This window comes from Micromys minutus (assembly GCF_963924665.1).
Source record: "Micromys minutus genome assembly, chromosome: 9".
Taxonomy (NCBI): Eukaryota; Metazoa; Chordata; class Mammalia; order Rodentia; family Muridae; genus Micromys; species Micromys minutus.
This window is the reverse complement of record NC_137978.1, coordinates 4,857,218-5,126,618: the sequence shown is the minus strand read 5'-3', so window position 1 is coordinate 5,126,618 and position 269,401 is coordinate 4,857,218. Positions and strand designations below refer to the sequence as shown.

Here is a 269,401-nt window from a genome sequence, read left to right as displayed (position 1 = left end):
GATCCAATAGGAAAACTGGACTAAAAGGTCTCTGCGGAGAGAAACACAAACCGCTGCTGGTCACACGTGTGATTTACTGACGTGTACATGCAGATTTACTGACGTGTACATGCAGATGAGGCAGGGCTGCTCTTCCAAGGACGGGGCTCATGCCTGAGCCCTTGTACTCACCAGGCGGACGCAAGGTTGGGAGTTCAAGAGCAGCCTGAGGTAGAATGTCACTGCCTCAAAAGAGTATTTTTTTTTCCTCCAAAAAAGTAAGCACAGTTTCAAAGTGTAGCATCAGTGGGAGTCTTGTAATTTGTGTGGTTACCTTGGCAACTCAGTGGCTCCTTAAATGTATGCATTGACTCAGAAATTCCACTTCTCCACACCTCCAGCAGCACACGCACAAGGAGACTTGACCAATACTTGTTGTGCGGCACATGTTGAAGAACACGATTAGAAACAGTCCAGCAGTGGCTGTACTTGGGGAGCCATGCGGTGTGAAAGCAAGTGTAGACCGCAGTGTGTAAGCATGGGACCTGCAGGAAACATAGCTGAGAAAAAGAAGCAGATTCCAGATGCACTGCTGAACAATCACAGTAAGTCAAATGGCAGTCCTTACCCACAACCCACAGCTTCTGCCTCTGTACGTTCAGCCAATGACGAAGCAATAATATCCAAAGATAAGAGAGTCTGCACCGAGCGTGTGCGGATTGCTTGCCTCTCTTTTTCTCTAAGCACTGGAGGCTTACAATTATTGCAAGAGCATTTTCATCACCGTGGGCATTACTTAGAAAGTAATCTAGAAGCGATTTAATGTATGTGTGATAAAGCTGGGGTGCATCTCCGTGGTAAAATGCTTCCATAGCATGTTTCAGGCTATTCGGTTCAGCTCCCCCCTGTATAGCAACAACAATGATACATGAGAAAATATCCAGGGGATATAAGTAAAAGTAAGTATTGTGTCATCTTAAGCAAGTATTGTGTCATATTATGCAAATGACTTGAGAAACCTTGGGTTTTAGATGCAATCCTCCATAGATATAGAGAAAATTTTCCATGTTTGTTTTTAACTTAAAAAAAATATATGCGTGTATGAGTATTTTACTTGTTTGTCTGTTTACCATGTGCATGAATTGCCCACAGAGCAAGAAGAAAGAAAGCGTCAGGTTCCCTGGACGACTGTCATGTACAGGTTCCCTGGATGGCTGTTGTATACAGGTTCCCTGGACGGCTGTCATGTACAGGTTCCCTGGACGGCTGTCATGACAGGCCATTTTAAGCTGCCATGTGAGTCTTGGGATTGAATACAGGTCCTCTGCAAGGGCAGCTGGTGCTTTTAACCACTGAGCCATCTCTTCAGCCCTGATTCCAATGTTTTCTAATAGAGCACATATGTGTGCATGCATAGAAAAAAAAATGTAAAACTTTATAGCAGCTGACTCACTACTGTTTCCAGAGGAGGGCAAAAAAAAAAAAAAAAAAAAAAAAGAATAGTCTTGAAGAGATACCAGATATGTTTCAAGTCTTTGCCAGACAATATGTAATCATATGTCTGAATTATGCAGGCCACGGTGGGAAAGGCCTTTAATCCTAGCCCTCACGAGACAGAAACAACCTCTGTGAGGTTGAGGCCAGCCTGGTCTACCTGGGGAGCTCTACGCCAACCAAGGCTACATACAGAAACCAAGTCTCCAAAACCAAAGTGAAATTAGAATTTAAAGTTAAATTCACTAGACAAATAAAACTAAAGGCATTTTAAGGCATATTTTGTATGTTGAGAATACTAGTGAACAGCATTTGCTACAATGTTGATTTCAGTTATTAGAATTTCAGTTATTATAGTTAGAGTTCAACACCAGGGTATTTTAGGTGAACATAGTTATCACTTACTTAAAAAGCTTATAACTTTCTGTTTGCATGCAGATTATTTTGACAAATGTAAAACTGGAAGTCTGAGATATAGTATGTTCATGTTTATATCTTAACTTCCCCTTTTCCTTTAGTTTATATGTTTGGTTTTCTTTACTACTACTACTTTCTATAAATGTATCATAATTTGTATCACATTAAATAATTTATCATTTTGGTTTTGTCTGCATTTACCCATAGCAAGAAAAGCAGGGACTGAGTTAAAACAAATGCGGCCCAGCCAGTAGTGGTGTGCATGCCTTTGGTCCCAGCACTAGAACAGAAGAGGCAAGGGGATCTCTGAGTTCAAGGTCAGCTGGTTTACAGAGTCAGTTCTAAAATAGCCAAGCTACAGAGAAACCCTGTTTCATAAAAAGGAGAAATGAAGAGCACTGTTCTATTTACGCACATACACATATAAATTTAATCCTGTGCTGCTTGTGAATAGTCACAAGTATACTATTTCCCACAAATGCTAATGTTCAGATCCCCAGCCTTCTGATCTTAGCTTCTATATATGTTTATGAAACTGAATGGTGTGTTTCTTCTCTAGCTTGCTGTATGTATTTCATCTTGTGATAGGATACTCTCTGGAACATCCTCGTTAATCTACTAGCCTAATGACTAGATTTCTTTTTGTATACACTTATGTACTTGTATACATGTAGCTTTCTGTTTCCAGTTTGACATCTTTATCCCAGACATTTAAAAAGAGAACATTTTATATTGAGGATGAAAAAACATGCTTAACATTACACAATGCTGTGAACAGCATGATTTCACTCATATGTGGGCTGAACCAATGGCTCTCAGTAGAGGCTGGACTGGAATAGTGCGTCCCAGAGGCAGGAGAAAGTAGTGTGGAGGGAGGCATGGAGACAGTTGATTGATGGGTACTGATGTGTAATCAGCTAGAAATAAGAAGTTCTGGAGCCAGCAAGATGCCTCAGCGGATAAAGGTGTTTGCCATATAAGGTACACGCACCTATATAGAGCACATGTGCACTCAAGAGAGTACACACCCACCCACACACACACACACACACGCACACACACACACACATATACACACACACACACACACATGCACACGCACACACACACTCACACACACACACACACACATGCACACACACACACACACATATACACACACACACGGGGGGGGGGGGGTGGCTCAGAGGTTTAGAGCACTTACTGCTCTTCCAGAAGTCCTGAGTTCAATTTTCAGTAACCACAAGGTGACTCACAACCATTGACTCAGTCTGAAGACAGCAACAGTGTACCCGTATGCACAAAATAAATAAATCTGAAAATAAATAGAAGCCGTATGGTGGCATACATCTTTAATTCCAGTACTCAGGAGGCAGAGACAGGTGGATGAGTCCAAGACTAGCCTGGTCTGCAGACCAAGTGCCAGGGCTACACAGGGAAATCCTGTCTTGCAGGGGTGGGTGGACAGAGCTAGAAAAATGTAGGCTATTCTAATCAGAAAGAAACAATAAACATTTGAGAAGACAAAAGATTGGTTTAACCTGATTTCAGCATTACACAGTGCATATTTGTAAGAAACATCAGACAGAACCCAATTAATATGCATATTTATATAATTAGTACAGCTAAATTAAACAATACACTAGTGATCTTACACACTAAGGGTATTGATGCAATTTTAGTCACTACTAATATATGTTCACGTTTATGTACCAGTTTCAAAATGAACGTGCAAAATGAATCTGAAGGACAAAGATTTCTTCGCATCATTTTCTCTTTCGTGAGCCACGTTCAGGTGTACATTTAGGGCAGCCTGGCTCCCTCCTGTGGAGATGTAGATGAAATGGAAATTACAGGATGAGCTGTTTCATGAAAAACAGATTAACTTGGAGGGAACCTGTTTTTAAAGCATTTAATCATGACGAAACACTAGGCATATAACTGTCTCTCCAGTCTGTGTAGGAGGGGATAACTGCTGAAGGCTTCGAAGGTGATGTGGGTCATAGGGGGAGGCCGTTTGCTAAAACTGTCTACTCCTGGAGCCTGAGGTTCATCCCAGAGTTAAAGTGTTTGCCTTACATGCAAGAGACTTCAAGTTCACCCCACAGTACAGCAAGGACGAAATGTCTGCTTGGGATCTCTCCATTTCAGTGGCACTCACTGAAAACCCGAGTCTATCCCAGAAAATAAAATGAGTGCACACACACACACACACACACACACACATTAATTAAACCAAGCCTGGTAACAGGCGGATCTCTGAGAACTCAAGCTCAAGGCTAGTGTGTACTACAAAGACAGTCCTGGGCCAGCTAAGTCTGTGTAGTAAGACCCTGTCTTTAAAAAATAATAATAAAATAAAGTACTTACTTCCATTTCGTGATTGAATGTTTTCAAAATCAATTTGGCCCAAAATTAACCTAGCAGTTCATCTGTAATTATCTCTGAATCTAGTTCTTTACAAAACTCCGTGGGAGGGTATCCAGGTACCCCACAGCTGAACATGCTTCTGAGAAAGAAAACTATACTCCCGGTTAGAGTTTTGTTTGTGGGAGAAGGAGCTGGGATACCATGAGCTGACCCTACCCACGGGACAGAGCTGCCTAATGTGAGTCACTTACTTGCTAACCAGTGGGCATATGTTCAGCCATCGGGAATCAGTTTACAGAGACGGGAAGCAGAGCAGATGAACAGGAAAAGGACACCAGATCAGCCCTTTAATTATGGAAGAGATGGAAAGGGCATAGAAACAAAGCACATGGCCACACAGGCTGGGAAGAGAATAGTTTTGCCATGCAGGCAGACATTACGGCCTCTGCACGGTCTCCACGGCCTAGGAAAGGCAATGGCGGTTTAGAGTAAGTCTTTTCTTCTGATCCTATAAGAACTGGGATGCAGATGTAAGCTAGAAGCAAGACAGGAGGTGGGGAGAGGAGCAGCATAGCAACCCTCATTCCAGGCTGACGACTGGAATTCCAAACAAGAGTTAAGAACTTTCAGCCAAGTGAAGTGTAAGGTTGAAATTGTAAACACTTGGAAGTGTTATGAGGACTTCATGAATTCATGCATTAACATTGCCTGGCATGAAACAGCCCAAAGTGAGCCACACCAGTAGCAGCAGCGGAGGATGACACAGGAAAGGGACCAAGCTGAGCGGCAGAACAAGGGCTTTGCAAATCTTTCTTAGTGCATTCTTAGTGAATTTTGTAGAGGCCATTCTTCCGCTGCCAAAAAGAATTAAAAAAATAAGTTTTTTTTACAATGTATCATTGTACGTAACATTGTTGTTGTGTGTAAATAGGAATTGTCATGTAACATTTCCTCTTTGGAGTGAGAGATGGCTGGTAGGATCAAGCTGGGGACTCAGCCCACCCCTGCTATACCAGCAGCTGGAGCAGACAGGTATCCTGCAGAAAGGCGCCTGTATCCCAGCCATTCTCAACTTGCAGTTACTCTAACCTCGGCCGTCCTCTCCAGTCCTTTCCTTTCTTTAAGCCTCATATACTTGTGGATGACTCTGATGTCAGGACAGGGTTCAAACCTCTGTGGATACTTGAATTTAAAAAAAAAAAAGCATTGTTATTATCTGTAAATAGGCATGTTTGCCATACAGATGACCACAATCCCATTTAATTATATATCCCAGTGATGCTATAGTTATAATCCACACAATGTCAGAAATCATCAAAGGACATCTTCCTTAGAATGTATTCTCATTGCTAAGCAGCCCATAGCTGTCACATGCAACTTTCGACTTAAACTCTGAGTATGCAGTTAGCCAGCAGTGCCAAGAGGATCTGTGATGTTGCACATTCACCACCATTTATGTCTAAAACTTTCTCTCCATCCAAGTTTGCAGATACTTTTCACCTCCTTGACTTGCAAAATAAATTCCATAATTAAGTGTTAGAGCTAGAACCAATTTGCAGAGTTCATCCCAATTTGTATAAATAAAGAAACCAGATGACATTCAGAAAGGTTTTTCTCAAGGCCACCTAGCTAAATGACAGCATAGCTGGAACTTAAATCCAGGATCCCTGATTCTTATGGAGAACCCGGAAGCAGGAGAGATGCTTCTACTGTGTTCTCTCCTCATGCTGCCTCTACTCTTTCCAGACACCTCGATTAGTAAAATGCACAACCGTAATGCCAGTGTGTACCCAGGCCAAATGGCTCAGGCAGACATCGGTTGATATCCAAACGTGGTATAAACAAGAACAGCCAAAACACTGCTGCCATATCTTCACAAGTTACAGAGTTAGAATGGTAAGTGAAATGTTACAGTGTTAACTACAGGCAGGTGGAGCATGCTTGGGGGCTACAGTGGTCAATTTTATGTGTCAGCTTAACTGGGCTTTAAGGGTGCCCAGATATTGACTAAATGTTATATTCTTGGGTGTATCTGTGAGGACAGTTTTGGTTGAAAACTTGCATAGATCAACTCTTGAAGATGATTTCTTCCCTCATGACCACATTCAGATAAGATAGTTTTGTTTTGTTTCTGGCTTTAGACTTGAACCAAAACATTGGCTCTTCCTGGGTTTTGAGCTTTCTGGCTCTCCTTGAACACAGGTCTTCAGGCTTGTACTAGGACTGAATCTTTTGTTCTCCTTAGCTCTGGTTTGCTGACTGACTTGTAGATGTAATGACATGACCCAATCCTTCTAATAACTCTCTCTGAACATGTGTATGTGGAAGTCACTGAAGAATACTAAATTCTTGGCTTCAATCATGGCACTTAGTATGTAATAGATAACAGATAGAGGTTTATTATATAAACAGTTGAACACATCATTAATTACCTGTATTATATGAAGGTTGAAACACTGACACCATTGAAGAAAAGCCTTCAGAAAGAGTACGTGATAAATGACGGAAAGTTGGGCAATGGGCCACGAAATCATTTATCTGCTTACCCACTCAACAATTTGTCAACTCAATGGTATGTTAATTGTGTACTAGTCTACCAAACACATTAACATGAATATAGGGAACATGTATACAACAGTATGGTAACTGCTCCCAGAAAGATGGTACCCCATGCAGACAGGATAGAATTGTACAGTGGGAACATGTATTCCCCAAGAAAAGGTAGAAGGCAGGGGGAAAGCAAGCCACATCTTATCACACACAAGATGAAGAAGATGAGGTGGTTGGAGGCTGAGTACTGCCCTGCATTCTTCATTCCCCTTGGATATCTTAACCTTGAATGTGACTGGGACCTTTTACACTGCTCAATAGACTCATTGGAGCCCACAAAACATTTCATATTGAGGAAAAAGAACTTGGGGGGGGGGTGAAAAACGGTTAAGCACTTGTTACTCTTTTGGAGGACCGGAGCTTGGCTTCCATCACCCATGCTGTCTTTGGGTTTCTATTGCTATGTCAAAACACCATGGCAAAAAGCAACTTGGGAAGAAAGGGATTATTTCATCTTATAATCCAAGATTATAACTCCATCAGTGAGGGAAGTCAGGCAGGAACTCAAGGTAGAAACCTGGAGGCAGGGACTAAAGCAGAGACGATGGAAGAGTGCTGCCTACCGGCTTGCTCCCCATGCCTTACCCAGCCTAGTTCTTATGCAACTAAGGACCATCTGTCCAAGGGTGTTACCACTCAGAGTGGACTAGGCCCTCCCACATCAATCATTAATAGAGAAAATTCCCTACAGGCTTGCCTACAGGGAGATTGTTTTCTCAATTATGAATCCCTCTTTTCAGATATGTCTAGATTTGTGTCAAATGGATAAAAAAGCCTACCAACACACACACACATGTAACTTCAGTTCTGAGAAATCCAAAATCCTCTTCTGGCCTCTAAGGGTACCAAGCACATATATATCCATGTACACAAACCATTTATACACATAAAAGATATATAGATTGTGTATCTTTCTCAATTCTCTACCCTATATTTTTTGAGACAGGGTCTCTCAATGAACCTGTCACTCACTGTTTTGCCTGGCTGTGGTTTTGTTTGGGGATCTTATTGCAAATGACATATGAATGCTATCAGGGCTGCTTTCTACTGTGTATTATTTCCTTGTTCAAGGACTCAAGGGCAGCCATAACATTCAAGGTGCTACCAGGCTAGGTTTTTTTTTTTTTTAACCTCAAATGTTTCCTATCATTAGAGGAAAGTGTAGAGTCACTTCCCCCAAGGCCATGGCACAAAGTATGTATGGTATATAAATAGAATCACTTAGAAAAGTTCTGGCTGTTTCTAGAGTAATGAAATCAGGTCAGTGGCTAGAGTTTTCAACAACTCCATGATCAGACTGTGGAAACAGGAACATATGTTTTGAAGTTGTGAAGCCACTTGTCTTAACAGCATCCTCCAATGCTATATCAGTGTGAAGTCTTCTTGAGAAACTGTCTGACCTACAAAATCTAATCAGGTATTTTAAAGCCTCTTGGGAAACTGTGTCATGGACTGCCTTCAGGTTGGAATGTCAAGCTTCTAACTGGTAGGTTAGGCTGCTGATTTAAAGTGCCCCTCCAGTGCCCCTGTCTTGAGATCTCAGTGCGGCTTCCATGACAAGAAGACAGAGACCATGAAATCTAGCTACTGCCTGTTTAAAATGCAGTTTTAACACTCAGGGACACAGACTTCTAACTCATACTCAAACTGAACTTGATAAGGTGTGAGCTAATCTTCATGCCTTATTTTTCTCTAGAACCATCCAAGTATTTCCAGAACCTTGGCTGTGTCCCTGCTGCTATGCTGACCACTGGTAAGGGGACAGCATCTGCCCACACAGCTCCTCCTGCTTCTATTCTCTGGGGCGGATAATGTTTTAAGTCTCTTGCCATTGTACAGCATGCGCCTGTGAATAGGCCTTTGTAAGATAGTCCAGCAGATCTGGACTCGTATCCTTTACCACTTCATTCACCAAGTCTCTGCAATCTGGACCACCACCCTCCTGCTCTAGGTCACCCAGGGTGACAGGACAGGGGTGGGGGGGGCGTCAGTCCTATATTAAAGAGTCTGCCAATTTGTTTAAAATAACCTATGGTGGTTTGAATAAGTTTGGTCTCTATAGACTCATGTGTTTGAATGCTTGGTCCCTGAAGAGTGGCACCATTAGGAGGTAGAGCCTTGTTGGAGAAAGTGTGTCACTGTGGGGGTGGCCCTTGAGGGCTCCTAGTGCTAGAGATTTGCCCAGTGCAGAAGAAACCTTCCTACTGACTGTCTTCAGAGGTAAACTATCAACTCCTCCAGTATGATATCTGCAGGTGTGCTGCCTTGTATCCCACCATGATAAGGGACTGAGACTCTGAAACTGTAAGCCATCCTAATTAAGTGTCCTTTATAAGAGTTGCCTTGATCGTGGTGTTTCTTCACAGCAATGAAACCCTAAGACAGAACCAGACCTGAATCTCCTTGTCGAATTTTGCTTTTCTTTTTCCACTGTATCCACACCAAAGCCCCTGCCCATGCTTCGCCTTAACTTCTACACCAGCCCCTTTCGGGGTTTCCTCACCTAGTGAGATATAGCCTCTCCCTTAGCAGCTGAGCAGAGCAAGCTTTTTTTCCAGGAACCTGAATTTCCTCAGCAGTTGAGATCTCAGTTGACACGTCTCTTCTGTAAAAATTCTGTCAGTTTTATTTCCAAATAGAAATCTCTAGTCAGTCTATGTTATAGTACATAATGGTGCAAAGTTTTCAAACTTCCTCCTCCTCATTTTTCTTCTCCTTCTAAATAAGACACCTTAAAGCAGACCTAGTTCAACCTATTATCAAAACAGAAAACATTATCAGGATAAACAGTGATGAGAAATGTTTGCAGATACACCGTTATTTTCATACAGACTCTTGCACACTCCATAGAGAATGTGACGCTTGGTCATTGATTGGACAATCTGTGTCTCAAGTGCTGTGTTTCGTGCTAGAATATAATGCTGAACAAAACATGGGTCTCAGCCTTGCGAAGCTTCTGCCAGAGAAGAAAGGGACCTAGGAAGTGTATAGGACGGAGGAGTGGTGAGTGGTGACAGAGTCATATTAGCCTCACTGGGCAGAGGGCTTTGGACAAAGCCACCTGGGAACCTTAGGGACAGGCCTTCTAGACTGAAGGTGCAGCTAACAGCAGGCCCTAAGATGGATTCTGAGTGGCTGCTGAAGAAATAGAGCACTAATACAAATAACATTACGTGGCTTCCTTATCATTTATTGTCATATTTATCAAAGGAATAAAAGGCATGTTTCCAGGACACTGTATCAACATGGAACCTGCCCAAACTGCACTCCTATAATGAGCTTCTCAATTAATTTTTAAAGATTTATTTGTTTATTATATATAAGTACAGTGTAGCTGTCTTCAGACACACCAGAAGAAGGCAACAGATCTCGTTATAGATGGTTGTGAGCCACCATGTGGTTGCTGGGATTTGAACTCAGTACCTCTGGAAGAGCAGTCAGTGCTCTAACCACTGAGCCATCTCTCCAGCCAGAGCTTCTCAATTATACCTACTAGTCAACACTATTTAAAAACATTTAACCTTATTATCAACCTTATTAACATCATGTAGCTAGTGTTTTCATTCATCACTGATGCTTATGCTGTTTTTAGAAGGAAAGTAAAACATTGCATGTGGTGGCTCAGCATAAGAATCACATACAGAGTTTTTAAAAGATGTAATCCATGAGTCAGAGAGAGAGCTTTGTAGTTTAGAGTACTTGCTGTTCTTCCATTGGATCTGGGTTCTCAGCACCTACATAATGGTTTCCAATCATCTACAATTCCAGTTCTGGGGGATCCCCTGCCCTCTTCCAGCCCCTCAAGCACACAGCACAGTGCTCAGCCAGTGACCAGGTGTCACTCTCTCTGTTAAGTGAGGAATCAATATCAGAGCTTTGGAAGAGTCTATATGGAAAATATTCTAATGATATGTTTGTAAACATTTCTCATCAGTATTCATCCTGATGATATTTGTCTATTTCAATTAATCTATAATAACAGGTTGAGCTAGGTCTACTTTAAGATATGTCTCACTTTTAAAAGAAGAAGAGAAAGAAGGAGGAGAAGGAGGAGGAGGAGAAGGGGAAGAGATTTTACAATTAAGATCCACAAACCAAACTACAGCATTTTGTTTCCTCCCTTAATTTGTTAGAGCATTGCACATACGTGATACACATGCTTACATATGGAACACTCTTACACATAAAATAAAAATGAAATCTTTTTTTAAAATACAGTCCTGAGGCTTCCCTGAGCTGGGGTGGGATGTGTGTGGCGTGTGTAGGAGCTAGTGTTCACCGACACTGCAGCCTCCTCCTCCCTAGCCAATTCGGACAATTAACAATGGCGAGCAATCCGAGGAGTGCCGTTTCAGATAGCGTACCCCCTTTTCACTGCCCAGCACAGAAAAGATGGGGAGTTTATCTTTGAATTGCTCAGCCCTGGAGCAGTGAGAAATTTTCATTCTGCCTGTGAATGAGCTTGGCTCCCAGCACAAAGTGGTCTGCTAGATAAGCGGGGTGGTTATCCCAAGCCAGATCGCCCCGTGGGGAATTTGGACTGGGAGCCAGATGGAGACAGACATTGTCTCCTTTACACAAGGGTGCCGCGACTCTTGCCTGCTGCTTCTGCGCTGGTTGGGGGAGGGGTCATCAATTTAAGATAACTGCAGAGAACCAGCGAGGAAACGCAAAGCTCTAGCCACACAGAAACTGTAAAAATGCTAACTGTAAAAATGGTCTGCATTTTCATTGTCTTCCACAGAGCGCTGAAAACCGAGGCTGTATGGTAAGAATATGAGAAGCCAGATTAGGAACCAAAGATATCCTATCCCAAACCCAGCCAGCCTCTGAATTACCACAAGAATGAAGCTGATATGAAACCCTGATTCATTGTCATGGGTGACTCCATGTTGGTCCTTAGTTTTAGGAATTACTACAAGTAAGTGGCAGAGAGCAGGCCATCAGAACACTGTCACACATCTGGTGGCTGGAAGCCCTGAGAATGACCCTCTCAGCTCTGGAGTTCTGGGCAACCTCTCTCTGAAGGCTCCAGGACAACCCTCATTGCCTTTCCCAAACTCTGGAGGCAGAACTACTGTGCCTGTCTCTACCTCAATATGGCTGCCCCCAACCTCAGTGTACCCTGCTCTCAAGTACCAGTCCTTGGATATAAATTCCACTCTAAATCCAGGATGATCTCATCTCAAGAGTCTTAGCTAATTACATATGCAAAGACACTGTTTCCAGATTAGATCAAATTCCAAAGTTTGAGGTAGAAACAAATGTGGACCTAGGGAAGGACACAGTATTCAACTAACTACTCCACCTAACTATACTTTATATTGCTAAATATCCCCCAAATATGTTCTGTAACACCATCTATAATTGAATTAGATCGGGGCAATAAATAGCATGATCATGTGACCTCCGGAAAGCTGCCAATAGCTCAGGCTCTTGCTGACTTCAGTGTGTGCCTTTCCACTGTAGTCCAGAATGGCTGCTTAGGTCAAACCATCACATATAAATTCCAGAGAACATACGGTGACATGGTGTGTTTTCTGCTGACTTGCAAGGCTTGCTTTCTGAAGGCTCCAGGTGGGGTTTTATTTCAGTGGCAGGTCACAAAGCCAGGGCAGAGTATTGCGATCCTCTAAGGGTGCAGAACAGAGATCGCTCACTAGACACAGATTTGGAAACTAGGAGTTTTCTGGACATTGAGGGGACTAAAGGAGACAGGTCCATGCTGAGCTTCCCCAATAACCCTTTACCCATTGACCTTTTACATCATTAGAGTATCTTCTTTATGCAGAGTAGTGGGGGGTTCATTATGATGTTTCCATACCAGCACACTTTGGTCAGATTGTCACCTCCCTTCACCCTCTCCTGGCCCCTCCCACTCATCCTCCAGTAGATCTCCTTTTACTTTCATGTTTTTCTTTCCTTTGTGTGTCTGTAAATGGCATATGTGCCTGTACACATGTTTGTGTGGGTACATGCATACATGTGCATGTGAAGGTCAGAGGTCAATGTTAAGGGACCTTCCTCAATCACTATCCACCTTATTTTTGAGACAGGGTCTCTCAGTGTTTGAACCGCACAGACTGACCAGCAAGCCCCTGGGGTCCTCGGGTTCAGCCTCCTCAGTAATGGGATTCTAAGCATAGCCTGTGTGTATGAGCTGAAGAGTTTGTGCTTACATAGCTTTACCAGCTGAGCCATCTCTCCAATACCTTGTGTATTTTTAAACAGGTATATTTCGCCCAAGAGAGAAAACATACAGTTTGAGAGTTTGTATTATTTTGTTTAATATAATGGCCTGACTTTCTACTCTTTTTTTCTACAAATACTCACCTTTTTCTTCTTTGTGGGTGTATAATAAATACCCCATTGTTTCTACAGAACACATTGCATTTATCCCATGGACAGGATCTTGGTTGATTTCATAGCCTGTCTAGTGCTTCAGTAGACACGGATATACAGGCACATCGTATGCTGCGACAGTCCAGAGCAGCATATACCCAGGAGTGGTATAGCCCAACCATATGGAAGTCCTACTTTCAGAGTTTTTAAAAACCCTCCACACCGATTTTCATTGTGGTTATACCAGCTTACACTGCCACCAACAAAAGTCTAAGAATTCCTATCCCTTACCATTCTCAGCCTCATCAACATTCAGTTGTTGGCTTTGGTTAGCCATGCTGCCTGGGTTGTCCTTCGGAGCAGGCCCACAGACCTGCCTCCTGAAGATTGCTGCTGCCCCAGCTGACAGCTGATTCTTAGACCACACACCTCAGCTTTGCTTTTTGGAAAATGCTTACTTTCTCAGGCATTTAGAACCCACTGGGTTCTTAAGCAAATACCCCCAGGGTTAAGAACAGGTGCCGGAACCAGTGCTACAGGAAAAAGAAAAATCAATACCTGCCAGAAGGAGCGGGCAGACACAGGCTTCCCAACTCACAGAGGTCATGCCAGTCTAAGTGAGGCTGCGCATGGCAAAGGAGTAATGGAGAAGCCTGTGGAGAAGCCTGTGTTGGGGAGTTTCGAGCCTCGATTGCTACGTAAGACATAACCTGGGGTGGGGGAGGGGTGAGATTGGAACTGAAAAGGGCATTTTTACTACCACACATATTCTCTTCCATCCATCTATTCACCTGCTCTTTCTCCTGGCACCGAGTGAACTCTCGCCACATCTAGCCGATTGTAAAGACAGACGGCTGTCAGGAAGAGACAGAAATGGTGACCTGCTTTAAATTATGATGGGCTCCTGTGTTTCTGGATCAGAGTTAGTAAGAGCCACGTGTCTAAATTGGGAAGCAAGTTTGCAGTGGAGGTGTGGAAACACATCTCTTTTACACATACCACAGGAAGTGGGTTTTCTAAAATCATCCAAATATAAAATAATTTAAAATGTGTAGGGATGAGAAAGTTTGCATATGCAGAAGGGAGACAGGTCCCCCTGCAGCAGGCCCTCAAGTGGATGTGGAGGATACATGGTACCTAGCAACTAGTTCCTCCTGTCGAAGTGCATCATGGCTTTTGTTGTGATGAGCAAGGGAGTCAGCCACATTTGCCTCAATGAGCTATGTAAATAGTACCAGAGGAAAACTTATAAGCCTTTTATTCCCCACCAAGAACATAGGATTATTCATTCGAGGGCACAAAGATGTTTATAATATTTCAAAGCCCAGTGACCACGCCCATTTTGTCAAATGAAGAATCCACAGCTGTCTTAAGTACCCACATGACTCACATTGCCAGTGTTCTGACCCCTTTCATCTCCTCCTCTGTCCGAACCCCCTTACCCACCCCCTCGCCAGAACTAGCTCTCATTGCCAGCCAGCATCTCTGCTGAAAATTTTAACATCAGTTGTGTAGGTGTGTTTTCCTACTGAGATGTAAAAAAAAAAAAAAAAAAAAAAAAAAAAAAAAAAAAAAAAAAAAAAAAAAACCCTCTTCCAATTAATCTCTCATTCTTTCCTTAAAAAAAAAAAAAAAAAAAAAAAAAAAAAAAAAAACTATATTAGCAGTTCAGCATGATTAATCCTTTCATTTAAAAAGAAAAACACGCAAAACAGCCTTCCTCCTACCCTTGTGACCCCTGACACCTCCTTAAGCTATCCTTCCCCTCCTAGCCACTGCTCCAAATGTGTTCCTGTTGCCTTTGTCCGGGCCTCTCTGCCACTCTTCAGCTACCATTTGGTAATTCTCCCAGATCTTTCCTGATACTGAAGCCCTCCTTGGCAAGGCCATCACCTTTCCCAAAAGTCAATGGACACTCTGTCCTTATTTTTATTGCCTTCACCAGATTGTGAAAACATACCCCTTGGCTCTGAGACCATGCATTCAGACCAAGCTTTTTTCTTCCTCTTTGGCAACTGGTCCAGACCATTTAAAGATGCAATAAAATGCTAAATGGAACTTTGCCTGGTGTCTCAAAATGAAGCTGGAACCTAAAGATGGAAGTAAGGTAGAAGTACCCTCATACTCAGGAAAACTGTGACTTGCTAGGGAAGGACCAATCTCCTGTACCCCTTGTCATATGGGTCACATGACAAACTGCTGCTGGCCAGACAGGAAGGGCTATGACTTTCCTCCTTATAGAGGAGGTCAGAGTCTTGTCCCATTCCCCAGGAGATAGCAATAAGCCAGAAACCAGGGACACGAAGGGCTAACACTGACCGCTTTCCACAAAGCACTGGCCACTGACCCAATTGAATGCTCCAGCAACACATTTGGCCAGAGACAAACACATGACTTAAGAATGCCTGGCATGTTGTTCTAGGATCTGAAAAGTCTATGATGCTAAAAACAGAAGCTGCCTGGAAGAGGAGAAATAGTTGAACAACCTAGACCCCAAAGTCTAGAATATTCCCTCAGAGCATCTGCAGTCTCTCAATTGAGCTGTCGAAAAAGGTCAAGCTTTTCTCCACTTAATGTGCGGATTGTATACTTTCACCTTTTATAGTAAATTGAGTATGTAACCAACTCTTAGTCTATAGAGTCTAAACAAAAAGGGAGGTCAAGAGATTGAAGTAGGGCAAGATTCCTTATTCCCCACATATAGAGGACATCACAGAAGCTAAGTAAGAGGCTGATTCTCAGTCAGCCCAGAGTTCTGAAAGACCATGCTAGGCCTTGATGTCCACTAACTACACAGGCAAGGAACACAAGTGAGGAAAGACGACTGACATTTAGCTGTCCTGGTATGACCTCATCCAACCTGACTAATATTGGAAGGCAGCATGGTCTTACAAGGATCCTATCCAAGAAGTCGGATATGTTGGGAGTTGAGGGTAATTCTGAGAGTTAAATAATAATCTTCTGAGTCACAACTATAGTTTGTACTGGTGTCTCCAGAGAGCTACCCAAGTCCCCTATAAAAGGTAGACCTTGTCATGTTACCTGTCATTCAGGGAGCATTTGAAAGCCAATTACCAAATACAAGTGATTTTACTTAGGGTTTTTATTGCTGTGATGAAACAACATGACCAAAAACCAAGCTGGAGAGGAAAGGGTTCATTTGGCTTGCACTTCCTCAGCACAATGTTCATCACTAAAGGAAGTCAGGACAGGAACTCAAACAGGGCAGGAACCTGAAGGCAGGAGCTGATGAAGAGATCATGAAGGGCTGCTGTTTACCAGCTTGCTTCTCCTGGACTGCTCAGCCTGCTTTCTTATAGAACCCAGCCCAGGGATGGCACCACCCACAGTGGGCCTCACACTATCAATCATTAACTTAAAAAATGCCTTACAGCTGGGCCTTATGGAGGCATTTTCTCGATTGAGGTTTCCTCCTTTCAGATAACTATAGCTTGTGTGTTGAGTTAATGTAAGAGTAGCCATCACACATGCTTTGTCTGTGCTGTGTTACTCTTAAATTCATATAGTCACCTGAGTGAATGGGGAACCAGAGAGGAAACAGATGGAAATATGAAGAGAAAAGAAAAGGTTGACAAATAACCATCTTCCCTCTACTTGATGCTCTAGGGCCTACTGGGCTCAAGGTTCCAGACTTTGGAAGAAGTACCAGACTCTATGTGACATGGACATTGTCTTAGTCAGGGTTTCTATTCCTGCACAAGCATCATGACCAAGAAGCAATCTGGGGAAGAAAAGGTTTATTCATCTTATAATTCCTCATTGCTGTTCATCACCAAAGAAAGTCAGGACTGGAACTCAAGCAGGTCAGGAAGCAGGAGATGATGCAGAGGCCATGGAGGGATGTTGCTTACTGGCTTGCTTCCTCTGGCTTTCTTATAGAACCCAGGTCTACAAGCCCAGGGATGGCACCACCCACAATGGGCTGGGCCCTCCCCTCTTGATCACTAGTTGAGAAAATGCCTTACAGCTGAATCTCATGGAGGCATTTCCCCAGCTGAGGTTCCTTTCTCTGTGATAACTCCAGCTTCTGTCAAGTTGACACAAAACCAACCAGTACAGACATATTAATTTCCATTGGTCTGAATGTTGTTTATGTGTGAAAATAGAAGATCTAAATATCTGTGTTGTCCCAGGAGATGTGGTTTGAATGAGATGATGAGAGAGTAAAACTGTCTTGTAAGTGTTCAACCCTTGTAATAATCAAGCTCCAACTTCTAAGGAGAGAAGGAAAAGAAAACCAGGGAGGGAGGGAGGGACAAAGGGAAGGAGAGCTTATGGGCCTTCTCCAAGGTTCCCATGTGCAGGCTGCAGACTGCAGGTGGCTTCCTACTTTCATCTTCTTACATGCTGACTGCAGGTTTCAGTGTGGTGTTCCTTTCCAAACCTGTTTGTCAGGCATGGCCATTGTCCCCTGCTCTTAGTCGTGGAAGTAACAATTGGCCCTGATACTTGAGTAGCTCCTAGGATTCCATCATGGGTTCACCTGTTTTCTCCTGTCTTTGTGTTCTTATAAACCTGTCCCTCTTTGGGGCTTGCCTGTTTCTTTCATTATCCAAGGAGGAAAGTTTAACTTTGGTCATCTAACTCCAAACATTTAAACACCAAGTTCTATTGACCTTGCTTTTAATTATTTTGTTTGTTGTTTTGTTTCTATTTGGGATTACTTATTTGATTGTTTTTGTCCTTTTTTTTTTTTTTTTTTTTTTTTTTTTTTTTTTTTTTTTTTTTTTTTTTTGAGACAGGGTCTCACTACTTAGCTTTGGATGTCCTGAAACTCACTATATAGACCAGAGATCTGCCAGCTTTTGCCTCCGGAGTGTGGGATTGAAGGTGTGTGGCACCACTACTGGTCCTCTGATTATATTTTAAAACTACATCTGCTTACTGTGTGTGTGTGTGCATGTGTGGAAATCAGAGGACAACTTGCAGAAAACAGCTCTCTTCCTCTACCATATGAAACCTGAGAATTTATCAATATAAATCTCTACATTTATCAGGTTTGACAGCAAGCACCTTAATTGGCCACGCCCCCTCAGAGACCCCTGGCTTGCTTTCTAAGTGCATCTCACATCAGTTCATCTTTCTCCATCCTTAGTGCTCATTGACCAAGGCACCCTGCCTTCTCATTAGAAAAATCACAATGGTCTCCACCTGTGCTCTTCTGATAACATTTGTTGATTATTTTTGTTGTTTAGATAATTTATTGGTTCTTTTTGTTGAGATACTTATATAACAAAAGTTATAAAACAAAATGCGTGTCAGAGCTTAACACTAAACTCTGGGGATAGAATCCAATGACAAAACAAAATCTTAGGCTAGGGGTATAGGGATGTAGCTCAGTGGTAGAGTGCTTACCTAGCACTCCAAGGCTCAGGGAGCATTGCCTATCATCACTGAAAGAAAGAAAGGAAAATGAAAGGCAAGACAAGAAAAGAAACTTACAGAACAAGGGTCTTCCTCATGGAATTTACATTCAGTGAGCAGATAACAGATACCAAGTCAAGAATAGATTCTATGATGGGACTGAAAAGATTCTAAAGCAAAAAGTATTTTGTAAAGACCTATAGAACTTTTTCTGCACACTCAAGGTCTGTCTGTGTTGCATTAGTAGAAATACAGTGTATTCATTCGGTGGGATTAGGGGAATGTGCTTTGGTCATTTAAAAAAAAAGACAGATGGGCTGAAGTCATAGCTCAGTGGTGGAATGCCTGCTTAGAAGGCTGAGCTTGATCCCACACAAAGAACTACAAAGATAAATAGACTGTCATCTGCTTCTGTTTCTGCAGCACACAGCTGAAATGAAATAAAATCCCATCTCCCTCCACATTGACGGTGCCCTGAGGAGAAAGGCATGAGCAAACAGAATGAACCGTGGTAATGGATAGAATAACCTCCAGGTATCTCTGTGACTGAGGATCATGTACATATCCCTGTATCTCCCACAGGCTTGTAACTAGTGTCAATGGAGCAGCTCGGTTTCGTGGTGCTGGAAATCAAACTGAGGGCCTCATGCATAGCATCCCCTGCCAAGGTGTTTTTTAATCTACTTTCTTCCCCCACAGCAGATCGATTCTTGAATTATATCACATGAAATCTGGTGGCTTTTTAAAATCAGCGTACACAGCAATATCTTGATGCCTGGCTGTTCTTCTGCCCTTAGCAAACAATGATCAAGTTTGGCCTTGGTGGATAAGGGAGAAAGGAGGCCGCATTCATTGTACAAATGCTGGATTTGCTATTGCAGTCAGCAATGTCCTCTTCTGGACTACTACCTACTTTTATGCCCAGTGGTTGCCGGTAAGTTGCTAGGTTTTGTGCTTCATAGAGTCATTCAGAGACCCACGTGGCAGAGCTGGCATCTTCGGAAATGTTCATCAGAGGAAGAGAGTGGAAATGAAGTCTACAGCGACATGTCACTTGTGCCCCATTTGCTAGCTAGCTGCATGGCCTCCATCACTTAGGGAATAATCGTGGGCGGGAAATGATGCCTACCACACAAATCGTTAAGCTCTTTGTTCAGAATGCCTGCCCCACCAACACCCCTCAATCCCACGTCTAGGAAAGTTTCTCTGAGACACGCTTCCTTAGCATGCCCATCTCTTTCGAATCATATTGCACACATTATTATACCCAACCAATCATTGTCTAACCCCGATGATGCCTACAATTCCGGTTGCCCTCTATTTCCCTTATAGAGCTCAAACTACTTTCAGTACTCACAAGGAAACACCGCTATTGAAAGGGTCTGAGACTCACCGAAGGAAGACCTCAGCCTCAGATAGTATGCAAAGACAAAGAGCACATTCTGCAGAAACAACCAGAATGTGGGGGTCAGCCATTCTTCCAAATGGTGACCCCAGACAAAGGCATGCAAGCCTTCTTATAGGGAGCTGAGGAACTCTCTAGAAGGATTAGGTAATCTAGCATTTCATTGGTGGGTGCTAGGGAATCACAGGTGGTCAGTGGTCTGCATTCCTATGTCATGGATGTTTAACCACAGGACGAGATAGGGCTGCCCAGCATAAATGGCCCATCCTGAGATAAGATATCTCCCCATTTTTGTGTTTATCTCCAGGCTGTTCTTTGGGAGAGGGTTTTATGATCTTGTTTCTGGGTTTTATGGTCTGTTCCTGGAGCTGGTGCCTTAGGGCCTTCTTTTTGAAATCAGGCCTGGTTCTTGAATGGAGACAAATGGAGTTTAGGTCATCTTGTCACAATGAATTCTAAATACCCTAGTTTTTTCTTCTGTATGGAGCACTAGGGCTCCATAGGAACTGTGAAGCCAGACAGATGTTAAGAAGGGTAATTTCCGTGGTCTGAATGAGACCCCACCCCTGGGCCCTTATATTAAAATATCTAGTGGAACTGTTTGGGAAGGAGTAGGAAGTATGGTCTTATTGGAAAATATGTGTCACTGGAGATGGGCTTTGACATCAAAGTCCATGCCATTTCCAGTTAGGGCTCTTTCTGCCTCTGCCTGAAGCTAAACCGAAGATTTTGGAATTAATTTCATTAGTAGTGAAGTCCAAGACAGCCTAATATTATTTGGTTATTACTAAACACTCTTATGCAGATCTATAACAAAAAAGAATAAGCAGAGCAAGAAGAAATACAAAATGTACAGTTTGGGGAGAAAAAGTACACCAGGAAATGTAATATTGGAACTGTGGTTTGTGCTGAGAGCATCAGGAGAAATGGACTAAATGTACTGTAACTGTAAAGGGAAGTCCCCAGTGCATCCACAAGCCAAAGCTTATGCAGATGCAATTCAAAGAGGGGCCAGGTTCCAACCCAGCAGGCAGTAGAATTTGGCCATGGAGTTCAGGAGTAAAGGGGGTTGTGGAATCCTCCTTTGCATTTGAGGAAAGCTGCTTAGGCCAGGCATGTATCAGGGGAGTTCCAGAATGGAGGCCCACAAAGGCCATTGCATAAAGCTGTGAAAGTGAAGCTGGCTCATGTCAGAAACCCAAAAATATCAGGGATGCCTGGGCAATTGGATACCATCCAAGGAAGCTGCAGACAGGGGAAGTGCAGAGCCATCCGATCTCTTCAACGTTTGGACACGGAGCTACAGGATTTGGAGTCTGGCCTGATAGGTTTTGTTGTTGCTTTTGCCCAGTATTTTCTCACGATGTCTCTATTCCTCTCTTTTGAAATATATATTCTATATACTGAAAGATTATAGCTTGTTTTTTGGCTTTACAGAGATTGTTACAACTAAGAGATCGCTCTAAGTCTTAGAAGAGATTTTGGACTTTTAAACTGTGTTGAAACTGCTCCTGTGGGGGCTTTTGAAGTTGTGCTAAATGCATTTAACATTATGATGTGCTCACAAGCTTATGTGGGCCAGGAAGTGGATTTGTGGTGGTCTACATGAGAAAGGCTCCCATAGGCTCATGTGTTGAATACTTGGTCCCCAGTTGGTAGAACTGTTGGGGAAGAAGTAGAAGGTGTGGCCTTGTTGAGGAAAGTTTGTTACTGGGGGTGGACTTTGCGGTTTCAAAAGCCCATGCTATTCCAAGTTAATGTTCTCCCCCTCTCTTTCTCTCTCTGTCTCTGTGTCTCTGTGTCTCTGTCTCTGTGTCTCTGTCTGTCTGTCTCTGTGTCTCTGTGTCTCTGTCCCTCTGTCTGTCTGTCTGTCTGTCTATCTCTCTCTCTCTCTCTCTCTCTCTCTCTGTGTGTGTGTGTGTGTGTGTGTGTGTGTGTGTGTGTGTCTGTCTGTCTCCCTGTCCTTTTCTGTCTTGACCATGCTACATGCTGTGATGGTCATAAACTGTAACCTTCTAGAACTGAGAACCCCCCAGATTGAAGCTTTATTTTATAAGTTGTCTTAATCATGGCACTTTTTCATAGCAATAGAAAGTAATTAAGACAGCAATGCAAGAAGACCCTGCTATATCTTGTTATTTACAAGAAAACTAAAGGTTTTAGAACATAAACGTTAACAGTAAGAACCCAGTCCAGAGACAAAAGAAACTCTAAGTTGGAACTGGAGAGATACCCCATTTTGCAGAGCACTGGAGTTCAGTTCCCATTATTCATATGAAAGCCAACAGCTTCCTGCAACTCCAGTTTAAGGTCACGTGATACCCTCATCCAGCCTCAGCAGCTTCCAAATACATGTGATGAACATAAACTCACTTAGGTGCAAACTGACCAAAGTAATCAGAAGATATTCACCCTGTCAAGAGTCTGTGGTGACTTTCAAGTGATAGATGATACAGAATTGCTAAGCGCTGCTCTGAAATTGATAAATGTTGAATAAATGAGTTCTATCCCAACAAAAATAGAAAATGATCATTTGCATGAAATGTTATAAGAAATAAATAGTTGGAACATACATCTTCACTTGCTGTAGAAAATATATATACTTGACATTTTAACTTCTATATTATACTTACTCTAAAATGCATTTGAACTACTACAACAGGGAGATGGCTATATTTAAAGAGGAAATGCCTGACTACCCATTGTTAAAGTCTAGGCTGAGCTTATCAACTTATCATCCACTCTGCATCATTATGCACATCCTGCTGAAGGTGGAGCTGGCTGACTCTGGGTCAGGCATCCAGTGCTTTAAGGTGCTCTTTGGGGAGTGATCATAACATGCTGGTGTTGGGCTTTGTGAGTGAATACAGATGGAATAGTTACACTCTATCGTGTGTGCCTCTGCCTGAGAGAAGCAGGTTCCGTGGCACCTGTGAGTCTCAACAGTATGTATGGAATTCACATTACCCTAACTCACTGAAGCCTTCTTTGTCATACTCAGCCTTGAAGTGTTTTTCTGTATGAGAAACGAGTTCAGCAGCTTGAAACTGTATCAAAAGGAAGACTTGTGCTCATGTGAAAACTATGCTAGAAATATCTAACTTCAAAGTTAGTTGGGGTTCTGTTACCAGGTGAATAAAATCAAACTGCTGCCCATAAAACAGTCAGCTGAGCACAAAAGCAGAAATAATGAAATTTCAAAACCAAAGGAGAAGTAGGAAAAGCTGGCAAGAACACGCACATGGAAGAATGAAGAAATGCAAAATTAGCTAAAAACAGAGGCAGTCTGGAGGAGCATGCCTTCTGAGGGAGCGGCTCAGATGGTAATGAGTCCACAAGGCTTAGTGAGTCCTAGGATGATAGATCCAGCAATGTATTTGGGAAGGGACGGGAAAATTATGTTGAAAACTTATCTCCAAGGTAGTTCAGAGGGGACAGAAGTGTAGAATCTGTGAAAGGTATTTGTTGGCTAATTTTCATGACTTATTTTATTTTTAAACATTATTTGTCTCTCTGTGTGTATGGCCACTTATATGCAGGTATTCATAGAAACCAGAAGAAAGCATTTGAGCTTATAGCTAACCCTGAAGGCAGTTGTCAGCTGCTCAACATGGGTGCTAGGAACCAAACGTGAGTTCACAGCAAGTGCTCTTACCACTGAGCCATCTCTTCAGTCCCATGTGTTGGTAAAATGGGATTTTCCTCTAAGCCAGACTACTGTCATCTAGGAGTTTGGCTGGACCAGCTTGCCAAAGATCATCACAGCTGGGATTCCTTGGAAGGGGGGAAACCTAACCAGCCAACCTTTTCAACCAGCTGTACGAAATTCTTCCCTAAGTGCACAGAGCCTAGGCTTCTCTGGGAAGGGCTAGAAGATATAAGTAGAAAAAGACAAAAAGAGAAGACAACATCCACACAGCCACTGAGGGCTCATCACACATTCTGGGTGCAGTCCTTCCAGTGTGGTTGCTTTGAAGTCACTCACAACCAATCACTGTCCTATAATAAGCTTAATAAACTCACTGGTTTCTCAGCATGAAGTTTGGTGGAGTACACCTTTGTTTGTCACTTGGGACTGTAGGAGGGAGCAGATGTCACTTACATCTCCCCACGAGAAGGAATTTAGCAATGTTTGGTTAGTTTTGATAATTAATCTTATTGAGTTGAGAAGTGCCTAGTAGAGTTAGTATAGTATAGTATCTCTGTCTCTCTCCATGTGTCTGTGAGAGAATGTGTGTATGAGAGAAAGAGAGAGAGAGACAGAGAGAGAGAGAGAGAGAGACAGAGAGAGAGAGAGAGATGGAGAGAGAGAGAGAGAGAGAGAGAGAGAGAGAGAGAGAGAAGAAGAAGAAGAAGAAGAAGAAGAAGAAGAAGAAGAAGAAGAAGAAGAAGAAGAAGAAGAAGAAGAAGAAGAAGAAGAAGAAGAAGAAGGGGGAGGGGGAGAACACACGTGGAAGTCCTTCTACCAAGAGCGTCCTCAGGGTGGAACTCAGGTCATCAGACTTGGTAGCAAGCACATTTCCCCACTGAGCCATCTAACAGGATCTCAGACAGACTTTTAAAGTGTGGAAGTTGATGGCAGTAGATGTGACTTTGCCAGAAGAGTGCTCATTTAGTACATGTGATGCCCTGGGTTCAGTCCCCAGCACTTTGTAAACTGGATTGGGATATTGTGGTCTATACCTTTAGCCCTAGCACTCAGGACTGGAAGGCAAGAGGATCAGAATTTCAAGTTCATTCTCAGCTGCATAAGGAGTTCCGGGTCAGCCTGGGCCACACAAGAGACCTTGTCAAAAAAAAAAAAAAAAAAAAAAAAAAAAAAAAAGAGAATGTTAAAGAGACAAAGGCCATTAAAAAGAAGTTAAGAAATTTTTATCAGAATAAGATACCCCAGGGACTGGCTAGACCTCACCCATCACAGGTTCAAATGTGTGAAAAACTGAACTCATTTGAAAGTCCATATGTAAAGAGGAAAACAAGCAACACTAACCACTGTGTGCATACATCTGCCCAGGAAGTTGGTTTCTTTGCTATTCTCTGCTGCCCAAACATGTAGAAGCCAGTGTGGTCGTGACTAGGGTGTGGGGGACTGCAGCCACTGAAGCTAGTGACAGTTCTTGGGATTGTGCAAAACCAGGGACATAGAGGCTTTGAAGGAAGTGTGTGGCTGTCCCTGAGCGTGATAGATGAAGCTGTGAGAGCACAGCCTTAACTTCAGCATAGAGCCAAGGAAGCTGGAGATGCCAAGGCCGTGGGAGAGCTTAAGAAGAAAGCTGCAAGCAAAACCAGCCCAACAGAAACGTGCGGTGGGATGCAATCAGCAAGGTCACCCAAGCACTGTGACGGCATATCACACCATGTGGCTTCAGTGATGGACACAGAACTGGAGGAGGTAATGTTTGCTGTGATGTGTTTGGGGCTTGCTTTTGTTTAAACCTTTCTTTCTACCACCCTACTGATTCCTCCCTTTCAAATAAGAATGTTTACCCTCTTCTACTGCTTTGGGGAGCATTTGGCTTTTTGCTTTACAGGAGCTCATAGCTAATAGTTTGTCTCAGAGGAGACTTTGAGCCAGGACTTTTGAGCAATGCCGGAACTATTAAGGCTTTGGGGACTCTTAGACTAAACACATCTTCCATGGTAAGATGGGCATGAGCCTTCTGAGGGCCAACGTCAAATGTTATGGCTTGGGTGAGAAGTGTTCCCAAAGACTCAAGAGGGATTGGTCCACAGTTTCTGGGGCTACTGTGGGAGATCTGACAACTTTAGGAGGTAAGGCCTGCCAGGAAGACACTGGGGATATGTCCTTAGTGGCAAATATCTTGTCCAGGGTCCTCTCAGTCACCTCTGCTTTCTACGAACCATGAGTTAGGTAGTCTCTGCCACATGGTCTTGCTGTCATGATATTATGCCTCACAGTGGGCTGAGAGCTATGAGTCAGGTAAATAACTCTCCCCTTTAGGTTGATTCTGTTATGTATTTAGTCATGACAATGAGAAAGTCTAACACTAGAAGCTTACTTAATATGTTTCTTTAATTGCCTATTGGTTTAGATAATTTATGCATTGATATAGGTGTCTCTTGCTAGCTTGGCTTCAACTGCTACAATTGCCCAATCTAATGATGAGATGCCGCTGGGACTCAGCTAACAGTTCTAAAATGTGTCCTTGGGTGCCTTACTTCAGTACAGATTCACATAGTCAGGAAATGTGCAGAGTCTCAGTGCTGATGGGCATCGTCCGAGGTGACAGAACAAATGAAGAATGAGTGTGGATCAACAATTGCCAAAACATCAGTCTAAGTTTTAAAGATGGTTTCCCTCAGGTCAGTCCTTCAGGAAGAAAGATACCAACTAAAGACTGAGGGGCAAGAATTCATGGAAAGAAAGCCTGCAACAACAAGGGAGAGATAGAAGGCGACACAAAGTATAGTCCTGACCCGAGGGAAGGAGAGAAGAAGAGAGACCTTGTACACAGACAAGCCACAGCACAGCAAGGCCAATGACTTCCAAGTGTGGAAGAGAAGCCAGGCACCAGGAAGATGAACTTGCTGTAGGATCCTCACTGCCTGTCATTGGCTAGTCACAATGTGGCTCTGCACGCTTCGATAACGGGTCAGAATAAGAAGTAGCAAGGCATGCTAAGCCAGCAGGGTCTTTGAATGGGATATCTGAGTGGCGCATTCAAAGACCTATGACATCTTCTCTTGTGTTCCACAGATGCATTTTCCAGCAACTGCTAGGGAACAACTCCTCCATGGCTCTTGTAAGCCTCTCTTCTTGAAAGGACACTTTGAAGGACGTCATAGGACAAAGCGTGTCCCTGGATGCTATAGCTGACCTCAGAGCTATAGTTAGAAATTAATGTTTGCTTTCTCCACTGCCCATTCTCCATTCCCCTCACTGTCCACTGTCACCTCAGCCATCCCCAGCAGCCTACACACTGCTATGACCTCATTCTTCCTTTTTGAAAAAATCTGGTTCCTTAGCAACTATACCTCCACAAGGCAACATATCTCCTCATGGACATAACTAGACCACCATGTACTGAGGTACCCAGGTTATCATAGTGCATAAATACAACCCTGCTTTTTCCTGCCATTATAAATAGATATATTGCTGTGGTGTAGACAACAACTTTCCCATGTGTCGATGAATACAAAGAACCCAAAACACTCAGCCCATATCCATGACTCATAATTAAGTGTATTTGTTATCATACTCATCCATGCTACTTTGGGAATAAGGACCTCAGTCCCCTGAGCTCAGAGTTTGGGTAAAAGAAGCCAAACAACCCCTGGTGGGTTCTTGGGGTTATCATCAGTGAAGGGCAGCTGCACTGCTCTTGGTCTCTGTCCAGTCTTCTTTCTCTGACCTCATGCGTTTGCAATACCCCTAACGTGGTGTCACCCCATCCTTTGGAGGGTTGCATCTGAGCTGGCATTTCAGTTGCCCTTAACAACTCTACTGGATGGCAAGGGATCAGCGAGAGCCAAAGTCAAGAGCCCTTCACTGTAAATGGGAGCTGGCTCCAAGGCCATGAGTGTGTGTGCCGTATTCACGAGCCAAGCATTCTATAAACCCTGGAGGAAGGACACGTAGAAAAAAAGTCACTCCAAGAATAAATGTATAAGCCTGAAAGATGAGCCACCAACCTTTCCAGGACAGAAAGTTAATAACAACAAATTACTTTGTGTGCCTTTGAGGAATTTCTTCTTTCAGGTCTCTATATCAGTTTATAGCACTGACTGGCAGAGATGAACCTGAGGTAGGTATTCATGTATTCGGAGCCCACTGTCTCAGCAGGTATGGGCACTTGCTGCCAAGACTGACAACCTGAGTTCAATCCCTAGAACCTACATGGTGGAAGAGGAGAGCCAACTCCTGCAAGTTGTTGCTCCAATCACAATTGTGACAGAAATGACAGTGATGGAAAATATATCTTCACCCTGAAATATTACATAGGAATTGATTTGGGAATTGCCTTATCTTTTATAGGGTATCACACAGAATGGAGAACAAAACTCACAGCTCTGAACTTTAGGCTTCACTATTCTTTAAAAGTGCTGAATTTTCCAATATTTATTTATTTATTGTTCTAGTGTGCATGTATGGAAGTCAGGTTTGACAGATTGGTGACTTCGACAGACAGGACAGGAACTGCCATCCAGACAACCTTAAGATCTTTAATGGTGGTTGTTTTAGTTAGGGTTTCTCAGAAAAACAGAGTATGGGGGAGGGGTAGAAGGGAGAGATGTAGAGGGGGCGGTTAAAGATTTGGCTTTAACTCATAAGACTATGGAAATTTGGTAAGTAGATGAGGAGAGAGGGAGGCTGGAGACAAATTCAGGTACAAAGACGTCTGCTGGTGCACCAGGAAGAGCAGACATTGCAGATGATGTTAGGAATCTACGGGCAGCATTCTTCTGGCTAGAGAAATGGGCTTTCTGTTCTGTTCAAACTTTCAGATCATTAGATGGGGCTACCCCAATATGTAGGGCACTCTGCCCTACTCAAAGGTCCCTGCTTAAATATGTCACATTAAAGTGCCTTCATAGAAATACCAGAGCAACATTCATTATGAGTGTCCGAGTGTTGCAGCCCAACAAAGCTAATCGTGAGTTAACCACCACACTGTCGGACATTATTTGTGGGACCGCACACTGTTTGTTTAGTCACTGTCTCTGTTCAGGAAGTCATAGCTGCAGATTCTTCTTACTGTCCACAGAGTCAACCTTTTTCTCAATAAGGATGGGTGTAATGGTGGCCAGCTGGGCTCCTGGACATCGAAGCCTCTGTAAATTGGACTTTCGCCACTCCGTACATCTTATAGGTCCAAATCCCAACCGTAACAGAGGACCAGGAGGACATCGTGGGTCTTCAGGTATTAACACCGGCTCAGACAGTTGTCCACAGGCTCTCACTCATCACTCACTGTGAGTGGTTCTTCCTGCACACTCTGTACACTCTTTTGGTACAAGGACGAGGCTTTTGACTAGTAATACTTGCCATGAAATTGCAGGAGTCTTCATTTTGTGAACACGGTCACCGATTAGTCACTGCCTCCTGGGTCAGTGTCCTCAGATGCAGAAACTGAACAATGAGTCCTTGACTTTTATTGAGGAGCCACGTCTTTCCTGCTTTCCTGCTTGTTTCTGGTTATAGGTGTTAAACGATGTGCTCACTCAGTACCCGTGCTTCTGTTTCCCCCAGGAAACCAGACTTACTAACCACCTCTATGTATTTCAGTCACGCCCCGCTTTCCAGTGCTAAGCATCGCTTCCAGGCTCTATCATTTGGGGATCTTGTCCTCCCTCTGGTTCTGTGACAATGTCATTCCTGGCCCACAAGGAGAGCTGCCACTATGACGGTGGTGCTCCTCTCACCAGTGCTCATTCAATGGCCTTGGAGAATGGCCTGTCCCCTGCAAGGACATAAGCCTATAGTGGACTTTCTGACATTGCCTGTGGATTCTATTAGATATTTATTCTTTGCCACCTACCATAACAGCTCTAGAAATTTCCTTCACCCATCATAGGCCATCACTCTCCTGGGCACACAGGAGACACAATACAGTTAATGTCTACCCCATCCTGAGGGAAAATGCAGCAGTGTCCTTACAACAATGGTAAATCCTATAATCCCCAAAGATGCTCCAGAATGACTAAGCTCCCTGTCTCTCATACCTTGCTTTTTGTTCCTTCGTCAGCCCTATTCTTCATCTCTCTGTAGGGACTTGTTTTTCAGAGCTTTGACATAAAACTGAGTCTGTGACTCAGAGGCAGAGCACATGTCTAACATGAGTTTGGTCCCCAGCACTAAAATAAGGGGGGGGGGTGTAGAGAGATAATTTAGCTGCTAAGAACATGTGCTGCTCTTACAGAGGACCTGGGTCTGGTCCACATGGCAGCTCACACATAAATCAAATTCAGTTTCAAGAAATCCAATGCTCCGTTATGGCCTTCATGAAGATCAGTATGTGGGATACTTATTCACAGTATATACGGCAATCTTTAAACAATAAAAGTAGGGGCTGGGGAGGTGGTTCAGTAGGCTAAGCATTGGTTCTGTAGGCATGGGGTCCTCAATGCTGATCATCACACCCCGTAAAAAGCTGGCAGTGGTAGCAGGTAGCCCTAATTCCAGCTTTGGAGTGGTAGACACATTCCTGGTCTTGTCAGATCAGTGAGCTCCAGAAACAGTGAGACTCTGTCTCAGAACAGGAAAGCATGTGAAGAAGCTACCCAACACCAACAGCTGGGCTCCCACACACATGTGTCAAACATGTGCTCATATACACGCATGCAGTTGTACACTGCACATGCACACACACACCATTTAAAAGTCTACACAAGTATTCTTTTAAAAATATTTTACTTCACCTTTTTATTTATGAGTAATACGTCTCTGTGAATGTAGGCCATGTGTGTGGGTTCACACAGAATCTAGACGAGGTGTATAGCAATTCACAGGAAATGGAGTTACAGGTGATTGTGACCCACGTGATGTGAGTGCTAGGAACTAAACTCGGGTCTTCTGGAAGAGCAACAAGAGCACTTAACCTCCCCCAAAGGAGTATTTATCTACTTTTCTCTTTTTATGTGTATAGGTACATGCTTGTGTGTGTGTGCAGGAGCCTATAGAGGCCAGAAGAGGACATCAGAAGTCCTAGAACTAGAGCTACAGATAGTTGTGAGCCACCATGTAGGTGTTAGGATCCAAACCTCAATCCTCTGCATCAGCAGTTACACTTTCCAAATACCTTCCAGGTTGTTACAAGTGCCCAGCAACCTGCAGTAGTGTGTCAGCCTCATGCCAGGGATCTGTTCCCTGCTGTGGAATCTGATGAGCAGGTTTCACATGTGTTTGTTGTTTTTCCCTTAACGGTGTCAGTTTGTAGCCTCTGAGTAGTGGACATCAAACCCAAGTCAGATGTGTAAAAGATGAAATGAGGAAAGCATGGGTAAAGGCAAAGATGAAGACACTGGGCAGAGGAGGAAGGTGTGCCATAAACCAGACCAAAAGCTGTAAGAGGGGAAGGGAGAGGAGGGATAGGAGGGAGAAGGAGAGGAGAGGGGAGGAGAGAGGAGAGGGGAGGAAGAGCCTAGGCTGCGGGGCATCTGAGAAAGCCTTGGCTGCACAATTGGCAAAGACTGCCCATTAGAGGGACATTGTTTCTGGCAGAAATGCCCTGTGCACTGCATTCAGATGTTGCTGGGAACAGAGTGGGTGGGGTGGGGGGGGGAATGCTCTGAGTATGAATGTGCAGATCTGGAGAATTGCTGCTGGTCAGAGGTTGCTAGCCAACAACACTTCATAGAGTATGCTCTCTTGGACAGAGATCTGAGTAACACTTCCACAAGCAAATAGAAGTACGGAAGCAGAAAGAAAAGAAGCCAAGGTTGTAAGGCCAGATGCGCAGTGGAATGGGAGGCTGCCAGTATGCATTATGGGTAATAAGCAAGGACACTCAATTGAATAGAGTGTATAGATTTCAGTGTTCTGATACACAGTAGAGTGCTTAATGATATCTTACATTCCTCAAAACAGTGTTCTCACCACAAAGAATTGGTATGATTAGATTGTTATATAATATTTACAGGTATCTGTCATTACACTGTACCTCATAAATATATATATAGTTGCTGCATGTCAGTAAAAAAATATAAGGCTTGTGTACATTTCATCTCTATTATCGTGTGTATGGGTTTAGTTAACTGGTTTAATATTGCAGTTGGCATTAGTGAGTCTGAAGGAAGAGATATAACTATTTAAAAGAATGGTCAGAGCCACGCATGGTAGCACATACCATAGGACAAAGTAGTCCCAGTCCTTGGGAGGCTGGGTAAAGAACTGAAAGTTTAAAGCCAGCTCACATTCTCTCCACTCCCCTCCACACACACATTGGAGTCTTTCTCAAGAAAGACTGTGGCCAAAATGTAGAGATAATTTGCTTCATTGGCCTTTCTGAAGCCACCTTTTCATAGTTTGGGTCGGGTCTTTTTTTTTCTGAGTATTTACATTTATTACCCTATTTATTTTCATAGTTGGTATGACATGGGATGCAGGAGAGAAGCAAGTCCCAATCTTTCAGTGAGGTTTCCCGGGGAGACAATTCGCCTCCGAAAGATGCTAGAGGCACACAGTACTGTTGCAGTAAATAGTAAAAAATAATACTGGTTTATCTCTTTACCAGCCCTGAGGTCTCACCCGTCAGGCCCGATTTTAGTTCGGAGCTGCGCGCTCCTCTGGCACCAGCCTTGTGGGTCTCTGGTAGGCCATCAGAGCTGCTCTGTGATCAGGAGGCCAGAGCTCCTCTACATGAGTGCTTGTTCATTTGGTGATCCAAGATAGCTATCAATTCGGTAAGAACTCCTGGAAAGGCAAGCAGAACACTGGCTCAATGCACTATGAAGTCCAGTTATATTTTGCCTGGTGTCTTTCTGTTTTCACCTGCTCCGTCTCAGAAGATGGGCTCACAGGGTACAAGCCAAGCCTGAACAAAGAGTGCAATATTCGGGGTTTCTATCCCTTCTGGACCTTGGGTTATTCAACAAAGCTCTGCCTCCTCTTGAACTTCTTTCTTAAATGCATACATGCAGGCTTACTGATCTTCTAATATAGTTGTTTTAGCCCATACCTTCTAGACTGTCTTCTGCAACTGCGTATCCTGTGTCTAGAGTTAGCTGAAACTCAGATGCCTACCTAGGTTGAGCTTGGAGTCTTCGCTACCTGAGCCGATTCTTCTCTTCCCTTCCCATCTCACATTAGATTAGTAATGACATTCTCTGCTGACAACTGAGTATATCACGATGAGTTTAAAAAATCAGAGACAGTCTTTAGCATCTTTATGTGGCCCTTGAGTCCAGCCCTCTGCTAAGTGAATTTGTGCAGATTTCCTCAGCAAATCTTCAAAGGCCTTCAGTAACAGATTTCTGTGTGTTTTAGAGACAAAGTGACTGAGATTTAAATATCCTCTCGAAGTCTATGATTATGTAGTGGGTAAAGGCACCTGGTGCCAAGCTTGGCCACCTGAGTTCAGTTCCTGAGTCCCACACAGTAGAAGGAGAGAACCAGCTGCCACAAGTTGTCCTCTAACCTCTACTTGTATTCTGTGGCATCTAAACAAACACATACACAATGAAATGAATAAATTTAGTTAAAAAAAAAAAAAACTCTCAGCAGCCCAAATGCTGGGGTGACAGATGTACCACATCTGGCTTTTTCTTTTGCTTTAAGTAGCTCTTTCAGTTCCAAAAAATTGCACTGAGGTCACTGGACTTGGGCCCTGCCTCCCTTGCAGCTATAGGGCTTGGCTCTATTGTGCCCATCTCAGGAAACCTGAACACATTCAACCCTTTCTATGGCTGCAGCTTCACATTATTTTATGAGTCCCAAAAGTAGATGATTTTGCACTGGAGCCTGGTAGCTCACCAGCTGTGTCCTTGAAACTGCATCTGGACTTCCTGTCTGGCATTCTTCACTGGCAAAAAGGTGCATTTTAGTTCTATGACAGTCAGTTACAGGGTTCAAACATTGTAACATTAAAGGGAAAATGAAGGCTCGGATAACCTACATAAAGTGTCTGGATCCATGGTTCTCCCGCATTATGCTTCTCAGTAGGACTCCCAGTGAAATCTTTACTCTGTCTCACAAGATTTCTAGCCCACAATGCACTAATTTCCTCCGTTGCTTTCAGAGTTGTTTTTCAAACAAGCTAAACTTCCTGGGCCATTTCTCTGCCGGAGAGCCGTCACATTTCTGTTCCCTCTGGAGTCACTGAGCTGTTCACTTAACACAGAATCAGCCCTTTACTGTTGGAACTTTAAATGCCACACCTTCCTGCTTCTGACACCTTTAGAGCTCTGTGTGTCCTATCCCTGGACTGTCTTCAACTCACACACAAAACCTCTTGTGTGAGAACTGACTTTTCAGGACATCTGCCCAAGTCAAAATCAAGCCATAGCCTGAGCCACTGAGCACTTTATTAAAAGCATTAACCAAGCAAAGCTGGAAGTTCCTGAAAAGGAATAACTTACTCTAGGGAGAGATCAGCTTTTGAATAAAAATGTAATCCAGTGCCCCGCCAGTGCTATGTCTGCTACATTGTAGACTTCTGGTAAGTAGTGTGGGATAGTCTAATGTAATGCTGTTATAATTAACACACTTAACTTTCCCCCTCTCTCTTTTTATCTTTCCCACCATCACCCCGCAGTCAAAAGTGTTCCCACAATGGCCTTAAACTCACAATGCAGTCAGGGATAACCTTCAACTTTCATTCCCCTCCGGAGTGATGTGGTTCTAGCCGCACACCTCACTCAACACCTGCTTTCTACAGTACTGGTGATTGGACCCAGGGCTTTCTACATGCTAAATAAGCCCTCCACTGACATAGCTACTTACCCAGTCCTACTTAACTGATTTTAATCTATATTATCATGATATGTAATTAGAGTGTTTGGAAACAAGAGGTTGTTTTTATTAGAAGTAGTAAGGTTTATTACACCTCTTTGAGATTTTCCCCAGTTGCAAAGCTTTAAAATCAAGCAACCCAACCACTCATTTAAAAAAAAAGAAGAAAAAGGCAAAAGGGAACACATAGCTCCTATTTTAAGCCCAACGTAATTATGTAGATCGTGATAATGACCCATGGATATTTGTAATCCGCTGCAGCTTGATAATTATACTCCATGAAGAGGTCAGATTAGCATGCTCCTTATTTTTCTGTAGAAGCTACAATTTAGAGTCAGCTTTAAACCCTGTAGTGAAAGGACCTCTTTGGACTCATAAAGACTAGAATTTCTAAGTCTCTGGAGCTTCTGTTGCCCTGCACCCCTCATGTGGCACAGACAACAAATTCTGTTTTAAAATGTGTAATCAGTGGATGGTTGCTTCTCCCCTCCCAATACTCTAAAAACACTTGAACAAAAGTAACAAGAAAGGATTGTTGATCTGAACCCGGAATAACTGTTGTCACACCAGGGAGGGAGGAAGGGAAGGAGAGAAAGTGTGTGTGTGTGTGTGTGTGTGTGTGTGTGTGTGTGTGTGAGAGAGAGAGAGAGAGAGAGAGAGAGAGAGAGAGAGAGAGAGAGAGAGAGAGAGAAAGAGAGAGAATTTATTCACCAGACTTCAAACAAGATTTTGAAGTCAATAGCAAACCAATCTCTGGGAAAAGACTTCTAGCAAATGCAGCATCACTGACTAATGCAGCCTCAGTCCCTCAGACCACTGCCTCCCAGGGCTGCCCTGGAGTCCTGTTTGCAAACTCATTAGTGGCACTTAATTATAATCATTATATGATTTTCTCCCAGTAAGGCCTGGTCCTTATCAGTCAGGACACTTACTGTATTATCTCTGTGCTCTCAATGTCTTTATATATCTATTGTTTAGAACTTAGCAGACGTTTAATAGATGTTTGTCAAGGAAATGGTACTCATCTGGATAAATATATGTTCTGCACCTTAATGAGTGAGTCTGGGTATAGCACTTGTTGAGGATATTCTGGTTCTTGCCCCTTTGAAGACTATTCCTTTCAGAGTCCTCCAGCTCTATAAAACCATGCATCATTTAGGTTTAAGATGCAAGAAATTATAAATCAATAGAATGAAGTTTAAAATAAAAATGAGATGGTTTTGATGTCAGAATATTATGGATGTAAGCCATAAAAGAAACATTTTCTTTCAGTGATCTCGATGGGAGAAACTCAGGAAGGCACTTCAGAGTTACATTTCCAAATCTTTAGCATACATTTATTTGTAGGGCAGAAATCAATCCTAGCCTTTGTTCTCTAGGAAAGCAAAGGTCTTCAAGTATAGGCTCAAGTATGTTAAACCCAGAGCAGACTGGAGTAGCTTAAAAAGTATGTTCTATCAAAATTAGGAAGTATATATAGTAATTCTTATTATAGTATAATACACATCCCCAAATGATAATTTTAAAACACTGGCAAAGAAAGGCTTTCTTATGATAGACTGTGGTTGTGTTAATTGTCAGCTTGGCAGGATCTAAAATAACCTTAAAGGCAAGCTTGCAGGCACACCTTCAAGGGATTATTTAAGTTAGGTCAGCCTATAGGCATATGTCATAGTTAGGGTTTAATTGTTTTGAAGAGACACCATGACCACAGCAACTCTTATAAAGGGAAAACATCTAAGTGGGCTGGAGTGGTAGCTGAGAGTTCTACATCCCAATCAGCAGGCAGCAGGAAGAGCCACTAGGCCTGGCTTGAGCATCTGATACCTCACACTTTCTCTAACAAGGCCACACCTCATTTTTATTTTTATTTTTTTAGATTTATTTATTTTATTTATATGAGTACACTGTTGCTGTCTTCGGACACATCAGAAGAGGGCATCGGATCCCATTACAGATGGTTGTGAGTCACTATGTGGTTGCTGGAAATTGAAATCAGGACCTCTGGAAGAGCAGTCAGTGCTCTTAACTGCTGAGCCATCTCTCTAGCCCTTGGCCACATCTCTTAATAGTGCCACTCCCTATGAACCTAGGGAGGGCATTTTCTTTCAAAACACCACAGAATACCTGTGGGGTTTATCCTGATTCTAATAATAAACGTGGGAAGAGCCATGTGTTAGTTTGCTTTCTATTGCTGTGATAAATATCTTGAGTAGAGCACCACGGAGAAGAAAGGGCTTATTTCATTTTATTGTTTACACTCTCTGGTTATGGTGGTTTGGATATGCTTGGTCCAGAGAGTGGTGCTATTAGGAGATTTGGTCTTGTTGGAGTAGGTGTGGCCTTGTGGGAGGAAGTGTGTCACTGTGGGGACTGTGCTTTTAGATCCTCCACATAGCCACATGGAAGCCAGTCTTCGGTTGGCCTTCAGATAAAGATGTAAAACTCTCAGCTCCTCCTGCACCATGCCTGCCTGGATGCTGCCATGCTTCTGCCTTGATGATGATGGACTGAACCTGAGAACCTGTAAGCCAGCCCCAGTTAACTGTTGTCCTTATAAGAGTTGCCTTGATCATGGTGTCTGTTCACAGCAGTAAAACCCTAACTAAGACAATGGTGATAGGAAATCAGAGTAGGAACCTGGAGACAGGAACTAAAGCAGAACCACAAAGAAATACTACTTATTGGCTTGCTCCTCATAGCTTGCTCAACCCACCTGCCCAGGGGCAGTATTACCAATAGAATGCTGGGCCTTCTCACATCAATCATTCATCCAAAAAGAAAAAAAAAGTCCCCACAGACTTGCCTATGGGTTAATCTGATGGAGCAATTCCACAATCAAGGTTCACTCTTTCCAGACCCTAGTTTGTGTCGAGTCAACAGAAATACTAACCAGGCATCCTGCCCTGTGGTGGCCTCACTCGGGCTGGGATCCTGAAGTGGAGAGAGAGCAGAGAACGTGCACTCTCTGTTGTCTGTTCCTGCTTGTGGATGTCTCCTGAACAGCTGCTTCAAGTTACTGTCACATTGACCTCTCTGCTAGGTTGGCCCTGTCCTTGAACAGTGGGCTGAAATAAGCTTCTTCTCCTTTAACTTGCTTTGGTTGTTGTTGTTGTTTTGTTTTTAAATCACAACAACAGGAAAAGAAACAAGCTGACATGTTTGTAAGGTGTACTTTCCAGTAGTAACCAGTTAAAAAATGAACCGAGGTAATACTGGGTGCATTTATAGCATTTTCCAACTGCCAGCTCTCTCTAGACCCAGCACATTTCTATTACTTCATGGGGCTATGTGAGCAGCAGGGCCACTGCTCTCCGTGACCTGCTCCCTCTCAGCCCCTGCCTGGCTCTCGGGTTTCCTCTGCGCATTTACCTGATGGGAAAAAGTAGATAGTGTGTGGCCATTGTCTTTATCTTCTTTCATCTAATGATCTGGCCTTTACCTGCCTTTTGGCAGCCATTGCCTTCCCTTTATGGAGGAACAATATTCCACTGTGTGTACAGACTGTAATGGGCCCATTGGATCTTCACTCTGTGTCTATGGGAATAGGACTGTAAACACTGGCTACTGCCCTGACTCATTTTAATGATATAAGTATTCTGGAACAGTCTGAGGACTATTAACCATAATTTTGGGGGCAGAGTGATTACAGATGACTTATTTTATAATATTTAGAACATTGGGCCTAATCAGACCAGATTCCATTTCTTCATGTGTAATGTGGAGAAAATAAGCTTTGCCTAATTGGATTTTTAAGGGAAATGTTGAAACATACTTGGAAATATGTGGATGGCACCTGCTTGGTACTGAATTCATTATTTTGGTTATTTAATGTGTGTGAGTGTGTGTGTTTTTCCTTGGAAGCCAGAAAAGTACTGGGGGTGGAGGTACAGGTGGTTGTGGGCCATGTGACTTGGGTACTGGGTACAGCACTGTGGTCCTCTGCAAGAGCAGCAAGTGCCCCAAAGGGATACACTATCTCTCCAGCCCCTTCATGATTTTTAAAACTCCTTTATTTATATACTTCTGTTATGTTTAAAGCATTTTCCTTTAACAGATCACTGCTGGTGTTAAAAAGGCTTCTTCTTCTTCTTCTTCTTCTTCTTCCTCTTCCTCTTCTTCTTCTTCTTCTTCTTCTTCTTCGAGTACATTTTCATGGAGCACACTTAAGGTTCATATTTCTATTTGCTAAAGGTCATTACAGCTGGTGCTGGCCAAAGGACATTATATTTTGTAGACCTCACTTTAATTACGTATATTTCCAAGTTTCAATTCAAATAACCAAGTGACTTATTTTCCTGCCTCTGCCTTTTATTTTAGCTTCCATTTGTGTTGCAAATACATCTAGCCAGGTTGTCCATCTTAGGCGGCATAGGAACTGATGAAAGATGCTAATTTCTTATACACAGCCAGGAAAATTTGGTATGCTTAGAATCTTTTCTTTTTAGATAAACCTCACATGTTATTTTTCACCGAAAATTTAAAACTTTGCCAAATGCGCACTTCTTGATGTATCAGAATTGAGGCCAGGAGCTCTCCAGGATGAGCAGGGTGCGCCTGGGGCCCCCCCGAGTTTGAGAGGCGAGGCCCAGCACGGTGAGCTGAGGGCAGTGTAGGTAGGGGCTCCAGTCCCACCACCTCACCTAGTCCTAGATTCCTCAGGTGTCCAGCGGAGAGGGGGAGGAGCACCGGGGGCGTGGCTGTACAGGGCGTGTCTCCGGGCTCCGCCCCTCCCGCGTTGGCGGCTGCGGCTCCTCCCCCGCCGCGCGCGCCCTTGCTCCGCGTCCGGCCCGCCTCGCCCCCGCGCGGCCTCTCCGCTTTCTCTCCCGCTTCTCTCCGGCCTCTCCGAGTCTGCAGCGGGGCGCCAGGAAGATGGCGGCACGGGGAGGCGGCGCGGGGGGCGCGGGCTCGGGATCGGGACCCTCTGCTGGGACGGCGGGGGAGGCCGCGGAACCCGCGCTGAGCCCGGGGGAGGTGGCTGCGCTGCATCCCCAGGAGGTGGCTGCACGGCTGCAGCGGATGCAAAGGGAGCTGAGCAACCGGAGGAAAATCCTGGTGAAAAACCTGCCCCAGGACAGCAGCTCCCAGGTATGGGCACCGGGCCGGGGTGACCGGGCGGGACTTGGGGACACTGCAACCCGGAGGAGTCTGTGGTGGTCCCCGCGCCTAGGAGAGGAGGAAGATGTGCGCGCCGAGCCCAGATCCCTTTGCCTAGACGAAGCCCTTCTGCAGCCAGCGAGAGCAGCGTGTTGGGAAACTGAGGCTGAGCAAGGCGGTGCGGCTCGTGCAAGATCTGGGGGTTCTGGGGCAGCTGTGCCACGTCTGGTCGGTACTTTGTGTTCCCTCAGCCCAAGGCGGTGCTGTAGGTCAAGGCGCGTGGAGAGGAGCTGAGGAGCTCAGATTTAGGGGACTGGTTTCCGGAGTCCCTCGAGAAGAGAAGGGGTCCCGCGTAGGGTGTTGGGGACTTGTATTGCCACGGGGGCGGGGCCACGCGAAAGCTGGGAGAGTTCTGCTGCAGGAGCACTTGACCAAGTTTGTATGAAACAACTTTGCTGCGCTTGCTAAGGCAGCAGAGAGCAGAGGCTGATACTGCGCCGGCAGGCAGTCTTGCAGTCTTCTGCCAAACCAAGTATGGCAGGATTTGTTTCTCAGTGCTTGAGGGAGTTTAAAGTTAAGCAGCTCGCAGTCTTTAATCCAGATTAACTCTTGCTCTTGGATTAGAAAGCCTGAGTTGATTTAACACCCCCCTTCACCCCGCAACCCCCGATTGAGAAAGTTAAAATCTTATTGTAGGAGGGCTAGAGAATTTGGAGGATTTTCCTGGGATTCATATTCATTCATTCTCATTCGTAGGCCTCCTTCCCATTTTTTTTTTCTCCTTCTCTCATTTTTTTTTTTTTTTTTTTTTTTTTTTTTTTCTATCTTTGAGACAGCATGTCAAGTATTCCCAGGCAGGCCTTGAATTCCTGATCCTCCTTTCTCCACCTATCAATGTGCTGGGATTTCAGGTGTGTACCACAGTCTAGGCAAAACAATCCTCTGTGTGTGTGTGTGTGTGTGTGTGTGTTAGTGTGTTACTCCCAAGACTTCATGAATGCATGCAAACACTATACCAACTGAACTATAGCCCCCCCATGCTGAATCTCTCCCTTTTCTTGTGCACAAATATGCACATGAATTTGTTTCTGTTTTTAGCAAAAACATGAAACAATGTATCATTCTTTAGGTTTCCTAGGTGTGCAGATACTTGTACATTTCACATAAAGGTATTTGAATGTGTAAACTAAATGCAGTGATCTGCCCTGATAGATAGGACCCTATTAGTCAGATTTATGAAATTCCTTTTGTGGTTCATACAGAGGTGCAAAAGGACTGGCTAGTGACAGTTGCCTGTTCTCGAAGACTCATAGAATATGACAATGCCTACCTCATTACTGTTGGCAGACTTTATGCAGATACAATAAACATGAGGCTACAACCTCATAAAGTATTTAGGTGGTAGCATCTCATCATTCAACTTAAGATGTGCCACAATGTCTACTTCCCTCTGTCAGGTGGCGTTTTTTGTGTTGCTACCTGAAGGTCTTACACTTTGGAAAAGCAGCCTTCCCGCTCAGGAATGGTGAAGGTCTCCATGGAGCTCAGGGAGAGGGGAGTGTGGAAGAAGCAGATGGCATTGCTACAAAACAAATGAAAGAAGTATCAACTCAGTGATAGACAATCTAGCAGAAGATGGAGAAGTGTCTGGATTTCCTCTGCTGAATGTCAGCTATTTCTGTTGTAACATTTCCCTGCTTGAAGTCTAAAAACACTTAATGCAAATTCAAGGCAGTTCTGTATGTTCTTGCTTTGCTGTTATCTTTTGCTTTTCTGTTCCCAAAAGAGTCGGAAAAGAAACCCAAGGGTCTTAGGAACTATTTCAATCCTACCTAATCTATATGCTGACAGAGGCTTTAAGACAAACATCTGTGATTGTTTGAGGCAGGGACATATTTTTCTCTGTTTTAAATTTGCAGTTACTCTAAACCTTAGGCTTTTTCTGTAAAAGTAGCTAGTGTGTTTGCATAAACTAGCAAATAAAATTGGTTTAAGCTAAGATTCCTCAGTGAAGTCATTTACATTTTGCACCAAGCTCAATTCCTATTGACCCCTTCCCCCTTTTAAAAAAAACTGGAGAGATTTACCCAAAAGTCAAAACCGAGCTGCCAGTCTGTGGTCAAGCAAAGGCCTCCTGACTGACCGCGCCATTGATCTTTTCTCAAGTAATGGGTAGACTACATTGTTTTGGTAGTTCTGATATACAGTTTTGAAATCTAAACAGATCAGTCTTATATTCCACGTGAAGTGTGTTGGAACATGTTCTTTGTCCCTCCCACAAGCCCCCCTCATCTTTAGTACTTGTGTTAGCTTTGCCAGTTTTCTGTTTGTGTTCATAACTAAAAATGGTGGTGTAAGTTAGGTGTTAAGTATGAAAACTTCCAAAAGATAACAAAAAGAAAATCCAATAGATTATTTTTGTGTAATAATGGATGTTTCTACTTGTCTAGTAAAATTCATTTTCTATATTGTATTTTCATGAACATGTTCAATATGACCTCTTTTTACTTTTGGGTTGTATCTTTAACTTCCCTTCACAATTTCTGGCTTTTCCTTAGTGACTATATTTTGTTTATTTTGTTTTCAGCCTACTAAGCAAAGTTTACCTTTATTTCATATATTTTTGTCAGGAAGGTTATATTATATTGCCTGAACTGAAACTGCATACTTAACTGTTATAAAAATATTGTGTTTAATTATTAATCAGATATTTGAAATGCTCTCTTTCTAGGTGAATTTATTTTGAAAGATCTCATTAAGGGCTGTCCTAGTTGGCTTTCTGTTATTGTGATAAAAACTACAACCAAAACAAACAAACAAACTAGGGTTTATTTCAGTTTACAGTTTATTGTCCATCATCAAGGGAAACCAGGGCAGGAATGTAAGGCAGGAACCTAGAGGGAGGAACTGCAGCAGAGGCCACGGGAACACAACTTACTGACTTGCTCCCTATGGCTTGCTCAGCCAGGAGTGGCACCACCCACAGTGTTCTGAGCTTTCCTGTATCAGCCAATCAAGACTTCCCCACAGGCCAGTGGAAGCAGTTGCTCAGTTGATGTTCTCTCCTCCTAGTTGAGCCTAGCTTGTGTCAAGTTGACAAAAAAAGGGAAAAAAAAAAAAACCTAATAAGCGTAAGGAAAATTGTCAAGTATAGAGAAGCTATTGTTTGGTATTTGGTTAATAGTAATCTGATAATTTGTTCTTAACATTTCAAAAACATGGATATTTTACTTTTTAAAAGTGTGTATATGTATGTATGTTCATGTATGTATGTGTGTGTGCTTGCACTTACAGGTGAATGTGAACATGTTTACATATGTATGTGGAAGCCAGAGGCCAGTTTCAGATAGCTTCAGGAATACATGTGATTGTACATGTATGCGCTTGCTAGTGTGTGCGCATACATACAGACACACAGGCAAACACACAGTAAAAAACTTAAGTATTAAAAAAATTTATAGTTCTCTAAGTTATATATCCATTGTTATCTGAAAATTCTGTTACATTTCTAATGTAATTATACAGAGTTAATTTTTCAGCTCTATCTGCTTGGAGTTCATTCATTACTCCATTCTTAGTGTAACGAGGCCACTGAAAACTGTTAAAGAGACATACATCTGGATTTCTGGAACACACAGCCTCCTCAAGTTTTCAGTGTTGGCAAAAAGTGTTTCAGAAAAGCATTCTGTGCTGTTGAAGCTGAATTCTAGAAGAGTATTTGGGGCCTGTATCACAGTGCTCTGTTAAGAGCATGTACCAGAAGCTCCACATAATCAAGAAAGCATGCTCCAGGTGCTCTAGAGAGCATGCTCCAGGTGATCTAGAGAGCATGCTCCAGGTGATCTAGAGAGCATGTCCCAGGTACTCTAGAGAGCATGGTCCAGGTGATCTAGAGAGCATGCTCCAGGTACTCTAGAGAGCATGCTCCAGGTGATCTAGAAGGAATATGTTGGGAGATGTTTAGTTTTGCAGGTCCGAGTTTTAACATCTGTTTAAATTTGTTTGCTTTTGGTCTTGGTGAGTAGGATTATACTAGTCACACAATACCATGTAGGCAACTTCGCGTGGCAGCTGGCTTTGAGCTGCCAATCACATGTGCCTGTGTCTGAGGGGCAGATCTCTAGGGTAACAAATTACATGGAGTTGTCTCTAAAACAGGATTTAGAAAGTAGGGGAAGCTAAATAAAGTCAACTTTGGTTGGGGTGGTATACAAAGGGGGTCCTGCTGCTAACCCACCAGGACCCCCTTCTTTGTGGCCATGTTTAGATCTCTTTAGCCTGGTGGAAAGAGGCAAGCTAAAGATTACCAAGCTTTTAGGAAGGAAGGACGGACGGATGGATGAAAGAAAATACACTGGATACCTTTGGTTGCTTTTGTTGCCTACACACGTTGGAAGGGGTAGTGTGCACCAGGAGGGAGGTAGGACTTCCTAGAACAGTACTCTGTTTCCTTTAGGTGCTGATTCATGGTTACCTGCATGATTGCCCTGAGGTTAGGCACTGGTTCCTCAGATCTGCTCTCCACCTTCCTTACAGCTCTCGGGGGTTGGCCTGTGCTCAGGATGCTGATTGAATTCACCGGCTTCTCTGGAATCAGCAGGAGAAATGCTCGCCTGGCTGTACAAAGGGGCTGACTGTTGTCTGTTTCCTACCCAATATACTAACATACCTGGGACATCAGACCATTGTCTCTGTCACCTTAGGCTCAGGTGTAACCTGAAGTCCCATGGCTAGCCATAGGATTTCTTTAGTCCTTTGTAGGTTTTCTCTTTAAAAGACTAATCTCTGCAGTTCTTTACTTTTTGTTTTTATCAGTGTGTGTGTGTGTGTGTGTGTATGTATATGTATGCACACACACACACACACACACACACACACACACATTCATCGAACCAAATAGTTGAACCAAATAATTGCTCATTCTCCTTCCCAGTTTTTCTGCCAATTGGCCACTTCCTCTTCCCAATAGACCCCCAAAAGCCCAAAGACCTGATTCCCCTCTATCCGAGGAACTGGTTAAAAACAGGCAGTAACTGGATCTCAAGCCATCTTTGTTGAGTAGTGCCCTCCCCAGAGTGATCCGTTCAGTAAGGTACAATACAGAAGCCAATTGGCCGAGGAGGCTCAGCGGGCAAAGCTGTTTGTTCCTAAGTGGAAGGAAAGAACTGTAAGTTGTGCATGTATGCACACATGTGTGTACACACATACATACACAGAGGGGGGGGGAGAGAATATAAACAAACAAATGTAATAGTTTAAAAACTGAAGAAGCCATGGGAATTGTTTGTTAGGGAAAATAATCTTTTTTCTCCCCCACTCCCCCAACCTCCCAGGCACAAGTAGCAGAAACGTCCTGCAGAGGACAGACAGGACACTGAGAAGCTAAGCTGGAGTTCTTTAAGGACCCTGCAGCTGATCTCCCTCTGGGTATCATCTGAGTCTGGTTTCTGTTGCTGTTTCACTCCTTGGTTCTTAAAAAGGGGTGTGTGTGTGTGTGTATGTATGTATGTACAGACACACATGGGCATGAATATGTGTTTGCGTGGGCGTAGGAGAACAACTTCAAAGTATACTTCCTACTCTGTTTACCTCTTGAGACAGTTTCTCATTGGCTTACCAACGGGGCTGCACTGGCTGGCTGGCCAGTGAACCGCAGGGACTCGCCCTGTGTCCACTTCCCTAGTGCTGGGATTACGAACACAGGCCGCCACACCTGTTACGTGCATTCTAAGGATTATGTTTAGGTCTTTGTGCTTGCAAGGCAAGTGCTTTACTGACTGAGTCCCTGCCAGGACCTCCTTGAATTGGTTCTTGCTTCAAGTAGTAACCTACCAAAGACGTTTAATAAAATGTAAAGTCTCAGTCATCCTTTGCTGTTAGAGACGGTATCTCTCATTTACACGGGGCTCTAGCACACCTTTTAGAAGTTTATTTTTCATTATGTGAGGGGTGTGTGTCTGTACCCATGTTTGTGTGACTGCAGGTGCTGGAGGACAAAGGCCTCCGATCCCCTGGAGCTAGAGTTACATACAGAATGTTGTAAGTTGTTTCATGTGGGTCCTGGGAACTGAACTCTGGTCCTCTGGAAGGGCAGAAAGTGTTTTTCATTGTGGCACCATCCCATTAGTGATAATAAAAAAGATTGACTATTATTGTATCTATGTACATGGAGATCAGAGGACAGCTTTTGTAGGGTCTCTCCTACTATTTTTAACAGCACTGGGCAGCTAAGTACCTCTCCCCACTGAGCCGTCTTGTCCTGATTCTAGTATATTTTCAACACCTTTTGCTTCACAGGAACCACGATGAGGAATCCTACACCACCCCAGTTTCCTTTATTATAAATGTCTTAGTTATGATAAAATTTATTTCCTTTGTAGTGACCATGGATCCCTTTTTGGCTAATAACTTACCATACTCCCGATCACTGGTCTTTAGGACATGATTTCTGATTCCTTGATCATCTTAGTTATTTTCTCTGAATGTATATACATAAAAATGTATATCCCTTTTTCATGGCATCTTTTAAAATATGGCTCCCCAGCCTGAGTCGAGTAGAAGGATTGAAAGTCCCTTAGAGATCTCGTTCCTCTGGGTATCTATGATAGCAGTTGGTTAAATTTTTTTTTTTTTTTTTTTTTTTGTGCTCACCATCCCCTGGATCATATAGATTACATAGTTTATAAGGCCATGCAGTCAAGATTTTTACTCCCATTTTATTGATAGGAAAACAAATCGAAAAGTAACCTTAGTGAGCTGTCAGAGACCACTGAGCTAGCTAGGTGGAGAGTGGAGAGCTAACGTCACGCTTGGTTCCAAAGCTCAAGTTCTTATTTCAGCTGGTGCTACGCCCTTACACCCTCTCCCACACACTCTACTGTAGGTATCTCAAAGGACCGGGATCATGCCACATTTACCTCTCTGTCAACACTGTTTAACCCAGAAGCCAAGGAGAGCTGGCGGGCAGTAGGACATACCTACTTGCTTCATTCTGAAGTGCTACATGTTGCTCGTGTGCTTGACAAGCTCTCCCAGAGCCGGATGAGGATGTGCTGAGGTGGGCTCTGTATTAGCTCTGGCAGGACAATTATCCCGTTCACTTGAAGTTATTCAATTATGGGTCTGTTGAAAGCTGCGTCTTCTCTCCAGAAAGCGCTATTATTCATAGCCACAGGAATCCACATATAATTTCAAAGGGCTACGGGTTTCTTGTGGCTTATTCCTGATCTCACTAGAGGACTGTAGACCACGTTGAAACATGCTGTCGTTGGGTCAGTGCTATTCTGATGGCTTGTCACATCACATGCATCTAGACTGAGTTCTGGCTTGGTTGTAAGATACCTCCCATGGTTTTGAACACTCGGTCCTCTGAACTTGTGCGGGTTTGGAATCCTTTAGGAGATGGGGGTCACTCTAGAGAAGTGGGCCACTAGTAGTGGACCTTATAGTTTACAGTTTATAGATACTAGACTCCATTTTGCTTAGTGTCTGCCACTGCTTTTCCTTCTCCAGGATGATCTGTACCCCCAAGGCATGAACCACGGTAAGCACTGTTTCCCTTACGTTGTGGCTTGTTCACAGCAGTGGGGAAAGTGACTGTGATGACCCAAAGCCACTGTGCGTCCTTTCTCCTCTCTTTTGTTGGTTTTTGGTTTTGTTTGTTTTTGTTGTTGTTGTTGTTTTGTTTTGATATTTTCAAGGTAGGATTTTTTCTATGTGGCCCTGGCTGTCCTGGAACTCATTCTGTAAGCCGGGCTGGCCTCTAACTCAGAAATCCCCCTGCCTCTACTTCCCAGGTGCTGAGATTAAAGGGGTGTGCCACTACTGCCTGACTCTTTTACTTTATAAGCAAAAATGGCTTCACTGAGTAGCTCAGGCTAGCCCCAGATGCCCAGCCTTCCGGAGTGCTGGCACGCTGGGCTCAGCTATGCAGGTCCTGGGGAAGAACTTTCATTATGGACCTCTGTGAACCACACCTGTGTGTTGTGGAGATGGTGCTTCATCTGGGCAGTGATGTAACTTGGACTCTTTAATATTCGTTTTGAGACTGTCGGTTAAGAAGCACTTCATGCCTGCTGTTACAGCTTACCACTCTCGGGGGCTGCAGCTGGCACTGAGTAGACGTTTGCCAGCTTTTTCTTTAAGAGAATTTTTTGGGCTGGGGGTAATGGCACACACCTAAGGAAGAGGAGGCCGGCTACACACATGAGAATGCAACAGAAGAGCAGAAGTGAGGTTAGGGAGACCAGACATGGCTCACGTGGTGCACTTCTCGCTGTGTAACCGTGAGGACCCACGGTGTGGACAGTACCCACATAGAAAGCTGGGTGTGGTGAGCACCTGGTGTCCTAGTGCTGGGGAGACGGAGACTGGAGGATCTTGGGAGACACTACTAAAATAAAATAAGATAAAATGGAGAGCAACTGAGGAAGACACCTGTGGTATAACCTCTGACCTCCACATGCATGTGTATGCACAACAAATGCACACCTGCCCACACACATGCATGTATACATATATTCATTCATACATATGTTCACACCTGCACACATATGTACTACACACAGTCACATATGCATACACACATACACACATTCATACCTGCCCACACACATAGTACTTTCATACCTTCATACACACACATTCACACCTATACACACATTCACACCTATACACACATTTACACCTATACACACATTTACACATACACAGATTGACTAAAGTTAGTTTCTTTCAGTGTGTCAAGAACCATATCTTGGTATTTCTTGATTTAAAAAATGGTCTTTCTTTCTCTATGGATTTGGGGGCTGCAACTCTCTTGAGCCCCTGAACATGTCTTTTCTAGGCGCTGCTCTGTCCTGTGCATGCCTATTGTAGATTGTGAACTGTTCCCTCTCCGACTTTGTCATCTTCTTTGTTAAACATTTGTTAACACCAAAATATTCTATGAGCCCTGTAAGAATTGCCTGGGGCCTTTTCTCTCTTTCCCCTCCCCTGTTTCCCACCCCACCCTCACCTCACCCCTGCACTGGGCCTTCAGCCTTTCTGTCTTTCTCCAGCCGCCTACTACGATTATCTGCTCTTAGTTCTTAACTTGCTTTATTTCCTGGGCCTTGGATCTTCTATTATCCTGTCTGCTTAACAACAACAGCAAAAGAAAAATCCAAACTAGTCTCTGCTCCCAGCTTCGAGAGTTTTTGCAGCTTGAGCTAGAGGGAAAGTGGTGGATCTTACAAGAGCGTGTGACGCTTGAGTGCTTTAGATTTTCAAATAAACTTTCAGATGTGCAGAGAAGTTGTAAGTACGGTGCAGAGAGTTTTCCTCCCCGAGCTGCTGGAATGCACACGGCCCAGTGCACACCCGCACCAGCTACGGTCATTTATCGATTAATGAGGGGCGTGCATTGAGTTCTGCTTTAGCAGTATTATGGAAGTTTTGTAGTATGCCCTCACGCAGACCTGCAGGATGGAGGTCAGTCACTGCAGATGCCCCCACACCCCCACAGTGGGCAGTCAACACATGAGACCACTGCCGGCCTGGGATGACATGTTGCTTTGTAGTAAACTGTTTTATAAGCGGAGTGATCAGTATACTGCTTAAAAGACCTCCATAGTGAATGCAAAGACCAGTAAAGTTGCTGTTGACTGTTAGCTGCAAGTGTCATTTACTATGTTGCCTATACGTATACAGTCTGTACTTTAATATGACTGGCAGTGTTGTAGGTGTGTTTACACCAGCGTCACCATGGATGTGTGAGTGTTGCTGTGGGATTCCACCTTACCTCCGCCATCAGGCTGGCATGTAATAGGAACTCTTACCCCTCCTTGCAGTCAGTCTTAAGGGACTATGGTCATTACATGCTATATTTGCCTCCACAGATACATGATACATGACTGTGCTTTATCATGTATTTCCTATAAGCTGGTGTCTCACTGACATGCCCATACCACCATCAAGATCCAGGTGGCCCTGCTGCCTCCTAACCTCAGGTTGTCTAGGTCTGGCCAGCTGCCCATCATGCCCTTTGCAGTGAAAGTTCCTTCAGTTCAGTCACTTCCTGTGCTCAATCACTCCGTCTCCTTCAGTCTGAAACGACAGCTCCAGGCTGTCCATGGACCCTTTTGAAGAGTACAGGCCAGTTACTTTGCAGAATGTTCTTCAGTTTGGGTATATGTGATGTTCCCTCTTAATTAGAGCTCTGTGTCTTTGGCACCTGTGCATCCTTGGTAGTAAGGTAATAAGGTGGTGGTTCGGATTTTAAAATCTGCTTCCCTGTTGATAACAATGAGTTTGTGATTCAAGGAGAATCTGCTAGGCCACAAAATGATAAAGATATTCAGGGAGATATTTTCAAAGCTAACTATTCCTTTGGAAACATTCAAATGTGTTTGGTTACTAATTCACATTAGACAGACTCTTGGTTTCCTGTTCTGTTCAGAGACTTCTCTTCCATTATTATAGTTACTTTGATGTCTCTGTTGACTTAGATTTGGGTAGTAGGAGTTTCGAATGGCTCCTCTTTTGTTTTGGAAAAGTTGTAGATTTATAGTGAAAAATTCCAGGAGTAAGGAGAAGGCTTGCTGGGTGAGTGTGCTATTCTGCAAGCATGAGGTACTGAGTTCAAAACTCCAGCACCATGTGGAAAGCAGGCCATGGCTGTAACATTCACATTGTGGCGTGGGGACAGGTGAGTCTCCAGTGCTCCCTGCCCAGCTAGCCTTGCTGAAATAGCAAGCTTCTGGTTCAGTGAGGGACCCTGTCTGCAGCCAGTAAGGCAGAGAGTGGGAGAGGAGCGTAGAGTTGAAATGGATAATAACAAAATGCCAGGTGGAGACCTTTTTAGTAGGCATGGCTGATGAGGAGTTTACCAGCCAAATTAAGCTGTGGGTGTTTATTTTAAGGGAGTGACATGACCAGGCATTTAGCTGCCAGAACCAAGTGACTTTGTTTTAGTTTTGCTTCCAAGGAATTTGCATGGTGGACATCCTGACCCTGTTCCTACCCTGGTCTCTGTCATAAGGCTAGCTGCTCAGTGATGCAGCAGCTCTGGGAATGTGACAGGCCGAGTGTTCCCTCACTTTATGTGTTCGTCAGAGTCCAGCTTTGAGCAAGTCATTTACATCTAGGCCTGACTTAGAGATAGGTCCCCATCTTTAAAACCTAGATTTGAAAATCCAGCTGCTGTGAGGATTAATCAAAACACTGTCCATACAGGGTATGGGCTAAAGTAAACAAACAGCTGTTCCCATTAGCTTACTGCTAAGGCAAATGCTGAAACTTTATGAGTTTCTTTAGACAAAAACAGAAAGCTTGTTTTACTCCAAACCTGGACTCCAGGGATTAGGAGATAACTCAGTTGCTCTGAAGGTGTGAAATCCCGAGCTCAGTCCCTAGCACTCATGTTTTATAAAAATTATATCTATATTTATTTGTCTATATCTGTGCGTGCGCGCGCGCGCACACACACACACACACACACATACACACGCTCACACACTTGTGCCAGTGGAACCCATCACTGAACCCCAGGTTCCAGAGAGAGACTTTGCCTCACATTGGAACAAGCTGGATGCCAATGAGATGGTTTCGTGGGATATAGAGGAACTTGCTGCAAAGCCTTATGACCCGAATTCTAGCTCCAACATCCACATGACTAGAGAGAACTAACTCCCACAGGTTGTCCCCTGACCTCCCCACCCATACTGTGGCACCCCACACACATACGAATAAATAAATAAATAACGGAATAGAATATGTCTAAAAACCAAAGCAAACAGAAAACCAAGGTGGCCAGCTCTCGAGTAACGCACACACCTATCTTTAAAATTTTGTTCAGCCCAACTGAAAGACTTATTATCTTCCAGCATCTAAGTGTCAGACTAGTAGATCTGGGGATTGCATTGTATTAGATTGTTTAATTTTCAGAATTGCTGATTGAGGGCTGTGGAGATGGTTAAGTCGGTAAAGAGCTTGTTGCAGAAGCATTCGGACCTGAGTTTGGACCCTCAGCACTCAAGTATAAAGCTAGAAGTAGTGACATGTGGCTGTAATCCATGGGGGGTGGGGGTTGGAGAGGAAGGAGGTTGCTGAGATAGGATCTCTGTAACGTGCTGATCCACTAGTCTAGCCAGTGAGTGAGCACCTGTTTGATAGTAGTGATGATGATGATGCTGATGCTGTGGTTTTTCATTAAGATGGCCCTTAAAGTAAAGGAACCCCCTGCTTCTCCCAAAGCCAATGCAAAGGCATTGAAATCCAAGAAGGCAGTTTTGAGAGCTGTCCACAGCCACTGAATGAAGATCTGCATGTTACCTACCTTCTGGCAACCCATGACCCTGCTGCTCCAGAGGCAGCACCAGTGTCTTGTAAGAGCTGCCCAGGATCACGAGCTGACTGCTACATCATCAGTTTTCCTCTGACCACTGACTCAGCCACAGAGAAGACAGAAGAAACAACACACAGGCACCAATCAAACAGGTCGTGAAGAAACTATGTGGTTGATGTGGCCAAAGTCAATACCCTGATAAGGCCTGATGGAGAGACGAAGGCATATGTTTGGCTGCTTCCTGATTATAATGCTCTGGACATTGCCAACAAAGTTGGGATCACCTAAACAGAGTCTAGCTGGTGGTTCTGAATATACATTTTGTGGTTGTTAGATTAAGTATGGCCCCTATAGACTCATGTGTTTGAATGCTTGGCTGTAGGGAGTGACACTGTTAGAAGGTGTGGCCTTATTAGAGGAGGTATGACCTTTTTAGAGGAGGTGTGGCCTTGTGGGTCACTATGGAGGTAGGACTTTGAGGTTTCATGTATTCTCAGGTTCATTCCAGTGCAAGAACACAGTGTCCTGGCTACCTTCTGATCAAGACTGAGAACTTTCAGTCCTTCTCCAGCACCATGTCTGCCTGAATACTGCAATGGTTCCCACCATGATGATAGTAGATTAAACCTCTGACACTGTAAGCCAGCCCCAATTAAATGGCTTTCTTTTTAAGAGTTGCCTGGGTCATGGTGTCTCTTCATACCAGTACAACCCTAACTATGACAATCATTTAAAAAAAAAAAAAAAACAAAGGTGGAGGCAGATAGAAAGATTGCTCAGCAATTAGGACTGTTTTGTACTCTTGCAGAGGACCTGGGTTCTAGTCTCAGCATCTGCAAAACAGCTCACACCTGTCTGCTCCAATTCTACGGGGTCTGACATCTCCTCTGGTCACCTGAGGCTCCTGCAACTTGACACACATAGACTCATGCAGGCACACTTGTGGACATAAAAAAGTGGTTGAAGAAGATGCTTGACATCATCCTCTGGCCTCTATACATGTACCTCCATGTATATCCACATGCCTGTGCACACACACAAACTCTATACATGTCCCTCCATGTATATCCACATGCCTGTGCACATACAAACTCTATACATGCACCTCCATGCATATCCACATGCCTGTGCACACACACAAACTCTATACATGCACCTCCATGTATATCCACATGCCTGTGCACACACACAAACTCTATACATGTCCCTCCATGTATATCCACATGCCTGTGCACACACACAAACTCTATACATGCACCTCCATGTATATCCACATGCCTGTGCACACACACAAACTCTATACATGTACCTCCATGTATATCCACATGCCTGTGCACACACACAAACTCTATACATGTCCCTCCATGTATATCCACATGCCTGTACACACACACAAACTCTATACATGCACCTCCATGTATATCCACATGCCTGTGCACACACACAAACTCTATACATGTACCTCCATGTATATCCACATGCCTGTGCACACACACAAACTCTATACATGTCCCTCCATGCATATCCACATGCCTGTGCACACACACACACAAAGAATTGCTGATTGATTTGCTGCCGAGTTCCATTAAAAAAACTTTGCCATGAATTGTGGTTTGGAATCAGAACAGAATTTCTAACAGTTTCTAAGATGGCCCTAACCCTGCCATGTTGTGCTGTGTCCCTATGCAAAGAAAGCAGCATTTTCAATGCCGACAGTAAGGTCAAGAGCATCGATGAGCTCTGAAGAAAGTTAACGATCATGTCCTGCAGTATGGGATATTCAGCCAAGACTTAACTCTGTGTGTGAAAATGGGCACACATTCCCATCACATTAGTGTGCAGCTTCTCTTTTGTCTTTAATAAATAGTATACAAATAAAATTATATGGTGACAAATGCAGGCCTCCATTATTTGTTATTAGAAACAGATAACTTTAAGCCTGATTGAGACAGGAGTTCCTCCCAGAGTGCCCAGGGTGGGACTGGACCTGCACTAGCCCGTCTTTCCGTTGCCGTGGCAAGACACAAGCTGAGCAAAACAGGCCTCGGTTTCAAGGTTTCCGCCTGGTTTTGACCGTTCCGTTGTTTCTGGGTCCCTCACCTTAGGGCAACTAAGAATCAGGGACAGAAAGGGAGCAGGGACAAAATACACATTGCAAAGGCTTGTCCCCAGCAACCTCTCCCAGAGGAGGCTCCATCTCCGAGCCTCACCAGCAGCACCAGCTGGGGACCAAGCCTCCAACACCCACAGGAGCCTTTGAAACAAGCAAACTTAAAACCCTTGCAGGTCTTGTTCTTGGACATAGATGTTCTGACCCGAAATTTGTACAGAAACACAGAGAGCTTAGACTATCTGAGGAAATTGTGAAGAAAATGTTCATATACCACTAATACTATTTAAAGACTTACTATAAATCTGAAGTAATTTAATAGTGTAATATTGATTTTAAAAAAGAACAAGATAAATGGATAAGAGAGCACAGGTGGTCCAGGAGCCCCGTGAGGCCAAGAATCCGTTTCCTAGACAGGGTCCTAAGGGAAGTTAGAAATTCTTCTGCCCAAAGTTGGCTCCTGCCTGATGCCACACAGGTGACAATGCTTTAGGTGAATCATAATCTGAGTTGAATGTTAGGATATAGTGATGTCTCTGTGACCTGAGGTAGGTAGAGACTTCTCACACAGGACACAAAGTGTTCTCCAGAGAAGAAAACATGGTAGACTGAACTTGGTGAAAATTGACTTCTCATCAGAAAGACATAATAAAAACCAGGTATATCAGAGACTAGAAGAAAATCCTTCATATTGGACAAAGAATTCATATTCAGAATTCATGAAGAAATTCTAAGTTGGGTATGGGAGCTCATCCCTGTAATCCTAGAATTTGAGAAGTTGAGACAGAAGGAAGTGTGGGTTTGAGACCACCCTTAGTTACATCGTAAGATAATCTGGGCTACACATTGAGATGTTGTCTTCCTTCCCCCTTCCTTTCTTCCTTCCTTCCTTCCTTCCTTCCTTCCTTCCTCTGACATTATTGTTTTTAAGAAAGGGTCTCTATTTTGTAACTTCGGCTGTCCTGGAACGCACTCTGCAGACAGGCTATCTGTCCTCTAACTCACAGAGATTCCCTGCCTCTTCCTCCCAGAACACTCAGATTAAAAGACACATGCTATCATGCCTTTCTTAGAGACTCTCTTAAAAGAAAGGTGTGTGTGTGTGTGTGTGTGTGTGTGTGTGTGTGTGTGTGTGTGTAAGAGAGAGGTGCAGACAGACAAAGAAACCAAGGCTGTTTTACAAGTTAGGAAGATTCAAGGCTGACAAGATGGCTGTCTGGATAAAGGCACGGTTGCCAAGCCTGAACCTGGATTCAGTTCCCAGCATCCGCATGGGAGAAGAGAACAGACTCTCAGTCATCCTCCGACTTCCACGTGTGTGCCATGGCATGGCTCCTCTCCTCCCACAAAATATATACGTGTTAAAAAATGAGAAAAATCTAAACTATCCAGTTGAAAAATCAGCTAGAACAGTTACTTCTCTTTGGGAAATGTTCATGGCCATTGAACAGATAAACAGCAGGGTCTGTCTGTGGTTCCATTACCCATGGTAGAGAGCCAGATGAAGCCAGTTGACTACCTGTGTGCCTCCCAGAATGGGTGAAAATAAAATGGCAAGTGACTCCCCTGGCTTGGGTGTGGAATACTTGACAGTCATGGTCTACTAGTGAATGTGTCAAGGGCTTCAAAGGTCTCAGAAGCTGGCACATTCTGAGGACAAACATAAGCTATACATAGCTCCTTTTTAAAGAAAGGCCGAGTCTGGCCACACTGTGAAGTTACATGGTTAACAGTTCTGGTCTGAGGTCAAGGGTGTGTGCTCTGGCTGTGTTGGCAGTGGCTCACAGCACCACACAAGATCGAGTCGGGGGACAGCAGACATTCATGCACAGCCTCTGCATCTTGGTTGCCGCCTTACAAATCCACCAGTGTTCAATGGCTGGGGCTCTATCTCGGTGACCTTACATAACCCTTACCAACCTCTAAACATAATCGGTGACCTTACATAACCCTTACCAACCTCTAAACACAATCGGTGACCTTACATAACCCTTACCAACCTCTAAACACAATCAGATTAAGTTTCTGCCCTCTTAATACCTCAGCGGAGATTAGACTCCAGCAAGAGCTTTGAGGGAACAAAACCTTCAACTTATAGGATGGCCATGCATATAATTCCACAGTTTTAGTCTCACATATAGTTACTCAGAATTTTTATTCCCAGTTTTATTCTTAAGAGCCCCAATCTAGAAACAGTAGTAAGAAGGGAAATCTTTTTTCCTACTAGTTTACAGACTTATCAAGTTACATGTTTAATAGAGTACACAGTTATCAAAGGCTGGACAAAATGCCCAAAGGGACAGAAATGTAGGATAACACACCAGTTTCTGTGTATCTGGAGGCTTGTTGTCAGAGACAGTGTCAAGGTTTGCAAAGGTCACTACAGATTTATGTTTTGAATACCTGGTCCCCAGTTTGTGACGGAGTTTTGAGAGGTTCTGGACACTGGAAGTTGAGAAATAGTGTCTCTAGCAGAAATAGATCATGAAGGGCTGGCCTAAAAGTTTATATGTCCAGCCCTGTTTCCCGTGCATGCAGTTTCTTGTCTTCCCATGATGGGAACGCCCTCCACCACAAATTGCCATTACTGTAGACTGAGCTGTCTCAGCAAGCCTCCTTTACCATGACTGAGGGAACCCTCTGAAACTGTGAGCCAAAGGAAAGAATCCTTCTCTTGGGTTTTCCCTGTAGAGTGTTGTCATAGTGGTATGAGCTCTAACTAGTAACCATTGCTCAGTGGCAGCAAGACAGTGGCTTATCCAGCTGGGAAGAAAAGGAAATTAATTTCCCAAGTAAGGATAAGCCAATTTCCTACTTCCTACTGTGTGAAAATTGCAAGGCTTTCCATTTAGGAAACTGAGGCAGGAGATCAGGAGTTCACGACCAGCCTCAGCTGTGAGACCTCCCCTCTCAAATACCAACCAAACAAAATAATAATTAGACAAAACCCAAACAAAAGAAAAGGAAAGACCAAGAACAGCACCCCATCACCAAAAACCCTCACTCTGAAGTGACTAGAAACCAAAATGTAAAAAGAAGGAAGCCAGTGGAAAACACAATACTTCATGTATTTGGTTGGGATGGATTCTCCTGTCTTCTCTTCCCTCCCTTCCTTCCCCTCCTCCTCTTGTTTTTGTTGTCTAAACACAGCATTATATGTAGCCCAGGCTGGTTCTGAATGAACTCACCATGTAGCCAAGGATGACCTAGAACTCCCAATCCCTCTGTTTTAACTTCCTGAGTGCTGGCATTGCAGGTTTGCACCCCCCACCCAAGCAGAAAAGGCCTTTGAAAGGCACAGACTGTACAAGAGGGAGGAGTCATAGATTTGAGTTTGTCCAAAGGAAAAGCCTCTCTCCACTGAAAATCTGAACTAAACAGAACAGCAGACCATGTACTAAATTAAGACACTTGTAATGTCACTAATGACAAAGGGTTAATACTCAGTGTTTTAAAAGCCACCTATAGGAGAAACACTCCTTGAGTGGTGGTGACCAAGAGACTAGGTAGGCCAAGGACCTAGGGGGATCCAAATGTTACTGTTCTGCTAAAGGAATACAGCAGTAAAATGCCTCCCAATGACATTCTGCTATACTAACAGAGCCTTGCTCTGCATAGGCACCATCAGAAGAGCTTCCTCCTGCGGCAGATGGGAGCAAATGCAGAGACCCGCAGATAATACGCAGAGCAAGAGTCCTCGGAACACTCAGCCCTAAAAAGGATGTCTGTCATATCCCCCACTCCCTCCAGGGCTCAGGGAACTCTGAGGAAGAGGAGGCAGAAAGGATGTAAGAGCCAGAGGGGGTAGGGCACAGCAAGGAAACAAGGTCCTCTAGATTCAACAGGGCTGGCACACATGAACCCACAGAGACAGGTCATGGCACAGGGATGGCACACATGAACCCACAGAGACAGGTCATGGCACAGGGCTGGCACACATGAACCCACAGAGACAGGTCATGGCACAGGGCTGGCACACATGAACCCACAGAGACAGGTCATGGCACAGGGATGGCACACATGAACCCACAGAGACAGGTCATGGCACAGGGCTGGCACACATGAACCCACAGAGACAGGTCATGGCACAGGGATGGCACACATGAACCCACAGAGACAGGTCATGGCACAGGGATGGCACACATGAACCCACAGAGACAGGTCATGGCACAGGGATGGCACACATGAACCCACAGAGACAGGTCATGGCATAGGGATGGCACAGATCTGCACTAGAGGAGGACGTTGAGCTGAAAGAAAAATGAAAGAGACAAAGAGATGGACAAACTGGGTATCCCTGACCCAGATAGATAGCCTCTTGCAAATGAAAGTTAGTTTTCTCCAAGGGAGTCTCTGGGAAAACAGACCTCTTAACGGTGGGTCCCAGCAGTTGATGGCCAGCACAAAACAGACTCGATGGCAGCTGTGGGAGTTCTTTGTCTTATAATGCTGAGTCAGAGATTTTTGTTTGTTTTCTTTTTTTTTTTTTTAGCATAAAACTGTATGAATATATTTTAGTCAGTACTTGATTTTTTTAAAGGTTTCATAGTGTGCATTGAAATCTTACTAGTTACAGTGATCATAAAGTACATGTAAAACAAAACGTAACATGGAAATAGTCAAAGTTTTCTTTGTGTGTAAAGATTAAACATAATGATTTTTAACTACCAAAAATTTCCACAAGGCTATCTTCTTAGCTCTTGAGTTATTAATGATTTAAGGTCTAGGTGTACCCAAAATTATAATCATTACTATTATTTATTATTTTTATTATTTTATGTATATGAATACACTGTAGCTGTCAGACACACCAGAAGAGGGCATCAGATCCCATTACAGATGGTTGTGAGCCACTATGTGGTTGCTGGGAATTGAACTTAGAACCTCAGGAAGAACAGCCAGTGCTCCTAACCACTGAGTCATCTCTCCAGCCCGTTTGTTTGTTTTCTAACCTAACAGGTCCTTTGTCTATATATTATAACTTCCAACTCTATGTTTTTGTGGGATCCTGTGTAAATGTGTCTCTGCATCTTTTTGTGTTTCTTGTGCTTTTTCTTTGGGTCTTTCTTGTTTGGTAGTTTTATTCTATTCTAATTGGCATATTTTCTGTTTTATTATCATTCTTTAGATGCCTATGTGTTTTATTATAAGAGACAGAAAGGGTGTGGGTGCTAATGGGAGGGGAGGTGGGGGAGGACAGGGAGGAGTAGAGGGAATGGAAAACCATAATCATAATACATTGTATGAAAAAAAATCAATTTTCAAGAAAAGAAAAAATGATTAACAAAAATAGATTTGACTAATTGACTCCATGGTTGCCTGCTGCCATGTCACACCTGCAGGCTAAGAACCTGGGCAAGGCTGGATGCCCCAGTGCTGAGTGTGGTGTCATCATCAGGAAGCCCTAGGTTTGGCTGTTAAAGCCTTCACTACTGGATGAGGTTCACTCACTGCATAGATCTCTTTTTCTGAAGTAGCTGGAGATCGCTATCTCAGATACACGAATATATATATATAATAAATATACATAAAATATTTCTCAGCAACACTAGGTTCATATTTGCTTAAATCACTGCATGTTGTGGTTAAACTGACACCTGAAGTCAGCGGTCACAATGCCACACTTACCAACAGGATTCAAATTAAGACCACAGAGAGGCACAGATTGACGACACCTGAGTCTCGGCTAACACTGGAAAGAATGTGGTTCAGCAGGGCCTACATAAGCTGTGGGTGAGGCTGTAACTCATCCACACACGCTTTCAGTTTCTTGTGAATGTAGTCCCTTGCAGCTGACCGTGGAGGGGTAAGCCTGGAGTCCCAGCACCTCGGAGGTAGAGTTGCCTCCTGTCTGGACCTGTCCAGCTCCCCTGAGAGACACCTGAAGAAAGGAGGACCATCTACATCCACTTTGTAGGTCATGTTGCTATTTTCCTGTTGCTTACAGTTTAAAGCAACACATTTGTTCTTTAAGTTTCTTTTTATATCTGTCTGTGTCTGAACCTGCAGGTCACAAGATAACTGGAGAGAGTCTGTTCTCTCTTTCCATCGTCCGAGTCCTAGGGATTGAATTCAGGCTTGGCAGCAAGTTCTCTTGCCCACTGAGCCACGTTCTCCTTTTAATCCAAATTAGTGAGATTTAAAAATAGTGTACCTTATTAGAGCACCCTTTGATCTGTGAAAGCCTTTTTAAAAATAAATTACGGCATTTGTGTGCATGCACACGAACGTGTGTGTGTGGGGGGGGGGTAATGCATGTGGAGGTGAGTGACTCCACACTTACTAGTTCCATACACTAATCTCAGGCCTCAGATTTGGGGGTGGACATCTTTACTCATTCAGCCATCTTTTTTGGCCCCAAAGCTTTTCTTAACACAATTTGAAGCAAACAAACAAAATCACAGCCGAGAGCATAGGAGACCCGTGCTTTAGGTGCGTATCTTTCCTATGGGAAAGGGTGCAGAACAGAGGTGCTTAGGTGGCTGAGCTCCGCCACAGCTGGAATCAAAGCTGTTTCCTCTCTGCTAGAAACCTTTCAGGAAGCTTCAGAGGATGTTAGAGAGTCTGGCCAGGACACGCTGATGTCAGCCAGAAATGTCAGCTTGACACACTCCTGTGCCATAAGGAATTTATAAATGATGTTGCTGCACAGAGTGCTTTCAGAGTGTATGTGAGGGAAAATCACACAGCAGTCTCAGCTCCCGGGAGCTTAAGTTTAGTTCTCCCAGAAATCTGGGCAAATGCTTTCTAGGACCCGATCAGCTCTGAAAGTTCTACCCTAGGTCTCCTTGTGCAGATGGAGGGGTGATCTTCAGGGCAGAGAGAAAGACCATTGGCTGCTTCTCTCTTGGAAGCTGTGTACAGCTTCCCCATTAGCAGACAGCACCCTACACACCCAGTGAACAGGAGAGCAGTAATTATAAGTACAGATGTTGTGAAAATAAGACTTTTGCAAAGTGCATCTCTGGTCCTGAAGATTTCCCTTAGGCAAGTCCCTCAGCTGAAGGACCGCACAGCAGGCCATTTCTTGGCAGATATTTGATAACATGCTGGGTGGTATCAGCTTTCTTTATCTAGAACTTGACAGCTGCTCAACAGCCAGATGAAAGATTAGAGTCTGTGCCACCAGAAGAACACACTTGATCCTCCTCTAAAGTCTTCTCTGTAGAGTGCTAACTTAGGTGGCTGGCAAGCTGTGTGTTATGTAAGGAGAAGTTATGTTTTTTTCTTGGGACCACAGTTGACGTTTTCCTAAGTCTGAGAAAACATTTCACGTTCAAGATAAATGACGCAAATGTCTAAATTGCAGCATTCCGCAAACCATTTCAAAAAATGATGTGTATTTTTGGGAATTTCTAATAAAGCTTATTAAGAAGCCCTGTAGACACTCAACTTCTGTCTGTCCTGTGTGACAGGTGATTGTCATATTCTTACTGGTTTATGTTTTTACAGTTTACTCATTATGGCTACAATTTTCTTTTTCTTCTGCACTGATATTAAGGGTGAACGGAAACTAGATGTCTACGGGTGTTTTGCCTGTCTGTATACGTGTCTGCCTATGTACCTTGTACGTGTCTGGTGCCCACAGAGGCCAGAAGAGGGTGTCGGAATCCCTGTGGAGTTACCGATGGTTATGAGCCACCATGTAGGTGATGGAAATTGGACCTGGGACCTGTGGAAGAGCGGAGTCACCTCCACAGCCCCAGGGAAAGTTTCTAATGTGTAGCCATCCTGTTCTTTATCTTCCTTTCTAGGTAACTCTTCATTACAAAGCTATCATGTAATCATTTTTTAACTGTTAATGGTTACATGGTGATATACTCTTTTAAAAGTTTATACTAGATGGAATGAGGGTGTGTTTCCTGGAACCTTCCAGAATCCACACTCAGAAGTGGCCAATGTTACTCATTGTTCTTGAGTTTCTTCTACTCAAGTTTCCTGATGTTTTAAAAAGAGTGTGTGTGTGTGTGTGTGTGTGTGTGTGTGTGTGTGTGTGTGTGTGTGTGTGTGTGTGTGTGTGAATACATGTGTGGTGGACAAAGCTGGTATCGGTTGTCTTCCTGATTCCTTCATAGTCTGTCAAGATAGGGTCTTTTGTGTCTCACTGAATCCAGAGTTTGCCCCAAGGATTCTGTCTCTGCCTCCCGAGTGTTATAGTTACAGGTGGCTGCCATCTGTATCTTCTGTGTGGGTTCTGGGGCGGGGGTCCAAACTCTGGTCCTCACAGTTTTCCAACAAGTGCTGTATCCAAGGAGTCATTTGCTTAGTCTTCTGTTTTCTGATTTTTCGTATTAGTCCAGTTCCTTCTCCGAACTGAAAACTGGAAGAGAACTACTCATGGTAATTGCAGTGGTAAGAGCTCAGGATTAAACACTTGAGTACTGATGCCAGCCTTTCCTCACTTCAGTTGTTTCCTAGGATGGGCTGTTTTCACTCTGTGTGGGGTCAAAACGCCCACCTATGTGATAAACTTAAGTTCTTTGTGTCTCTTAAGAATTGTGCCATTTGTACCCAGCCAGGAAACACCAGCCCCTGGTCAGTTATATAGTGAGACCCCGTGTCAAAGAAAACATGCAGAAAAATTTCAGCACAAGCTAGTTTCAGACACATCCTATTCACTTTGATGTGTATTCTTAATGCCCAACCTCATATAAAGTGATGCAGGCAAAACCTAAGTGTGTAAAGTTTGTACATTATATTCAGGGAAAAGCCAAGAGCAGATGACTTCAACCTGTTTCTTTTACTTTAATTGTTTTTATAAAAACATTTCATTTAAGTTGAATTTAGAGATTAAAATTTACAGTTTAATTATCACAGAATATAAAATCTACATCTGTTTGTTCTCCATGTTCATCACATGCATTTGCAGGTGTATTTCTTACCCAAACCACAGCATGTGGAGTGATTTAATATATATTTATTTTCACTAGGGGCATAAATCAGGACATGATGGTGATTGGCATATGAGGGCACATTCTGTGGGAAGTTGTCAGGAAAAGCTTCCCAAAAGAGCATTCGAGGTGGGATTTTGGAGTGACCTCAGGAGGCCTGGGCAGCTTCTGTGACTAGTTCACCCCGTGCTAGAAGTGCTAGCTAAGTACAGAACAAGGTGCAGGTTCACGTGGGTAGTGAGTGCTCTGTTTGAGTGGAATATGGGGGCATATCTGGAGGGTGGGCATATGTGTCAGGAGGTAGCAGAGTGTGTGTGTGTGTGTGTGTGTATGTGTGTGTGTATATGTGTGTGAGTGTGTGTGCATGTGTGTGTGTTTGTACATGTGTGTGTATGTGTGTGCATCTGTGTGTATGTGTGTGTGTATGTGTGTGTGAGTGTGTATGTGTGTGTGTGTGTATGTGTGAGTGTGTATGTGTGCATGTGTATGTGTGTGTGAGTGTGTGTGTGTTAGTGTGTGTGTCTCTGTGTGCATGCATGTGTGTGTGTGTGATGGGGAAGGGCAGCAGTCAAACTGGGTCATCCACTAACCAAATCGATATACTTATTGTGTTTTCACGGCTTTGTGTCTTTCAGGAGGTGCATGAGTTATTACAGGATTATGAGCTAAAGTATTGCTATGTGGACAGGAATAAACGAACAGGTGAGAGTTCCCTTCCAAGCCCTTGATCTTTCATTTTGCATGTATCATAGAGCAGGAAAGCTTTTCATGTTGAACTGTCTTCTGGTGCTGGGGATTGAACTCAGAGCCTTTGCAGGTGCTGGCAATCATTTTGACACCGAGTTCTATTCTTCAGCTATGGAGTTCCTAAGTGTAAAATCCCATCAGTGTGACTCACTGGTTACTTTGTAAATGTGCCAAACTTTAACCAGTAAATGAATTTAGTGTAGCTGGAGTCTGATTTTTAGCCATCGAATGTTGAATGTTACATGTTAACAAGTGTTCTTCAGAAGTGTAGTATGCTTCCATCTAATGGTACTGGCTTTTACGGACCCACTGTGTGTGTAGCTTGACCTTTAGTTGGACAAAGTAGGAAACTTGCTTAGTTTTTCTGAGTATTAGTTTCATATCTGTGAGATCAGAACTCAGTTCTTTTGTGGGCGTATGATATATAAATGTTTATGAGCAGTTTTTGAGATGGTAAAACACAGCATGGATGATGTTAAGGCCACTGTATACATGTGTACTCCAGTGCAAATGGTGCCTGGGTGCTGGGACTAGAGCTCCGTGTGGAGCACTTGCCTGCCTTGCAAGGAGATGGGTGTGATCCAAGCATTGCTGTACCATCTCCCCCCACCCCCAGGAGTGTAGCTGGAGTCCCAGTGTTTATTACTGAGTTAAGAGCAGCCGAACCTGCAGTGGGCATACCTGTGAGTATCTGTTAGTTTACCTGAGGTAGCACCTTGCTTGGCCTGGGGTCATAGACTTTATAACACAGAGATAGCAAGTTGAGTACCAGCTTTGGTTACTCTCTGCTTCCTGATTGTGGACTGTGTTGTGGACCAGCTGCCTCAAGTTCCTGCCACCAGAGCTTCTGCACTGTGACAACACCCAAACTGTGAGCCAAAATAAGACTTCCTTTCTTTAGGTTGCATACTAGTTTTATGTGAACTTGACATAAGCTAGAGTCATCTGAGAGGAGAGAACCTCAGTTAAAAAAATTCCTCCATAAGATTGTGCTGTAGGCAATAACAACAGAAATCCTTAAGACAGAAATTGGTACCAGGATAGTGGGGTATTTCTGTGACAGACATGATAATGTTGTTTTTGGGTCAGATTGTGGAAGGACTTTGGAATTTGGACTAGAGAAGCCACTAAGCATTCAGAGCTTGGTGAGCAGTTTTGGGGAACCTTAGAATGTTGAGAGCAGTGCAGATGATGGTGGTCTGGCTTAGGAAGTTCCAGAGGGAAGTTTGAAAATTACTTAAAGATTATATGGGATGTTGCATTTTTGGTATTTTGAACTAATATTCTGTGGTTCTGGAAGCTGAGACTGAAGAATCGGCAGTGATTAACAAGAGACCAGAGCCATTGAAGTAAACTTCTGATGAAGAAGACAGTTGATGCTAGGCAGCTGGGGCTGAGAAGTTAGCAGTGATTAAGAAGAGACCATCATTACTGGGATGAAGAGCAGCTGAGGCTGGCACTGTGAGAGACCTGGAGAGGCCACTGGTGTAGGTGCAGCCTTGGTAGCAGTTGAAGGCCCAGGATTAAGGGGGGGTCAGAGAAAAGTTGAAGCTGGGCACCATGAATAGACCACAGGAGAGGCTGTTGGTGAAAATGTAACTCAATCTCAGTGAGACCCACAGCATTTGGAGATGCCATTGCCATGGTATGGCCACCAAGAGTAGCAGTAGTGGTGGAGTGGAGCCTGCCCAGCCTTAGACGTCAAGCTCTGTGTGCTGCAGAGGGCAGAGGGCAGAAATGACCCAAGCCTCTTGGCGGAGCCTAGAAGATCTCGAGTGAGTCCCAGATGCTGACTACTGAGTTATTTACACAATTGGAGTTTGGTTTTGCCTTGTTCCGATTGCGACTGTGCCTTGCTTCTTCCCTCTTGAAGTAAGAAATCAATTTAATTTATTTTTGATTTTACAGAAGCCACTAGTTGACTTTAAACTTTTAAAAGAGATTTTAAAGTTTTACAGAGACTTTGGGTTTCAAAAGTCTTTCAAATACTTTTGGATACTTTTAAAGAGACAACTTTTAAAGTGTTTGAATTTGTAAGGCTTTGGGACTTTTGACATTCTTAAAATGCTTTATATTGTGAAGTCCTTTTGTCTGTTTTTGTTTTTAATACAAAGTTTCTCTCTGTAGCACTTCCCGACCTGGAACTTGCTCTGTAGACTAGGTGGCCTCGAACTCAGAGATCCATTTGCCTCTGCCTAGTGAGTGTTGGGATTAAAGAACTCTATTTCACCATATCTGATGTTGATAATGAACAACAACAAAACTGTGGCTTAACAGCTATGTGTTTGTGTGTCAAGTTGAGAAGGAGTCAGTTGTGCTGGGTTGTGTTGGGTCAACTTTACACAAGCTAAAGTTATCTGAGAGAAGGGGACCTCAATTGAGAAGAAGCCTCCATAAGATCAGGCTGTAGAGAGGCCTGTAGAGCATTTTCTTAATTAGAGATGAGCGGGGACTGGCCAGCCCATTGTGGTGGGCTATAAGAAAGCAGGCTAAGCAAGCCAGTAAGCAGCACTTCCCCATGGCATCTGTCAGCTCCTGCCTTCAGGTTTCTGCCCTGTTTGAGTTCCTGTCTTGACTTACTTCAGTGGTCATGTGTAACCCTAGCTAAGACAGGTGAATTTGTCAGGTTATTTTTGTCACAACAACAGCAACAAAATAACTAGTAAAATCCAAACCAAACCAACCTTAAAAACAAGCGGTATTGGACGTGAAAGTTAATAGGGCTGTTCTTACTCCCTGGTTGGAAGACTTAGATGTGGAGTTGTCCTTGGCATGTAGAGAAGTTGCCCAATGAAAACCGAGTTGCTCTAAATGTTAGCAGCACTCAGAGGTAGGATGCTCGCACTCTGAGAGCTACATGGTCGCCAAGCGGGATTCTCCCTTTCTCGGCCCTTGTGTATCTGCTCTGTTTGAACATGTGTGAATTAAGTGCTTACAAGCTGTCCCACTGTGCTCCCTAAGGAGATGAGGCACTTTTAGAGAGAAGTTCCCTTGTGATTTGTGGATTGCTTTGTGGTATTTTAATTGGAGGCTTTTAGGATTTCTTACAAAAGTTCTTAAAATATTTATGTTCATTAGTGAAAACAGATTAAGTTGATATTACTAAAATTTAATTCTAACAAATATGAATTATTATATTTCATTGATTTTCAACTTACACATGTCATGTTTGGTTTTTTTGAGGCTCAGTGTCCCTGTCTGAACTGTGTAGCCCAGCATAACCCTGAATGTATGGTCCTCCTGTCTTCCATCCGAGCTCAGAATTGTGTTCTCTCTTCAGTTGACATGTGGCAGTTGTCCACAGTTGTCCCTTCTAGCATCCAGATCCTGGGATGAACTCACTCACCAGGGTTGGCATTGCAGAGCCATGTCACCGTCCTAATTGATCTTGATGATGTGATACAGATGTGGGAAAACTGGTTTCCTTCAGGCATTTGGGCATCTTTTACTGCACTTTCAGTTTTCCCGGTCTATGAAAGACTTTTGAGACCTTTTTGGGGGGAAAGGTCCTGTAACCTCATTTTAACTTCATTGAAGATTTTTATAAAGGCTTCACAAAAACTTTACATTGTTTTTGAGGGGGTTCAAATTTGTGTTAGAATATTCTACCACAAACAAAATCTCTCAGAATAGGTTGGATCTTATAGGGGAATACCTGATATAATTACCAAACTTTTTATTTGAGCAACTAGCCATGAAATTGGTTTAGTGCAGCATCAGCATAAAAAAAAAAGTAAATTAAAGTTGAAAACTCAGGGTAGAGGGATAGCTCAATAGTAACACATTGTTAAGAATGTGTTCTGAACAATCACAAGGACCTGAGTTTGAATCCCAGCACCCACAATACCAAGCGAGGCATGTCTGTAAGCTCCTGTAAGGGCATCTCTAAATAGGACTAACCAGGAGCAAAGGGATACGGTCGTCATGCTGGCTCTAGCTTCGCTGAGAAAGCAAGAGCTCTGGGTTGGGAGGACAGAGTCCCACCTCAAAGGGATTAGATAGGGAGTGGTAGAGGAGTTGCCTTCCTCTGGTCACCATGCACACTCATGTGGCTGCCTGCCTACGTACAATCTGCACTTGTGTGTGCAACACACACACACACACACACACACACACACACACACACACACACACGTGCAGAGAAAGAGTCCGGGGCGGGGGGGGGGTGGGGGGAAGCAGTTTTTAAACCATAACAGAATCAGGAGTGCATTGCAGGTCAGGCTTGGAGGCAGAGACACTGGATCTCTGAGTTTGAAGTCAGCTTGGTCTGTATAGTGAGTCCCAGACCAATAGGAGCTAGACAGTGAGACGCTATGTCAAAAAGTGGGAATGGGGATGGGAGGGCAAATTACACATAATAGGGTATATTTTCTGATGATTTCAGAAGAAGGTATGTGTGTTTGTATAGACTCTTAGGCATAAGGTGTATTCTTGCAGAAGACGATGGCCTTGACTCTTGCCCACCCCTTTGCTGTCTTACAGCATTCGTTACCTTGTTGAATGGGGAGCAAGCACAGAGTGCAATTCAGAGGTTTCATCAGTTTTCCTTCCGAGGCAGAGAGCTGACGGTCCAGCTGCAGCCCACAGACGCTCTCTTGTGTATCACCAACCTGCCCGTCTCCTTCACGTTAGAAGAGTTTGAAGAACTCGTTCGTGCCTATGGCAACATCGAGAGGTGTTTTTTGGTCTACAGTGAAGTTACTGGCCACTCCAAAGGCTATGGGTTTGTGGAGTACATGAAAAAGGACTTTGCTGCCAAGGCCAGACTGGAGCTACTGGGCAGGCAGATGGGCGCCTCGGCACTCTTTGCACAGTGGATGGATGTTAATCTCTTGGCCTCGGAGCTCATCCATTCTAAGTGCCTTTGTATAGATAAACTTCCCAGTGACTACAGCGATTCAGAAGAGCTCTTGCAACTTTTTTCCGGTATCCATAAACCTGTGTTTTGCCAGGTATGTATTTTTTAAGAGCTGATTTGACTTAAAAATAGCTGCATTTGTATCTGATCGCTGCCTATATCTGTATCCTGTTAATCTTTCACATCCATTGGAACCTCACAGTGGCAATTCTGATTTCTTTCCAGTCTGTAATGAGGACGCCAGGGAGATTTTAAGTCGTTCCCTTCTGTCAGTGGACCAGACTCTGTTGCTTTGGTTCACTGTGTCATAGCAAATCCATTCCATCCAGCTGTGCAGCCGTAGCCATTAAGCCATTCCTTTCTCTAAGTCATGTCACTACTGTCTCTGGGCTGGGCCAGTGCGAGGCTCTATCAGGAAGATAGAGCCTTATATCTCAGTGCTTCACTGCCGGGGACCAGCCTCAGCTTGGGTGGGGGTGTTTGGGAGCAGTGAAAGAGTGACTCAAAATCAGCCATGGGGACAAGCTTGTATTCTGCCTGAGACAGTTCTCCAGTGGTCTCTGGACACCTCCGTTCTTGCAAAGCCATGCATGCACCTGAGAGCCCACGAGTCAGCCGGAACCTTGTACATCACCTTATCTAGCGGTACAGAGATAAATTCTGTTTCTGCTGCTCCAATGAGTGACCCTTAGCTCCTGCTAAAATGCTTCAAAAGAATGGAAATTTGTGTAGTTCTGGTATTGAGCTGAGTGTCCACTCCAACCCTGCTGAGGTAGTTTTTAGATTTGTTAGGAAGCTTTCAGGTGGAATCCTTTAGGTAAGAGTGAATGTCATTCTCTGAAACAACTTCAGAAGTGGTTTTAAAGCTTCAGACATACATTAATGTGGCATCTCCATACCCCCTTACCCATGGGTCTGTCATGTTCAGGCTCTTGTCCCCAGGAAGCTGTCAGAGGGTGCACTGGAGACACACTCTCTTGCAGTCAAGGGACCAGAGGGACAGCTGGCTTCAGCAGCTCTGATCTGAAGGTCTGGTTTCAATTATAGGAGGAATTGAGTTCTTAGAGGAATACTTGGAAGAGGTAGGTATTTTTCCTTTGCCCTGCACATTTAGAGAAAGCTTTTTGGAGAAAAATACAATTTAGGAGAGTTTAAAGGAGTAAAAATGTTGAAGGGGAGAAAAATGGAAACTTGGCCCAAGTATAACAGTGAAGTAAAAGTTACGCTCTCTGTGTGCTTGTTTGAGATAGGGTTTCTCTGTGTAGCCCTGGGTGTCCTGGAGCTCAGAGACTGGCATCTGCCTCTGCCTCCTGAGTACTGGGATTAAAGGAATACGCCACCACCACCCAGCTAAAGTTAAGCTTTTAAAATAAAGGAACAGAAACATTATGAAGGACTCAGAAAGTATTTATTTGTAATGTTAACATAGGATAGAAAACCCGCACAATAGGGTTGTGTGTTTGTGACTTCACAAAGATGCAAGCTTGAGTTTATCACCTCTGTGGATATATACATACTGTGGAGTGTATATTAAGATCAGTCACATGTGGTTGAATCTCAGAACTGTGTGGTAGTGATGTATCCCTTCTTCCCTCTGCTCTCCATGCAAGTCTGTAGAGCCAGGACTTTACTGTCAGTCTGTACCCTCCTGCAGATGGTGACAGAAATAGACCCAGGTCCATGTGTGGCAGCTTGTTAGCCTGCATTTGGAAGGGAAGACTGTGCTGCTGCTGATAGAGTATCAAACCTAGACATGAGTTTCATTAATGAGATTTTTCAGTTTGACCAGATTCCTGGAACTTGCTAAATATGTTTGAAATAGAAGCTGACTGTGGCTCCTCCCCCGTCTTCATTTGATAACACCATTTTTCATTGGTATATAAATAATCAGCGTTTCATTACCCATGAATCAGGTGTTATGTTTTGAAGAAAGCTTTAATATAGTTACTTAATTATATTTTCTATTAATTGCTAATTGTGTGTATATTTCATAATAAGTAGAAGACTATTGACTGTTAAATTAGTAGGTTAAAAAAATTGTATTGAAATCCTTATCTTCGAGAACAACCGTGTCTAAGCTAGTTGGAGAAGCAATTTAATATTGTCACCAGTACAGGCTGAAGGCCTAGCTGTTGAAGTTGGACATGGTTACTGTAAACAAATGGTCATAAATAAATTTTAGAATCTCTTTTTTTAATGTGCTGTGTGGTATCAGCTTGCCCAGGATGAAGGAAGTCATGGTGGTGGCTTTGCAGTGGTTGAATATAGCACTGCAGAGCATGCAGAAGAGGTTCAGCAGGTGGCAGATGGCATCACCATCAAGGGGAGCCAAGTTCAACTGTCCTTCTGCGCCCCAGGAGCACCAGGGCGAAGCACTCTAGCAGCCCTCATAGCGGCTCAGCGCGCGGTGAGTGGCTTGCTGCTTAGACAATCTAGACTCTCCGAGCCTTCCAAGTCTAGCTGCAGTTAGTCTTTCCCTGGGCTATTAGAGTTCCCATACTCTGAAGACATTCATGTTTTTAAACAATAAGTGTATTGTTTAAAGAGCTGGCCAAGTGGTATACATCCAACCAAGCCAGAAGTTAATAGAACGAGAGAAGATTTATGAAAATGTAGTCATCTTGAGTAATTTGTGTGTGGGGGTTTGTGTGCAGATGTATAAGTAATGTATGTATTTATGTGTGGACGCCTAAGGCTGTGTTGGAGGGAGGGTACCTTAGACTACAGTTTCACAGTTTTCACCTTAGCACAGTACGTATTTGGTGGTTCAGTGAAGGAAAGGATAGATCCTCTTTTGTGAGGATTGGGACAAACGTCATGATGAAAATGGCATTTGAGTGTGACATTAAGCAATGGGTGAGTTACTGACATGTGTTGATGGGGGTGGAGGATAGGATTGCCAAGGGAATACAGATTTTATGTGAGGCAGAGTCCTATTAAAATCATTCATTGTTTATCTGAACTCTGGGTTTCATGGAACATCTAGTGTTCTTCATTAAATCTGGTGACTCTAAGGAGGCTGAGCCGGGTTAAATGTTTGGAGAGAGAGCTAAGCAGTCAGGTTGAACCACGTGTGTGGAGAGATATGACCAGGCAGTAGGTTGATGCTAAAGTTAAGGGTATGGCATAGTCAGAGGATTTAGATTGAATTTGGCAGAGGGAACGCATAAGAAACGTAAATCAGAGAGTTACAAGTAATGGGCAGGCCATGGAAAAGTCAGCCCTAAGTAGTCTGGAGATGTGCAGAAAAGCAGAGAAGGTGGGTTGGGCATGGGGGGCTGTTGTCCTTCACCCCTTTTATTACTCTGAGTTCACCTCTGACCCTGGATCCTTTGTCTCTGTTTTCAGAGTTAGCATCCTTGGCTTCTTACTCTCAGAGGTCACTACTTTAACCGTTCCTTCATTCCGCTCACCCTGTAGTGTTTCCCAGCTGGAATTGCTGAGTCTAGTCCCTGACTGGTTGAGAATTGTCAGGGCACTGTGTCCTCTTAGATGTGGCTTGGTGCCCCTGCAAGCGAAGCATAGGGCTTCACTGACCCCCACAGGTCTTAGCGTGTCTGTTGTTTCCTGCTCTCAGCTCTGTGAGATGATTGTGGTGCCTGTGAAGATCAGGTATTACAGACAGGCACCCATCTTTCTTCCCCTCACTGCTTCTTTCCTTCCTTTTCAGCATGCACAAGCACTCAGTGCCCAGGATGTACATGCTCAGAGATGTAAAAAATGTCCCTTTCCTGCTCACAGGGAGAGCCATGCCTCCTCTTGGCCTTGTTGGGCTCCTGGCAGTATACCCAGCTGGGGGCTCCTGACCCTCTGTTTTCTTCCTGGTTTTGCCTGTTGAACTAGCCCCTTCCCATCTGCCATTAATATCTTGTGTTTTTAAGGGTGAACCTTAGTTATTTAACAGGCCCCATTGGCACCAGTTCCTAATCTTCCATCTGCTCTCTGCCTCATTCAGGTAGCATCCACCTCCTCCTTCAAGTAAGTTGCTCTCATGAAGGGATTTATATGTGTGTGTATGTGTTCATATGTGCCCACATGTGTGCGTGCACGTGGAGGCCAAAGGTCAACATTAGATGTCTTCCTTAATTTTCAGTCACTCTACCTTATTTGTTGAGACAGGATCTCTCACTGAATCTGGACCTGGCCTATGGAGCTAGACTGCGGGGCTAGCAGGTCCCCGTGGATGACCTGGCCGCCTCCTTCCCAGCACCAGGATTAGGTGTACATCATTTTCCCCAGTCTTTTCTGGTCCTCCTGCTTACATGACAGATACTTTACTGCCCAGCCCAGCTTCCCAGCCCCAGGGACTTCTTCCTGTGCAGATCTGTTAAGTACTCTGCAGTGTTGGATTTTGAGATCTCTGTAATATTTAAAACGCCTTCAGATGTGAATCCTGCCAGGCCATTTTGTTTTCTCTCTGTCCTTGCCCAAGCTGATTGTGCCCTTAAAGGCTGACATCAGTGGATTCTGAATTCAGTCCTCTCTCCCTTCCCCTCATGGACTTCCTTTGCCATGTTACTACTTACTAATGGCAAATCTTTAGCATTTCTAAAGAAAGTTGCTTCTCTTCTAATGCTGGCTCTTCAGTCCTGGAATAACTAGATATGGTTCGCCACTGGCTTTGCCTCCCTTTCCCCAGTGTGATCAAGGTGTCTCCCTCCACAGGCCCCACGCCGTCCACCATTCTTCTAATCCATGGGGCACACATGTGATCTCTTTTCCTCAGGTTGCATTATATAGCTCTCCCTTCTTCTCTTTTAGTGGTGCTCACTGAATGTGTATCACAGTGGTGTATGAGACCTTCACAAGCAGGTAGCAAAAACAGCGAGGAAGTGTTGGTTTGTTGTTGTTGTTTAATGTTAAACGTAAGTTGTTAGGAATAGTGCGCTTTATGGACTCTTGGTATGTGTTTTGTTTTTTGAAATCAAGTTTCTGAAATCTGAAATTTGAAAAAAAAAAAACAAGCAGGCAAAGTTTTTCTGCAACAATTCAGATAAATCCTCTAGTTTATTTTGCTGAAACTATGTCTTATTCTGCTTTCTGTTGCTGTGATAAACTCCATGACCAAAATCGACCTTGAAGAAGAAAGGGCTTCTTTGGTATACTACTTGCAGTCGTTCACTGAGGGAAGTCAGGGCAGGAACTCAGGGCAGGAACCTGGAGGCAGGCACTGACGTAGAGGCCATGCATAATGCTGTTTGCTGGCTTGCTCTCTGGTTTGCTCTGTCTGCTTTTTTATCTACACAGGACCACCAAATCAGAGGTGCTTATTGTCCTGATAACCTGGTAAGTGGGCAGAATCATCCCTTATAAATCATTAATCAAGAAAATGCCCTACAGACTTGCCCACAGCTCTATGAGATGGAGGAGTTTGTTTTTTTGTTTTTTTTTTTTTTTTTTTTTTTTTTTTTTAATTGAGGCTCCTCTTCTCAGAAGACTCCAGATTGTATCAAGCTGATGGAAAATTAACGCACAGGTGGCAGTGTGTTTCATGGAAGGCATCCTTTTAGTTAAAAAAATGTTAGTGTAAAAAATAATTGGTTTTGTTGTGACGTTTTCACATACATGTCAGTGTGCCTTGCTCACTTCAGCACCTGTCCATGTCCCCACAAAGTCCCTCTGCCTTCCTCTCATTCAAACATGTATGTTTAAATCTAGAATCTCTATATTTGGAGTATTCCAAATAATCCAACAGGCAATGAATGCTCTTTCTCTGTCCCCTTCCCCTCTCCTCCTTCCCTCACTTTCTCTGCTCACTCATTTTCTCTATAACCCTCATTGGGCACCCTAGCCCAGGCATTGCTCAATTTGATTTAATAGTATTTTTATAGGACATAGCTTTGGAGATGTGCTCAGAAGAGGCAGGCACTTAATTTTGAAACCATGATCACTACTTAATTTTGGAATTAAGACAACACTAATGTCACTATCATTAGATGGCTTCCGCATCTTCTCTGTCTCCTTCTCTCTAGTTCAGGATCAACCTGTATAAGTAAGGCTTTTGAGAAGCTGAGTGTGCTCTGTGAAGCCCCACTCCTTGGGGATCTCCAGAGGGACTCATTGATGACTACTGAGCTCGCTCTGTCTGCGGTGATTTTTGTTTCATTATTTTTCCTGTGGTGCCTGTGACTGCCTCGCGATCATCCCTCCGTGTACGTTTACCATTTGGTATATTCCGACTACAATGTCTTGGCATTTTAATTTATGTATGTGAAGGTTCGTTCTCTTGTATGTGTGTGCCCCGTGTACACTGCCTGGTGTCTGAGTCGGCCAGAAGAGAGAGTCAGATCTCCAGGAACCAGAGTTCCAGGCACTTGTGAGCCACCATCTGGGTAGGAATCAAACCCCCACCTTAACCACTAAGCCATACCTCCAGCCCCCTACTTTGAGTTTTTGGTTAGTATAAGAGGAACTATTTGTGACTTTTAAAATGTACACACCATCATACTTTGTTCTTATTTGCCCGTGTGAGCCCTATTCTTTTCTGACAGGCTCTGCTTCCTCCCCCAAACCGTCACTCTTCTGAGTACATTACTGCGGCGTGTGTGTGATTTTTGTAGTTCTTTATAGAGTGAGGATATAACATGTTTAATATGTCGTAAAAAACATTTCCCTGTTCTGTGGAACATCCGTCATGCTCCTGACTATTTCTTTAGTCTTGTAGGAGCTTTTGAGCTCAATGCAATCTCACGTGTCCATTCTGGGAGCTCTATTAATTCCTTTCCTATGAATACAGAAACTTCTTTCCTGTGTCTGTATTGTATCTTCTCTCTTTTCCCCTAACAGTGTCTGAGTTTCAGGTCTTACGTAAAGCTTTTCATCCATTTAGAGTTGATTTCTGTGCTTACAGAGAAATAAGGACCTAGCTTCATTCTTTTGCATGTGGATACCCAGTTTTCCCAACACCATTTGTAAGGAGATTTCTTTTTCTCAGTGTATGTTTTCAGTAGCTTTCTCGGAGATAAGGGGCTGTAACTCCCTGGGCTGGTTTCTGGATTGTCTACTTTGATCTCTTGGTGTATGGCCTGTCTAATGCCAGTAGCTTTGGTTACTGAGATGAGCCACTGTGGTGAATGAAGCCTCCAGCACTGAGGTTTCTGCGTCCGCTCACTTTGTCATTTCACATCTTTTCTACTTCCTTATGAATTTTATGGTTACGAATGCCAGCAGAATTTCGATGGGGATAGGCCTGAATGTGTAGGTTGCTCCTAGTAACATGCTTACTTTGACATAAGCAATTCCACCAGTCTCTGAGCAACGGGGGCTCTGTATCCTAGTGTCTTTGGTTTCTTTCTCTGTTGTCTTAGCCTTTCAACTTGAGGTTTATTACTGGGTGTTTCAAAGAGGTATTTTAATAACGTTTATTTTCTGATTTCTTTCTTGGCAAGTTTGTTACTGATATGTTAAAGTTACAGATTTCTATATGTTGTATATCCTGCTATTTTGCTAAAGGCACTTAACACATATAGTTCTCTGGTAAGTATTTGGAGGCTCCTAAGGAACAGAAACTGTACATGCAAATCAGAATACCTTAGCTCTTTCCTTTCATATTTGAATCACTTATTTCTTGTTGTTTTAGCTAAGACTTTGGGCATTCTGCTTAAGAGTGAATGGACATCCCAGTCTCCTGGTTTCAGAGGAAATGGTTTTGGATGGATTTCCATGGCTAGTGTCTCGGCTGCGGGTTTCTCATAGAGCCCCTAATGATGTCGTCGCACATCCTTCCTGTTTCCATAGTGACTTCAGGGCTTTGATCCCTGGGATGCAGACCTAGGACTGAGGCCTTTCCTGTATCAAGTGAACAGTAATGTGATTTCTGTCCTAAGGCATACTTATGCATGCTGTATTGTATTTCTGGATTTGCATATGTTGAACCATCCTTGCATCCTTGGAGTGAAGCCAACCCTGTCATGGTCTTTGATATTCTTAATGTGTTCTTGAATTTGGATTGCAGGTTTTTTTTTTTTTTTTAAGTGTTTTTATGCCTTTTTTTTTTTTTAGGAAGTGAGTCGGGACTTTGTTGTTTTTCCTCCTTGGTTTTGGTATCAGGTTAATGCTGACTTAGGTGGTGGTCTTACTCACTCTGTTTCATGGGTCACTGAGAAGCTTGGTGTCAGTTGGTTTGGTGAACTTTAGCAGTCAGTCTAGTGGTAGGTTCTTCTTTGTGAGGAGACTTTTTGTTATCTTTCTCTGTTATTCATATCTTACTGATTATTGATCATAGGTGTCTAGGAATTTATACATTCTGACCTCTGTGTCTCACTGTGCTTGTTTACAATGAATCTGTAAACTTTTACTTTCAGGCGGACTAATCGGACTTTTCCCTCTCATTAGTTCAGGTCCTTTCAGGTAATACTTGTTCAAAGAGCCTGCTCTTTGGTATCTGCTATTCCTTCAGCTCCTGATTCATGAAATTCACTCATTAAATTCATGTAATGACTGCTTTCGGGTTTGCCTTGTTCTGTTTTTTCTAAGACATTGAGGCATATATCTTATTATTTGATTAACACAAAATCCTATCCTCTCATTGAAACAAAATCTTGTCTGGTTATTTTTCAATGTAAAGACTTGTAACTATATATTTTCTAGCTATATCCCCCAAAAGCTCTGGTAAGTTATGTTACTGTTATTGTTACTACTACTATTATTATTATTATTATTATATTAGACACTTAAAATTTCCTTCCTAATTTTTGTTATTGACCAGGCTTATTTATTCAAGATGTCCAGTCTCCAGCTGTTGGTGTAGCATCTGTGATGCCTCTTACTACCGATTTCTAGCTTTATTCTATGATATAAGATACAAGAGGTTATTCCAGTTCATTTGTATTTGTTTACAGTGGCTCTATGACCCAGAATGTGATCAGTTTTAGAGGACACTTTGTGGACTGCTGAGAAAATAGCAGCTTTGGCTGTTCCGTAGATTTGTTAAGTCCATTTGGTCTGAGGTGTAGTTTAACTTTGAGATTTCTTTGTTGACTTTTCAGTTTGAATGACCTATCTAAAGAGCACGGTACTAAAATAACACAGTTATTGTATCAGGCCCTATCTGACCTTTAATGAAATTGGGAGCCCCAGTGTATGATGACTATTTGCAATTGTCTCCATGAATTATTGCTTTTATTAGTACATAATGGCCTTCTTTATCTGTTTGGTTTTCAATGTACTTATCCGACAACCCAATAACTGCTGGCTTATTTGCCACTTGTTTTGCTTCACTTTGACTCCTAGTCTGTTGCATCTTTGCTAGGGAGGTGTATTTTTTGGTGATGTCAGCTAGTTGAATCTTGTTTTTCTTCCAGTCAGCTCATTGGCATGTCTTTAAGTTGAGTTGAGGCCATTTACGTACACTCAGGTTATTGTTGAGAACGTAGTGTGTTGGTTGACTTGTTCTTTCTCCCTATGAGTACTACAGTTTGCTCAGTTTACTTGTGTTGGGCACGAGACATACGTTCCTAACTCTGTGTATCTTCTTTTATGAAATTTATCTTTTCCTGAGCTCTCAGAATTGAGGGTTTCTTCCTCTTCAGGGTTACAGGATTCCTTTAAATACCCTCTGCAGGGCTAGCTGGATGATGTCCCTGGATCTTGACACTCTCCCATTGTTTTTCTCTTTGGAGTACATCTTGTCTTTCTTATCTTGACATTTCTTCTTCACATGGTCAGCTTCTAGCCTACTGTATTGCGTTGGCTTGGATTGTCCTTATTTGTCAGTTTTAAAAGATGACAGTTCTGTGTGTTCAGGCCATGAAATAGCTGATTCCATGCTTTCCTGTCAGCCTGTGCTCTCCTCAGCTGTCTTCCAGGGCCAGAGGGGCTCAGGCTCCCTTATTTACACTCTTCCCAGGCCCCCAGGGTTGCTCAGTTTTAAGCAGTAGATTAGCTCTCTACATAACACTTGGGGAACTTCTCTCTGCTCTTGAACAGACTCATTGCAAAGTCACGGTATCAGCATGATAGGCAGCCAGAATTTCAGGCTTTGATAGCATCGTGGCCTGTCCTGTAGGTAGGACTGCTGTTGGGATTCTGTAAACCCCACCCCTCAGTTACCTGGCAATAGCCAGGTATGCTCTGCCCCAGTGACCTGACACTATAAAAGGGGCTGCTGGACCCCTCCTCTCTCTCTTGTTTCTTGCTCTTGGCCTCTTGCAGCCTTGCTCTCCCCCCCTTACCCGTCCTCTTCCCCTTCCCTTCTCCACCTCCCTCCACGTGCTCATGGCCAGCTTCTTTTCTACACCCCCCCTCCCGCCTCTACTACCCTCTTAATTCCCCTATGACTTGAATAAACTCTATTCTGTACTATACCATTGTATGGCTGGTCCCTCAGGGGAAAGGAATAATCAACATGGACCCCCAGAGGCATTTCCCTTGCCCCCAGGCCTTGCCGCACCTCCATGGGCCATATTCCTTCCCCAACTCTCTCCATCCCTTTTCTAACGTTGGTGCCAAAACCTGGGACATCCTCTTTTAACAACTGCCGCTTTCTTTGCTGCTGGACCTTTCTTCCTTTTTTACCCTTTCCTGTGTCTCTGCACTCTTCAGCTGCCATGTCCTCCTGAGACTCATTGTTTTTTAACTTTGGACTTGAGCCTGTCTTTTTCTTACCTTGGCATTTCTTCTTCTTGTGGTCAGCTTCGAGCCTATCACATTGCCATAGATTTTCAAGAGTGCTTTCTCTGTTGGTGATTTCTGATTGTTCATTACTGGAAAACGTAATCTGTGCTGTTGATCTGGAGGTAGGTAACGTGAGCTTTGTGTCTTGTTCTGTGGCCAGTTTCTATTGAGCATGGCATTCATGCTTGGAAACGGCTCATGCACTGTGCTTGAGGGTTATAAAGTCGTGTGCACACGTGTGTAGGAATACACTTCTCCATCTTTTCTCTTGTCCTTATTTCTTTATCATTGTCATTTGTTAGTGTCCTAGAACCTTTCTCTCTAATGGTCAGTTTTTCTACGTATTATGTAGTTGTTCCAGATTTTATGGCACGTTTTTGATAGGCATCTGTTGGTAGTACACTGGTTGTTTTATATGTCAAAGACATATGTCTTTGAAAGGATCCCTTTCTGATGTTACTCTGCCGTCTTCAGCTTTCTTTGGTTTTTATTTGCTATCTGTGTATGTTTTTTATGCGTGTGTCTGATAGCTAACGTTTAAAGAAATCATATATGAAAGCCCATATCTTTTTATGGGTGCATTTGGAACATCTTTTAATGTGTGATCTGATTTTTGTTCAGTTTGTGTTTTAGGTATTGTATTTCCTTATGCTTTTTTTTTTTTGACTAAATGTTTTGCCTTTCCCTCCATATTTCTAACTATTGGAACTGTCTTCTGCGGCCAGCTGTGCATTTTATCTTTTAATTTTTCTTTGTTGTGTTTATTTCAAGATGATCTCACTACGCATCCTTCGTTGTCCAGGAACTCACTATTTAGACCAGGCTGACCAAAAACTTAGAGATCCACTTGGTTCTGACTCCTCAGTGCCGGGATTGAAGGCATATGCTACAACACCTGACAATTTCATTTTCATTTTTAAAAACTGTGTGTACCATAGGTGTTTTACCTGATGCATGCAGTGCTCATGGGGGCCAGAAGAGGGCGTCAGGTCCTGTTGTGAGCTGCCATGTAGGTGCTAGGGATTGAGTCCAGGTCTTCTGGAAGAGCAGCAGCCAATGGTAATTGCTAGTGATCTTCCCCGAGTTGGGGAAACAAGCACACGCTTGTGCCACAGTGCACAGTGGAGGTCATAGGTCAACTTTTCCTAGTCATTTCTCCTTCCACCTTCTTTACTGAGCTGTGTGTTCCAGGCTGGGTGGCCTTACATTCTGCCTGATTCTTCTGTCTCTACCTCCCACCTATGCTGGGTTTGTTGTACAGATATCTACATGCCTCTGCATTTGCCTTTTTATGTAGGATTTTAAACTCAGATCTTCAGGGGTTTGTGTCAAGTGCGTGTACTGGAACTGGGTCAGCCATCCGGCCAGGCTGTGTGTTACCTCATTCCTAATGATAATTGTTTCTAACTAAGAAGTGTCCTTCCCTTTCTTAGCACCCTTGTCTTTCCACTTAGCTCATCCCCCGCCTTTCTGTTTCCTCCTTCCTACCACTTACATGGAAGTTATTCCCAGTCCCTTATTTCAGAAGTACCCTGAATAGTGTCTGTTTCAATGGCCTGGCTATTACAGAGTTATGATAGAGTACTGTCACTTCTCTATGTCACAGGACACTGTCTTGAGTTGGCCTCTTTTCTGACTGAACATTTCTTCCCAGGGAGATGTTGAATAAAGCCATTTCTGTGGAAGAACCTTTTCAGTGTGGGCAGTTTGGAACAGTTTTTGTCTTTCTCATACTTTAGCACTAGCCCCTGAGTATATGGAGCTAACGTGGTTACTGTTGGCTTGTTGTCTCCCTAGTCCAGTGTTTCTAGGGAGAAACTGTGATGTGTTCTCACTGGAAGCTTTTCATAGCATTTTCTTTTTAATCTTTTTGTTCATTTTTTGCTTTGGTGTCTATAAATTTTGTGACCACTGAGTAGGCACATGTGTTCTTTAGCCACATCCTTGGGACCCCAGTGGTTGATGGTTGTTTCTGCGCTCCTTAGGCCCCTTTAATAAGGTGCATTTCTCAGGTATTTTACAAAGATGCCCCTCACCTTTTCTCCTCCAGAAAACCTGGTTGAGCAAACCCTGTCCCCTGGCTCCTGCCCCTGGTCTCTGGTTATTTATCTTGAGAAAAGAGGAGAAAGTATACAAGAGTCAGTCTCACACAGTGTGCTATGTTTGATTGCCTACCACCAGCCCTGTCTTGTGACTCGGTGATGGGGATGATGGACACCAGGGATGTGCTGACTGATCACAGACACACAGTGCACCACAGTAAACTTGAGGACAAATGATGCCGGGTCAGCCTGTTTCAAAAGCAAGTCAACACGTGACAAAAAGCAAGGAAACCAATGAACTCTCTATGGGGAAGGCTTGGGAGTGAACCCACAAGCATTTCCCTATCCCACAACACCCACAACACTCACTACCCCATCAGACCACAGCAATACACAAAATGGAATGGTCCTTCAGTATTTTTCTGCAGGGATATCCAGGTTCCCAGTGTCTTATTTCGGATTTTCTTTTCATATTTAAGTCCTGAATTCTTAAAGAGTGTAGGGGCTTAGGATCTTGAATTTTTCAGGATCTGGTTCTTCCCAATGGTAGTTTGCTGAACTCATATTTCTGCATCTCTGGCTTCTGCTCCAAAGACACATCACCCTTTGCCCCACTGCTGGCGCTGTGGTCTTCTTTTCGGGGTACATTTTGTTCTTTGCTTCATTCTGAAGGCCCCTTGGCTCTGGTCTTTTCTATCCTCTGCTGCTGCTTCTCCAGCTTTGACAGCTGCTTTGGAGCAGAGCTGGATCCTGGAGCAGGGGACTCCAGTTCTATAGTCACAGGCCCATCGTTCTGAATGTGCACTGCCTGTGGGCGCCAGACTTGCCATCTCTGATAAGCTCTGGTCTGCAGCTCTTGCGGAGACGCTCCAGAAGCTGCTGTAGAAGCAGTCAGCCTGCTCTGTGGGCATGGCCAGGGGGAAGTCGGCCTTCTTTCCCTTGAGGACGCACTGGAGGGTGAACTGGCTGACACACGGCACCTCGTACTCCTGTCCATCACGCTCTTGGACCAGTGCTTCTCACCCTCGTCCTCAAACACACCGGGATTTAAAATCTTTCGAACCCTTGCTTCAGTTCCCTCTGTGAGTCCTCCATGGGAGGATGCCCCGTCCAACGGCGCTTGTCTGCTCAACTCCAGCTGCGACAATGGCCGGGATGACGCGCTGCACCAGAGCTTTCATGGCGGCAGCTGTGGTCAGACCTTGGGACTCCACCGGTGGCTCCTCGGCTGGTGCCCTTTCTAGTAATTTTGCTCTTAGTTTTGCTTCCATTTTTGTTTCTTTACCCTGCTCAGTCAGATCACTGTTTGCTTTCCTATCATGTTAAATGTCACTATTTAACATACCTGATAAAAGCACAGAACACAGGCTCAGTGGGACGCTCTTTGAGTTTCTGAAGCCTTTATCTTCAGAATAGGGACACCTATGCTGATTTATGGGCTTGCTTTTGAGGGTTCAGGATCTTCTAGTCCATGTGACACATTTGGAGTGGTACTATTTATAGTAAGCAAAGCAGTGTGGTCTTTATGTGTTCATTTTTCATACCAGTGCTTCCCACTGGGCCTTTATAACTGAGTGTTCCTGTTACTAGTTAAAAAAGTCCTCCACCCTTTTTAAGGCTACTTATCTATTTTGGGGACATCTGTCCTGTTTGGTGGGCAATATTAGTTTCCTGTCCTTTACCTCTGCTCTCTGTCACAAGCAGTCCTTTCTGTTGCCTTTGTTTGAGTGGCTCTAGGTCCCAGATATCAAGTTATTTTTTTCTTTGAATACATATTTTTTGGGGGGAGGGTGCAGTCAGCTTCCTGTATGCCAGTATTTATAAGTCAGTGAAAGGGCTGATGTATATCTCAGTGCTAGAGTGGGTGCTGTTCAGAAGCCTCTGTACACACACACACACATACATCTACCATAAGAATATGGTAGAGAAAGGGATGATGGGAAGACCAGCAGGGAAGCCTGGGTTTGCTAGGATTTAGGGATGACTGGCAGGGCGAGCTCTGGCCCGCTGTCCTCTTTCCCCACCATACTGGTGACTGCCTCGCAGCACATCTGTACCTCGTGCCCAGCCCCATGACTTCTAGGCTCCACTCTCCTCAGTGTGATTCATCACTGTGGCTCTGGGTTCGAGGAGCTGAGGATGCTGCTAGACCAAAAGGAGATGGTCTGTGACCAGCGTCAGCCCACACCAATGCTGTCTGGTTTTTGTCCTCTACAATGTGCTTACGAACCAGCCGCTGCTAAGTCTTTGTTTCTGGGACATCAATGGGCACACACTGCTCTTTTTCTGTATAGTCGTTGCTGCTGGGAGAGCCCAGCTCCGCTGAAGGAATGGTAGAGAAAGTTGTGTGGTGCCACCTGCCAAAGCCGTCCCTGAGCTCTCTGTGGACCGAGGCTTTCTTGCTTTCTGTACATGTCTGCCTGCACACTCTATCCACATAGGGCTTCTTGCTAGTGCCATGTCTGTTTCTTGAGTCTATTTCTTCCTCTCAGTTTTGTAGATGCTAGGTTAGGAAAGAGACCTAACTATCCTTGTCAGTTCCCGCTTTTCTTGTGGCTTGATGTGTCTGTATATGTACATATATGTTTCTGTGTGTGTATATGTGTCTCTGTGTATACATATGTATATATGTCTCTGTATAAAGATATGCACATGCCACCGTGCATATTACAGAGGTGAGAGGACAGTTTTGATGAGCTGTCCTGTCCTACCATGTGGGTCCTGGGAACCAAACTCAGGTTGTCAGGCTTGGCTGCAAGTTCTACTCCCTGCGAAGCCATCTCTCTGCCCTACCCAGCATTTTTTCGGCAGGTTCTGGGGGTTCTGAACCCCAGTCCTCACTTCTGTGATGAGTGCTTTATCCAGTGAGCCATCTCCAGCTCTCAGAATGCTTTTAAAGGCTCGAAGGTGACTCACAGCTTTAGGTAGGTGTGTAGCTTAGTTCGTCTCCATTTCACCAGAGGATTAAGTGAAGGAACATTTTGTTTGAAAGTCAAGGTACCTTCTCCCACATTGGATCCACCAACAGTTAGGAGGTTCCTATAGTGTGGGTTCAGTGTCCTGTCAGTGACTTAACACTTTGCTAGGAAATCCATTTCTCCTTAGCACTGTCTTGTTTGTGTTTAAATGAGACTCATGGTATTAAACTGTTAAGTTTATCAAAGCTGGTTGGCGTTGAACAGGGGTCAGATGAGGACCGCCGGTCATGGGTAGCATAGGACATGTGCCATTGTAGTTGAGGTCTGTAGTAGAAAGCATTCAGTAAGTGCATGATATAAAACAAGCCATGTTTGTCGGAAAATAGGTCTTAGGTGAGTGGCTCGTAGGAGGCACCGGGACTTGTTCTGTTTTGCATCTAATGCTTCTGATGTTTGTTTCTGTCCTCACCGAAGATGCACAGTAATCAAAAGGGATTACTGCCAGAACCCAATCCTGTACAGATTCTGAAGAGTTTAAACAACCCTGCTATGTTGCAAGTTCTTCTGCAGCCCCAGCTATGCGGACGAGCCGTGAAGCCAGGTAAGCACAGACTGTCACGGGATGCTTGTGCTGCATTGTACGTGAGATGTAAAAAAGAATGCATTGTGTGTTAAAATGAAATTTAAGGCTGTTTATCTCCTTCCTAGAACTATTAATGATCATTAACCGGTTATATGAGATGGTACGTCCTGGCTATTTGGTGGATACAGCCTAGTTTTGTGTTTCTGTTTTCAGTACCATTAGTAAGTGTTAAATATTAAAACTTCAGTTTAGCTCTTTGTTGCTGAGAACTTTTAAACCCAGCAATAATAGCACATACTACTCTACTGTCTCCTGGGTAAACCAAGAGCGCGGAGCCTTTCTCTGTAATTGTTCTGGTAGGAATCTTGTGGAATATGCAAATTTTATCTCCATCTTTATCTCCTAAAGAACAAAGAACCTTGGTAGCAGCTGACTGAAGCCAGGCTCTTCTGGTTACTTTGTTATCACTGACTACCAAGCTATTACTGTGCTTTTTCCCCAGACTTCCTTCTGAAACAAACAGCTTTGTATACACAAAATTTCCCTGTTAGTGTTATGAGATGATGCTGTATTCAGTGCTAAAGTTTAGAATAAATATATTTAGCATAAACATACTTAGTGAGTTTATTCCAGGTCAGGCCCAACTGGCCTGATGTCACTCCCATGCTAAGCAACACATACCCACAGATTAAGAGTGCAGTCCTCTGGGTGGCTGGCTACTTTAGACTCTGGCTACAAGTTAAGGGTTCTCTGGGCTATCTGAACTTCTGACCAACCAGCTACACAAATTTGGGACTTGCCAGGACTCTTCAGTTTGGTAATCTTCTGGAATGTCTCATAGAATCCAGGAAAACATCATAGTTGTGATTATAATTTTACCAGAAAGGATGTAACAGGCATAGGCAAATGAAAGAAAGGTGAGGATTCTCATGCAATTAGGCCATAACATGCCAGCAAGTCATTGGTGTGGGAATTTTTTTAAAATGTTACAATTTCACACATGTACATAAAGTTTCTTGGTTACTCTTTGCTTCCTTTAATATCCTTCCCACCTCCATCCCCACCAGTCCCTTTTCCAAGCTCATGACTTCTTGTTTTATTTTATGACCCATTTAACCATGCCACCTGTGAGACTATTGGATTGAGACTATCCATTTGAGGGGCAACCATTAAGTCTATAGCTGAGGACAGTAAATCTCCATCTTGAATTGATCAATAGCCAACAGTCCAGCGATGAGGGTGGCTTAGTTATAGGGTTTTACTGCTGTGAACAGACACCATGACCAAAGCAACTCTTATAATAACATGCTGGCTTATAGGTTCAGAGGTTTAGTCCATTATCGTCAAGGCGGGAACATGGCAGAGTCCAGGCAGATGTGGGGCTGGAGTTGTTGAGAGTTCTATATCTTTATCCAAAGGTAGACAGACTGTCTTCAGACAGCTAGGAGAATGTTCTCAAAGCCCACCTCCACACTGACACATTCCTCCAACAAGGCCAGACCTCCTCCAACAAGGTCACCTCCCAATAGTGCCTCTCTCTGGGCCAAGAATATTCAGACCACCACAGAGGGCTGGGGAGGCCTCCTGAGCCGGTCTTCCGTCTCTGCCTGACTGTTGGTGGGCCCATTCTTGTGCCAGCCCAGTGCGGGCATCTACAGCTGCCGTGAGATTGTGATTGTCGTGGCTGTGTCTTACCCAGGGGACAACATCTCACAGCTCTTTTTCTGCCTTCCTGCTCGTCCCACAATGTCCCCTGAGCCTTAGAGGGGATGGTATAAAGATTATTTTTAGGGCCGAGCACTCATTAGCCGTACACTCTAAACTTTGTGGGGCCACATGTCTCTGTATCGCATTCATCTCTGTTCACATAAAAGAGGGGCCTCTCAAGTGACAGCTGAGAGCAGCACGTTTCTGTCAGCACAGACGTAAATGTTTAGAGAATAGCTTGACACATTTGCTCAAAAGCAATCGTCAGCTTCCATTCTAGGGCTCATCACCCAGGTTTTGACCAGGTTTATAGTATCAGGCATGGGTTCCCTCCTGTGCATCAAGTCTCAGATTCTGTGTTACCCCCATAACAGGAATGCAGCTGTTGCTCAAGAGGACTTACCTCACAGGACTATGAAAGCTTAGCAGCAGGGACGCAGCTTTAGCTCAGATTTAGCTTGGTTTTCGTTTCATATAGTGCATCCAGACTGTGTAGTGTGTATAGTGGACTTTCTAATGTTAGGCTAAACACAGTGACCAAAAGCAACTCAGGGAGAAAAGGGCTATGGGTCCCACTCACAGGTGGTCATGGAGGGAAGACAGGGCAGGGACTCAAGCAGGAGCTGAGGTGTGGACGACAGAGGGGAGCACTTCCTGGTTTGCTCCTCACAACCTTCTCAGCTTGTTTGTTCATAAAACCCAGGGCCACCTGCCTTGATGCCCACATCAACACCGATTAGGAAAATGCCCCATAGGCATGCCCATAAGATAGTCCATGGAAGCATTTTCTCAGTTGAGATTCTGTCTTCTCAGATGACGGTAGTATGTGTCTAGATGACAAGACAAACAACAACAGAATTCCAAAATGCCTACCTAGCTAAAGGGACACCTTAGCCTTGGCATTGAGGGTTTTGATAGTACCTCGCAGCTTCTGGGGACCCTAGCCATGCAGGGTCTTTTTAGATGTTCAAACTCTTTACTTATTTTTATTGGTTATTTTATTTATTTACATTTCAAATGTTGTTCCCTTTAGGTTTGGAACTTTAATGAGAGTTTTTCTGTGTGGAAAATAATCTTCCCTAAACGGATTACATTTAGACTTTCTGGACTGTCCTTAAACATGGTGTTCTTAGACATGGCACCCTCTTGGCTGGTTTCATTGGCACAGTATGGTTGTCCTTTCTTCCTGTGATGAACACATTTCTCCTGATGCAGTCCAAGATCCATACTGTGCTCTTGGGTCTGGAAGGGAAATGTCCTCCACACCTTTGGGTTGTGGGCATCTTTAGTAATTCTGCCCCACTATTATTTCTACCTTTTCATCCAACAGGATATATTTCCTCTCCAGTTTCATGTTTCCACTGGTTTGTGATCATTAGGAATAGTTCGGGGTTTTTATTTTAGGTTTTTTTTTTTTATTTTAAAATTATTTGCATAAGGGATGGGTATGTATATACATGAATGCAGATCCCTAGAATGGAGTCATAGGCAGCCATGAGCTATAGCTAGGTGCTAGGAACCAAACGCTGGGCCTCCAAAAAAGCAGTATGTGTTCTTCATCATTGAGCTATTTTTCCGGTCCCAGGAGATGTTTTAATATCTTCACGGTAGGAGAAATTACTTCCTGGCTTTGTTTGGGTTGGTAAAGAAAGAAGAATACATCTGTACCTCAGTGAGCACGTGCCATGCTAGAGAGCACAAGCAAACTCCACTTTTGCATTTTCTTGGACAGTTTGTGTTTGCTGGGGAATTACATCTTTTCCCGGTTGAGGTGAAATTAAATGAAGCTTTGTCTTTATTTACATCTATACCTTTATTAAGGGTTGTAGACTTGAGTCACGAAGTTGACGTACATTTAGGTTGTAGACTCCAGCTGGTTCACACACTGGCTCACATGCTGTGCATAGTACTTTTGAACCTTTCTGTAGAGGGAGCCGGTATGTGCTAATTTGGTGGTCTTTGTTTTTGAGATGGGGACTCACTACCTAACTGGGAACACAGACCTGCCTTTGTGTTTGCTCTGTTCCATGGTACATTGTGAAAAGGTATAACAACCTTTCAGTTGTTTGCTTTTTTAAAAGGTGTATTTATTTTATGTATACGAGTGCTCTATATGGATGCATACGTGCACACCAGAAGAGAGCATCAGACCTCATCACAGATGGTTGTGAGCCACCATGTGGGTGCTGGGAATTGAACTTGGGACCTCTGTAAGAGCAGCTGGTGCTTTTAGCCACTGAGTCATCTCTCCATCCCTACTGTGACCTTTTCTAAATGCTACTCTGTGATATATTACAACAGTGGACATCATTTTTTACAACAATAATTAAGTGAAATGTGTTTTCTATTTCATGGTTCTTTATTCTCTGTAGAGTCTCCTGAAATGGTCGTGGTACTTGGACACAGACTTAGGAGTGTAGTTACCTTTCATTCCTCTTACCTCTATGTACAGTCTGTTTCTTTGGAGACAAGGTCTCTTTATTCCTGGCTGGCCTGGAACTTGCTGAGTAGACAAGGTTAGCCTCAAATTCACATATATCTGCCTGGCTCTGTCTCCCAAGTGCTAGAATTAAGGACACTTGCCACTACGCCCTGTCGTGTGTAGTCATGTTGCATCTTTTGAGTTTTATGATGTAAGAATTTCTGTGCAAGCCTGTGTTTGCTGTTTGACGCTCAAAGACAGAAAGTGCTGGAATTTTAAAGCGAATTCCAGGATTGAATCACAAGGAAAGAAGCCTGTGGCTCTCAGCCAGGAGATGATGAAATGTCCTGTGCAGGTTAAAGGTGTAAAAGAAATGTTTTTGGAGCATGCTGTAGTTTGAATTTCTTAAGTCACACGGTCATGGTTTTATGTTGACTAACTCTGATCTTCTCTACAGTTCTCGGAGTCACACCCAGTTTCTCTCACCTGCTGGGTCCGTGCCTTTCCTCCGCGCTCTTACACTGCAGCAAAGCCCAGCAGGTGTGTGCATAGCGCCTGGGACTGAAGAACTGGCCATTTGGAGTGGATGCTTCCATCTCTCCCAAGCCCTCAAGACAATTTTATGGAGCTCAGGATGACCTTGAATTTCTAACTCTCCTACATCCACTTCCCAAGGACTGGAATTTACCAGTGTGCCAGACCTCATCAAGAAGTTAACTAAACATTTTGCTTTTTAAAAATATCCTGCCTGCCCTCCACCCTTTGTGGGCTAGGGACTGTTCTAGAATTTATCAATACTAGCAGGTGCTCCACTACATCTCCAGCTTTCTTTTAACTTGATTTTGGTAGAGAGTTCTGCCGTAGTTGCCAATGCTGGTCTTGAACTCATATTGTAGGCGGGAGACCATTGAGGCATGCTTCTGTCTCAGCCTTCTGAGTAGCTGGAATTGTAGGGCTGTGCAGCTAGCGTTTGCAGAGAACATCATTATAATAGCTGCATAAAGTCAAAAGAGGAGTGTGTGTGATCCGCTAATGACACCAGCACAGATAGACAAACCTACCAACTCCCGCTTGTAGAGGACTAAGAACAGAATACTTATTTGAGATATATTTTTGCTAGATAATGAATAGGTCTTTCTTTTTGTGTTTGGTGGGGGACGGTGGACACAGGAAGAGTATGTGCCGTGGGTGTATATGTGGAGGTCAGAGGGCAACCTTGGGTGTCAGTTCCTGCCTTCTACATGCTTTGCTGCCGCATGTGCAAGGCTGCGGGCTCCTGTGTCTGGAGACGCTCTCTTCTTCACCCCTCATTCCCTAGGGCTCTTTTTCAAAGAGTACGATGACTTAAGTCACATAGGTTGGCTTGTTCCTGTAATCTCAGCACTGGGGAGGCCAAGGTTGGAGGATTACTACATTTTAGACTAGCCAGGGCTTCATAGAAAATTCCAGACCAGCCTGGGCTCCAGAGTGAGATTTTGTCTCGAAACAACAGTAAAAACCCAACAACAAAGCAGCACAAAAAACAAACATTATTTATAATCAGATATAAGCAGTCTTAGGAAGAGATTCAGGTCGTTGATTATACCCTGTTAGGACAGTAGTTTTCAGCCTGGAGGCTGCAACCCCTTTGAGGAACACATGACCCTGTCACAGGAGTTGCCTGTCAAATGTCCTCCGTTTCAGATAGGTACATTATGATTCATAACAATCAGATATGTATATCGTGATTCAGTATGGTCAGATTGTATACATTATGATTCATATAGTAAAATTACAGTTAGGAAGTAGCAGTGAAATAATTTTATGGTCTGAGGTCACCACAACATGAGGAACTGTATTGAAGGGTCACAGCATTAGGAAGGTTGAGAACCACTGTGTTAGGAGAATGACCAGGAATGTAATGATAACCTTTAAGATCTGCAAGTCCCTCTGTCTGAAGTTCATTGCATTTCACTGTCCTACTGACCTGCTCCCTCCTTGACTAGGACTGTCCTATCACCACACTGACCCGGACTTCCCTAAACAGCCCTCAGACCTCAGAACACGTGCTAGGTCCTCAAGACAGCCTCCCTTGACTAATGAGGACCTAGCACGTGTTCTAGGTCTAAGTCTAAATGAGGCTGCCCAGTGTGTGGTCATGTATCTGTGTGTAGCTTCCCACATAGAGCCATCATTGGAATCTTGTTTATTTTTATTTAAAGTCTCCTTTCAGGAACATGATACACAGGGGCAAATGGTACTACATTTTCACACTACCTATTTGTAAAAAGAGTGCAACAAATCTTGTCAAGTGATTAAATCAATAAATAAATTTATATTTATTGACAAAGGATGTGGAATGGGTTGCTATGGATACTGTCTGAGGGGAAGTAGACTAATACAAATTAAGAAGGTTTTTCCCCCCAGGACAGAGTTTCTCTGCAGTCCTGGCTGTCCTGGACCCACTCAGTGGATCAAGCTGGACTTGAACTCAGGGGTCCACCTGCCTCTGCCTCCCAAGAGCTGGGACTTAGGCATGTGCTGACCACCTAGCTAAGAAGTACTTTCTTCATTTTCAGACTAACTTGAGAATTGAACTTTAAGATGAGTTGATTATAGAACAAATAACTCTGCTGAATATAACTTGATGTCTCACTGATTCCACAGGGTTCAGCTGGGGGTAACACATCGTCCTTACTCCTTCAGACTCTTTCCCCCTTACCCTTGATACAGCAACAGTTGATGAAGTTTGACAGTACTCACACTAATAATGTAAGTATTTTATTCTTTCATAGATTCACCCCTTTGATTAGATGGTGACATTTCACACATGGAACCATCTTTACTAGGATCTGTTTTTTCTTTTCCCACCGTGGGAAACTGTCTTCCTCTTTTTCCTTTTGTAGAAGCCTGGCTTGCTGGGAGAGCCCCCCGCATTGGTGCTGCAGCCTGCTCTGGCAATAGGGCCACCCCTTCCACTGAAGACGGACCTCGGGCACCATGGAGAGGCACACAAAGGTAAACAACGCACTTACCAAGAAGTCCTTATGCAATCGTCTTTGAGGTTTGAAAATAGTTCACCTATATCTCTCTTACTTATAGGATAATTAAATTAGAATCTTGGTCATATAAAATTTAAAGAGCCCCATTGTCTCATCTGGTTTTGATATCGATATGTTGTTAATGGGTTTGCCTCCCTGCTGGATGGGCTTTAATATTTTATGCAGGTTCACAGCAGCGCCAGGAGAAGACGCAGCTCCATCTGACGCTGACAGGCCGCCCTTTGGGCTCACAGCACATTACTCTTGTTGGCATTTCAATTTCACTGAAGGGGCCCCCAGCTCTTATAAAAGAAGAGCTAGCATTTGTACCTTTAAATCCTGTTGACTTGAATCATTTTCAAATTTATTTTAAATTGGTACTTGGAAGAAAACTGATATATGCTCTGAGCGTGTGATAGGGCAGAACATTTTACTTTAGAAAATAGAAACACACCAGGTTTTATTTATTCTGATTTAGAGAAGCACACTCAGTTTGAAGCTTATTGAAGGCTTGATGTAAAAAAACTTTACTGATTTCAGTTTTGTATCTAAAACTGGCTAATTCAGTGACCAAATAACTCAGTCAGTTCTTGGTTAGATGAAAATGTTTATACCTCATATGAATGATAGATTATATGCAGTTTGCTATCTCGTGTGCTATTTTAAGAACACTGACAATATGCTGTCTTATATATATCCTAAAAGGTAGAGGAATCAAAGAGAGTACTCAACCAGCTAATAAACCTGCTTAGTGAATTTGTAAGATGAAAATTTTACATCAAAATTAACTGTTTTAATTGCTTTTTGGCCTCTTATTTTATAAACTTGTTTTAATTTTTGTTTGTTTTTCGAGATAGGGTCTTATGTTGCCCAGGCTGATCTTGAACTAATGAGTTCAAGTGATCTTCTTGCCTGGGCGCCAGCATAGTTCAGAGTGCACATGCCCACAGCTCAGAGTGCACATGCCCACAGTTCAGAGTACACATGCCCACAGTTCAGAGTGCACATGCCCACAGTTCAGAGTGCACATGCCCACAGTTCAGAGTGCACATGCCCACAGTTCAGAGTGCACATCACCATACTTGGTTGCATTTTTTAATTTTAAAATTAAATTGATCGATTGCCTGATGGATTGAGAGAGGGCAGGACACACTTGTGCTATATGGTATACAACTTGTGCGAGTTCGTTCTCTCCTATCCTGTGGGTCTCAGCATTTAAACCCAGGCTCAGGCCAACCACCTTTCTGTACTAAGCCATCTCAGTCCTGACTCAAAGATTTTTAAAATAAAAATCATACCTAATTTTTCCATGAAAATTTTTAATCATTTCAGGATTTTTTCCTATAAATAAAATCACATAACTTGGTTGTTTTTGTATTTATTCCTGAGTATTGACTTTAAGTGCAATGGTAGTGTTTAAATACCAGATTTTCCCACTTAGAATTAGTATTGACTTATATTATTTGTAGATTCCTTTGCTTAAATCCTCAAACCACTGTCAAGTGCAAGTTACCAGTGTGGAGACAGTGCACTCAGGTTTAGAGGAGCTAGTGTGGCCAGCACCCACCAGCTGATGGAGACCTGCTATCCAGGCTGCTGCTGAATCCAAATTAACATCAGGAAATGCTGAAGGACTCTTTAAACAGGAGACCCAGTTACTCTCCAAATATGGAAGCATCCAAATTGCAATAATTGGACATTTTTAAGTACTGGCATAATTGAGATGTCAAAAAGAGATATAAGCTCCTAAAATAATAAAATGTATCATTAAGATATAATATCTAGGGTATCATAGAAATTATTAAAAATTAAAAAAATATTATTACTGTCAATTTTTGCTTTCTCGTGGATTCATAACCTCTGACCTTACCTGTTGGATTTCATAGACTTCTAATAGGTTCAGAAAGGACTACTGTGTGTTGTGTAACCAGGGTTCTTTTGCCTCTATGTGTGGTTCACTACAGCGTCTAATCTGATTCCAACTCAAACGACACTGGCAGCTGGGCTGGGCATGTGGTCATTCTTCCCACACCAGCTCACTGCCGGACAAGCTGGGCCGGGCCGTGGGACCACTCAGGAGCAGCAGTCAGCCTTGGTGAGCAGCAGTGAAGCTGGTTTCTCAGGGTCGCAGCATTATCTGCAGACTTTCCCAGGCCTTCCTGGTGGAGGCCCACTCACAGGCAACCAGAAGACACTGCAAAACCAGCCAAAAGGCAAAGAGGTAGGTTGAAAGGCTAGGGACACATACAGAGAGATGGCCGCAGGGCTGCCTTTCCGCTCCCTGAATTGTGACATTGTCCTGTCTTATCCAGTCACTTGTGTTTGGTGACTGTATCCAATGGTTTCAGCCCCTTCAAAGCTGTGGTTCCAGTTGAAACTTATTCTCTTAAGGGTTGAATTTCTTACTCAGCTGAATGTCCCTGGAACATAGCCAGCAGTCAGCACACATAAACCAAGGCACATTGCCATGTGAGAGACATATCACAAGCCAAGCTGGATTTCTTGGGGGCCTACGAAGATGTCTGAGACAGGTTCTGGTGTCTAAACACAACAGTATTGGCCAGGAAAGCATCAGGAACCGAAGGGGCTGTGTGGCTCTCAAATATAGAAATGAACACTTCCTTCACTGAGCTTTTTTTTTTTTTTTTAAATCAGATTGAAAGGAAACTAAGCTACTTAGCTTTATTTTACCTATAATAACCAGGACTGTGGTTTAAAAGTCTTCGATCAGAGAGTAAAGAGAAGTCTTTCACAAGGCTCAGATCCCCATCCCATCTTTTTCTGTTTAAATGTATTAGAGGCTGCTTCAAGGTAGATGAAGAAAACCATAGGGCCTGTGTTTCCTGTCTGACATCATCCAAGAGTGAGGCACGAGCTCTCTCTTTCCTTGGCATTACTTTCAGGACTAGAGATGAAGAGTAAACTTCACTTGTGTCATTTGGGTTTGACCACATGACAGGAAATTTAAATTTTATAGTAATTGATTAATTGATTAAACTGTATTTCTAGAGCTAAGATGTAGAATTAGGTTTTTTTTTTTTTTTCTTTCCTGTCTGTCTTCCCTGCCTTGGAAAGATAAATTCTCTTAAGACCAAGTGAGATGATTCAAGATGCTCTGGGTTCCCCCTTACTTGTAAGATTCTGTGACTAGAGGACACTATTTTTTTATTGGGTTGTTGAGACAGGCTTTCTCTATCTGGCCTTGCTTGTCCTGCCTCTGTCTCCTGAGAGCTGGGATTAAAGGTGTGTGCCACCAAACCCAGCAGAGTCCACAGATGAACACACCATATAAGATACATTGGAAAAATACATCTTTGTGCATTTATAATCATAGTAAATAGGTAAACATGTATTGATTGTGAAAACATGAAAAGGTTCCTCCGTGATGTACCCTGACCTACTCATTCCTTTCTCTTACTTGCTCTTTTGTTTTTGGTGAATAGGCTGCCTCTAAGAATCAGACTTCACTCTTGGGAGAACCACCAAAAGAAATCCGGCTCAGTAAAAATCCGTATTTGAATTTGGCAAGTGTGTTACCCAGTGTTTGCCTAAGTAAGTGAAGACTGCACACCAGCCAAGAGATCCCCTGAAGACACTCTGTAATGACTTTTACTTTCATCCTAACTTAGTTGAAGGTCATGAGATGCCAAGTGACAACACTAAGCCCTAAATTATGGTCTTTATTATTCTTTAGTCATAAGTCCATTATTTGAAAAAAAAAAAAGAAAATTAAAAGTCTTTAAAAACTTTAATAATATTTTTGAGGGTAAAATAATTTTTTTAGTTATTAAGTCATAATTGAAAATAAGACAGTGAATTGTTTGAAGCACTATAGTCAGTTACAGTGTTGGTAGAATCATTCTAGAGATTAAAGCCTCTCAGTGAGCTAGGCAGTGCGTCCTAGATATCTGGATACCAGTCAGCAGAAACAGAATCTACTAGGTCTTCAGTTAGCTCACTCAAAAACAAATGAAAAACTGAAGAACACTTTAACAGTGTTCAGTAGGGGAAAAATTGGATACTCAGGATGAAACCCTGGGGGTTGGGGGGAGAGAGAAAGAAAAAGAACTACATTTATGAAGTAGACTCTAAAGCTGAGTTTTAAATGGAAAAAGTAAAAATGAGTGTCATGTAACAGCAGTTATTAAAACTCTGATCTTACACATTTGTATAAATGTGCAATGTTAAACCCAGGGAAGTTGTAAATGCATAAAGATGAATAATTTTTAATATACACTTTTTGGCATTTTACAAAGTATCGCTGTGATGGTTTGCATATGCTTGGCCCAGGGAGTGGCACTATTAGAAGGTGTGGCCTTGTTGGAGAAAGTGTGTCACTCTGGGGGTGGGCTTAGAGACACTCCTGCTAGCTGCCTGAGGATGCTCAGTCTGTCCCTGGCTTCCTTTGGTTGAAGATGTAGAACTCTCAACTCCTCCTGCACCATGCCTGCCTGGATGCTGCCATGCTTTTGTCTTGATGATAATGGACTGAACCTCTGAACCTGTAAGCCAGCCCCAATTAAATGTTGTTATTTATAAGACTTGCCTTGGTCATGGTGTCTGTTCACAGCAATAAAACCCTAACTAAGACAGAAGTTGGTACCAGGACTGGGGTATTGCTGTGATAGGCCTGACCATGCTTCTGTTTGGAAAAATGTGGATTTTGGGACTTTGGGTTTGGAAGGCTGTGGAAGGCTTTAAATAGGGCTTAATGGGCTATCCTAGTAAGAATATGGAAGACTTTGTTACTGAGAGTGATTTGAAATGTGCTGACTTGGATCAAGCGGCTTCAGTGGAGAATTTCAGTATGTGGCCTGGAGACTGTTTTTGTAGTATTTTGGTGAAGAACATGGCTGCTTTTTGCCCTTGTCCAAAGAGTCTGCCTGAGTTTAAGATGAAGAGATTTAGATTAACTGCTTTGAAAAAGGAAGTCTCAAAACAGCCTGGTGTAAATTCTGTTGTGTGGTTACTAACACTCACCCTTATGAAGAGCATTTTAATAAAAAGGAGCAAGTTGAGAAAGGAACGATACAAGATATATGGTTCTAGTATTAAACGGACACCAGGAAATGAAATGGAGCTAAATTCTGTGTTCAAGAATTTTAAATTGAATTAAAAAAGTAAGGACCTTGGGGCAAGACCTCACCGAGCTAAATTAGCTCCAGGCAACTTAGCACAAACCTTTAATCCCAGGAGTCAAAGCCAAGCAGATCTCAAAATTCAAGGCCAGCCTAGAACAGAGCAAGTTCTAGGTGAAGAAAAGTTTAAATCCAGGTGTGGTGGTACACACCTTTAATCCCAGGAGACAGGCATACAAATCTCTAAATTCAAGGTTAATCTACAGAGCAAGATCCTGGAAAGCCAAGCTTAGGCTGTGAAGGAATAAGTGATAATGTAATAGAACACAGTGGCCATGTTCCAGCTCTTGTAAACAGCAGAACTTGGCAGCTTCGGCCATGTGGCTCTGGCTTTATATTTAAGAGGAGAAGGAGACCACTGGGACAGTTGATGCTGGCTAGCTGGAGCTAAGAAATTAGTGGTGATTAAGAACAGACCAGCATCACTGAGGTCTTCTGGGAAGTGTTTTCTGAGAGGATAAAAAACTATTCCAGGGATAGCCAAGGTTGTACCTCATGCTGCAGCTGTACTTGGTAATGTGTAAGAATCACCCGGGTGGTACTGGTTTTGATGGCATGAAGGTGTCATGAAGAACAGCTGAGGCTTGGGACTGTGAGAGGCCATAGACGGCCATTGGTGAAAGTGCAGCCTCAGTTGTAGTTGACAATCCAGGATTGAAGGGGTCATGCAAAGGATTTGATGCTTGGCACCATGAAGGGAGCCTATGAGAGGCTATTGGTGAAGCAGACCCAATACTGTAACAGAAGATCCCAGTGTATTAGAGATGCCAGGACCATGGGATGATGACCAAGAGCAGCATCAAAAGTGCAGTGGATCAACCTGAGCTTGAACTGCTACAGAGGGCAGAGCTGGAGAAGTGAAGTCAGCCCTTGGAGGAGCCCAGAAGGTCATGTGTAGATCCCAGACATTGAAACGAGAAGCTGTAACATTGAAATTGCCTTGGAGACCCAAAGATGTTAAAGATGCCAGAGCGGCAGGATACCTACCAAGGAAAGCTGCTAACAGGGAGTGGAACCAACCCAGGAGGAAGAAGTTTGTTCCTGTCAACAAAGATGAAAAAGGATTTGAAAATCTGAAGGCCGCTTTGACATCAGGCATGGAGATGGCAGAATTTGGAGTTTGCACAGCTGGTTGTCTGATTTAATTCAAGAATTACAGTTAAGTAATTGGATGGATCTCAGAAGAGCCTTTGGACTTTTAACCTTGTTGATACTGCTACAGACTATGGGGACTTTGGAAGTTAGACTAAATGTACTTTTTATTATGCTATGTTTAGGTATGGCCCCCATAGACTCATGTGTTTGACAAGCCCATGGGGACCAAGGAGTGGAATGTGATGGCTTGCATATGCTTGGCCCAGGGAGTGGCACTATTAGAAGGTTTGGCCTTGCTGAAGGAAGTGTGTCACTCTGAGGGTGGGCTTGGAGACACTCCTCCTAGCTGCCTGAGGATGCTATCTGTTCCTATCTTCCTTTGGGTGAAGATGTAGAGCTCTCAGCTCCTCCTGCACCATGCCTGCCTGGATGCTGCCATGCTCTTGCCTTGATGATAATGAACTGCACCTCTGAACCTGTAAGCCAGCCTCAATTAAATGTTATTTATGAGACTTGCCTTGGTCATGGTGTCTGTTCACAGCAATAAAACCCTAACTAAGATAATCCCCTTGAGTATTAATTTATAATTTTTCAAAAGCTAAGAAAAAGTTAAGTGTTCTGGTATATCTAGAGCATACTGATCTCACCTAAAAAATGACATTGACAACTATTGCCTTAATAAGGGTATTTAATTTGTATTTTATGTGCCTTCGTGTAGAACAGTGGTTCTCAGCCTGTGGGTTGTGACTATTTGGGGGTTGCATATCACATATCTTGCATAGCAGATATTTATACTATACTTCATAGCAGCAGCAATGAAATAATTTTATGGTTGGGGGTCTCCACAACATGTATTGAAGGGCCGCAGCATTAGGAAGGTTGAGACCCACTGCTATAGGGAATCTGTCTATGGGGTTGGGTATATAGTTTAGTGCTGGAATTCCTAGCTAGCATTCTCAAGCCTCTGGTTTTAGTTCTTAGTACAGAAAAAGAATAGAATATCTATATAATTATATTCTTTCATTTATAAGAAATATACATATGAATTTTAGAGGTTTCTATCATAATTATTTTACCTATATAACAGGTTTCAATTTTCAGTTGCTGAAATGAATGAAATGATATATAATTCCTCCCACAGAAAATAAATTCAAATGCATGTTGGCAACGTATTTGAAACAGGCTGAGTTAATGTGTTTTGTCCTGTTTGTAATTTAACACATCACCGAGTGGTCTTGCTTTCACCTTTAGCCACTGCAGGCAAAGGCACTCCACCAAAGACTGGAATTGCGAGCAACATTCTGGATGCGGTCTCTCAGGGAAGTGAGTCCCAGCATGCACTGGAGAAGTGCATTTCCTATTCTCCATCTTTCGAGGATTATGCCCAGGTAAATGATGCATGAAGGACAGTGTGGGTCCTGCATTGAAAGCAGACTGAGAAACTGCTCCAGCTGGACACTGAGACCCGCCGGTCATGTTAGAGCGCGGTAGCTTTAGTTGTGAGAACACTCAGAATAATATCTCTCATCATTTGAAATTTGGGAGTGGGTTTAAGAAATTGTTTTAATATTTTTTTCACCAAATATTTACTTCTCAAGGTTTTACTAGTGGTCCTCAATGACATCCATTCTACCATCTTTTTGGTTGCACATAGCCACATTTATTCATCTATATATTTCCCATAATGCTGTCATATCCAATGCAACAGACCTATAAGGCTTACAGGGCTAAATATTTACTACCTGACTCTTGCCTGAGAATTCTGCTGCCCTTTCTCTTACATGAGAGCAAACCTTAGAAAAGCAAGGGACAACCCTCCATTCCTGATCACTGCTTAAGAGCTGTACAAATGCTCACATTTTACAAGCAAGCATTCCTATACTAATTTTAGAGGGATGTTTGATTTGGGAGGACAGAGTCTCACTAGATAAACCAGGCTAGCCTTACAGTGAGTGCCTCAGCCTCCCGAGTACTGGGCTTGTGTGTGTGTGTGTGTGTGTGTGTGTGTGTGTGTGTGTGTGTGTATGTGTGTGTGTGTGTGTGCCGCTACAGCCAGCTGTGTACCATGAAAGAGGAGCCAGCCCTCAGGATCTCTAGGAGGTTTGTTTTAGGGTTCCATGGAGGCTCAGATCTCACCTGTATGGTGTCATGTGTGAAGGCTTCCTGGGGAAATCTTCATTCTCTGAACCTGTTTAGATTACTTATAATGGCCACTATGATGAAAGTGCTCTGTAAGAGCACTGTGCTGTTTAGGGAATAATAACCGAAAGGCTCCGTGTTTGGTACGAATGTGGAGTCTTCAAATATTTCCAGCATGCAGTTGGTTTAACGTATACTTACAGAAGCCATGAATGTGAAGTATTATTCTAAATTATGTTCAAAAGATACATTGATGTGGTTAGAGATCGGGGGTCAGAGCTGATGTCACAATGAAGCTGTTTTTCTTCTTAAGGTTCCAGCTTTGTTAATGTATTCAGTAATGGCGTAGATAAGTACACTGTTCATTGATTGGATGTAAGGAACAAAAGTTAAGAAAAACAATCCTTTATGAATAATACATAGTTGTGAGGATTAGAAACATCAAAGATGCTCAACTAAGGCAGTGCAGTCAAATCGTGTCATCTTCACCAGTGAATACAACCTGGGTGTTTGACGTGATATAGAATAATCTCTAAAGCCATATAATCTTTCTAATCCATTGTGAAAATAATGTTCACAAGGTTTAGTCCTATACAGTCCCATTTTTCTGTCTTCATGGAGAACAAAGTTTACTTATAAAAGCAGAAGAAGCATTTATTTTTAAGAGTTTAGTGAAATGTGTATTTTAAGGCTCCTTATTTGTTCCAAATTTTTTATCTTATTTGTCCCAATGACTTTTGAGGTTGGGTTCCTTTGGTGCTGCAGATCGTGGTGAGTACGCTGACATTTGCAGGGCCTGTGCAGAGGCGGCTGCTTGGGTTTTCTTTTTTCCTTTTTTCTTTTGGTTGGTTAGTTTTGTTCAAGACAGGATTCTCTGTGGCTTCGAACTCACATCTGTCTGCCTGGCTCTACCTCTTGAGTGTTGGGAGTAAAGACGTGAATTACCACCACCTAGCAGTTGTTTTGTGATATTAAAGATTACATTCGATGGGCACAGCACAGGACTGAAAAAAAAAAAAAAAAGCCCGGAAGAAAAGGCTCAGTAGTAGGTACTAGTAAAGCGGCAGGCAGTGAGCCGGATCTTCTGAGCCCCAGGCACAGTCCAAGCAGCACTATCAGTGCAGGAGATAAAGTTAACAGTATAAAATACTTGAAAAACTAATGATTAAAATTCTCTTTAAAAACACAGATCTTATGAGCAGATCTTGTAAGTCATGGAACTCATGATTGTGTGCAAGAGTCACATTTATAGAGATGATCTAGAGAGTATCTGGGTAACAACGATGTCACAAGAGACTTTAGCCTTGGCACCACTGGTGTCTGGGCTGAATAATTGTTGGGCCCACCCTGTACAGCGAATGTTGTTCAGCAGCCTCTTTATCTTGTATGTATTTGATTCTCCAGCAGTGAGAGCCACCGTTAGGACTGGTAAAATGTGTAGAAGAAAAACCTGCTGTCCCCTTTGAGTTAACAGGAAACCAGTACAGCAGCACTGTTGACTTTTTAAAGCACGCAGACACATTATTTTATAGTCCTGATGCCAGGGTCAGCATGGAGCAAGTGAAATGTGATTAGAAGGTTTCTGCATTCCACATGAATGTGCCTCACAGTCCATAGGGTGGCCACTAACAAATAGCAGCAGTTCAAAGAGCATGAGAACTGACTTTTCACAAGTTAAAAAAAACTACTGAACAATAGTGAGAAGGGTTTGCAGATTCATTTCCAGTCACCACATCATTTTATTTAAATGATCTCCAGTTTTCAAACACACACACACACACACACACACACACACACACACACACACACCAGGAAATGTAGCCCTTTGCGGTGATTTGGATAGGAAATACCCCCGTAGGCTCATAGATTTGACTGCTTTGCCATTAGGGAGTAGAAGAACTTGACAGTGAGTAGTAGAAGGTGTGGCCTTTTGGAGTAGGTGTGGCTTTGTTGGAGGAAGTGGTGTGGCTTTGGGTTTTCAATTGTTGAAGACTGGTCCAGACCCGTCCTGCACCTCTCTTCCTCCTGCCCGCCAAACCATTGTAGCTCTCCTGGCTACCCTTAAGCACCATCTCTGCCATGCTTCCTATCACGGTAAGGAACTAAACCTCTGAACCATGCTGAGGGAAGTAAGCTGAAGAGGCCACGTGTATGATTCTGTTTATGTGCAATGTTCAGAAAAAGTAAATGTGTAGGGAAAGTCAGATCAGTGTTCCGGGAGTGCAGAGGAAGAATCAGAGTGTCTGTCTGTCCCTGGCACAGTGAGGAATACTCTAGAATCAGATGGAGCGTTACAGCTCTGTGCATAGAAGCAAACGCCAGACTCTTGCTGTGTTAAGTGCTTAACTTTTAATTATATGCATGTATGTTTGCATCAGGGCACATGCCCGCAGAGGCCAGAAGGGTGTGTCAGACCTGGAGCTAGAGCTTACCAGTGTGGGTGCCAAGAACGGAACTTGTAGTTTCTGTAAGAGCAATATAAACACGTTAACTGTTGAGCCATCCTGCCAGTCCCTGGACTGTAATATTTTAGAAACAAACTAGAGGAAGAATATTTAGTCAGTGTTTCTGAAGTTTCAATGTGTGTACCAGTGACCAAGTTAAACCAGTGTTTCCCAATCTAGAGCTACTTAGAAGCCAGTTTTAAGTAGGTTCCCGCCCCATTTTCCTGGTTATAATTACTGTGCTCACCGCTGAGATGCAGCTGATTTTCCCCAAAACTACATCTCCTAAATATTTCAAATGGACTATGAAAAATGAAGCCAAAACCAAATGGAGTTATTTTAAAGTCTCATCGCATTGTTAGTTGAAATATACAGTGTGAGATTTTAGATTTTGAAGTAAAGATGAGCATGTCTGTCTGCATCAGATGACTGTTAGGAGCCTCTGTTACAGGAGACTATGAGCCAGCTTATTAAATATTTAATACCTGTGTATAACCTCTAACTGCAATCTGACAAAACAATAGAATGTCCCTTCTTTCTCCCTTTTAATAAAGTAGAAAAAAAGGCCAACCCTTATCAGGGACTTTTCAGCATGACATAATCATTAGCTTCAGTAATATGAAAGATAATTAAGGAATTCCCTCATCGTTTTCTGTGACCGTTAAACTGTGACTTGGGCTTTTCTTCCCACACTTGGCTTGGGGCAGCCGCCTGGCTCACTGTCAGGAGTGCTTTGCACTGCTAAGCTGCAGTCTTGTGTTTCCCTAGTAACGAGGATCTTTCCTACTGGGAAGCTGGCCACCCAACCCAAGGAATCAGCTACGGAATGTGTGATGAGTTCGGGTGGGCGCAAACCCAAAAATGAACTAAAAAGCAATAAAGAGAAGTCTGGGTCTCTTAGAGAGCCTAATGCTGCCACCTAGTGGGGCAATAGTGCAAAAGCACATCATGTTGTATGACCCAGGATGTTCCATTTGTACCATTAAATGAACTTAAGCTGTAACACTTACACAGCTTGTGGCCATTGAGACTTTCCAGGTGATTTGCATTTTTAAAAATGTGACACAGTGGCTTGGCAGGTGAGCTTTGGGGGCAAATGAGTCATATAGACACACAGCTGTCTGTGTCATACAGCCCCATAGGTAGAGACGGCAAAGGCAGAGAGAATCATGAGGCAAACTTGCACACCATGTTAAAGGAACATAGGTAGGGCGAGAGTGCCCAGCAGAAGAGGCCAGAAGAGAATGGAAAATTCAGTCTGAGTTTGGATGGGGCAGATAGGAGTCTGAGTCTGGATGGGGCAGATAGGAGTCTGAGTTTGGATGGGGCAGAGAGGAGTCTGAGTTTGGATGGGGCAGATAGGATAGGTCCTTATTAGGCCTTTGTGTATATTTAGGATTTTATTCTAGGCTGTGGCTGAGGATAGCAAGGCCAGTGAGGAAGCAGCTGCAGAGCAGATGGAAATGATGCTGAGATATCTTGGCTGACCGGAACTGGTGTGGGGTGTGGGCGGGGCTGGAGAAAACAGCCTACGGTATCTTGAATGACCCAGGTTTGGGACCTCGAAAAATGGAATCACTGGCTAAGATGGGTAGGAACATGAGTGGAATGTGTTGTGGGGGTCTGGGAGGAGATTTAGTTCGCCTGGCTGGTCCAGGATAGTGTTCATTGTTGATTGGCCATCAGAAGTCTGGATGTCGGGGAGATTGTTGTTACAAATTACATGGTTGGTTGAGATCCCCAAGGAATGAGCATCAGGAGTCCAGCAGTGATTTATAACTCTCTGGATTTCTCATCTTCCTGGTGAGATAGGTGACTAAGAGTGAGGATGATGGGCTCCCCCGTGGGAGGTTGGAGCGAGCGGAAGCTTTGTGACGTCATAACTACAGCACTCAGGAAGTCGCAGCCTTGCGTCATGGTTCCAGAGATCAGAAACCCTGGAAGAATCATGATAGGCAGTTCTATTTACCCTTTCCCGAGGAGAGCCTGCTGCAAAGGAAGGTTTTCTGGAAAGTGTCCATCCTGATGGGGCAATGACTCTTCGGTGAGGCCTAGTGAAGTGTTATGGAGTAACTTGATGGCGAAGGTACGCACCCCAGTGCCGTTTCACCAGATCGCAGGGAGGAGGGGACAGAGACGGAGATGGAGACAGCTTGTCTGTGTTTATGCTGCATGGATACAGGTGTTTGTGGATCCAAGAAGAGGGTGTTGGATCACTTGAATCTGGACACAGAGAAGATGGTGAGCTCACTAGTGTGGTTGCTAAGACCTGAACCTCTGCAAGAGCAGCAGCAAGTGTTAACCCACAGAGCTATCTTTCCAGCCCACAGTTCTTAAGTTGTTTCGTTTTGAGGCATGATTTCACCATGTACCCTGACTGACCATAAGTCCAGGCACCCCACCTCTACCTCCTGAAAGCTAGGATCCTTACAGGGGTTGAAGGTATCTGCCAGCACACTCTGCTAGTCACAGATTGCATTCTACATTCCCTGCTGTCTGGGGCAGCGTTTTGAACTAACTGAGCTAAGCTGGGTGGCTGCATCTTCAGGGTGAGCTACTGGCTCCCAACGCTGCTGCACAGGTACAGAGTGAGCTCTGTCTCAACCACATTTGAAATTTTAAAAATGCTTATTTTGTGTGCAGGGCTGGAAGGGCACACATGTCATGGCCTGCTTGTGGAGGTCAGAGGACTGTGGAGCCCCCAGAGGCAGAACCCAGGTCATAAGTCTTGATGCCAAGTGCCTCTCCCACTGACTCCTCTCCAGTGTTTGAGGAAAGCCCTCAGATATGGCTCTGGGGAGAGCCAAGTGCACATTTCATTCTAGGTAAAGCCTAGGGCCCAAGACCTCAAGGTGAAGGATGTGAAGGAAAAGCCTACATGCCTCAAAACTCAACAGGAAGTTGCTCTGTATGCTTTTTTTTTCTTTGTGGCCATTCTTTTCTTAATCATTTTTAGTTATGAGTTTGTCTTTCTCAGCATACTGTGCTTGCTTCAAAAGCCCCAACTACCATTGTTCCCCATTCACCAATCCCTAAAAAGGGAGCCATCTTTGATGCACTGTATAAGAATTAACATCCTTTCACTGCTGTATGAGCCACAATGGTATTTGCCATTTCCTATTCTTAACTAATGTTCTTCTGTGACATTCATGGTTGACTCTTCAATCTCTGTTGGTTAGCTCTGGATGACAGAACAACTTGAATGAAAACATCCAGTGTCTACCTGGTTTTGGAGAATAAAGATGACCTAGAGGGAACAACAGTTCAGGCCTTGCTTTAAGAAAATGATGAAATGTGAATTATCATGCAGCATGGAGAGAGGGATTTCTGCCCACTGTCAGAGATGTTTGTATCTTGCTCCTTGTGGTGGTTTGAATATGCTTGGCCCAGGGAGTTGCACTACTAGGTGTGGCCTTGTTGGAGGAAGTGTGTCACTGTGAGGGTGGGCTTTGAGACCCTCCTAGCCATGAGGGAGACAGTCTTCTGTCTGCCTTGAATGAAGATGCAGAACTCCCAGCTCCAGCAGTGCCATGTCTGCCTGGAGGCTGCCATGCTCCTGCCTTGATGATAATGGACTGAACCTGAGAACCTATTTAAGTCAGCCCCAACTGAATGCTGTTTGTTTATAGGAATTGCCTTGGTCATGGTGTCTGTTCACAGAAGTAAAACCCTTAAGACACTCCTTATGTTTGGAAAAATCTCATTTACAGAATGGGTTAGCTGTTTTAGTGACTAAGGTCAATCAGTATCTTTTAAATGGCGGTGCTGGGAGAGATGTCTGGGCTCAGCAGTGGGAGTCAGCCAGGGAAAAGCTGCATACCTTAGCAACTGTCAACCCAAGGTCAGAGTAGTTTCATCTGTGTTCCTCCCTGCCCCCACCTCCATGATTTCCAAGCAAATGCTCAACAGTTGTTCAACGTTGTGAATAATCCCCTAGGGCTTTGGTTCTCACCCTTAATGCTTTGACTCTTTAATATAGTTCCTCATGTTCTGGTGACCTGCAACCATAACATTTTGTTGCTACTTTCTAACTATGATTTTGCTACTGATATGAACTGTAATATGAATATCTGATATGCAGGGTATCTGACCCAGAGGTTGAGGACCACTGCCTTAGGCCAAGGTTGTAGGAGTGAGTACCAGCTGAGGGAGGGAGCTTAGGTTTTTAGTGTCCTGTCATTCTGGCTTTTTTTTTTTTTTTTTTTTTTGCTCAGAATGAAACCAATGCAGTGACTCTGCCATTGAGCAACCCATGAGCTCTCAATGATGGAGGGACAAAGGCTGATCCTATGACCCAGTCTTTTTGAGGCTTTAAAAGTGACAATTGTGGACTCAAGATACCATATGTGAGAACTCCCCAGTGCTGTTAGAAATCTTACCACTGGCCTCCCTGTGAGCTGTTCTCACATTGTTTATCTGGGTTGTAAAATGGCCTCAGCAAGCACCTTCCACTTTTTGTAGGGAAAGGTCACAGGCTATGTTGTATGGTCTCACTATACTGATTAATGTGACCTGTTACGGGAAACATTAGGCCACTTCCAGACCAGACTCTCAGGAAGGGAGCCAGGAAATCTGATTATTTGAGGCCTCAAAGTTGTGAGATCCCATTATTCTTGGTAGTGATACCATTTTCCCTGACACCACTCAACAGGTTCTTGCACCTGGTTGCTAGGCAGACTTAACATGATTCCTCATATGGGCTCACTTGTCAGCCTGCCTCCTCCATCAAAAACAGACACTTGGTACTGCTCTTCTGACTCAGGTGTAAACAGGAACAGTTTCCTCCTCCCACACTCCACAACTGAGGTCTGGCTTGTAGTGCTGGGATGGAGACTAGGGCCCTCTGAATGCCAGAACCAGACCAGGATCTCCATAGGTGAATTCTATAGAGATTTAAAAGTCTTAATTCTTGTGACAAAGGTGGTTTTCTTTTAGTTTTGGTATTCTGTGATGTAGTCACACCAACTCAGGATAGCATGCTTTTCTCATAGACATCTTTCCTGACTCTCACAGGTATCCTCTTTGAGGAATGAGAAACGAGACTCCTCCTATCTCATCTCTGCCCCAGAAGGAGGCCTGGCAGAACTCGCTGGCCAGCACCCTCAGGACACTGGAGTGAGCTCCACAGAAACCTACTTGAAAAAGAAGCGTGTGTACTAAGCTTGGTGTCTGCTGCTCATTGCTGCCTTAACTTCATTCACACTAGCCATATCTTCTCAATACGGGTGTCTGACTTCCCAGAAGGAACTGTCATGCAGCAGGCAGATCAGCCAAATACCCAACTAGCAATAAAAAACATCATTGGCCGAGGGCATTTCCCACTAGCATTAGATGTGTCTTAATCCATGCGATGATGACTCTGCTCATGGAGACTCAGCATTCCAAAAGTCCTTGGGCCTGGGAACAATTTTGACATCATATATAAAGTCTGAAGCAATAAATGGGAAACTGTTTGGTTTCCTTAGCCTTAGAATGAATTTCTTATAAGCCAATGTGCATTTTCCGTACTCTCCCCTAAGAATAGTCTCCTCTGTGGTCTTTCTGCAAACTGCCAGGGTGGCAGCACCTCCCAGTGGTGATGATAGATGCTCATCCTGCAGACTCCATTAGCTCCACAAAGCCACACGGTACCAGCCCAGTGGCAGAGGGGCAGTGATGTCACTCCAGATGCTTCCCTTCCGAGAGATCACTTACCATATATAGCCTTTGTGGAAAACAAAGTATTCAGGAAAAGTAAGTTGTGTACATAATACAAAGGACACACTAGGGCCACACGTCCACCACCTAGCTTTGTGCTGCTTGTGAATCATCGAGGACATTCTAAACGCCTGGGGGTGGGAGACGCTGAAACGTGAAAGTGCAGTTTCAGTGTCTCCGAGATGCTCTCTGGAACACAGTGAGGCTTGCTCATTCACGTATTATTCAGTTACTTTTGTGTCCCAATGGGGACTAAGTAGCCTCGAGAGCCACAGAGCCTGCAAAGGCAGGGATGTTTACTCTTGTCCTTTGTAAGATTTGCTAGCCTGTCTCCCTACTCCTTTTATCTTACACAGGCGGTTTGTCTGCCATTTCATAGCATACAGCAATGAAGGTCTCTCAGTGAGCTAAGGCTGAGCCCCAGCGGAGCAGTGCACACAGCCGTTCCGGAGGGAGGCCGTGGACAGTGTGGGGCAGTTCTGAGCTAACAGGCTCTACCTCACTCTGGCCTACTACTCATTCTTTGGTAGTTGTTAAGCTGAAAGGTAATGGCCACTTAATCCAATTCACTTCTGAAAGAACGCTTGTCTTTATTAATGTGACTTTTGACCTCACTGTTTTCTTGAGATCTTGGTATTAAGTGAGAAACCTTTTTCCATCTAGAAATTTCTATTTGTTCATTGTTAAAAGACTAACTGATGAAGTGTGGGATCTCAATGATATAGGATCAGATCATGAAAATACCATATTTGGAGGACTTATTTTTGACTGATCTAGCTCTCCAGCATTAATTCTAAAGTCTAAAACTGGCACATATGTTATAGGCTTTAAAAAGAATTTGCCTGATCTAATTTGTTGCATAGACCAGCTTTCATTAAAAAATGACAGCTAGAAACTTAAACGAGGACAATCCTAGGCATACTACCTATAAGTGACTGGCCGGGACAAGGCCCCCAGCAGATGAATAATGGTGTCTCCTTACCCTATACCTCCCTGCCTCTTACTGAAGCTTTCAGCCTCTGCAGCACTCGGTCACATTTTTACTTCATGCAGACAAGACACAGGGAGGCTGGTGACTGCTATCTGGGAGCTGCAACGTGAGGAAGCAGTGAACTCAGAGATACCACATTACAGGTGGGTCCTCCACTGTGCCAGCCTGTCACCATGACTACTAGACAGAAGTGCTACTTAAGTGATGTCACTACAAGGTCATTACAACCAACCCCAAAAGTCAATGCTGTTATTTTTCTGTGTCAGCTAATGGTTTGAAATGTTTTTAAAGATGCAAGGCATATGCATGTGAAGTCTTTATTATGTTTATTGTATAAAGAATAAACAAAGTGCATATAGAGCGGGCCACAGGTTTGATGTAAACAGGGACTATGGTGATGTATAGCAACTAAACAAATTTAAATGGCAACTGCACTATTGCTACTAAACTGATGCTGGATTCTTTGGGGGTGGGTCTCAAAAGGTGAAAACATATGAAACAAGTATTAAAACAGCATGAATAAGTTTGCCAGACTCCGGGTCATGAATAACTTTGTGGTTCACATTGAGCCATAAACTGAACGTTGTTGATTACCTAGCTACCTCCACGTAAACCGAGAACTGCCCAGTAACTTCTGAACTTCAGTCTGGTGGGCCAAGCTGGATCTTCCTTTTTGTAGTACTGCAGTGTAGGATGATGTCTCCTGTCTGCAGCACTGTTGGCAGCTTGTCCCCAGGGGATTGTTAGGAAGGCATACCCACTAAAATTCTTAAAGGCAGGTGTGACAGCATCTAGGTCAGAGGAGTCTGTCTGACGAAAAGCAGGCTGTGCAGGAAAACACAGTTCTCGAGAGGTAGCATGCAGAGTGTACATGCCAGGCTCCCTCCTGCAGCACAGCTTGTCCCATAATGGGTACCAGTGCTTCGACACTGCACAAGCAGCTTAAAACTGCAGTCCTACTAGGTAGCAGGAATAGACTTTTTCTTAATAGAAACAATAGTACACTAATTGCTTATATCTACTTGCTTATACTATCACTGTATAGACACTGAGATTTCTGGGGAAGGGACAGGTTCAGCCAAGTCCACAAGTTTTTATCTAATATCAGTATGCCAGCAACAGGGCGTCAGATGTCCTTCATCACTAAATTTAAGACGTTACAACTTTAAAGAACACGTTGAGTGACAGTGTGACATATGCATGTAGATGTAACTCAAGACTTTGTTGAGCAACTTTAGAGGCAAAAAATACAAACTTTTTTACTTAAAAAATGTTTTCAAATGGCTTGGAAGAGAAGGACTTGATAAATGGAGATTTAAATGTTGTTCACACTTCTTATTTTAAAAGTGCTTCAAATCCTTCAATAAGGTTCTGAAAGGTTGTCCGATTAGATGGTTGGAATTCCCAGCATTTTCTCATAAGCTGATAAACCTATGGAAAATAAAAGCAAGAGCAATATGAATAATGTCAGATTTGTGAGATTCTAAAAAATAAGAGGCTGGAAAAATGGCTCGGTGGATGAAGTGTCTGCCCCACAAGTATAACAGAAGCTCAGAGACAGGCACGTGCAGTAGATGTAAGGCAAACTGGCCACACCAGCAGACTCAGGACGCCTAAGTTCAGGGAGAATCTGCCTCAGCAAACAAAACTAGAGCAATCAAGGAACCACGTATATCAATCTCTTGCATCCATAACACATTCAAAACCACAAAATTATCAAGAAATATTTGGAAACCATCTTTTATTCTTAATAGGACTAAAGAATTGAGTATTTGAATAACTTAAAATACAGAAAATAATAGTGCATAAGTGTTATTAATAATTAACTCACAGGCTAACTTACTTTCAACAGAATACAGGTCACTAGTGTGACCTGGTAAGAGGGGCAGTTACCAGTCCGCCTCCCCCTTCACGACCATGGCACCTCACTCTGAACATCTAAGGAGCCTAGTGCTGAAAGGCTTGCTCCAGTTTAGAATCTAGAAAACTGAAAATGCTAGTGAGTGAGATAAACTTACACAAGCAAAGGTAAGATCTCCTCACATGTGCCCTTCTGGGAAGGCAGACATGCACAGTATGGAGTCTACAGCTCCCTGAGGAGCCCTGCTTGAGCATCAGTATCATCCCCCAGGGGATTTCTCCCATGTCTTATCCCGTGTGGATGCTGGAAACTGAACATAGGTCCTCAGAGAGTAGCAAGTACTCCTATGCAAGAGCCAGTGTAAGTGCCTCCATTTCATAACCTCCCCTGCTTCCCTACTGGAGAAGTCACGCTGTGAAGACATCAAAAAGGAAGTTTCCTACCTCATCAGGACAGTTGGGTGGGCATGGCAGGCGCTTCCCCTCTTTCAGAGTATTCACAAGCCGTGTTACTGTCATCTGGCCATGAGTTGGGCCTATCATTTTCAGGAACAACTATGTAAAATAAAACCAAACAAAATTAAGGTGAAGATTCCAGAAATAAGTAGAAATTAAAGTAACAAAGCCTTTTTCTTCCATAACTTGAAATGAACATTTAAAACCCTTATTTGTGCTCTCAAGGACTGGTCCGTAAAGACAACATCTGATGGGACCATATAGCTGTCAGTCATATGAAAACAAAGCCCCTCCCCAATGCTCAAAGCTTATCATCCTCTCTTGAGATGGCCCTCACCCTAAAACCTGGGTCATCTTACTGATTTCTTCACTTGTGATGGCAGACTTTGCCAGACTGTGCCAAGTAGCATGCTGTAACCCTCTCCACGCGGCACCCTGACCAGACTCCATTTAAGAGGTAGCAGTTAACACTTACGGCCATGGGACTAAAATCTGAGTCACAGTAAGTGAGCAGCTCATGCAGGGTCACTCCAAAAGACCAGACATCGGAGGCGATATAAAACTTACACTGGATTAAACATTCCGGAGCGTACCTGAAAGGAAGGCAGGGAGTAAGCCTTCATTATCTCAGAAAAACCACCTCTCTGCTCTTCAGAATGTAAGTCACATGTGCCCTGGAGGGAGTGGGGCATGTCAGTCCGTTCACGATGCCACAGTGCATAGCTCGAATGGGAAGCAGCAGCCCAGAGGCTCATAGCAGCATGTTACTTGCCCTCAAATGAGATGTGTGTTCTTCATGTTCCAGGAGACATCCTTTTAGAAAGGAACAGTCCCCTGAAGACTAGCTCCAAGTTACATCCCTGTAAGCTGAGTCAGCATCCTCTCCGGCATCGCTACCAGGTGCTAAGGCCTCCCAGAATTGGTTTCCTGAACAAATCCACTTCCCACTGTTTCAACCTGTCCTACCTTGACTACTGAAGCAGCTGACCCAGATTCCCTCGCTCCTTTCTTGTTCCCCTCCATGATGACCTTCAGTACAAACTCTGTATCCTTCAACTCTGGTCAAGGCCTGGCTCCCAGACTCAGGTTCCTTGGCTCTGACTCAGCCACCCACTACAGAACTGCCCAACGACTCACTTGGTTTCACTTCCCCTCTCATCTCTGTCAGCAGAACAGCAACCCTTTCTTTCAGCTTTTACCCAATCACACAGGGCCTTTCAAAAACCCATGCCTGAAGTGGCTGCCTCAGCCATAATTCAGGATTCACTGGCACAATCAAGGGCCTCAAAAATACTTCTTTTTTTTTAAATGAGAAAGGAAGAATAAGTCCAGGCTTTCTAGGTGGAGAGGGCTGTATGCATGCATGAGAGGCATCAGGGTAAACAGGCGGTTTTCTCAGGAAAGTGTCCCAGGCTGAGAGATGTGGTCATGTGGATCTCTGACTAGTATAACAACTAGTCAGGTATTCCCTCTTGCAGAATCTTCATGACTATGGTCAGTGTGTACATGTGGCCTTTGATTCCTCCAGGCCTTCTACATGGATGCCAGCCTCTCAGCTATGAGATTTGTGGTGGGTTCTACCTGTTCATGTGAAGCTAAAGAGGCTGAATTGATGATGGCCAGACCTTTCTCGATCTTAAAAAGCTAGTGCTAAACCTCAACTGCAGAGCAGCTGATAGGTACCCAAGCATAGCTTCAAGACAGTGCACTACAAAGCACCGCTGAGATGGTTTACATACCAAAACACTGGACTGTCCCGGTCATCCTTGACTGTGTAGTACTCCTTATCAGTTTCAATTGCTTTGGTTAAACCAAAGTCTCCGATCTTCACTTGGTGTTCACTCTCAACAAGGACATTTCTTGCTGCTAAGTCCCGGTGAACATATTGCCTCGAACCCAAATAGTCCATCCCCTAAGAGAAAAGTGTGGCTCAGGCCCATTGCACAGGGAAATGGACTGTTGAGAACCGAAACAGTCCATCCCTAAGAGAGCCGTGGGTCAGATCCACTGAAAAAGTCATTTCAGGTTGTGTTTTTAATCTTCTACTGCACAATTAGAAAAAAAAAAACACATTTCATTCCCACATCACCAACAATTTTGTTATAAGATTAAGCAATAAAAAGAAAGAGTCCAAAGAAAGCTGCTGGACCTAACAAGCCCACTCACTTGCAGAGTGTAAATTAAAAACACAGTTCACTTATTATAGTGTCCCACTGAGGTCTAATTACTAACCAATTTCCAAATACAGAATGCCTGCTTTAAAAAAAAATAGGCTGTCTTTCTGTTTGTGTGTTTTTACCTTACAAATCTGGATGGCATATTTTAGCTGCTGTTTGAGGTTAATTTTGTTCTTGTTCTTTGGCAGATATTCCTTTAGGCTTCCCGAAGGCAGAAACTCCATGATGAGTTTGATACCATTCCCTCCTATTTAGGAGAAACTAGCATCAGGTGAGGTTGCAAAGAGGCCTGAGCATGGGGAAGAGCCTACCCATGTTCAGCAGTAAACAGGAGTCATAGCCCCAGGTCCTGTCTCATCAGGGCAATAAAGTCCTAGTGCTTTGTGCACCACTAGACAAGCTATCAGTTTTAAAACCACAGCCCAGACCCTTTTACTACCAGTTTTAAAGCACATGCATGAATACTAGGCTGCCCTGCAGATCAGGTACAGTATTAGTAAATACCAGTATTAAGTATCATTTGCTACCTTGGCTTCAATAAGGACAAAGCAAAATGCCCTAGGTAGTACTAAATCAGAATAGGAAAGGGGGTGAGTGGTTTTAACATCCTTATAGCATCAACGTGGCTGTCTGGGTTGGTTCCCAGCATTGTGCATGAGATAAAGTCCCTATCCTGTGGCTGGGAGAGAGTCTAGGCATCTCCCATGAGGCCTGCCTTGTTGGTGTGAGACATGAAAGCCTGACAGCCCACAGGAGCTGGTAAAGATGGAGCTGAGGACTGTCTGCCAGCAAATGCCCTTAGGACTCAAGAGTCACTGAACCTTTATCCCACAGTCCAGTGTGCACAACATACCATCTTCCATGCAGATTCCTTTGTACTTCACAATGTTCTCGTGGTAGAGGTTCCGTAAGATCTCTATCTCTTTCTTCAGATCAGCTATGTGGTTACCTCCACTCTCGGGTTTCAGAGACTTGACAGCTACCTGTTCCCCTGTGTTGTCCCCCTCAGGATCATATCTGCAGAGCTCAACCTTCCCAAAGTGACCCTGGAAGGCAGATGTCCATGCTATCAGAGAGGCTCAGACAAGTGAGATTCACTGAGGCAATGCCTTGTTCTTGAGCAGTATTTCTCAAGGCCACAAGCATCACCTCAGACTGACCTTCATAGGTGCAACTTCTCTCCTGACTCTCCTCTCAGCTCAACCGTCCTCACATGACTCAGTGACCACTGCTACTGAATGAAGACGAAGAAAGCGGCCTGCAACTCAGGAACCGCTATCAATCCCAGTTTCCACGACAGTGTACTCTGAAAGCATCCAGAGGACAACTGAGGTGTTCTTTCATAGTCACAGGTCTATGCTATAGGACAAGGCTGGTGAGGCTGAAAACAGCATTTGCACAGGGGATCTTCACATCCCAAATGTGCCACTTAACGGTATGAGGATAAAGGACCACAAGTGTGCAGTGTCCAGTACAAATGTTGCTTACCCAGTACAGTCATGATGTTAAGTGAACTACTGAGGGTCTGTTTATATGAAAACACCAATCCCAGGAACTGCTGTGGCCACACTAGCTGTTACTCAAAGGAAAATCTGTGACTTGACACTCCTTATTTAAGGAGTCAAAGTACAAACACAGACGAGTCAGAGTTAGAGATTCTCCTATTTAGACTACTTCTGTTCTTGGCCTTCCCCTATACCACAGAGAAAAGTCCAAGTGCTTGAGGAAGCTGTCATAGGTCCTGGGTATCTATACATTCACTCATGTGCAAGTGTACATAACTTGGTATGGTCAAGTGTCACCGACAAAGTGCATTAAGGGGCTTCTTTTAAAAACTCTGATGGGAGATCCAGGGAAGCAGGCCTGGTGAGACTGTGCTGCAAGTAGCCGGGACACAGAGAGGGCTAGACCTGGTGCAGGAAAAGTGCCCCCCCCATTGGTTCAGGGGAGCAGGAACTCTGCCGTAAGGACTCCGTTTCCACCCGGAATGCCCTTGTGTGCGGACTAAATGATCAAGCCATTTGCCACCTAAAACAGCGGAGGTCCTGGGACACAGGCCAGGTACACAGGAGACAAGGGAACCAATCACTGACAACAAGACCACATATAATCACAGACAACAAGATTGCAAGAGGAAAGCGAAAGAACTTATCCAATGGAAACGAAGACAACCTGGCAACATCAGAACCCAGCTCTCCCATCACAGCAAACAGTGGAATGCCAAACACTCCAGAAAAAGAAGACTCAGACCTGAAATCATACCTCAAGATGATGATGGAGATCTTTAAACAAGAATGGGAGGAAAAGCATAAAGAAATAAATAGAAGCTTTTAAAGAGGAAACACTCAAAGAACTCAAAGAACTAGAGGAAAACAGAACCAAAGAGATGAAGGAATTGAAGAAGGAATTTAAAATGGAAATGGAAACAATAAAGAAAACACTAAAAAAGACAACCCTGGAAGTAGAAAACCTAAAAAAGAAATCAGGAGTCACAGATGCAAGCATCTCCAACAGACTACAAGAGATGGAAGAGAGAATCTTGGGGGCTGAAGACAACATTGAAAACAGACAAAACAGTCAGAGAAGATGCAAAAGCCAAAAAGCTCCTAACCCAAAATGTCCAGGAGATCCAGGACACAATGAGAAGACCAAATCTAAGGATACTAGGAATAGAAGAGGGCGAAGAATATCAACTAAGAGATACAGTAAATATCTTCAACAAAATTGTAGAAGAAAACTTCCCTACCCTTAAGAATGAGATGACCATGAGCATAAAAGAAGCCTACAGAACTCCAAATAGAGTGGACCAGAAAAGAAATTCCTCCAGACACAATACTCAAAACACCAAGTGCCCAAAGCAAAGAAAGAATACTAAAAGCAGTAAGGGAAAAAAAGGTCATGTAACATATAAAGGCAGACCAATCAGAATCACACCTGACTTCTTAACACAGACTATGTAAGCTAGAAGATCCTGCACAGATGTCATGCAGACCCTAGGAGAGCACAAGTGTCAGCCCAAGCTGCTATACCCAGCAAAACTCTCAATCACCATAGATGGAGAGACCAAGATATTCCAGGACAAAACTAAATTTACACAATATCTGAACACAAACCCAGTACTACAACAAATTATAGGTGGAAAACCCAATACAAGGAGAGAAACTACATCCTAGTAAAAACAAGAAAATACCTAAGCAAGAAAACCAAAAGAAAAATCATTATGTTTAATCTTTACACACCAAGAAAACTTTGACTATTTCCAGGTTACATCTTGTTTTACATGTACTTTATACTCATTGTAACTAGTAAGATTTTAATGCATACTATCAAACCTTTAAAAAAATCAAGTGCTGACAAAAAAGTACTCATATACTTTTATGCAAAAATGCTTTTTAAAATCTGTACATTTATCTGTTTTTTAAAATAAAGTTGTTCAATTAAAAAAAGATTTTGTCAATGTTGACATTCTTTGGAACATTTCAATAAAAAGTGTTTCATGAGGACTTTGCTTAAAAAATAAAATAAAATGCAAATATTAAGCAGTATTTCTCACATGCAAATGCTGTTAAACTTGTAGTTCTATAAAGCATGTTAAGTAATTTCCTTAAAAGGTTAGAAATTGAAGCACTTTTATATACCAGAGAACAAATTAAATAGGAAAATGGTAGAGATGGGCATTGAACATTTTGGGAGATTCCATCTCTCTCACCATTAGTTTAGTCATCAAAAAAAAAAAAAAAAAAAAAAAAAAAAAAAACTCTGAAGGACAAAGGGGACCGTGCTAGCACTCCATGCAGAGAAGTAATGCAAACAGAAGGCAGAAGCCCAAGTGTTACTTGCCTCTCCCAAATCACGAATCCTTTTCAAAAAACGCTTTTCAAAATGAGTGGGATCCACCTCTGTTGTTGGCTGCTTTTCTGAAACAATGTCTGGATCTAAGCAAAGAGACAAGGAAACAGATTAGTCTGCAAGCAGTAACCAGGACCGCCACTCTCCCTGCCCCCGCAGCCTCTGAGGTTGGGACTGATCCTGGTCCAGACTCACTCTGCTCCTCCAGCTTGTTAATGTCCCTCATGATGGCTCGGAAGAAGGGTCTCTGGTTGGGATCATAGTTCATGCAGCGAGTCATGAGGTCAGCTAGCTCCTTGCAAGAGGGAGTCACTGGCCTGCAGCGGCTTTCATAAAACCTCTCTTTCTATAAAAGAGAATGACAACTAAGAGACCAAGTACCCACCCTCAGACCTTGCATGCCACAGAAACAATTGCCAATCCCCACTTCAACCCCCAACATCTTGGCCAAGAGGCAAATTTCCTGAATGTGGGGTTTTAGTGGCCTTTTTCCAACATGAAGAACCCACAGTCCTGATAGTGACAGATCCCAGATTCAAGGAGAAAGGGTAGCACCTCCCACTTCCAAGATGCTGTGTTCTAGGGAAGCCCAGCAGTTTCTCTGGAATTGTGTGGCAACAAGCACCAGCCCTCCCATTATTCCAGAAGCATGCACTAGTTCCAATTGCCACACTGCTCAGAAACAAACAGCACAAGCCATGTTTATCTTGCAAAGTGTCCCCTGCAGAGCTGGAAGTGCTCACACAACATTACATTTTAAAACAACATATACACCTTGTCAAAATAATAGGAGTCAGTCAGGAATGGCTGTTAAGGCCTTTTAAAAAATACTCTCCCCAAAATGTTTTTATTATTATTTTTAAATCAGAATATCCCTTTTAAAAACTAAGTGAAATCCCTGTCTTTCATTTCTACACTGTAGCTGGACATCAAAGGCACTGGAAGCAGATTCATTATTACCTGCACAGTGCTTACCTCCCCTGCAACCCTTAGCAGTCCTCAGGAGAAGGCAAAACCCAAGGTTCAGTCCTGTCTAGGACAGTACACAGCAGGAGCTCCACATCATTTAAAACCTTGTATAAAGCTGCAGCCATTCAATGCCCGTCTACCTTCCTAAGAACTCAACGATTATTTATTCCCATTTTATAGATGATGGAGCTGAGGCTGAAGAAGGTTACTTACATTTGTAAGATGACAAAGCTCACAGGTCTGGGGACGGAGGTGGGGGGGATTCATGTCCACTTCTTTCCACTGTACGAGGCCCATGAGCATCTGAAATCTTACCCACCTCATTCTGGAAACAACTGCTCACCTCAATGAGGGTCTTGTCTTTGAGGGGGATCTCGCCATTGTAGCAGATTTCCCAGAGTGTGGTTCCAAAGCTCCACTTGTCAGCAGCCACGCTCAGGTTCTTAGAGTCTTCAACGCACTCAGGAGCAATCCAGGGGATTCGCTCTATGCACTCTAGAGAAAGACAACAGACCTACCTGTGGACCAGCTCCTGGGGCCATCTAATATGCAGAACACAGCCACTGCAGCTGGAAGGGTGGGCCTGTATAATTCCTGGCCACAGAAGTCCTGTGGTGAGCCCATCAGACAGCAATTTAGGTGTTCTGATCAGGACCAGTGCAAAGGTCCTATCCCACAAGCTTCCCCAAAGGAGCCATCTTTTAAAACCTGGTGTCAAAAGGAGTGAACACCCTAGGACAGAGCCACCATGGAAGAGCAGGTATCTGAACAAAGGCTAGGGAAAGAAAGGGAGGAGTGGGGAGGACGTCTGGAATGCAGAAGCAGGTGGCTGCCCACACATATCCTACCCTATGGTTCCCTACTGTTAATGTTAATTTTAAGTGCATTTTCTTCAATAGGACAGAAGAACATATTAAAAATGAAAATTTAAAAAGTAGCCACATATCTCTTTCCCCGATTAAAGTCTTTGGCTTTTAACCAAGGCCAGAGCCTTCTGCCATGTCCCCTGCAAATATCCTTGGCTGACGCAACGGCCTCCACAGAGCATCCTCCTAGCTGCCAAGGAAAGTGGAGCAGCCGTGTGGCCTGAGCCTAGCACTGGACTGCAGCCCCTAACCTTCCCAAGCCTGTGCACAGCATGTGCACCAGCACCTGACACAGAGTGCAGAGACTGACACCAGCCACATGAGGCACAAACAATTTCCCGAGCAAGGTCTCACCTCCAAATCCACTCTGACTGGAGTCACCAATGACTCACCAAGGACAAGACCCTTGACAGGGATGTCTGCCCAAGAACTACTGAATGATTGTTCCATGACACCCACAAATCAGGCTCCAAAGAACAAATGATTTCTGCTTCCCCTCCAAAGAGTGGCTATTTACAGCCATTTCAGGCCTATTTTTCTTCATAGATTTTACTCTTTTTATATAATTCTGTAAAATTCACTGTGCTAGGTTGACTAAGACTCAGTGCTGAAGGTAGCAGAAGCTTTAATAGACAGATCCTGAGGCTGAGCACAGCCTAGGCAGCACTAGCTTCAGGTCTTGGCTTCTGGGGCTGCTGTTCCTTCTAGAGCTGATAATTCGGAATAACTTAATCCACTGCAAGGATGACGATCTGAGCAGTCTCCTGGTTAAAGGTAATGTGCTGCCTTCCAAACTGCCCAGCGGCCACAGCAGGGTTTCAGAACACAGCAGTGGAAGCTCCAGGACAACCAGCTTCTGCCCCACCACCAATCTGACCATTTCACACAGACACTGTGCTATACTAGCCCCTTTACCACAAGGACTAGAAAGCATTAACTAGGCTGTTGTGTTCTACCCTCCCTCTATACTATATCCTTTCCCAGGCCACAGCAGCAGCACTGTGTACCTGTCTGCTGGCCCCTTTCTAAAGGGAAGCCCAGCCCAGCCCAGCCCAGCCCAGCCTAGCCTAGCCCAGCCCAGCCCAGCCCAGCCCAGCCCAGCCCATCCCAGCCCAGCCCAGCCCAGTCCAGCCCAGCCCAGCACAGCCCAGCACAGCCCAGTCCAACACAGCCCAGCTCAGCACAGCACAGCCCAGCACAGCCCAGCACAGCCCAGCCCAGCACAGCACAGTCCAGCCCAGCCCAGCCCAGCCCAGCCCAGCACAGCCCAGCCCAGCCCAGCCCAGCCCAGCCCAGCCCAGCACAGCCAAGCACAGCCCAACACAGCTCAGCCAAGCACAGCCCAGCACAGCACAGCACAGCACAGCACAGCCCAGCCCAGTCCAGCCCAGCCCAGCCCAGCCCAGCACAGCACAGCACAGCACAGCCCAGCCCAGCACAGCCCAGCCCAGCACAGCACAGCCCAACCCAGCCCAGCCCAGTCCAGCACAGCACAGCCCAGCACAGCCCAGCACAGCACAGCCCAGCACAGCACAGCCCAGCCAAGCACAGCACAGCCCAGCACAGCCCAGCCCAGCACAGCCCAGCACAGCCCAGCACAGCTCAGCACAGCCCAGCACAGCCCAGCACTGCACAGCCCAGCACAGCACAGTCCAGCCAAGCACAGCCCAGCACAGCCCAGCACAGCCTAGCACAGCCCAGTCCAGCACAGCCCAGCCCAGCCAAGCACAGCACAGCCCAGCACAGCCCAGCCCAGCACAGCACAGCACAGCACAGCCCAGCACAGCACAGTCCAGCCAAGCACAGCCCAGCACAGCCCAGCACAGCCTAGCACAGCCCAGTCCAGCACAGCCCAGCACAGCCCAGCACAGCACAGCACAGCCCAGTCCAGTCCAGCCCAGCCCAGCCCAGCCCAGCCCAGCCCAGCACAGCACAGCCCAGCACAACTCAGCACAGCCCAGCACAGCCCAGCACAGCCCAGCACAGCACAGCACAGCACAGTCCAGCCCAGCACAGTCCAGCACAGCACAGCACAGCACAGTCCAGCCCAGCACAGTCCAGCACAGCACAGCCCAGCATAGCCCAGCACAGCCCAGCACAGCACAGTCCAGCACAGCACAGTCCAGCACTTCTTGTTGCTAATGGTCAATGTTTGGTGAATAAGGAGGCAGTGGAGTCGGCTGGGAAATAGAAAGTGGGGACTAGTACATACCTTGCCTGGTCAGCACAGAGACTGGGATGCCAGGGTCACTAAGCTTGATGAATGGGCCAATGTCACTGTCAATGCCCTCACGGGCAAGGAGGAGGTTTTTAGTGCACACATTTCCATGAACCAGGTCCTTATCTTCCTGTAGAATAAAAAGGGTCTATGTGGTAAGGCAGCCTTGTCTTCTCTGCCCACATCTGTTTCTGCCCACAGCCCTGGCTTCACAGATCAGCTTTCTCTACTCTAGCCACAGCAACCCCCACAGCTTGATCCACCCACAAATTCTATTTGAGATTATCTCTTGTAATGTCCCTTGGCTGCAGGCCCTTGGTCAACAAAACAGAGATAATGGCAGAGCACACCTCAGACTGTGCACATCAAAATATGTAAAACCTGCAGCAGCTGGCCCACGGTATGTGTCCACAATGTTAGCTCTAATGAACACAGGATTTCCCCCATAGTTATTCGTTGCACTAAATAATAGCCTATCTTGATTGTCACAGCAGGGAAGAGAGAACCTCAGTTGAGGATTGCTTCCACCAGGTTGGCCTGTGAGATTGTTTCTGGGGGCATTTTCTTAATTAGTGATTGATGGTGCAACTGTGTACCATCACTAGTCAAGTATGAGAAACAGCCAAGCAATCCCACGGAAGCAAGCCAGTAAGCAGCTTTCCTCCATAGTCTGTCTCAATTCCTGCCTTGACTTCCCTCATTAATAGACCTGTAAGCCAACTAAAACCTTGTCCTCCTCTAGTTGGATTTTGTGTTCTGAGTGTCAGAAAAGCAAACTAAAGCAGTCCTGTTCATCCTCTTGCTGTATAATGCAGTCAGTTCCCAACAGGATATTATTTCCTCTAGGCAGAGCACAGAACTCTTTCCTTCTGCACCTGGAACCTGGTACAAACCCTTCTACCTACTTACCAACACTCCTCACCCACGTTCCCTTCATACTCACCCACCCCAACCCCAAGGGAACACTCCAGGTCCTGATGGGGATCAACACAAAAACATTCTTACCAAGTAACTCAGGGCACTGGCCAGCTGCTTGGCAACTTTGAACTTCCAGGGGGTAGTAAGTGCGTCACTTTTCCGGTGCATGAAAAGATCCAATGGCCCCCCCTCCACAAACTCTTCCACCATGATATCTGCAGACACAGAAACAGCCACCTCTGGAACCTTCTGTCTAGTTAGAGGGAATTCTCTCTCACCCTTAAATGACAGAGCTCAGAAACTGGCCTAACCCCAGGTTCTTCAACTTCTAGATGACCTCTAGCAAGGGACAGCTTCTCTTGAGCCTCAGCGTGCATCTGTATATGTGAAAGCAGCAATACTTACCTTCCTCAAGGGCCTTGGGACAAGGGTGATTTGCTAAACAAGGCATAGAAGTGCCCAACACACAAAACAAAGATTCAGAACAGTGACCATCACCCCTGCTACTTTATAGCACCATACACTGCAGCTCAAAGTTTAGACTGCCCATAGGACAAAGCTTCCCTTCAACAAGTCTCCCATGTGAACACAAGACTAGCCAGCACTACAGAGTTTAGAGATCAAAGAGCTTGGGTTTAAAAAAAAACCATAAGCCTCCTTTCCCTAGACATTCCTAGCAGGACTCAGAGCAGAGGTTCTGACGGGTGAACTGGCAGAAGTCTCTTCAGTCGGACAGTGCCAGCCCAGGCTTCACTCTTCACTCTTCTCAAGCCCTGTTATACCGCGTTAGACCGCCTCACGTACACACTTGGGCCCAGAGTGGCAAGAGAGAAATGTTAACAAAATGAGTGAAACTGAAACAGGGCCACCAATGACCTTCACGAATGACCTTGATTTCTCCTATAAACAGAAGGCAAAAAGCCCAAGATGTCTCCATATTGCCCACCCACCACCCCAGCAAGGGCCAGCTGTCCTCTTCAAGGAAGAACAGACTTACTTTCCACATCTCGGACGCAGACACCGTAGAGGTACACAATGTGTTTGTGGGAAACCTGTCTCATCATGCTGGCTGCCTCAAAGAAGGCCTGTGGGATAAAAGGAATAAAGGGATGTGTAGGCTCACACCTAAACTGCTAACAGGCCATCCATCAGTGGATCCCAGAAAAGATCACCACTGTCACCTCTCAGACTTGAATACTGCTCTCCTGGCTTCCAGTGTCATGGCAGGCCTTTACCTCTGGGCCACTCTAATATTTAGAAAATCCAACAATACAGAGTAAGGCTGGTGGGATGAACTTCCTACCAATGTTCCCACAGCCGTTAGTCCCACCTCACTCTCACCTAAATGCATGAAAACAAGGTTTACCACTATGTTGGAATAAGCAGGCAGCCGTACTTCCTGCTCCACACTTAGCGCTGGTCCTCTCTGGCAGTCTGAGAGTTCCTGGTCAAGTCATTTGACTCCTTTGGGCCTTCATGTTGCCCTTCAGAGTTCTGAGACCACTCTGCTTATTCAGGAGACTGACAGCATCACAAGGGCTTTTGGTAGCAGGGAAGGGGGACAGAATAGGGCAGGACAGGTATACAAGGCTGCTCAGTCCTCCCCACCAGTCTTCCCCTCACTAGTCTCACACAGCTAGTCTAAGACAGTACTGAAGGGAGGTTCTGAAAGACAAAGCGGGGAATCACATGGCCAAAAAGCACAGAGGTTCTCTCAGCCAACCCACTCTCCCAGCTCCAGAGAAGGGGCACACTTGCCAGAGAGATGTCCCGGTGGCTGGGGTCTAGGACTTTGAGGATCACTTTTATCTTCTTCTCTTCAGCAATTCCTTCATCATCTTTATAATCCAGCAGGGTCCCAGAATAGATGTGTGTTCTTGTGCCTCTGCCAAGGTGCTCACCCTGAGGAAGGAAGCAGAAAGTTGTCTCTTCCATCATGCCTTAAGGATGGGATACTGAACACAGTGGGATGGGGTGAACGCAAACATCATCTAGAGTCCTCGTCAGGTCTTTAGAAAAACACAGAGCCCCTGGATATGAACAGCACTGACATTTCCTTGACCCAGTGACAACACTACTCTGGAAAAGCAGTTTATTCTCTGGCTCACAGGTCACCCTGTAGCCCAGTTGCAGTCCATCACAAACCTGTGACAGCATGTTAGCAGCCAGTCAAATCAGTCTCACCAGGTATCCAGAGCAGACTTGCGTGCTCTGCCAGATGGCATCTCGGGCTGGGGGACAAAGTGAAGGGACCTTTACCCTCTCACCCCCATGCTTACTGGCCTTTAACTGTGTTCCTTCATGGTGTTTGATCTCAGCCTAGTCTCTGTAGTGGAGTGACAATGGCACCTGCTGGGTCATGTGGTGACACAAGTAAGGAGTAGGCATAAAGCTCTGGTACAGACTGACAGGGTGACAGGAACAACTGCTGAGGCCGTGTGTTCTGTTTCAGAGCTTTTCGGTCCATGTTCTCTTCTACACTGAGCCTCCATTTTCCCACTCCCTACCCCACCACTTTGCAACACCCACCAGGACATGCATAAGAAGCTCGGGAAGCACACATCACATCAGAATCAGTTCAAGCTGAAGACTGGGCTGGTCTTTTCCTCACAGGAAGGAAGGTGACCACACCACCAGATGAATGAGACCCTAAGGACCCTTCCAATCTGAGTTTAAATACTTATGATTTTTAATTCTAAATATTTGGAAATCAAAATGTGATTCATAAGACATAACATTGAGCTGCTAATATCAGCCCCACAAAGCCCTTAAATAGGAGCTCTTATGGAAACTCTTGTAAATATGGAAAACAAATTGTGGTCGTTATCTAGGAAGCCTGTTCCCTACAGGATGACACACCACTATTAATCGGGTTTATTAATTTACACAAATACCACCATTTGTTATCTGTCACAGCAGAATGGCCATTCATCCTCCCTGTCTGCTGTACTCTGAAGTGCTGCAGCTATTCATTAGAGCTGCATCTGCCATGAGGTGATCCATCGGCATTATGGGAAGCTGCGATCCCAGAACATTCCATAAAAGGCATATGCTTTTAAGACAATTACTCTTTCCTAGAAGACTTAATTCTAAGGGTTAGGTAACAGAACCCACAGAGACCAATGCCCACTCTCGCATTCTTCGATACAGTTCTGTCTGAACAGAGCCTTGGTGACTCACCTGGGGCTCTGCTTTACTGTCCTTACCTAAGAAACCATCTCTGCCCTCCCAAGACCAGATTTTGCATAATCACACATACCACTGAGGGTGGCAACTACCCCTCAGCTGTCTAAGTGCCTCTGTAGGCCTGGCTTAGTCTGGAGATTCTAGGTAACAAAGGCTACTCCAAGGAAGGTTGTTGCAATGGTCTGTGCCCCCCAGGGGGTCCCCCTTTTGAAACTAGCTCTTGTCCTGCCCTGACCTGTAGTCTTTGTCCTCTTTTCTCTATTCCTTTTGGAAGTCTGAAAAAGCAGCACTCTGAGGGGGTGGGGATCCATCAGCTTGGACTCCCTCCCCCAGTGAGACCAACCCCCACTACCACATCACTAATCATCTACCCCAGGTAGCCCATACCTACATATCCACATCCATCAAGGATTAGTCTCTTAGGGGAAGGCCATCAGCAAGACTAGGCAAAATGAAAGATGGGGCCAAGTGGCCTTACCTCATTGTTCGTTTTCCACTAGAATTTCTCCAAAGCAGACTTTATCCAAATCCCCCCCACTTAAATCTCCAGGGGTTCCCCTATGGGGTGCCAGGACCAAAGCTGGATGAAGACCCTTAGTTGGGACTTACTTGTATAATATCTTTCTTAAGGATCCGATCAAAACTCAGCTGGCTCATGGAGTAGACAGGCTGCCACTCCTGGGCTTTCTTCGTGGCTACTAGCAGATTGGAGATTTCTGTGAGAAGATGAGAGAATTCTAAGTGCCATTCTGCACTGACAAGGCTAGCCACTGTGTGCTGAGCCACGGGGCTTACCGAATACATGTGTTTGCTAAGTTAAATCACTGAGCAAGTCTGTGTCAGGTAAATGCTTAGTTCATACCCTCCAGGAATGCACAGGCTAATGACAGAGTCAACATGAGTCAGAAAGCACATGGAGAACTACAATTTACCCAAGGTTCACACAGCAGGATCTGAGGTGAAGGAAGATTCTGTTGGGAAATAAACATTTAAATCTAAGAATGGCAAGGCGTGGTGGCATATGCCTATAATCTTAGCATGTGAGAGCAGCTAGTGAGTTGGAGAATAGCTTAAGCTGTCTAAAAAAGAATAAAAAAACAAAACAATGACAAAAGTCAGTCTCAAGAAGCCAGGGACCATGTCTGTCTGAATAAGTTGCCTGGTTTTGTGTTTACTTTCAAAGCCAGAGCCTTGTGAATGCTAGGCAAGCACTTTCCCAGTTCCCAACAAGACTTTGTTAAATGTAGGAAGCACTAGGGGTGAACTGAATGAGGAAAGGCAGATGCTTTGAGGCTAGTGAACCCTGTGAAAAGAGAAGTACAAACTATATGCAGATGAAAGAAAAAGGTAGCCTAGAATAAGTGTCCTAGAAACTTTGCTAGATGACACTAAAACCTCTAAGCATGTGGCTTTGGAATAGGCTATTTCCCAAGCTTCACTGAGTTAAACAGCAAATGTAATGCATGGCCAGGTCTGCCAGGCCAGGGTTTATCCTCTGTAAGCTGTCCGAATTTAGACAGAGTACAGAGTCCTCTGGGAGTCAGGTAGATCTGACGTAGCCCGTGAACATATCGTGTACTGTTTGGCTGGACCAGTCCCACTGGAGAATGACAACTCACAGATGTTCCCCTGCTCCACTTACCTGCACTGGAAGACAGTGAGTTTAAGGAGAAGTATTCTCCCATGGGAGTTCTAATTCTTAGATGCGGATAAAAAAGTTCCCCAAAATCAGTAGAAATTCCAAGGCACAGTTCACAGAACCCACACACAGATGTAGTATAAACAAACTACTAAGCAATAGATGACAACATTGGCCACATGACTAAAATCAGGCCCCTCAAATCTTCTTAGAGCAGGGCTATCTGCTTTTTTTTCCTGTTTAGATTCACACGTTCTTTTCTCTATGCTGGGTACAGTTCTACAAGAAACTGTTAACTCCTGTGCCCAAGCTCAAGAGACAGGAATCGTCAGCACCTTTATCTGTACTCCACATTAGAACAAAGGCTCAAAGAGACTCAGCAACCTAACCACAGAGCTTGCTAAGCCAGAAAAGAAGCCTTCACACAGTACTCAGCCTTTCCTGGGTTACAAATCTAAGTACCGGAAACCGGCTTCAGTCATCTTCTGGGTGCTTCTTTTTCTGATCCCATTCCTTGCATAGTTCTCTTTTCACTCTAGGCTATTCCCTAGAAAAATACGATTTAAACAAGCTCTGTACAGCCATCTTGAGGAAGGAAAGGAGTCAAATACAATGAGGCTATTTGACTGGTAGCATGAGGTCAGACAGAGGTTGTAGGCAGACCATCTGGGAATGAGAGAGGATGGGCCTAGAGTAGCGCATGGCTTGATTATCTGTGTGACTCAGGGTACCTGTGAGAGGGGAACATTTTACCATGAGTACGTTTTGTACAAGAAAGCTGTGCCCTCCTCAGGCTGCTAAGTGAAACAGATGAGACTATGCCCAGACTTTAGTATGCAGTAAAGGTGCCACCACTGGCAGCCACTGTCATCATAATCAACCACCACCCTAGTCTTCCACCAGAATGTTCCAGCCTTGTGTATCGGAATACAGACATCTTCCACAAGGAGCAACTAGGTAGAAATCAGCAGCATGACTGTCTATACGGAGAGCCCAGAGGACCCACATGCTCAACAGGAATGTGGGCCTGAGTGCTGGGCCTGACCAAGGGCTTACCACAAAGATGTACATCCCAGTGTGAAACCTAGATCAGGGTACCTGGCTCAGGGAACCCGACAGTCAGTGCAGAGAAACTGAACAACTGAAATGCCACTCTGTGCCACATGCTCCTGACTTTAGCACTTCTCTAATTGGCAGGTTTTGAGAACTAACCGTGAGGGAGCTCCACATTAAGCTCCTCAGCTTTCTCTCCCTCCCCACAGATGACTGACACCCTGGATCCCAGAGTTGGCTGACCATTGTATCTATCCCTGTACAAAGCATATGTAATTTGAATGGAGTGGAAGTATTGGTGTATTCAGGTGAGACAGAGTGTTCAAATCTCCAGTCTTTGTCCACTTGGAGTGTTGGCCAAGTACAAAGCAGACAATAGCATACTGAATTATTCTGATGATTAAGTGGTATTCAACATGTAAGACAGACACCAAGACGTCAGCAGCCAGTGTTATTACTCACTATCACTGCTATTCTAATGCTGACGCCATTACCTCAAAGCCTCGAGCAAGTCACTGAATGTCCCCAAACCCAACTTCCTGTATGGAAACCCCTGCCCCAAAACAATAAAATAGCCACTAAACTACTTTGAACCTACAGTGGAAGCTACTCCATTATCACCTGATGGGGCAGTCTGCACAAGATTTGGTATGCATTCTAGGCTTTCCAGGAATCACAGAGCAGTGAGTGAAACCCAGACCGTCGGAGTTCATGAGCAAGGGAGAAAAGTGGACACAAGGCACTCTCAGTGCTCTGCTTCAGAAGAGCCTCAGGAAAAGCTGCATAAGAGATATTCAACTCTGTACCTACACTCTTCCCTCCAAAGCTACTGGCTTCCAGATCTATGCTGTTAAGGTGAAAGCTATACCAGAACTTGGTAAGGCACCCTTCAAGCAAAGCATATCCTAGTCACCAGCCTTCTCAATTCCATGGATGCCGTCTTCTCCCAGGGACCATCATCCCTAGGGAAGTAATATCTTCTTTTAACACCAGAAGGGAGGTCTTGTGAGTAAATAAGACCATTGGGCTTTAAAGCCCTAAGGAGCTCTGAGGTCTCCTTGGCCAAGAGGCAGATGTGTTTTCACCCTTTGTGGCACATAGGCTAACACGAAAATAAAGGCTACAGTTACTGTGAGACTGACAGGGAACCCTATCTATCAACAAGCACACAAGGCCTTCCTCTTTCACCAAATTCAGGAACTCGCCTTTTGCTGAGACTCAAAAATAATGCATACACTGAGAACTCAAAGCCCTAGGTTAGAAGTATAGCTCAGCCAAAGGGCAGGCACTTGACTTGTATGTATGAGACCCTGAGTTTAATCTCTAGCACTTCTGGAAAACACAAGCCCTTAGAGAACAATAAACACAGTCTCAAAGAGCCTGCTGCAAGGCTCCAAGGCCAGTGTCAGCGGAGTGCTGCCTCCTCCTCGAGGTCACACTTCCAAGGACAGACCCAGCAAAGGCAAGGCAGCATGCTGGGGTGGGGAAACAAAACTCCAATATGTGAGGAGCTAGTATTTGGGGTTAGACCAGACCCCAAGTTACCAGGATGTTCCATGAGACTCATTTCATTAGGTAAGACAAGACCCTTGGCCAGGTAACCCCAAAGCATCCTTTCACCCTCACATTCTGGGGCAAGGAGTCTACTTCAGGGACATTAGCCATGCTTCTCTCAGAGCCTAACCAAAACCAGGTGAGCCCCTGTCCTTTGACTGGGTTTTAGTTCCTGTTCCTTCTATATGGCCCTCTGACAGCAGGAGAAGGCTGCAGTCCCTTAGGATGGCAGCCAAGGCCTCCTATAATCCCGAATCTGTTCTCCTCAGCTCCAGTTCTCTCCTTTCCTTCTCTATTTCACAATGTTCCTCTAGAAGCTCCCTGCAGCTCCTGCCCTGGTCAGCCACATTGGTTCCTGCACACTTCATAGCTCTACAGGGCAGGCCTTCGCTTGACTGGCATCTCCCTCTCATCACCCAACACTCAGCTCAGGATGTGCCTCATGACTCAGAGATTTTGATTATCCCTTTCTTTTCACCCCAGGGTATGTTATCAAACATTGAGGTGGTTTCAGTGATCTATAATATTATCTGCACTATATTATACATCGTCAGAGAACAGGGCCTGGGTCTTCCCACCTAACACAGTTTCTTAGCCCTCAGACATACCAGAAACATTTGTCTGACACATAAACCAAACTGAGCTGTCAAGCTACTTTACTCAAAGAACAAAGAAATCTCTGCTTATGAATCCTAAGCCGTCTCTTCTGCAGTCTCACTGTGGTGAGGAGAGCTGTATGTCTGCCATACAGATAATACTGGCACTAGAGAGATTAGATGTGACATGGGGACAGACCTGAAACAGAGCTTAAAGAAAAACACCCAGGACTACAGTTTCTTGACAGCACCCTTTAGCCCACATGGCAAAGGACACATCACAAGTGGCAAAGGACACAGAGACAAACCTCGAGGCTTAGGCTGACAGCAGCGTTTCAGCACAAAGCTTATATTGTCCGTGCGCAGGATCTGCTTCTTGAGGTGGTTCATGAGGTCTCTCAGGCTGGGAAAGTGGTCAACAGAGCCATGCAGGCTATAGCGGCCCTTCTGCACCTCAATCTGAAAGTTCTTGAACTGCTTCTGGCCACCCAATACCTGCCATCCGCAAAACAATCATGTTTAGAATGGGATCAGGCAATGTAATATTAGGGGGCACTGAGCTGGATGGTGTAGAAACTGTGTCTAAAAACATCCCTCAATAATTTCATTAACAACTAGTAAGTCAATAACAAAACAGAGCCCAGGGAAGTAACAGGGACCTAGCACATCAGTACACAAAGAGTTTACAGCTACAGAAATGTCACTAGGGTTCTGACCTATAAGATGAAGACCATGAGAAAATGTCATAGGATTGTTGCACATTCAAAACAAAAACCCTCCACATTGTTTAGAATGCGCAACTGTTGAAAACGGGACCCTAAATGGGTATCTATATCACCTCCTCTCAGACTCGAAGAACAAGGTGGAAGAAGAGGCAGAAAGAGTTCGGAGGAGGAAGGGGTGCAGTGCTGGAGAACTTTCTTCCTGGCACACCATGGCTGCTGCACTCTTGAACTCTCAGTGGTTGTATCATGGAGGGGAGAAAGGGATTAGGAGGGTTCATCCCTCCTAGTGATGTAAATATAGTTAACAGATGCTGGGGAAGGAAGAGACATTTTCTTCAGTGGTATAGCTGCAAGTATGGATCCTGGGTTCCTATGAGCAATCCTAATTAAACTCAGTCATCAAAAAAAAAAAAAAAAAGACAAGACAATGGGAAAACTTTCTGAGAGAAGAGACTGGCAGGAGTTGGAGGGGGCAAGGATTGTGGGGGGGGGGTGAATATGGATTTTATAGATATGAATGCAATAAAACCCATTATTAAGTATAATAATATATGCTAATTTTATAAGAAAAAACATTAGTACTTTATAAAGATTGACCAGCACTATGCATGAAATAAGAAGAAATTCAATAGCTAAATTCACCCAGAATCTATACAAAGAGAAAAATATAAAGGATAGGAGCCAGGAAGATCTCTTAATGGTATAAACTGGGACATGACATTTAAAATACCAGTGTCCACAAGGTTGTTTCATCCAACAAACCCATACAATGGAACAGCACTACCTCTATCATACGACCTCTACACTTTAATTAACTGCACATAAACAGAATGAAACAAACAATCCTCTTTGTGACTGTTCTTTCCCCAAGTAACTTGACCGACTAAGACGTTGCTCTGATTTTACCTCAAGAGGCGGGGATGCCTTACACAGCCATCCATACTATTAAACTTCCTCCAAAGACTGATGAGTAAGTGAAAACAGGAAGCCACTGAGCCCAAGGCAGCCCTGAGGTCTGGCTGTCAGAAACACCCCTGGAACGTTACCCAGCACATTCTGGCAGAACTGGGTTCCTTATGTGACTTCCTCCTTCCACTGGCACAGAGCCCAATCCCTGGGGCTCCCTTACACTTGTCTCCTGTACTTGATGCCTTGCCTCTACCTAATAGGCTCTTTCAACTCATTTTTCCAGTATGGGTGAGCCTCACTACTGCTGGTCAATTTAATATAGACTAGTACTATAAAACTCACCATCTTCACTGGACATGATGGTACAATCCTTCAACCCTAGTACTCAAGACTCAGAGGCCAATGATCTCTGTTAGTTCAAGACCAACTTAATCTACATTATGAGTTCCAAGACAGCCAGAGCTACATAGAGAAATCCTGTCTCAAAAAAAAAAAAAAAAAAAAAAAAAAAAAATCAAGAAAACAACAAGAAAATCCCAACTCCACAAAAAACAAAACCTCACCCTCACTATCTTCTAAAATTCTCTAAAACCTCTTAAACATTCTAAAAAGTTTTGTGAATAGCAAAGGCATTTGACGATCATGAATCAGCAATTCATCTGAAGCTGCATCTGGATGTTTATGCAATAGACACCCGGGGAAAGCAATTTGTGTTAAAATGCCCAAAGCTGTTTCTGGAGAAAACAGACCATGTTGATGAGGTGGCTCTCTGACATCAGTCTACACCAGAGAATGCCATCGGCAAACACAGCTCTAGGTCTGATGACTCTGCCATTGGCTATAAAGTAAGTCACTCTAGTAACTAAGCTGAAGTTCACATGTGCCTGATGGGAGGCAGTTTTGTGGTCATGTTCTACCTTCCAAGGCTGTAGTCCTTCTCTCGAGAGAAAAGAGAAGGAAAGGAAAGGGGGAAGAAAAGAAAAAATAGAGAGAAAGAGGGAGGGAGGAAGGGAATAAGGAAGAACAGAGTCTGGCTACTGAGTGTCCTATCAGGCAGGATATTCTTTCCAGACTATCAGAGACTTGCTCAGAGATCCAGGTGTTCCTTTCTGTCACAGCTCCTGGGCTGGGCAGTAGTGGACAGATACCTCATGGCTTCCCCTTGCCCACACCTGTGTCCCGACTGACCTCAGACTTTTCAAAGCAGGTGACAGTCATAAGAATGTTGTCAAAGTCAGTGCAGCTCCACCTCAGCACGTACATCCCCTCCTCACTCCCTTCTTGCCGCAGCTTATTGATGGCATATTCTGTGCTGGAGAGAGAGTAGGCATGGGACAAAGGCTCATACCACAGTACACAAGCTGCCAGGGACACCAATTCCCTGCACTAGCTCAGGCTTACAGCCACATCCTGTTATCTGCCTGACTCCTAGAGTCCTCTCTCGCATGGCATAAAGCATGTGGTGAGATGGAACTTGAAATACCCAGAGTTTCCAATTTCTAGGAAAAAGCTTACTTACTGCCCTTTCATCACACAGAGGCCTGCTTGATTGTCACAAATTCTACAGAGACATGTCTCTACATCTTACCAGAACAGTGTACCCCAATATTAGTAAGTAAGAGCTGCTAAGGATTTAAAGGAGGAGTCCCACGCTTGGCCCTTTCCAGCCCCTCCATCTAACTGCTGAGGAAAGCACTTGGGTCCACTTCCTTTACTGTTGTGTCCTCAGTGACCACACCTGGCCGGGCTCACAGTAAGAGCTTAATCGGTGACCAGTGGTGAGTAAAAGAGTATTAGAGAACACACTATGCTCCTTTGTACTCCCCAATGCAGTGAATCTTCGATTACTAGTACCTGGTAAGTGTTCTCCTTAGTACTGGTGAAAGAGGACTGGTGTGGTCAGTGTACTTTAGAAAAACAGAGACTTGCGGATATTAGTGGCTCTCCTCTTTAATCCTAGCACTTGTGAGGCAGTCAGGCAAATCTCTGAGTTCAAGGCCAGCCTGGTCTATATAATGAATTCCAGGCCAGCCAGGGCTACACAGAGAAACCCTGTCTCAAAAAAAGGAAATTCCCCTACACCCAAAAAGAAAAGCAGGGACTTCAAGTGCTTTCCACCTGTGCCATATGGTCACTGATATTTCTGTGCCCTCACTCATGTTGATTCCTCATATGGGACATATACCCTGTCCCTTCTTTGAGAGTTGGCAAGACACTGACTCTTCAATGTTTAATCCAATTTTGAATGCTACCTACTCCAAATAGTAGATTTCAGCCTCCCACAGACAGGCAACATTTATTCTTTCACTATCTTTGCTGTGCACGCCAGCATAGCAGTAAGCAGTGCAGACATGGTCCTGCCTTCAGGAGGCACATTCTCTGGGAAGAGTCAAACAGGAAGCACATGGACATAAAGTAAACACTGGTGTAAGGGAGTAATGAACACCACCGAAGGAACGCAAAGCAGGATGTAATATCCAAGGGGGAGAAACTGGGAGGGGCACAACAGAATGCTATCACTTTACATAGGTGATTAGAGAAGCCTTCCCAGATAGGCAATAGCTAACACCTGAAGGAAGGAGAGGCCATGAAGACCCTAGAGCAGCAGTTCTCAACCTGTGTGTTGTGACCCATTTGGGGTTGCTTATCAGATTAAATATTAAATATTTACATTGCATATTAAATATTTACAGTATGATTCATAACAGTAGTGCATTACAGTTATGAAGTAGTAACAAAAATAACTTTATGTTTGGGAGTCAGCACAACATGAGAAACTGTATTAAAGGGTTAGAGAGCATCAGGAAGGTTGAGAACCGCTGCCCTAAAGGAAGGGTATTCTAGACATCAGGAATACGCAGTGCAAGTGTCTGGAGGCTCAACTGAAGCTAGAGGACAATGCTTTTATGGTGGCCAGATTCTTGTTCTGAAATTCTTCATGAGATAATAAAGCGTGAGCCTCTCTCAGCCAGTGACCACACACCACCAAACTATTTGTCTCTCAGGTTACCAAGACGGTAGAAGGGGCAAAGCCTGCCATGGATACAGATGAAGATAATTCCTAAGAATTAAATATCTGCATCCTGTCTCCCTTGAAGTACTCAGTAGTGGACAGAGTAGGAGTTGGCTATGGAGAAGTGAAGGGGTTAAACTATGAGGCACAGAAATGAAATTAGAGGAGTATTTGGGGCAAGCTCTAAGGACCATGGCAGGAAATGACAGGAAGGGCTAGGGGAAGCTCAGTTAGCATGGTGCCCAAAAAAGGCAGCCTCCAAGTGTGTGGCCACCCACCCCACCCTCAACAACTGGCCACATGTGTAGCTAAGGGGACTTTCTACCTCTAAAACCTGAGCTCTTTTCACACCAAAGTAATTGAGAGTATTCTGGAACCAACCAGATTGGGCCGTGACAGCCATTCTGTATATTATGGACAATCAGTGGGGGAGCCACATCAGTACAGAGGTAATGGTGGGCGTCTGCAGTGAGCCGGAAGTAGCCATCCACCAGGGACACAAAGGACAAGGCTTCCTCGTGAGAAGAGAGCTTTAGCTCCTGGTGAGAGAAGACAGACCACAGTTAAATCACTCCATTCTCCTGTGGCAAGCATCGACCTTCAGATACCTTTGAAAAGCAAATTTTAAATGCTTTAGAGCGGGTGGGGGGTGGGGAGTGGCTGGCTGAATCAGAAGTCAACCAAGCATCCAAGCACCTTAGTTTCCTGACAGCAGAAGCCTGAGAGGTGTGTGAGAGATCACAGCAAGGCTTGGCAACATGCTTGCATTCTACTTTCATGAAAGACCAGGAGCCAAGTACTGCCTGCTCAGAGTGGAGGTGTGGAGGGGCACCGCTGTGAACCACAGGCTCTGCAGCCAGCATCTTAAAGTTCACAGCATCTCCACCTGCTACTAGGCTCAAACATATTCAACTCACTGTTTTTATAGGTCAAAATGGTCAAGTACTGGCAATTTCAAATTGTTTAACCAATGATTTGTGTGTCTTTAACAGGTTACTTAACCTCTGTGCCTCTGTAAAGTAGGGATGACTACCACCACAGAGTTAATTAACATGGTAATTAAAACAGCTGACACCTGTAAAGTTGTTAAGAGTAGAAAATGCCTGGCATAACCTTTGTGCTGGTATGGGTGAAGGAAATTCTAACTTAAAGAGACAGGAATTCCGAGTGTCTTTCCTTGCTGCCTTTGCAGCACTGTAACCTGACAGAAGCAAAGGCCTAAGCAGCTAGTGTGAACTCTGACCTTCAATATTGAGGCACTAACTGGGTAAAATGTGAGCCACAGCTACTGCTTCTCTTCCTCTGCTAACTTCTTAAGAGACTACCCACAGTGAATAACCAGACGACTGACTACCATCGCCACCACCCAACTCCCTCAGATTTCTTGGAGGTTGATAACTTCTTAGAAACCATAACAACACTGGTGGACAGTGTGGACTACAGCTGGTAGCCTCAGACAAATGCTGCCACTTTTTCACTACGAAGCACAAGTCCCTATGGCTCTCTCCTATAGCCTCAGGTTCCCCACTTGAAACGGATGACACCCTTCCACTGCAGTTCTAAAGCTCTGGTTCTCAGCCTTCCTAATGCTGTGATCCCTTAATACAGTGTCTTTGTTGTGGTGACCTCCAATCATAAAATTATTTTCATCACCATAATTTTGCTACTGATATGAATTTCAATATAAATACCTTATATGCAGATGGTGTTAGGTGACTCCTGTGGAAGGATTCTTTGCCACCATCCCCCACAAAGGGGTCTCAACCCACAGACTGAGAACTGCTGTTCTAAAGACTCAGCAATACAAGCTCTTTACCACCAACAGCATGCTTCTCCCTCCTTTTCCTGTTTTTCTACCAACAGCTCAACATTCTATTTCTCTCTTTTTAAATTTTTATTATGTTTATTTGTGTATACATGAATGTATGCATGCCACAGTGCACACATGGAGATCAGAGGACAACTTTCTGGAGTTAGTTCTCTCCTTCTACCTATAGGTGGCACCTAGGAATTGAACTCATGTCATTAGGCTTGGTGGCCAAGTGTCTGTCTGTTGAGCCACCTCACCAGCCCTTCACTTTACATATTTTTCCTGATAAAGTTATTTGTTTTAATGTTTGAAAAGAGGGAAGGTAGACTAAGAAAATGAAAGAGTCATTCCCAATCTTACCACAAATGAGTGGCCGTGAAAGTGGAACACTTGCTCTAAAACTTGGTGAAGAAAATCAATGTCAGCTTATAGACCAATATTTACATTCTGCTCTTTATCTACAGATCTTTCTTGTGTTTTAACAGTCTGGTCATGTAATATGCCACTACTCAGGTAAACTGAGACCATTTCCCAGTCTTCTATTTTATACCTAGGTTGTCTGCAGTACTTTGACACCACAAATACTGCTGAAATTGAATCCTTTTGTTTGGTTCATTTTTGGAAACAGGGTTTCTTTGTATAGCCCTGGCTATCCTGGAACTGTAGTCCAGCCTGGCCTTGAACTTGGAGACCTGACATGAACACTCTTATTCATAACACACTGTCTGCATCTCACTGTTTCTGGAAAACTGGGTTCCTAAGTGGAACCCATAGAAATATTTTCAAGACTTTTGCCACATGCTGTCAAACTGCTTTCTAGAAGGTTGTCAGAAAGGTGATCTCTCCACAGGAGAGTGTGGCCCTGTGTTTTGTGCTGCTTCACTGGGCTCTTCCTTCTCGTTGTGCATTATATTTCTGACATCATTTTAAGCAAAACAAGATTTCCTTTCACTCTGTAAGCTTGCCTGTCACACTAGCCTGGCCTCAACACTTGTTATCAGGGGTGACTTCCCATGACAAAAACATGTTTACTTGGCAGAGTTACCACTTTCCCTGCCAAGCTGGCCTGCTTTTCTAGGTTGTGTCCTCAAGTGACACCAGAAAAGACAAAAAGTGAGGTAACACCCTCTCTCCTGTCCTAGAGTCCCTGGGTGTGCCTGACACCCCAATGGGGCTGCTCTGTGACCTATGCCCAGTGTGGCTTCCCACCATCTCATCTCAGATGACCCACCCATCTCAGCAGACACAGCTTTGCAGGCTCTCTTTTCCTTTCTAAAATCAGATTAAGTTATGGTTAACAGTATGAGACAGCCTGGGCATAGACAGAATCTACAGTAATAAACTTCAGGAAAAGACCTATGGAACATCAGAAAGACAGAAGGAACGGAAAAAAATAAATAAATAAGAGGCCAGGTGTTGGAGCCAGCTCTGCTCTGGGGTCCTAGTGCATGAGGAGGGCTTTCTGAGACCTTGGTCCTTGTAGAGTCCCTTCTCCTCCCCCACTACTGCTCCTTGACAAGTGTGCAGAGAAGGGGAGCAGCTGACATTTTTCTGGGACTGGGAAGTGGGTCTGGTTGTATAGTGGGTCAACACACTTAAGAGACTCCAGAGAGGTAGAGACTCCCTAGGGAGGTAGAGTCTGGGAGGTATTAGATCAGCTGAAGCAACTGAAGGGAAGAAATGAGGCATCAGGGCAGGGTAGGCCAGCAAACAGCAGGCATTTCCAGGACAGGCCTCCATCCACCACATCAACATGGTGCAATAACAACTGATGTCATTCTTTTCCTTCTCCACTTTTTACTGTGTATGTGCCTGCCGCACATGTGCAAGTGCCCATAGTGGCCAGAAGAATTTCATGTCCATCATAGTTCCTAGAGCTGGAGTTACAAATGGTTTTGAATCACAGGACATGTATGCCGGCTTGCAAACTGAAGTCTTCTGAAAGAAAAGCAACTGCTCTTAACTGCTGGGTCATCTCTCTGGCCCACCATTCACTTATTTTTATAAACTAAATACTGACACTGAAAAGTCCCTGTGGTCAACAAACCATAAAACAGACAGATATTAAAAAAAAAAAAACTAAACAAACAAACAAAACAAAAAACAAAAACCAACCCCAAGCACCTGGGATGGGCCAGCATAACTCTGGAGCATAACTACAAGGGCCTGGCCATGAGACTTCTGGCTTAAAAGGGACCGTCACTGGAGCTTTAATTGGGGATGGGAAACTCTGGAAGTCATGTGCCACAGAGTCTCTCTCACTAGCACATCCAGTCTGGGCAGCTCCTGCGCAAGCTTACCATGTTTTTGTTGTCCTGTTTGTTAATGCTGACCACAGACTCCTTTATTACAATGTGGGTGATTTCGGGAAAATAGGAAAAATTGTTCCACTCTTCCCGGAGTTTGTTTCTCTCATCATCCTTCTTGTGTTTATTATATTCCAGTTTTTTCCGCTTCAGTTTATTTTTTTCCTTTTCAACAGGAACAACCTGATACGATAACATAAGTGACAGGATTTGGTTAGCTTTCTCATTTTCTGTTGGCAAAAGGTCAGTGCTTCTAGCAATTTCATACAGGGTCAAGGGCCAAAGAAGAGAAATCCAGTATGCCTGAAGTCAGAGAGATGCAGGGAATTGTGGGCTTAGAAACAAACGATAAAGCCCTACCAGAGAGTCCTGGGATTTCGTTCTCCAGGAGTCCTTGATGAGCAATGTGCATGCTGATGCTGGAGAGAACATAACGGGTATGTACCAACCAGCCTTGGGTCTCCTCAACTCCAGACTGATGCTGTGCCCAGCCAGACAGCAGACCTTTCTACAGACAAGTTCCTCCTGCTACCAATGTTTTCATTTTATACTAGTGCTGAAGTGAGGCACCAAGAGATGATAAAAGTTCATATCTCCACAACTGACACTGAAGAATACATACCTACACAAAGTTATCTAGCTGACTAGCATGAGCCCTGCATGACAGATTCCACATTAACCTCCTGACATCTTGAGCCACCATTTCCCAGCCATAAAATATCAACTTTTACTAATAATCTTCATGAGACTGGGTACATGCCTATCTATATGTTAAGTACTATGCAAAAAGCACTTGGGAATTTGGTATGGTTATTTCAGCATGAGAGTAAGGCAGGAGGAGAAAATCAATCTTACATTTAATATTACCTGCAGTAATAACTATGCAGCAACAGTAATTCAGTCAACAGTTATTATTAGCCAGGCTTGCACCACCTGGCCCTCTCAACAACAATATGAATCAGATATAGTAACTGAAGTCAGCCAATTGGTTTCTTGAGTTCCACATCAACCAAGTCTGTGTGCACAGATTCTACAGCCAATGAGCAAAATGTCAGGCCTGTAGTATTGTGTATGTGCCACAGACTCAAATAGTACAGTGTACCTATTTATGTAGCATTTATATGATATTAGGTATTATAAAGCAACCTAGAGATAACAAATGTATACAGAAGGCTATGTATAGGTTGCATAAAAATACTATATCATTATCTATGAGACCTGAGCATCAACAGATTTTGGTATCTACACAGAATCCTGACTACCAGGTACTGAGAGACAACAGTACCTCCACTTGACAGATGAATACTACGCACCTACTTGGGTAGAATAACCCTAAGGCCATTTAAATACAAGTAGTGGATCTGAAATCTAAACATGTCTCCTTAGAGTTTAACTCATGTTATCACCTCATTTGACAAAGACAAAGGGCTGCAGATGTCACTCAGCAGCAGAGCACTTGCCTTAACTTGTCGGACCCTAGATTTGACTCCAGCACTGTAATTACAAGTAAAAGTGAGGGAGGGCATGCAGCGTGCCCTTGGTTCAATCCCCAGCACGACAAACACTCGATAAAGCCCTATGCTAAAGCCTGCCTAGCTCCAGTTTTTGCCTCAACTGAGCCACAATTTTGTCTTGCGTGAGGAGTGATGTGTGGCCTCCAGCTGAGTTGATTTAATGGAGCCTACAGGGTGAGGCTACGCAAACCCGTGATTCTGACATGCCCAACACACGTTCCCTCGACACCACCAGATACTCTCTTCTTTTTATCAGACAACCACCTCCACTTACATTTGGTTTCTGCCGCCACTGGATGCCGAGATTTCCAGTCACCATGACTTCATAGAGAACATTGCCACTGTCATTGGAATGGCACCGACTCAATTCATTTTCCGATGAAATCATTAACATAGAAGTCTCAAATATTTCAGCTCCATAATGTTTTGTCAAAGTTTCCAAGGTAGCTAGGTATTTCACCTTCAGGTCATGTGTAGACACACTGCTATCACAGATGGTCTTATTGTTAAATTCCTTCAAGAAATCCTTGAAAACATTATTTATTCGCATCCTGGTAAGAAGGTTCCTTTGTCTGATGGATTTATTCAATGTTTCTGGAATATATCGCTTGTAGCTAAAAGAAAATAATTTTTTATATATACAAGTTAGCAAGAAATGATTAGAAATCTGCCTCTGACTTTTCTCATATGTGTATTCCCCAAAGACCATGGATGTAAGCAACTATGAAGAAACCCACAAATCTGATGGAGAGAGTGCCCAGCATCACTAATTCCACAGATGTCAGTAGAACAGGAGCCCCCACAGGTGCTGTCAGATTATCTGAGCCATCAGGATTTCTGCTTGCTAGTTTTGGTGCTCTATGCATAGTAGAACACTCACATGTACTGGTGAAACTGAGCATTAAGACGAAATTCGTATCTGTAAGTTGGAGGTAGAGGTAAGAGGATCCTGAATCATATAGTGAATTGCTGGAGTTAGAATGTTCTGAAAGGCATCAAGCTGTGCCTCAATCTCCTATTGAGATTGAGACTTTCCATGCTGCCTGCCTATCCTGTCCTATACAGATTATATAGTTTATGAAAATGATTAAAAACTCACAAATGTTAAATAGAAAACAGTGTCTGCCATGTGACTGTATGCCAGTTTGGTAAGGGGCTCCACAAGTTCCCTAAACTTTATTTCTTATGCAAGGCTCTCTAGAAATCATGGCACATGGCCATGCTAAACAAGCAGGAGGTAGTCTGGAAAGGCTCATGACTAATACCGGTGGAAGAGCAGGTCCACTGGGACAAGCAAAGGTAAACTGGCCTAGAGAATCCCTATAACAACAGGTATTTCACAGCATTAGCATACTGTGAATTCTCAGACAAACCTTCAGCAAATGATATAGTTTTTCTCTTAAAAGTAATGTAAAAGAACTACAGAATAGTTGTCAATTTACTTAAGTCTCCTGAAGAAAGGAAAACACGCAGAGTGAAGGTCATATAAAAGAGCAAAAGCAGCCACTTGGCACGTATCTAATCAGCCCTGCATGAGGAGTGACAGACACTGGATAAATACAAGGAAATGGAAACCATTCACGACATGTATATACCCATCTCATTAGCAACACTTTCAGACTGGAGCGGTGGATCCGGGGGTGAGCCCACTTCTGCAGTACTTCTGAGGGAACTAGGAACTCAAGCGTGCAAGCTTGAGAGCTCCAGTACTGTGCTGCATCCTTTTTAAATCAACTCTTGTCTTTTCTTTTCAGTCCTTTTTTTTTTTTTTTTTAAATTTGAGACAAGGTATCATTATGTAATCCTGGCTGTCTGAGAACTTGTTGTGTGAACCGCATTGGCCTCAAACACAAGAGATCTGCCTGCCTCTGTCTCCTAATGGCTGGGACCAGAGGCATGTGCCACCAAGCCTGGCTGGTGTTATCTTTTATGGCTCATCGGTGAGTAAAAGGGTGATTGAATGTCAGAGATGGGCGGAAATTACATAGGCCAAATACTAATACCAAACCACACTTTAATACAGTTTTCTGTAATGAATAACTGACTGTCCCTCATATCAGAAGTACCAGCTCCCAGGCCACTGAGCACAAACTAAAGAAGGCAGTTCTAACAGACAGCAATGTCACTGTGGGAAAGACAGAAGTATGGAGGGCTTACAGATCACTCATCTGCCTGGACAGTTCACTCTAGTTCACATTTCTGAGATTAGTTAGCATAAAACATATCAGGCCACTATTTTAAATGTACTACTCTGTACAAATAGTCAAAGATTATTCATTCAGAGAAATGTCAGAAAAACAAGATGGCAGTCGAACAAGATGCATGACAGCATATAAAATACAATACAGGCAGGAGGGGTGAACATGTCTATAATCTCGGTACTTGGGAGTACTTGAGGCAGGAAGAACACGAGTTTGAGGCCAGCCTGGACTACACACAGCAAGACCCTGCGTCAAACCTAAAGTCCCAAATCAGTAGCAGGTGCCCACAACCCACTCAGGTTGCCAGGAAGGTGTACCTGATGTCTTTGGGGAGTTCTGGCAACTGCATCTTCTTCATCATGGCGTAGTGTGAGATGGCCAGGACAGCCATCCCCAGACACTCATTCTCAATGTCATGTCCGTCTTGTTCTGTCTTGGGGTCTCGAATGGGAGCCAGGCACTTGATCAAATCATACTGTCCCTTGGGAGCAGAGAAGAAAAAAAGTGAGACACCACCCAAGGTTCAGGAGCCGCCATGCTGACCACGATAGGAGGGCTGGCCAAAATGCCACACAGCGAAGAAAAGAATCGGTGTGTCTCCAAGGTCACGGCTGTTTCCACTAAAACAGAGCACAAGGCAGCTAAGACTATGTTCTCTCTAGATTACTTCATTCATTCTGTTAGTGTATATTTACTTGATGAGGTGTAGGTGAAGAGCACAAATTCACAACCCCCCTTCGTGGAGCTTTTAAATAAGCAACGCCTAAACACTGGATATTAGGTCTCAACTGCACCAGAGCAAGGCAACTGAGTGACGCTGGGCTGACAGCATTAATTTCATAAACATGTACTGTTATGGGCTTGGAGACAGGGGAAAGTTACATTCCACAGTGCATCATTATCACAAACCATTGGTTTGTTCCACAGGCATTATTCACATTTCCAGTATAGAAGACTGTCATGAGAAAGCACTATCTCACAGATGGAAAGAGGAGCATAGCATTCCACAAACCAATGTGGACTTTAAAAAAAAAAAAAAAAAAAAAAGACTAGACTAAAACCTGTACCCACAGCGTGTGCAGAGCAGTGATGAGCAGCAGGCTCACACTCACTAACCCTCCCTACCCGGCACGTGAGTCCTACTAGGGGAGGAATCTAACTCTGAGCACGACTCTCCCTTCTGAAGAAGAAAAACAGGAAGCACTTATTTAGATGCTTGCACAGGAGAGTCAAACAGAGGAGAGGCATACAGTGCTAGGCTGACATAAAGCCTGCCCCTGGCTCCAGGGCACCTTTCCTCAGCACTAAACAGCTGCACCGACTCTCTGCTGGGTGTTCTCACTCTGAGGAAGCTGGACTTCCCAGCTACTCTCTACCTAGGCCAGGGGTCTGGAAGAGTGGTTTCTACTGAAACACTCACTCTCCCTGAAAGCTCTTCAGCTTCATATTACTGGTTTGCTGTGTTTTGTTGGGAGCAGGATAGGCTGCCGTTCTTTCTGTCCACAGTAGCAGTTTTTTTTTTCTTTCAGGTAAAGCAAGGTCACTGGTCATCTCTACAAAGTTTTGAGTAAGAACAAGAATTTAAGCCCTGAGCACTCAATTTATGCCCAGGAGCAGAATAATCGGATGCTAAGATCTTGGAATAGGAGGGAGAACCTGACTGTGAGCACTCTAACCACTACTTGAAGTGAAGTGGTGACACCGATCCACCTAACACGGGGATAAAGCCACTGTAGAAACAGGATATTCTCTTTTCTTTTTCTTTTTGCCCCCCCCCCCGCTCTTATTTGAAAAGATTAAAAGGATTCACAGGTATGGCCTTGTTGAAGAAAGTGACACTACACTCTCTTTTCTTCAATGAGTTCTCCTAATATAAGCCACTTCACAGGTTCTACCACTAAAGCCTGTCCCTTTATGTCAGAGTCTCACTGAGTAGCCCAGGCTGACCTCAAACTCACAACAGGAGTCTTTAAAGTGCTGGAATTACAGTATATCACAGGTATGAGACCCCAAGCTGACCCTCACAATTTCTTATGCACTATCTATGTCTCATTTACAAACTCGCTGTTTCTTGTTCTCTAACTTGAGTATATAATAGGTACACACAGAAACCATATTGCTTTATCTAAGTACTCAGTGTCTGGACAAATACAACTATATAAAGCAAACATGACACAGGTACTCGATAAATAATGTTAAATCAATGAATTGATATGAAGCCATTAAAGATGAGTCTTTCTCAGACACGGTCCCTCTATAACCGTGGCTATCCTGGAAGTGTGTGTGTGTGTGTGTGTGTGTGTGTGTGTGTGTGTGTGTACAGACCAGGCTGGCCTCAACTTTGCTATATAGTTCTGCCTTTGTCTATAAAATGTTGTGATTGCAGATGCGTATCACCATGTCTAGCCAGATCGGCATTTGTAGTGAATATCTGAAAAATGAGAAGGAAGATGAAAGTAAGATGAATAAAGAAACGGTTTATAAGTAATATGGTATCTCCAAATGCAGTATTCATGGTGTAATAGAAAATTAACATTAAAATCAGGAGTCACTGCAACAAGCACAATAGCTATCCTGGAGCAACGCAGTTCCAGGCACCTCTTGCCTCTCTTCCCTTCCCTTCAACAGCTACTCTGTACCCTCTTATGTAGAATACTGACAAACAAAGTGGTAGAAAGCAGGGGAAGACCCATAGCTGGGAGCCTACAGCTTTCCCAGTCACCTGGGCAACATCTCAGAACAGGCCATAAGGTGCCACCAAGTACAGCTGCATAGGAACTCTGAGCCCCACCAAGCCTCTCACACCCCCCCCCCCCACACACACACTTTAGAGCTCCTGGCTCAAGCTTCCTACCTGCGCAAACAGATACTCTAGTGAACTGGCATCAAGGAGTGGGGTTGCTTCTGGAGCCCTTTTCTTCTCGTAGCCGTTTTTCTGCTTCTTTGGAGAATGTCGCCATACAGACTGTTCATTGTCATTGGTTCCATGCCAGTTGGTAAAGTAGAACCTAAAAGACAGTATAATGATGTCAACTGTGGCAGAAGAGTCCCTGGACTGCTCATCTGGGAGAGGTGTCTATTCAGAGTAACCTTTGCTAAAGCGGAACTGCCCCAAAGAAACTAAAGACAGAAGCCTTGCAACCACAACTCTCATCACCCTGAGCCCACATCCCTTCTCACTTTTCCAAGTGTGCTGTCACAATGTACCTCCGCAGCTCCTCTAGGACAAGAGGATAAAATAATGTCCTGGTGGTCACAGAACTCTTCTGGCCTTTATAACACCCAGCACACCTTCCTAGGTAATCAGCTAGCTGCTAGTCACAGCTCTAGCTCTGCTTGGCTGTCCTGCCCACGGTCTTTCCATTTGGGTCCTACCATTACTGAAATCAAGTTCTTCCTACCATCAACACTAATATGATGGTGTTTCTTGGGTCTCAAATGGCTGTTATTGAATTGGTGATGTATTTTACAATGAGCAAAGCTTCAAAAGAGAAACACAGAAACATCAGGTGGTGACATGCTGAAAGAGAACAGCACTTTGCTCTGCCTCCTGACAGCAAAACCTGCTTGTAAAGTTCATTGTTTCCTCTATGCAGATGAAAAAAACCTTGTTCTCCGAGGTGACCAAGCCTGACTCACTACCACTTTGACCTGCCGTTCTGCTGGAAACACAGTGGGTTCTAAGCTGTGAGAGTGGTTCAGCCAGTGGCCCAGCTCTCTTCAGGCTACAGACTCAGCTCTGTCTGGGGTTCTCTCCCATACAATAGGTTGACAGAAAAGCAGCCATTTCACTGAGAAGCAACGAACAACTCCTATCCTAAAGAGCTGCTATTTAAGTCAGACAACAACAGAGTTAGCACAGGATACAGAGGGCTCTTGGGCAGAGCCTCTGCCCTCTGTGAGTTCCCCGCCCCACAATGATACAGAACAACAGGAAGTGGGACACATGTCACAAACAGAACTACACTGCAATGTTCACAGGCCCCACATACTTCTCTTTTCCTCTATAAATATCTGTCAAGAGTTACATTTAACATCTTGACTTAAACTCAGTTTAATGTGATTTAAAAATAAAACATTCACATTTCGTGAACGCCTGATGATACTGTGAGCCCTTAACACCATGTTTAATAGCTAACTTGTCCAGAATAATGAATGTCACACTAGAGTTCCAACCTTTTTATGTTGCAATATGACATTATCATCAAAAAATATGTTGAACTAGCTTCATAATTATTCTGGGATGCATACAACCTGAAGGCTACAGGTTTAACATGCCTGACTCTAGAACACAGACAGCAAACAGGCACATGGATGAGGCAAGATACTTCTGCAAGAACAAGATGATGGGCTGAATTGTCCAGGAAACAAACAGGTACAGTTAGAAACAGTGTGGGCAAAGTGAGAGTTCCCTGACAGCAGAGGTCACAGCTGCCTTGCTCTGCACCAAATCCCCACAGCTACATAGCAGGTGCTGCACATGTGCTTCACAGATAAACAACGAAGGATGAACAAACTGAGGAGTAGCAGTCAACACGGGGAGGACAGGATGAAACTATGACTTTAAAGGTAAAAAAACAGTAAGTGTAGCTTTCAGTGGCCGTGCACAGCATGTCTCCTCTGTAGCTCATGAAAGGAACTGGGAGGTTGACTATGGGCTTCAGTTTCTTGCATGCAGAAACAACCACAAGTTTGGTGCACAAACTACATCAGGTCTCCAAAGCAGATGGCAGACTATCCCCTTAGTTTCCTTATGTTCTAGGAGACTAAATTACAATAGGTAGGACCCAAGAGGATCCATCAATGCACTGGCTTATGTTTATATGGGCCCTGGGTCTATAGTACTCTTCACAAGAAGAATGGAGCACAGCAGAAAGGAGTCAGTGAAACTCCACTCTGCCCATAAGCGGGGAGTGAACCGTCTGGTCAGCTATAAAGGTTCAACCAGGGCCCTGACTGAAGAGCACATAGGCCAGGTAAATTCTGGTAGATAAAATCCATGTCAGAACCACGTTCCCTGCAAGCTTACTGAGAGAAGTTCCTAAGGACAGGAACCAATCCAACCCATGTACACTCCTTCTGCATGCATCTAGGACCAAATACCTTCGAATTGGTAAGCCAGGTTCAGTTATGGTGCCTACAACCCCAGTGTTTGGAAGGCCTCTGCAGGAAGACTGCAAGTTTAAAGCTAGCCTAGGCAATTTAGCAAGATACATTTGGAGAAAAAAAATAAAAGGGTGGTACTTGCTTCCTCAGCACACATACTAAAATCAGAATGATACAGAGATTATTAACATGGATCCAGCACAAGGGTGACACCCACATTTGTCAAGTGTTTCAGACATAAAAACAAAAGATGATTGCCAATATAAAAGAACTTAATTGCTAATAAAGCAAAACTAGAAAAGTAATATACCATCGTGCTCGGCTTTGTATGCTGGTTCTAAGTGGGATGGAAAGTCAGGCTCTCACAAGCACTTTACTGAGTAGGTCAGTTCCCACTTCATATAAAATTCTCAAAACTACCAATTTACTGTAAGGTAAAAGAAAAAAGTTTCCAAGCTGCTCATTGAGCTTTGTGAATGTAAAGTCCTGATAATACAGTAACACTTAAAATGGAGTGGGAGTGCAGAACTCATAGAGCTCACACCTCTTCAGAATGATGGGAAAGAGAGAGCAGCACATCAGCCACAGAGAGCTCGACAGTTCTAGAGACACTAGACATGACTACACATTCCAAGTTTGCATTTAAATTCTGTCCCTAATGAGAAAAAATTTAAGTTTCTACAGAGTGTTACCGAAGTCGGTGATTTTTACGTATGTTTTTCTTTCCTTGAAAACCAGTAAAGAATATGGCTCACATTAACATGTATCACAAATAACCACCCGTATCTTTAAGAAAGGACAGAAATGCATGATTAAAGTGCAAAGTATTTCCTAAAATAGAGCTGGGATGGCCGGGCGACAGTCACTAGACTTGTTTTCTTACTGCAGCTTCTTTAGCGGTTAGGGTACCAGCTGTCAAGCTCTTTCTAGACTGTTCTACCACAGGTGTCTGCACTTAGGGTGGCATCTTTTTTCAACTTCAGAGAGACGGTGGTAACAAAGCAATATCCTGTTAAGGCACACTGGCAGGTATAAAGTCCAGGTGACAGAACTGAAGTCTCTGTATACTTCCTGGCAGCTAACAGAAAGGGGAGCAGCTAAATGCCATGTGTAGCATGAAGGCAAGCCCCCTCCACACTACAAGATGGTCTACTATGTGTGGAACTTCACCGACGCTTTTCTCTTTGAAGTTCATCAGTTTTTCCACTAGAAAAATGGGAGAGTTGAGTCAGGCAAGCTCAGATCTTTTGTAAATGCCAAATGCTGCCGCACGCCACTGTGATCTAAGTGTGAAAGCCCACCGGGAAGGAATCAGACCTCAAGGGCATGTCTCAGTCTAAACTTCCAGCTGCAAGTCTATCTCACAGTTTTGATCACAGAACCAGCCCCAGGCTGTGGGAAGTACGATCAAAGTGAGAAAAACAAACCAAAATACAATGAGAAGGCTCAGCTGGCAGGGTTAAAGGTCCCTATAACCAGGATAAGAGGGCACACAGCTCTCTCCACATGGTGAGAACTTAGTTGAGCACCAGAAAAGGAGAATTCAGCCTCAGACTGGCATAGTGCTGCACAACCAAAATGTAATGAGGCGACAGATGGGGTACAATGGAGAAATCAGAGATTCTGGCAGGTGCTTCTAGCGTGGCCTGGCACCCTCTTAGCATCTGAACTGATCTACTGACTTAACCATATTTACACAGGTCAAAATTCTTTTCAGAAAGGGCCAGGCCTACTTATAAGCTTCATGGCTAAGCATACATTAACTCATGCTTCACTGCCATCTAAAATGGTTTCATTCCCACACACATTTCCTCAATACACTTACAAAGTCAAAGGTGTGTGCCAACAGAAGCACCAGCTGTTGGGATATTTAACAAAATCTCTGACGTGGGAGAAAAATGAAGTACTCATCAGAACCAAAAGCATAAAAGCAACGAGAGCCCAATGATGTCAAGAGTGGATGGAAGCATCACTCCTTGAGAGCGAGACAGCGTTTATTTCTGTTACCTCCTCAGGTGGTATGCAGAACGGTTCTCAGCCACAGACTTTAGTAGGAGACATTTTTTTACATTATAACTTAGTGTATGCATATATATATATATATATATATATATATATATATATATATTACATACCTCAAAAGTCTTTTAAAATACATTTAAATTACAATGACCTTAGAATAATAGGTAGGGGTATGTATGTGTGTGTGTGTGTGTGTGTGTGTTTATTTCTTGTTTCTTTCCTTCTAATTTTTTCAAGTGCTGGTTATAACCCATCATGTTAAACCTACAACCATGACTCACCATGTGGAAAACTTTGCTAGAAAGCTTGGATTCTATCTAAAACAATCTTCGTATCATGTTTATAAAATGTGAGATGTGATCAACTTCACTCTGGATCACACTGCAGCATGGAAGATCTTTCTTCTCATATGAGAAGCAAGCAAATAAAGTAACCACAGTACTTCTTCCTAAGTGACCTGAGGCCCTAAGCAAACACTGCCCGAGCAGCGTGAGTAAACCCTCTGGCACCAGCTCCATGTGCCATACCTCATGCGGTAGTGGAGCCGAAGAGACATTTTGTCGTCCACAGTGATGATGCGGTTCGGAGCATACCAGAGCTTGGTGCTCTCATCATACAGGGCGAAGAGGTTGTGACAGAGAGGAGAAATACCTGAGAAGAGAGGACACGGCTAAGTTACAGAGCAACATACACAGTGATAAGGAATTCTCCAGTCCAGAAACAGTCTCCTGCATCCTATCAGGGCAGAAGCAACTCTAAGCTATGTTCACGCAAGGGGTTATAATCATGTTAATCAAGAATCACAGCTTCCCAGGAGCTATATTGTGGCTCCTGGCAAACCAAGTTAAGCCATTTAAAAATAAAATGATACATTTCTCATTACAGGAGTCTTACCAAGTTTGGGTTAAAAGATCCCATCTAATGTGCCCTTTTAAATCACAGCAAGGGAAAAAACATCTGAGGAAGGTAGAAATTCCTCAATCTGTTTCCTATAATTTGTTTAAACTATTATGACACTGTAATTATACATTACATATGCAAAGTTGTTTCTGGCCACCGTACAAACTGTTTATTAGAATAAACAATAAACAAAGTGACTTTGTCAGTGATTAAAATGCATTATAATTAATAATTAAATATACTTAGGTACTGCCTACACTATAATAAATGTATTTATTCACATTAACTAGCAGGAAGATCTCCTAACAAAGTTGCTCCAATACTGCTCTGCCTTTCTGCACCACTATCTGCTCCTTTAATAATAACCAGCACAGTGGGAAACCAGATTAGGAAATGCCTTGCTTTTGGACCTATCAGGAGATAAAACAATGAAAGCTAAAAGAAAACACATTGCTACAGTTCTGTGAAAATGAAAAGGAAAGCACACTGCCCCAGCACCCCTTACTGCAATTACCAATGAGTGCTAATAGCATTCAGAGTTTAAACAGAAGAGATATCATCTATTCTTTATACACTGGGTTGAGGAAAAGATACCCCTACTGTTAGACCCTAACAAACTACTGTCTACCGAGGGTTACTTAAAAATACGGCCTCCTTTCCCCCACATTCCACAGAGCTCAGTCCCACATAGTACTAGGTTGGTAAGAGCATATCATATTCTTTTCCCATAGCATAACTCTCCCCTTTTGTTGATGTTCTGGTCTGCAAAGCACTTTGGGCAGAATAATGTATATTGGGAAGTAAATGGGGCCTTCAGACAAGCTATGTTAGTAGCAAGATTTAAACTGTCTCTGAAATTCCCACGGTGTTCTTCAGCATCACAGCAGGTCACTTCATCACATAAGTAGATCTACTATAGTGCTTTCCAAACAGCTTTATCAGAATCAGTTTACAACTATAAACCCACATGTTCTAAGTGCATATTCCAATGAACCTCAGTGAATTAATATGTGAGATATGTGGCTGTTTTATGGTTTTATAGTTTACTTTCCATATTAATTTAGGTAGGTAAGTACCTCCATGCTGGAGGATGACAAAGGTGATTTGTTAGGTGCTTTGGTTTCTCGTATTAGCAAGGGAATGGGCTAACTTTAAGTAAAACAAGTCTCACTTTTTAAAATGAATTTTCAGGTTGCATACAAAGGCTTCATTATGGCATTTTCAGACATATGCATTTTTATAATCCAATCTTACTTTAAAATAGGACTTTGTCCTTTTCACAGTCTAGCATGACCAAGCCAAGGGCAACCCTAAAATTCTCACTTTAAAGTGGCAGAATAAACTAGGTAAGAGAAGAATGGGCCAAACTCAAGGAATCAGAATACTCAGCAATGCATTAGGAAGTGTGATGTCACTCCAATCACAGAGCTGTGAGAGAACAGAGAACTGAGCTCTGGTGAATGTGTCGGTAAATACTTGTAATCCCAGTACCCACTCAGTATCAGGAGGAATACAGCTTTGAGGCCAGTCTGGGCTATGTACTGAGTACTAGAACATCCCGAATTATAACATGAGCCTGTCTCCCACGACTGAGCCTTACAGAAGGCAAGGATCATTCCTTGGTATTCGACAGCTGTCACATTAGTGATAAAGGAGAAATACACATATTTCAGTGAGAAGTAAAGGTCCAGGATTAGGAAAGAAGGCAGAACCCTGGCTTCCAGAACTCACCCCCTGTTCTCAGTATAAAGGAAAAGAGGAGAGACTCCACATGTGCTTGTGCACAGTGTCCCTGCTGCCCCCCAGCCCTGCAACCAGTACTCACTGCACTCCTGGGCTGCCCTGATGCACAGCTCCTCGGCAGTGTACTCTCCGCTGCCCAGGCGGAGGGGCTCCCTGTCCAACAGGTAGAAAGTCACTTCCACGCCTGGCTCGGGGACCACCTGCTTCACCTCAGTCTTCTTGAAGCTCCTCATTTTAGCACAGAAAGCCATGGCATTGCAGTCCTCTTTTATGTTTAGATACTGTCAGGAAGGAAAATCAGGCAATGTAATCATTCCACGTGCTGTTTGCTTTGGAGGAAAGCAAGCAGGCATCTGTGAGATTGGTTGAGAACTTCTACCCCTTTCCTTTCTGGATACCGATGAGGACAGGACTTATAAGAGATGAAACCATAGAAATAACCAGTTATGCAGAGTAACTAAACAATCAGGCCATTCTCAAAAATCAGAATAATCTTAAGCATGATCTGAATTATCTTCTCTATTTGTATGCTAGTTGTAGTGGGATGAAGCTCTCATCTTGAGTCACTGATGAATATAAGACTGAATTTTGCTGCCTCTGTTGGGATCACACAACTTACAAGTAGCCAAAAGAAAGAATTAGTCTTTGCAGTCTCAGCATTTAAATCCTCGTCTGAGGCAGTATACACAAAGTGACTACTACTTATGCACTATAAATCACAAGGAAGAGCCACGGAAGTTGATTACTGGGAACAGGTCCCTGACGAGAAGCAGAAGAACAAGCATCTCATGCAAAGCAAGACCCACAGGTATGTTTTTTGCATGAAAACGACTCACAAGGCTTTCAAAACAAGTGAGCAAAGACTAAAGTAGAAGTTCCGGACGCCGAGTCCAGCGCAAGGGCAACAGAGGAAGAGAGTGAGGGGAACCCCACATATCCTTTCAGCCTTGCCCAATACCAATGACCTGTCAACCATTTTCCTGCCCCCAAAGTATTTCCTTCCTTCCTGACAGCCCCAGCTCCACTTTAGTGCTCAGTGTTATCTCTGCAACACAGATGAGACCCTCCACTAGCTACTCATAATCTACAGACTCCTAGCTGGCTCCTCACCCCACCTCCTCTCACTTCTAGCTGCTTGAAACCCAGGCTATCAGGTAACCCTGTCCCTTCACCCCATCCATTCTGGCCCCTATGAATATGCTGATTCCACTACTGAAATACATTTGCCTCTTATCTTTCATGCCAAAGTTTAGTCTTCTTCAGAAACAGTCCATTCTAGCACTTCCATCAAGAAGACTTCACTGAACCCCAGTTGTGCCCTGAAGCTGAATGCCAATTCCCCTGCACTCCTGAAGCCATCACACTGGCCACAAGGTGTTATGGTCATTGTATTCACACACCTATCTGCTATGAATCCCTGAGCATAACAGTTGTATTTGTCTTTCATACCCAATATGAAGTACAGAGGCTTGCCTATAGGGGGCACTTGGGAGAGGATACAAGGAACTCTCCAAACATAAGGAGTCCTACTGTCATATCCTGTCATAACTCTGAGCACTAAATCCATTTGCTTAGTCTATTAGCTGTTGGGTGATAGGAAGCGAGATAATTTAAAAGGGACGTCTTCCAGGTATTCAATTTTAATTCATGTCCCAATAATCTAAAAACCAGAATCTACTTGAAAATGTGCTGAAAACTAAGCTAATGACTTACCCTACAGTAGTTCAGTTAAGTAGGGGGAAAGCCCAGCACTGAGTCCCTAACTTGATTATACTGAAAAATTAAGATGGAAATCAACAGTGTTTTAAGCCTGCTTCACAGTGTAAGACAAAGGAGACCTCTCTCTTAGAGAGTCTCTGTAGACTCAACAGAAGAAGAATCAGACTATAAACTATACTGTAACTCCAAAGAAATAATCGCATATCCCCACAAAATTTACATGTACAAAGAACAGTGCTATTAGCAATATCGAGAAAATGTCCACTGGTAACTTCTAGCAGGAGAGGGTGCACTATACAAGCTGGAAATGTAGACACAGAACTACATGACCAACAAGTGACAGAGTGTAACAGGTGTACCAGGGGCCTGTGAGTTAACGCAATCTGCACTGAAGCACAGGTGATACACTAGAAACAACGGTGTGGCATTCAAGAGAGGTTACAAGAGAATTTAACTTTACTCCACTGAGTTTTTGCTCTCAAGAAATTGTCTAAGCCAGAATATCTGATTACTGGAAATGAATAATATACGATCAGACAGACAGACAGGCAGGCAGGCAAGAACGACAGAACACAATACAGTCCTACAGGCTGAGTGTCATGGTTGAGGTGCAATAGTACAGCCATAATCTCTACACTGGGAAGGCTGAGGCAGGAGGATCTCAAGTACATACAGTATGGACTTTAAAACAAGGCCCTGCCTCCAAAAAATAAAACAAAGTAGGCAATTGTGCATACCTGCATTTATTCGGTTGTCCAGTGTCCCTGAAAAGCAGACTGGATTTTCTTCTTTACCTTCCAAAGCCCATTCAGAGCTGATCTAGAGAGAAAAATAAATCAAATCATAGGTAATTAGATTTGAAAATAACAAGGTATTTCACAGCAGAACCAACACAAGTAGGAAACTACATTTAGAAGAAAGGGGTAGGCAATGACTGAGAGACACAAAGAAAGTAGAGACAAGAAAAGAAGGCAGAACTTTTGCTTCCAGGTGTCAAGTGTCCTGTCCTAAGAACAGACATCGGTGCCTCTCTCCAACAATGGAAGTGACAGTGCAGATATCAAAGGAGCTCATCCCTATGAAGTGTCTTTGCCAGCAAACAGCTATCAATGCACAGGCTCAAAGTTGGCTTCTATTTATAACTTAGCACACCTGTATCAGAATCTGCTTGTAGGAAAGTACAGCCCTGGCCAGTGCAAGGCAGAGATGGATGTGGAAGCAAGAGATGAAGGTGGTTGGCAGCAGTCCCCATCATCTTATATCATCACCATGGGAAACAACATGAACAAAACCCCAAAGCAGGAGAGTACCACAGGGCCTCTTGTGTTCCTCTCACCCATTTGTTGACAGGTTAGAGATAGTAGAAGAATCCTTCTATCAGTGGCTGAGGCTTTAGTAAAATTAATGATGGTGGGAGCTAGAGAGATGGTTCAGTACTTATGAACATCTATTCTTGCAAAGGACCTGGGTTCACTACCCAGCAGCATCCACATGTGTTATATAACCACCCATAATTCTAGTTCCTGGAGATCTGATACCTTTTTCTGAGATCCAAGGGAAACACATGTTGCCTAAACATATACTCAAGAAAAAATTCTAGCCACAAAAATAAAGTAAGTTTTTAAAAAGTAGTGAACAATAGCCCAGATAGGAAATTGTATATGTAAATTTTGGTTTAGCAACTAGGATACAAGTACCTTCAAAAATACTGAAATAACAAATCATTTTGCCTTTAGCTTTAAAAAAAAATAACAACACATAATAGCTTTAAGACTATAAGTAGGTACATATGATATTAGACATTTCTCATATGACATTAGAAAATAATTAAATGATAATTCTGTGCTCTATGCAGAAACAGGGCTTCACAAGTCACATTTGGAAGTTGTCCATCCACTTTGCATGGCTTTCCATATCAGAAAATGAACTTATTAGGAAAAGAGCAAGTTGGTTCCCGCCCATGTGGAGCTTATAACCTGCAGGAACAGTAGAGCCAATCAGAAATGCAGACTGACCGTATAAACAGTGCAATGCAGCCTGGGGCTCAGGGAGGCAGTGACAGCAGAACTGAAATGTGATGGTTGTGAAGGGAGTGAGAGAAGAAAGGCAAACCACCAGCAGGTGAAGACAGGGTGAGCAGAAGCATCAGCATGTGCACAGGCCTGGAGTGAGAGCACTAAGGGAAAAGCCACACTATTCCTTTTCGCACTGGGCACAGGCACAACTTGCTAAGGACGCAGCTGCCTTCCAAAGGCATGGGAATCTGCTTTCAAACACAAAGAAGCTTGCCCTAAACCAGGAAACGCTCACAGATTTAGAGCCCTTTAGAGCAGAAGAAATTTTACTTCTCCTACCAGGCCAAGGTTCCTTCCATGGGAGTTAGTGCATAAACCTTAGCCCGTGTAGTACCTAATCTGAAAAGGCAGGATTTCTCTGGGCTTCACACAAGCTTTAAGGGCCAAACTAAAGTCACTAATCTGCACTTACAACCAGGATGCCATGATAACCTATAACCATGGCAAGTGCGTTTCCCATTCTTCATTATCTGCTGCAAACAACACTATCCAGAATCACAGTGTATCTCGTCTTCAAACTAACCTCCCCTGCTGCAGCTCAGATTAATGAGATAGTCTGAACTCTGAGAAACAAGGTTAGCTACAGGAATCTCAGACAATACACAATTTACTCTGACATTTTGCATGCTGAATTAGTATAATGAACTCTCAGAGAACTGACATTCTAATAAAAAACAAGTCACACAGCATTTAAAAAACATGCTCAGAGCTGTACTAAGCTCTTCAAGCATAGCATGATGGATCTACTGTCCGGAAAGAACAGCTGCCCCTCTCTTGAAAGTAGATCCATAGTAATGGATGACAAGTAATTGTAGTGTTACATTTGCACAATGGCTTCATCCAAGAAACATATCAAAAATAAACTAGACTGTGATTTACCTGATCACTTGTAGAGAAAGCAGAAAAGGGGCAAAATCATTCATTGGTTTCAGAAACTGAGTCAAGTTCCTCTCTACAAGAGAAAGTCTGCAGTACCAGAAACATAGACCAGCAAGAATCATAAAATATCATTTAAATCCACACTTCACAGAGAACTTCAAATGAATGTCAAGTAACTTAGAAAATCATACCAATAAAGATGAGCAACCCATAGTGTCTGGGTGGAAGCGGTAAACGTGTGTCCCTATTATATAAGCAAAGATTTAAAAGAAAAGTAACCTTCATCCAGTGACAGAGAGTTACCACGAGGCCCAAGTCTGCAAGTGCTGGTTTATGCAGGAGAGAAATCAGAGAAGCTCTATAGACTTCTTGAATTCTTTATCACAGTCTTGTGTAAGTGGCAAGTATCTCTGATAGTTTCTGACTGATGGACAAGTAAAACAAACAAAACAGTTGTATGACTCTGAGCACAGCCAACTCAAAACCACCTCCAAATAGGCAAAGTTCCAGCAACTTCTATATGACAGTCCAGATAGCTCCTAAATGCTTAATATTTGTATATGGGATAAAAAAAGCACTGGATTTTAAATGTTGGGCAAAACAGAAACTGAACTAGAAGTTCTAATGTTCCAGAATGTGTATCTGAGCCAAAGGCCACTGCCAGGTTTGTCTAGCAAAAAAAAAAAAAAAAAAAAAAAACTGAGTCATAACTAAAATTAATGATAAAAATCTTAAAAAAAAAAAGACATTGCATGTCCTAGATTATTTCCACTAAAGACACTAACTTTCCAGGTGCCACGGTATACAGCTTTAAACCCTAGCACTTGGGAGTCAACTGCAGGAGTCTCTCTTTGAGTTAGAGTCTTAAGGAAACAAAAACCCCTCTAAAACAGAAAATACCAATACAATGTTAACATATTTAGAGAAAATAAAGAAAAGATATAATTTTGGCTACTCTGGGCTGAGGAGTCTGCTAGGAAGAATGCAGAATGAACAGAACCTGGTCCCACGCTGAAGTACAGTCTGCTGAAGGTTAAGTACAAAGGCTGAAGCTCTAGTGAACCGAATGACTTGAATCTGGCTTCCCAGCAAGTGACTTAATGTCCCTGAACCTCAATATTTTCAGTACAGTGAAGAGATACAAATAAAAAATATTAAAAATAGGATTTATCTCACAGGACTGGCAGGAGCTGAAATCACAAAACAGAATTCAACCCTCAGGAAACCTTTGATTTCTGTTCAACTGATTATGGTTATGGATGCAGTTCTAGTCAAGGAGGAGCTCAATATGCACAAAGTGACTTCACAGCTTGTGACAGAGCAAACCACTGGAACTTCAATCTGCAGAAAGTCTGAGCTGTGTTGGGCTAAGCAGTACAAGTGACAGCAGTCCTAATGTGGAGCTCCTGATTCAAGAACTCTGATCACCCTACGATCACCACCACCCTGTCTTCCCTGGCTGTTTAGTAGTGTTCAGTCTAATCTCCACCCAGGACACTGATCTCATTACAAGTCTTCTAAAAGTACTGTCAAAAACAATGCCATCAAGCAAATGTGGTGGCACAGGCCTATAATCTAGCACCCAGGAGACTTGGGGGATTATAAATTCCAGACTAGCATAGGCTACAAAGTAAGTTTGAGGTCAACCTGGTCTATACAACAAAACCCAGTCTCAAAACAAACAGGAGTAGCAAAGTCATCGACTGCCCCACCCTGACTCCAGCCCACAACTTCCAGACACCCCAGAGGAACAGCAGTGTTCAGCTTATTCAACACAGGCCCACCTTACCTGGACATGGAACTTTCTTAAGGTCCTCACACACACAGGCCAGGAAAGCCATCTGCTGTCTTCTAGTTGCACCACCAGTGCCTCCTACCCACAGCATTACATAAAGACTCTGTCTCTCCAGGGACCCCACACTTTGTTTAGACCTGGGTAACATTCTGCTGAGAGCACAGCAAGATACTGTAAAGTCGCTGGATTCCAGCCAAAGGAATGACATAATATAAATACAAAACTTGCATTTTTCTTTGTCAACGAGTCAGAATTATAGCTTTTCTCTATGCCATTCCTGTCACAAAGAATCACTTACTTCTAACTATAGCAGTGGTTCCAGGAATACCCCACAACAGTAAATGCTGCTTCATTTACAATAAACTTCTAGGGATGAGCAAATGATCAATGCCAAATCGATGGGTCGGGCTCTGCCTTGTTCCTAAAGAACCTGCTTTAGTCAAAGGGGAGGAATCTGACAGAGCACACAGTACTTTGTTTAATTAAAGTCAGTAAGTGTCTTCCTAAAAGCCACACTTCATCAAGATGAGTGCAGCTCGATTTTGCTTTACTTTCCCTTCTTTTAAACTAATTACCATTAATGTACCTATAATGTTATTAAAGAGGCCATGATAAGATTTAGAGAAGCCATCTGCACAGCCCTCCTCAGGGTTAAAACTATGGTGGCAGAAGTGGATAAGAAGGAGGAAGCAGGGCCAGGCTTGGCAGCACAGCCTGTCACCTCAGCACTTAGGAAGAAGAGGCAGAAGAACCATGAGGATGAGGGCATTCAGAGCTACAAGGCAAGCTCCAAGCTAGCCTGGGCTATATAATAAGGCCTTGTCTCTAAATGGTGGTGGGGGGAGGGGTGGAAGGGAGATTATGGACAGACACCTTTTCTTTCAGTCAGCACTTTTTAAACACTTTCTTAAAGTACTTGTGAAGTACACCATAACAATAAAACCTAGCATTTATTACACATTTTGTCCCTAAAAGAGGATTTCAAATCTTTGACAATATTGAGGATTCACAGTTCTACAGATGAAAAGACCTGACTTAGGACATTCCCATGAGTGGCACAATTCCTTGTCCAGTGCCCTTGCTGGTCCTTCTGGGAAAAATGCAGGCTACAAGAGATCCAAAGACAAAAGAGGGAACTGAGCATGTTCACCAAAACCTTGAGGCCTACTCCCAGCTGTCAAGACAAACAGGAGCCTCAGCATCTGGAGGAGCACTTAGTAGGATGCCAAGAACTGGCAGTAGGAAGTGTGCAGTCAAGAAGGCATAGTGTGAGGCTTGGGCTTGGACACCATCTGGGAGAGGAGCAGCTCCCAGCTTGGAGAAATCAAAATTGAAAAGGGGGGATAGGTGCACAACTGTTGTAGAAAAGAGCCAGAAAAAAGGAAAGGATACCCAGCATAGTATGAGCTTGTGCTTGGACCAAGAGGGTGGGAAAGAGCACATAGGAAAAAGTTGGAAAGAGTAGATATGACAGAAAAATAGGGAAGGGTGCAAAAAACTCTGTACCAGCCTGTCCCAGTAAGACAAATAACCAGGTCTTGCCTAGTCCTGAGCAAGCCTTCTAAGATCTCAGGACAAGTTCTGCAAAGTGAAAAAGTACTCAATAGGCTCTAGGGCTCTCTACCAATGAAAGCATTTAAAACTCTGGGCTGAGCAATCAGATCAGATATTTTCTGTGTGACCTTGGGTACTGGCTTAACCTCTCAGAGTTTCTGTTTGCAATATAAAAGATACAATTGTTATGATGACTGGAGATTTCTCTAATCTTAAGCTAAAATTAAAAGCTTCACAGCTTGTGTTAAACTTACTCAAGGCTTTCTTTTTTTTTTTTTTTTTTTTTCTACATTTAAAGGGAGGGGATTGTGATTCAGTTGTCAAAGTGTCTGCTGCATACAAATGAGGACCTCCGTTCAGATTCCCAGCACCTATGTAATAGCTACAAGGCAAGCACAGGAGGACTGAAAAGGCGAAACCATGATGCTCACTAGCCAGGTAAAATGATGCCTGAAGTGGACCTCTGGACTACACACACACACACACACACACACACACACACACACACACACACACACACACACACGCGTACGTGTAAATGTACAAGTGCATACATGGGGGGATAAAGCAAATATGAGAAACTACTGTGCTGCAAGTTGACAAATTTTTACCAATGTTATTTTAACAATGTCTTGAAAGCAAGGACACAGAACCATGCTTGCTGGCACAGCACTTGGCAATGCGTGAAGGAAACCACGCTTTAACCACTTGGCATTCTCAGGTACAAACCCGTCACTTCTCAGTAGGCTGTGTGAGAATGAGAAGACCCCCACTGCTGGCACCACTGCCATGGCTCATCAACACTGCCAGGTGGGTACCCTACTTCCTGCATGGCTCCCTGAACACCCAGTACGCAGGAGAAAGAATACCTCAGCCCTGCAGCCTCATGGAAGGCCACCTAGAAGACCTCACAAGCAATGCAGACAGATCAGGAGCTAGAAAAACCCCCAGCACAACATCTACTCAGTCTGTGATCTACAGTAAATTGACCAATATTTATGGTTACACTTTTGTCTTCTTCCAGGCTGGAGATCAAACCCAGGGTTCCACCCAGACAAAACAAACACATCCCGCCACTGAGGTCTCACACTAACTACAGACACAGCTCTGAGCAGATGACACTGGAGCCGTATGGAACACATTCAAGCCTCCAGCCCACTCCAGCAGCAGGTAGAGGGGAGACCCTCCTTCTCTCCCCCACTCCACACCCATTTCCTGAAGCACCGCCACTTTCACTCTCTAGGGACTATGGCTGCTGTGGGAGTGCAACTCAAACCTGTAAAAAGAAAACAAACCAAGTCTTACCCTCGCTGGGTGCCATTCACTGATTTCAGTGCTAACTCAGTTCCACCCATTTAATGGTCTTTTAAAATGCTAAAGAATGAAAGTAGACTTCACATTCCACTAAGGAACAGGAATCCACAGTTTGAAAATCACTAGTATAAAACACTCAACAAAATTACAAAGAATAAAAATTTTCCCTATTCCCATTTTTATTTAATATGTGCATCTGCCCAGCTGAGCATAAAACAGCAGCCACACTTCCCATGGGGTTCACCTGGTTGTTCTTCACCCACAAATGCTAAAGACATTGCCACATGATCTTCTGGGTAGGGCCTGGCACAAGAGAACTTCATCTTCACTAGTATCCTTCCTAGACAGTTATCTCCTAGGGTCAACCATGATTCCACAGAGAGCTAGAAACTACATCTCAAAGCATGGAGAGCCATTTTATGTCCTGCCAGTTACCCCATGGAGTATTTCCACAGTCCCAGGCTCTGTCACAGTCACACTTCCCAGTGAGTCTTCACAGAACTTGACAAGCTCAAACTCCAAGTTATTTACTTTGCATCTGGTCAAATTTTTGACCATATTTCAATCATAGTTTCATTGAAAAAGGGAGTGTGGCTGTCAACAGAACCTATGGGTGAGTTTTGAGTTCTGGGTGGCAAGTAGTATCATAATTACAGGTCGTTAATTATTTCTTACCAACTAACTAGAAAAGGTGCCCAGAGGCACCTATCCTTTAGCAAGAAGAACACTTCCTACTCTGTATATAAAAAGGTAAAACTAACTTATTGAGAACTTTGTGACCTTGTAATGAGGCTCCACATAGGTAGGCGCAGCATGCCTACATCCATGACTCTTGTCCAAAACCTTTGTCTACCTTACAGACAACCCTTCAAATGACTCGCCATTTAATTTACTTTTTCTGCTTTTTGTTACAGGATAAAGGACAGGGCAGGAAAATAATACAAACCCCACCCACAGTGTGTCTGGTCTGTACTTTGTATGGAATAAAAGTGTAAAAAGAAGGCAATGGTAATTCACTAAGAACACTCAGTAATTAACAGAATAAAACATTTTGGTAGGGTGTAAATGTTTATCTGGGTTAATGATATAGCTAGGAGAAATAACTCACTGACTCCAGCACCTCTTTAAGTAACACAAACACAAAGTCATCACATAAAGTCTGCAGCAGCTTAGTGGGAAGAACAGAACTCGGTAAGATAGTCATCAAAGCCACACCTCTGAATGAGGCAAGGTGACGGACTGCCATATGTAGAACACATGTGACCAAGACAAAAGAGCATGCTGTCAGCAAGCAAAGATGGAGCTAACAGTCCAACCCGAAAGATTCTGAGGGGAACCAGCGCAGGGAATTTAGTTAGGACAAGAAGAACCTTAACAGCTAGCTCAAGCAGCCTTCAATTTTCTGCAACTGAACTTTTTTCCTTCAAGTAAGGATAACCCTAAGTATTTAGTTTCCTTTAAAAAAAGATCTGTAGAAGATAAATACACATGATAGGTAAGTGATAGACAGATAAACAGATATGTATGGCAGATATATCTGACAAAACACCTGGCCCACCATAAGAATGCAGTACTCTGACCACTACAAAGGAAGAGGATAGAACATGGATGGGGCCTTTAGGGATGGAAAGACACAAGCATTGTGAAAATACAAGCTGATTATGAAAAATACTCCAAACAGTAAAAATAGGAAGAGAACAAGAAGCCGGAATGCTAACGTATAAAACCCGAAATGAGGCTGAACAGAGGTATACAGAGAACAGACAGAACTAAGGGAGAAGGCTGGCCCCAGGCTCCAGGGGAACCAAGTGCCCACTAAGGAAACTGTCCTTTCCCTACAGATCTATCTCCTGAGAACACGCAACTCCCTTCAGCACAAGCAAATCCCATATGTATATATACATGTGTTGTGTGAAGGCAGGAACTCAGAAGGTAACAGGGAAAGTACATGTACAGGATGCGTCAAGACTGACTGATAAAAATGGCATGCTTCTTTCCAAGTATCACTTCACCAACAGATGCAGGGACGACTACCATGGCTGAGAACCCCAACCCACTCACCTCTGGCACCAGCCCCAGAAAAAAAAAATCAAGACAACAAAAATGAGCTCAACAAATAATCTCAAATATCATTTTTATATTTTACTCACACCGTGTGCAGGCATGCATGCAGGCACACACAAGACATTTGGTTGGATAAAATAAAATGATAAGCTAGAGGTTTTCTGTGAGTCAAGTATAAATGTAAATGAGTCAGAACTTTCCCACAGCTTTGGTCCTGACTGAAGAGCAGAGCTGGGGCTGGACTGACAGTCTAAGGAATCAGCGTTCCATAGCTGGTGATTCAACCTCCACTGATCCTGCGGCCCAGACGTGCTCAGGAGGCTGCTCCTAGGAGTCACCAGAATTACTTCCACAAGTTCTCCTAACAGGATTAGATGTCAGAGGGCAGGAGTGCTGCTCATCCAGACCTAACCTTCTTACCCAGAATTCAATGCTCCGATAACAGATACGCAATCTTTTCAGATCTCTGAATATGGCTGTGTGTACAAAACTTATGCTGAGTGAAATTTTATCTACCTTGATGACTCAGAGTCCCTTTCAGGCTTCTCGGGTCTTAACCTTGGAATTTGACCAATTTCATTTGGGTAGAACTGAAGAGAGTGGAGGGGAAATTAACAGAACTTTCACAGCTATTCCCTACCCTATTGTTCAGTCTCCAGGAGCCTATAAGAGATTCCATCACCTTACCATGTTCTCTGACGAGTGCCCAGCCAGGTGTGACAGTTTCTGAACCCTCACTGAAGCAGTGTTCCGCAGCTACATACAGAGTCGGTAAATGTGTGCTGTAAACCCAGGCCCATAAGTAAAACCTCAGAACTTCCATGATGCCACCAAAATAAATCCTAATAAAGGCATGTCTACTTCTAAGGGTTTCTCTAAGAGAATATCAAAGAGCAAAGTCAGCTCAACTGTTTGTGTCCACAGACAAACGCAAAAATCAATAAATGCAATCAGATACTTTATACACAGCAGTATTGAGTACTGAACATAGGTCCTCAGAAGTACAAGTACTCTACCACTGAGCTACATCGTCAGTCCTCCCTCCCCTTAAAAAAGTTTCTGTCTTGTGACAGGGTTTCACTAAACTACCAGGCTTTAAAGAGGTAGAAATAGTCGGTGTCTGTCAGCAGATAACCAGGAGAATAGTGAATACACAGTATGGCATGCACATAGTTGAATATTAACCCATGCAACATAATAAAATTCAGATAATATGCTACAAAATCATGAAGGCTAAGTGAAATAAATCCAATATTAAACAACTCTACTTAAATTAATTATCCAGAGTAGTCACATTCAAAGCCACGTTTTGGGGGTACCCATAGGATTTGGGCAGTGAAGAATGAAGGTTGACTAGTTGATGAAATAATTCTAGAAGGGTTACATGGCTTAATTCCAATGAATCTTAAATGTATGGCTACAGTGTATAAACTGATCATTTTATGGTCATTTTGGTATACATAAAAACGCTAGAGGAGTATGGTCCCCCACTGATGTGAAACCTATTCCAAAAATACCAGTTCTTTGAGTAGACATGGTGCATCCACTGGGTTCATCCTTCAGCTATGGCCTTTAGTCTCACCATTCAAGTTGGAAGCACCCTGTTCCAGGCTGCAGATCTCAGAAGGGCTTAAGAAAAAGGCAGAGGCCAGCAGCTAGCCTCCAGGAAAGAAGTTGCCACCCAGCATTTCTTTTGAAGTCACATTGGCAAGAACTTTCTTGCATGGCCTCACCTTGGTGCCATCATTACCGAGAACATCCTTGTTGTAGAGCTAAAGGTTTCTGTTGAAGAAGAGGGATCTTAGCAGTGGCAGAACAGTCTCTGTGATCCTGCCTAGCTGGACTAGTAAGGTCAATGACCTTCCTACTCTCAGACTTTCCCTCCCTTCTCACCATTGTCATTTCAATATTCTTAACATCTCTCTCATCTTAATACACCAGAACAAAACAAAAGAAAAAGGCTATCTAGGTTTAATGAATCAGGCTTATAATCCCACCCAGGAGGCTGAAGCAGGTGGACCATGAGTTGAAGGCCAGCTTTTCACATAAATGGGATGACAAAAGGAACAAGGCATAATGGGGCCAGAAAGCCGAGTGGTTTAGAATCACACAAGCAGGTTCTAATTGTGGCTTTTCATTCAAAAGTTATGTCAACTTGAACACATTCCCTAAGCCTGAAAGGCTCCACCCCTTTGTCTATAAAACAAAAGCAGTATTAGCTTGCTTCTTTGTGTTGCTTGTATTCTAAAGTCACTGGTAGGGAGAAGACTGTATGGTGACCCTAACTGACACTTGTGTTATTTAACACAGCCCACTTCTGTTCTAATCTGCACACTTGACTTAGAGCAAAGATCTTGCCCAGTAGCTATCCCACAGATGATTATGTTTCAAAACCCCATTTGTGTTTTCTTCATGGTACACCCTGGTTTCCTGAGACAGTTCCTGGAGAGCACAGACAAGATCACTTTTACTTTACCACCTGCAAACACATCAACTAGTCCCGTGTCCTGAAGCCCTGAGGTAAGCATGTATTCAACATTTACTGAAATGATTTCACATGCTGGACACTAAACTAGATACAAAAAGAGAAAGAAAGATAAAGCCTTTCATATGGAAACAGACTTTTTAAAGGTTGGTTTAATTAGTGAATCAGCCAGAAAATGTCATAATTCTTGGTGACATTAGTGACTAATTTATTCTACCTACTCATATTACAAATGAGGACAAGGACATTAAAAATTAAATGTCAAGCTTAATTTACATGCAATGATTTAACCAAAGAATCATCCCAAACTATGTTTTCTAGAACTCTTTGCACTTCAATGCAGTGGTGATTGTCCTAGGGCACAGCACTTGAGAGAAAAAAAAAAAAAAAAAAAAAAAAAAGACAATAGGAATCCATAGTGACATAAATAAATAAATAAAAATAATGGGTTAAAAGGAGTTAAATAGTTCTTAGTACAAGAGTCACAAGCATTTGACATCACATGGATGTGAATGTTGAACTTCTGCCAAATTCTTTCTCAAGAGACCTCTTTTCTGAGGATGGGAAACTGAGACAAGAGTCTCATTCTTTAATACAGACTGGCTTCAAACTTCCAACCCTCCTGCCTCTGCCTCGGCTTCCTGTGTACTAGGACCACAGGTGTGTGCCATAATGCTAGGGATCTCTTTTTTGATAGAATGTGTAGTTGAAAGACTTTCAATCAGATGATCTCTGTATGCTATTCTGTTTAAATTCCTAAAGTTCATCAGAGAGGGCCTTATTTCCTAGATAGATGGCAAAATGCAGATTTCCAGAGAGAACATTTATCATGTCTTTCCTCTCCCCTGCCTGCACTTGTTTACATAACACATCCTAAAATGATACAGACAAAAGTATTGTTTCCATACTATCAGAACAGACTTCAAAGGCATGCAAAATCCAAGTTTTTATATTGTTACTTCAAGTAAATGTTGTAAAATCAAATGTCTGGGGAAGGTTACATTATCTGTTACTTGATAATCCAACTCCTTAGGACAAATCTTTGAAGTTATGCTGAGAGCAGGTAGTCACAAAGGCAGAAGCTCCAGGAAAGAGACACTAAGTGCCTAGGGAATGGGGTCCTTCCAGAAGTCCCTCCCAAATGATCCCAGATTCAATTAGCATAGACCTTAGTTTTCTCCTTCACCTAGTTAATTTTCCTGTTTCTATCCCCTCTTTCTACAAGTCTTGTCTTTTCTTCATGGGATTGGCTGAGTTATATGACACACTGGCAGTGAGCCACAGCGTCTTCCCAGAACAGAGCCCACTTTTCAGGAAACCCCGCCTGATTTCCAGAGCCAGAGAATAGTAGAGGGGGAAAGAGCAGAGAGGGAAAAAGGCAAGTTCTAACAGAGCCTTAGCACACATCTGTTTACAAAAAACATGCTACCAACTATATGCAATTCATAATTAGTACACATATATTTTGGAAATGTATTTATCTTTGTATACATTTTCTTGAGTACAACAATCTTGTTCATGGTGATAAAGTTTACAGATCCTTTTGCATTACATTTTCTTAGACTAAAATACAATCACTGAAAACATACAGCACTGTACAGTATGACACTGTTACATTTCCCAAGCCTTCCCATTCCCCATCTACTTTCTTCAGTGTATATACTGAAAACTTCTGCTACATACCAACACTACAACTCTTGCACAGTATTACAAAACAGATTCAGAAGGAATTTCAAGTGGAAAGATTATTTCTACATACAGCCTTCTGTCTTTGTGGATACAATTTAGCAAGAAACAGGTCATGTACTCCAATGTGATCTCCCCTTGACAGCTGTTGCAAGTTGAAGGGGAGAAAGGTCAGGTTCTGGTGTCTCCTGTTCAGTTAAGTGTTTATGTGGGAGCCTCCCCTCTTCCCATCCGCAGACACTGGTGGCCTGAGACTCCTTGCACCTTCCCTTTTTCTCTATCTGCACTGACAACCAAAGCCATCATATCCAGCTTCATGATGTAAAGACGACTTTTCTCAACACTCTGATTTCAAACCACCAAGTACCTTTTCAACATCTCTGCTTAACACTCACACCCTCACCACTTCTCTCCTTACTGGCCATCCCCATCTCAGATGCCAGTGATCACCACAATGTCTGAGCAAACTCTTGAGGGTAGTCTTGACATAGTCATGTCATCATATCCCACATATGAACTGTTATTAATTTATCAGTATTAGCTTCAAAACGTGTCCCACAGTCAACAATTCTCACGGCTACACAGACTAAGCATCTTCAGCCACCAGTGTCAGCAGAAGCATCAAAGTAGCAGGAGCCGTGATGGTTTTACTTGTTGTACCTGCTGTGTCTGACACAGTGCTTGAGAATGACTAATGAGTGGGGATGACTCTGAGAGTACTGACTCAGAACAACAGAAAACTTTGGTCCTGAAACCAGAGCTCTGCTTCCGCTGTGCACACTGCCTCTTGGACTTTGAAAGAGATGGGCATAGGCTGCTCCTTTCTTTCATTCTTGTGCTTGTGTTTTCCTTCACTACCCTGTCAAACAGACAAATTCAAATGCTTTCTTCTGCTAAGCCTTCTGCTCTGGCCAAGAAGAAATGCTGCAAAGGAGTGGGACATCCATGGGACAAGTATGTCAGCCTCCCCAGTAGTACCTTTACAACCAGGTTTGAGGAAATTTGCCTTTTCAAAAGCAATCTGCTTCTTAGGTTTATTTACTTTCTGTGTGTATCTGCCCAAGTCAGAGTCTGCATCTGTGTGCCTGGCGCCAAAGGAGATCAGAAGAAGGTGCTGTATCTTCTGAAACTGGAATCACAGATAGCTGTGAGTCTCCAAATGGGTGCTGGGAATCAAACTTGGGTTCTCCAGAAGAGCTACAAATGCTCTTAATTTTTGAGCCACATCTCTAGCTCTAGGAAAAAAATTATTTTAGAGAAACAGAGGTTGGAAGGCTGAAGCAGCAGCTCAATAGTTAAGCACACTTGCTGTGTTATGAGTACCACGTCTCAGGTTCCAGCATAGAATAGCTGGCCATCCTACATATGCCTATAATCCCAGCTCCAGGGAACTCAGAGACACAAAGATTTCTGGGGCTTGCTTGCTTCCAGATTATCCCAGAAAAATGTGAGCCCCAGGTTCAAGAAGAGATCCTGCCTCAATAAAGCAGGCAGCGAGTGATAGAGGGGATATCTGACTCGCTCTTCTGGTCTCCACACATGTGAACATATATACACAACACAGAGAGATAAGTAAATCTTAGGTGAGAAAGGTTAGATTAACTGTACTGACCAATGGCTGCAGCTGCAGCACTTGAAAGGCACAAACAAGCGGACTTCCATTGCAGCTTGGGTGATACATTAAGTTCCAGGCTGTATTTCATAAAACCAAAAAGACAAACTAGAGACAGGCCTGGCACTGATTGGAGCATGGGGGCCAGTTCATCCTACCCAATCCAGAACAGAAAGATCAGAATATGTGGGTAGAAACAAGTGTTTTAGAGGCAGGGAGACATGTGCCCATCGTATAGAAATGTCTTCATATATCCCTGCTGGTGTTCTCTAAAAAGGAATGACCACCAGAAAGTGAAAAGGCTATGTTCTATAGGAAAGAATCACACTGCTGCACTGCTATGAACCTGTCAGCTTTCATTGGATCTGGAGATAAAGGGATTTAGGAAATATCCAGGGTGCCAAAATTATAGGATCTATTACAGTATCTTCTCTCTGAATTTTGCACTTTTCAAATGCAATATGAACATACATGTAAAGTGTATTAGAAAACACTCCTTGCCCTGTCATGTTGAGAGCTCCTTGATTTTAAAGAATTGAGCTCCTGAAGAAAATACAGTTGCCTCTAAGCGAAGTCAAATATAAAAACCACACACACACATAATCCTTTATTGAAAGATTATTCTACTAAATTACCATTTCTAGACACACTGTTCCCATCAATATATTCCATTGCTCAAGCTTTGAATACAGTCAAGTTTCTATTCCACTAGTCAAAGTCTCACTCTGCAGATGTGGGCAAAAAGGATCATCAACTAATCAACTATGTTGTGCTTGATTTGCACATTTGGATAAAATAGTTATAAGTCCTATCTTACCTAGTCCCCATACTAAAAAAATGCTATCTGAATAATTTTAATTGGGAAAATTCTAAATCTATTAAAATGGGTGGACACATGCCAAGTCTTATGTATATGTTCATAGCAAACATACATATATACATACATACACGTGCATGCTTTGTTAAAGTCAGCATTAAGTGCACACTGTATCTATAAATATAAACTATATCCAGGGAAGTTGTATGATTAGATGTGGCTATTGTCTAGCCCAAAGGCAAACATGTACTAAATTCCCAGACAAAATTCCCAGACAAGATCACAGGACTCAGGAAACCCTACCATCAAAATCATCACTGGAAAATTGCCATAAATATTCTTGATTAATTGTGAGGCCCCGAAAGTTTCTATTTTAATACCGCAAATAATTATATCAAAATAATGTCAAAACCACAATGTTCTCTTTATATCATATTTATAATTTAATATCTATCTTAACCTATAAGATTCTTTTTAAAAATCTATTAATTACACTTATTTATGTATGGAAGGGTGCATGCCACTGCGTGCATGAAGAGATCAGCAGATCTCTTGCTGGATTCAGTAATCTCCTTTTTCCATGTAGATATTGGCAATAAAACTCAAGCTTGGTGCCAAGATCCTTTATCTGCTGAAGAATCTTTGGGGCCTATTAAGATTATACATAAGTTTATTAAAGTGACTTTAATAAAACAAGAACAAGTTCTTCCTTTTTTTTTTTTTTTTTTTTTTGAGACAGAGTTTCTCTGTGCAGCCTTGGCTGTCTTGGAACTCATTCTGTAGACCAAGCTGGTCTCGAACTCAGAGATCTGCCTCTCTGTACCTCCTGAGTGCTGGGATTAAAGGGGTGCCAAACCACCCAGCTAAGAATACACTGTTATACAAAACATCTAAGAACAACAAAATTTATAAGACCAAAAGTCAAGACTGGTGAAAAGTTTCATACAGGTTATAACTTTCCACACACAGTAAAGATGGACCATGAATTTGGCTAAATTTCCCAAGGGTCAAAAAGGGAGGGGGGCATGCTTACATGCAATGAACTACTCTTTCTATCCATCTATATCCATCCATCCGTTCATCCATCCATCCGTACATACATACATACATACATACATACACACACACACATACATACATACACACACACATACATACATACATACACACATCCATACATACATACATACACACATACATACATACATACACACACATCCATCCATACATACATACATACACACATCCATACATACATACATACATACACACACATACATGCACACATACATACATGCATACATACATACATACATACATACACACACATACATACACACACACACACACACACACACACACACACACATACATCATACATCCACCTGGTGTGAGTTGCTCCTTGAAGAATGTGAAAGTTTTCTGGTCTTAGGAGAGCACCTGAAATCTAATCTCCTGGAGCTTCTGCTGACCTGCTTGGAGATTTATCAAGCACTTAGAAATATCCACATTAGGCATTTAGTAGTCAGGGTATCAGCATGAGATGAAAATTGTTCTTAGTTTTCCTCCACAAAATCATTCGTTCCCTGGCACTTGCTCATGTGAGCGTGCAGCTCACAATCATGTTCCCCTCACCAGCATCTCCCCCACACGCCTCCGTCTCTTCCTCTATGCCTCTGCTTCTGTCCCTCTCTTCTGAACTTGGCACTTACTTTCTCTGGAGAAACACCAGCCAAAATGGGCAATTAAAGGATCAGTGGACCTGAATCACATTAAATCAAAAAAACTGCTCAGGAGCCCAGAAACAATTCCCACTCACTCATCAATTTAGTTGGGGAGATGAGACGTACATAAAATTGAGGAGAACAGGCAGAAACTATCTAAGAAATACTGCTATATTTGCTGAGTGATCTGAGACTAAAATAATGAGGGTAGAAAAGTCTTCCTTTGTGACACTAAAGATAAAATATTTTATTCACATTGAGATAGGATAATTAAAAGAGGTACTATTAGTGACAGCAGACCACAGGCATAGCCCAGGCAAACAGAGAGATATGGGCACACAGCAGCTCATCCACTTTATACCCTGTTCCAACACATCCTCCCACAAGATAGAGGCTAAAGCACCATCTCTATTACAACTGTGCCTCCTGATGATCAGTGCATGATTGTATGTACAAAGCCCTTACATTCAGCTCACAATATAGCAAAAAGAATAAAAATGCACGCCAAAGACATGAGTCAAGAGACTCACCGAAGTTTTAAAAAAAATCATTAGTATTGCAGCTGAGACTCTAGCTAGAGATTTGCTGGCTTCCTTGCCAAATGCCCTGTTATTAACTAATCTAATAATCTAATGATCATCAGCTCAACAGCAATGACAAAATGACAACAGACAGAATTTCTTTCTCTTTTACAATAACATCAATCAGCTTTTAAATTTCTGGAAAAACTACTTTCCTAAAGACTTCTAATGAAAATAGATCTAAGTATATATACTGATTTTTTTTTTGTCTGCTCTGAGGATTTTTGTTTGGTGAGTGTGTGTGTGTGTGTGTGTGTGTGTGTGTGTGTGTGTGTGTGTGTGTGTGTGTGTGTATGAGAGAGAGAGACGGAAACAGAGACAGACAAAGAGTGTGAGTTGTGTTATTCTAAGACAAGGTCTACCAAGGTAGCCCTGGCTAACCTAGAACTCATTATGTAGATCAGGCTAGTCTAAAACTCATGGGTGATCTTCCTGCCTCATCCTTCCACTTTGGGCCAGGTTTACCTGCCACCACACCAACTACTTCTAAACCTAAGTTTTGATTGCTTTTTTCATAATTTTCTTTATTTTTCCTTCTAAATAATCTAAACAGAGGAAAATTTTGAGAAACAGCACAAATGTAGTGCCAGCTTAAAATTATAACTAATAAATTTAAATTTAGATAATTTAGGCTCTCCATTTTAGTGAATTTATAATAATGTACCTCTGTCTTCTGATGTCTAAAATAAAGATTAGGACACTGTCACATTTCCTTAGATTAAATAGTAAATGATTAACAACATTTTAGAGAATGGCTGACAATGGCCGATCATCAAATCTAATAAACCATCAAGCTCTTTTAGGAACATTTTTTTTTAAAAATGTATGACTGATTTACTTTTATTTTATGTGCTATTAACCACTAAGCTATCTCTCCAGCATCATCTTAGAAACTTTTTAAGAACATGTATTCCAATCCTCATTAATTACCCTATACCCACTAAATTAGCGTCTCTAGGGTATAAACTTGGAGAATACTTTATTAGCTCTCTAGGTAATTTTGTGGTTCAGCTCTTAATTCTGAAACAAATCTAACCAGTTCAAAACTCTGAAGGCAGATATACAGCTGAATAGCGGCCACAGTTATACTGTTCTTTCTTCTGTGGGTCCCATCATTTCTTACTATTGATTTGAAAGGTAAAAGCATCTAGCATTGATAAGAAGCTAGGAACATGCTTTCTGCAATTACAAAGCAAGGCAGAGTCTGTTCAACACCCCTGCATCTTCTGAACTAGTCTATGTCTAAAGCTAAAACCAGCAATTGAAACTTTATAGACTGGGGGCTAGAAAGATGATTCAGAGCTTGTAAGAGCTCTTGTTGCTTTTGCAGAGGACCTGGGTTCAATTCCAAAAACCTACACAGTGGTTGATGACCACCCATAACTCCAATTCCAGGGGATCTGCACTGTCTTCTTGTCGCCATGGGCACCAGGGAAGCACTTGGTGCTTATACATGCATGCAGGCAAAAAGAAAAAAACAAACAAAAAAAAAAAAAACAAAAAACAAAACACCCACCAGAGAATGGCTGGGCAATACCAGTCTAGCACTTCCTAGACTAATAATCACTCTATATGAAGAGTTAGACCACAGCATTAGCACTGTGATGTCACCCCATCCATGTTTTAAGAAAGGTTAGTTTCCTAAGTTCATACTGCTAGGAAGTGGCAGACAAAGGAGGTGTGCCTATATCTCACGCTCTTCTCTAAACAACTACCAAGTAACCCACAGTACCCTCAGTCCTTCTGATTTCAGAAAGTTGGCTTGCACTCCAGCTGCACACAGCAGCCAAAGAAGAAGAACCAGAACACTCACGGGTTTTCTTTAGACCGGGAGGGAGCATAAGCATCAGAAAAAGGCAGCAGACTTGGTTCCTAGAATAGAAGCAGCTCTTTGTAAGCAATGGATAGTACTTCTGAAAAATGAAATCTTCAGCCTTTAAAGACATAGAAAAAGTGACTGCTCCCACATGTAGTTTGGGACTTTCCTAATTGACTGACTAGTGAGAAACTGTTTCAAAAATAACCCTGAATCACAAGGATTTCCTACTTTTTAGCTATTCCACTGCACAAGGTAAAACCAGGCTTCTTCTCAGACATCCTGTATCAGTGTGGTGGCCATAAAATAAAATACTTCAAAGAGAAGATGGATGATAATATTATTGTGCTGGGAAATTAGGCTTAAAGTGGAAGGCCTGCCGTGTCATAGATTTCACAGACAACAAAAGGGAAGTCAGCTGCCAGGAGCTCACCTAACATTAAGGATCGATTTCATTCAAATACTTTTTATATGTCTGCCACATATGGATAGGTGGTACTTTGTCTTGAACTGAAGTGATATGAAAGCAGAATCAACCTTGGAATTCTAGATAAGGGTAGATTAGACAAGGTTCCACAGAGAAAAACATCATGGGGCTGACATGAACAGAAAAGTAATAGATATTAGACAGGAAAAAGAGGTCAGACTGGAGGTGGCATATTTCAGGCAAAAGTTGAGATGTATGTACAACCAGAATTAGACTTCACTTTCTATAATGACCTGAGCGAACTGTGTTTATCTTTGAATCTCTAGTGCCTGCCTTAATGTCTGAGGATCCATAAATGCTCCCTCCTATAAAGGACACAGCAGAGCACTAGGGTGCATATGGGGATGGTGGCCAGAAATAGAGCTAAACCAGTGAGGAAGAGGCAGGCCAGGGTTGACCCTCAATCATGCTGAAGAGACAGAACATTATAACAAAGGTTGAAGAAGGCCACTGAGCGCACTTAAGAAACCTCCATTTTCATAGGTCATTCAGGAAGAGCAGCAGATGGAAGGTAGAAAGCAAACATAATGGTCCAAATAAGAAATGCTGCTGATCTAGTTGGCCAGCAAAACTAGATGGTTATTGCTGTCTTCAGTACATGCCATAATTGTTGAATACACGAACTCACAGCAACTTGGATTACCTGCAGAAAATCAAGCCAGGCAATATTCAAGCATGAATGGGGGAGGGGCTCATAAGGCCCCATCCCTAACTGAAGAGTAATATTGGCAGTTAATGGCTGCTGATGAAGAAAAAGTCAGTTTTCTTTGGCTTTTATAGTTCCTAGCAGGCTACCCATACTACAGTAGATGGCCCTGCACCCAAGCACGTTCAGACATATCACTAAGTGGACTCAGTAAGTTATAAAAACAATTTTTAAATGATATGAAGGTAGGAAGGGGAGACAGAAAAATGTGATGAGGAGGAATGCAGAAGAGGGACAGGATAGTGGAGTATGGATATGATCAAGATACTTTATATTTGTATGTATGTATATATATATCATGAAACTGTCAAAGAGTAAGCAAAAATCTTTTTAAAGAAAGAAATTATATGGGGCTGGAGATATGGCTCAGCAGTTAAAAGCACTCACTGTTTTTACAGAGGATGTTTTGTCCTCAGATCTCACATGGAGGCTCACGACAATCTGTAACCCTAGTTCTAGAGGATTCAACATTCTTCTGGCTTATGTAAACACCAGGCATATACATGGTACATATTCCTCATATGAAGATAAAATATTCATATGCATAAAATAAATCTTTTCTAAAATTTTTAAGAAATTAAGTTGAACTCACAAATCCTCAGACATTGAGGCAGGCACTGAGATATTCAAAGATAAACATAATTCACTCAGTGTGTTACAGAAAGTGAAATCTGACTAAAGACTGGTAGCCCATAATTCTAGCGCAGTAGCCAGAGATAGGGAGTGAGGGCTTAAGTTAAACGGCAGAATGCTTCTGTTGTTAGATGCTTCAACAAATGTGAGGGAGAACACTAATGTAACTTTAGAAATCATAAAGTTCTAGACTAATCTAGAAATAAACAGTTGGGACAGAATAAATGTTCTGAGACAGAACCACTAAAAATTAACAAAGGAACAAAATCTGCATGGATATCCTTAAAACACAACTATAATAATTAAGTGGACTAAGTGGACTATTCTGAATACAAGAGACTAAACAAGACTATCATCCCTAGACTTTGAAGAAGCAAGCTGGATTTTCTATTAGAGACCAGCTATAGGCTACAAAAAAAAGAGTCTCATGTAAGTTTGTATTACACTTGGTAAATCTCATGTAAGTCTGTATCCCACTTAGTAGCAGTTTGTGTGATTTTTTTTTAAGTAGTTTTTTTCACCTGTCTCTTCAGTGAATACTGAAAATGACATATCTCTACCTTATTTGTAGAGCTAAGAGTAAATGAGTCAAGGTCCCTGGTTAAAGTAAGTCTCCAATATTAGTTCCTGTAAATCCTACTAAAACAGAAGTATTTATTCGATGTATCTATGTAAAATAAGAGTACAGCTTTTTAAATTATTATTTAAGGACCAAATCCACAAATCGGCGATGGGAAGAGGACAAAAGAAACTTCAGCTACATTTGGGAGCAAGAAAGTAGATGTGTAGGAAAAGGACTTTACCCACGAGCACAGAAGTTCAGACAGACATTGGCAGAACAGAGGACCAAGCCAATCCTGAGTATCAAGGTGTCGGTGTGCATACCTGGAGTGCACTCACCAGAACGCAGTAACAGTTGAGAAGAAACCTCTGAGGAGAAGAATCCTGTTTCCAGCCTTCTGTCCTCACAAAGGTTTACAGCTTCTCCACGATAACAAACTATTCTATAGCTGTCCTGTCTAATATGGTAGCCATCAGCCACAGGTGGCCACTGAGCACTGAACTGACAGTGAATATCAATCACTTCAAAATGAGATGAGGGTTGAAGGTGTCACTCAGTGGTTTAGCACGAACAAAGCCTTGAGTTTAGTCATTAATACAAACAAAGCTAAATGACTGCTATGTGGCGGGTAGTTATGGCTAGAGAATGATGGGTCTAGAGGCACAGTTTTTGGGAAGGATATGGAGAGATGTAGATTTATGTTAAGTTGATATATGTTTGGACAGTCAGAGAGGAAGGAGAGGAGGAATGGGAACAGGAGGGTGGTTAAGGGGTCTCCTAGGAGGGGAATAGAGAGTGTAGTGGGAAATCTACCCAATATAGACCACAGTTTGTTTTCCTAATCACTGAGTTGTGTTTTCATTGAATGGGTTTATTTGGGTTGAAGAGGATATTGCAACAAATTGGTGATTTGGGTTGAAAAGAATATTGCAACAGAGAGAAGCCAGGCAAACCAGAGGGACCTGCAGCATATCAAACATCTGTACATGAACTCTGGGTGCTGCAAATTATACCCTCATTACAGTCTCAAAGATGTGGCAACCACTCCCCAACTCTAGAACTGGAATAATGGCACCATCTCACCAGAAGAGACCTCAGGACACTAACAGCTAACAGTTCAATCCAGTAACTCCAATGAAGTTCAAAGTTCGGAAGCCACAGTCACAAGCTAAAGTAAACAACTATCTGCAGACAGCAACCAATGCAGACACAGAAAAGAGCAATTCACTGTATACAAAGGCTCCACAGACAGCATGAAACTCTTCAAATAGATAAATGGAAAATTGCCAAGAAGGGAAAAAGCAGTTTCAGAAAACAAAACAACCACTTTAAAAAAACAAAAACAGGACTGGAGAGATAGATAGCTCAGCAGTTGAGAGTACCCACTGCTCTCCAGAGGTCCTGAGTTCAATTCCCAGCAACCACATAGGGGCTCACAACCATTTGTAATGGGATCCAATGCCCACTTCTGAAGCATCTGACAGCTACAGTGTACTCACATACATGCAATAAATAAATCTTATAACAAACAAACAAACAACAACAACACAACAGAAATGAAAAAGGCAGACTGAAAGGGGGCCTTTTGTAATGTTCTCTTTTGTATACAACTCAAAACAGATCGCAATTGCTTGGGTGTGTACACTCTGGTGCATACAAGTTATATCTAATTTTTTACATAATTAACTGCAAAGTTTGACAAAGGTTTAGCACTGAACAGTTTGAAAAGAGACAAGAAAGGAATATAAAGAGGATCAATCTAGATGGTGACAAATCTGAGTTCCTAAAGGAAAGACAAGAGATGACTGAAAGAGGAAAATCATCAGCAGAAACTAGCAAGAATGATTTCCTAGAACAGAAGTCCAAAAGTGGCCAGCAGGAAAGGGCTGAGACAAGAGAGGAAGACAGCCCTGCTCTGGGCTTTCCTGAGACTCACAGAACACTGGAAGGAGTCAGTGATCTCCTGGTGAAGAATAAAGCATGCCACATGCTGAAGATCAAGGTGTTAAAATAGTTAGAGGTCTTAAAACAGCTGCACTGCAGAGAAGATGATGACACCATCGTCCAGGGCCTTCAAAATTCTCAAGGTAAAAATCCCCAACCTCAAAGCTCATAATCAGTCAAATCACCCATTTTGGATAAAAGGGGTAGTCAAGTAGTATTTATGGAATATCTCAAAAAAAAATTTCCAAGAAGCTAATAAGTAATAAGAGTCCACATAAGAAATGATCAAGCAAGAAGGGCTACAGGAACTGCAGGGTTAGAGTACAGAGTTCAGGATGGGGGCTGTGGTAGCCATCTGCCATAACTAGTCCATATTAAGACAGTGGTGTTTAAGAGAGAGAAATGAAGATGAGATCTGTGTTAGCCACAACCCACCATAGCCAGTCCACACTTCAGACAGTGGTGTTTAAGAAAAAGATGAAGCCAGGCATGGTGGCACACATGTATTCCCAGCACTTAGGAGGCTGAGGCAGAGGACCAAGAATTAATAACCAGCCTGGGCTAAACAAGACCCTGTGACAGAATGGTGTAAGGAGAATGTTTTCTTGAAAGCCATCATCAACAAGATCCCTACAGACATGTATCAGAGGCCCAAGGGTCTGTCTGGGTGGCTCTGTAGCACATTCATAAGTAAATAAGGCCTTTATAATAATTGAGAGTATCAGGACTCTAGTTTTCTCTCCATGTCTACATCTTACAGAAGTATTCTGATTTGGCCTATGATGGAGAACTGGACAAGCGCTAAGAAGACCAGCCACTCTCCCTGACACCTTCTCCCACTCCAAACAGCTGTTTGAGTCCTCCAGGCACTCTAACTCTATGATTCCATAGCTACCTCATTAAAAGGTTCTTCATCAAGTCTAATCAGATTCAGGGGTACTGACTTTCATTAGGGGCATGAAGCTTGTTCTAAGAGTCTCTACTGAGCTAGGGCACACAGCCCATTCCTCACTTACTTATATACTTAAGTAAGTGGCTTGTACTTACTTAAAAAAGGAAATGACTAATGAAAAGGGTAGTTATGGTTGCTATCCTAGAGAAAATGAGATTAGAGAAGGATACCTGGTGACTTCCTAAGACATTAGCAACATCCTTTTTCTAAATCTGACTGGTGGACATGTGGGTATTTTTCTTTAATTGTAAAGTTATACTTCAAGTAATCTGTATGTTTACATAGTTTCAAATTTAAAAACAAAAGAACCTCCCAATTGAGCATAGTAACATAACTTGCAATTCTAGCACTGGGAAGGTTGAGGGATGAAGACTATGAATCCAAGACTAGTTTGGGCTACGTGGTGAGGGCCTGTCTCAAACAAAATAGCATAAAAACAAAGCCCTCTCCCAAAGACATTAACAACATAATATATTTAAAGTCCCAACACAATGGGATAGTTAAGTTGACATATATCAACATCAATTACCAGGTCCTCTCCAGCTACAAGGAGAGGTGTTCCCGTAAAGGTGGTTTCAAAACCTTCTAAATTCTTACACAGCAAGAATCCCCATTTGCCAGCTTGTCATTATTCACAAGTGTGCGCCTCCTGGGACTAGTTGAAGACAGAAAAAAACCAACAACAAAACAAAAAAACATTTCTTTTCCTAATGATGTTCCTTTTTCAGACTTCAACTGACTCCTAAGAAAATGGGGACAGGGTCTGACTAACATATTATACTGTCTCAGAAGAGTTCTTACTAGGGTGCCCTTCCAGAGATGGGGGGGGAGGAGAAAAGGGTGCTAAAAAGAGGTCCCCATGATTAACAGAAAGGTTGCCCCATGAGAGCAGGAAGTCTCTCTCTCTGACCCTGCAGCCTTCCATCTCCAGCCACCATGAAGCATTCCACTGGCACCCAGGCCTCCCATGTCCTCATCACCTCCAATAGGGTGGCTTCCAACAACAGCATCCAAATCAAAAACAATAACATATCTTTAAAATAAGTGAAAAGAATCTCAATCCCATGTGTTGGAGAGGCTGGAGACACTGTACAGTTTGCAGATGATGTCCTGGAAAAGTGCAGTTTTAGGAGATGCAGAATGGATATGAACTATCCACTATAGCAGCAGATGAATCATATGTTGAAACCTGGCTAGCCGCCTTTGGACCTGGACTTTGTCACCATGTGAACCTTCTCCCAGCTATCTATGATAAGCACAAAAGGCCAGTGCTTTACTATATAGATTATGTGACAAGCCTTGGCCAAGGCTCCCTTTAAAATTAGGCTGTTGTGCCTTCCTGACTTTCAGTATCCCTGACCAAAACTACACACTAACCATCTCATGTGAGAGGGCAGTAGAGCCTCTGAGGAAATGTCTGGAGAAGTTTCAGAAGTGCCTCATCTTCGTTACTGAAAAAATGGCATCCACTGCATGAAGAACATTCTCTTCTCTAAGTGTGGTCCAGTTCCCCCACCCATCTGCCAGGGAATGGTTTGTTTGTTTGTTTGTTTGTTTGTTTTTTAGGGGCTCTTTTCATTGTTCTTTCTTGGTGAGCATTCTTGAATTCAAAATAAAGCTGAATATAGATAAACTGAAAGAAAAAAAATAGTTAGCTTCATTATAGAAAATTAATTATGATGTTTCCAGACTAACCAAGCCAAGCAAAACTCTTCAGCAAAAGCTATCAAGGATAATCTTTGAGAAGTATTTCTAAGTTTGAAAAAGACTAAAGCAGGTTGTAGATAAAGTATATTTTAAGTGTAACAGTGACTGGGGGAAGGGTGGGAGGGCTTTTTGTCCAGCACTGAATCTTGGTGAGTCTGTTCCCTAGGCAAAGTGGATGTACCCACAGAGTTCTGACTTGGTCTATGCCTGTTGACTCTGGCTCTGAGTAGGTCAGACAACCCTCCTGAGCCACAGTTTTCCCCACTGGGAAACTAGTGGGCAGAATAAAAAACAGTGGCATTCCCTGAAGGGCAGAAGTGTATTAGGACACATTCTGATTTCTGAGGAACTGCCAGAGCAGCACACAGACCTGTCTCTTCCTGCTGGTAAGGAAATCATGAGAAACGATTAGGCACAGTTTTCATTGTAAAAGCTTTTTATTAACATTATGATTTCAAACAGTTAAACGTGCCCAGTAACCTTTAACATGAAAACTTCTAAATCCAGGGAAAATAATGTAAGCTGAACCTATGCCCATTTCTAAGATGATTCCATTTTTTAAAAAGTAACTCATAAATGTCTATGACTCACACATCTGAATACAATGAGACACTCCTTTATCATTTATCTGCCGCTGCCAGGAATCCCACCTTATGGAGTGCCAAAGCTCTTAATAAGTATAGCTCATTTCTGGCTATACTCCAAGAAACCAGACCAGGACTAAAGCATTAAGGAAGGCTGCCTTCAGACTATAAGGGCCCAGGTTAGAAATGTGCTTCCTTCACATCTCCATAAGCAAGTGGCTTGGACTTCAGACACCTGAAAGTACATTCACTACCCTTCCAAGCCTGTGTGACCCTTTGATAGTTGTGAAGTACCTACACATCTATTAACTAAATTGATTCCCAGAAACCTGTTACAGTGCTTAGGAAGATGCTACTACAGTGATGTTATATGGGGAGAATCAAGGTTCTAAAACATTAAATTACTTGTCTTGGGGTTGAGCAGCAAGCAAATTGTGAGACATGTCCATTTCTGACAAAACTGGTTTGTGATCTGAAAATAAGTTATGCTTTGGGGGCAGAGTGGTTAAAAACTAACTGACCTTTCTGCATTTTTTGTTATTTTACTAAGTTAAGGAGTTCAGTCAAAAGCATATTGACTTCTCTGGCCCTTTCTTATCTCCTTTGTACCCTGGGATGCTGAAGGGGCTTCCTTTTAAGAAAACATCAGCTAAACCAAGCTGACACAGTTGAGCAGAGTACCTCACCACTATAATCCCAGCACTTGGCAGACTGAGGTGGAGGAATTACAAGGTTCAAGCCAATATAGCTACACCATAAATTCAAAGCTAGTCTAGCCTACACAAAACTGACACCCTGCCCCAAAAAACATCAAGGGCTGGGGACAGAGTGATTACTGTATAAAAATGGGCCTGAGTTAAATCTCATATACTCATTAAAATCAGGCCTGGCTATAGTTCATAAGTATATATGAACTATAGAGATTGAGTCAGACAGATCACAAGACTCACAGGCCAGCCAGTCTAGCTAAAACAGTTTTCTAGGCCACTGAGAGTCTGTTTCTCAAAAAAGTAACTGGAGAAGAGAGCCTGATATTAATTTCTGATTTCCACACATGCATACCCTCTTCCTACATGGCTCCAAAGATAAGGGGCAGGGAGGGAAGAAGAGAAAGGCTAGGAGAAAACAGAAGAGCAAACTAGAGGTAGGGAAAGATCACGCCAGCACCTTGAAAAAGCCACCACTCCTTGCTCCCATCTCACACAAATCTAGTGAGTAAATCCTGTCCTTTTTTCAAAAGGAAGAATGAGAGTCAGTTCGACCAAGGTGCAGGGACAACTCTGTGCCCAAATCCAAAGCATCCCTCCTATCACCTTTCTTAGCCTCAGAAATCAAAAGAAAAGCCTGAAAAGAGATATGATCAAGACAGAAAGCCAGGGGTACACAGAGGTGTCAGACAGATTAAGAGACAGTATACCCATTTTTACTGGACACCAACTGCACCCCTTTTTATGCCTAAGAAAGCAAGTCTTAACATCTGCCCTCAAACAGAAATCCTGGGCTCCAGCCTAAGAAACCAGTGCAGTCAAGAAGATCACATAATTAGACTAAACAGGCAGCAAGGAGCAGCACCATGCTAGCCTTCTCTCCAGAGGTAAACCCTTAGGTACTCAAGAACAACAAGATTATTCCTCTACAGTTGTCAACGTTCCTGATGCTGCCACTTTTGAATCGTTTCTCATGCTGGGCTAACCCCCAACCATAAAATTTTGTTTTTCTAATTCATGAGTGTAATTTTGCTACTGTATGAATCTTAATGTAAATATCTGATATGCAGATGGTCATTGGCATCCCCTGTGAAAGCGCCTTCCAACCCCCAGGGGGTCATGACCCACAGGTTGAGAACCACTAATGTACAGCCTCAAGGTATTTCTCACTGAATTGACCATTTCATTAGCAGCTACAACTCACAGTAGCTGGGATATGGAATTTACTACTTCCTTACCCTTAATTATACATAAAGAGCTGGAATCCCCTGTCAGTTTATCCAGCCAAGTTTACAAGAAATCACAATGGGGGATTTCCAAAGCCTCAGACAGAAGCATAAAGGCCACCTATCTATTAATCTCAGTTTACAAACAATTTCACAGCTGAGTAGTAACAAAGCTGGTAGGTAGAAAGATCTCCCCTCCCTCCAGCTTTTAAACGCTCAGTATGAGTTTCAGTAGCCATACTTGTCAAACACTTTGAGGAGCCAAATTCCTAGCCGATCTGGAACCTTTTAGCCACAGTCACTGAAACACAATCAGAAATCACTTGTCAAACTTTAAAAGAAATCTGCTGGTCTTGTACCAGATGAGGCCTACCTTGTGATTTTCAGAGAAAATTGTGGGTGAACAAAACAATCAAGAATATCATATCTAAGGAGAGACAGACAAATGTTCACAAGTGACAGCTACAAACCTGGGTTAAAACTTACTCTGCCTCTTCTGAGCAGTGTGGCCAAGGGCATTTGAATTCTGTGGACCCCCATTTCACATCTCTAATACCAATTTCCTCCCTCTTACTGTTGCTGAAGACCAAGTACAGAGGAAACTGTCCATCAGGTACTAAATTAAAGACACCTATTAGCTACCGTACGTGTACATTTGGAGTGCAAAGCACTGCTTGGGCAATGGAAGTATGGACACTCATGGTAGGCAACAGTTCTTTTACTCTATGTTACAGTGCTCGCCCCTAGTTCCACTTCATCCCACCTACTCCTAGCAACTGCAGCTTGCAATGGCACACAGCATCATCAACATTTCATTAGACACTCCCAAATCAAGATCACCTGCAGCAGTTTACAGCCTTGTGGGGGAAGTTTCTTTTTGATTCTCTAAATTCTAAAATAACCCTGTTATTTTATTTTAGCTCATTAGCAAGGGGTGTGGCTCAACACAGAGAGATTCCCTAGTATGTGCAAGGCACTGGGTTCTACCCTTACCATCACCAAGAAAGAACGTGTTTAATTACACCAAGATTGCAAATGGTTCTAGAATGTCACTTGAGTAGAACTGCGGAGATCTGAAAAGGTAAAACGATGACTGGAGAAATAACAGAAACCTTAGCTTGTCAGACCATACATAAACCCTTCAATCCTCTCCAAAGCAGCTCAGCTCAGCAACAAGACAACCTATCCACAAAGGAGAGTCTCTGGCTTTGAGTACAGTGACTAAACCATTGTAAGCACTTCACTTACATTCAGGTAGTTCTTGTTTCTAAAAGTTTAAAACCATCAGCTAAAAACATCTCTTCATTAAAATAAGTTTAGAGCCATGTTCATTAAGGTCAGGACTTAAACTCTTTCCACATACTTCTTAGCACCTGGCCAGTCTAAACTAATACAATCGGTTTATTAGGTCAATGATTCCCAATGTCCCCTCAACCCCTGTTTCTATTTTCTAATACCCTCCCCTTTACTTCCCTAAGATGAAAATTAAATTTATGCAATAAACATATTGCACATAATTTCAAAAAAATCAATAAAACTACCCAGGAAAATATAACAAAAGTATTAAGAATATTTATTCCAATATGTAACTGTCTGCTCTGTTGTGAGCACACTAGATGGCATGAGTCTCCCTCCAGCCACAGTAGACTAACCATGAGTATAACAGTAAAAAAGCAGACATCCTGGCATGTTTTTTTTTGGTTTGGTTTGTTTTTTTTTTTTTTTTTTTTGGTGACAAGAATACAATTATTTACAAAAATATTCAAGCAAAATAACATGAAACTGTGTAAGAGTATATTTACTCATATATAGTCACAATTCTGGAATATTTAAGTAAACCAAAATGGTGCAAAAATTGTTTTATGTAAAATAGAATCAGACTCTGAAAATGTAAATATGAGGTTTCCCTTGCAAGAATATCTGAAGAGACAGCTGACAGTCATGTAAGTTAATGGAAAGGATTCCTTTCACAGAGATGCTCCATGCACACTGTAGGATTCGTAGGCATGCTCTCAGCAGTTACAGTTCTGGATCTTATCATCAACATAGCAAGGCTTTGCCCAACAGTCACTATGCATCTGTGCACTGCCAGGAGGCCAGACAGAGTCTTATTGCCAGAAAACTTCTTGTAGTAACCTTAGAACACTTGGTCCCTAAGTAGGTGTTCAGTAGATCTGAGAAACAGTATTCTTACAAAGTCAGTACTCTCAAGCAAGAGGCAGATGGCTCTTCTCGGATTAGGAAGTAGAAGTACTTAGATGCGTTTTAGGCCCAGATCTCCGGACAGCATATTCAGAGACAGAGAGAGGTTGCAATTAGTTTCTACCATTGGCATCCCCAAGAAGCTACTGACTCCCTTTTCAAAGTTTGCCAAACAGCTTTCTAAAGAATAGACTCCTAGGTTAGTGGTTCTCAACCTTCCCAGCACTGCAACCCTTTCCTCATGTTCTGGTGACCACAATCATAAAATTATTCCATTGCTATTTTTTTAACCATAATTGTGCTGTTGTTATAAATTGTAATATAAATACCTAATACACAGGATATATGGTATTTGACCCCTGTGACCCAAGGAGGTCAAGACCCACAGGTTGAGAACTGCTGGCTTCGATTAAATTGAGTCTGGACTCTTCTTTCTTTCTCCTTGGACTTTGTGCATGTGACAAATCAATATGAACTATAATTACTAAACCATGTTATGTTGTATCAGAGTACTTGAAAAATTAATACTTTTATTCTTAAAGCTTCTTCTCTGGGATAGTCTGTTCTCCAGTTCTTTCCTGCACAAATGTGTATTCAAGTGATGTTTGCTTCGTCAGTAGGAAGTGCCGTTGTAAAGACCCTTGATAGGACCTCTCAGAAACTCAGTCTTGTCACTTAGAAACAGAGGATGGAGACATATTACATAACATTTCTGTGTTGTATGCTTTTTATTATAAAACTCTAACTGTATTCAACCAAAAAAAAAAAAAAAAAAAAGAAAGAAAGAAAGAAAGAAAAGGAAGTAGAAGTACTGACCTCTCACCCTCAGAGACACTCTATAGGCTGCTAGTATTCCTGCCCAATAATGAGCAGCCAAGGCCGCATCAGCAAATCCACATAGGAGGTAGGAGATGAATAAGAGAACACAAAAGGCTGTGAGAGCAACGTATATTCTCTTCACAGCGGTTGTCCAAGCACATGACTGTACAGCCAGAGTGAACTAGTACCAACAGGGGACTTGGAATGATAATTTCATTATGAAACAAACAAAAGGTCTTAAACTTGAAATTAGGTCTTTAGCTGTGTGTAACACGCCCAGGCATATTGGGCACTGGCCCTAGTCTATCACCTTGCAGATGTTTCCTTTGTTCATATCGCCATGGGTTGGTCCTCCATCCCTGTGTTCCAGCTTCTAAGCACACCTGTGGCCTGGCTCAGGAGAAGTACCTTTCAATCTTCTGCTCCTCACTCAAGTCTTCCCTTGTGCTCAAGCTGTTCCTAATTGCTCGTGTGAAAGACACAGTCTACTTTTAGAGCCTTCAGAGAACTTTGTCCACTTTCCTCAGGCCCCTTCTTCCCTTTTACACCACAGCATTCTGTACATGTGGCCCATCTAAGACACCAGCAGGTCCTTAGTTACCCAACATCCTGTACAACCTCACCTGTAAAGCTCCCAATACACGTGAAATATTGATTTGAGAGAAGAGCATTCTATACCAGGGAAACTAATGATATAGTAAACCAGGGAGGGGTAGCCAATCAGTTCTGTGCGTTCGTTAATCCAGCTCGTTTATCAGATAAGGTGCTACTACCTGTCAAAGTAGAGAAACCTGAAAGTCCAGACCTGGATAAGTTCCCAAGCACTAAAAAGTGATGAAAAAATTTCAGATCAAGGAATAGTACCAGAAGTGTGGGCTCAGGCCATTTAAACACCTAAAGCCAGCATTATGGGGTCTAAAGTAGATCATACAACAATGCCCTAAACATGAGCATAGGCAAAAAAAACAAGAGCAGGCTGTTACTCGAATGTCCTTGTTTCTACCTCCCTAGGGAGTCCTAAATGTTCAGCAAAGAAAAATAGATCTTTCCAAAGATTTCCCCTATCCATCTTTCAGGCTTCTAGGTCAATTTAAAGAGCATCCTTTAAAAATCAAATAATAAATTATCAAACTATTCCCATAGTCAATTACTTATACATGCAAAGCAGCCTCTTATATACTGCAACTAAAACTAAAACTCACAACATATTCTCAGAATTCAACCCAACGTTCTGTGTTTATTACCACAATTTTCCTGTCTGTACCCCACTCCAACTGCTTTTGGTACAAGGTCCCTGCACTGTTCTCTTGACTATTTTAAGTCTGGACACATACCCTAATCTCACTGAGAAGCTCATTGGGTTCTATGTGAATGAAAATGGGGGTATGACGACTCCTGAGTATGGCTGAGGAGAAGCTATTTAGTGTAGATATGAGGGAGCAAACAGACAGAGGCATGTGGAAGAGTATAGAATGAACATGGCCAGCAATGAGGGAGGGGGTGGGGCAGTGAAAGAAAAAGAAAAGAAAAGGACAAAAGAGGGGATGAGGAGCCAAGAGCCAAAAGAACATGTGGCCAAAACAGCCAGGTTATAGAGGGGAAAATCTGGGGAAAGGGAAGCAAACTTCAAGGGACTGGAGAAGTTTAGGGTATCGGTGGAAGGAGGCACAGGTAGAGAGGCATTGTGAGGAGCCAGAACTCTGTAGAAGGTACTTGGGATGCTGAGGTCTTGGTGGCCAGTATTCAAGGTGATATATTAGTGGACACCTCAGTTAGCCACCTGTCCTGAGGTTCCACTGGGTTTGAAATAGGCTCTTGGTTTCTAGACTCAAATTCAGCTGATCTCTAGGTTCTCTGCAGATACTAACATTCCTAGAGGAAGTCATTTCCAGATGGGCTTGTATTAGCTGCCCACCCCATTAACTTGAACTCCTCAAATACATTTCTTTGAGATACACACACACACACACACACACAAGTACAATTAAATTAAATTTTTTGCTTGTCAACAGTGAGGTTCATATTCCTGTAACAGGTACCTATACCTATAACTCAGTATGACTCAGCCAAGTCCTTATCCCTTCTATACCCACAAGGCAGAAACAAGAATCCACCTCACCCAGTCAATATGGCACAAGGTTGACTGGCTGTGTCCTAGGCCATCACCTCTGGGAGCTCAGCCTGCTTAGGGAGCCCTTGTTCCTCAGCTTACCAGATGGCAGGAAGTCCATTCTCCTCACCTCTCACAGCTGCCTCTTCCCACGGCTTGCCATTAGGGAGAGGTAAAGTGTTACCTGGAGACAATCTGAATCTGATAATGGAATAAAGAGCTAAAATAAGGCCCTTCTGCTACTCCCAGAAATGTACCCGAAGAACACACAAAACACACAGAGATCAGGCTGCCTGAGTATTAATTGTGTGTTGTTCATAATGGGGTAAAAGAAGAAAAAAAAAAAAAAAAAAAAACCTGTAAACATGGGCCCCGAGAGATGACTCAGTAGTAAGGAACACTTGCTACTCTTGCTGAGGATCTGAGTTCATGTCCCAGCTCCCATACCAGGTGATTCACAACTGTCTGTAACTCAGCTCTTGGGGATGTGACTCCCTCTCCCTCTCCTTTTTTTTCCTTCTCCCTCTCCCCTTCTCCCTTTCTCTCCCTCTCCTTCCTGCCTCAATCCTATGAACCTGCTTTCTCTCCCCCTCTTTCCTTAAGAAGGGAAAGAGGAAGGGAAGGAGGAAGGGAGGGAGGGAGGAAGGAAGGGAGGGAGGGAGGAAGGAAGGGAGGAAGGAAGGAAGAACAGAAGGAAGGAGGAAAGGCAGGCAGGCTAAAAGCAAGCTAAATGCTTTCTAAATGGATGCTGACTTTGAAGAGCAACATCTAGACAACACACTTACAATGGTCTTAACTGTATTATACAATATAGCCACGTTGTGGATCCACTGATAGCTTTTTGGTTTGGGAAGTTTTGTTTGTTTGTTTGTTTGTTTTTGGCTTTTCAAGGCAGCATTTCTTTGTATATCCTTGGCTGTCCTAGAACTAGCTCTGCAGACTAGGCTGGCCTCAAACTCACAGAGATTACCTGCCTCTGCCTCCTACGTGTGATAGATTCTTTACATCTTATCTACTACTCACACTAGCACTACTCTGAAGTAAACATCACATCACTTTATAAATAATAAAATCAAGATTCATAAACGATTTAATCTAAGGTTATTTACATAGCTACATAGGTGCAGCTTTACTCATTTTGCAGCTAACAAGAGCTAATAAAGTTGCACGTGCTGCTGCTACAGCAGGTGGCTTGGTTGCTAACTTTCTTCCAGCGCTTATTCTGAAGGCTTGCAAGATACAAAGACAATACAAGCTGCTCAGCTACTTCCAATATTAATTAATGGTCCTTTGCTTTTTAACTATACACAATGGTGAAATCATCTGTCCATCACCAAACAATCTCCAAGGCATCTCTGATGACCTCTGACTACTCCACCCTCCCACTGTAACATCCTGAGGGTAATTCAAAGGAAATAAGAGAAAATGCCCACCTTAGTCAGGGTTACTAATAATGAAACACCATGATCAAAAGCAACTTGGGAAGAAAAAGGTTTATTTTACTCACAGTTCCATATAACAGCTCATCATCAAAAGCAATTAAGCAAGGGCAGGAACTCAAGCAGCATAGGAACCAAGAGGCAGGAGCTGATGCAGAGGCCATGGCGGGGTGCTGCTTACTGGCTTGCTCCCCATGGCCTGCTCACCCTCCTTGCTTATAGAACCCAGACTCACCAACTCATTAAGAAATGCCCCCAATCGCTGGATCTTATGGAGAAATTTTCTCAACTGAGGTTCTTTCCTTTTAGATAACTCTAGTTTGTGTGAAGAGGACACACACACACACACACACACACACACACACACACACACGCTGGACACCCTTTCAAGGGGATTCGACTTTTTGCAATGCCATTATTGAACCCAGGACTTCACTCATGCTAATCAAGAATTACTACTTATGATTTCTAAATAACTTCAGAACATCAGAAAAATCAAAAGCAAGGATAAATAATAATGACAAACAATAAACACAGTTAAAACTACACTGTTAGCCCTGCCAAACATTTTACACATTCACCCAGTAACACATAAAGTGGCTACCACTGTTGCTTCAATCCTACAAATAAGCAAACCCAGACACAAAAAAAGCCAAGCTTCCTGAAATTCCCACAGCTAAGAAAATTGCCCCCCACCCCTTTTCCTGATGTAGCAGAACACAGAGCTTTCCTCCTAAGTGTGGCTTTGAATTTCTGGATTCTTAGATTCCAGGAAGCTATCTAGAACAGCAGTCACCATCAAGTAGCAGATGTGAACAATCTACAGCTCAGGAAAACTATTGCCTGAGCACAGCAGTTCTCGGCCCTGAGCAGTCTTTCCCTTAACAAAATGCATTATTCTCTGGGTAGGGCTCCAGGGAAGTAAAACTTCTGAAGAAGTGCACACTGTTGGGGACACCACATCTCTACCTGGGGCCCTCCTCTACTGTCAGCCTCCCTCAGTGGTATGGGCAGTAGTGGCCCTTCCACAGGAGCTTGAACACAGGCCTGCAGGATTAACAGAGGACCTTCACATCACATCACTGATACCACCATAGGACAGAGTTAGCATAGAATGGGAATAGTGTATTTCTGCCCGTGCAAAATACAATCTATTTCCTTCTTTAGAGGTGCTGCTGGAAGCTGAGTATGGTAGGTAGGACATGCTTATAATCAGGAGACTGAAATAAGAGGGTCATGAGTTCAAGGCCAGCCTGGACCACATAGCAAATTCCAGTCTACTGATGAACACTAACACAGTTCTCACATTAATGTTATAAGTGAAAGTTAACTTTGAAGTCAGAGTACACAAATTTCAGTTATCCAAATCACATGTTTCCAACAAGGTAATATTTTCATTAAGTTTTTATAGTCACAAAACAAAGTATTAAAAGAGTTATAAATAAAGACAACAAAGTTATACATTGGTGCATACATAAAGAAGGTTGGTTGTATCCAAGAGGGAAATCTCTGCTACAGACCTCAGATACTATCTGATGACAATTTAACTTTTTGGTTGGTAGAAGTTTGTGGTCTGTTAATATATCCCAAAAGGTTTCACATGATAGTCACAAGGATGTTAGGTGAGACATAACACAGAGGTGAACAATAAGTGCTGAGCAAAGAACCTAAAGACAAAGTGTAGGCTCTGGACCTGCAACATTCCAACCTCTCCATAATCATTATTTATGCGCAATCAATTGAGTGGAAAGTGTAGCTTCTCTTCAGGAATTTGAACTTAGACATGAAGACATTGGGAGCAGGGGGAGGGAGGGAGGGAGGGAGGGAGGGAGGGAGAGAGAAGAGAGAGAGAGAGAGAGAGAGAGAGAGAGAGAGAGAGAGAGAGAGAGAGAGAGAGAGAGAAAGAGAGAGAGAGAGAATATGAATAAAAAGATGCACATACCACACATCTGAATACAGTATTTATAGATACACACACACACACACACACACACACACACACACAAGAATTGTAAATATAGGGGCCTCTGGAATTAGGACACTTGTAGAATGTGACCTAAACAAATGAAGAAGGTAAATGCTGACCAAAACCCAGGAATGAATACAGGAAATAGAGGGGCCAGGGGCATCCCAGAAAGCAGAAAACATATGAACATTGAGGGGATCAAAAGTAGTCCCTGTTCCTGATCACCAGCTCTGAAGAGAATACTGGATCCTCAGAGACCCCTCCCAAATCTCCTCCAGCTTGGGGACTTCAAAACTTGCTTGACAAACAACACAATAATCGGCACAATGTGTAAAGTGCCGCTGCTCTCTGAGGAGGGAAGCAAGGGCCTGTCTGGGAGCCACAGAGAGCAGCCAAGCAGCAAAGCACAGAGCATGTTCACATTGGGAGCATCTGGCAGGCATCCTGCAAACAGTGGCTATGGTGACTCATCAGAATGAGGCCACAGAACAGCAAGGAAAAACCACTAGTAGAGAAGAGTTGGCATTTTCATTTCAAAACAAGATGGGATGGATCTCAGGTCAAGGATGTATCTATCAAGGATCATATCCTCAACTGACTAATACCCAGGCTCTATTCTTTTGGGTTTTCTTGGGAAATACTCCCAGATACTGAAACTAAGAATTATGGCTCACTCCAAAGGTCTATGTCAAATATCTCACCTTCCCGGTGAAGTCTCCAGACTTACTCCTAAAATATGGACACTCTCATCTTTGTGTCTCCACAGAAATGTGGCAAACACATTCATGTCACCACCACCCTACTTACTGCTGAGGCTGCATCCTATTGGCTTTCTTTCCTCAAAATGGCTAACTTGGATTGTTGTGTCAGCAGATGAGTGAAGACTCATTAATACAAACTCCAGAGTTCCAAGTGCTATAGTAGCTGGCAGGAGTTTCATGAACCATTTGTAAGAGCAACTTAATCCTAGGTATGGGTTACACTGCTTGCCCCATCCTCTCCACCTGACATGGGAGTGAACTCTGTCCTCTCTAGCAATGAAAATGAGAGGATGCACCTGACATCCTTCATACTGACCCACAAACAAAATGAACTGGTTTCCAGTCCCCTGCTTCCCATGACCGAAACCTAAACAACAGACTGGGAGACTGGTAAAAAGACTTAACATAAGTCTTTCTGACCTTTTTCTTTGTCTGCCTATCAGAGGATGAAACCAGGAAGACAGGCTGTAAGCCATTATAAGTCCCCACTAGACTATCTTTCCCTCCAACTCAGCTGAGTGGCAGTCAGACTCTCCAGTATTTCCTGATCTGAGAGTACATGAGGTATCTTTAAGGCTGAGGTTACGGATTGGGGACAGAGTAAAAGTGATGTTTAAATAAACCTGACAGGACCCTGAGTAACGACCTTAGTCAGTCCTTCATATGTCTGATATTAGGCCCAGAAACAGGTGGTCCAAGGACACCTCTAGCCTGTCCGTCTCACCAAGCCTCCACCAGGCCTGGTCTTTACAAGTATCTAAAGAGGACTCAACAAGCATGAGGCTAATGTGAGACATCTGAGCAGCACTCCTCATAAACTGATTCTGTTCCCTTCTTTCTATCATAGACATGACAGGATTTAACCACATAGTGGACAGAATGAGAGAGAAAGCATCAGTCTTCCTCTTCCAAAGCAAGAACACCCATTTTTACCAGTAAACTCAGTAAGTCAACATCTCTACTCTTAACTACACACACACACACACACACACACACACACACACACACACACACACACTATATATATATATATATATATATATATATATATATATATATATATATATATATATATATATATGCTAGATATTAAGATAGATAAAAAAAATTAGGGTCTAGAAGTTGTCTCACAAGATAGTGCTTGCTCTGCAAACATAAGAATATAACGTTAAATTCCCAGAACCCATGTAAAAACAAAACAGACAGACAGACAGACATGGCCATGCATGTAAGTACAACACTAGGAGGACAGAGACAGGCAGAGCCAAAGAGCTCAGCATCCAATTAGACCAGCCTAACTGAAAGGGTTTTGTCAGCGATCCCATCTTAAAGCACTAACACAGGAGCAATAGAGGTATAGCCAGTATCTTTCCCTGGTTTCCCCATAGGCATAAATATAAACACTTTAAAAATTTTATGTAGCTTCATAGTCCCATCCAGTCAACCTTATGTCACTGTCAAGACCCCCAAGATTTCTCAAAAGTGTAACTAGACAAGGGACCTAACAGAAAGGCTGATCTCCAAGATCACAGCTTGGAGACTAGACTAGGGGCAAGAAGCAGCCCCGTGATCTTTAAAAAGGAAGAAACCAGGTATGGTGGTAACACACTTGTAATCCCAGCACTTGTCCAAGTTCAAGGTAAGCCTGGACTATTCCGTGAGTGGTTTTGGGACAGCCTGGGTTACAGGGTCTCAAAAGAAAATAAGAATTTGAATGAATAGGTAAATGAGTGAATGGAGAAACGCCCATTGGACCATTAAGATATTAGGTTACTTAGTCACCTAACACGTGTGAGAGCTCTACCGCCTACGTAAATGAAGAGGTAGAGCCAGTTTCCTTGGAAAATGCTACTCTACCTTTTAAGAACTCTTAATGTAACAACGCTAAATTGTATGAAATTGCTGATACCATTTTATGAAGGAAAATGGAAGTTTCACAAGGATAAACCTTATTGGTTTGAGCAACCAGGTAAAGCAGCACATTCTAACCATGGAGAGGAACCCTGGAGAGGCTCATACCATCCATACTGCAGAAAGAGAAGGACGGGTGTCAGCCTGGGGCTGACATTTCCATCCCAGACTGGACTCAAGGCCTTATGAAGCCTGAGTAACCTTGGCTATTTTGGGAAGCTGATCAAATGCAATGCTGGTTCCTGGCCAATAACTGTTACTCTGACACCACCAAGCCTGCATCCTACAAGAGGCTCACAGGCATTCGAAGGATAAACCATATGTGGGGAAATGCCACATGAACCTCCCAGTGGCATCTCTGGATTCTAGGAAACTGCCTTCTACACATGTCACATCACAGTCAGCCAGCTGAATTTCAGCCATTATTGCATGTATGACTGCAGCCTTTCAGAAAACTAGTTCCAGAGGATGATTCAGACACCACCTTGCGTATCTTAAGTTGTTTTTATAAGCCTAAAGCCCTTAAAACTTCAGAGAGTTTTGCTTATGTTCAAGTTTAATTCTAGAACAGACTTTGTCTATACCTTAGCAACTTCATGCCAATGTAAAATTATTATTGCAAAGGTGTTTTTAATCTTTATTTGCACATGTGTATGATGTGTGTGATCATGAGCACACGTGTCATGGTACATGTGCAGAAGTCATAGGCAGCCTAGGATGTTCAAACTTCACTTTCCATCTTGCTTCAGACAGACTTGTTTTAGACTTTATGGTTTAACTCTTCTTGGTTTTTGGGTTTAAGGTTAATCCCCTACCTCTTACCAAGCTAGTAGACCACAAGCTTCCAAGGAAACTCCTGTTACTACATCCCAGCTTCCCACAGGGGCTGTGAGATTACAAACACACATGTTCCCATGCCTGCTGTTATGTGGACTAAGGTCCCCAAAATCCAATGAGCCATTGCTCCAGGCCAAAACAAAGTTTCCTTTGTGACTCTCTGTTGGGAAGTCTGCATGTATCCTAGGCATATGCTGCTGTCTTTCCTGCACATGTCACTCTCTGTCACTTAATGCCAGTGATTAATTCTATTATAAAAGATTCTCCTAATAAATTCCAACTTGGCTTTTTAAAAGATAAAATTTATGTTACTGGCATCAGTAGAATATCATTAGATCAGTAATTAAATCCCAAAACATCCATGGAACAATCCTACACACACACACACACACACACACACACACACACACCCACAATATCCTGAAAAATGTTCTTTGCTCTTTGTTATATTATTTCAGTGTGGGTTAGATCCTTCAGGTTGAAGCAAACTAACCTAGCCACAATTCACTGGAACCCTGGTATTCTCTGGATGGGGTGGTCTATCTGCCAGTTATGTCAGCTACAATAAATTATTTTCCTTGATAAAAAAAAAAAATACAAAGTACAAATTTTGTGTATAGATTTGTTTTTAAATCAGTTTCATTATGGTTTTTCATGTTCAACTAGATATATGAAAACACAAGGAGTGGATTCTGGGATGCATATTTGGTTATCTTTAATCCATTAGGAATAAAGCTGATTGGTTTGGGTTTGCTGGGGTGGTTCCTCCTTGATCTTACTCTTCCTGTTTCTCTGACACTAGAGCTATTTATCTCCTTTATTTCCCATTTCCAGAACCACCTATAAAGCTCAAAACTACTTCAGATCTAAATGACACCAGTGGGAAAAAAACTACCTAATATAAAACTGCATACTTGTAAGTTTTTCAACTAAAAGTAGAGTTAATTGCCAAAAAATAAATTTAACTTTTTTGTAAGACCTGGGGAGCAAATGTTTCTTGAAGTCTCTCTTCTCACGACTGTATGTCCACACAGGATGTGACGTGGGTGAGGGGAGATAACCGTATCCCTCTTAGGACAGGCTTTAGAGTCCCCAGAACAGAACTGTAAGCCTCTGCTTATTTGAGTTTCACATCATGCTCCCACTCATCTCCCTGTCCCCTTGTTTCACCCGTTGCCCTTTCAGCCTTCCAAAATAAAACACACACAAACAACAAAGCTTAGAAAACACTCATTATGGAAGCTGTAGTATGTCACAGTGTGTCCTACAGTATATCCTCTGTCCACACATCTTCACTTGCAGACATTCATTGGAATGAGTCATTGGTCTAGTTTGAGATCTATGGCTTCTGTAACACCATCAACATTGAATCTTTATCAGGACTCCTCCTGGTTATCCTATGTCATGGAGATCCTGCAGCAGGTCAGCACACCAGGGCTAGCGCTGCAGCACTGTCCCAGCTAACTCACCCACAGGAGGCAGAGTCATCTCTCCTGTTCTCAGCCCTTAGGACTGGCTCACCCACACCCAGGCCTCCAGCTCCAGCTCCATTGTGCTGCCCAGTCAAGATGGAAGGGACCCAGTCTAAGTGCTGCAGCCTGTGAGGGGCTGGGCCAGCTCTCCAGCTCTCACCCTCTAGGCTGGCTCCCCATACGTTCCATGTCAGGGCCAGTGCTATAGCTAGTGAGAGGGCAGGGCTAGGTCTCCTGCTCTCATGACCCCAGGGCCAGATCTCTTGGCCACTGCAGGTGGGAAGAGGTAGAGGGGATGGCATCACCCCTACACCCTTGCCACCTCATGCCAGACAGTGGCATGGTGAAGCCAGCTCTCCCACATTCTCACCTTGGAGGGTAGCTCACCCGTACCCACCTCCACCAGAAGAGATGCAGGGCAGCCAGCAATGGACAGGGTCAGCCCACCTGCTCTCAAGACCCCAGACTGCCACAGGTGGGTAGGAGGACATCACCCCTGCACCCACACCAACTCACAGCAGATGAGTAGCACTGCAGGACCAGCTTTCCCTCACCCTTATCCTCAGGCTAGCTCACCTGTGCCCCCTTGACCAGGGCCAGCACTACTGTGCTGCCGAAGAGGGTTACAGGGCCATCTCTCCTGAGTGTGCAGCTGGTGAGGGCTACAGGGTTGCAGGCCTAGCTCTCCCAAGTTCATGACCCTGTAGGCAGCTTTCCTGGCTGCCTACAGTAGGGAAGTGGGGGTAGGGGAATCATCTCTGCACCAATGTCACCCCATGGCAGATGAGTGGCAGGTCAGCACTTACACACACACACCACCACCACCACCACAGCCAGTGCTACTGTGCTTCTGGGATGAGGCACAGAGCCCCACTTCTGAGCTGTGCAGCTGGTGAGAGGTAGAACCAGCTCTCCAACATGCTGCATCTAGAGACAGGTGGGGCAAGTTATGAACAGCCTCTGAACATCCATGTGATTCCCAGAAGCTGCCTGGACTAGAGACATCCCCATGTTCTCTAGTGCTAATATGAGCCACTGACATTGACACCAACCCCTGCCGCTGTATAGCCATGACCCAGACATGACCCTCAGCAGCAGCTGGGACTTCACCTTGACCCCAGATTTCAGTCTGACCATTCACAGCAGATCACTCCTCTCCACCCTCCAGTTTTAACTCTCTTCGTATGGCTCACCTGTGCTGCCGTGGGCAGGTCCGTGGGTGGCTTGGCAATCCACAGACCTCTGTCTGTCTTCCTCCTCCTACATTGTGCTGCCTGGATTGGATTGGATTTGATTTGATTTGACTTGATTTGATTTTGACTTGATTTGATTTGACTTGACTTGGTTTTACTTGACTTGACTTGATTTGATGGCCAAAAAGTCAGGCATTAAGCTAGGATTCACAAAGGACTGCCATCTGCTCTGCCCCTGACTGATATAAGAACACCACCACCATCAAGGTATCCTTTTACCCTTTACTAGGGAATACATTCTTAATGTTATAATTAATGTTGTGTTAAATAGATTGCTCAACTAGAAATCTACCTACCATCCTTTTTCTAGAACTTCTACTGGCTCACAAGTTTGAAGAATTTACCTGAAAGTTGATAATATACTTTTAGTACCCATGGCACACTATTCAAGCTATAGTCAGCCCTCAAGCCAGGTGAACACACAGAGTGAGCACAGCTGGGAAAAGCTACATGCAGCCAGGAGAACGGCATCCAAGCTCCACTCTTCATCCAAGTTTCCTGGAGCTTTGCTGTCTGTCTGCAGAAGTTTAGCATCACCTTTTGGTTTTTTGCTGCAGGTAGTATGCTTGCATATGAAAAGGCATGAGTTTTCATGTCAGACAAAAATTAAACATTTACAAAATTAATGAGGTGCTTAATTTCTCTAAACATTGATTCCCTTTTCTTTTAATAGAGATATCATCATCCAATTAACAGAGGTTCACAGATCAAACGAAGCCTAACAGGATCTGGGCACAAAGTAGATGTTATTTACAAGGTCATGGATATAAATATAATTCCTATACAGGGCTTCAAATGAATCCACAGAAACCACGGGGTTCTAAATTGTACTCTAAATCCAGCTAGCGCTATAACTTTGACGTATATGTGTCACCAATCAATAAAAGCTGAACCTAGAGAAAGAATGAGGCAGTGCCCCTCCCACTAAACAAGGTGATTCAATAACACTCAGTTACACAAAGGCTGGCATGCAAGTACACCACTAGGAGCACACACAGAATACGTATTCACCGAAGGAAAGGCTTCAGAGACTACACATACACAGTCACAACTGCCTCATACCACCATCTTTTTCTCTGGGGCTACACAGCAAGCCTTCGAGTCCTCAGTAATGGGTCCCACACACGGACAGAAAACTACAGAAAGCACAAGAATTCTGCCCTACGGCTCTTCAGGGTGGAATAAAATATTCTACATGTATGTGTGCATGTACATGTGTAGATGAATGTGTGTATGTTGTCAGCCACATATGCACTTGAATATGAGAGCAAACATGCATGTAAATAAAGAACTCATTTAATTCTGGAAAAAATTCTATTATATAAGTAGTTTCTCAATCTCAATTTCCTGAAAAACAAAGTACAGTGTGGAGAGATTTGCTGTTTCCTGCTCAGCAGTCATGGTGGTCTTCCTGCTGTGGCTATGCTTGTGTGCCCATGAGCACAGAGCTCAGCATTGCCATGTTTGTAACTGAACCTGAAGGATAAACATGAGCTGCAAGGAAAAGCAAATACACTCTCTGACTTTCTCAAAGTTTTTAAAATATGCTTATTATAAGACAAATTCCCAACATCCAGAAAACTTAAATTTTCCCAAAATAATTTCATGCCTAAGGGCTTAAGGGACCCAAGAATTTGCTGTAACTTGTATCTCTTACCTCCAGGGACGCTTTAGGCAAGAAATGCCAAAGCACCCCTAGAAACCCTATCCTCTCGTGCACATTAAACAATCAGAAGTGAGAAGTCAAAATGGGGGAGAGGGGGGTTTCATCTTGACCAGCCAAATATTTTAGGAATCTGTAAACATGATGAATATTTTCAAAGCTTTCCTTACCTCAATTTTTTAAAAATGAGATAAGAAGGGAAATAAAGTATGTGCTGGTACAATTTTTGGCTGGCCTGGAACTCCCTATGTAGAACAGGTTGGCCTCAAACTCAGAGATCCACCTGCCTCGGCCTCCCAAACCCTGGGATTAAAGAAATCGGCCATTACCCAGGAAGGTCTTGAATTTCCTATACAGCAATGGTAACTAGAACTTCCTGTCTTTATTTTAAACTCTGGGGCTCTAGAGATGCCCACAAAGTCTTCGTTTCTGCTGGACAAGCTTTCTTCTATAAGAGCAATTACTCAGAAGAAAAACCTAAGAACTCTTACAGAAACTGGCACGGCTCTTATTCCTGCTGTACACAGAAATGCTGCTCTCAGACATAACTTCCAAGAGCTGGGCAAGGCAAAGAGCAATAGTTCTGAACACTTCTGCCTCTAGAGATACTCAGGAATCTAACAAGAGCCCAGCTTGGCAGTTAGGATAATGTTCGTGGGAACCCTCCTGAAGTCCTTCAGGAGGGGCATGAGCCTGCTGGAGAGCACTTCTGTGACACTCAGGGTAAGAGCTAAAGAAAGCATTTGTTGCTTTTAAAATCATGCATGTAACTAAAATTTGGGAAAACTTAGAGATAATACCTCTAATAGTATCCTAAGGAAATAATAAGAAATATATATGTATATATGTATAAATGTTTATGCATGCAGTATAGGTCAGACAAGCAATATATATAGCTCACAGTCTAAAATTAGGTTAGTAAACTCTGGTCCATCCATGCAATAAAAACTATGCATCATGCAGAGTTGTGAGAAAAAAAAAAGTTATGACTGTGGGCTAGGAGTAAGAAATCACTTAATTATAACTATGGGGTTGGGGGTAAGAAATCACTTGATTAAAAAAAATTTAAAAACAACTGCACACCACGGTCTCCTTGAAAACTTGTGGGGGTTTTGTTTTGTTGTTTTTAACTCAGTGGGTGTGGTGGCAAATGCCTTTTACTGCAGCACTTGGGAAGCAGAAGCAGGCAGGTTTCTGTTGGTTCTAGACCAGCCTGGTTTACAAAGTGAATTTCAGGACAGCCAGAGCTATGTAATGTAATTCTGTCTCAAAAACAAAAACAAGAAAAAAATTCTTAAATGTTCAAGTTCATAAACACAGAAAACAGAGACTAAGTAATGAACACTAAGACCTTAACAAAATTGTTTACCTGTGAATGGCAGGTCTTAAGAGTTTTTTACTTAGTTCCTAAGTTTTCTTACATATTCTATTACTGCTTTAATAATAATAATTTCTGATTATTATTGAGACAATGAGAGAGAGAGAGAGTTCATACATGCTATGCACATGTGTCAGTGAGGTCTCTCCTTGCACTTTGAGTCCTTCGGCTCATCAGTTTTCATCATTGGAAAAAAGTATTTTCACATGTTAAACCATCTCACTGGCACATTGTCTAAGTTTTCTATATGGCAAATTTGCTATTGTTTACAGTTCAGTGGTATGGCAAATTCCAGTGATTGCCTAGAATGGACCAACCATTGGGCTTTTGTCCTGACATCTCTGAAAGGATATTAACAATGAGTACACAGTATTATAATTAAGCCCTAACTACTTGGTAAACATGCAGTGATTAAATGAATGACCTAGAATTAATCTGAAATAACATTTTAAGAACAGTGTCAAGATAGTAGAGATCAAAAATACCTTCATCAGTAAAGAGTGACTAAAATATGTATCTTCCTTATATAATATGGGAAGGTTACAATTATTTTAAATGCATAGCCTATAGTTTTTAAAGATTATGCAAAAGGAAAGACTATCAGAAGGAAACAGGAAACAGAAATTGTGCCTGGGTCCAAGTCTTAATCAACACAATTCTGCCTCAGGGTTTCCACCAAAAATAACTTCATTGAACAGTCTGCTCAGGCTGCAACCCACCTTGAAAATTTGTTGACAACAAAACTCTCTGCAAGACACGTAAGGGTATTTAAATTATGACTGAAACATCACCAGAAACAGCGATGACCAAAGATACAACTGAAGGCAAGTGAGCCCCTGGAGGCTGCCAGAAGAATTCAACAGGTTCAGCAGTACAGTACTGACTCCAGAATGGTATGTTGCCCCTAAACCAGGACACAATAGGAAAACATGGAGTTTGGGATCAGAAGTATAAAATGGTTTCACCTCCTAAACCCAAATTTCCTTAGGTCTAAAGTAAAATGAAACCTCTAGAGAAGTCGGTGTTTGAGAGGAAAGGGGTACATATGTGTAACATGCATATGTGTACATGGAATCCAAAGGTCAAATTTAAAGTGTCAGCTTTGTTGGTAATGAGGTATACATGTGTTCTGAGGCAGGGTCTCTCAGTGGAACCTGAGGTTTGCCAGCTAGGTTAGGATGTCTGGCCAGTGAGTCCCAGGGATCCCCCTACTTCCCCAACACTGGATTACAAAGCAGCCAGGTTTTTACATGGATGCTGAGGATTGGTCCCATGCTTCCAGAGCGAGCACTTTATCAACTGGGTCATCTCCCCCACACATTGCCCCTTCCTCATTGTGATTGTTCTTAAGACAACCGGTCCCTGCACTAGGTAACTTGTAGATGCTAGGGAAGACCAGGAACAAAAAGACGTTTTTAAAGACTTTCTTTTTATTTTATGAGTGTTTGCCTGAACATATGTATGTACACTACCTGTATGCATGGTGCCCACAGAGTTCAGAAGTGTCAGATCCCTTAGAACTGAAGCCACACACAGTTACAAGTTTCCATGTAGATGCTGGGAACTGAACTTGGGTCCTCTGTAAGAATAACCAATGCTCTTAAGCACTGAGCCTTCCCTCCAGCCCACAGGGTAAGGCTTCTTTAAAGTCTTTCCATGTATGACTCTTCTCACATAGAAAATCTAATCATTCCTAGATGCAACTCGGAATTGGCTTGGGTTCAACACTGCCCAACCAGCCTGTTGTTCAGACTGTGTACCCAGGACACCTTCCCCAAACCAACAGCTCCATCACTCCTCTTTTATAGGACACCATCGTTATTAATCCAAATTAACAGACAAGGCCTAAAGAATCCTAACATCTCTTAAATCACCTCAAAGTCTTCTGCCCATAAACTATCTCTCTCTGCCTTGGTGCTAAAGAAGTGACTGAGCAATTAAGAGCGCTTGCGGCTTTTCCAGCGTTCACAACCGCCATCTGTAACTCCAGCTCCAAGGGCCCAACACTTTCTTCTCAGAGCATAGCCCCCATACACATATACACATAATTAAAACTTTTAAAAATCTCGTCCTCTTTGGAAATACTTCAATAAACAAATTTAACAAATTTTAAAATAATTTAATACGCTTCACGTGTGGTTATTTCATGAACAGCAAGTGTCAATCAATGAAAATCAAGCATGATGTAACACACAGCTAGGATCCCAGCACTTGGGATGCTGGATGCTAAGGTGAGAGAATCAGAAGTTCAAGGCCAACCTGGGTCAACAACAGCAACAACCTACTAGAGCCCTGGCCATAGAAGTCCAAGCCAGTCACTTCCTTCCCACCCTTCTTCCCCTCCACTGTCAAAATAGAAAACAAGCCATTTCCTGAGGCACTTTGATGTCTTCCAATTATTATATAATGTGTGCTAATAACTTTAAATGTACTTATTAAACATTTCCTATGACCTCAGAACTAAGTGTGCTTGGGTTGGCTGTCTTCATGATCTCTTAAGACCATGAGAGTTCTAGCTCTAACTTGAGGAAAGTAAACACGATTCACAGCCAAAAAGGAAGTAGTTCAACAGCCTTCCCTGCCTCTCATGAATGTCTGGCAGAGGCTCTTTAAATATCCCCTCTTCACCCAGCAGAAGCCATATTTCCATCTGAGTGGTAATTTTGCACCAATTTTCTCCTTTGGTGTTGTCCGATTCCTATTCTATTGATTTTTGTTTTGTGCTCTTTCTCCAGCTGAAAGACACCAGAGCTGGTGAGATAGCTCAGGTAGTAAGTAACATACGTGCTGTACAAGAAAGGTGATCACATGTGTGTACCGTCAGGGAGGTGAAGCCTGCCAGCCCAGCCTCTCAGTGAGACCCAGTCTCAAATTAAAAATAGAAAAAAATGCTAATGGCCCTTGAGTACACCTGAAGGTTAACTTCTAGCCTACAAACATGTACACGGGGGCACACTTGCGCTCATGCAAACACTCTCTCTCTCTCTCTCTCTCTCTCTCTCTCTCTGTCTTTAGCTTAAAGACACCAATGCTCTTTAAAAAACACCCCTTGGTGGTTGTTAGAAAGTTGGAAAACAGCCCCAACCCACATTGCTCTATCCATGGTGAAGTTCCCAAGTCAATGCACAAAGATCAAGTTAACATACAACATACCAGATCTCTCTGCTCTGCCAAAACTAAAAAATGAGTTACAGCCAGAAAACTAGGAGTAATTTTGTCATCTCAAAGGCCAGTAGAACATAAGCTAGAAGGGTATGCAGAACCTAGGAAACTGACAGGCCTTTACATGTTCAAAACAAGTGGAAATACAGATTTCAGAGTCCACATATAATGTGAAACAATGGACCTTCACGTAGGCCGGCTTATATGCTGCTCCACTGTCTGCTGGAGTGCCACAAAGATGAAAGCAAGCAGTTATAACACATACTGTGTGGCCCCTGGAGCTAAGGAAGACAGAGAAACTGTCTATCAATATGGGTCAGAAAGAGTTGGCATCAGTTGTGGTGCACTTGAATGTGAGGTGTCAACAAGTCACATGACCAGGAGACCCTGCATGATGCAGGACAATTACCCTGAATGGGAGTCAGGTGCTGCTTTGGCATCTCCCCACCCCCTTCCTGTCAACTTCCTCCAGATCTCTGCAATGACAGGCTTCTCATACTCACCTTCTAGGCCCTAGCCCAAATGTCATCACTTCCTCTGAGACGTGGCCCATTTTCCACCCCCAACACATTCTATATTTCCTCACTAATATGTTCTACTCTGCTTTCCAACATGAAGCCACTGAAATTATTTATTGACATGTCTAACATGTAAGTATGTCTGCTTTGCCAGGGACTGAACACTCTTCCCCCAAGCCTTTGTGTCGCAAGTGCCTATGCCTCTCCAATGACTTTGAACAGAGATGAAATAGCTCAACCAGTGCTGGGGAAAGTAAAGAGCAGAGAGGAAAATAAAGAAAAATAACTGGCAAAAGTGGGACATCTACACGGTTCACAAAACACATGAGCCTTGAGGAGAAGCTCACTAGAGAGGAGAAGCAGTCAGAAGAGGAAAACATGTCTACCCTAAAAGAGAACAGACACAAAAAAAGAGTACTTAACTGTACCACAGAAACCAGAAGACAGTGGGCCGGGGCATCTGCCGGTAAGAAGCTTTTACATAAGAAAGGCAGAAAAAAAGGTGTCGATGCATGACCAAAAGGTGGCTGATAATCTCAACGGAGCACTCTGGAGTATGAAGATAGCAGTCTGTTTGCAAAGGGTTAAACCATGAGTGGGTGGAAGGAAATGAAAGATTTCAAGACATTTGGCAGAAGACTGAGGAAGTGGAGAAAGGAGGGCCCCCTGGAGCAGTAGTAATAAGTGGAATCCTAAGTTCTTTTTTCTTTATTCAAGAGAGGATAACAAGTCCAAGTTTAGAAATCTTCAACCTCCTTCGTTACCATCCTAAAAAATCCAAAGTAATACGGACCATAATGCCCTGACGGGTCAGGCACCCATCTAGCTCACAATCCAGCTTCTTTTTCCTCTCTGTATATAGTACAGGATATCTGTCCTATCTCAGAGACTTTGCATATGCTGTTTCTTCTAGCCACTAGTCTTTATGTGTGTGTGCGTGTGTGTACATGTCCATCTGTGTATTCTGGGTAACAAACTCAGGTTCTCAGGCAGCAAGCCCTTTACACACTGAACCATCTTCACAGAAAACTTTCTTAAACTCTTAAGCATAGCCTCTTTCATCTTTCAAATCTTAGTGTACAAAAAACTCACTACTCAGATCCCACTCCCTTCTTATAGCTCCATCTCAGTCTTAAAGCCAAGTATACATTCTTCTGACATTTAGCATGAACATCACAAACACTTGTGTAATTGTTTAATTGCTGGAACCTAAAGAATAGAGTCAGACCAACTTTGTTTTCACATATCTTTCTATATCTATGTGTAATGATAGATAGATAGATAGATAGATAGATAGATAGATAGATAGATAGATAGATGGATGGATGGATGGATGGATGGATGGATGATGGATGGATGGATGGATGGATGGATGATGGATGGATGGATGGATGGATGGATGGATGGATGGATGGATGGTTGCATGCATTTCTATAGTGGCCAGCGTGTGCATCAGAAGTGGCCTACTTCCTAAAGCCACATCAAGAGAACTTACCATCTATCTATATTCAGGTCAGTGTAACTTATGACCCCTTCCTTCTATGTCCAAGCATCCTGAGTGGAGGGTCTCTGTAAACAAGCAGTTGACAAGCTGTGCATGTAGAAGTGCCATCAGATATCAGCTGAGTTTTTCAATGAGGTCACTCAAGCACGTGGTCAGCAAGACAGTCAGAATTTTAGAGTGGCCCCGGCTGAGCAAATCCAAGCAATATACAAATTTAGGCAATTCATATGCTACTTTCTTTAGACTAAGTTATACAAATGATTCTTAAAAGCCCTTTCAAAATTATCTTTATAATGTAAATTGCATCAGCCAGCTTTCCTGGGTGGGGCCGAAATCATCTTAAAAAACAAGACTTTCCACAGGAAGATACATATTTAGCAGGTGAGCACTAGCTTGCTCTCCTGCTCTCTCTCTCTCTCTCTCTCTCTCTCTCTCTCTCTCTCTCTCCTCTCTCCTCTCTCCTCTCTCTCTTTCCTCTCTTCTCCCCCTCTCCTCTCTTCTCCTCTCTCTCTCTAAAGACATTATTTGACAAACAGATCTGCCTGTGCCTCTCTGCCAGCAACCCACCAACACAAAAGATTATTTTAAATTCTACTAATTAAAAAAATTACTATAAATTATAGTCCCTCTATGGTCAGAGAAAATTGTATTAACAAACAAGCCCACAGATATAATCATGGTTAATTAGTGAACTGTCAGTTCTAATAGCCTTAAGCCCTTTACAATGTTATTAAAAACAAATAATAGTTGCATTTATTACAAATTATTCTTATTTCTACCTTATGTAGTCAGACCAGCCTTTGGTTATCCAACATACCTGAAAATGATACATCTAAGTTTACTCTTTAAGTCTCTCCAGGCAATCTTTCCACAGGTACAAGTGACCACTCTCTCCTTCTCCATGTTAAATGGGGGGACAAGGAACATGTAATTTGCTGTCAAAGCATATGGATAAGGATAGAGCTGGAGAGCTAGATCAGCAACTAAAAGCACTGGCTGCTCTTCAGAGGATCTGGGTTCGATTCTAAGTGCCAACAGGATGACTCACAGCATGCAATAAAATCTGGCCTCTGCAGGCTCCTGCACGCACACATTGCACATAAATTCATAAAGGAAAACACACAAGACATAGATAGTAATAAATAAATCTTATTTAAAAAATGGTATCAAGACTACTGTTCCAACTACACATTGTTTTATCCTTTTCTTTCTCTCACCAAGGAGAGAACAGGAGGTTGATTTTGTTTGCTTGCTTGCTTGCTGTTTTTGAGACAGTTTCAAGCAGCCTGGGCCTGCTCAAACTCTTTTGTAGCTGAGAATCACCGTGACCTCTTCCTTTCTGCCCCCATTTGCCAAGTACTATAATATCAGGTATACAGTCTTATATCCAGTTTATCATTTTTATGAATATTTAAATTCAATAAACATGCCCAACAAGAATATCAGTAAGAATGAAATACACTTAAAATATACATATGTGCACACACATAATTAGGAGAAAAGACTGCCTGTAATTTCCTGTTTGGGGCAGATCTTGCTTCAGGAAAGTATGACTGAAAACACAGAGCAGAGACAGTAGAAAGGGAAACAACAAATTAAGGTTCCTTTAAATTCCTATCATTCTTTAGGCAGCAAAGCTCCCTGGAGCATTATCTCCTTTATAAAATGTTGAATTTCGATATCATTTCACAAACAGGTCTGCCTGTGCAGCCAGCAGCCCACCATTGGCTACAAACATGGACTTTTTACAACAAAAGCTAAACAGCACTTTTACACTGGTCCTCCAAGATGCCCAGTATATTTCCCCCAAATTATATCTTGAACAGCTCCTATAGAAGTTACATAAAAGCATCTTTCTAGTTTTTCATTAAAAAAAATAAATAAAACAATTTACCTAGCATCTTGCATGCTGTCTACATAACATTCGGCATCAAGGGAAACTGCCTTGGTTAAGTGCCAACAGGTTTTTTTTTTTTTTATTATTCTTGTTTTGTTTTTATTATTTTGTTTTACTCACTGTTAACATAAATCTTTCAAAACTACAACATATCAGGCACTCTTTGTTTGACATCTTCTGGGGACATGCCACTGTCTTTAAACATTATGAATATAGCTTGAGCTTTTTAAAAATTGACCCAAAGCATATATTCCAATCATTTTGAAAAGTTAAAAAATAAAACAATTTGAACAGTTTTACCTCAAAGTCTGTGCCTGACATCATTCCACAGTGTTTAGTAGTCTCTCAATCCTCAATCTGCCCAACTCTGAGGATAAGCAACAGTCAACGTGTTGGGTTGCAGAGATGACTTACTAGTTAAGAGCACTTTCAGAAGACCAGAGTTCAATTCCCAGCACCCACCCCAGGTATTTCAAACCCCCTGTAGCTCCAGTTCCAGGAAACCCTCTTCTAGTCCTCTGAGCACCTGCTCAGTGCCATACATTCACACAGATATGCATGTCCACATCAATAAAAATAAATCTTTACAAAAACAAAGGCAGAAGAGCAAGTCTCAAATGCAATCAATAGATCTATTTTCTACTGGAGGTTTAATAAACCGCCTGTCTGTCTCCTTCAGCTTGGGTTCCAGGCAAGAGGATCTTCCCTAACAGTTGTTCTCAACCCATTCCCTCAGGAAAGAAAGGATCCCTTGCTGGATTTCCATTCTAAGGAAACAGTTTTTTGGATCTGTCCTGGAGAAATTCTGTGAGCAGCTTCTTGTCCCTGCTCCTACTCACACAGCGGCCAGCCCCTGAACAGGGTGCATGGAGCAGCCACTTCAGCTTGAGCCCTGAACTCCCCTTCATTTCACTCATGTTCTACAGCACAAGCCCTTCTGGATGCCTTTCTTTACTAGTACCAACTGCCTCACTGTAGGGTCACAGTGACAACTTCAAATTGTGCCCTGGGTCCCCTCCAGTGTCTCAGACTGTTTACTCTGGTTGTGGTCTCACAGTGCTTTAACATACTATCTATTCTTCAATCACCAAGACAAAAATTAGCCCTGGGCCTCCAAGGATGTTCCTCTTTGCACATACTCCCTAACTATGTCTGTCTCTCAGCTTTTAATCATTGTATTTAATCATGTGTTTAATCACTGGTTGACTTAAAAACCAATTAATCATCAGAGAACTTGATAACTTTAAACACAATTTAAAATGAGTTTGCTGCACTTTAGGGAAAGCTTATATGAACTTCTTGCCACCTAGTTTTGACTCTAGACATTTCCTGTTTCCTGGTAGAGTCAAGAACAGATAGATAAATAATGGATAAGTAAAGCATTTTTTGGTGCTGGGTGAAGGAGAGGGTGGTGTAGCCCTGTACGGAATTCAAAGTGCCTCACAGTTCTTCCCTCTGCTCATTTCACCCGAAAACCTCCAATGCTCTCATCTTCCCTACTACTCATCCACTGGCCACAGTCCCTAGCCTCTTCCTGTTCACATACTCTGCTTACAAGCTCACCCCAAACTGCCTCACCTCCTCTTGTTCTCTCCTGAGAAGTCTAGGCTCTAATCAGTGCATACAAACAAGTCTATCACCCACCTTTTGTACATGGCCACCTCTGCTCCATGCCTTTGCTCATTCTCTATGTCTTCTCCGCATCCCATCCTACCTCAGAACAAGGAAACTCACACTCATCAAGGACCTACTCAAACAAAGCCTCTTCAAAACCAATGGATGCCAGGAGTAGTGGTGTGTGCCCTGAAGAACAGCTATTTGGACACTAAGACAAAAGTATTCCTTGAGCCCAGGAGCAAGAGCCCACTCCCATCTTTCTGTGAGATGTACACACATTTTCATATATGCGGAGTATGTGTGCATGTGTATCAAAGGTCAATCTCAGGTGTTCCTTAGGAGCCACCTACCTTGTACTTTAGAGCAGTATCAAGAAAACAAACTAAAAGCAACTCTGAGTGGCAGGAGTGGTGGCATATACCTTTAATCCCAGCACTTAATCCCAGGAAACAGACAGATCTAATGAGGTCAAGGCTAGCCAGAGCTATACCTATTTGGCTAGTTCAGCTGGTCAGCACAAGCTCCAGCATTAGGATTATAAGCATGTACCATTGCATCCAGTTTTGGGGCGCTGGGGATCAGACTCCGGTCCTCATGCATGAACTGCAAGCACTTAACCCACTCAGCCACCTACCAAGTCCACCCCATCTCTTTAAAAAGCATTTGCGAAAGGCTCTGAGCAGGTCTTGCTCTCCAACAGTCTCATATCTCACCTCTGCTGCAGCACTGCTCACACTATAAGCTATGTGTAGCAAGTTTATTTCCATATGAGCTATGCTTTAGTCACCGGTCAAGCACTTAGCAGGCACCAAGAGATGTTTGGATGTAAAAAAAGAATGACTTGATCTGTAATATATTAAAACCAAAACAAAAAAACAAACTAAAGCTATTCCCTAATCTGCAGATTACAAAGGAGTCCTCTGAAAGTTTGTAGGAACATTCTGCAACATGATGGGACTTACTCATTCTACATGCATAACTATACCACCAAACCTGGGGACACACTCAACGTTTTCCTACCAGTCTGCACACTTTAGAAGGCCAGGAATTCCTCTGTATTTTACTCCATTTATTCACTCTCTATAACTAGTAAGAGGTCAATAAATACTTGCTGATTAATAAATGGATAAACAAGCATGTTGAGTAAACCAGTTATGTAGATTTAAAATATCTCAATAAGTGTCAGCTTCTTCTGACCAGAGTACACTTGAAAGGATTTTACTGTTAGCTCCTATCTCTAATCCCAGCAGGTGGGAGGCTGGAGGCTGTGGGATCACAAGTTTGAGGCCATGGTGATTTCAGACCACCCTGGGCTAGAGAAAGACCCAGTCTCATTATTAATATTTCTTCCTTTTGATATTCAAGCACATCTTGCCTTAGGAATAAAAGATCTACTACTCAGAGCACTGAAGAATAATTTCTCCGACCAGCTGTGAAGAACCACACATCATGAAAGAGAACGTCCGGTTTTATCCTTTCCTTTCTGATTGCCTCAAATGCTGTAAGTGTGAGTGTACTTCAAAGGCAAAAGCATACACAGGAATTCTTTTCCTATCCCTGAAACCCCAGCATATCAACATGGCAGCTATTTCAAACTATATTACCAGAAAGTCTTTGAGACTGGAATCTACAGTGGCATACCTCTCTGAGGACAAGAGAGTAAAGCACAGGAAGTGACAATCAAAGGTCTAAAGACAAAGCTTGGCACTTAGCACCAGTGAGTCAATGTCCTTGTACCTTGCATTACATAGGAAAAAAACTCTCTCACCATCTTTCCCAGAGGCTGATGCCAAGTTCCCAAATCCAAATGCTCCTCCTACCCCAGCCTCCCAAGCACTTAGATGACAGATATGTACCACACACACCTGGCATGGTCAGAGTTATTTTAAAAGGGAAAATAGAAGGCACAGATGAATCAAGCAGCACTTCCCTTACCCACGGAAACCAACAACTCTGCTCCCTTCATTGGTAAGCTTTCTTCCAACTCTACCCATGCTCAAAGGAAACATGGTAGGCCTGACTGCCTTTAAATGGGAAAGGCAATACAGACCATAGAAGATTTTTTTTCTCCCCTACTTATTACTTTCTTACATTTTCCCCTTTCTCTACAATGAGTTTCCTCCTTGTCATGTGAAAATAAGCTTTGTGTTTAAAAGGGGGGGGGGGACTAAAAAAAAATTCTGCCCAGAGAATTAAGCATACTAAATAAATTCCTCACTCTTCCCCCCCCACACAAAAAAGCTCAATCACATTAAATCTTCCTTGCTGCTCAACACTCAGCAGACAAGCTTAGCCTCTTCTTCCCTGGCTTCCACAGTGTCTGATTCATTTATGAATTTCTTCACTGCAGCTCTAGCTTACAAGTCCTCAGGTTTTCACACACTATGCTTACATTACTTGCCTGGCTTCTCCACAAAAACTGAAAGGTAACTAGCCTAGGTGTTTTGGTTTCTTTTTAGAACAGGAAAGTGGTGCCAGGCATAAAATAACTTGCCACAGCATGAACCCCTATATCTTTCCTCACTTGGCACCCCTAAGCATGATTTCTCCACTTGAGCACAACTGGCATTCTGACCCAGGTGGATTATAAGAAGGGCTGTCCTATGTATTACTGAATGTTTTAAAGTACATCTAGCCTCTACCCACTATATACCATTTTCCCCAACCAAGTGTACTTTCTAAAACTCCTCAAGAAATATCAAAGTCTTCCTCAGTATGAGATTTTTTACCAAGCTGTTAACCACCGGTCTGAAAGATTCATCAAGATCCCTTCAAGCACCTCCAGTCTAAGGCAAGGCTCCATGGGCCATTAAGCCACAGCACATTAGAGAACATCAGAAGCCACTTGCTCAGCTAGTGTCTGCTTAATAACCCATTCCCTGTCTGTCTGAAACTTCCTATATGATTGTTTTTTAAATGATTTATTTTTATTTTGTGTGCACTGGTGCTTTGCCTGCTTGCACGTCTGTGTCAGGGTGTCCTGTCCCCTGGAACTGGAGTCACAGAGAGGTGTGACCACCTGTTGGAAGAGTTGCCAGTGCTATTAACCATCTCTCTAGTCTCATGAAAGCTATTTCTTAAAAATTCTTTGTACAAATATGCACATCTTAGACAATAAATCTAGCAGCATATTACCATCTCATTAAATTATACAGAATATGTGTCCTTAGTGGGGAAAAAAAAGAAGGCACAGAAAATCTGACAGAAAACACAGATCCTGCCTGCCCTTTACTAAGATATAAATTGTTTTCAATTAATATACAATTATTTATAGTGTTCTCTGTATAAAAATGAGTTTAAATCTACATATATTCTACAGAGTTGCTTCATTTTTAGGTCTCTCCAAATATATGTGTTACTTCAAGTTATTCAGAAGAAACAGAATGATGTCTTTTGGACAGCATTAAAATCCATAGCTAGCAATGTGCCACTGAAATCTATCAGTCTTCTTAGAATCACTACTGTTCATAAAGTCAACCCTCTTTAAATGGGCAGACCTCACAGTCCTCTTTAAAAGCCCTGAGGTTAAGTTCCTTTGTGTAATTTAAGGCAAGCACATTCCCGTAAAAGCAACCCTATCGTCAAAACTCCATATTTTTCCACTAGCTTTTTATAGCAGGGGTCCAAATTAAAGTATGTGTACAGCCTAGCTCCTCCTAACTAGCACCTTAAATCTGTAAAGGGTGGATTCCAAGTGGCCAGAAAGATAATCTTCCAGGTAAGACAAACTGATACTAACACCTACCTAAATTACAACAAAAATGGAATATGGTTATGTGTTAGAAATGCATTAGCTATTGTGCCAATATCTAGTCTATTCGCTTTCTAACATCTTTTCCCAAAGCCAGTAAATTGTGTAATGTGAAATAGTATTGAAAGAGAACTAGCTATATTCAATGCAAAGGATAATAAAGAAATCTAAGCAATCCCCCCCCCAAAAAAGTACAACAGTGTGGACAAACTGAAATCCAGTCCAAGTGCCTAGTTAATATGATACATAGAATTAAATTATGATAACTATTCATGATGTTCACACTCTCCCTAGTACAGTGTATCTGTTTCCTTCTACATGATCTAGATCCATACAAAAAAGACATTTATTTCATTTTATAAAGCATATTATACCAGAACTACCTATAATGTTGGCTGGCAGTCTCCATTAACCTTCACCTCGGAGTACAAAAGAACAAACTGATCCTTCAATTAAAAAAAAAAAAAAAAATCCCCTGGATGTTGGAAAACTGACGCCAGGAATGAAATGACTTTCCACACAGAACCCCAAATCTAATTTTTTAACCTGGTACCCCCACATGATCTCTTGGGACTACATTTTGAACCTGATTACACTTGTTTCACATAGCCCCAAATACCAGTACTTGGAAAACATCAGAGTCAAGTCTCCACCATCAAAGCAATAGGCAACACAAAATTTAATTTAGGGAAGAAAATTTCATCATTGCAAATGTTCACCTTTTTAAAGTTTTTTACACCACACATATGCCCACACATAACTCAAATATTTTCTTTTGAAACGGGGAAGGCAACACCCAAAGACTAGATAATTTTATCCAATTGTCTCAGCATTCTCCTTACTTAACGACCCAAGTTTTTATGCCTTCTTCCCTGAAAGAATGGTAATTTTATAGTACCGTAAATACCTGCGACTGAGCTCAATGAGTAGGGAGGAATTTTAATAGCATGGATACCGGTGTATACAAGCAGAGGCAGAAGACCATGGTCACAGCCATGAATTAAGACTATCATTCGGACACGGTCCTTGTCCCCGGGAAATCACGGAGAACACACCTCCAAAGGGGGCACACAGGCACCTGGAGATAACCACACCTGTGGTTTAGTCTCCCTTAGTAAACATGCATCCCAGGAGCCTGGGAGTGTCTCCAGAGGGGTGCCTACTGCTTCTGAGGCGATCGCGCGGAAGCCGAGCCAGGAGTTGGGGAGCCACAGCCCTAGTCCCAGTTTCGATGAATAGGGTCCCTTAGTGTAAGACTATAGTCGCTTCTCCCCAGTCCCTTCACCCATGGCCCTCCAACACGCTACGTTCCGGCAAGCTGCGGTTCGGAGTTCCGGGGCGCGCCCCACGCAGTTCCAGACCCCCGAAAGTCCGTCCTCAAGAGCCGACCAGGGGTGGACGAGTCCTGCGGTCCGGCTGTTGCGGCGCCAGAGGCCGTCGGCGCGCAGGCCGCGGGGCCATAAACAGGATGTCGGTGGCGCGGGCCGCTGTTAGCAGAGCGGCCTCCCCTCATCTCTCGGCAGCCCCGCCGCCTGGAAATCCCCTCCTCCGCCGCCCTGGCCACCCGGCCGCCCCGCTCCGCGTCCCTCTCCTGGTCCCCGAGCTGGGCACGGCAGTCTCTACCTCCCCACCATGACACTCACTACTTCCGTGTGCGCCGGGCCGCGCGGCTCCTTGGCACAGCGTCTGGCTGGGTCAGGCGTCTGGCTGGCAATTCGGCCAGCCGTGCGGGGCCCGGCGTGGACACCCGCGGCTAAGGAGAGGCACCGAGAGGACGAGCAGGGCTGGGCGCGGACCTCGCTGCGCGTCAGGAGCCGCCGGTTACTCCGCGGCTGGGGCGGCCTGCGCTCCCGGACGCACCGGCGTCCCGCCCCTCCACCTCAGGCCCCGCCCCCAAGGCCCCGCCCCTATTGACTACGCCCCCTTGTCTAGCCCACCTCCCGTGACGTCAGAAGCTGCTCCCACAGTGGGGCAGAGCCAAGACCCAAAAGCCTGACGACCCTGGAGTCTCCGCCTGCCCGCCACGCCCCCATCCGGCTAGTACTCCTGCTAGTGTCCCAGCTGGCTTCCTCTTACCAACTAGCTTGTAAGAATTGAACTCAAACTGGACGTACTGGAGCTCTTTAATCCCAACACTCTGGGAGGCAGAGGCAGGTGGATCTCTGTGATCCACCCCCCCCAAAAAAAAAGAAAAATGAAAAGAAAAAGAAAGATGTGAACTCACTCACTCAGGGAATAAGAATTCGACTGCTGTCAATAATGCCTTGGAGGCATTATTCCTGCCCTCTCTGTGTTTACCTCTGCCCCATCTCGGCCACTCCAGAGGAGGGTTCCAGAAAGACTTGCCTAGCAAGAACTAAAGTCGCTTTGCCAAAATATTTGACAAAAGCCATTAAAGGACGAAAAGGTTTATTGCACCGTTCAGTTAGAGAGAATACAGACCATAATAAGAAGTATGATGACAGAAACTTGAAGTGGAAAGTCACATTACATGCATGCTCAGGGAGAAGAGAGGATGGGTGCTTGTGTTAGCTTTCTCCTGGGTATTAAATCCAGGACCACAGTCGATGGAGTGGTTCTCCCCACAGATAAAGGGATCTTGTTTCCATTGCCCTAATCTGGATGATCCTCAGGGGCACAGCCAAGGGGGATAGACTGGTCTCCAGAATCCTTCACAGGCCTGTGCAGAGCAAGTCTAGGAGATTCTAATCTAGATAATTCTCAAGGACATAGCCAAAAAGATAACCTAGTCTATACAATCCCTCACGGGAAAGCTGGTCTCCTAGGTGATTCTAATTGTCAAACTGACAGTACTAACCATCATAAGGACTTAACCAGAAACGAAATCTCAGGCTTCCGTCTCTGTTCTATGTAAGAGCTCCCTGTAAAGGAGCAGAGGAGACAAACTATGGAAAAGCGTATTAGGAATTAACATTCATTGATACCTAATCTGTATCCGGTGCTTTTGATTTTTCACTAATCATATTTCACAGTAGGTTTGTTTAGTCTTATCCTATCCACAAAAGAAAAGAGAAGAAAGTGTGGCCCTCGAGTGTCTTCGATTCTGGCTTCTTAAACTTGTAGGGTGTTCATCAGAGAAGACTGATCAGACATGGTTTAAGCCTATAGAAAGACTTACTTAACTGACCAACAACTGCACTGGGTATTCAGAATTCCAGTGTAGGCCTGAACCTTTCTCAAGGTAAGCTTTTAAGCACAAAAACCATGTCTTGGGTTGACATACTTCAATTAATAAGAACAGTCAGCCAGAAGCAGAACTACAGATGCCAGAAAACAAGGTTAGCACACTCAGAGACATTCCCAGAACTATGCACTTTGATGAATTGGGTCTTTGCTTTCACTGTGGTAGTGATGCTGCCCACATGCTGAGTTTTACAGCCTGAATGACACTTTCATCATGGAGTTGGTTGTGCTACAGTCTAGGGCCCTGTTACAAACCTATGGTTCTTCTCATAATTTAGTGTGGGGTACTCACAAAATTGTCATTAAATAAAAGGTTTCTAAAATGTGTAACAACCCAAAGTTCATTTAAAAATCAAATATAATAAATCTGAGGTATTTCTAGCCATGCCTACCCGTTGTGTCCAAATATGGAACATCATTGCAGCCTTGTTTCTGAACACATAAGTGCACCTTGACCTGTAAGTATTGTCACAACACACACTGTGGCTCAGATCCATCTGTTAAGAACTGTACTGTCTATCTATGTATCTATCTATAACTATCTAGAGAAAGCTTGCTGTTCTTATAGAAACATTGGTTATGACAAAGACTTGGAGTAGTATTTCTCCTCTTGTTCCACACCATGCATCAAACTGTATATGTTTGGACTGAATTCTGCTAAATTATCTTTTAAATTGGCTGATTAGAGGCTGACAAGATGGCAAGATTGTCACCAGGCCTGACAATCTGATTTAATTCCCAGAACCCACATCATGAAACTAAAGATCTGACCACCAAAGTTGTCTTTTAACCTCCACATGTGTAACATCAAACATGATTGTTCCCCCACCCACAAATAAATAAAAGTTAAAATTAAATACAAATTAAAAGCTCTGTTTCACACACACACACACACACACACACACACACACAAGTTTATTGTGTTTTGACTTTCAATTCAGACAGAATTTCCAGCAGTTTCTGAAATGACATAAACATACTTCTGTGATTTTGTGATATTTGTGCAAAATGGCATTCTCAGCATTGATGGTGATCTGTGCTGCGTCAAATATTCAGCCAAGATTCAATTCTTTATTTAAAAATAAGCACATCTGTTTTTGATTAGTGCTTGTCAGTTTGATACAAACTACGGTAATCTAGGAAGAAGAAGGAACCTCAGCTGAGAAAACGCCTCCACCAGATTTGTCTGTAGGCAAGTGTGTGAACTATTTTCTTGGTTATTGCCTGATGGGAGAGGGCCAGCCCTGTTAGGCAAGACCCCTGTGCAGGACCTGAGAAAACCATGAAAAGCAAGCCAGTAGACTCTAATGTGTAACCTAAAATAACCCTTTCCTCCCTCAAGTTGTCTTTAATCAATGTTTTATTATAGCAAAGAAAACATCAGTCTGATTAGAACAAAAACTTTTTTCTTTAATAAATGATAAAATTATATAAATCAAAAAATTTTTAAATAGAATTCTTTATTGTCTGTTATCAGTAAATGTTACTCATTTCTATCTACAGGCAAATCTTGATCATTTTCCTTCCTGGGTATCTAACTCTACAGCTCAGTTCTTTGCATCCCCACTATGTGGTCCAAGCCACCACCCTTGTTCACTTGAAAAACCACAAGCAGATCTTAATTCCTCAGTATGATTTCACTCCAGCCCCTCGATTAATTCTCCAATGCATACTTTTAAATGTTTGTATCCTTCTACCCCTGTGTTCAAGCCACGCCAGCACTTCTCCCCAAAATCCTCCCAGACCATGTGGTCAGAGTTCTACACCTTCACATCACTGACAAGGACTGCACACTTATCTGACGCCTCTAACCCTGCTGGATCCTACTTGATTTCTTAGGGGTTCTGAGAAAGGTGTGCTGTGGAGGAGAAAAGAACATCATAAACTAAAGTTATAGGCTTTTATGTTCAACCTCCACCCTTAACCTGCTGTGACTTACTAATAAAAGGTGAGCTGCAGACTAAATGTTTTCCCATGTGCCTCTAGAAGAAGAAGACCTGTCAAAAATCTAAAATCTGGGTGAATCAGTCAGGAAAGCATTAGGCCTTGGTACCTGTACTGTTAAGTGCTGGTATTCAAGTCTTATCTTGCCCATCATACCGTGAACACCTTAAGGCTGTTTGCAAAAGTGTTCTCACCTGTTAAATAGGGATAATGCCTTCCTTGTATGGATTTTGCTAAAGAATTAGAATACTATGTGCCTGGCATGTGGCATGGGTATAGGAAACTGTAGTGACTTGGTTTCGTCTGTGCCATAAGGAACAGGCACATGTGACATGAGCACACACACAAGAATGAACTTGGCCTCGTACGTGATCATGAAGGTATTTCTCATGGGGTAAGGCTTATCCATTGCGCCCTAGATGTGCTGATGCCTTCAAGTTTCCCAAATTCTGGAAACTTAAAACATGGTTGGGGAACCATGTTTGCTCTCTCCTCTGAATAGAAGAAAAAAAACTTGATGAGCTGCTCTTTTGTTTTGCTCTGTCTTGTCTGTTGAGACAGAATTTCACTATGTAACTAACCCTGGCTGGTAGACCCTCACTTGGTAGACAAGACTTCAAGACACTACTTCCTGAGTGCCAGGACTAAATATGTGAGCACATGGCTCAGTCTCCTTATTGTTGTTGTGTCTTATTGTTTTGTTGTTGGGGCCCACTGAGCTTAATTCATGTTCCTCCTATGAACCTGGATAGGGAGCCATTAAATGGAGCATGGGTCCCTTGGCAGTGACTACTGCACTGAAGAAAAAGGTTCATTCTCCTCAACAAGCCTGTGGAGAATTATCTAGCTGCTCATGAAATGAAATCCAAAGAGGGCTTCCCTAAAATGATATCCATTCTGAATGACAGGACTCAAAGAAAAACAGACTTTCGAAGTCCTCTTGGGAGCACAGAGAAAAAGTATACACTAGTTCTTTTTCTCTTTACTGGGACAAAATCCCTAACAAAGGCTATTTAAGGAAGAACCAGTGTGTTTTGGCTCCCCGTTTTAGAATATGGCTCATCCTGTTAGGAAAATTCTAAGCTGCAAGCCAGTGTGATAGCTGGTCACATTGTATCCACAGTCAGGCATCAGAGAGCCAGGAATGAAGGTGCTCAATTTGTCCTTTCGGTATAGCATGATACAGTTAGAGTGGGTCTTATCAGTTAAACTAGAGATTCTCAACATGTGGGTTGCATGCTACCCCTTTGGAGGTTAAATCACCTTTTCACAAAGAAAGCCCAAAATCATCAAGAAACACAGATATTTACATTACAATTTACAAAATTGCAGTTATAAAGTAGCAACAAAAATAATCTTATGACTGGGCATCACCACATGAGAAACTGTATTAAAGGGTCGAAGCATTTGAAAGCATGAGAGCCACTGAGTTTATCTAGAAATTCTCACACTCCCAGAGGTTTATCTCCTAGGTGGTTTCAGATCCTGTCCAGTTGACTATCAAGAAGCAATTCATTGAACATAGAAGTCAGAGACCACATCTTCTATAAGCCACAGAACCTAAGCGAACACAGTCTAGTGGTGCTGTGCGGCTGAAGACCAAGAAAAGATAAGTCTTATGCAAAAGCTTTTATTCCCTCCCTCAAAAAGTGATTTAGACAGCTATAAACAGAAATCAGGTTTTTCTCCCTTTGAAGAATCAACACAGGGCAGGTTTCTCAACCTTAGTATGTTTGGGGTCTGGAAATGCGTCTCAGAAGAGGACTATTTTATGCAACAATAGATACTTAGCAGCATCTCTGACATCTGCTTTCGAGTTACCAGAAACGAAACCCTCCCCGCCTCTCTACCCCCTAGTTCCCACTCTCCCACTCCAGCTGTGGCAACCAAACACATCTTCAGAAATCACCTAATGTTCTATGTGGGTCAAAATTGTCTTCTGTTCTACTTGAGAAGCATAAGAATAATATGGACAATGGATTAGAAGGTGTGACCAATTCCAGTAGGAAATCATCAAAAACAGTAACAATAATCATCCAAACATACATACGCAATTTCACACATAGTTTCATTCCAAAGAGCATTTGCTCATTAATCTATTATCCTGTCAAAATCATTATCAAAGTAACAATGGCAAAGAATAGCCCAACAAAGATGTTTTCTATTAAAAGGCTGTACAGGAAAACACTCAACAACTGAGATTCTGTTGTGCAAATCATAAAACAAAGGGCTGGAGAGATGGCTCAGCAAACAAGAGCACTGTTCTTCCACAGGACCCAGGTTCAATTCCCAGCCACATGTGGTGGCTCACAATTATCTGTAATTAGAGCTTTAGGGGATCTGATGCCTTCTTCTGACCTCTACCAGCACCAGGCGTTAACATGACAGGCATGTGGCATATATGTACGTGAAATCCTCAAACAAATGAAAATAAATTTAAATTCTTTTTTGTTTAATTACAAAAGGTTAGAAACTGAAGAAAAAGAAAGCCACCCATATAATCACAACTCTTAACATAAATATGGCCTTTCCTCATTATTAGTCTAGTAAGCATATTTTACATATATGTATATTCATGGATACATGCAATTCTACACTTTCTTAAACTTCAATTTACAAGCATATGGTCATGCTTCTGTATATCATCACAACTAATGCATCTCCATAGGCAAGTAGCTACTAAACACCAATTATGAAGTGTAATATGTAAATAGTCACTTTCAGGGAGATTCACAGAAAAAAAAGTTATTGGGTTAAACGGGTTACACAGTTTTAGATTTTTCCAATCATAATACTGACAAATTACCTTTTTTGCAGTTTTCACAAATGTGCCATGTCCACAAATACACAGTGTCAAGCTCAGCAGTAGTTAGCATCATAACTTGCAAACTGGTTTGCATCTTTATCATTTTAAAAAGAATTTGTGGTTTAATTTTAGAGTCTGTCCGATTATTAAGGAGATCAATAGTTATGTATTTTCTCACTAAGGTTCACTTTCTAAAACGTTGACTTTATCAAAGTCTACATGTGAGGGAACCGGTAGAATCTCATCTGCCTCTTTTCTTATCCCACAGTCCTTTGGGATGTAGCATGTCCTGCCAACTTATAATAATTAAATCTTTAATAAAGAGACTGTGAGACTGTGACATTTGGGCATTCCGTTTTTTTCAGTGTACTGTTTGTTCCCTAAGACATTATTTTTGTGGCTGGTCCCCTTTTCTTACTGTCAAGCATGGTGGGTTGCTATAGGCTGTCAGACTTTCTTTGGGGTTTCTTGTTCCTTGGTTATCTCTGTGATTTCTGCTGGGATTCTCTAGAAAGCCATCTCCTCATCTTAGATTAGATAATTGGATACAATAGATACTAAGTATCAACTATGTGCTACATGTTGTCCTGAACTACAAACACTGAAGTTCAATAGGACAAAAAATGTCCCTTGGGGCTGGAGAGATGACTCAGGACCCATTAAGAACACTAGCTGCTCTTGCAAAGGATCCAGGTTCAGTCCCAGTACCCACATGGCAAGTTGTAACCTTCAGTAACTCAGTTCCAGGAAATGTAACACCCTCTTTTGGCCTCTATGGGGACCAAGCATATATATAGTGTGCATATACACCTGTAGGCACACACTCATAGACATAGAAATAAATCTTTATAGAAAGTGTATTAGATACCAAAAAAAAAAAAAAAAAAAAAAAAAAAAGAAAAAAAAAAACTACTGAATGTTTTACATCAACTTGACACAAGCAAAGATCATCTGAAAGGAGGGAACTTCAATTAAGAAAATGCCTCCCACAAAGTTTGAAGTGGAAACTGAAGAAAAGGCCATCCAGAGATTGCCCCACCTAGGAATCCAGCCCATACACAGCCACCAAATCCAAACAATATTGTTGATGCCAAGAAGTGCATGCTGACAGGAGCCTGATATAGCTGTCTCCTGCGAGGCTCTTCCAAAGCCTGACAAATACAGAGGTGGATGCTCGCAGCCAACCACTGAACTGAGAATGGGGTCCCCAATGGAGGAGTTAGGAGAAAGAACTGAAGGAGCTGAAGGGGTTTGCAGCCCTGTAAGAGCAACAATACCAACTAACCAAAGCTCCCAGGGACTAAACCATCATCCAAAGAGTACACATGAATGGACCCATGGCTCCAGCTGCATATGTAGCAGAGGATGGCCTTGTTGGGCATTAATATGAGGAGCAGCCCTTGGTCCTGCCAAGACTCAAAACCCCAGTGTAGGGGAATGTCAGTGTGATGAGGCAGGAAAGGGTGGGTGGGAGAATATACTCATAGAAGCAGGGAGAGAGGGGATGGGATAGGGGGTTTATGGAGAGGAAAGTGGGAAAGGGGATAACATTTGAAATGCAAATAAAAATATCCAATAAAAATTAATTGATTAATTAATTAGTTAATTAATTAAAAATAAGCAAAAGAAAGAAAATAGGAATAAAAGAAGGAACAAAGGAAGGAAAGAAAGAAGAAAGGAGAAAAAAGGAGAAAGAAAAGAAAGGGGAAAAGAGCCCTTATGTGCCCTATCCTTGAAATATTAAAATAGTCTTGTCTCACTGAAAGAAAAAAGAAAATGCCCCACTAAGATCAGGCTATAGGCAAGCTTATAGGACAGTTTCTTGATTAGTGATTGATTGGAGAGGACCCAGCCCATTTGTGGACACAGTCATCCCTGGGATGGTGGTCCTGGATTATATAAGAAAGTAGGTTAATGAGAAAGTCATGAAGAGCAAGCCAGTAAGTAGCACTCATCCATCATCTCTGTATCAGTTCCTGCCTCCAGGATCCTGCCCTGCTTCAGTTCCTGCCCTGACTTCCTTCAATGGCGGACTAAGATATGAAACTGTAAGCCAAACAAACCCTTTCCTCTTCACTTGCTTTTGGCCATGTGTTTCAACATAGCAATAGAAATCCTAAGAAGGCAAGTAATCTTTGTCAAAGAAAATCATTGAACACAAATAAATGGCCTAACAAACTACAACATGCTGTCTTCCATCTTGGCCTAGGAACACTGGAATTATACTACTGTTGTTCAGCTTCACATAAGTTCCAGGGATTTGAACTCAGTTCCACACACTTTCCAGCTGAAATATTTCATTCACTCACTGAGCTATCTCCCAAACCCTCATCATATACATATACACATAAATATTGTGTGTGTGTCCTGTCTAAATAAGTAAATAAAACTAACATGTTTAATTAAAACTTACCTTAAAGGAGCCATGCACAGCAAGTAATAAAGGTTCTATAGATATTGAGTAAATTATTGAAAGACAAAGATGAAAAGCCAGTAAGTCAGACACATGAATGACTGTCAATACTCATGCTAAGACATTCTGGACCAAAAATATTTTAGGGCATGCCATCATTGCCAGGAATTTGGCATGTGGTTAAACCATCAAACTATTCCTTGAGAAAAGCTTGAATATGAATTGGGAGAACTTTCTCAGCCCATCTCTGTAAGACAGTGTCTTAGTCAGGGGTTCTATTCCTGCACAAGCATCATGACCAAGAAGCACGTTGGGGAGGAAAGGGTTTATTCAGCTTACACTTCCATATCGCTATTCATCACCAAAGAAAGTCAGGACTGGAACTCAAGCAGGTCAGGAAGCAGGAGCTGATGCAGAGGCCATGGAGGGATGTTATTTACTGGCTTGCTTCCCCTGGCTTGCTCAGTTTGCTTTCTTATAGAACCCAGGTCTACCAGCCCAGGGATGGCACCACCCAAAATGGGCTGGGCCCTCCCCGCTTGATCACTAGTTGAAAAAATGCCTTACAGCTGGATCTCATGGGGGCATTTCCTCAACTGAGGCTCCTTTCTCTGTGATAACTCCAGCTTGTGTCAAGTTGACACAAAACCAGCCAGTACAATTGACCCCTTGTCAACTTGACACATAAACACAACACTATTAAGCCTCAACCCTTACTTTCTTATTCATCCCCAAGATCTAAATAACCTTAAGAGTCCTACAGTCTTTACAAATTCTTACACATGAAAATTGTAATACTTTTAAAATATCCAGTGTCTTTTAAAATCAAAGTCTTAACAGTCAAAAGTAAAATCAAGCTCTAACCATCCAGTGTCTGGGAACCACTTAAGAACTTCTGGACTCCTCCAAGGGCTTGAGTCACTTCTCCAGCTGTGCCCTTTGTAGGACACACCTTGTCTTCTAGGCCCCAGCTGCCTGTTCTCCACTGCCGCTGCTGTTTTTGGTGGTCATCTCATGGTACTGGCATCTCCAACACACTACTGTCAGTCCTGGGTCGCTCATTGCAACTAAGCTACACCTTCACCAGTGGCCTTCCATGGCCTCTCACAGTGCCGAGCCTCAGCTGCTCTTCATGACCCCTTCATTCCTTCAAAACCAGTACCACCCGGGTGACTCTTACACATTACCAAGTCCAGCCGCAGCATGAGGTACAGCCTTGGCCATCTCTGGACCACAGTTTCTCTGTGTTCTCAGGAAACACTTTCCAGATTTCACCTCAGTGATGCTGGTCTCTTAATCACCACTACTTTCTTTTTTCTTTAGCTTTATAATTGTCTGATTTAATATAAACAAGTGTTGAATCAATCAATGTCCATCTCAGGAAGCTTCTTGTCACCATCAGAAGGCACAGCTGTGTCTGCACCGTGCTCAGCAGCCTGGAAGCCTGGGTTGTCTCCTTGTCACCATCAGAAGGCACAGCTGTGTCTGCACCGTGCTCAGCTGCCTGGGAGCCTGGGTTGTCTCCTTGGCCATCCACTGGTCCGTTCTGCTCAGCATTTTTGGTTCCTCCTTTGGGGGTTCCACTTTGGGTTTGGGCTTTGAAATTATAGGACTGCAAATATTCATCAGCTCCTTAATTTTAGCTTCAATCTCCTTTGTCTTGACCACTGGGCCCACTGTCAGGCTCTGTTTGTCCTGTAGGTTCAGCTTGCTGTCCATCCACTCCATGCTCTTCTCTACCTTTGTCATGTCAGCAGCATCCACGTGTTCATACTGGTCCTCCTTGTTTTTGAAAGAGCTGATCACTTTCATATACTGTTGGATTTGCTTCCCTAGTTCTTCAAATAATTTTGGTCTTTCTTCAGATTCCTGGAACTGCGTCTCAGTAGGTTGACCTGAAGTTTTTAATTCAGCCAGTTTGTCTACATAAATTTGCTTTGGTTGATCTTCTCCATCTTCATACAGCCAATTTTTGGTATCCTCTAATTTTGAAGTAAAATTATTACGATCATCTTCACTCACAAACTTCTCATATTCCCCACTAAGTTTGTCTCTCATCTCATACACATGCTCTTCCACCGCATTCTTGGCGTCATTCCGTCCCTTCTCCAGTTTATCCTGCAGGATCGTCTTACCCTCATTCTCTGTGTACAGGCCGAGCATCTCCCGGTCCAGTTGCCACAGCAGCTGGCTCTCAATGGGCAGGTCCACAGTGCTGGTCTTCACTTTTGCCTTCTTTGCTTGAGGTAGTTGGTCCTCTTTGTATCTTTTGATGCAGCTTCAGAGGTCTCCATCTCCTCAGACTCTGCCCTGTTTTCTGCTGGTGTCTGTGGCTGTTGCTCTTCAGCATGTGGTTCTTCCTGGTCCACTTGCATCTTCTCTTTTTCCTTTGCATTCTGATCAGTGTCCATCAGCTCCTCGCTCTCCTCAGACTTGTGCACCTCTACTAAGGCAGCACTGGATACACTGAAAATGCCATGCACATTGACCCAGACCTTGACTTTCACTTTTGAGCTGGAGCAGTCAGACTGTGGAGTGAACTGAAAACTGAGCTATAGCAGGGTCTGGATAGAGCAGATCCTGAGGAGAGCTATAGTTGGCCTCAAGAGTAAAAGGTTCCTTTCTATAAAAGGTGAGGACTTTGGAGAAAGGAGCAGCATGGTTTTTGGGAAAGACTTCCCAGTCACTTGACCCCTCTTCAGCTGGAGAATTCCAGCTCAAAGATATTGAATATGCTACCACATCAGTGATAGAAAATTCTCTGACTTTGAAAGCAGGTGATGAGATTGCACACTGCAGAGCACAGCCTAGAGTGACAGCTTCATCTGCATTTAATGTTGTGCTGAGTTCTTTACCAAAAACCTTGCTGATCTCTTTCGCTGCAGGGATGCGTGTGGCACCGCCCACTATCTCCACTGCATAGATATCTTCTTTCTTTAACTTGGATTCTTCCAAGACACTACGAAGTGGCGGCTCCACTCTTGCTAAACGCTTCACGAATTTGCGTGTCATCCTTGCGCAGGGGCCATGCTAATCTTCTCTGTATCGTTCCAATTTTAGTCTATGTGCTGCCGAAGCGAGCTATCACTACTACTTTCTTAGCTCCAGCTGACCAGCATCAACAATCCCAGTAATGTAAAGGTTTTGCTTTAGCAGTTCTGGTATCTTGTTAATCTCAGCTGATTTTTCAGCCCCAGCTAACGAAAACTACAGAATCTTCACAATCAAAACAGCAACAACCCTGACAAGTTGACACAAAACCATCCATTACATCAAATAACAAAATTTTAGTGTTAAAAGCAGTCACACCTGGGCTGGAGGGATGGCTCAGCCATTAAGAGCACTGACTGCTCTTCCGGGGTCCGGAGTTCAATTCCCAGCAGCCACGTGGTGGCTCACAGCCATCTACAAGGTGATCAGATGCCCTCCTCTGGTGTGTCTAAAGACAGCTACAGTGTACTCATATACATAAAATAAATAAATCTTTAAAAAAAAAACAGTCACACCTAAATTTTATCCCTCGGTTTTATTTTTCTACTGTTTAAAGGCATCCAACTAGGGCTTTCTACTCCAGTTATCTCCATCTGTCAGATGCAGGCATGACATTCGGCTAGGAAATATACATAGATGCTGTCCAGTTAAAGACAAAGTCACAGCATTTTTATGCTGATGGGCATCACAAAATGTAATCCAACGGGAAGAGAAAGGCTCAAGGGATTAACTTAAGCTTTTGCCTACTGGCAAGCTCACCAGTGTTGAGGGCGCCAAACTCAGTCTTCAGAGTACCACAGGGCTTGAATTATTAATGCTAAGTCCCAAGGGCAGAATAAGCCTCCTTGTTAATAGTCAGTACAAAGTAATCTTAACATTCCTGTAAAACAATACATTATAAAGTCAAGTGTGAAGGAGCCATTATTTGTCTGTAAAGACAAATAAATAAACTCTTTATGTGGAGATTCATTATATCAGAGCTCAATTCATTCAGTTACACTGCTGTTAATTACAGGAACCACAAAAGCTTTCAATCTGATTAAGGCCATAATAAGTATGATTTGTAATTCTTTACTCTCTATATTGAGAGTTTTTAGAATAAACTGATGTTATGTTCTAAACTTTAGTACATTACAGTCATGTAAAATAACTATATTAGACTTATTGTCTGGGGGCCAAAAGGTTAAGTGGACTTTAATAACTATTGGTGTTAACGATTATCTATTCTCATGATAACCCTGTAGAGCAGACATGATCATTATCCCCTCATAGAGAAGAAATGTGGTAACTTGCTGAAGAACCCATCATAGAGACCAGAATTGCACGGGATGATGATACACAGTTTTTATTAGAGGACTGGGTAGACAATGTATTGAGTAAAGGCAGGTCAGAAAAATCAGAGTGTAGTGAAACTAAATTTAAAGGTTTATTTATTTTATGTGAGAGTGCACAGAAGGGGGCATCAGATCCCATTACAGATGGCTGTGAGCCACCATGTGGTTGCTGGGAATTGAACTCAGGACCTCTGGAAGAGCAGTCAGTTCTTTTAACCACTGAGCCATTTCTCCAGCCTGTAAAACTAAATTTAATAAGATGGAGCAGGGGTAAAACAACACCAAGTACAAATCAAGCGTTCTCACACATGTGAAACACACATAGTGCAGGCACATATGTGATAGATGTTTGATTAAAATTTGATGTTGAGCTGCCCAGTAGTCAGATTAAGAGGAGAACTTCGGTCAGCTATATAAATCGTAAGTCACCTGGCCTGGCCCCAGAGAAGTATATTTGTAGAGTACCAGTGTAGGGACAATTCTTCAAGACACAGGACCCCAGAGGATGAGGCAACATTACTATGGGTATTCTTAGGAGTGTGGAAAAGTGACAGAAAGACCTGAATCAAGCTGAAGAGTTGAGGTTAGGAATGGCAGGTAAAGGCTAGGTGGCAGCGTCATGTAAGGCCAGAAGTCGGTGTTTCAAGGAAGATCCAAACATTACACTATTCATAAAACCATTGCGAACACACTGCCAAAGAGGGTACTAGCATCACCAAGAACTTAGGTGGTGGTGGCAGCTTCTTTCCTCTTCAGACTACAGCTCCAAGCAGGAGCGTGATCCCAGATCTAGGCTCTAAAGGATGAAGGGGCTCATCATGAGGACTGTTTGCAGAGGTGACCATAGGTTCAGAGCTTAAAAGTACCCGATGATAAGCAGAAATACGAGGGAAGCAACCAAAGGGGGTGTGGTCAACAGGAAATACGGGAATGGTTAATAGAGTGTCATGTCTGTAGGGGCAATATGCAGCCAACAAAGGTGCTACCCAAAGGACTGGATGTATGACTCAGTGATAGAATGCTCACCCAGCATCTGGCTCTGTGGGTAAAGTGGTTGCCGCACAAGCCAGAAGACCCGAGTTCAGTTCTCTGGGGCCCATACAGTAGTATTCCTCTGTAATCCCAGCACACCTGTAACAAGATGGGAAATGAAGACAAATTCCTAGCGGCTTGGAGGCTCTGCCACTTGGGATGGAGGGGATGGAGCATCTATAAAGGAGTAAGTCAGTACAAGGACTTAGAATCAATGGCTATGCGTTTGAAATACAACACTTTATAGAGTCTTGGCTCTGCAGAATGCTGGCATTTTTTTTCTTTTCTCTCTATTTTCTGGTCTGTGCATGTATACATACATGTATTCACGTGTGGGGTGTATGCATGTGTACATACATGTATTCATGTGTGGGGGGGTGTGCATGTGTAGCAGCAGAAGAGGATGTTGGGTGTGCTGCTCTACCACCCCCTCTTCCATCTGGTTCTCACCTTCCATTTTCTTCAAGACAGTGTCTCCTGTTTTCTGCTGGCTACACCAGGCTAGCTGGCCCCCAAGCTTCTGGGATTTTTTTCTTTTCTCTTTGCTTCCTATCTTGCCATAGTGGCTCTGGGATGACAGACAGAAACTACTGTATGGGTTCTAGGTACTGAACTCTAGTCCTGGCTTCTGTTGCAGTCGCCTTACTCCGTCCCTAGCCCCTGTGCATTCTTAAAGCTGGTTTTGTAATAGTCTCAAGGGACAAACCGGCTGGATAGAATTATGACACTGAAGAGGAGTGAGGGAAGCTGCAGCTGTGCAAGGCTGTCTCGGGGCTGAGCTGAAGTTCGTGTTCTAGTCAGATTGCTACAATGTCACCACAATTACTCAGCCTGCCACACAGTGAGGCTGAGGGCGGAGCCAATGAGTGTCCTTTTAGCAGAGTTGAAGCAGTGAAGAATGAACATCCTGTCTGTCCTAGCTGGTTTTGTGTCAACTTGACACAGGCTGGAGTTATCACAGAGAAAGGAGCCTCAGTTGAGGAAATGCCTCCATGAGATCCAGCTGTAAGGCATTTTCTCAACTAGTGATCAAGGGGGGAGGGCCCAGCCCATTGTGGGTGGAGCCATCCCTGGGCTGGAAGACCTGGGTTCTATAAGAAAGCAGGCTGAGCAAGCCAGGGGAAGCAAGCCAGTAAGTAACATCCCTCCATGGCCTCTGCATCAGCTCCTGCTTCCTGACCTGCTTGAGTTCCAGTCCTGACTTCCTTTGGTGATGAACAGAAGTTTGGAAGTATAAACTGAATAAACCCTTTCCTCCCCAGCATAGTGGGGTACTCCTGTGACTACTTGACCATGTTTTGGGGAGGACAGTGGAAGGACTTTGGAATTTTGAGCTAGAAGAACTACTGGCCTGTTAAGAGCTCTGTGGGATGTTCTGTAAGAGCTTGGAGGATAATGTTGAGAACAGTGCAGAAGATGGAGGCCTAACTTGTGAAATTTCAGAGGGAAGATTAAACTTGGTCATGATGTTTTGTACAGGAATAGAAACCCTAAGACAGTTGACTAGGAAAGTGATATACAGACGTTGTGTTTGCTCAGAGGTCTGTACTAGCACATACATGGGCTCTGCTCATTCCTGAGATAAGAGGGAAACAGGAATGGTATCAATCAAACAACTGCATGTGTAGTGGGCAGTGTGGATCCCTGTGAAGAGGTCACTCTTCCTGTCCTCGAAGATTGTGTGTACACTAGAGAAAGATGATGAGATGTCGCCCTGGAAGTAAGTGATAAAGTGTCACCTTGCTGAAACAGATTAATGTGTAAGGTTGCACAGGCAGGCAACATCACTGAAAATTCGCATAGACTTCGAGAATGATCTATGAGCTGAAACTTGAGGTGAAGGGTAACTGGAAAGATCTTCAGCCTACTGCAGTCATTTTGAATTGATGTGACTGGAAACCTAACAAAAACAAAGAAGACAATGCTTGGTGTCAGGATGGTTTCAGACTGCTGAGGCTGTAGGATGTGTGGCAGCTGTAGGGTATAGTACCGTAAGCCAAGAATTAGAACTGGAACAGGGGCGTGATGGAACCTTGAAAGGCCTGTCCCTAACGACCTGTTTGCACCAGCTGGCCTTTATATCCCAAAGGTTCTACAGTGTCCCAAAATAGCTCTGCCAGCCGGGAACCAAGTGTTGACAGCAGGAGCCTGGGGAAGATGTTTCAGTCTCACATCATAACAGGCTTGTTAAATAAATAGTACTTAGTCCTTCTGAGAACTCTTACAATTATATTTGGTTTTATGTATAAATTATGTAGGTATTGTCTTCACTAAACTGAGAAAGTGGTAGTTATTCATTTTTATTTGACTTGTGTTTTGGCTACATGTATGTCTGTACACAACATGCATACTCAGGAGTGCCTGTGAAGGTCGAAAGAAGGCATCAGATCCCATGGAACTGGAGTTGTGAATATCTGTGTACTGCAATGTGAGTCCTGAGAACCGAAACCAGGTCCTCTGCAAGAGCAACAAGTGCTCTTAACCACTGAGCCATCTCTCCAGCCCCTTCACTCAATTTTAAATGCCATGATTGCAGAGATAATTATCTCTCAGAATTCTGGGGGGATTGCTCCTAGCACCTTCCTCTGTGGGATACCAGATTCTAACAATGCTTATGTCCCTGTAAATAATGACATAGTATTTGCATGAAATCTAGGTACATTCTCCATATTCTTCAAATAAAGTCTGGATAACTTACAATACCTAGCACAATATAAATACTTTGAAAGTGGTTGTTATAAATATACAGAGATATATAGAACACAAACATGTATGTGTGGACATATACATGAACTGATTTCAGCTCAGTTATTAGGAAATTATGAAGAAAAAATACATCTATATAGGTTTAGTATAGAGATGAGTTAGTTTGTATGTATTTGTGTGTATGTGTGTGTTGCATGCACATGAGCTCACGTGCCCAGCACCCATGCTGAAAGCTGAGCATGTGCACACGGAACCCAAAGCAGGATGCTCAGTTTCTCCCTCCATCACTGTCGTCATATTTTGTGGAGACAGGGTCTCTCAATGAACTGTCTGGGGTAGGCTAGCTGGCCAGTGGGCTTCCAGTCCAGCTTTTCTCCTCCCCACCCTGCTTCCCCCCCCCAGGAAGGCTTACAAACAAACAAAACCAACAAAACAAAAAAGGACAGTCGGGGCTACAGAGAAACCCTGACTTGAAACAAAACAAACAAACACAACAACAATAAAAACCTTTCCAAGCAGTTTTTCAAAAACTAGAAGCTTCTGGCCTTGTGGACAATTCTAGGAGATGTTGGTCCCAATGGTTCTTAGAGAAACCCAGCACCTAGTGGGTGGGAGGTGGAAGGAAAGCCCTCGTGAAGGCGGTCATGGGGAGCTCTCTTCTGAAGGGACCCATCAGCTACCCACACTATTCCTTGAATACACATCCTTTGCTGTCTTCTGTTGCTCTTTCTTTCTCTGCATGTGTGTTTTATCTCCAGAATTTTTGCAACTGCTGTATGGCAGACTTATCTTCTCTCCCCCAACTCTTACTGTGTCTCTCTCTGAGTAATGAACTTCAGTGACCGTCCTTTTCTATAGGAATTGTCTAGCTTCACAATGCTTTCTATTCCTGCACAAAACATCATGACCAAGAAGCAAGTTGGGGAGAAAAGGGTTTATTCAGCTTACACTTCCACAATGCTGTTCATCACCAAAGGAAGTCAGGACTGGAACCCAAGCAGGTCAGGAAGCAGGAGCTGATGCAGAGGCCATGGAGGGATGTTACTTACTGGCTTGCTTCCCCTGGCTTGCTCAGTTTGCTTTCTTATAGAACCCAGGTCTACCAGCCCAGGGATGGCACCACCCTTCCCCTTGATCACTAGTTGAGAAAATGCCTTACAGCTGGATCTCATGGAGGCATTTCCTCAAGGGAGGCTCCTTTCTCTGTGATAACTCCAGCTTGTGTCAAGTTGACACAAAACCTGCCAGTACACCTCCATAAAAATTTCACACAATGGGTATTTGTTTGAACTAAAACAAATGACAATATCTCTAACAATGTACTGAGTCTTTAACAAACTCACTGAAGGCAGCTAGAAATGTCCATTTACATTCTACTAGGAGAGAGAAAGAAAGGATAAACATGTATTTAAGTTCCTCCAGGTACTTACCATCTGCTTTAATTCCCGTCGGTACCTTTTGAGGGGAGATTAGGTATTTGTCAAAAGTCACGCCATGGCAGAGCAGGAATGCCAAACATCAAAGCTCCAGTTCTTCTCACTGTACCACACTCTCATCCATCCACCAGTAAGGTCCTTTCAGATACAGTTACATTTTTATCATTACTCCCTGGAGCAGCTCTTCACTAAGATACAAATGAAATAGATTGGGTTAACAGGGTAGCAGCAAGAAAACCAACTCCCAAGTAGAGCAAGTGCCTCACTTCCCTGAACTTCAAGGTCTTATTTGCACACATGATTGAACAGAGTTATGTCAACACTGAAGTAAATAACACGCAAGCAATACCTATCAAGTAGCCTAGCCACTGGCTGGAAAGACAGAACAATTTCTTTCTGTGGAGTTTCTGTAGGTTAAGTGGAAATCCTTTTTCTTCTTACAGTGTGTCAAATGAAAGTCAGTATTCAGGCCCCACACTCATTTGTTGAGTGGATGCCTCTAATTCTGCTAACAACCATGTTACATCTGGGAGTGGCGTTTGCTAACTGACAAAAGAGCAGATTAACCATTGATCAACATCACTCAGCAGCAACTACCATCATGGAAGGTAAATTGGTACCACTGTCGATATCCTTTGAAGCTTCTCTCCATAGCAACCACTATCATTTGGGAAGAGATTAGGATGGAAAAACTCTTTTCCAAGTCCCTCAACTATGCCAAGTACTGTTGCCTTGTCTGTCTGTCTGCTCTTCCTTCCTTCTTACTTTTGGTCCTGTAACTCCTGCTTCTATATCTTGCATGGCAGGATTACAGATGTACACCATTTCTGCAGAACTGGGTTGCACCTCTGCTGATTCCCAGGTATGTAAATTTGAGTGCACAGCTACTTGGTGTCTCATGTCTTTAATCCCAGCACTTAGGAGGCAGACACAGGTGGATCTGAGTTCAAGGTCAGCTTGGTCTACATAGTTAGTTCCAGGACAGCCAGGGCTAAAGAGAGAAAACTGTTCCAAAAACAAAATAAACTAAATTAAATTAAATTTTTAGAAAAGAAAGAAATTATAACACTTGGTGTATCTGCCACATATCTCCGTAAGCAGAAACCAGGATTTTAAGCCCTAAAATACAGAAGAAAAAACAAACAAAAGGACTTAGTGCTGGAAACCACTGCCCCATTTGGAGTATAAGGTACATCAGCCTTGCTCTTAGCCTCACCTCCCCAGAAACTTGTTTGTCTGCTGGAGTCTACAAAAACTTAGAACCTGGAAGGAAGAGAGTTCCTCCCTTGGTTTCTCAGAATATTTTACACATCTTAGAACTGTCTTCTATACCCAGATTCTGGCCAGTGTATAGGACCCAACCTAGACTATGAGTCGGTAGACAAAAGGATGGATTCAAAGCAGGAGGCAACGCAACCACTTCAGAGAACTGAGTCCAAGAACTCACATTCCAAGGCAAAGCAGCTTTTGTTCTACCAACTTGCCTAAGCCTGAATCTGAATAGACAGGTAAAGGTCTTGACAATCACGGAAGTGTTAAGCCTGTCAAGAAACCTTTATAAACTTTCCAGGGAAATGCATGCTTAGCGGTGAGATCAGGCATGACCAGCATTGGATTAAGCACCTTGCTAATCAGGGAGCTAAGGCATGATGATACATTTTCCCTCCAGCTCACAAGGTTAACAGATCCACCAGTTAGGAACAAGTCTTTTCAAGGTCTGATCTGTTCCCTGCAGGGTGGTAGTGTGTGGGGAGAGAGCCCTGCTCCCTGTGGTTGTGTTCATGGAAGCCAGTGATGTAAGATCTAAAGATAGAATGCAGCTATGGAGACAGATCATCTGGAGGCAGTCTTCAGAGTACCTGCAGAGCACTGGAGAATACAAGGGAGTGAAGATCCTGACTAGTCAAGAAACATCATTCCCCATTTTATTCATTTTACTAAAGACAACTAAAGATGGTAATGTTTATTAGTTAATAGCTTAAGCCTTGCATTTTTTTGAAGTAAGGTGCTAGATTTGCTTCCCACGAACCCATGGGCTTTCCCAAAAGTAGATGTCATCTCAACTCCATATTGCATGCTTTCACATAAGTATCCAAAACCGCTCACTTCAGGAGGATTTCTACCATAGAAACTGGTAATCATGATATTGAGGTTTCCCACATTTTCTCTTCTGAAGCAGGCTAGTAAACATCTGTTAACACACTACCGAGTTTACAGTGGAAGATCCAAAATATAGCAGTTTCCTCAAGTAAATGATGGATCAAGAAAACGTGATGTTAGAGAGTAAGGCAAGAGCATATTTGAATGCCTTTATCCCACAAAATCCTTGAAGACAGCGTCTCCTTTTACCCCTGTGGGAGCATGGTCCCTGCCTGGATCTAGGAATTTTATTTGTAGATGACTGTAAAGTCTGTTATGGGCTGTCAGGGCTGCTGAAAGGACAGGCACAAAATTGTCTGATTCATTCTAAAGTAACCAGTGTCTATAGACACTGTTAGAAGCTTTGAAAAATAGAAAATGCTGGAGGCCAAAGTCCACAGGAAAGCTGTGCAATCAACCTCCACAGGGAGAGTTTCTTTGGAAAGTTGTAGCAATCAAAAAAGGCATGTGTGTCACAAACAGAGTCTCTCTGAGCCTCCACATACACGCTTCTGCCTCATGTAGGCCCATATTCATCTAACCAGCCAACCACGGACTAAAACTTCCCAGACCATCAAATATTTCTTAAGGGAAGAAAGGCTTCATAGAAAACCAGCTCTGCCAAGACTTTGTTTATCCAGAAGGATAAGAAAATAAATTTGTTATTTAAGCTGCCCAGGCTTAAACAACAAAAGAAAGGCTTAAATAAACCCAAACCAAACCAAAAAAAAAAAAAAAAAAAAAAAAAAAAAAAGAAAGAAAAAAGCAAAACAACAACAACAAAACAGCAAAACTCTTGCCTCTCCATCTCAGCAGGATGGGTTGGGATTGTGGATCCATTTAACACTCAGCCAGATTTACATTAAATTTAGTCAGACTACAAGAAAAACAGGATTTAAAATTTTCCAGGACTATTCTCACCTACTACCTTGCCCTGACCATCCGCATGACTTTCTGGATTTCCCCTAAGTCAAAGGTGCTTCAAAAATAGTAACAAATATGTAACTGGTAGACCTGGGGAAGCTTAGGTTTGGAGGCAATACTTTGTTATGGTTGCCCCAGGAGAGCAATACAGAATCTGCCACCTAGTAATATCTTTTATTTCAGGCATTGCAGTCTATAGCCTCAGAAATTCTCTCCAGTACCTTTTCATATTTTCATCTCTAAGTAAGATACTCTATTTTTTTTTTTTATTTTTCAAAATCTCCTTGATTCTTGTATTAGTCAGGGTTCTCTAGAGTCACAGAATTTATGTGTAGTCTTTGTATAGTACGAGAATTTGTTGGTGACTTACAGTCTGTAGTTCAACTCTCCAGCAGCTATGAATGAAGTCCAAGAATCTAGAAATTTCTCAGTCCCATAAGGCAAGCAGGTCTCCAACAGAAGGTGAGTCCCACATTAAAGATGTGTACCACCACACCTGGATCTGGGACTTGCTTTGTTCCAGAAGACCTTGAACTCAGAGATCCCCTTGCCTCAGTGTCCTGGAATTCATAGCCACTATGCCTCAAGATCTCCATGCCAAGATCCAGGTCAGAAACTTGTGTCCTCCAGCCTCAAGATCAGGATCATAGGTGACCTTTCCAATTCTAGATTGTGGTTCATTTCAGATATAGTCAAGTTGACAACCAGAAAGAGAAAGAGCCACTAAAATTCCGTTAGGCTTTTTCCAGGTTTTCATTTAGCCCTTTGATTCCCGCCCCACCCCTCTGTGTGTGTGTGTGTGTGTGTGTGTGTGTGTGTCTTCCTCTCTCACTTTCTGATGGGTACCTTTTGAGCCAGAGTTGTTTTGTAGCTCAGGCAGGCCTTGGACACACTGCCTACATCCACTTGCAGGCGTGGTAAGATTAAGAGTCTCCAACTCCAGAACATTCTGCAGAAGTTACTATTTAAAGGGTTGGAGAGTTCGCACAGGGCTTGGGAGTGGGCATCACTCTTGCACAGATCCCGGTTCAGTTCCTTTCCCAGCATCCTGTAGCTCAAGCTCCATGGGGGCCAGTGCCTCTGGCCTCTATAGGTACCTTCATCCACATGCACATTCCACCCCTGCATACACATAACTTCAAAATTGAACAAAATCTTGAGGTGCTGGTAACCTATGCCTTTAATCCCAGCACTCAAGAAGCAGAGGCAGGAGGATCTCTGAGTTCAAGGCCAGCCTGGTCTAGATAGCCAGGACCACAAAGAGAAGCCCTGTCTCAGAAAAACAAAAACATGAAACAAAAATAAAAATAATAAAATAAAAAATAAGTAAATTAAATATTTTAAAAGGTTATTATTTAGATCAATTTCCTGTTAAGTAACTTGAATGGCTTCAAGAACAATCTCTGTCCATTTATTTTGCCCTTTTGAGACAGGTCTTCCTGATTTTTCACGGCTTGCAAATGGCTGCACTCAGATGTTCCCTAGTGTGTTTGTATAGCTCTGCACACTCCCTCTCTGGATTGTTCTAATGAGGACAGTGGTCATGTAGGATTAGATTTCCCCCTGCAACCATCTTAACTTAACCTAAAATCCACATGGGATTGAAAGAGGCCTGGAAGAGTCAAAACAATTTGGGGGGGCTGTGGGGGGAGGGAGGTAGGGAAATCAAAGTTAAAGGACTTATTACCACTGGTTTCAAACTAACTGCACATGAAGACTTATCAAACAGTAAAATACTGGCTAAGGATGGACTCACAAACAAGTCAATGACATTGAACTGAGAGTGAAAACATAATTCATGTTTAATAAAAGTCAAGAGTAGAAAGTAGTCTCTTCCACAGATCTTATCAGCACAGCTGGATTTTACAAGCAAAAAACAAAGCTGTTTGATACTTGCTTCCCAGTCTGATGACATGAACTAAACCCTCAGAACCCACGTGGCGGAAGGAAAGAACTCCAGCAAACTGTCTTCTGCTTTCCACACTCATACCAAGACATGTCCCCACCCCCAGTGAGTAAACGGTGTAATTCAAGAAAAAATCTGTTACTTTACCCAGATGTCCTTCAGTAGATGAATGGATACAAGAATTGTGGTACATTTACACAATGGAGTACTACTCAGCTATCAGAAACAATGACTTAACAAAATTCTTAAGAAAATGAATGCATCTAGAGAATATCATCCTGAGTGAGATAACCCAGTTACAAAAGAACAGACATAATATGCAGTCACTGATAATGGGAGACTAACCCCAGAAAGCTCTGAACACCCCAGAAACAACTCACAGACTGTGTGAAGTTCAAAAAAAAAAAAGAATATATTTTAATTAAAATAGAACTGTATCACATCCCCCTTTCCTCCCTACAGCCCCTCCTAGTCTCTCTCCTATCCTCTCAAATTAATAGCCTCTTTTCCTATATTGTTGTTACATATATACATATGTGTATGTATATATATCCACAAATACTTAATTACAACCTTAAAAATGTATTTGTATACTTATATGCAAAAATGATGAAAATTTGTACATTTATCTTTGTTTTTTAAAATAAAGTAAAAAAAATAAATAAAATAAATAAAAATAAAAATTAAAGTTAGTCCTTCCATTCATACTATATGCAAAAATTAATTAAAAATGAATCAACATTCTAAATGTTTATTTTAAACAACTAAAACTTTAAATCCATTAGAAAAAATGATCAGGCAAACACCCCCCCCCCACAAAAACCCCACAAAATTCCTGCCTCTCCATCTTTGCAGATGAGTCTGTATTGGGTTCACTTCAACACTTAACCAGACTTACACTGAACTCAATAATCAGCCTGTGAGAAAAACTGAGAAGTTTTTGTTTGTTTGTTTGTTTGTTTTTGGAAAGAATGACTTTTATCTTGCATGTTATTTTTTTTTTTTGGTAGAAAACTATATGAATATTTTTGTCAGTACTTGATTTTTTTTTAAAGGTTTGATAGTATGCATTGAAATCTTACTAGCTACCATAAGCATAAAGTACATGTAAAACAAAACGTAACATGGAAATAGTCAAAGTTTTCTTGGTGTGTATAGATTAAACATAATGATTTTTAACTACCAAAAATTGCCACAAGGCTATCTTCTTAGCTCTTGAGTTATTAATGATTTAAGGTCTAAGTGTACCCCATTCTGCAAGGGTGCTATACACTTGTTGTTGCTTTTTTTTTTTCTAAGAAGGACTGAGGCTTTCACTTTTTAGCCTTTCTTTTTTTGAGCTTCATATGATCTGTGAGTTGTTTCTTGGGTATTCAGAGCTTTCTGGGGCTAGTATCCAATTATCAGTGACTGTATATTATGTCTGTTCTTTTGTGACTGGGTTACCTCACTCAGGATGATATTCTGTAGATACATCCATTTTCCCAGGAATTTCATAAAGTAATTGTTTTTAGTAGCTGAATAGTAATCCATTGTGTAAATATACTAAAATTTTTGTATTCATTCATCTACTGAAGAACACCTGGGTTCTTTCCAGCTTCTGGCTATTATAAATAAACCTGCTATGAACATTGTGGTGCATGTGTCCTTATTGTATGTTAGGGCATTTTGGGGTATATGCCCAGAAGTGGAATAACTGGGTCTTCAGGTAGCACTATGTACAATTTTCTGAGGAACTGCCAGACTGATTTCCAGAGTGGTTGTACCAGCTCACAACCCCCAAAACACTGGAGGAGTGTTCTTCTTTCTTTACATCCTCACCAGCATCTATTGTCATCTGAGTTTTTGATATTAACCATTCTGACTGGTGTGAGGTGGAATCTCAGGGTTGTTTTGATTTGCACTTCCCTGATGACTAGGGTTGTTGAGCATTTCCTTAGATGCTTCTCAGCCATTTGATATTCCTCAATTGAGAATTCTTTGTTTAGCTTCATACCCCAGTTTTGAATAGGATTGTTTAATTCTCTGGAGTCTAACTTCTTGAGTTCTTTGTATATATTGGATATTAGGCCTCTATCAGATGTGGGATTGGTAAAGATCTTTTCCCAATCTGTTGGCTGCCATTTTGTTTTCTTGTCAGTGTCCTTAGCCTTAAAGAAACTTTGCAATCTCATTAAGTACCATTTATTGATCCTTGATCTTAGAGCACAAGGCACTGGTGTTCTGTTCAGGAAATTTTCTCCTGTGCCTATGTGTTCTAAGGTTTTCCCCACCTTCTCTTCTAAAAGTTTCAGTGTACCTGGTTTAATGTGGAGATCTTTGATCCACTTGCACTTGAGCTTTGTACAGGAGATAAGAAAGGATCTATTTTCATTCTTCTACATACTGATTGCCAGTTGAGCCAACACTATTTGTTGAAGAAGCTGTCCTTTTTCCATTGAATGTTTATAGTGCCTTTGACAAAACTCAAGTGACTATATGTGTGAGTTCATTTCTGGATCTTCTATTCTGTTTCATTGATCTACCTGCCTATCTCTGTACCAATACCATGCAGTTTTAAACACAATTGCTTTGTAATATAACATAAGGTCAGGGATGGTGATTCCCACAGAAGTTTTCTTGTTGTGGAGAATAGATTTCAATATTCTAGGGTTTGTGTTATTCCAGATGAATTTGCAAATCACTCTTTCCAATTCTATGAAGAATTGAGTTGGAATTGTGATGGGTATTGCATTGAATCTGTAGATTGCTTTTGGTAAGATGGCCATTTTTACAATGTTGATCCTTCCAATCCATGAGCATGGGAGATCTTTCCATCTTCTGAGATCTTCTTCAATTTCCTTCTTCAGAAATTTGAAGTTCTTGTCATACAGGTCCTTCAGTTGCTGAGTTAGGGTCACACTAAGGTATTTCATATTGTTTGTGATTATTGTGAAGGGTGTCATTTCCCTAATTTCTTTCTCCGAATGTTTGTCCTTTGAGTAGAGGAAAGCTACTGATTTGTTTGAGTTAATTTTATATCCAGCCACTTTGCTGAAGTTGTTTATCAGCTGTAAAAGTTCTCTGGTGGAATTTCATCTGCAAATAGTGATATTTTGACTTTTTCCTTTCCCATTTGTATCCCTTTCATTCCCTTTTGCTGTTTAATTTCTCCAGCCAGGACTTCTAGTACTATGTTTAATATGTAGGGGAAGAGTGGGCAGCCTTGACTAGTCCCTGATTTTAGTGGGATTGCTTCAAGTTTCTCACCGTTTAGTTTGATGTTGGCTGTTGGTTTGCTGTATATTGCTTTTATTATGTTTAGGTATGGGCCTTGGATTCCTGCTTGTTCCAAGACTTTTAACATGAAGGTGTGTTGAATTTTGTCAAATGCTTTCTCAGCATCTAGTGAGATGACCATATGGTTTTTTTTTCTTTGAGTTTGTTAATATGGTGGATTTTGTTGATGGATTTCTGTATAGTAAACCATCCCTGCATGCCTTAGATGAAGCCTACTTAATTATGGTGAGTGATCGTTTTGATATGCTCTTGGATTCGGTTTGCAAGAATTTAATTGAGTATTTTTGCATTAATGTTCATAAGGGAGATTGGTCTGAAGTTCTCTTTCCTGGTAGAATCTTTGTGTGGTTTAGGAATGAGAGTTATTGTAGCTTCAAAGAATGAGTTGGGTAGTGTTCTGTCTGACCCTATTTTGTGGAATAATTTAGAGATTATTAGTATTAGGTGGTCAAAAAATGTCTGATAGAATTTTGCACTGAACCCATCTGGACCTGGGAATTTTTTTGTTGTTGTTGTTGGGAGGCTTTTGATGACTGCTTCTATTTCTTTAGGTGTTATGGGATTTTTTTTTAAAAGATGGTTTATCTGGTCCTGATTTAACTTTGGTATCTGGTATCTGTCTAGAAATTTATTTCCTTCAGATTTTCTAGCTTTGTTGAGTATAGGCTTTGGTAGTAGGATCTGATGATTTCTTCAATTTCCTCAGTTTCAGTTGTTATGTCTCCACTTTCATTTCTGACTAAGGGTTTATCAATCTTGTTAATTTTCTCAAAGAACCAGCTCCTGGTTTTGTTGATTCTTTGAATGGTACTTGTTGTTTCTATTTGGTTAGTTTCTGCTCTGAGTTTGATTATTTCCTGCTGTCTACTCCTCTTGGGTGTATCTGCTTCTTTTTTATTCTAGAGCTGTCAAGTTGCTAATGTATGCTCTTTCCAGTTTCTTTTTGGAGGCACTCAGAGCTATGACTTTTCCTCTTAGTACTGCTTTCATTGCATCCCATAGATTTGGGTATGCTGTCCTTTCATTTTCATTAAATTTTAGAAAATTCTTAATTTCTTTCTTTATTCCTTCTTTGATCATGCTATCATCAAGTAGAGCATTGTTCAGTTTTCATGTGTATGTGGGCTTTTTGTTGTCTTTGTTGTTATTAATACCAGCCTTAGTCCATGGTGATTTGATAGGATGCATGGGAGTATTTCAATCTTCTTATATCTATCGAGGCTTGTTTTGTGACCAACTATATACTCAATTTTGGAAAAGGTGTCATGAGGTGCTGAGAATAAGGTGTATTCTTTTGTTTTAGGATGAAATGTTCTGTTAATTTCAGTTGGTTCATAACCTCTGCTAGTTTCACTGTGTCTCTGTTCAGTTTCTGCTTCCATGATCTGTCCATTGATGAGAGTGGGGTATTAAAGTCTCCCACTATTATTGTGTGTGGTGCAATATATGTTTTGAGCTTTAGTAGGGTTTCTTTTATGAATATGGGTGCTCTTGTATTAGGAGCATAGATGTTCAGGATTGGGAATTCATCCTGATAAATTTTTCCTGTAATGAGTAAAAGTGTCCTCCCTTATCTTTTTTGATAACTTTTGGTTGAAAATCTACTTTATTTGATATTAGAAAGGCTACTCCAGCTTGTTTCTTAGGGCCATTTGCTTGGAAGGGTTTTTCTTCATCCTTTTACTCTGAGATAGTGTCTGTCTTTGTCTCTGAAATGAGTTTCCTGTATGCAGCAAAATGCTGATTTTGTTTATGTATCCAGTCTGATAGCCTATGTCTCTTTATTGGGTAATTGAGTTCATTTATGTTAACAAATATTAAGGAATAGTGGTTGTTGTTTCCTCCTATTTTTGCTGTTAGAGGTAGAATTATGTCTGTGTGTCTTTCTTCTTTTGGTTTTCTTAGTTATTTTCTTGCTTCTTCTATGATGTAGTTTTTCTCCTTGTATTGGGTTTTCCATCTATTATTCTTTGTAGGGCTGGATTTGTATTCAGATATTGTGTAAATTTAGTTTTGTCCTGGAATATCTTGGTCTCTCCATCTATGGTAATTGAGAGTTTTGCTGGATATAGTAACCTAGGCTGACATTTGTGTTCTCTTACAGTCTGTATGATGTCTGTCCAGGATCTTCTAACTTTCATAGTCTCTATTTGGAAGTCAGGTGTAATTCTGATTGGTCTGCTTTTATATGTTACATGTCCTTTTTCCCTTACAACTTTTAGGATTCTTTCTTTGTTCTGAACAATTGGTGTTTTGCCTATTATGTATCAGGAAGAATTTATTTTTTCTGGTCCAATCTATATGGGCTTCTGTAGGCTTCTTTTATGCTCACGGTCATCTCTTTCTTAAGGGTAGGGAAGTTTTCTTCCTCTTTTATTTCTATTACCCTTAGGTTTGGTCTTCTCATTGTGTCCTGGATCTCCTGTACATTTGGGGTTAGGAGATTTTTGGTTTTTGCATCTTCTCTGACTGTTTTGTCTATGTTTTCTATGTTGTCTTTGGCCCCTGAGATTTTTTCTTCCATCTCTTGTAGTCTGTTGGTGATGGTTGCATCTGTGACTCCTGATTCCTTTTTTAGTTTTTCCATCTCCAGGGTTGTCTCTTTTTGTATTTTCTTTATTGTTTCTATTTCTATTTTCAATTCCTTCCCCATTTTGATTATGTTTTCCTGTAGTTCTTTGAGTTATTTTTGTGTTTCTTCTTTAAGAGTTTCTACTTGTTTATGTGTGTCCTCTGTGATTTTTTAAGGGATTTATTCATGCGCTTCTCAAAGATCTCCATCATCATCATGAAGTATGATTTCAAGTCTGAGTCTTCTTTTTCTGGAGTGTTTGGCAATCCACTACTTGCTGTGGTGGAAGAGGTAGGTTCTGATGTTGCCAGTCTGTCTTGGTTTCCATTGCTTAAGTTCTTTCGTTTTCCTCGTGCCATTTTGTTATCTGTGATTATACATGGTCTTGTCAGTGACTGGCGCCTGTCTCTCTCATGGATCTGAGGGCCCGTGGGTTCAGGAAGAAATTTGCTTCTGAGTGTTTGGCTTTTAGTGGGCAAGCAGTGACTTTGTGGGCTCAGGTGTGGGAGCTCTGTGAGACTGTTCTGGGAGCTCAGCCCTCTGCCCATGACCCTGAGTACAGCTGGTAGGGACTTGGCTCTTTCTCTAGGCCAAAACAGACCCTTTTTGAGAAAGCACAGTATCTCTGCTCTCTGAGAACTCCCAGTGTGCTCTCCCTGGGCCTATGTGCCAGGATCACCTCTGGTCCAGGTGTAAGAAGGCCTGTGGAGCTGATCTTCAAGCACTGCCTTTCCCGGGCAGACCTCAGTGCCCTCTGACAAAGGCCTGGGCCTTACTCTGGGCTGGAAATGAACCTTTTCCATAAGCATTGCTAAGCTGCTGGTCCAGGTGAAAAAAGCACAGCCTTTCTGGGCAGATCCTGAGTCCCTGTGACAGAGGCCCAGTCCTTACTTTGGGACGGAGGAGAACCTTTTCCATGAGCACCACCAAGCCCTTTCTGTGCTCTGGTTACTCATGGTGCAACTTCACCAGGCCTGTGCCTCTGGTCCAGGTGGAAAAGAGCCTGTGCGTTTAGTCGAGAACTTAGTGTTTTAATTTTACCAGGTCTTTTCTCACCTAGTACCTTGCCCTGGCCATGAACCTACCTTTTTAGATTTCTCCAAAAACAAAGGTGCTTTAAAATAGTAAAAAGAAAGAGAGAGAGAGAGAGAGAGAGAGAGAGAGAGAGAGAGAGAGAGAGAGAGAAGTAGGGAAAATCTTGGTTTGGTAACACATTCTTGCTTGTTGTATTAGGCTCCTGTGTCTTCTCATGTCTGTGTTTGTGTGTGCAGTGTATGAATACTTGAGAGTGTGGATGCACACCTGTGTGGAGAGCCCAGAAGAAGCTATTGGATGTACTGGTCTACTGCTGTCTGCCTTGTTCCTTGAGGCAGGGTCTTTCACTGTGCTATTGCTCTTCAGCTAGGCTGGTGACTAGTAAGTCCCTGTGGTCATCTGGAAACCAGTCATGAGTGGAGGTTATAAGAGTGCACAAAACCACGCCAGGCTTTTCTGTGGGCTCTGTGGGGTTGGAAGTAGGTCCTCATGCTGTGCAGCAAGTGCTTTATCACAAGAGCTCCTTCCCAGACGCCTGGCAATGCATTTATGCATATGACACCAAAACAACATGAAATAAACTGATCCTCAGAGAATTAAACACTTTTGCTCCTCAAACAACATTATTATTAAGGTTTAAAACATAGAAAATGGGAGAAAATGCTGGCAAATCCTGCATCTGTTAAGGATCAAATATCTAAAATATATGAATGTCACCATGAAAATAACACACAGCCTTCACTCTCCTCTTTCCATTCCTGACATACATAAAAACATAGGTCACACTGTAGCTACAGTATCAATGCACTTTCATCAAATGAGGTCCAGCTTTTTCAAGAACAGTGGCAACACAGAAGACTCTTGCCACATTCTGAGCCCCATGGATTACACATAAGGGGTCCTAGAAGAACACCAGTTAAACTGAAAGCTTCAAATGCAATTGGAAGTGGAGACTACAGCACTACCCTTGTGCTGATTTTCATTCTGGTGCTGGGTTCATGTGTGAGCTTTTGCGTCATGGGCAGGATGAAAACTCTGACAATCAGTCTCCATATTGGAATTATAGGCCAGCCCTGTCTACTCTCGGGAGCAATTGCCGTGAGATTGAAGGGTGATAGTGTACACACTAAAAGTGCTCCTGGATTCCAAAGTGCTAAACAAACAAGACTCGTGTGCCTGCCTCAGCCTCGAATCTACAAAAGCAACTACCGGTCTGTTCGGATCCTCTTTATTCTAGGCCTTTGATAAATGTTTCACACTCCTGATGCAGTAGGGGTAGAAGAAGAGGAAATCAAACCTGCTAGTGATAGCCATTTCTGACAAGATCATCTATCCAAATGATCTAAGCAATTACAGCTAAAGCTAAATACCATTTGCAACCCACTGAGAGGCTGGGAGTGATGGATGGGTAAAACCGAGAAGAGGCCACAGGTCTGTGCTCAGAACTCCCAGTTGTAATAAGGGGGCTATGTCTGCCGGGCCTGCTGAGAGGAAGAGGTGAACATGATCTGGAATCTATCTTATTTAGTGCTGTCGGCTTCCTTATAGACCCTTCAAACAAGCAGACACCATCGAAGTGCCGTAAGTGGAACTGCAAACATGGGTTAAGAGAATATTGACAGTCTACATCAATGACACTTTCCCGTGTGAGAGACTGTTACATACTTTATAACCTAGTGTTCTTTGTGCTTATTTCTCTCCTAAAGAGGAAGGTAGTCCATCAGTGACACTTGGAAAGGATAACATACATGATTGAAGCAGCCAAATTAGGTGTGTGTATGTGTGTGTGTGTGTGTGTGTGTGTGTTATAGAACTATTGGTTGCATTTGTGAAGTCTTACACATTAGAAAATATATCATACTGTCTTTGTTTTACTTTTTTTTAAATGTATATTCCAGTGGCCAGAAAGATGGCTCATTGGGTAAAAGTGCTTGTCACCAAGTCTGATGATCTGAACCCCACCCCCAGAACCCACATAATAGAAGGAGAAAACTGACTCCCATAAGTTGTCTTTTAACCTTCCTATGTACATAGAAGCATGGTCTCACATATGCGCGCGCGCGCACACACACACACACACACACACAAATATACATGCACACAGATAAATACACACACAAACACACATACACACAAGTGAGTAAACAAATAAAATTTAATTTTTAAAACTTAAGAAAAATGAATAGAGGCTGGAGATGGCCCAGTAGTTAACAGTATCCACTCCCTCAGTGGACCCAAGTTTGGTTCCCAGCACATTCATTGGGTAGCTAGAGAGAATCTGAGCTTCTAGCCTCTGAGAGCACCCACAATCTCAAACACAAAACGTTTATAATTCAATAGTTTGTTTTTCAAGATAGGGTTTTTCTGTGTAACATTGGCTGTCCTGGAGCTCACTCTGTAGAGCAGGCTGGCCTTGAACTCAGACACTCGCCTGTCTCTGCCTTTCAGATAATTAAATATATTTGTAAATGTAGGGAAAAAGACATTTACTAATGTGACACACACTGAACACTGTCTAAGTGTTATGTGCATGGTCGCTGGTGCCAGTGAGATTGGTTGATTCTCTGTACTTCTCAAGACTCTTGGGAAATTTCCTTTTAAATTCTCCCTCGCCTCTCTGTGAGGAAATTAAGGGTCCGCTGAAGTCAAAAGTCTTTGGAGGACTAAGTGATAAAAATCCAGCTTCAGGAGCATCTTTAAATTTTTCTAGTTGCTATGTGAACAAAATGTAAATTTAATCCTGGCCTGGGATTGGACTCAAGGCCTCATACACACAGTTCTGACATTCGGCTACAACTGTAGTCCAAACTTTTGTTTTCTTCTCCTCTTCTTTCTTCTTTAGCACAATAAAATGTGTTTTTTTCCTTAAGTTCCTGCCCTCTTTCCTAGTTTATTCTCAAAGTTACATAAGACAACATGCCATTTCCAAGTCAATGGACACACACCAGGTTCTCAGGGCGCTCTGCTTCCTCACCAGAATGCCCTCATCCTTCTGCAGGTTACCAACGGTCCTTCTCAAACTCAGGACCTGGCCGCACAAGGCTTTAACACTAATGAGACCACTGACAACAGTGTTTATTGATTTCTCTGCAGTGCTGCACTTTGCCTCCTGGAATATTTGTTGTGAGCAAGCGGCATGAAAACCTGCACAAACTGGTGAAAACGGCGGTGGACAGCAATGGGCAGGATGATGCTTTTCTTGTGACAGTTCTTTTTTTAAAATTCTTAATGTTTAATTTTTATTGGTTATTTTATTTATTGACATTTCAAATGTTATCCCCCTTCCCAGTTTCTCCTCCACAAATTTCCTATTTCCTCCTCCCTCCCCTTGCCTCTGTGGGGGAGCTCCTCCACCAGCCCACCCACTCCTGCGCAGTAGCATTCCCCTAAGCTGGATTATTGAGACTCAACAGGACCAAGGGGCTCCCTTCCCATCCTCTGCCACACATCTAGCTGGAGCAATGGGTTCCCCCATGTGTACTTTTTGGTTGGGAGCTTTGAGGGATCTGGTTGGTTAGGACAATGCTTATCAACCCTCAATTAATACATCTTGCAGGAAATTTATCTATGTAAATAGTTGAGAATGTCTTCTAAGATGGAGCTGCAAGGCTGCACACTGAAGTCCTATTTAAACAGCATCATTCAATATGCAACCTTAATCAGTGGGGCACTGGTTAAGTAAATGCAAAATACATACTAATCATTAAAAACATGCATGGGTCATATTTTTATATAGTAATATTTGAACTGAAAAAAAATGTTAGGAAGTGTTTTGGTCCTTGTGAGTTCATGTAGTACGGTTACTAATCGGACATTAGTGAGTCTGACTGGTGCCATTTCAATATTTTTATTCTGGTTTTGAAAAATATAACCTGACTTTTAAAGACTAGTCATCATTTTATGATTTTTTTAAAAGAAGTTTTAGTTGTAAAGGAGAGAGAACTTTCCTTCTTCCTCATAGTCCCTCTGGCTCTAGCCTTGTGAACAGGGTATTCAGATCCACAACATTCCAGGAAGTACAAGGAACCTGGTCTGCATAGGTATTTTAGCCTTAACACCCTAAACAAACACGTGGAAGGTGAAAATAGCTGTTGGAGTGAGCACTGAGGACTATTATCCAAACAGCGGGGAGAATTTTCAAGGTTCCATAATTAAAACAAACAAAACCTTCGATTAGTCTATTTTGCTTTCCTGATAAAGGCCTCTCCAGACTTCGTGTGAGCCCCGAAACTGCTACGGGGGGAGGGGCGTCTCAGAGGGAGCGTGCTGGCGCTCAGCTCAATTTACTGGACTTTGCACAGCTAGAACCAGCTGCCCTGGGCTGCAGCAGTTCCTGGAGTTTGCAGGAGGCGCAGACAGGCCAGCTCCGAGCTCCACAGCCCCACGCCCCCACGCGGTGTCCCCGAGGCTCGCGCTGGCAGGCGGCCTGCAAGTTGACTCCACTTCCTCCGATCGCTTTCCCGTAGGTGTCCGCCCACGCCACCGCCACCCCGCCGCTGAGAAGTCACGCTCCGGCCTCGAAGCTGCTCGGAAGCTGCAGAGGGGGAGGCAGTGGCGCGTGGACCCGCGAACTGAACAGAATGGCCCTAGAATGGGACAACGGCTGTGGCTGTTGTTTGTTAGGTGACACAGGGGCTAGGTTGAATTTCCTGTGGACCGAATTTGATCTTCCGCCAGCAAGAGTTGGTGTTGATCTAGGCTAACTCAGGTCTCCGTCGGGTGTCACTGTCAGGAAACCCAGGCCCAGATGTTTCTGAGAGAGCTGCAAAAAGGAGGGCGAAATATGCCCCGAAATGGGGCAAACTCGTTGTAATCACAACCCCACTTCCCCCCTTTTCCCCACCTCTCTCCGCTCTCCTTTCCCTCCGTCTCTGCGTTTCACTGTGCACCCGAGGCTGGGAGCGCTGTAATCTTCCTACCTCAGCCTACTGCTGGGATAACAGTCAACTAGTTCAATTGGTGCCTCTGATCCCAACGTCTTACTGAAAAATAGCGACCAGATCTGTGGAATGCTATCTAACTCTTCATACAGATCCCATGACAGCACCTTAAGGACCCCAAAAGCACAGGCACAGCCACCGGAAGCGGAAGGCAGTTTCAGGTCTGGGCCAACGCCCCATACATTTACACCTCAGCCACTGGTTCCACATCCAGCCTAATAATAGTATGTACGTCACAGGGACTACTGCGGGAGGAGTGCCCAGGAGCCCGCGGGCGTGTGTCACCGAGCCTGTACCGGGTGCTGGGCAGCCCTGGGTCCTTGGCGCCGCTAGTGTTGGCGTTGGGGAGGCGGACCTTTTGGCCCCCTCTGGGTCGCGGTGGCGCCGCTACTCCGTGCGATGTCCCCAAGGGAGGGCGGGAGGCCCCAGCTTCGGCTGCGCCCCGCTGGAGCTGCGGGGAAGTTAGATGGAAAGAGTTGGCGCGGTGGCAGCCTCCCCCACTTCCTGCGGGGTCCCCCGCCACGGCCCCATTGCACAATCCCTGCTGTGCAATCGCCGCGTGATTCGCACCCAGCCCGAAATGGTTCCCAGATTTCCCAGCCTAGCAGAGAACCGCGGCGTCCCCGCCCCGACCTCAGGCGCACTCCAGGCCGATTTTTTCGGGTGACTGGGCCGCACTTTGGCGCATAGAAAGCACTTGACAAGTTTACGCAGCAGCCTGCAGCTCCAGGCTGGTCTGGATTGCTGCAGCTAACTCGGCGCTTCTTTGTGGTAACCCTTCAGGCAGCTCGTGTTTGGGGGTCAGGGAGAAGCAGGTCTCTGTCATAGAGGAAGGAGGGAGCTGTGCTGGAGTTCCAGCCTGGAGCTCTTGAGGAAATCAGCGTGGAGGCAGCATACTGACTGTGTCAGTAGACCGTGCGGTTATCTTAGAGACAGGAAATCTAGAGGTTAAATGCTGTGCCTGACGTCACCTAGCTAATGTGGACTGCAGGCATTCAATATCTGGGTAGCAGTTGTAAGGATCAGGTGGAGGATGGTTTCGTTTTTAAGAAAACGGCGTGCCTTCCGTAGTAATCGCTGCAAATCCGGACGCCATATATACATCGAAGTACAAAAGGAAGCAATAAGTCTAGCCCCTAAAAGGGCTAAATTTGGCAATGACCCGATAAGGAATCAGCAATTCATTTCAGTTATTTTCGCTAGCTGAAAGCGCTCGAAATATCACACAAAATACCTAATGAAAAGGGGGGGGGGGCTGGAGAGATGGCTCAGTGGTTAAGAGCACTGACTGCTCTTCCAGAGGTCCTGAGTTCAAATCCCAGCAACCACATCTTATTACCATCTGTAATGAGATCTGATGCCCTTTTCTGATGCATCTGAAGACAGCGACGGTGTACTCACATAAATAAAATAAAAAAATAAATCTTAAAAAAGAAAAGAAAAAGAGACCAGGAACATTTCTCCAAGATCGGATCTAAAATGTCAACTTCCCACTAACCTTACTTTGATGACTAAGATGTTCAGTGTTCTGTCAGTGTGCTAGCCGGTTCAGGAGTCAATTGTCAAGAGTTGTTCTATGCTGAACCGTATTATTCAGGCGTGGAATGGATTTGATGCACATCTTTCAGAATATTCAGTCTGCACAGGACACGCCAAGACTTAAGTTCTCAGCACAGAGGAGAGTTATTTGCCCTAGAAGGACCAGAGATGGGGAGGGCGAAATCTGCCAGAGCTGTGTTTGCCAGGCTCAGGTCTTCTAAGAACCCTCCAATTACCTTGTTGGGGGACTGCAGGAAGCAGTTGAGGTCTTTGAAATGACTTGTGTGACTTTAGGAAGACTCTCTAGACAGATGTTCACTTTCATTTTAACTCTTTAAAAAATATATATGTATGCCTTATCTATTCTTCTATAAAAACAATATTTACTTACTTTGTGTGGATACAATGTTGGAGGACAGCTGGTCAGTGCTGGTTCTCCTGGAAATCGAAGGAGGCAACAAAGCACCTTTATCCACTGAGCCATTTTACCAGCCCCAGTACCATCAATTTCTTAAAAGTAACAGTTGGCTAAAAATAAACAATAACTTCCTCTGGAAGTTTTGCTCTTCAAAGCTGGAGGTTTCAGTCTTAACCAAACCAAATCACAAGCATTGTGTAAGTTTACCAGTAAATACGATTAGTGAGCTCCCTCCAATGGGGAGCAGCCACAGTCATGTTAAGATATTCCATAATGAAGTCTATTTCACTAGCCTTTATGACCACACAATCTTAAAAGTGAACAGTAGCTATTGTCTTTCTAGCAAAAGAGATCTTATATCTTTCCAAATGTTTGATACAACAACAAAACTGTCTTGTTCCCCATGACATAGATTGGATGTTATTTGGTAAAATAAACTATTTGGTAAGTGATTATCAGTCCCCTAGCTCTTCAAGTGGTTCCCTGAATGATGGACTGGGTTTCCCCATCTATACAGTCTAAAAGGTTTGCACAACAAGCTGCAGTATACCATTACAAGTTTTTCACTTTGCAGTTTCAAAAAATGTAGCTCAACTACTGAATATAAGGCAGACCAATACATGCACATTGTTAGCTTCAGCAAAACGTTTCTTCACGCATCTGCCTCAGTCTTTCACCTGTGTCTACTTCAGCTAAATGTTCCATTGTGTGTTTCCACTTCACATCGGCCAAGTGTTTTATAAGCCTTTGAACTTAAACCTACTGTCAACATTCACATCCAGACTAGAGGAAGGCTTTGTCATCACTCTGAGCTTCAGCCCAGGGGAGAGCTCTGACACGGTTGTGACCAGGTCACCAGCATACACGTGTTCAAGGCGTCTTCCATTCCGCACGGTGCACACTATATTAGCTGAAACTGTGTGCTTGCCGAGTTATACCTTATGCATAAAGTGTCTGATCTTTGTAAATTGTTCAGAGGTGACTAAATTATAGTGTACCCAATTTAATCCTAAGTAATATTTTGTCTCTGCCCCAAAGAGATCCATCTAAAATGATTAAAGTTTTTGAAAAGAAGAAATACTGGACATTATTTTTTTTTAAACTGGCATTTCTTCTTTGCCTAGTAATCATAGAAAATCATTATTTTGAAACAAAGGAACAAAGAATGGGTGGCCAAAGTTCCAACTGAGTAGACCTGATGGGCTAATGCTGTGCTTTCTGGGAGCTGGTTCATCCTGAGAATGTCTATAAGCCTGTGGAGTGCAGCCGTACAGGAACATACAGTGGGATCCACCGTGATGAATGAAAATAGGAAAAATCGGTGTAAGCAAGTCTGAATCGGGAAGGACCCAAGAAAGGAGTGAAACTTGGTCCCAGGAAGAACACAGGTCACTGTGGTACTGGACACTCTGCCTCTTGTCTCCCTGCTGTATTTCTGCCAGCTCAGGGGGTCTCTGTTAAACAGTGTCGGTCATATTTCTGGGCCCCCAATGCATCAGACTCCAAATCATCCCGGAGATGGCTACTTGATGAGATGCTGACCTTGCTCTAGTTCCGTCTCTAAGTTCCCAGGGGACAGGCAGTGCTTATGATTATGGCAGCCTCGGTTTGGTGGCAACGCGTCGTCTAAACCCAGGCTAGAGGAGAAGGTTAAGGAGAGCATAAAAGCTTCTCTAATCAAGAAGAGCAGCTGGGCAGAATCACAGAAAAGCCTCCGCCTCTTCTAGAAATGCTGAGTGGAAGCATCGGGCTAGAAACAGACTCGCATAAAAGTATGTGAGAGTCAACTGGGGGGTTAGTGGCCGAGGCACCGGCTCAGTTACTAAAGTGCTTGCTTGTAATCCTCCTGCCTCAGTTTTCAAGTGGCTAAGATTACAGGCTGGGGTTACCAAGCTTTAAAATTGTAGAAATGTGGGGCTGGAGAGCTGGTTCAGCTGTGAAGAGGTGAGTTGGGTTCCCAGCCCTCACATAGCAGCTCACAGGTTTGCAGATACGGGGAATTCTCGTCTGATTTTTGTGGGCACTGTGCAATAGCGCACACGTAGACATGTGGGCAAAACATCCACCCACAAACAAACTAAACAAAAGTGGAATGCTGTATGAGAGGACATTCAGCAAACTGTTCCCTCCAGGGAAGGAAGTGGCATTAGTGGAACTTTACACATCTATGCCCTTTAGCGGGAAAATCACAGCACAGTGCCTCATTAAACATTAAATTACAAAGTAATGCAGATCTATCTTCAGTTAGATTGGAAAGGGATGCAAAGCCTCAGATTAGAAAAACACTCCGTGCCACTCTGCTGGTGAAGTTTACATTCAATAACACATACAGGGCCCCATACACTGGGTGCTATAGCTCTCCAATCTCACTGGCCAGGGAACTGAGGCCTAGAGAGGATGTTAACATCACACAGCTAAGTTCAGATCCTGGCTCCAGGGTTCTGCTTTTGCTGTTTGATTAAGTCAGTGTTTTTTGTAAGCCGGATTGGCCTTAAACTTCGTGTCAGTGAGGATGACTTTGAACAGTCAATCTTCCTGCCTCTACCTACTAAGGACAGGAATTACAGATGTGTGCCATAATGCCCAGTTCCCCATCTCTGCCTCGATCTTTTGTACTAAACTATACCTGTACAGAAACACTGTGTTCTTCCCTCTCTCCCAAGTCAAGGCTGTCCCTCATGTCCTCTGTGATGGTTCTCGTCTTTCGGAGGACTTGGAGATACTGTTTCCAAGTTCACATATCCACAAGACTTTTGCAAGGAATCTATTCACCATGCAAGGAATCTCTATCTTATTCTTATTATACCTCCAGTAATAAATAGGTGGCTAATTTTAAGTGCTAAGTGGTGATTTAAAGTTGTCTGCATGTGGTTTTGTTTTGTTTTGACATAGTTAAAATTTCTTCTCTTGGAATATTCCCTGAATTTGGTGATTCACTTCTTTTTAATTTTTTAAATATTTTTACTCTTAATTTATGTACATCCATGTTTTGCCCACATGTATGTGTGAGGATGTCAGGTCCCTGAAACTGGCATTACAGGTGGTTGTGAGCCGCCATGCGAGTTGCTGAGACTAAACCCAGCTGACTCACTTCTCATGAACAGAGTACGATGAAGGAGGCAGCGTGCGAGTTTAGGAAGTAGAATGTGACAGTGACAATAGCACAGATCCATGTTTATCAACCTTGCTAATGCTGTGACCCTTTAATATAGTTTCTCATGTTGTGGTGACCCCAACCATAAAATTATTTCATCGCTACTTCATAAATGCAATTCTGCTAGTGTTATGAACCATAATATAATATCTGATATGATATTATAGGATACCTGATATATGTTCCTCAAAGGGGTTGTGACCCACAGGTTGAGAACCACCAGCACAGATAGCATATTCTATCTTCTCTGTCTCTGACTGTCGTCTCTCAAGGAGAGCAGATGTTTATGTGGTAAGACACTTAGGCCTCCAGCAAACACCTGGAGAGGACCTGAAGCTTCCTGCTAATGGCCTGTGAGCTATGTTGGAGATTGACTCTCCAGGCTCAGAGAAACTTTCATATGACAGCCACCAGCACTCTTCAGGACTGTGACATCCAGTAAATACCCTGAGCAGAGTTATCCAGCTCAGCTTCTTCAACATTTGTGACTTACAATTCTAACTTCAGCTCCAGGGGACATGCTGCCTTTTTCTGGACTCTGCATGAACCTTTACTCTCTCTCTCTCTCTCTCTCTCTCTCTCTCTCACACACACACACACACACACACACACACACACACACACTTATACACACTTACACACTCATACAGAAAGGGGGTAGAGGGAGAGGGAGAAATTGTGAGCAGGTCATCTGCCAGAATCCCTAAATCTCTTTTACAGTATGAGGCTCTTCTGATCTTTGACCTTTGATGGAAGTCATTGCTCTGATGTCCAAGGCTGGACCTCTTCCTGTTCTGATGAGGAAGTTAGGAAAGTGAGGCAAAGAGAAGGATTCTTGATTCCAGGACTAACTCCCAGGCAGGGAAGGTGTGTTGTATAGAGAAGAGAAAGGCTCCGATCAAGTGAGGGGCGGAAGCACATGCAATTATAAAAGAAACTGTTAAGGTTAGTCCGCAGCACCTAGAGTGGACCCACAAGAGGAAAGAAAAGAGAACAGTACATTCAAGAAAAGGAGCCTAGCTTGAGGCTTTGGGAGCTCCCGGGGCAATTGGAGGACCTTGCATTTTTCTGTAACGGATACAGAAGATGAATCAATGGGGAAAAACAACAAGCAGGCTAAAGTGATCCCAGCCACATGGAGGTGAAATTCAGCACATAAGGACGATTCAAAGTGGTCCACAGCTGCTGAGAGGTAGTGGGCCTGAGCCAGCTGAGGCAGACCACCATATCCTGACCAAAGGGGAAAATACCCCCCATGCCTCAAATGCAGAGCTGAGCAACAGAGGCTAGCATAAATCACAGGCAGCACTTGGGGGACTTCAAAGAACTCTGGACATAGAGCCAGTGGAACAGAGCTCAGTCCAGGCACCTGAATGCTTGTGGAAGAAAAAGAATTTCCAATAGTATTAAAGCAATTTTACATTAAAGTTTTCAAAGTACAGGGAGCTGTGGAGACAGCTGAGTGGGTAAGAGCATTTGCTCTCAAGCCAACAAGACCTGAGTTCAAATCCCAGCATTCAGGTAAAAAGCTGGGCATGGCATTGGAAGCCAATAACACCAGTATGAGAAGAATATTGATAGAGAAAGACACTGAACATCCCACATGCCTTTCCATGTGCATGCATAGGAGCACAGACCCACATACTTGTGAGTGTGCGAGCGCGCACTCGAGCACACACACACACACACACACACACACACACACACACACACACACACTCAACTTCAAAGTACAAACAAAGCAGTAAAGATTTTTGTGGCTAAAACCACACAGAAAGCTGAAGAAGTTTTGCCAGTCAGAACCCACCAAGGGAACTGAATTGACAATTCTGACTTTCTATCCTGTGACCTGTCGAACAGTACAGTGCACCAACCACTCCATCCTTGACCTTTGCTTGTTGACATAACTGCAGTATAACCAGTTGGGTCCAAAAATATTTAGGCCATAAACCCCAACTTCTGTCATCCTGGGGATGTCCCTGGGGACAGAAAGTAGCAAATCAATTTGAAGAATTCAAGTTTCTCTTAGACAGCCATGTGTTTACACAAATACATTTTCAAGGTCAGTGGCAGAACAGAGCACATAACTAGGCACATAGCAGCAAGCCAGGTGAGGGAAGTTTGAAAGAGACAAAGGTTGATATAAACAGAAGCAGAAAGAACTCAGACACTGGTGTTGTTGGATAGGTTACATAACAATCACGATCATTATAATTAAAGAAATAAGAGAGAAGCAGTAAGTGGCGAAGACATTTATTTTTTAAGAATCAAATAAAGTACCTAGAAATGAAGACAAACACACCTGAGTGGTGTCTGGCCACAAACAAACTACAGCTAGGGAACAAGAATCAGGTCATGGGACTTGACAGGACACAACAAACCATCCAGAGATTCATAATATACAAAGCAGTGATCAGACCTCACGAGAGTGGGCTGGTGCGATGGCTCAGCTGGGGAAGGCTCTTGCCCAGCAAACTGGGCAACCTGAGTTTCATCCCCAAATACCATCTTCCACAAGTGCACCTGTGCTCAAATGCATACCTCACACCCCCCCACACAAGTAAATAACTCTGTATAATGAGTATTTGGTGTTAGGTGGAAACACAGATATAATTAAGGGTCTAGAAGTGAAAGGTTGTATGACAGAGGTCTTTGTTTTAATTTTGCCCTTAATCCAGAACTTGAGTTGAGAAGACCCACATTTAATCTGGGCCACACTTCCTGCTGGAAGCTTATAGGTCATGGAAGAAGGGACGTTAGTTCTTCTTTGACAGCTTGCTGTAACCTTGCCAGCACATCCTTTTTTTTTTTTTTTTTTTTTTTTTTTCAAGAGCATTGGGGCCTACTTCTTTGGGATTTCAGTCTATACAAAAAAAAAAAAAAAAAAAAAAAAAAAAAAAAAAAAAAAAACCTGAGACACCCAGTTTCATGACACTGAGTAACTAGTGGGTTTTTAGACATTTCCTTCATAGGTAGTCACTGGTGGATTTGTTGTCTGCTCCACTTTCAGGGGATGATCCATCTCTTCTAGCCCCCATAGCAATAAGCACCTACATGGTATACACATGTGAACAAAACATCCACACACACACATATACACACAAAGTTGAGCAGGGCAACAATCACAGTGCCAGCCTTTCAGGTGTATGTGTGTGTATGTGTGTGTATGTGTGTGTGTGTGTGTGTGTATGTGTGTGTGTGTGTGTGTGTGTGTGTGTGTATGTGTGTGTGTGTGTGTGTGTGTATGTGTGTGTGTGTGTGTGTGTGTGTGTATGTGTGTGTATGTGTGTGTGTGTGTGTGTGTGTGTGTTGGGGGTGGGTCCAAAAGCTCATTGGCCACAGAGCTCTGTAGAATCAATGAAATTCAGTTTCGGTAAAAGATCATGTCTCATAAAATAAGATAAAGGACGGTCAGGGAGATGGCTCTGCTCTTAAAGGCTGAGCAAATGTAAGGACTGGGAGTTCAGGTCCCCAGAAATGCACTTAAAAAGTCTTCTGTAGCTCCAGCCTCAGTGGGCAGAGATAGGGTATCCTAAAGCAAGCTGGTTAGCCAGGTGAATTTTACTGGTGAGCTCTGGGTTTGACTGAGAAAACTTGTCTGAAGGCATAAGGTGGAAGAGAGATAGAGGATGACTCCAGATTATCAACCTCCATGTGCACTTGTATACACATGCATTTGTAATGATACATGCATACTCACATGCATGCCATCATACACATAAAAAACACATGTGAAAATGGGGAGAAATACCCTAAGGGAGTCCTGATATCAAAATGTTTAAGGACTCTGTACTGGAGAAAGCTGTAGACCTCCAGATAAGCAAAAGACTCTTAGCAAAACTTTTCTAAATAACTGAAACCATAAAGCAGTATGGACACACTCCAACTGTGGAAGAGACAAGGAAGATGAAATGTTGTTACATAGGAAGTGTGCACAGCAGTGATAATAACAAGGGACACTCCAGCAGCATAGAGTGCACACAAGAACCTAGCATGACGTCAACAAGAATAGAAGCACAAGATGCTTGTGTCTTGGATAAAACAGTCATGAGGGCCCACAGAAGAGCAGTAGTCATTGCCATGAGTATCAAAATAAAGAAGACTTTAAGGGGGGGGGGATAGAAAGTGATTCTTCCGAGTAGTCAGAGATATTCTATGCCTGAATAATACAGAATGTGTGGGGGGATCCTTTTATAAATATTCCTTAAGCTGCACAAACATTTTGGTGCTTTTCTGTATGCATTAGACATGACTCATCTTACTAATCTGACAATTTGTATAAGGCTGGGTGTGGTAACTCATATCTGTGTTCTCAGCACTCAGAAGGTTGAGGTAGGAGGAGCACAGCAAGTCTGAGGGTAGCCTGCTCCACAGGTGACCTCTAAGATAGCCAAGTCTACACACCAAGACCCTGTCACACAACCATATCAGCAACAGAAAAGATGATTTGTCAAAGTATGGTTTGGGTTCTGCTGTTCCATCGAGAAACTTGTATATTAATCAGGGTTCCAAAAGAAATCATTTATAAAACTTCAGGAACTGGAGATTTTATACAGGAACTATTTATGAAGGTGTGGGCATGATATAAGAAATTCAAAGGCAAGAGTAAAATAGCCTAGCTTCAGTAAGCTATTCCCACCCATAGGCTGGAATCAGCAAGGGGAAAAAGATCAGTATCAGAACCAGGAGGTTTGCCATAGTGAGAGAGAGTTTAGTTAGGAGCTGTGGTGACTAGTGACAGGGTGGAGCCAACCCAAATCACAGAAAAAGGATAAATTTGATATCTCCCTCCCTTTCTATCCCTCCCTTCTTTCCTTCATCCCCCCTCACTCTTCTGATTAGTTGTCTATCTTTTCTTTTGTTGGAGCCAGCTACAGTTAGAAAGCCAGGAATGGCCACTAATGTGACTTCCTGGGGACATACACAGAATGCAGCAGGGTGCAGTGCAGAAACTAGAGTGTTGATCAGCCTGATCCCCCAAAAGTAGCCATCTGCAGAGTTTCTCTTCTAACAAAGGAGGGAGAGGGAGAGGAAAAGATGGCCAACTAACACAGGGTCAAGCCAGGATCTCCCTGCTTTTGAAGCTCACCACAAGGTCAAGCTGACATCCCCAAGCCTTCTTCCTCTCTCTCCCACTGCTGTCAACATTTAAGGTGGATGTGGCATCTCCCCCACCCTTGTGCCAAGATGTAGGACTGAATATGCCTTCTGCTGCACTTTTCTCAAGCTCACTTAGAGAAGTCCAAACTCTACTGCATGGCGCATAGAGAGTCTTGCTTTACTTAGCGGCTGCACTTGTCCAATGACCAGACAACAGTGCCAAGAAGTTGACACATACCCACCCTGACCCATTCCCACATGTAACTGCAAGCTAATCTAGTAAGGATCTGGAAACACTTCTCTAAATTAGTCATACGGCTCGAGGGAAAGAGCAGAGGAAGCTTAGCTTTCATTTCTTTGGAACCATGTTAATTACACTTCATATTTTTAGATGAGGACACCAAAAGCAAATGGATTTGAGGTGTCTGCCCAAATTTGCATCATAGGTACAACAACTGGGGCTAGACACCTAGCCTCTGACTATTAGACACCCTGGAGAAGGACATCTGCTTCTTTCTTTAACACTTATTCATTTGTTATGTGTGCCTGTGTGTGTTTGTAGGCATGCATGCATGTGCTTGTGTCTCTCTGTGTGTGTGAATATGTGTATGTGTATGCACACATACTTGTATATGTATATGCAAATGTGTGTGCTTGTGTGCATGCAGTTGTGTTTGTGGGTTCCTGCATGTATGTTATGTACATGCATGTGTGTGCCTCTGTGTGTGTGTTTGCTGAGAGCACAGTGTTCATGAAGAGGTCAGAGGACAACTTGTGGAAGTTAGTGCTCTCCTTCTACCATGTGGGTCCTGGGAATTGAACTTAGTCGTCGGGCTTGGCAGAAGGCACCTCACCCACCCAGACATCTCTTGATCTGACATCTGGGTCTTATCACTGTAAAAGGCAGACCCAGGAAACAACAGTAACATAGTGTTAGATGGTGATAAAGATGACTCGGAGGAAAGCAAAACACACAGTACCAGATGTCCTGTAAATACTAAGGCACTGTGGGAAATAATAAGACATTTGTCATCCTGCTGACTAACTGGCAGGCTACAGAAGGGAACGGTTTCTGTTCTGTGCTTTTCCAAAGCCAAGCCTTCTCCAAAACAATTCCTCAGCATGACAACTACTCAAATGCACTGCAATGTGTTTGCTAATAAATTTCCTCAGGACTGAAAAATAATTCCATTTTTCTTTTGTAACATTTACTATCCATCTCCCCAAAAAAGCTCTCACTGTGGCTTTTATTTTGGTCACAGCGAAGTCAACGTTAGGGAAGCAATTAAGGGCTCATTTCAATTTACAATGCATGATCAGAATGGACCTGCCATACCAGAGGGATTTCAGGAGCTGTACAAGGCCATTTGGAGGTGACTTTGCATTTCAGGATCACCACAGTTTTTCCACAGCCCATTAAGATGATCCCTAATTGGTGAATGCTGAGGTGGGGGGCAGAGGGATGAGGTAAAAATGAACTGAAGAAATAAGAATGAGTCAGCTAAAGGAAGAACAGTTTGTCAAGGTTAATAGCACTCCAACATTCTTAACAACTTGAGTACATTACTTATATTTTGTTATCTTTTGTATTATCCTTTACATTCCTAAACATTTGGAAGTTATCAGCTAGGATCAATGAGATGAATAATTGTCACAAAGTTTTCTGAAAGTTTTGTATTACAGTCTCTTCTTAGTGAATAGTTGGCTAAGGTACCTTGATAAGAAGACAACCGACTTTGTATATTAGGGCTTCACTAAGATGGTCAATGAAGAAAATTAACAGAACATTTTCTTTAGGTTTTCAACACTTTATTTCAAAGAGAAAATGAGTCGTGGGGGTGGGTAGAGGAAAATCCATCTAGTTTATTCTTAAGTTGATAGAAAAGGGTATTTTGTGATAGGAGAGCATTTGACATCAAGGTCATACAAACTGGGTGGGTGGTTTCATCTAAGATGAAAACACAGTAAACATTTAAAGTATAATGTAGAGATGGTGCCGAAGTTAAGATCCTTTTCTCCAATTGGTTTTTGATCTGTCAATAAAGAAAGCTAATCACTGGGTGGGAGGTACAGGCAGGACTTCCAGGTCCCTGGAAGAAAGGGAGATAGATGTAAGGAGGAGAGGAAGTTGGGCATGCTTTAAAGAACCAGGAAGCCTTGTGAGGTCTCAGAAGGAGTGATGGGCTGTGGTTGCTCCTATAGGTGGATGATCAGAGATGGTTAGTGGGGACTAGATTTAATTGGCCAACTAAACTTAGGGCAGGTGGGAGCAGTGAAGCTAAGAGTAATGATAAGAGCACATTGTCCAGGCAGGAGATAGTAGCACCCAGTAATTGTCAAGAAAGCAAATTGAAAGTGAACAACTATCTCTCTGTGTGTGTGTGTGTGTGTGTGTAGTGTGTGGTGTCTCTCTCTGTGTGTATGTGTGTGTGTGTGTCTTTTGTCTGTGGATTCAAGGGAATCTGGTAGCATGAGCCATTCTTGGAGCACAGGTGGGGTACAAAACGCTACACACAACAGTATAGTGTTCACTATTTTAAATGTGAGGTATGCCAACGTTAAGATGCAGGAAGCTTTAATGATAGTACATACCCATACAACTACCACTTAAAGTTCTAGAAAGTTCTTTCACCCCTTTATCTTCTAGTCAAACTCCTGGTCTTATGCCTCTGCCACTTAGCTTTTACAGTAAGACAAACATTTTCTGTCTCCATGGCAAGTTTGCTTGCTGTTGGACCTCATGTAAGTGAAGTGTGCCGTGCATAATATGTCTGCTTTCTTTCACTCAGCACACATCCAGATTCATCCATGATTTTGCCTATTAGTAGTCCTTCCTTTTCAAATCATGCAGACTTTCTCTAAAAGTATGTCACAATGTGTTTATCTGTTCTATTGATGAACATTGATTTTTAGGTATTAAGGAATGTAACTGTTGTGAGCATTTTATTTGCTTTGGTTTTAGACATGCTCACACTAACTCAAACTAACCTGAAACTTACTAAGTAGCCAAGTAGCTTGGAGTAGTTGTCACCCTGCTTTAGCCTACTGAATGCTGGGATTGCATAACATCACCTCCACAGTCAGTTTATGAATGCTCTTGTGCAATTTCTTCTGTGCACATATATTTGCCTGTCCTCTGAGCATGCACCTAGGAGTCACATGGTAACTCACACGTCCCAGGCTGTCCTCATCATTTCCATCAGTGATATACAAGGCTTTTAATTTCTCTCCAGCCTTGCCAGCACTTGTTATTGACCAAACTTCTTAAATTAAACATATGGTAAGAGTGTAAAGTTTTATTCATTGTGCTTTTGAATTGCATTCTCCTAGGGATCAATCATGCTGAACATCTTTTCAAGAGTTTATTGGCAATTTGTCCATCTTCTTTGGATGAATGGCTATTCAGATCCTTTGTCTAGTTTTTGATTTGGGTGGTATTATTGAGTTAAACAGTGCTGGGATGCTGTAATTATCTTAGCCTCTTTCAACCAAAAGAAGCCACAAAAATCCAACACCCTAGCTTAAGCATACATAAATGATCTTGGGAGTGGTTCTGGCTTGATGCAGAGTTGGAAGTGTGTGCCACATGATTTTCTTTTCTCTTTTCTTTCTTTCTTTTTCTTCTTTTGCCTACTCATGACTTGGCTGTGCCCTTGCCGCATATGCACCTTTCTTGGCTGAGCTCTAACAGCTCCAATCACCCCAGCTTCAAGTTCTTTCAGGTTCAGCCCAAAAAGGAGAGAGAAGTTGTCTCTGTCAGTAGTGTTGGCAAATATTGGTTCTGACTGTTTATAAAGGAACTCCAACTACTGTGCCCAAGAGGAGTGGAATTTATAGACCAAGACTGAAGCTTACCTTAAAAAAAAAAAAAAAAAAAAAAAAAAAAAAAAAGTAGGGTAGTGGAAATTCTCTAGGGAGAAAATAGTTTTGTCAAAATGAAAGTGTATGCTGGGGTATCAAAAACTAGCACATGGGCTTCTTCTGGTTCTGGTAGCAAATAACTATCGCTGGTTTGCTCAAGCCTGGCTTCTGCTAGGAGTCATTAAGGTACAGTGAGCCAGGTTCAGAAAGTCTCCTTCAAACAGTCTGAGCAGAAGACAGGGGGAGGGGGGAACACATCAGTAAGGCTCCCAGAATGCCAGTGGAGACAGTAAATCCTCCTGCTTTGACATCCAAGAGTGGGACTGAGTATTACCCCTCAACCCAAAAATACTAATTCCATATCTACATAGCAGGTCCTTTATTCCTTAGGACTTCCTTCAGGGTGGAAACTAGGCCCTTGTAGCCCAGAATTTTACTATAAGAAATTCTTAGGGCAGTAATCTGGCTAAGAGGTTCACAGAGGGGCTGCTATTGAAACGGAGTAAATCTTCACTGTATAGCCTCCAATGAGGTTGGTGCTATTTGAGATGGTTTAGATCTGGACTGTCTGGAAGCTTTAGTTTTTTCCTGGCAGGACCTGGATTGACCTCTCTACCTTTCCTGGTCTGGAACCTGCTTTCCTAGGCAGCAGAATCCAAGAACAATTTCTTCTACTACCCTATCATCTCAGTCACTGAGAGCGCTTGGGTAAAAATATTGCACTCCAAAAGCAAGGTAGAGAGCAGGTTGATCTTGGACCCATTATTTAGATACTGAGAGCCTGCCCACCCTGGAATGGGCTTGAAGTGGGACACAGCATCAGACATTGCTTTAAAGACTTCTAGCAAGACCCAGCCCTGCTGCATCTGGACGGGTAGCCCTAGAAAGCTCTGAATACCCAATACCCAAGAAACAATTCACAGACATTATGAAGCTCAAAAAGATGGAAGGCCAAAATGGGAATGCCTCAATCCTTCTTAGAAAAAAAAAAAAAAAAAGTCTCATGGGAGGAAATGCAGGATCAAATAGAGGAGCAGGAATTGAAGAAAAGATCACTCAGAAGCCGCCTCACCTGGGAATCCACTACATATGTGGTCACCAAATCCAAGCACTATAGCTGGTCCCAAAAAGTACTTACTGGCAGGAACCAGACAGAGATGCCCCCTCAGGGACTATGCTAGAGTCATATAGATAGAGCTGAGCATGCTTGCAGCTAACCATCGGTCTGAACTCAGGATCCCAGTAAAGTTTCTAAAGAAAGGACCTAAGGAGCTGAAAGGGGTTGCAACCTCGTGGGAAGATAACAACATTATCAACCAGCCAAACCCTCCAAAACTCCAATGGACTAAAACACTAACCTTTGTGTGCACTTTGAGAGACTTATTGATCCAGTTGCATATGTAGCTGAAGATAGCAGAGCCTGTCATCATTGTGAGAAGAGGCTTTTGTTCCAGAGAGGGCACGTTTTCCCAATGTAGGGGAATGACAAGGCAATGGGGTGAAGAGGGGGATCAGAAGGGAGTGCACCTTTGTGAAGGCAACTGGAGGGGAGGGGTGATGAGGGGCGGGGTAAAGGGATAACATCTCAAATGTAAATACAGAGTATCTAATCAAAATTTATATTAAAAACGACTTCTAGCTCTCCAATTATACTGAATGCTTGCTGATAACTTCTAAAAGATTCTAAAAATGTCCTTGCTTATTCTATGGTTAAAAAACACTGGCTTCTTTTCTCTTTAAATCTGTGCTTTATTAAACATTACAACTCTCTGTGTGTTATTTAACTCTTCATGTTTAAATAAGCACCAGGGAAACTGAACTCTTACTGATCTGTGCTAAGGACCTAACACTTTCTTATTGTTCTGTGCTTCACTAAGCACACTAATATCTGTTGAGTATTACATGCTGTTTAGCAGCAGAGAATTAAGTAAAAGGATTTACTGCTAGTACTCTTTTCTTTGGTGAGTCAGCCAGAAACCTCTTTGGTTTAGCTGGTTAACTCTTTGTAAACAAGAGAGGAAGAAAAGGAAAAGAATTAAGTGCTTTGTATGGGCAAATGTGCACAGACACACACATTCAAACATTTATACACCCACATTCTGGGCAGGCCTGACCCTCAGTCACAATCAACTCCACAATTATTCATGCATGTGCACATACATACAGATATACTCTACACACGGACATATAGACAAAAACAGGCATATATGTTTGGATGGATGGACAGATGGATGGATAGATAGGAAGGAGGAAGAGAGGGAGGGAGGGAGGGAGGAAGGAAGGAAGGAAGAAAGGAAGGAAGGAAGGAAGGAAGGAAGGAAGGAAGGAAAAAAGGATAGATGGATGGGGCAAAGCTCCCCAAGCCAAACCATTCAACCAACCACTTTATTTCTTTTCTCTGGTCTTTTTATACCTATTTAGACAAATAGTTCTTTACAAAATTACCTCAGAAATAAAATTTTGCATAAAATGGGAGTTACAAAACAATGTTAATATTAATTAAAGCAGCATTTTATTATAATATACCATTAAAAGTTTAAAGCAACTTTTTACAAGGCCTTATCATAGTGCATACCTGTGACTTCATCCTTGGACCTAAATGTTTTTCCCTGAACACAAAATTGTCCCAAGTCTATTTTTCCTTTTAGTGTGATTATGAAAGATCATTGTATTTCTTATTATGCAGCCTTTACTTACTATTCTGAGGAGTGGGCATATTCTATTCTTGATTTTAACTTTATTACATCTTTCCATCAACTACGAACATATCTAATAACTTTCTTTGTAAAATTATTTGACTCAAATAAGGAATTCTATAGAATTATTATCTATTATTATATAGCATTACTACAAGACACTACATCTTCATAGATCTGCAAAGATCTGCTCCAAAGGGTAGGCTGATACCTAGTGATTGTTATATGTTTAATAATAACAAGAAAAGAATATTAATAGAAGGAATCTTTTCTAAAATGGATTTTTCCTGGGCCTTGCCTACCAGGACAAATCAATTGTAGATTTTTATCCAAGGTGAACCCATTTCAGGAAGATCATCTGGTAGTTTTTAGCTTCTCCTATGACAGCCCAGACTGCTTTGAACTCATGATCCTTTTGCCTCAGTCTCCCTATGCTATGAATTATAGGTGTGAACTACCTTGATCAACAGCAGGTTTTCTACAAAATAGGTGTCCAAGGCACAACTCTATAATGGCCCAATCCCACAACCACCCAATATTCGGCTCTCGCCTATAATGAAGATCTCAGAGGAAAGCAGAAGGCTGCTGTGCTCCACAGAACTGCCTGCCTACTTCTCTTCATCCTTCTTCCTGTTAATTCTCAGTCCTGTGCCATTCTGAACTATTTCCTCTGCCGAGAACTGTTTGGTTCCCCTCAGAATCCTCTCATAGTTTCATTTATATTGCTGTAATAAAAATTTCTAGGTTACAGTCCATCAGAGCTGGGAAGCCAAAATGCCAGGAAAAACGACGACAGTCAAGATCGGGGAGAAATAAATGCATGCATACTTGCTGCTCAGCTCATTTTCTCCACTCTTACATAGTTCTGCATGTAAACCTAGGGAATGGTGCCACCCACAGTGGGCTGGATCTTCCCCTGCCAGCTAACATAATCTAGCAGTTCCCCATAGATGTGCCTCTAGGCCAACCTGCCCAATACAGTCCCAGAGACTCTCTTCTCAGGTGGTCTTGATTGTGGCAGCTTAAAACTAAAAATCATATAACCCCTCCTTGGTATCTCTGCTCACAATCCTCATTCCCTCCTGATGCTTTTTTTTTTTCCTATTTGTTATCTTCTCTGTTTTAAAAAGCATGGCTCTGTATTTATTATGTGTCTCCTTTGGTTAGAATTGACTTCAAATTTGTCTGTTCCACTACCTATATAGACCAGGAGAGTAGAAGATGGCATTAAATATGTGTTCAG

General features: G+C 43.0%; 2 protein-coding genes and 2 pseudogenes across 4 annotated transcripts; 1 reads left to right on the top strand and 3 right to left on the bottom strand.

Moving 5' to 3' along the window:
- Positions 1-39,284: 39,284 nt before the first annotated feature.
- RAVER2 (ribonucleoprotein, PTB binding 2) lies at positions 39,285-107,722 on the top strand (the record flags this gene model as incomplete). Its single annotated transcript, XM_080921906.1, has 12 exons — positions 39,285-39,500; positions 63,471-63,537; positions 68,065-68,534; positions 70,656-70,847; positions 84,489-84,615; positions 89,184-89,266; positions 91,373-91,477; positions 91,612-91,723; positions 93,711-93,967; positions 95,190-95,298; positions 99,231-99,367; positions 107,576-107,722. 12 exons carry the CDS (start codon positions 39,285-39,287, stop codon positions 107,720-107,722), a joined length of 2,022 nt encoding a protein of 673 aa, XP_080778032.1.
- Positions 81,620-82,277, bottom strand: LOC308424889 (D-aminoacyl-tRNA deacylase 1-like; annotated as a pseudogene). Its single transcript has one exon. The product of its transcript is annotated as a D-aminoacyl-tRNA deacylase 1-like (transcript).
- Positions 107,723-109,564: 1,842 nt separating the features above from the next.
- Positions 109,565-216,589, bottom strand: JAK1 (Janus kinase 1). Its single transcript, XM_080920999.1, has 25 exons — positions 216,373-216,589; positions 155,297-155,378; positions 152,923-153,121; positions 150,725-150,848; positions 145,924-146,077; positions 143,387-143,550; positions 141,143-141,482; positions 139,349-139,537; positions 135,620-135,777; positions 133,414-133,537; positions 130,900-131,086; positions 126,359-126,465; positions 124,322-124,465; positions 123,561-123,648; positions 122,651-122,778; positions 121,640-121,775; positions 118,905-119,056; positions 117,788-117,938; positions 117,584-117,678; positions 114,597-114,789; positions 113,866-113,990; positions 113,306-113,478; positions 112,042-112,159; positions 111,555-111,665; positions 109,565-110,681 (listed from the first exon to the last, which is right to left on the bottom strand). The coding sequence occupies exons 2-25, from the start codon at positions 155,300-155,302 to the stop codon at positions 110,586-110,588; spliced, it is 3,462 nt and encodes a 1,153-aa protein (XP_080777125.1). The 5' UTR covers positions 155,303-155,378; positions 216,373-216,589; the 3' UTR covers positions 109,565-110,585.
- Positions 216,590-226,399: 9,810 nt separating this feature from the next.
- LOC308424919 (heat shock 70 kDa protein 4-like) lies at positions 226,400-228,108 on the bottom strand (annotated as a pseudogene). The gene has a single exon. The product of its transcript is annotated as a heat shock 70 kDa protein 4-like (transcript).
- Positions 228,109-269,401: the final 41,293 nt, after the last annotated feature.

Bases quoted from the DNA above. Each gene is read 5' to 3' on its own strand.
- JAK1 (XM_080920999.1), bottom strand. The intron at 150,849-152,922 runs GTGAGTACTGGT...CTCTCTTCTCAG, and splicing joins CAGGGCAGCCCAGGAGTGCA to GTATTTCTCCTCTCTGTCAC. The intron at 126,466-130,899 runs GTTTGTCTCTGT...ATCTTCTCACAG, and splicing joins CTGTCAGCCTAAGCCTCGAG to AAATCTCCAATCTGCTAGTA.